This window comes from Zosterops lateralis (genome assembly GCF_965231275.1).
Source record: "Zosterops lateralis genome assembly, chromosome: 16".
Classification (NCBI taxonomy): domain Eukaryota; kingdom Metazoa; phylum Chordata; class Aves; order Passeriformes; family Zosteropidae; genus Zosterops; species Zosterops lateralis.
Genome location: NC_139776.1, coordinates 14534238 through 14797828, shown reverse-complemented (window position 1 = coordinate 14797828; position 263591 = coordinate 14534238). Strand labels below are relative to the sequence as shown.

The 263591-nt window shown below is 51.9% G+C and overlaps 7 protein-coding genes across 12 annotated transcripts; 3 read left to right on the top strand and 4 right to left on the bottom strand.

Moving 5' to 3' along the window:
- Positions 1-25287: 25287 nt before the first annotated feature.
- On the top strand, positions 25288-39809 carry TP53INP2 (tumor protein p53 inducible nuclear protein 2; the record flags this gene model as incomplete). The annotated part of the gene is made up of 4 exons (XM_083873397.1): positions 25288-25375; positions 34238-34578; positions 37953-38082; positions 39557-39809. The coding sequence occupies exons 2-4, from the start codon at positions 34455-34457 to the stop codon at positions 39807-39809; spliced, it is 507 nt and encodes a 168-aa protein (XP_083729523.1). The 5' UTR covers positions 25288-25375; positions 34238-34454.
- A 9588-nt stretch (positions 39810-49397) lies between these two features.
- Positions 49398-94203, bottom strand: NCOA6 (nuclear receptor coactivator 6). 3 transcript variants are annotated; one of them, XM_083873541.1, is made up of 16 exons: positions 94168-94203; positions 87370-87483; positions 82011-82163; positions 81633-81907; positions 78619-78774; positions 77932-78054; positions 76455-76583; positions 74822-75637; positions 71630-71776; positions 69590-70709; positions 63769-63890; positions 59928-62891; positions 58311-58379; positions 56387-56423; positions 53474-53622; positions 49398-50548 (listed from the first exon to the last, which is right to left on the bottom strand). In XM_083873541.1, the coding sequence occupies exons 4-16, from the start codon at positions 81865-81867 to the stop codon at positions 50502-50504; spliced, it is 6114 nt and encodes a 2037-aa protein (XP_083729667.1). In that variant the 5' UTR covers positions 81868-81907; positions 82011-82163; positions 87370-87483; positions 94168-94203; the 3' UTR covers positions 49398-50501. The 3 variants fall into 3 exon arrangements, with proteins under 3 accessions (XP_083729667.1, XP_083729668.1, XP_083729669.1); XM_083873542.1 differs by having other exon boundaries at positions 81633-81809; XM_083873543.1 differs by lacking the exon at positions 71630-71776 and having other exon boundaries at positions 49399-50548; positions 94168-94202.
- Positions 94204-98762: 4559 nt separating this feature from the next.
- On the bottom strand, positions 98763-119711 carry GGT7 (gamma-glutamyltransferase 7; the record flags this gene model as incomplete). Its single annotated transcript, XM_083873354.1, has 15 exons — positions 98763-101630; positions 103068-103167; positions 104105-104242; positions 104757-104874; positions 105379-105531; positions 106299-106387; positions 108687-108814; positions 109832-109919; positions 111991-112184; positions 112627-112700; positions 113344-113411; positions 113933-114047; positions 115268-115419; positions 116527-116753; positions 119525-119711. The coding sequence occupies 15 exons, from the start codon at positions 119709-119711 to the stop codon at positions 101467-101469; spliced, it is 1995 nt and encodes a 664-aa protein (XP_083729480.1). The 3' UTR covers positions 98763-101466.
- A 4878-nt stretch (positions 119712-124589) lies between these two features.
- On the bottom strand, positions 124590-129418 carry RAB5IF (RAB5 interacting factor). Its single transcript, XM_083873265.1, has 4 exons — positions 129262-129418; positions 127589-127692; positions 125751-125880; positions 124590-125166 (listed from the first exon to the last, which is right to left on the bottom strand). The coding sequence occupies exons 1-4, from the start codon at positions 129388-129390 to the stop codon at positions 125125-125127; spliced, it is 405 nt and encodes a 134-aa protein (XP_083729391.1). The 5' UTR covers positions 129391-129418; the 3' UTR covers positions 124590-125124.
- Positions 129419-132899: 3481 nt separating this feature from the next.
- MYL9 (myosin light chain 9) lies at positions 132900-141524 on the top strand. The gene is made up of 5 exons (XM_083873215.1): positions 132900-133006; positions 133953-134027; positions 139264-139467; positions 140531-140692; positions 140835-141524. The coding sequence occupies exons 3-5, from the start codon at positions 139284-139286 to the stop codon at positions 141005-141007; spliced, it is 519 nt and encodes a 172-aa protein (XP_083729341.1). The 5' UTR covers positions 132900-133006; positions 133953-134027; positions 139264-139283; the 3' UTR covers positions 141008-141524.
- Positions 141525-146297: 4773 nt separating this feature from the next.
- TGIF2 (TGFB induced factor homeobox 2) lies at positions 146298-151922 on the top strand (the record flags this gene model as incomplete). Of its 2 annotated transcripts, none has more annotated exons than XM_083873343.1 (3): positions 146298-146379; positions 147777-148012; positions 151377-151922. In XM_083873343.1, the coding sequence occupies 2 exons, from the start codon at positions 147812-147814 to the stop codon at positions 151920-151922; spliced, it is 747 nt and encodes a 248-aa protein (XP_083729469.1). The 2 variants fall into 2 exon arrangements, with proteins under 2 accessions (XP_083729469.1, XP_083729468.1); XM_083873342.1 differs by lacking the exon at positions 146298-146379 and adding an exon at positions 146946-146979.
- A 4595-nt stretch (positions 151923-156517) lies between these two features.
- DLGAP4 (DLG associated protein 4) lies at positions 156518-219154 on the bottom strand. Of its 3 annotated transcripts, XM_083873495.1 has the most exons (13): positions 219125-219154; positions 217048-218065; positions 215662-215808; positions 210274-210491; positions 207518-207632; positions 204838-204888; positions 203503-203749; positions 164628-164989; positions 163215-163306; positions 162373-162782; positions 160454-160545; positions 159148-159300; positions 156518-158132 (listed from the first exon to the last, which is right to left on the bottom strand). In XM_083873495.1, exons 2-13 carry the CDS (start codon positions 217996-217998, stop codon positions 157917-157919), a joined length of 3054 nt encoding a protein of 1017 aa, XP_083729621.1. In that variant the 5' UTR covers positions 217999-218065; positions 219125-219154; the 3' UTR covers positions 156518-157916. The 3 variants fall into 3 exon arrangements, with proteins under 3 accessions (XP_083729621.1, XP_083729623.1, XP_083729622.1); XM_083873497.1 differs by lacking the exons at positions 203503-203749; positions 204838-204888; positions 207518-207632; ... (2 more) ...; positions 217048-218065; positions 219125-219154 and adding an exon at positions 196537-196568; XM_083873496.1 differs by lacking the exons at positions 203503-203749; positions 204838-204888; positions 207518-207632; ... (2 more) ...; positions 217048-218065; positions 219125-219154 and adding an exon at positions 196298-196365.
- Between the last annotated feature and the right edge of the window lie 44437 nt (positions 219155-263591).

Here is a 263591-nt window from a genome sequence, read left to right as displayed (position 1 = left end):
GTGCTGAGATAATGTAGCTAGGACTTCCCTTTTGCTAACAGAAGCCAGACTGAAGGAACTGATAAGGAACTGATAAATCATGGGAGCTGTCAAACTAGGCTTCTGCATCCTGAATAATCAATAGACCCTATGAACACAATACAATCATAAATCAAACAGTCCTGGGAAAAACAAGATTTAGCTGTCATGAACACTAAAGGTTAAAAAGTCAGAGCTGAGGAAGACAATCTTACTTCATCATTTTGGGACCCCACCCTATAAAAAGACCACCGACCCATTTCAAAGAACAAACTTCGCATGCTTGGTGGCTTTTTGGACTAATTACCATACGAAGCGGGGAATGGGAGGTATCAGAGCTATGAATATGCATTTGTAGTTTGTGTATTCAATACTCCTGTAGATAAAAGACCCTGTGATGATCTGTAAATTGCTTTAATAAATCAAGGGCATTAAGTGCTCGTGGCCGTGTTTGGTTTCAGAAGGCTCTTGGCAGACTCAGGGTCCTCAGTCTGTGTAGTTTCAGCAGCTCCAGAGCTTAAGAGTTCTGGGGAGACTTTCACCTACCTTCCCAGCATGGATTTTCCTGCTATTCTCCAACAACTCTCCGTTCTCATCACTGGGTGTGTGCACCGCCCGTTCACACAATCTCACACAAAAATAGCCTTTACAACACTTCATCTGAATGGAGACAAGTGGAAAGAAGACATGATAATCTCCTAGAAAATTGAGCAACAGTGAAAACACGTTTCATGTGGTACGTGAACACAGCAGTTTTTCATGTAATTAAAACTAGGATTTGCTGAGTGTACTGGGGTTGCCATTGAAAAGAGCTCGATAATGTCCAAGTTAACATTTACATTGGATTTATGCAGCCTCAGGGCTGTAGAGTTGCACTCACCTGCAGAAATGGAGGAAGGCTGAATTCATCTGGCACATGGTCCCTAAAGGCCCAGGTGACCCAGCATGTACTGTTCCCCAGGACTGGAGAGACTGGTGGGGTTAGGTGGTCAGTCACATAAACTTTCTGGACCATGGCTGCTTGGAACATGAATCCCTTCAGATGGTCCCTGGACTGTTTCCTCCTGTGCTCCCTCCCTCATTGGCGCTCAGCTGCTGCCTTTGCAGGGCTTCCTTCAAGTGTGGTCTCATCCACTGCCACAGGACAACAGATCTGGTCCTGAGGCCATAAGGAGGGCTTCAGTGCTCAGCTTGTTGTGTGGCAGGTGCTCTGCTCTCAGTGTGAAGGTATGAGTTATGCTGGTAAAGCTGCTCTGTGAGTGTGGCTCTGCCTGGTCCTGGGACTTGATGGCCCCAGGACTGACCGAACCTGGCACATCCTCTGATAAATCAGGGACAGTTCATTCAAGTTAATTTATTTGTGCAAGCATCTGTAAATAGGAAGCCAGAAATGCTGATTCTTGTTTGCAGCTGTTCACAAGAGCTGTTCAGTCACTTGAGTTTTCTGATCAGAAATGCTCTTTCTTGTGTGCTGGTTCTCTCCAAATTACAGTTCTGATCCAAAGTACTTGACAGCTTTCCTGTGACTGCTACTTTGCAGAGTGACTGGCACACAGTAGTGTGGTTAAAGTTGCACTACTGCAGGATGCTGATTTTGCCAGTCTGAGCTGTGCCATGTGCTGCCCTGCACTGTCTGATGCAGCTCTGGGAATATTCAGATAATCTCTAAGGGCAGCAGGAATCAGATGTGGAATCATGCCACTACAGTTGTTTTGTGTTTAATTGGTGTGCAAAGCCAACTAAAAAGAAAGGTCAAAGAATAATTCATACAAATGCAGCAATTCTTTCTGGAACATGAGTTTGCTCCAGCATTTCTCCAGCAGGAGATCCCAGGGCTAGCAATGAAGGGAAATTCCTAAACTAATTGACATATTCAGCCCTCTCAAAGCATCAAATATGTCAGGCAAATATCAGAGGGTTGAATATCAGTTGCTATCTGATGGCCATTAATTCAGGGGGGTTAGAGCTGCCATTAAGGAGTTGCAGTAACACACACGCTGTGGTGCTGCCTTTTGTCTGGCAGGAACTTCTGAAGCCACTCTCAGCCAAATGAGACAGAGGAGCAGAGCTTTAAAATCCTTTTGGTTCTTACAGACTTTATGAAAATCAAGGGAAGTTTCAGGAGACCCAGGCTGGGATGGGTTTTGCACAGGCAATAGTTTGGGACCTGGCAGTGTTGCTGTGCTGCTCCAAGTCAGCCAGCATGGCCAGCTGCTTCCCCAGCAGCAGTGAAGGGGCAGAGAGGGATGACAGCAGAAGAGAGTAGAGATCTTGGGGCTGTCAGAGACTCATACTGAGCTGAATGGAGACGGGAAGAAACCAGAAAACTCAGAAAACTCTGTTTTGCTTGGTTAGTGCAGAAATTTGGGTTTTTTTTTTCAGAGGCATAAACCTGATCTTCTGTGTCCTGGTGTTTACCCCAAACTGATGGTAGTTTTTGCAGCATTGGGGCATTTACTGGCTATCCTTTATCCTGAAATTCTTTGGCTATGCAAGTGATTTGGTAAAATGCACAGAAGGCTAGGTGTGCTAAGGCCTGGGAGCAGTTTGAGGAGCTGAAGTTTGAGGATCTCCTGCCAAAGTGCCACCAGCAGTGTGGCAGTGTGGCTGTGGAGTGGTTATTGGTCCACACAGGGAGCAACAAATGCAGCTCTCAGGGGGACCTTCACACTGCCTGCCCTACAGCCTCCAGGTTTTGTTGCCTTACAAAAAGAAGGAACCAAACATGCAATTGAGAGCTGCTGCTGGAAGAGCTGCACTCCCTTGATTGCACTGCCTACGTGAGGCACCCACGCAGAGCTCGGGATGAATTCAACCTGGGGATGTTGCATCACAGAACTTTGATAAAACGCTCTGTGTAAGACTGAGCCCATTCAGGGATGATTCATCTTTGTTCCTGCAAACAGATGCTGGTTTGGGCACTTCTTGTGTGCCCTGTTGGAATTATGCAATGGTGACATTTTTTGGGGTAAACAAGCCACTCCTTTTCCCGACTCACTGTACAGATTAGGTGTTCTGATTCCTGAGGCACCTTCCAGTCCTCCCTGGCAACTCTTCCAGCCTAATGCAGTTTTTTTGCATTTGGGAGACCACAGCTTTGTTGTTATTCTGAGATTTCATCAGGGCCCTGTGCAATGACTTACATATCTCAGGGATGCTTCCAGTTCCTGTGGGATCTATCCCACTCTATCCTATGTCCCAGAGGGGTGATTTTCACCCACCATTTATTTTGGCCAAGCTGTCATGTTTTATTCTCATAGTCCACCGCTTCAGTGTTGTATTTCCTTCTGCCTTTCCCACCACAGACCTTGCACCACAGTAGTTGCATTGTAGTCATTACTGGTCCTCAGTGGCTTTGGTGTTCCTGAGAAATTCACATTTACATACTCTGTCTCACTATACTGGGGTCCTTTACTGATAAACATTTGAGTTGCTTTTGCCTCTTTTCAAGTTGTCTTCTCTTGGAGTTTATTGGCTAGAACACCTGCCAGTTTTTGGGTTTGTCAATGAAAAAATACCCATAAATTCATATGCCTTTAATTTTTGTGGCCTTCATGACTTCTCATTACTTCTTTTTCTCAGGATTCAGGGATAAAAACTGCTGTTAAATTGAAGGGTATTGCTGTTTTTATAAATTGCTAGGAGAAAGGTGCTTGCCTTTTGTTTATTAGCTTGGAAGACAACAGATTTTCCTAGCAGTCTGAAATAGCACTGCTGTTGGTATCTTCCAGTGTTTGTGCTACTGACTGACAGAAGACAGCATGAGGTTTGTGATCTTTTGTGGAGGTTAGTAGTAGTCTGGATCAAAAATGGAACCTGAGTGATTGGTTTTTCTTCTTTGGGTTCAGAGACAGGAAAAAATAAACTGCACTTCAGGTTTCTCTGACTGGCTTCATGTGCCAGAACTTCCTTTACATGAAAGACAGATATCTTTGTAAGAAAGCAAATAACTTTTATCAGCCTCTAGAAAGGTTTTATTTCTGCTTTGAATATTTTTCAGAGTGAGTTTTAAATGGCAATGTTAAAAAAAAAAAAATCCGCAAAGATGAAATTCCTGCCAGCTAAGGCAATTAATCATCTAGTGGAAGCTTGTTATATGCACAAGGGAGAGATGGGCTTGTCTAGAGAGCTACAAACTCACCTCAGACATCTCTCTTGGGTGGGGAAGGGATGAGCTGATGATGTGGGCTGAACACTGAAACTCTGGACACCTGAAGTTAGGCAAGAGGAATCAAAGGGATCTGATAAACAGCACTGTTCAGCTTTTGGGCACTGGCTAAACTACTCACCTTGACAGCAGCATCTCTAAAAAAATTAGCTGTCCAGATCCAGTATCCTGAGGACACAGCTGAGGCATTCACAGTCAGTAGCCTCATTTCTTTCCTTCATTTGAAGTGAAAGAAAACCATGTGGGTGTGTAACAGCTGGAGCAAAGAAAGACTGGAAGATGAACAGCAGCTCTGTGTATCACACTCTGTTTCTTTGCCATGTTTTCCTCTATGGGAGGCCAGTAGGAAACAGATCTGTGAAACCTACTTGGATCTGCCCCACATTCCCAAGCTCTGCATTGTCTCAGCTGAGGAGGAGCTGCTGGTGACAGCAACAGGGAAAGTGGGGAAGGACAAAGTATGTGCTTCCTCAGGCAGGTTTCTTCTCAGCTGCTCAGGCACTGCTGGTCACTCAGTGCCTCTGGAAGCAGGAGCTGCTGCTGGGTTCACCCTCCTGGAGACCTCCCACACCCCAGTCCTGGCACCCCTCTCCCTCTGCTGTTCTGACACACATTGGTCGTTCCTTCTGCCTCAGCCTTTGCGGACAACGGTGTAAGGCCCTATGATGGATGCTCCCTCTCCCTGTGTGGTTGCACAGGAGTGTCAGTGTGTTTTAAGAGCAAAAAGCTGGGTTTTGGCTGGCAGCTGCTGAACTGCACTGTGCCTTTGTATGCTGCAGGGACTGTGAGTGGAAGGTGTTTTCTTGAACATTTTATTAGATTTCTTTGTCTTCAAGGCAAGAGTGTGTTTTCAGGCAAGAGCCAGATGCAGAGAAGCCCTATGGGCATTTCTGAGCAATGAATCCCCTCCCTGTGCCCTTTCCCTGCTTCCCTTCTCTGCTCATTGTTTTGCCAGTCGACAGGGGTAATAGAATGGACACAGACACCAATAGGAAGAATGGTCTTGTTTTACTATTAATATTGAGGCAAAACAGAAGTAAAAGGATACATTTAACAAAACAATAAGATTATTACTCACTTAGCTTTAGCAACAAGTAATAATAAGCAAGGTAATGCATCTAATCATTACTATATGAGCAGGAGACAGAATAGTGATTCAGGAAGATCCATCACCACTTGCCTGAATACTCCACCATGAGCCAGAGCCCGCAGGTGCTGGGAGCCCTGTTCTGCAGGGAGAACCCTTCCCGGCAATGGGGAAATCCTACGTGGTGCGTCCACTTGTAGCTGAGGTCTCCAGTTCGCCCAAAAAAGAGGTCCAGCTTTATAGGCCCAAATTGACAAGTCCAAATTACTTGCTTACCTTTTTGTGCAGTAAACATCTGGTTCTGATGGCCCACTTCCTGACCAGCTGGGGACAGAGCTTGGCCAGAGTCTAGGCCACAGCCAGGAGTGTTTTGCCTAAAATATTCTATTGACAGGTCTCTAGGGATATCTGTAGGCAAGATTTCTTGATATACCCTACTCAAGGTTATAAAAACATCTCTACAACGGTAAGTTTGGCATTAAGAATAACTAATATAAATATTTTAATAATCTGTTTTAAAGAACCTTGATGGTATAATAGCATCATGCTCCAGATTCATCTTGTAAGTCAACTCTGGCTTAGGCCTGCTGTTCAGGCCTTAGCATATCACTCATGCACTGTTCCTGGGCTGAACTTCTCCCTGCTCAGGGACCAGCTTGCCCACACCCAAGTGTCCGGTGGAGGCATGAAAAAACAACCTGTGGACCCCAGACAGCTGGGCCTTTGGCTGCAGGAGGGGTTTTTGCAGGAGGTGTGTATTGGTTCTGTAGGGCACTGGAGCAGCCCTTCCCGGCTGCACAGCGTTCCCGGAGCGCCAGGTCCTCTCCCAGACCTATCCTCTCAAGCTTGATCCAGCCCCAGAGCACTGCAGTAGAGGTTCCTGAGGGTTTCCCCTGTCCTTTTGCCTTATTTTCCATTGGGAAAGTGGAAAAAAGGCACATGGTGTTACAGTTCTGTACTCTGCAGATGGCACAGAGGTTTCCTATTGTGTGGGCTCTGGCAGCTGCTGGAGGTGGCTGTAGAGCCATGGGAAATGAGTGTCGGAGCCTGTGGGCACTTGTGGGTCAAATATTTTTGCCCTGTAAAAGCTTGGTGCTGTTTTAAACCACTGAAGTACAAATTTTGATTCTCTATTTGGAAATAAAAGCAACAGTAATACAGAACCCACCTCCTTGTGTGCAGCTTTAGTAACACTGAACATATTTCTTGGTTTAAAGTAATGGAATTGCAAATTCATCCTGTGACAAGTTTTCTGTCCATATCTGCTTTGTTCCGTAGGGCAGTCATGCTGTCCTTAGAGTGGGAAGCAGCCCTGCCTTGGAAAGCCACTGCTAAGCTAAACCCAGTATCTTGATCAATATTTTTCCAGTTAATCCTCAGAAGGAATGGGAGAGAATCGGCTAAATGATGAAATAAAGGTCAGGTGAGTGACAAGCTTCTACTCAAAACATCAGTCAGACTTGTGGAAATCTTGATCCTGTTCCAAACCAATACAACAAAGCATCAGACCCCAGAAATGCACACTTGTGACTTCCACCACTTGGTTACCTGGGTGACATCTAGAAGTACTCCTCTTCCTAATCCTTCAATTCTGTGGGTATTGATTTGTGTTACAGACACACCATTAGTTTCTGGGAATTTCCCACAGGAAGTCCATTTAAGGACCAGTTGTTGTAAAGGTTCGCATTGCCATCTGGGGTTTCAGCTGCAATAGCTGGGATCAAGTCCAGTCTGAGGGCACAGAGGGGATGTGTAAAACCAGATTAAAGGAAAATGGAGGCATGGCTTGCTCTGAAGTTGTCTTTCCATGTTCTCACTGGGTTGAACAGCCAGACTGTGACAGAGGGGCCAGGGGCAGGGACTGTGAGATGGAATTGGGATAGACACAGGAATCCCAGCTGCAGATGGGAAGGGCTCACGTGCCCTTGTGCCTCACCTGCACTGCACAGGGAGCAAGGGCTGTACTGTCCCACTGCTCTGGCCCCTCTGGCAGCTCCATAGGCGAGAGGACACTCCCTGCATGCAGAAAGATACCTGCAGGGAAAGGACTTCTGTTGCAAAGAGGGTTTTTTATACGGAACATGGTGAGGCCCTGATACAGGCTGCCTAGAGAAGCTGTGGCTGCCCCATCCCTAGAAGTGTCCAAGGCCAGGTTGGATGGGACTTGGAGCAGCCTAATCTAGTAGAAGATGTCCCTGCCCGTGGCAGGAATTGGAATGGGATGGGATTTGAAGTCCAACCCAAACCATGCTGTGAGTTCATGATTTTCTCTGGAAGGAGCCACTGCAGAATGCCCTCATAGTCAAATCTTGTAACTGAATTTAACCCAAATAGCCTATTAATGGCATTTAGTGAGTGCTATGGGGTCTGAGTGAGCATTTTGTATGATATTTGTGACAAGTAGTCATTTTTAGCACTATTGGAGATCGCACTGGCACGGGCAAGAGAAAGGCTCTGTTGAAACAGGCAAGGGGAAGGATCTGTTTTCTTTTCCAAAAGGAAAACAAAAGTAGGGAGAGTTGACAATGTTTGCCCAAGTCAGATGTGAATGAATCTTCATATCCTGAGCCCAGCCCCAGTCCTAATCCCCTGGTTCACTCTGCTTGAGACCTGGTAATTAAAATCAAGGATCATTTTCTAGGGCAGACAAGTGGAGGATGGTCATAGGAAAGGAAAGGCCACCAAGTCAAGCAGAGTGACTGAGTCATGCCTGTTACTGGAAAATGAGAGTCCTGAGGCCCGGCAACAGTGTGCCCAGCATAGAGGAACCCACAGCTTGCAGTGGTCTAGCCTGCAGAAAGAGGAAAAATGTGTGGACTGCAGGGATAGCAAATGTCCTCCCCACACAGTGCCATCCCCTCCTCAGCCCCAGGGTTTGGCCATGGCAACTCCACACATCACAGCTTTTCCCCCTAGTGTGAAAGGGAAAACATGTCCAGAGCACAGGGTGTCTTGTACCCTGCACAAAAAATACACCAGGGTGCTCAGGGTGTCCAACACAGAGTCATGGAGTCATTAAGGTCGGAAAAGACATCTTAAGATTATTCAGTTCAACTGTTAACCTAGGTCTACCACTAAACTGTGTCCCCAAGTGCCACATCTACATGGTTTTTTTTAACAGTTCTAGGGATGATGAGTCCACCACTGCCCTGGAAGCCTGTTCCAATTCCTTACCATCCTTTCCATGAAGAAATTTTTCTTAATATCCAGCCTAAACATGTTACTCTGCCATTGGCTGGAGCACCACATGGACACATGAACCCCTAAGCTGCTCTTTGAAAATCCCCAGGCATGGCCATCCTGCTGTGAACCTGCACAAAAGCACTGTTGGCCTCCCCACAGCCAGCCCCACTCTCTGCCCTGTTTCTGTCCCCCTGAAAGCAAGGGAGACTCCCCAAAACCACATTCCCCACATAAATGGTCCTTCACTGGAGACTTGTCCCCTGCCCACTCTGCCTCTTCCTACCTGGATGATGGGCTGCTTCCAGGTTAAAAATATGTTGAATTTCTTAATTAGAAAAGTTGCAGCTCAGAGTCTGGCTAGGATGCTCCCTCTACCCACACCACCCTGGCCCGTCAGAGCCCTGGTGGGTGAGTGATCCTGGGCCATTGACACCGTGGTCTGTGTGGTGCTCCTGGGCTGCAAAGAAGCTCCCTTCCCTCTGCTGTGGGGTGCACAAGCCAGGCTTCCCCAGATGTGTTTCCTCAGCCGACAGCACAATCACCAAGGTAGCAAACATCTGTCTCATGTAAAAAATCCCCACTGGACCCTGTGAGTAGGGACAGAACCACATGCTTTCTTCCCTGGCATCAGATGTAGCTCAGGATGTTCCTGCCTCACCCCAGGGCCTCATCCAGATGCTCCCAGGCTTTCAAGGTTATAAAAAAATCTGTGTCCTCCTCAAGCCCTGGTGTGAGGTAGAGGCCATGAGCAAACCAACTGGGAGTGTCCAGCTCAGCCCAGCCTGGACTGCTGGTTGAGCTGGGCAGGAGGTGCTGGCACCACTATGTCTATGCCAGGTTGCCTGGGACAGAGGCGTGTCATTGGAGCAGAGGACTCCCAGCTCCATCTCCTGGTGCTGTGTGGGCTCTGAGGGCTGGCTTCTGCCAGAGCTGAGGGTGACCCTGCCTGGGCACAGGTCCCCCCAACCCTGAGTGCTCCTGGAGGTCTCCTGGCACCAGTTTGGTGGGGATGAGCCTCCGGCCACAGGTGAGGTATCAGGGGAAAAGAAGAGGGAGAGACATTCTCAGGGAGAAGGCAGAAATTCAGCCAAAGTGTAGCAGTGTGGCAGGAGGTGCTGGGCAGTGCTTTGGAGAGTGGGGCTGCGGGGAGCCTGTGGCTGGAGCTGAGGACTGTGGTGCTCAGACCTGCCAGTGACTCAGCTGGTGATGTCTGGTCCTTCCTCTCCATGCCTGACCCTGGGGCCATTTGAGGTCATACCCGAAGCCTCCATGAAGCCTGACCTGCCTGGCTGTGACATCCTGCTCAGGATGCTCAGCATGGCTGCTGGGTGCTCAGCCCTCAGATGGGCTCTGCCAGAGGAGTCACTCTCCACCTATTTGTCCCATGGGACCCGGCTCTTTGAAGTCTCCACCCTGCCTGTCCTGTGGTGCATGACTCGGCTGTCCGCTGCCCCAGGGACCCTTCCCTTGTGCTTGTCACAAGTTGCCTGAGCTGCCAACCACATCCCCATGCTCTCCCCATCTGATGTCCAGAGTGTTGGGGGGTCTTGAGCTCTGGGAAAGCAATGGGATGTTTATAGCCAACATCAGAAAACCATGTCCTCCCAGTTGCTGTCACAACAGAGTATCCCTGCAGCCAGGGCTCCTGTGCTGCAGCACTGCCCTGGCCAAACCCTCTGCCTCGTGTCCTGCCTCAGGAAGGATGCAAACACTGGGTTCACCCTGTGCTGTTGGGGTGCACCCTGGCTCTCTGGATGGACGCTGTCCCATTGGGGTGCACCTATTGCCTGCCTCTACCCATGACAGCCTTTTCTCACAGGGAGGGACTCTGAGGCACAAGAAGGGGAATGGAGCCTCACAGTCTTCCTCAGGTGGAAGGTAATTCCAGTCTGTGTAAGTGCCACCTCAGCACCTCTGCTACCGCAGTGCCGTGCTCCAAGACCATCCTTATCTGCCACGGTAACCACGATGGTCGGCAGGGCCCACAAGAGGGGGAGTGCAAGCTGGGCACTGCCCCCTCCATCCCGCAACTGCCCTCCCACCCGCACGTGGACTCACCCGCCTTCTCTGACCGCGGGTCAAGGCTGTGCTGGGGTGGCAGGAGGCAGGACAGACAGACCCTGGGGGTGCCCTGCTCTGCCTCCCACCCACCCCACTGGCTTTGCTGCTTTCCCTAGGCAGCCACGGGGGGTTTGATGGCCACGACAGGGACTCCCGTCCAGGCGATCTGGCCGCAGAAGGACCAGTCCAGGCTGCGCGCAGAATGTTTGGAGGAAGCTCTGAGGAGGTGCTGTCCTTTTCCCAAACCTGTCTGTTCTGCTTCTTGCCACTCCTGACTCTACTTGCCTGGCCAGATTGCTCAGGCCAGTCTCTTGCAGTTTTTGTCCCCGGGGTGATTCCCCGTGTTTTTGCCGGTTCCTGCCCAGGCTCAGCTGCCTGCAGGGCAGTGGGGATGTTCTGCTGGACACGGTCCTCGCTGCCACGTGAACCCAGCACAGCCCCAGCCGTGCTGGTGCCACCCATCAGGCCTGCTGGGCGTGGGCAGGGAGGGGACCCGGGCCCAGGCGCTGACCTGGTCTCTCTCCTCCACTGCTGCCTGATCCCAGAGCAGCAGGACAGGCAAGGCAAAATGATTCACCTTTGTATTTCTTCAGATTTCTGTCAGAAAGAGGTGACAATGAAAACACCACCTTTAGGTGCCTGGTTATAGAAGGGCACAGAAACAGTTTGAGTCTCATTGCTTTTATAAGGATCTTCCTAAAGAAAAATGTATCTTTAAGTGTCCCTCTGTAGTGGTCACTTCTTGAACCAGCCCCACTGATGCCAGCCTCATGCAGGGAGTGACAGTGTTCTTGCTTCATCTCATTTGCAGTGCTTGGGATGATGAATTAGGCACATCTGAAATACTTTTAAGAACCAAAATAATGATTTCTAGTCTCTCTATTGCTTTTCCATATCTCCCCCAACTCCCAGCCTCTGTCTCCAGCTTTATTTTCACACCACCTCACAGTTCTCTCTTGAACAACACCCGAGGCAGGTGCTGGTGCCACCCAGCTGCAATCATAGCCGTCTCTTGCATCACCTTGACAGCAGCCTCCAGGTGCAGAAGAGCAGGAAGTAAAAAGGGGTATTTTAATGACCCAAGTCATACACAACACACCAATTATCTGACTGGGGCAAAATGGGGTTCACAGGAGAAGCAGTTCTGCAGGAACCTTTCATCCAGGTGTGTGAGGGTTCCCAGGTGAGAGGTTTGTAGCCAGAAAAGCAGCAGTACTCCTGGACATACTCTTTCTGCTGCTGCTCTGCTCTCATTGCTTTAATTTGGATGAGACCAGAAAAAAGACTTATTGGAATAAAATTCACAAGAACTTTATTTCCTGGGAATAATGTCTGTCCAGGAAGGCATACAGAGAGCTGCCTAGGATGATGTTGCAGGGACATGGGGTTGTTAATACAGAGACAAGAGTTGGGTGAAGTATATGCGGGTGATTTTTCCCATCGGATCCATGCTTTGATCCCCCTCATTTTGGGTAAAGCCATAACAACCTCCTTGGTGTCCTTGTTGGAGAAGTTTCCCTAGGGTTGAACCCCACCCTGGGCACACAGGCACAATCCCACACTAGTGCTGGAGCTGCTGCCCAGGTAGTGGTGCAGGAGAGGAGTGGAGTGAGGGGAGTTATGCCCAGTGCTGCCTAGTTTCATCCCAGCTGGCTCTGATCACCAGCCATGCACGTGCTTTGCTGGATGTGGGTCATGGTGCCCTCATCCAGACAGAGTCCAGCCCTGTTACTTTGAGAAGTGGATGGCGCACAGAGGAGGCTCTGCCCCCGTCCCTCTGCCTGCCTGGGTCATGGGCAGGTGGGCATGGTGACCCATGCCTGCTGGAGCACTCTCAGCTCTGAGTCCCACAAAGTGCTTGTTTCCTTTCCATTTCCAATGCCCCTCCCGCAGTGGTGACCCTGCTCCTAGGAGGGGAAGGGAGAAGCCTTGCAAGGGCCATGAGCCCCTGGAGTTACCAACAGCAGCACTTCCTCTTCCTCCATGTTACAGGTTCTCCTCATCCACCAGCCAGCACCCCGCCCTGCACACCCATGGGACAACTCCCTGTGCTGCCCTCGCCTTACAGCCCCTTCCTGGTCTCAACTCTAATGATGCGGTGTCACGGTCCCATGAGGGACAGGTGAGGACAGGAATGCCTGGCGCTGTTTGTCAGAGCTTATCTGCACCCTGTCATGACACTGTTTTTATGAAAGAAGTTATTCAGAAAGTCTGGGGCATCAGGGGAGATCTGGGCACAGGTCCTGGAGGCTGTTTGTGTTTCTGGTGTTGCAAAACCAGCTCCCTCAGTGGCTGAAACTGGGTGGCTGCAGCTAGAGGTCAGGAAGGGCTGATGTGAGTTCAGAGCAGAAGTGCTGGGGAAGCACCTTGGCTCCTGAGGGCAGTGCCATGGGGAGCGATGACAATTCTTGTGCTCCATGCTGAGCTGGTTACATCAGACCTGCCTGGAAAAGTGTGCATTTACCTAAAAATCCTAAAAAATCCTACAAATAAAGTGCGTCTCTGAGCATCAGGGGAGGAAGGCAGCCTTGTGCTCCAGGTGTGGCTTTGTTCCCAAAAGAGACCCCACTGCTGCAGGTGAGGCTGTTCCTTGGATCTGCTGCCAGCACTGGCAGAGGAGGATGCCAGGCTGCCACGGCTCACTCGGGCTGCAGGCAATAAGCCATGGCAACTCAAAGCATCTTGTACCTTTTTCAAGGAAACTTTCCTATCTCATTTCAAAAAGATAGCAAGACTTGGCCCTATAAGACACATTTTAGGAGCTTCTTTCCACCTTTGTTGGTCCTTATGCTTAGGGGAGAGTTTTTTAAATCCCAGGAGCTGGTGACCAAAAATCATCAAATCCCAGAAACATGCAGAGCTAATAGATCCATTTTGGTGCTCACCCAGAGCTCTGGAGATCTCCTGGGAGAGCAGTCTTCCAGTGCCTCAGGACTGCACGGATGAAATTCCCTTTCTTCTGTCCTGTTGCCCACTGGTGCTCCCCTCTCCTCCCAGGGACCATGCCTATTGTCCTTGGAACATGTGGGTCACCTCGATGGGCAGGAAATGGAGAAGAGGTGGAGCTATCAGGTCAAGGGGTCTGGCAGGCTGCAGGTGGAAAAATTCCCTCCTGGACCTGGCTTGAGTGCCTCAACTTGGGCAAGGAGGGATCCACTGGGGACATTCCCTCTGTATGGTCCAGAGGCAGCAATGTTGCAGGGGCTGAGTGGTGGGCTGGTGGGCTCAGGGCTGCCTGGACCCCCTTTCTGAAAGCTTCTGCAGCAGGTCACCATTCCACTTTGGGCAGGGCAGAAGGAAGGACTAGGCTTTCACAGGGCTGTAAAATGCCAGAAAACTGGAAGTTTTCCCACTGTGCTGTAAATGGAGCTGAATGACCTGACTTGGATGAAAGGAGCCCTTGCCTGCACCTTCCCCTCTGGCTTAAACCAACAGCAAAGTCGGTTGTGAAGTTCTGAGTGAATTGAGAGGTCTGGTGGCTGTGGAATTCTGGTTCGTCTCACTCCCAGCAGGATCATCTGTACCTTTGCCCTCCAAAAGCCAGTGCAGACCTTCTATGGAAGTTCCATGTACCTGGAATTGTATAGAGCACGGCTTGCTGCCTCCTCTGGGAGCACCCCCGGGGACTCACTTTGGGTCCCCTGGGGGCCAAGGCAGAGCGAAGTGGGGCTGTAACCAACTGAGGTATGACATGAACCTGCTCTGAGCATATTGGCTGGGACCGTGGACCTTTAAAATCCTGTCTGCAAGTGACACTGAGCCCTGTGCTGTGCTGGCCTGGCTGCAGCTGGGGCTGAAACGCTTTTGTCTATATTTAGTGCATTTTTCAGATAACCCTTGTTCTATTTTTGGGCTGTGTGTTGACTTAGGGCCCCTTTTTCCTCTTGTGCTCAACTGTATCACAGGTCAAAGCCTCTCCATTTTTGGGATCCTCAGGTACTCAAAAATTTGGAAGGGGGTTAAGGAGAAGTCAGGCAAATAGCAGTTGGCTTCTTCCTTAATATTCAAAAAAAGGTTAGAAAATTATTTTTAAGGCATTTTGATGGAGCAACTAAGCCTGGAAACCACAAAAGGTCTTTGCTAACTCTTCTTCAGAGAGAAGGAGACTTTCAGAGAAGCAGAAACCTGGGCTTCATGTGGGAGAGAATGGGAGAAGATGCAGGGGCATCTTCTGCCTGGAGTGGTTTGGTGGTTCTTGAGGGTTTCATCTCCATGTGCAACATGGAGAGAGCAGAGGGATCCAAGGGCAATTTCAGTGAAGGGTACTTATAAGGCAGTGGTGGCTGGGCTTGGTGACAGCCACCCTCCTGGTGGGAGAGCTTGGCTGGCAGGACCAGTGTGCCTGCCAAGACCTGATGGAAATGCCTGAGAGCAGGAACCTGTGTTTTGCTTTTTTTAAGGTCAGCTTCTTGGAAAGTGCCATGCTTGTGGAGGCCACCATCCAAGGAGCAAAGTGACAGGCACATGTGTTCCCAGCATCCCTGTGCCAGGGAGACAGGTCTTGCTGTTGTGATGGGGCAGAGCAGTGTGGTGACACAAGGGCCAGGGGTGCTTCACCCACCTAGAGAGGTCCTGAGCAGCAGAGCCACCATGCCCTGGAGTGGAGCTGGCCAGTGCAGTGCTCCTGCAAGTCATGCCAGACTAGTGCCACCACCAAGCTTGATCAAGGCAGGGAGAGCACTGCAGAGCTGTGTCTGGCTGTGTCTGCCATCAGACTCACACTCGACCTGCACCCAGATGATGTAACCCAGAAGCACGGGGTTACCAGAGATTGTGAGTGTTTTAAAACTCCTCTGTGTATCAAAGGTCTTGGGATGGTGCCCGAAGAGCTTAGGAAAAACTTTCCCCTTGTCCTCTCCTCAAATTTGAAGTCCCATCTCCAATGTCACAGTGATCCTAATTACTCTGCTGGCTCCAGGGGAGGGTGACACAGTCCTTCAGCAATGTGCCAGGGTATACACAGCAGGACTCTGCCTCTCACAGTGTCTGGAGGAGGATGTTTAAAATGCCATAGAGTCCTTGAGGGTTCTCAGTCCTGTCACCCAGCTCTGCAGTGTTTACCTCCACCCCAGCCTGGTGTGGTGAGACCAGATACACCTCGCCAAGGCCAGCCCAGGGCTCATGGAAGGACAGAGCTGCTGTCTCCCACCTGCCCTGGGGGTGACCTCAGCCTCATCCCCTCAGGACCCAACGAGCATGGCAGAGCCTGGCTCACCCAGCACCCCACCACAGCAGGATGCCTCTCCTTGCCTCGGTACTGGGCTGCTGGAGGGTGCTCTGCCAGAACAAGCAGGTGCTTGGCAGCAGCCCGAGCAAACACGACCATTAACACTGACCATCCACCATCCATGACTGCCAGCATGTGGGGTGGCTTGTGCTCAGGTTTTCAGGAGCTGGCTGCACATGAGGCAAAGCTCTATATGGAGGGGCTCACTCCTGGTCATGCACAAAGCAGCATGGCTGCAAGGTGGTCTGGTTTTGTGTCTGTGGGAGAGGGGCAGCAGGAGGAGAACCAGAAACAGGATGAGATCAGGACTGTGTTGGCTTGATTCATCTGAGACCTTCAGGCACTGCGGCCAGACATCCACCAGCTCATCTCCTGTCAGGCATCAGATGTGCAGTGGTGGGCTGGGAATTTTCTCCATGATGGCCCTAATGTGGCTGTGCACTGCAATGTTGCTTCCCCAGGCCTGTACCTGTGGCTCAGCCTGAGGGAGTAACTACAATCCCCAAACATCCCCAGGTGTGTAGAAAATGGAGCCTGGCCATTTGCAGCCAAATTCCAGCCCCCCTCTCCAGGCTGCCATGCCTGGCTGGCTGTAGTAGTGGTTCCATATCTTACACTGTTGTGGTGTGGGAGCTGTTCTCCTTCTCCAGCCAGGGCCATGACTGTTACATATCCAGCCATGCCTTTAATATTGCCCCCGAGCAGAATTGCTAGCCTGACTGGAAACATCCCTAAGCTAATTTTAATCTGAGTAGGGGTGTATTTTTCAGGTCATTGGGGTGGGTGGTGGGCAGGGCTTGGAGGGGTGTCCTGGGGCCATGCCACGTGCAGGGATGTGCACACACTGGTGTCTGCACAGACACTGGAACTTGGGGGGAGGAACCCTGGGCATGGTCACAGGGGATCTTTTCCCTTCATCTCAGCACAAAACCAGACTGTGGATTAGGAGGAGACTTTAGTGTTCTCTCCCACCCTCAATATAGTGAAACCTACAGAGGACAGGACATTTATAGCTGCCCTCCCTTATTGGGAACTCTCTTGGGTTTCACTCCAGGGTGACACCTGGGAGCAAACTCTGGTGCTGCTGGAAGCAGCTGAGAGGAGGTTGCAGAGTCCTCCTGTCCTGCACAGCCCCAGGGTCCCTGGAGGCTGGGGCCAGCATTGGGCAAGCTGGGACCACAGTGGTGGTGCCAGGCACCTGGAGCACCCATCTCATGCCTCCCAAAGCCACCCTGTTTCTTTGTGAGCATCAGGCATGGGAGGTCTCTTGGTCTGGCATCACCTCACAGCTGTGCCATCTGTGCCATGAGACTCCAAAGACTCTGACTGGTCCTAACCACACCCACGGGAGGAACAAGGAAGAAGATCCCTCCTTTGGAGGGATCTTTGCCATATGGAAACTGGTGAACTTGCTCCAGGCTCTCCATCAGCTCTCCAGTTCCCTCATCTCCTTTTTTCACACCTGACTTTACAATCTTTTTCCAGGAAGGATATAAAGTGATTCTCAACAAGGTACTGAGAGCAAGGGTCTCTCCAGGGAGAGACTGAGACAAAGAACCAAATGGGCATGAAATCCCAGTGGGCCAGGAATCCTCCCAGAATCATGGATCAGGGAAGCACATAGTGAAAGCTGCAGGCATGTAGTCCCTGTCCCCAGGAAGACCCAGGCAAGGCTGAGGCTTGGGGTTGCAGGAACAGTTAGGTTCCTGCTCAGTCAGGGCAGCTGCTAGTTCACTCCTGGCTGCCTCTAATTTTGGGACAGGAAGCTCAGACACCATGGTGGCATGTCATAGTCTGAAAACAAAAGAAGAGTCAAGGTGACTCAACACAAGGACAACCATCAGCCCAGCTGGAACAGATCCTCCAAGGCTGAGGATACCACTGAGTGGTGGATGAGTCCTCTCTTTGTCCCGGGGATCCTACTCCAGCATGAACAACTTAGATTGTCAAAAATTCACCCATTAAGAAAGGGAAAGCAGAGCAGAGCTGGTGCTGGTGACCTGGCCAGAGCAGCTGAGCACAGCATGGCCATCCCAAGGTTGCTTCCGTCAGCTCCTGCCAGCACAAGGTTCCCAGCTCGTTCCCAGGATTCTCTGGGGAGCCCTGCCCCTCCACATCAGGATAAAACCAAACTGAAGGACAGAGAATTACTCAGCTGGGGATGATGGGTTCATTTTTCCCCACTTTACTCAGACCTTCTCAGATGAGGATGTTAATGGTCAGGCCATGCAGTTTGGGTGGGAGCACAGGCTTCCAGAGGAAAGCCTGATGGAGCAGCCTTGTCTCCACTCCAGAGCTGGGCTGTGTCACCATGTCACCATGTCAGCATGGTGGTGTCCAGCAGCAGTGTCCTCTGTGGACACCAGCTGCTGGGGAAGGTGTGGTGTGACCCTGTATCGTGAGGTGCAAGGAGCAAAGAGAAGGAGCATACCTGGATGGTGCCAGCAAAGTGCAGGAAAACTGGTCCCCCTGGGACACAATACCTTGACCAATGTCCAGCAAGCCTTAGCTGGACAATCAAGGCTGGGCAGCTACAGAAGAATGATTTTCTACCCTGTAATTTCCCCATCCCCTGAAATGGAAGACCCAGGTTTAATTTCATTTGATTATGATTGTGCAGGCTTGAATTTGAGTGTAGGAAGTTCCTGCCTCTGTCCCAGGGAGGGATTTAAAGTAAAATTACTACAAATATATGTGACTATGAACAGATGAAGATGAGGATTAAGTCCTCCATGGTCAGCACTATCATGTGCCTCAGTCCAGACAGGCTCACAGTTCACAGTGCGCACTCCTGGGGCTCAGACAAATCCAGATTGAACTGTGGGAGGCCTGGCCAGGTGATTGAGTGGTTGTTCTTTTATTCAGCTTCAGCCCAGCCTTTTCTTCCACTCTTGCCATAAAGGGCTGAGACTCCCCAGCCTGGGTGGATCCCAGGGCTCAGCACTGTTCTGCAGCAGGACTGACTGCCAAAACCTCATCTTGCACAAGACAAATATGTGGCAGGAGTCAAAAGAGCCAGAAATGCTGTCATGTGGAAGGTGGCAGCTTTCAGGTTCATCCAACCCAGACAAACACAGGGCCCCAGCAGCATCACAGCATGACCCACCCTGACCCGGTGGGCTGCAGCACCTTCGGTGATAAAGGCTTGGCCAGGCTTGCACTTCTACTGACCTGGCTTAGGCAGGATTTAACTTTGACCTTAAAGAGGCCCTGAATGCTGATTCAAATGCTCATTTTACTTTTGGGACACACAGACTTGAGGGCAACTTGGGAACACACTTGGATAAAGTACCACTCACTGGGCATAGCACTGGGCACCTCATGGCACCTGTCTGAAGGGGGTCACTTCAACCCAGGAGCAGGCAGAAGGGCCAGAGATGTGTGATCCAAACACTGAAAAATCCAGCTGTCCTGATTTATAGAAGCTACAAATACCGTCACCAAAGCCCCTCAGGAGTGTCAGTCTTGGGGGACCCTTGAGTGCCAAGGCTCCCAAGGGCTCCTAGGTCCTTGTCCAGCTTGCTTGGAGTCTGAAGGGCTACAGGAAGAGCAAGCCTTGAGCCAGGGTCTGTTCCTTGCCTCCACACTATTGTGTGCCCTTTGGGCTAATGCATGCTCGATGGAACTCACAGTTCCCTCTGTGGAGAAAAACTCATCCATGGAGAACACCCTCCCCATGGAGAGCACACTACCCTGTGGAGCACTACCCATGTGCTCCTGTATGGAGCACATCCCACCCCTGTGGAGTACACATCACCCCTGTGGAGAGCATCCCACCACTATGGAGCACATCCTACTCCTATGGAGCACAATCCATTCCTGTGGAGCACATCCCCCCACTATGGCTTGTGGCATGAGCTCCTTTGGGGTGAGGCTGGGGGACCCTGGAGCTAACAGCTGCTGCTGGGATCCAGGGAGGTGGGGAATGATGAGCCTCGGGGCATTGTGAAGGCGAGGGAGCAGGAAGGACTGGCCGTGCCCCGGCAGTGGAGGGGTGAGGGGCAGCAGGGTGAGCAGGCTCCTTCTCTTGGCATGGTGTGGAAGGTTGAAGCTGGGTATCAGTCACTTATGAGGACACTTATCAGGAGCCAACGTGGCCGGTGGCTTTTAACGGAGCAGCAGCTGCCTTCCCCACTCCCCACTCCTGCAGCGTAGTCAGGGAGAATGCAAAGCTTTCCGTGCGTTCGTTGTCTGTGGCAGCTCCCGCCTCCCACCGCCGGGCTCTGGGGGTGGGGGGGTGGCAGTGGCAGGAGGTGACAGGGTGCTGCCGTGTCCAGTCCCACACCATCCTCTCGCCTCAGAGGCAGTGACTCCGGCTGCTGCACCCCGACCAGCAAGGTTACTCCATGCTGAGACACACACCCCAAAATCGCCTTGGGTCAAATTACTGGGCTCATCTCACCAGCTGCTATTTCCTTCTGTCCCCAAGCCAAGCGAGGAGATCGTGGAAAACAAGGAGGTGTCAGTCCAGGGTGCCCTGAGTCAGAGCGCCGCCGGGCTGGGATCACGGGGCTGCTCATGGAGCGGACTCAGCAGCGTCCCCAGCCAGGAGGGACAACCCGCCCCGGCTGGGCGCTGCTGCGAAAGGCGGCCAACCTATCCTCTGACCACTCCCCCAAATAGCTGCCTCCCTGGGCAGCCTTCCCGACCGGATGCTGCTGCCTGGCCCAAAGCCGGTTTGCAGCCCTGTTTTTCAAAGTTGTTTTGGTGTCTCCTGGCAGAAAGCTGCTGGTGACCCAAATTCTAAATATAGAAGCAAGTCCGTTTTTTATGCGACAAATGCAGAACCTCCATCCCACCTTCAACTTTGGGAAATAGGTATTTTTGTCAGAGAACAGCAAATGTAACACCCAGATTTCTTTCCAGTGAGGTCACCTCCTGGCTGTGGTCAGTCCCAGAGGGCACTCACAGTACTTCCTCTAGGTAAACTCCTCCATGGTCCTTCACTGCTGGAAACCACACTCAGAGCCTCAGGCAAATCCCAAGCTCTTCAGGGACCATCCCTATCTCAGGTGCTGGGCAGTTTCTCTGGGATGGAAGTGCATCATGAGGCCAGCCTGCTGCCCTCTCCCCTGGCAGACCAGCTGGGGAGCCAGGCCCCATCTCTTCCCCTCACCCTTGGGTGCTACATGGGCTCTGGGTATCTATGGGTGGCATGAGGAGGTTTTATGGGGCTGGAAGGGTAGTGGTTGCCCTATAGATATAATCATCAACCATCTGCTCTGCACCTCATGCCAGTTACTGCCTCTCATCCAGACCATGCAGCACAGAGCAGCTCCTCCCCACTGCAGAGCACATCTCTGTCCCACAGGTGTCCTGGGAAGGAACTGTCCCCAGCCTTGAAATAACCACAGGTTCCCTGAGTGCCTCACAGCTCTTCTCCAGTGTGGGTCAGGGGGCTAGGCAGAGGTCTCTGTGCCCACTGGGGGCTGCGAGCCAAAGCAAAGCTCTGTACTGGTAGCAGTGGAGTGCTGGCAGCAGTGGGGTCCCAGCCACCAGGCAGCATGTGACCGAAGTTGGTAACAACCCCCATTTACTACTCACCTGAGCCACATCACATCCACACAGCCCTGCCTCTGCAGGGGCTGAACCAAGCCCTTCACCTGTGTGTGTGTTTGGCCAGACACAGTTGTGTCTCCCTACCAGCATCCCTTTGATGCCAGTAGAGAGGAGAAGGGAAGAGGGAGGAGACACTGCTGTGGAGTCCTGTGGATCTGAGTTGGAGACCACCTGAGCCAGCCAGGTCTCAGGCACCTCTGGGAGGGGCAAGGCAGTGGGGGAGAAGCCATGCTGAGCCTGTGCCTCATGGACCTTACTCTGGCCACCAAACCTCAGCATGACACTGAGGTTCTTCAGAGACTGGTAGTCTTTCCCAGTTTAAGTAAGGAGCACACCTCTTGTCCCCAGTGCAACCACTCAAGGGACCAGAGGGGCTCCCAAGGAGATTGATGAGGAGTTTTAATGATGTGAAACAGTGCATGTTGCATTTTCTTGATCTACAACACAGACAAACCACTTCAGGCAGGAGGTTTCAGGCAAATCCATTCCAAGGGACAAGCAACATGGAAACAGCCACCTTGAGGAGCTGAGGTGTGGCACATACAGACACCAGAGGTGTGTGTGGGTGATTGGTGGCACCTCCCAGTCCACTTCACTGGGGCTGGGTAGGTGTCTGAGCACATCCCTGGGGCCCTGGAGCAGGTGTCCCAGAGACTCTCAGTGGAATGGGGGAGGCCAGAACAGGGTGGCTTGGGGAAGGAGAATGAGCGGCTTCTGCTCATTCATTAAGACCCTGAGATTAGCTCAGTTGGTCAGAGCATGGTGCCAATAACACCAAGGTGAGGTCTTGACCCTGTATGGGCCATTCACTTCAGAGCTGGACTCAATGACCCCTTTGGGTCCCTTCGAGGTCAGTATATTCTGTGATTCATTTCCCTGTTTTCTGCTGTTTGGCACAGAGCCTGTGTTGAAGGATTGTCTCTGTACACTGCACTTCATCAACTGCTCTTCCCAACCCCAGCTAACGAGCGCCAAGCTCATGGTGTGGCAGGAAGCCCTGTGGCTCACTCAGATTGTGGCCTTCAGGCACCTAGGAGCTGCAAGGACTGAGCTGCTGCTGACCTATAGCCCCAGGACATGGCTGGAAAATGCTTCTTCAGGTGCTCAGCACTTACCCGGTGACTTCAGCATCACCAGGAGGAATGGCTGGGGCAAAGCTCCCTGGGCTTGGGGAAAACTCATGTCAGGGGCTTGGTTAAGATGCAGCAAGGCCACCCTAGGGACCTGCAGGGAAAACCAGAGTGGGCAGCTGGGGCTGGAGGGGTGCCCTGGGACCCCCTTCTCAGTCAGTGCTGGAGACATGTTCTTGGAGGGCTTTGCAGAGATCCAAACAGTCTATTATTTCCTGATTTCTTATTTTTTCAGAAGTTTTGGGTACCTGGACCAAGCATATTTTTTTAATAAAGGAAAGGTAAATAGGGCTTTAATAAAGGAAAGGTAAATAAGGGCCCTTGCAACTTAAACCATTCTATAATGAGCACCCTGGTTGCTTTGCATGCCATTTGTTGGATGAAATGAAGCACGTGCATTACACACTGGTCCTGCACCTTGCCAGAGGCTCTCAATGCTGCTTCTAAAACCTCCTGGATGAAGCAGAAGCCAGTGTGATCACCTTCCTATTTTCAGCAATCACTCAAATTCACAGAATGCCTCCAGTTACACACCTGATCAGCAGAGCTTGAGGCACCTACTGGGGTGGACTTGTGCTGTGACACCCAAGGCCTCAGTTAACTCCCCATTACCTGCAGGCAGGTGAGGTGTAATCAGCTGTTTGTTCATCCCCTCCAGGCACAGCCACCTCAGGCTTTGCAGCTCAACTCAGCGTGACTTTCTCAGAGATCTGAAAGCCATCCAGGAGTCAAAGCCAGGTCATGCCCTGTGTCCTGCCATCCTACCTCTGGATGTCACAGGGAAGGCACTCTAATTTCCTTTCCCTTACTCAATGTCAGCAGGTACTGCTGTCCCTGGGGACAGAAAGGGTGGTCCCTCCAGGCTGTCTTTGCTATCCCCATGCACAGACAGAAGACACAGTGACATGGACCCCAGCTCAGCACTGCAGGATTGTAGGCACACAAAGCTGGGCCACCACAGCTTCCTGCCCACTGTTCCCTGCGCCAACAAGATTAAAGTAATTTCCTGCTGTCACACGGCACAGCTATCACTCCAGAGCCCCCGGCCACAGCCCCTGGCTGGGCACAGCAGGGCCTGGCAGCCACTGGTGATGGCCTCAAGCTGGTGAGAAGCTCCTTCCTCTGCTTCACCATCTATGCAGCAGCTTTTCCAGCAGTAAATCACTGGGGCTACACGCTGCCCTGGGAGGGGGCTGCTACCCCCTTTTGGCAGTAGAAGACCAGGGCAGGGTGCAGCAGAGACAGAAGCATTTCCCATCCCTGTAGGAATGGAGTGAGGGAGTGAGAGTCATCCCATTTAAACCTGCACTTTAGGGCATATGCCAGCACAAATGGGGCAGTTTATCCTGGAACATGTTTCACCCTAACGAGATTCATTCTGCTGCATTTATTTATGCCCTTCTCAGCGGGATTAAAGGTTAATTTCTGCACTCCTGCTGCAGCCAGCAGGAGCCATCTTGTAATCACTCCATGTGAAACCAGGACAAGTAGAAGCAGCAAAATGAACGTGCATTGGCTTCAGGCAGGAAACAGGTTGGGAGTCAAATGTGGTTATGCTGTAACTTCTGGGTGTCTTCTGCAGATCATCCCCTGCTATGGCCAGCAATTTCAGCTCCTTGGGCATTAACTGAAACTGCCATGGCCAGCTCAAAATGCCCTCCATGGACATCCCAAATGAGTGGATTTTCTGCTTTGGACTGTTTCAAGCTTCACAGGCTTCTGCTCCCCTCGTGGCAAAATGGGGTGGGAGCTCTGCAAGGGTGGCAGCTCTCCTCCCAGAATGGTTTATACTCTTCTGCAAGATGATTCAATTACAGAAGACTAAATGTTTTTTAATTTGTAACCTCGTGTTGAATAAGACACAATTAAATTTTACCTCTTGTGAATTCACAATGGGGAATTTTCACCTGTGATGCCAGATGAGTCCTAACTGTTCCATGCATGACTCAGACATCCAAACTGCTCCATTAATGACTGTTTTAATAAATGTTCTATCTTTACACAGACAATATCCTGCCGTGTGACACGCCTGGCATGATGTCAAACCAAACTTTGGTCCCATGGCCAGCCTGTGCTGAGGACAAAGACAAACCTCCTGATACCAAGCATCTTGAGAAGCTGTGACACTCCAGGGATGTTCCTGGTGTCTTCATGAACTCCCTGAGGCCCCTCTGTCTCGCAAGTGGGTAATGGTTGGGTGGCACATCCTGGAGTTTCAGCCCCAGCCCCGTCACTCGTGTCACACCAAAGTTTCTCTTTGGATGAGGCCTCTGCAGCGCAGCAGTGAGCAGGAACTGGGTGTCTGGGAAGCCTCAAGCCTCCGTCCCTTCCCTTCGGCAGGCGCCAGGACATCCCCCCGCATCCTTCCTGTCCCCCCCGCGTCCTCGGGGCGCTGCGGGCGGGACTGGACTCTATCGCTTTTTTTTTTTAAGGCTTCAGCTCTTACTTTTCGTCCATCACCCTCCTCCCGTTCCCGTTGTATCTCGCTGCCGGAACTCCCCTCTTCCCCTGCACCCCCGGAGGTCTCAGCCCTTCCCCTCTACCCCACCACTCCGGGGGTCTCCAGCCTTTCCCTTTTCCCCCCGCGTCCCTGGGAGTCCTCAGCCGCTTTCCGCTGCCTGCCCGGGGCTCTGCCGTCTCCTCGCCCCGTGGCACGGAGGAACCCAAAGGCCTCCGGCCTCGCCCACCCGCGTCCCCCCGAGACCCCGCGGCCCCCGGCCCCACCCCGGAGCGGGCTCCACCCTCCCTGCGCCCGCTCCCATTGGCTGCGGCGGCGAAGGGCGGGGCCTCTTTGTGACGTCACGATCAGCTGTCGGAAGGTGCCGATTTGTGCGGGGGAGCGGTGCGCGCTCGGCAGAACCGCGGGGTCCGCAGTGGCACCGGCCCCGGCACCGCACCGGCACTACCTCAGCGCCTTCCGCCGCCCGGGACACGCAGGGCCGGTGAGTCCCCGCGGGACGCGGTCGGGGCCGCGCCGGGCCCGCGGGGTTGGGGCTTGGGGCTTGGGGGGCTCGCACGGCCTGAGCGGGGAGGGGTCCGGCGGGAGGGGTGGGGGCGGCCCAGGACCCCTCGGCTTCGGCCCCCCCGCTCCTGTTGTTTGTTTCTTCATCACCGGATTAAGATTGGCGGTCGTTCCCCGCTCCAATTGGCTGCGCAGTGGTGACGTCGAATCATTTGCATATGACATTGAGACGTCACAGCCCTTCTCCCCCTTGTCCCACCGTGACCCCATCGGCCCGGGGGCGGTGGCCAAGGTGGCACGTGGGACTTGCCCGCGTTGGTCACGCGTGGGTGGCCCCCGTGTCCCTCCCGCGCCAGTCGCTGCTGTGGCTTTTCTCAGCAGGAAACGTGGATGTGTCTCCCCCGGTGATGTTTAGATGGTCTTCGGGTGCAAAACGTGCGTTTTGGAAAAGGAATGTGAATATATAAATACAAGTATGTGTCAATATAAGAAATATGTCATAGAATCACAGAATGAGTCAGGTTGGGAGTGACCTTAAAAATCATCTCGTTCCAAACCTCTGCAGGGGGGTGTCCTGGCAGCAACACCTTCCTGTACCACGTATTATATACTGTATAAAAGACAGCATATATCGGCTACTCTATCAAATAAATTTGTGTAAAGAATGTAAATAGATGTAAATCTCTAATACAGAAAAGTATTATCTATTTAACTTCTTTCCCATAAATCCATAGTGCTTTGGATTTAGATCCCTCTGTCTTTAGATCTCAATTGTCTTTGTAAATCCCACCAGTTTTAATGAGATTCAGATGTATGCTTTGATATTTTAATTGAGTTTAGTTTCTCGGGAAGGGGCTGCCCGGGAAGGGGCCGTGCATGGCAGGGAGAGGGTACTGGCAGTGCTCGGCTGAGGTTTGTGCCGTGGGGCAACTCCAGCACATCCCAGGATGTTGAACCGAGAAATCCCTCAGGTACCAAACACAGCATCTCCTTCTGCTATTGCTGCTCTAAGGGCATTTCCTTCGGGACAGCTCAAAAAAATTGTAAGTCCTAAAAGGGCAACTTCCCTCTCAATTTCATGTCTCTCACCTCAGCTTGGCTGAGCCTGGCAGACTCTGGAAACTAATCCTACTCCCATCTGGGGAGACTCATTGTGGAAAAACTTGGGCTTTGTGGAGTGTAGAAGTGGGTTTAAAAGGGCATTTTTGCTCTTGTAATTTTTTTATGCATATATATTTACATATTTGTGTAGGGGAGCTACAGTCCTGCTCAGAGCACCTGAGCAAAGGGACTGGCACCCTGGCATCCCAAAATAGTGGATTATCCCTTGAACTCAGCAATAGCCAGTGCTGAAGTGGGCAGGTGCTAAGTGCTGTTGCTTGTTTGGTGTAGGTTTTGCTGGGGTAGGAAACCATCCCAGAAACAGGTGTTGGGCTCTGGTACAGGACTGTGCTGGACCTCCTTTCCCACCAGGCTTAATCTACAGAGTGCCAAGAACTGTGTTGTTTTGCTCTAAAATAAATCTTTCCTCTCCTTTTATATTTCCTTCTCCCAAAAGACACCCTTTCCTCCCTCCTCAAACAACAAACTGACCACAAAAAAAAAAAGAAAAGCTGTCTGCTGTAGCTCACTGTCACTGTTGGGAAGCTGTGGCATCAAACTGCTGCTTATCTGGCTGAACAAAAAAGGAAAAATATAAAAGTTTTTCCCCAGATAATGAAATGGTAACACCTCCTTGTAATAAAACTGGAAAACTCTGTGACATGATTTTGTATCCAAAGGAATTTTAATGCTGACTGCACAGCAAGTCCTACTCTGGTTGGGGGGGCACTGAACAGGCTTGGGAAGAGCTGCTGGGGAGCTTGGGGTTCATGTGGTGTCCAAGTTCTGTGTGCCAGGTGTGTCAGCCTCTGTGATTTATGGAGGCTGTAAGGGTGGGTTGCTCCTCTCCCAGTGTGCAGCTTCTGGGGATGCTTCGTACCTTGGGGTGCTGTACCCAGTGCATCCCAGGGAAGGCAGTTCTAGAATGTCATAGCATGGCTCATGGCAAATCTAAAATTTCCTGGATCCTGCCAGCCACTGGCAGATTTTCCAGAACTGTGTGTGATTATATCAAACAGCACAAGGTCACATTTGCCCTTGCAGCAGTGACACAAAGGCCTGCGTGGATGCAGAGACCAGCTCCAGGAAAAACATCTCCTCCTCATTCTGCAGGGTCCCCCTCCTTCAGGCAGGATCGGGAGGAGCATGTGGGAGCTCCAGTCCCTGCTGAGACCCTGGACTGGCTGAGGAAAGCCCTTCCAGGTCCTGTCTTGGTCTGCCATTAATAAGAAGAGTCTCGTGATTAAGAGTTGGGATTTTTCAAACTGCTCTCTGCTCTCCCCCCTCTACTCCCCTGATCTGCCATGGAAGAGGCTCTGGCTGTGACTCAGCCTCTGTTTTGCTGGGATCAGCCTGTCTGTGCCAGCAGCACCTCAGGGTGCAGCTCTGCTCCTGTGCCCAGGGCTCCCCCAAGGGAATCCCATCAGCGGGGCTGGTGGCAAAGCAATGGGATCAGCTGGACCTGTAGCACAGTTGTTGTGGGACCAAATGCGTTAATTCAACCCTGCCAAACTGTCCCAGGCAGGTCCCTGGCAGCTCTGGTCCCACCCTTGATGGGAATGGGTAGAGGACATCACAGGGGTGATTCACTGGTCATTTCTGGGGTGATGAGCAGAACTCTCCTGGGCTGCCCAGCTGCCGGATCCCTTCTCCTGTGTTCTGTGTTTCTGTGTCAGGTTTAGGATTTTTGTATATCCAGCACAGTGAGCCTGTGAAACGCTTGTCTAATTTAGGTAAAATGAATTGAAAATCCCATTTCCCAAGTGGGTTGGAGGAAGGCACCTGATTTGTACCTCTGCCTGTGCCAGGATGACTGCGTGGGGTGTTCTTAGCTGTGCTGAGGAAGGACTGCTCCTGCTGCCTGTCAGCAGCATCCCTCCTGCCACCAAGTATTTATGGAAAGTTTCAGGGAGCCTGTTGCCATTTCCAAGGGAAGTTGCTGTTGTTCTTGCAGACTGTGACTTTTGAGAGCTGCCAGTCCTGCAACACTGCAGCTCCTGCCCTGGCGAGCTCCTGGCTCATCCCAGGGCTTTGCTGCCGAGCCTGTTCCCTATTCTTAGCTCCTGGGGTTATTTGCAGCCACGGTGACTCAGAAAACTAATTATTGTGTTGAGGTTTCTGAAGGGGAAAAATAACTTGATGCATTGTGGTTTCCTTACTTCCACTTTAAATTTAATATTTTTAATACCTTCTGGCTTGTTGTAAAAGGCTGTTGGACTTTCTGGAAGGAGTCTGATAATAATTTATAATGATTTATAATAATTTTATAATAGTATAAAATAATTTATAATTAATGTATGATAATTCATTTAGAAACTCATCTGTCCTCAAGTGAGTGTCTCTGGTGGGCTGTCCCCTTGTGCTGGCAGTGCCTGGAATGGGGTTGGCATATTGAGGAAGGGGGTTTGTGGAAGCCTGTGAAGGATGGCAGCTGTCCTGTGGTGGTGGCCCCAGGTCTGGCAGGGGACAGGGGGTCAGTGTGGTTTCTGGGGCAGCTCAGCCCCAAGGATGTGGTACATAGGCAGACGCCATGTGTCTCAAGGGAGGACACATGGGATACACCTCCTCCACAGACGTGGGGTACCTGCAGACACAGGAAAGCTGGAAAAAGGGACCTGAGAAGAAGAGAAGCCATCTCCTGTTCTAAACTGGTTCTGTGGGCACCACCTCTGCCTGGTAACAAGGCACAGATTGACTTCAGTCCCCTGTCAGGGACACAGTTGGTCCCTCCCGCGCTGCAGTTCCCATTGAAGCTGCCAGCCCTCCATGCCCTTGTGTAAATGGGGCAAGTGTCTACTGCAGGGAAAGCAGAGGCTTTCCAAATTCCTGGATAGACTTCAGAGCTTGATCTGCTACTGGCTGCCCCAGCCAGGGAAGTGCTTGGTGGAACCTGTAGGGATGGAGGTGGCACATGGCCATCTCACTGTCTGGGCAGGCTGGCCAAGGAGTCTCTTGACTTGTGAAGGGCTGAGCAGATCACCCTGAGCCCTCCACGATGATGGAGAAGCTTGGTGGCTGCCAGGGAGGGTCTGGAGCAGCTTGAGGCCAGGAGCTGCTCCCTTCTAGGCGGGTGGGAGATTGCAGACTCACAGACTGGTTGGGGTTGGAAGGTACCTTACAGAGATCTCATTCCACACCCTTGCCATAGGCAGGGACACCTTCCACTATCCCAGGTTGCTCCAAGCCCCATCCAGTCTGGCCTTGAATGCTTCCAGGGATGGGGTGGCCACAGCTTCTCTGGGCACCCTGTGCCAGGGCCTTCCCATCCTTAGAGGGAACAATTCTTTCCCATTAGCCCATCTATCCCTGCCCTTTTCCAGTGGAAAGCCATTCCTCCTAGTCCTGGCATTCCAGACCCTTGTCCCCAGTCCCTCCCCAGCTCTCCTGGAGCCCCTTTAGGCACTGGAAGAGGCTCTGAGGTCTCCCTGGATCCTTCTCTTCTCCAGGTGAACATGCCCAGCTATACCAGCCTGTCCCACAGCTGAGGGGCTCCAGCCTTTGGAGCATCTTTGTGGCCACCCCTGGACTCACTCCAGTAGCCCCACATCCTTCTTATGCTGGGTCCCCAGGGCTGGAGACAGCTCTGCAGGTGGGGTCTCACCTGAGTGGGCAGAGGGGCAGAATCCCTCAGCACAGAGTTGGTTTCTGGGCTGCCAGTGCCAATGGCCAGGTCACATCCAATTTGTCCCCACCAATACCCCCAAGTCCTTCTCCTAGGGCTTCTCTGAACCCACCCAGCCCCCAGCCTGTGCTGGGGCTGGGGCTGCCCTGACCCAGGTACAGGACCTTGCACTTGGCCTGGTTGAACTTCATGAGATTCACAAGAGCACACTCCTCCAGCCTGCCCAGGGCCCTCTGGATGCCCCATCCTTTCCGTCTGCTGAAATTGACTGTTCCACACAGTTCAATGTCATCCATGAACCTGCTGAGAGTTTTGGGGGTGAGAGCTTCATCCTGCTGCTTTAACCTGAGTTTTTCAGAGGAGACAGGCTCAAGTGAGGGGGGGATTTAATGCTCATTTTTGCTCTTGCCTCCATTTTGGCCTTGCTCCTGCTCTTACCCTGCAGATTTGATCCTGAAAGCTTTGCCAGGAGCCTCCTGCAGCTCCCTGGGCACCACCCGTGGCACAGACTCCCTTGCATGAGGAAGAGGGTCAGGGCCACCCCACGTTCCCTGCCTTGGGAGGGTAATAGCTGGATAATTACTTGAATTCTTTGGTGAATGATCCGTCAAAATGATCCATTTCAAGTTTTGCTCTTGGGGAGCTTTTAACTCCCACTTCCTCCAGAGCTATGGCAGCTGCCTGTGAACCCCTGTGCTTTAACTTAAGTTAAATTTGGGAGAGGGGACAATCAAAAATAATAGTATCTGTTGTGTCTTCAGAAAAGACAGATTACCTCTGGGCTAGGGTGGGTACCTGGGAGCCCAGGCACCTTATTCCCCTTGCCTGCATCCTGCAATTTTCTGAGGACTGGTACCTAAGCAGGCAGGTTCTCTGAGCTGTTGCTGGGGAACCAGCTTTCCTACTGTCCTGTGAAAGCTTTTGGCATGATTTAACAAAGGAAAACTAAAAAGTTTTGACCATGTCATTGATCATTTGACTTTGAGCTTGCTCTGGAGGATGAGTCCCTTGTAGGGGGCTCCCAAAGCCAAGCCTGCAGAGCATGGGAAGCACTCACTGCAGTGAGACATTCCAGGTGGACTTTGCTTAGGCAACAGGGAAAATTCCTGACTGACTCAGCCCCTGGCCTGTGGTAGCTGCTTGAGTGCTTTTTTGGGTGACCTTCCCCTGGCAGCCAGATTGGGGCCACTGTCTTCCCCTGTCCCTGTGTGCCAGATCTTGTCCTCAGCTCTGCTGTTGGGTGACACCCATATCTAGGCAGGATGAAAGATGACAATTGCATGAGGTAAGTCAAGAACATTGACAGTGTCCTCTTAGTGTGGTGGGCTTGGGGCACAAGACAGGAGACCCTGCTGTCCCCAGCCCCACTGTGTCATCCTGAGAACCTGCCTGGTGACACTTGGGGTCAGCTTTGGCTCAGCACTTCTTCCAGCCTGGCAATGCCCCAGCTCAGTAAGCACATGAACCACTCCTGGCCTCACACTGAGCCAGGGCCATGGTCGCCTCAGGGGACTGGCCCCCTGTGATCGCTGTACCTGCCACAAGCTGCCCCAGTCCCTCCTGCCCAGGCACCTGGGGAGGAGCAAACAGTGGAGACTGCGACATCACCAGCAGGAACTGGAAGCTGTGGAGTTTCTGCCACAATTAGATATTTAATAAACTTCTTAAAAATATTATTCATGTCATATTAAAAGATATTTACTGGCTAGGCGAGTGCTCAGGCAGGTGCCAGGTTTCCAGGCTGAGCTGGCAGGATGAAGCTGTGGCTCTGTGCCACAGGCCTCAGGGCTGGCCAGGGTGGCCCTAGCCAGCCTGGCCGGGTGGGGATGGATGCACATGGACATCCTGTGGGAGGGAACTCCCCCTGTGCTGGGCATGGAGCACACCGGAGTCCATTTAAAGCCCAGCTGGGCTTCGTGTTGTTTCCCTAACTTATATTATTATGCTTTAATGATCCAGGTAAAGGGAGTGTCCAGCTGATTTAACTGATAGCACTGGAGGATAACAGAATGGCTGTGGTGGTGGTGGGGTCAGAGAAACAACTCTGTCATGTCTCAATGCCCAAATCCTCCCTGCTGAGTGCCTCCAGGGACCCTCTTAGGACACACAGCAGAGAGTCCTCCCTGACCTCCTATTCTTCCTGGTGAGAGGCTCCACAAGCCTCAGCTGAGCCATCCCAGAGTGAGTGGGAAACCGGGCTAGACCCCTGAGCACTGCAGTATGCAGCAAGGCATGGCTGTGGCTCATGGCCTGCCTTGTGCCTCTGGGGCAACTGAAGTCACCAGGGGCTTGAGACCTGCTCTAGGGGACAGGTAGTGTCACACTGCTGCCCTGGCCATGCCAGGCAGGAAGAGCTGGGTTTTGCAAGGCTGCTTCATGCTCCATCACTTCCTTCTGCATCTGGGAGTATCAGAGATCAGAGCCTCTGAGGTCCAGGGGATCCCATCCAGAGGGAAGGCTCCTTTGATTTCTCATTTTCTGCATTGTAGAGCAGATGTTGTTGCTCCCATGGCAGAGCAAAGAGAGACTGCAAAAGGCACTGCCATCCCACTGGGGTGAATTAAAGAGTGCCTGAGCCCCAGAGCTGCAGTGCCCAGGCTAGACACTTTCCCAGGATGCTGGGACTGGGGAAGCCACTTCATGGGGCAGCAGGGCTGAGCTAGAACTTGACCTGCTGGAGGACTGGGCTGTGTATGGACACGTGGTGCCTCCTGTACCCTTCCCATTCCACGCTGCCTAGAGCAGATGGAGTTTCCCCTGAGTGGAGGATCACTCAAGATCTGTGGCCCTTGGTTGACAGGGCCCTGAACTGGGGCTTTGCCATGAAATGGGAATTTATACTTTAGGTGCACCCACATTAGTGTCCCAGGCACAGCAGCACCCAGCTTCCCTTCTCACTGCACTGAGCTCCTGATGGCATTTTATGGCCTTTTAATGCCCTTTTAATGTCTCTGGACCAAGAGGCACACAAAGAACACACAAATAACACTCTGCACCTTTTGGCTGCCATTCCTGTGCCTTGCCAGAAGCTTGGCAGTCATTCATGAAATTAGTGAGTGCTGACCTCCCTTCACACTGGAGGAAATCTGCCTGCCCAGAGATAAAACAGTGATGAGGTGAAGCAGAGACCCACAAAGGGCTGGGATGAGAGGCTGGATGTGAACAACAGTGTGTGCTGGCAGCCCAGAGAGCCAACAGCACCCTGAGCTCGTCCCCACAGTGTGGGCAGCAGATGGGGGCGGATTCTGCCCCTCTGCCCACTCAGGTGAGACCTCCAGCCCTGGAGACCCCTCCAGACCTGGAGAACATTAGAAGGATGTGGAGCTGCTGGAGTGAGTCCAAAGGTGGCCACAAAGATGTTCCAAGGGCTGGAGCACCTCAGCTCTGGAGCTGGACTGGGAGAGCTGTGGGTGCTCAACTGGAGAAGTGAATCCAGGGAGACCTTACAGCTCTTTCCAGTGCCTAAAGAGGCTCAAGAGATCTAGAAAGAGACTTTGGATCAAGGACTGGAGAGACAGGACAAGGGAATGGCTTTCCACTGGCAGAGGGCAGGGATAAATGCGATATTGGGAAAGAATTGTTCCCTGTGAGGGTGGGAGGCCCTGGCACAGAGTGCCCAGCGAAGCTGTGGCTGCCCCTGGCAGTGTCCAAGGCCAGACTGGATGGGGCTTGGAGCACCCTGGGATAGTGGAAGGTGTCCCTGCCCATGGCAGAGCTGTAGAATGAGATGGGCTTTAATGTCCCTCCCAATCCAAACCATATGGGATTCTGTGACAATGCTGTCCTTGCCCTGCCTGCTGCAAGGAACTTGGCACGTTTGCCTGACTTAGGGACAGTGTCTGCTCTGTCCCTGCCAGCTCCTGGGGGTGGATCTCCTGGGACACCCCACCCATGAGGATGGGGACACAATGTGGGGCTTGATGCAGGTGGCGGCTGCAGGGCACAGGCACCCAGCCCTTCACTGTTGCTTTCAGATACAAAACCAGCTGGGGCAGCCCATGGCACAGATCAGAGCCACTTTTTGCTGAGCCCTTGAGCCCATCTGAGTCCCTGGGTGAGAGGAGGGCCACACTGCCAGCCTGTTTTAATGTGCTGTACCTTTTTCTCCCCCTTTTACAGGCCTTTGCACTGAAGGCAAGTGAAGAACCTCCCCAGTGAAGAACCTCACAATTGCACTGCCCACCACTTAGCTCTGATTTCTCTGGCAGCCAAGCATTTCTGTCACTGAGACCTTGAGTGCTCTATTTCCTTTCCCTGCCCATCTCTCCTGTGTCTGTGCCTGGAAGCTGGTGCCCAGCTCTATCTCCCCATCCATCCTGCTGGACTGCTCCCCACCATGTTTCAGCGTCTCACCAGCCTCTTCTTCAGTGAGAGCAACACACCAGAGGGCCTGGAGGAGCCCAAACCCTTTGTTGAGGAAGAGGAGGAGGAGGATGGCTGGCTCATAATTGATCTTGCAGGTGAGGAAAGCAAGAGCACTGGCTTCCCACAGCCTCTGCTGCACCTTGTCTCTCCAGAGCTGGGGAAACCCTTGAGATGTCAGCAGATGAGCTTACACCACATGGGAGCTGCTCTGCCTTAATTTTTTCTCCCCTAGTCCCCATGCTTTGCCCATGGTGCCCAGGCCTGTGGTCACTGCAGCAGCCCCTTACCTGCTCCTCCTTTCCCTTTCCTCTCCCAGTGATGGTTCTCAACTTTCTGCCACTGTGGGGGCAGCATCAGCATTTCCAGCTGGGGTTGCTGCTGCCCACAAGTCTCCAAGTGCCTCCAATCCCAGGAGGGGACCCTGGCAAGGCACTAGCCAGGGAGATCACCCAGAGTTTTGGTGTGATGCTGCCCATGGGGGGGTCGGTGAGGTGAGGGACCTAGCCCTAGCAGGCTCTGCCACCGCCTGTGGCACTGCCATAGCTGAGCTGTGCCCTGGACAGCACTTTTCCAGGAAGAGCCAAGCTTAGCTGCTCCCTGCCCTGCCCCTGCTGGGAGCCTGTTCCCCTGGGAGACCCCAGTCCTGGGGTGCTGGTGGGGGGATTGCGTTGTCCGCATGTGAGGGCAGGTGGCAGTGGTGCCTGCCTGTCTCAGCTGGGGATATGCCACCAGGGATCTGGCCATGTTTGGGTCACGTAAGAGGAGTAAATCTCAGTTCCATGGGGGTTGTCTTCCCAAATTATTTCCACTGTCCATGCCAAGCACAAGGGATGTTTGGCACCAGGTGCCTGTACCTAGAGAGCCCACAGGGCTCCCCATTCCCCGTTTGACACCAGTGAGGTAGACTGAATTCCTCCTGAGCAGATCTTCTCCAGCTCTGTTCAGACCTTGGGAGTTTCTGTTGTAGATTGATGACTCAGCCATTGCAATGATATTTTTATGACAATTCCTTGCAAATCCAGCAGCAATCAGAGTCAAATCCTCCTGTCTGTGCAGGAGCTTCTGATGGCTGTGCTTTTGTAGCCCCTGGTTGGTTGTGACACCCAGGGCACCACAGATGTATCCTGCAGGTTTAGGAGAAGGGTTTCGTCCTCCCTCTTGCAGGCAGCAGGTCTCTGAGCAGATGTTCCCTGCCTGTTCCCCATGCTTGTTTTTGTGATTCGAGTTGTTAATTAGTTTTTTTTTCCATATGCAGTGACCTAGAGAGGTGACCATAGCAGGGACAAGACTGGGATGGGGGACAGGGCCAGCCCCATGCCTGGTGGGAGCACTGTGGAGAGCTGCTGGAGGTGATGGGTGGTGTGCGCATGGGCAGCTGTGGAGGCTTCCCTGTCCTCTGGGCATTCAGGTGACTGTCCAGGGAGGGTCACAGCAGTGCCATGGCAGAGGGTTCTTGCAAGGAGGTCCCTGGAGCAGTGGGCATGCAGCTGCCACGTGTCAGGGCCAGCTGGCAGCAGCTGCAGTGAGCCTAAAGCATGCCAGGAGGAGCCAGGAGCTTCCCCAGCCAGAGAAACGTTACGCTGTGCCCTGATCCGTGGGTCAAGGCTGCAGATGGCTCAGAGGGGACCAGGGCTTGACTCTGGCACAAAACACTTCATGTTTTTCCAGTGGAGTGCCTCGGCTCTCAGTGCAGCGCTGGCTTCTGGCAATGTCTGCCTGTGAATGCCACTCCACTGCTAATTCAGCTGCAGTCTGTTCCCACAGCAGTCCCTGAGCAGTGGGGGACCAGATTCTTTCAGCCCTGTTTCTGGGGCTTGAGTTATACCAAACATTTCCAAGAAACAAATCTGGAGACTCCAACCCCATCCTTCCCCTTGGAGTTGTGGTAGCCAGCAGCAGCTCCCAGCCTGGCTACATCCCAGCTGCAGAGAGGCAACTTACAGAGCCTCTGGATTCAGCCACTGTCAGCCTGGTCATTGTCCCCTGTGTTGCAAAATGCACCCAAATTACTCAGACCTTCCCAGAATGTTTCTGATGCCACTCTTGCCTCCTTGCTTAGCCTGGCCCTGCTCAGCACCCAGGGAGAGAGCAAAGAGCATCTCCCAGGATGTGGCTGCATCACAGAGGTACTTGGGGATCCCAAAATATTGCTTTGTGACATTAAAATCCACCTTGGCAAAGGATAAGTACAGGGCATTCCCCTGGTCTCCGTGCCCAGAGACCACTGCTGTGGGAGCGCTGCTCCAGCCAGGCTCGGTGGCCGTCTCCAGGCTGACAAACAATGTCCAGCCTGGCATGTCAGCAACTATTAATAGATTGATATCCTCTGACCTGGGGAAAGGCATTCTCGTGTTTGCAAGGCCAACTGTGGCCTGTCCTAAGCCCTGGGCTGGGGCATCAGCTGCAGGAGGAGCTGGGGATGCACCAAGCCAGGAATACCCAGCCCCATGCTCTGTGTTTCTCCACACAAGAAGAGATTAATCTGTGCTTCCTCCTGGTCCCTCACCCAGCTGCAGGGTCCATATAGATACTGCACTGCCTCCTCCCTCACCAGTTCCCTCAAATCCCCCTGATGAATCTGGGAATGGGTGTAGGCATCCCCACATTTGGTGCATGCTCCCTTCCCACTACAGCACCGGTAATTCCAAGCACAGACAGCCTAGAGAAGCACCGGCCCCAAGTGCCGTTGCCAGGTAGATCTTAAGAAGGGAAGGCATGGGAGGTTGGGGGAGTGTCAGCTTCTGGATCAGCCACTCAAAATTTGGCCTCTAACAGGCTGGAGTTGAAGGCACAGTGAAAAACCCTTGCTGAAGAATTTATTCTCATTATTTCTTCCAGAGAAAAGGTGTGGACTGTTTTCCTGCTCTGTGTGTGCTTGGTTCCCATGTTTGCTGGGTGTTGTTTGTGAGCACAGGCGTGTCGGCATTCCCCCGGCCCGGCCCGGCCCGGCTCAGGTGCCATCAGAACGGGGAAAGCAGCATTTTTCACTGCCTGAACTTATTCTCTCCTTTTGAGAAGGAAAAAACCCACCCCATTGCTGCAGTGAACGCCACTGGTGTCTCAAGTCTGTGGTTCAGCTTGTCCCAGCAGACCCGTTTCCAGGCCACGCCGGGTCCCGGAGCGGGCGGTTCTGGCCGAGGCGCGGCGCCGGGCCCGCGTGTGGCGGTGTGGTGGCGGTGGGTGTCTCTCGCACTAACGATGACCCTTTCTCTCCCCCTCCCTCCCCACTGTACATGGTATGTGTGTGTGTCCCCGCTGCGCCCCGCATGGCTCTGCACCCCCGTCCCAGGCAGCCGTGCCCGCCCCGGCCCCGCCCGGCGCCCGGGTGCTGGCGGTACCGGGCGCTCGGCGCGACCCCGCCCGACACCCCCCGGTCCGCCACCGCCGCCGGCCGCTTCCCCGGCTCCGGCCGGTCCCTGCTTGATGGACGAGAGTTGGTTTGTCACCCCTCCCCCCTGTTTTACTGCAGAGGAGCCCGGCCCCGACGGCGTGGGGAGCAGCCCCATGGAGGACCTGCTCATCGAGCACCCCAGCATGTCTGTCTACGTCACCAGCACCCTCGAGGTGGATGGGGAGGGCCCCGAGGACGATGCTGCAGAGTGAGTGCACTTTTGAAGGTGTTTGGGGGGCCAGCAGCCCCAGCACCCACTGAGGAACCAGGGGTGGATGGTCAGTCCCGCCGTCCCAAATCCCCACCTACACCCAGGAATGTTTCACCCATAGTGAGGCAGTGGGAGACCACAGTGTCCTCACGCCCACCTCAGGGAGCGCCCTGCATATCTGGCAGGGTGCCCCAGCAGGCACTATGTGTGGCTGGCAGCTCCCATGTCCCAAAATTCCCTGCTAAGGGGTCTCAGTAGCATATTCAGATGGCCATGGCTGCAGGACATGAGCTTGGCACTGGGCTATGGTGGGAGAGGGCTGTGTTTATCTCCTCTGCCCTTAGCAAGGTCTCCTGGCACAGCCACCTGTTTAAAAGCCGCTCCTGCCAATGCCAGTACCTCTTGTCCAGGGCAGGTTTCTGGGCAGGAGGGGGTTTGCATAGGTATGGCCCAAGCAAAGCAAACCTAATGGGACAGGGTGGCCTTTGGGCACAGTGGCCCCCTGAAGACCCCTAGGTCCTCCAGGCAGGAAGGTGCTGCAGCCCCCCTCAATTCCCCACCTGGCCCCAGATTGGCCCAGCACGGGGAGTATCCCACAGATGTGGGGAGTGGGACATCACCAGCTTCTCCTTGGCCCAAACCCCAGCTTAGTGGTGGGGAAATTAAACAGAAATGCTCCAAATGGCTCCTTTGACCCCCCCAGACCTGTGGGCTGGAGCCCTCCACACCCATTCCTGGGGCCACATCCTGGAGCTCTGCCCTCTCCCAAGGGCTACTCTCCACTGCCCAGCAGCCCCCAAGGGAAACCTGGAGCGTGCCCACGCTCAGCCCGACTGCTGCTGGATGAGCCCTGGCTGCCACTGTGCCTTGGGGTGCCTGCTGTCCTCCCAGTCCCAGCCGTCCAACACCACACCTGAAGCCCCTCAGTGGGGCAGGGGAGGAGTAAGAATTTGGTGTCAGCTTTGCTCCAGGCTAGGAGACACTGTTCCTGGTTAGAGGACAGTGTTCCTAGTTGGGAGGTGCTATTCTTGGCTAGAGAACACCATTCCTGGTTAGATGACACCGGTCTTGGCTAGTGGACACCATTCCTGTCTAGGTGACACCATTCCTTCAGGACTCCTCTCTTTCCAAAGTCTCCCTGAGGGCCAGAGCTCGGTGTCCAGAGCTTCAGGAGCTCCTTAGTGCTGGAGGGGGCAGAGAAGGGCTAAAGGGAATCTGAGACTAACCAAGGCTCCCAAGGGCTCACAGTGGGATGGAGACAGACCAAGCTCAAGGGACTTAAGTGTGGGGCTCCTGGTGGTGTTTGGATTTTTCCAGGTGTCGCACAGCCTGCGTTGCTGGAGCATCCCTTCCCTCAGGCTGTTGGGGCATGAGAGCCGCGCCGGGGCACGGTGTGCGGGGCGGGGGTTGGTGAGCTCTGTCCCCCGGTAGCTCGGGCGGTGCTGTGGCGCTGACCCCGCTGTCTCCGCAGGGACGTGCCCGAGCCGCAGCCGGAGCTGCCGGTGGCACACCACGGCCGGGCGCTGGCGGTGAAGGCGGCGGCGCTGGACAAGGCGGGGCAGGCGCAGCGGGCGCAGCGAGCCAAGCAGCTGGCGGAGCGGCACCGCCTGGGCCAGAAGGCGCTGCAGCGGCAGAACCGGGCCCGGCAGCGCCCGCCCCGCCGCGCCAAGCAGCTCCCAGGGGCCTTCGTCCACCAGCCCTGCCAGCGCCACTGCAACTACTGACCTCGCTCCGCCGCCCAGGGGCTCCCCCGCCGGCCCCGGCCCCGGCCCCGGGAGTGCGGCCCCCGCGGACACCGGGGACACGGCGGCGGCTTCACTTCACACCCCGCGCCCGCACGCCTGGCCCGCACTTCTCATCTTCCTCCTGTAGCTCTCACCGCGTCCCGCACCCTCGATGCCGTCTGGGCCACGACCCCTGAAGCCGCCGGCATGGAGGGCCACACCACCCCTCCCCAACAGCCTCGACAGCCTTCGCGTGGGAAATCAGCATTCCCAGTGAAATCATCTGTTCCCGAAATCCACCTGTTCCCGGTGAAACCTGTTTGTCCTGATAAGCCTGTGACATCAGTGCCTTTCCTTACATCATGACTTCATGTACAGCCTGGCTGGGATGTCACAGAGACACCGAGCAGGAATGACAAGAGCAATGAAGCCACAAGATTTGGGATTTTTAGGAAAATCTCATCAATGACACTAAATAATGCTTCCGCCCTGCAAAACCAGCAAATACTTTACTCCTTCCTTGATTTATTAGCTACATTTTACCATGATAAGATAACCCCCCACTGCCACTCCCGAAGGGGCTTGTGGTTGAAAGCGCTGGTGGAATCTCCGTGGCTGGGTCAGCCAGTCGTCTCCTGGTGCTTCATGGTGTTTTTTTTTAAATCAACCTTAAAAGGAATCTCAGGAATCAAAGCACCATCCCAGCGCCGCACCGGAGCTCTTGGCTACCGTGCCAGGAAGGTTGGCCAGCGTGGGGTGACATCACCATGACTGGTGGTCCCATCTGAGCAAGCCCCTTCCTCCTGGAGCCAGTCACCTGCCCCAGCCACACCTGTATCCCTATGGATACGCCTGTATATGTGTTTGTATATATTTCTCTCTGTACCTTTACACTCAGAAGAGGCACTGTTAAGCTGAGGAGCATTGTCTGCCTGGTGTCAGTCCCCGGGAGGGGAGAGGAGACAGGGATCTGCAAAGCTTCCCTGAGGTGGCCAAAGCACGTCCATGGTGGTGGTGAAGAGGTGCTGAAGAGGGGACCGGAGGGAAGAGGCTGACGTAAGGACAGTGATGGATCTGAGAGCCACTGCAATGTGTCAGGATGAGGCAGGCCTGTGTGAGAGGGTTGCTGTAACAGGAGCTGTAACAGAAGCATCTTCTTTCCCCCCTAAAAATGGCATCCTTTCCCATGAAGAGCCAAATTCCTCTGCTAGGTGACGCTAATTTTTAATGCAAATTCCTCCTCTCTCCATGATGGACTCCTTCTGCCTTTCGAAGAACATGGTCCAGGCTTTTCACTGACTCCAGCACCAGCTACACATCCAGGAGAAATTTGCTGATCTGCCCCCAGTTCGCTCCTTTTAGAAACTGGTTTTGCACCCTGTGCCCTGGGAAAGCATCTTGCTCATGATCAGCTCACAGCCTGGATTCCCACCCTCTGAGACAAGAAATACCCCCACAACACTCCAGAAAATTCTGATTTCACCAGACATTCTTCCACTGTTGCATCCATTAATATCAGCTGGGGCCCTCGGCTGAAGGAATTGTGGTGAGCCCAAGCTGAAACAGCTGATAGTTATTAATTATTTTAATGATATTAAAGCCAAAATGAACCTTCTTAGTAGCAACAGCCCCTAGCTCTGGGCCACAGAGCCTGGACCACAGTAGCTGACTGCTGCTGCTCACCTGCAGCATTTCTCCTTCACTCCACTGCCTCGGCATTCCCAAAAGCACAGAGCTGGCGAACTCTGTGCCCTCGACATTGCCCTGCCCTCCTTGGGGCTCACTGCAACCTCTGTCTCTCACCAAGCCTGAGACCACACTGAGATCACCCTGGTCCCTCCCTGGTGTCTTCTTGGTGAAGAGACTGACATCTCCTGACCCCAGGGGAGTGTTTACATCCTTTGACTTCCTGGGCTTCACACTCAATGCCTTTTTTTTTCCCCCTGCAGTGATGCCTGGGATGGATGGGGAGCAGGGCATGTGCAGGGACACTGGCACAGGTGCCCCAAGGCAGCTCCTGCCATGTCTCACCTGCCAGGCTGTCCCGTGCCTGCCTGACTGCTGGAAATGGTACCCCAGGAGAAATCCGTTATGGAAATTCTCCTGTGCTCCCTTCTCATCTGCTGTGAGCCAGAACTCCTTGGCCGTGTTCCTGGGGGACTTGTCTCAGCCTGGTACTGCCACCAGCATCCAGCCCCCAGTGCCCATTTCAAACAGGTGATCTTCTTCCTCCATCCTGGTTTTCAGAAACAAATTCAAACTCTTTCTGTGCCAGTCTGAGATGTCTTTTTCATCACTCTGTGTCCAGCCAGCACAGGAGTTGCAGCAGAACTATTGTCACACTTTATATCCAGAGTATGTTTATAAAACATTAATAAATTATTAATTATGTTTTCATGAAGAGGTTAATCCAGCCCTTGAGCCTCTGGCAGGTCAGTGGAGTGCACAAACCACAGCAGATGAGCTCTTGCAAGTCTCCTCTGTTGTTTGCACTCTTGTCATGTATTAACACTTAACACTCATCTGACAACCCTTGCAAGGTGACTGTCACCCCTGAGAGTGACCCACCCTCAGTGTGCTCTGGTCAAGCTGTGCAGTGTTCTGCTCCTGCCCAGTAGCAAGCAGAAGGCCTGGCCTGGTCCCAGGCCTCCTGCCCAGTGCTGCCAGAGCAAAAAAAACCCCTATTCTCTGAGTTTTTTTGTCTCTTCAGATCTTAAAACAAATGAAAGGTGCTTAAAAACTGAGAACTTCCTGTGTGTGCACACATTTGCATGTGTAGATATTTCACAGCCCAGTTTGGGTGTTCAGTAGTTTGTTTTGGGGTTGAATTTTTTTTTTTTTTTTTTTTTTTTTTTTTTTTTTTTTTTTTTTTGTGTGTGTGTGTGTGTGTGTGTGTGTTTTTTTTTTTTTACCCAGTGTTTGTGATGCACTGTGTGGTGGTTCCAGTGGGAAGGTTCTGGTTTGGAGGGAGCTCTTGGGCTGGTCCTGCTGGGGCAGGTGGGGTGAATTTTGCTTTCTTTTCTGTGCTTATGTAGGGGGAAACTACAGCATGGACTCAGGGACAAACCAATCTGCTGGGGTCTTTAAAAAGGTCTTTTTTCCCAGGCTTCTCTGTTAGAACGTGGGGTTTCATTCTGGGAAGCTGGCACGTGGGCCTGTGGCAGCACGTGGTGGTGACAGGAGCTGCAGGGTGCACTGACAGTCCTGTGTGGAAAAGAAAATGTCATTAATGGTGGCATCATTCCTGGGCTGCAGCCACTCTTCATTTGTTCATGCCCTTAAAATTCACCTTTACAGCTGAATGTGGCTGGTCCCTTTTTAGACTGGGTCATGAACAGCCACGTACAGATTTTCAGCACTGGGCCTCCTAGGGTCTGAGAAATGCAGCAGGGCTGTGTGTTATGGCCTGATCCACCATGTCACTGGAGACAACCAGGATGGCGGAAGCCATTGAAATGATCACCTGGAAGAATGGTGATGCAGGCGACTGAAAGAAATTTTTGTATTTCTTGCAATGAAAGCATATAAAGGGGAAGAATTCCCAGTGGAGAGACCTGGGCAAATCCCTATTCAGTAAATGCCAGCTTTGCTGGGCAGTGTGTCAGTGCTGGGCTCAGACACCTGAGCTGGCTCCATCCCCAGCTCAGCTTCTCAGCCCCATACTGGACTCGCAGGTTCAGGGCAGCAGGGCACTGGGACAGGCTGGGGCAGTGCTCTCATCGATGGCTGGAGCTTCTGAGACTCCTTATGGAGGGAAGAATCTTCCCGCCACTGAAGCCCCCATGGTGCAGAGATCTTCTCCAAGTAAGATTTCATCTGATTGCCTAGTTCTGCTCTGGCTTCCCTGTCCCAGTGTGAGGGATGAACCCTCAGACTGTGATGGGACCAGGAGGGACAGCCCTGCTGGAGAAGTGCCACCTCTTGGGATGCACCAGGGTCCCCCAGTGCCCCCAGGCCCCCAAGGCTGTGCTTGCTGCAGTGGGCAAGTCCAGGCTGTTGCCAGGGCACACTCAGGACCCCTCACCGGCAGCCACTACAAAGTTCTCACACTGAATTCTGGCTCTTGCTTGGCACTGCAAGGCTGGAGGGATGCCAAGAGAGTAGGGGCAAAAGTCCTCCTCACCTGTTGCTCTAAAACTTACATTCACAAATGCTCTTTCTAAAAAACTGCTGCAAAAACTTGGTCTGGAAGGAAAACAATTCTTTCCATGGGAGTCTACATTTCCTTCTCATTGTGGATAACATAAAGGCATGGCTCATCCCAAAGATCACTGCTGTGGGAATCTTCTTTATTTAGGTGTGTTTCTAATCAATAATTTTACATTTACATCATACTAGTACTTCTTCCTCTTCTATTCAGCCCTACTGGGGAGCAAAATACCCACTTAGATGTCTTACCACACCAGTAAGAAAAAAAGAAAGATGAAAAAAAAACTCCAGTGAGGTTCTAGGCTTGAGCCCCACAGCTTTGCAGTTGCCCTTCTGGATCAGTATCAATTCCATTGCCCTGCATAAAGTGGAAATTAAACTTCATGTGAATTTATTGAAAAACAAGTGAGTTCCCAGAGATCAACTATCTAATAATTAGGAAACAGCAAGAAGACATAAGTCACCTCAGGTCAAGAGAAATGGTTCTCAGCATATCTCAGAAGGCAGCAACAAGCCCCACTGCCCTGGGAATGGCTGGTGGCAGTCCTTGAGTCTTCCCTGAATCTCTGGGTAAAAAGAAGAGGCCATCCATGTCCAGCTGGTGCCACAGGGACTCTCTAGCCATCAGGGACTGTCAGCTGCCACCACTCCCAGCCTCCATGTTGCTGTTCCTCCTTCACTGCACGTACTCAGCAATAGCTGCTGGTGGCAAGAGGGAAACACCAGCAGCCCAGCATCCCCCCAGATTCTCAGAGCTTCCCCCACAAGCCCTTCTCCACCACTGGACTGTGGCAACCTCCTCAGCACAGCTGCTGACAGGGACCAGAGCCTGAGAAGGGACACCGATGGCACTGGCAGCCTCTCCCTCCTGGGTGACTGCCACAGGCAGACCCACCGGGGACAGAACAGGCCTTAAAAGGGGCTGATCCCCCCCTAGAGCTTGTCTTCTTCAAGGTGGACCTTTCCATCTCTCAGATCTGCTCCATGAAAAGTCAGTAATGTGCTGTTGTCCTCATGGGCTCCGTCCTCGTCCCATTCCCATCACTGGAGCGGCTGCCACAAGTTACCTGAATGTGAGTGTAGGAGCTGGATGCAGCAGTGGGAAAGGCTCTGCCTGCCTGAAGAATCCCTTCTTTGCTGAGAGGTGTCCTCAGACCTCTTGGAGATGCCACCTATTCCTTGCTTGTCTCCAGGATCCCAGAGCACTTCCCAGCCGTGGGCTCTGGACAGCTGGACACAGTTGGGCAGGAGCTCTCCCTGTTCCATCGTCCATTGATACATTTCCATCAGCCTTTTTTTTTTTTTTTTTCTTGAAAATGTTAGTCATTAACTAAACTCATAACCCTTCTCTTTAGAGTAATGAGGATGATGAGCAAAGGTGTCTCTTATGTGTGATCATCTTTTCAGTTCTGTGCAGAGTGGGGACACCCAGGTGTGTTCCCTGTCACTCATTCTAAGCTGACACTTCCTGGGCTGGCAAGGGGGTTGCTTTTCTAACCCCATCTTTTATACAGGGATGCTGCCTCGTGCTCCAGAGCACAAAAAGAGCTGCAAAGCTTTAACTCTTGCAGAGTCTGAAACTCTGAAAATTGTTCTGCTTTCCACTCTGACCCTATTTCATTACATGGTGGCAGGGGGAAGATTTTATTCTTTGCAAATGGAGGTGAAAACAGAGCAGTAAATTCTAAGTGTAGCTTAAGAATGGATTGCACAGGGGAGCCCAAAGCTCCTCTGCTCTTTTGCATTCACCTCATGTACCCTTGGTTGGGAGCCATGAGCAGCTGTGCCCAAATCTCAATTCTTATCCTTAGCTTTATGCTTCAGGAAGTCTGGAGAGCAGCACAAGGTGTAGCAGTAAATCAGTAAAATTTCCTCTTATGTCAAAACTGTACTTGTACAGAGCCACCAAGCACTGCACTATTCTGTCTGTATGTATCCACCCCTGGTATCTGCTTGTAAAACTCATGCCCACACATTACCCTCTCCCATGGGACTGCCTGTACATGTGCCTTCACCCTTTTTCATGGTTTGGCATATTTTTTAACACAATTACAGAACTTGAATAAATCACTGAACTGCAGTTACAACTCCTATGCAAGAGGTGACCAGGGAGTCAGTTTTTGATATTTCTGTGTTTCTATGTTGTTTTCAAAGTCACTGTGGGGTTTTTCAGAGAAGACCAACAGAATGAATGCCCCATTTAGCATTTTGGATATACTAAATCTCTTAGGCAGCTTTGAAAAGCTCTAAACCCCAGTTTTCACTGGGCCATGTTTGGAGAGCAAGCAGGAGCAGCAGGACGGACGAGCGCTGGGACAGATGGCTGTTCCATGGCTGGAAAAGGTTGCCTTAAGCCTTCCCTAAAATGCCCCAGAGAATGTTCCCGTGCCCTTCCACCCTGTGCCCAGGGGAGCCTGGGCAGAGCAGCTCCCGCCCTGGGCTCTGTTGGACGCCTTATATCTGGCACAGCCACCACTGGGGATCCTGGAGAAGAGGGAAAAAACAGCCCCACGTTTTCTACATCACCTATGCTGTAGGACTGAGACCTCGTCTGGAACTGAAACTAACAAAATCCGTCCTTTTTTTGTGTTATGTGTTCAGTTGGTGTAAGCAGGGCTCATAGGGAAGGGGTGTCTCCTCCTCGTAGGACATTGTGTAAACATTTGCCCTGTGTGGACTGCCTGGGATACATTGTGTAGTGTGCCTGTGTGTGTGTGTAACCTGGTTTTGGTTGTTAGGTTGTAATGCTGTCTCTTGACTGAAAAAAAAATCTAATATAAAGAAAAATCACAAGAAATAAAAAAATATATATTTAAAATCTATTTTATGTGTATTCCTCTAAAGCTCACAAGTAAATGTCTGCAAAATGCTTTTTTTTTTTTTTTTTTTTTTTTTTTTTTTTTTTTTTTTTTTATGCTTTCAAAAGTCAGTTCAATGGTGTGAGTAACAGAAGAATATCCCCTTTGAAGACAAGGACACACAGGAGAGGGGATGGCACAGGCTGAGTGGTTGGAGGTGATTTTTTCCCCCTCCCCATTACCAAACCTTACAACTCAGCAGATAATGACAGAGCTAAAGCGGATGTCGATTGCCCTGAGAAAATCCCAGATCAGCCAATCTCTGCAGCATCAGCTATTTCTCCAAGCACAGTGTGAGATGCTCTCAGCACCCACGAGAGGCAGAGATGTCTCCAAGGTGATTAAGAGCTTGGAGAGATGAGGAGAAGCTGAGAGCTGGGACTGCCCAGCCTGGAGGAAGTTTAGTGAGATCCCACCCTGTGTGCGGATTACTCTGATGGGGGGAGTGCAGAAAACAGAACTGGAACATTCTCAGTGCAGGGACAGGGTGAGAGGCACAAATTGAAGTAAAAAAAAAAAAAGAAGAAGAAAAGAAAAGAAAAAAAAAAAAGAAAAGAGAAAATAAAAAAGGAAAAAAAAATAGAAATTTCACTTAAGAATATGCTTTTTCACTGGAAAGGTGGTTGGCCATGGGAGCAGGTTGAGAGGTTGAGGATTCTTCATCCTTGGAGACACCCAAGATGAGAGGAGACATGGCCGTGAGCAGCTTGGGGCAGGGGTGGGATGGGGCTTGCCCTGCCCAGTGGCTGTGCCAGCCCCTCCAGCAGAGCCAAGCCGAGGAGACACCAATGACCCTCCACCTGTTGGGAAAAGCACTTCAAAGAAATGTCAGATTAGATATTGGGAGTGAGCTTTCATAGCTTTGATAAACCTTCTTGTGGGAAAACCAAATTTGGCAGCTGGGTACAAAGCCTAGGGTTATTTGGCATGGATGGAGCTCAGGAAGTCCAGTCCAACATCCTGCTCACAGCAGGGTAAATACTGAATTCAGACCACATTGTACAGGGTTTTGTTCAGTCAATGCTTGAAATTCTCCAAAGAGAGAGATCCTGCCACTGCATTCCAGGGGGAATAGTTTCTTCTGCTTTCCATTTATCCTGGTGGTGCCCATCCCTTTCTCCCAGCTTGCAGCTCTATAAAATCCTGGCTCCATCTTCTCCAGAGCACGAAAGGGCGATGAAGCCCATCCTCTTCAATATCTCCTTTTGGCCAGGTGTTCCAGCCCCAGGCCATCCTGGTGGCTCTCTCTTGTGTCTCCTCTGCATTATCAACATCTTGTGGTTGGGTGGGAGGTGAAAACCAGGTGATAACATTCCAGACCCCCAAATGCCAAGGGGAGCAATCATCTTCTGCCCTGTGGGCTGCCCTCCCTGCCCACAGCCTGGCTCAGCTCTCCTCCAGGGCTCGACTGTGAGCTGCTTTGAAGTCCAGCACTGCTCAGAGGACCAGTACAGGTCCTTTGCTCCTTCCTTCTTTGCTCCTTCCTCCTTCCAAGGCTACTTCCCAGCGGTAGGATCTTGCAGTTCTTTCCAAGGTCCATGTCCCTGTAAATGGTGACCCTGACCTCAAGCTTGTCTGCTCCCCACAGTGTGGCATTTCCCACAAACTGAAACATATCCCCTCTCTTCCCCTGGCTTATTGGTATGTAGACCTTTTCTGTGAAGACTTTCCAGGTGCATGGACTTTGTCCTTATTCTCCAAAGCTTCCCACCCAACCTGAGCAGCAACAGGAGCAGTGAGGTCAAGCATGGAGCAGGGTGAGCCCCAACAGAGATCTGGGGCCCAGCAAAGATACAAGGGCTTCCACACCCACATCAGCTGTGCCTGTGCAGGGACATGGAGCAGCTACACTCTGGCAGGGAGGATGGAGACACTGAAGAGTGCCTGGAAAGCTGCCTGGTGGAAAAGGCCTTGGGAGTGTTGGTGATAGCGGCTAAACAAAAGCCTGGTGTGCCCAGATGGGCAAGACATTAATGACACCTGGCTTGTATCAGTGATGGTGTGGCAGCATGACCAGGGCAGCAACTGTCCCCTGTGCTGGGCACTGGTGAGGCACCTCCCATCCTGGGGACAGTTTTGGGCCCCTCATGGCAAGAAAGACATTGAGGAGCTGGAGCATATCCAGAGAAGGGAACGGGGCTGGAGCACAAGGAGCAGCTGAGAGAGCTGGGGGAGCTCAGCCTGGAGAAAAGGAGGCTCAGGGGGGAACATTCACTGCCCACAACTCCCTGACAAGAGGGTGGAGCTGGGTGGGGTCAGGCTCTGCTCCCAGGGAACATGGGACAGGAGGAGAGGAAATAGCCTCAAGTTGCACTAGAGGAGGTTCAGATTGGATAGTGGGGAAAATTTCTTCATGGAAGGGGTTGTCAAGTCCTGGCACAGCTGCCCAGGACAATGGTGGAGTCCTCATCCTTAGAGAGATTTTAAAATAGTGGGATGCTGCACTTTAGGACATGGGTTAGTGGTGGTCTTGGCAGTGCTGGGGGAACAGATGGACTTGATGGTTTTAAAAGACTTTTCCAACCCCAGTGATTCTGTGACATTGGCCTCACTCAGTGCCTGTTACCTGGTGCATAATTTCTGTGATTATAAAAGTTGACAACTTCTATTTCATAACAATTTATATTTAATCAGCATTTTGAGACACATATTTTTAAAATTCAGCAAGAAAGAGGTGGCAGTGTGTGTGCACAGAGCTCAGGCTCCGGGCTCTCCTCAGCAGCTCCTGGGAACAGCGAGCCTGACCTACTTTCCATGTCAGCACATCCCAACCACCACGGCCGAGGGCAGCAGAGTTCTCTAGATCAAGGGACGCCAGGCTGCTGCATGGCAGAACCCTTTACCCCTGGAATTGGGCCTTTTGCTTGCCTGTACCCTGCTGAGCAGCCCTCTGGGGGGAGCCAGGCTGCTGGGGCTCCTCTGCTTCCTACACAGCCCCAGGGGCAGCAGGGTGCCCTTCCTGTTTTCCCTTGCTTTGCAGGAACAGCTGCATCATTTAATTTGTTTGTGGTTAAATAAATTCCTTGCTGAAGCTACATATAAGGAGCTTGTAGGCTTGGAGCTCTAAATAATCCCTCCAATCCTGCTGTTTGGAATGATGCTGCTGTTGTTGCTAATAATAATTCAACCCAATTTATAGGACAATAACATTTATTTAGAGCATGAGGGATTCCACATTATACAAACCCTTAAATTTATTTTTTGTTTCACTGGTCCATTTCTACAACAAATACATCAGATCTACTGTATAATAAAATTATTTACATTTCCAAACAACATCAGGTTTGTTTATAAACCCTCTGACTGCTATTCACATACAGTACTGAAACAACAGCACATTACATTATTTTAATACCTAAAAATGACAACCCTGTATTCTAAATTGTTTATGAAAAGTGGAAACAAATAAATTTACAATTGTCTTCCCCTCCCTTTCCATTTCATACAAACACATTACCCTAATGTGCTAACCCTGACTTCACTTTGCAAATCCAGAGGATTTTAGAAGAACCCAGTTTTTATATCTATTTATCTGTTTTTTAGAAAAAAAATCATTTATTGGGAACAGTATAATATTAAAATGACTTACTGTACAGAATTTTATTTAAAAAAGAAAAATCACAGCTCAAAATTGCTATTGATAAATTCATACTCATTTACAAGTCTCATGTTTCCATGCAGTAATTTACTTGGATTTTCTTCTTTTTGACTGCATTGCACTGGCACTCGTTTCTGAAATCAAGAGAAGAAAAAAAGCATGGATACACAAGTCGGTAAGCCATTCCCCAGAGGGGCACAGATTGCCCTGTCATTTTTCCAAACTCACACCAGAGTGGAAACCTCTGGAGAGCAGGATTTCCCCAGCACCGGGACTGACTCTTGAGCAGCTGTGACACCCCTGGGCCATCAGCCCGAGCTGCTCTCCGGACACCAGTGAGCTGGACATTTATGCCAACCTAACAGAACAGCTTTTGAAAGAAAAGCCAAATGTTTTTAACTGTCCCCTAAGTCCCCCACGTGCCACAGGGGAGCCGTATCCCAGAAGGAAGCACAGCCACAGGAGCCATGGAGATGGTGCTACACAACCACTCCGGGAGGTGTTTTGGAGCCTGCCATGCCAGTTAACAACCCAGTTGTCTGAGCTCTTGGAAAGTCATTAGAAAACAAGTCTCTGCAGTGTAAACTGAGTCACAGGAACACAGCTGATGCAAAAAGACACAAATGTTAACACCTGCAGGGCCATGGTGACAGCAGATGACATGTCCAGTGCACTTAGCAAGGCACTAAGTTTCCATTTCAAAACAAAAAAAGAGTAAGGACCAAGGGCATTTGCATCTTTAGATCTTTTTATAACTGCGATTTTAAACATTGGCAATGTCTCTTTGGCTCCTCATAATGTTTTCCAAAAACTTTTGCAGCTGTGTGTATTTTAAGAGTCAAAAGGGAAAAAAATTTCCAAGCCCATCTAAAATTAGAACAGCAGCACTACAACTCCACAGCTGTTACATGTGGAATAAGAAAAAACAATCAACATTTCACAATTTAACAAACTCAAAGCTACAGTAAATGCTAAAAGCAGCCTTTGCTGGAAAAGTACTCCAAAAAGGGAAAACACCAGTACAGTACCAATTTTCAGAAGTGAAACATCTCCACAAGCTCGACTCCAGCCTGGAGCCCTCCAAGCAGCAGGGCTGACTTTGAAGTTGCTTCAGCACCAGCTGTTGGTACCCTTGTTGCTGCTCAAGGCTCTGTGTTTGGCAGGAATGGGCCAGCAGCACTCAGCCCCTGTCTCAGTCCCTTGGGAGCATCCCCAGCACCTCCCCAAACCTTGCACTGCAGACACACGTGGACAGAGCTGACCCTCCCTGTGTGCTCTTCTCTCACAGTGACCCTTCTGCCTCCTCCTTCCCAAGGCTTAGCAACCAAATTCCTACTCCAGCTGGTCAAAGTCTGCTTCTCTCTCCCTGCTGATTTTTTTTTCCCTAATTATGACTTTAAACAGCCTCTGTCTCAAGAGATAACTCCTCCCAGCCCCACATTCCATTTACCATGGATTAGGGTCTCTCAGGACACAGATAACATAATGAAGATAGGAGCAACCAAACCAGAATAATTAAACTCTGATTCACTAACAAAAATGTACAACAGAGCAGGCACAGAAACGGTGGCAAACCAGGTGACACTCACACCTCACTAACCTGCAGCCTGTCCTCTGCCACAGGGCACCTGGTTTGGCTCCTTCTCCTCAGCTTGGGAGCAGCTGTGCTTGCAGGTAAGGCAGCACAGCCAGCTGTCCCCTGCAAACTGCACCCAAGTGTCTAGCAAAGCTCTTGGACACTGCGGCAGCTTCGGATGAACAATTTACAAACAAGGGTTTTGTTTACAGAGGTAAATGAATTACACAGTCAGCACAAACCTCTGTGAGAGTTTTGGTATTAATTAAATTTGATGCACTTTCCCATTCCCACATTTTCAGAATGTGATGTGTCACTGGTTGTCATCTTTAGGTTTACCCAATACAGTGTGTGGGGCAGGTCACATGCTCCCGATCTCCTCAAACACAGACAGGGATTTTACACTGGCTTCACATTTTTCAAACTTTTTTCAAACTTTTTTCAATCATGAAAGAGAATTTATTTTTACAATACAGACTCAGATTCTTCTGCACAGTCCTGCCACAAGAAGTAAATGTAATTAAATTCAGCAGTCACAAAAGTGCAGAACATATAGGTCCCCTGTGTAATCTTTGGGAGTCATTGCACAATGACGTAAAGCTGGAATGCTTCTCTGAAACTCTGAAAACACAATATCCTTACCATCACACTTTAGTACCTCCAGTATGGAAATGGTGGCTGAATTGAACTTGACTTCTTTTTATAATCATTTTATATTAATACCTCTTTGTTCTGTATATTATCTTTAAAATAGTAGTCGAATGTTGCCTCTTGATGGTCTCTCTCTACTCTCTTGCATAACTTTGGTCCATCACCATTTTTCTGACCCTTAAACACAAGAAGCTGACAGAATTAGCTTCAGCCTGGCATTGGGCTGTGCATATCACACAAATGCTGCATAATTGTTAAAGACTGTAACCTGTGTAGGAGTAAGGTACCTCAGCACCTGCTAATGCCATGGGTTAATAAGTTCAGGAGTTCAGATGTTGATGTGAAGCAGAGCTGAGGCTCTGTGCTAGCACACAGCACTCCCTGATGCTCCTGGCTGCCACCTCAGCAGCCTCTGGAGCATGCCTGAACCATGGCATTTGACTTGGCAAAAGCTGACCATGCACTTGGGAAGACTTAAGTCTTGTGTCTTTTGGGCTTCAGGAAAAGGAAAATGTCACTTTTTGATCTGAGTATGGTCCTTCCAACAGCAACATATTTCTGCCAAGAGAATTCAACTAGGCAAGGTGCTGAACACTATGGTGGTGAGTGCTGCAGACAACAAGTTCACAGATGTACCAAAGAGGAATTCATACAGGACATCAGGAAAACGCTTCAACACCAACCTGTGGCTAAATCCTTGAAACTAGAGATAAAGCACCCAAGGTGTACAAACTGCAAACCAGCGTTAGGAGGCAGCTACTGCCAGGGCAAACACCTGGGGAAGCAGGTTAGGAGCTGCCCTCTCCCCAGGGAGGGTGGCTGTGCATGTTACCTTTAGCTGTGCCAGACGCGGACGCGGGTCGCGAGGATCTCTTGCGCTGCCCGTTCTCTACAGTTTCCTGTGAAGCGGCAGAATCCTCTGTTCTTGAATTTCTTCTACTTGGAGTTTTAGACTTTTCACAATTCTCTTTTGTCTCATTACTAATAAAGTGGGACAAAATATTTCTGATGAAGTGTGAGAAGAATTATGTTTTTCTATGCAAGTCAGACAAGCTGGAGGATGGCCCAACACAGGTACCAGTTCCGGACTATTAGCACTGAAGATATGAAACGCTAGAAATACCAGAAGTTCTATCAGATGAAGAATGACCTGAGTAAGCCAGAGTATAGTCCATTTCTATCAAAAATTATCAGAGGATACAGAATTGAGAAGTCCTCAAAGAGAATATTTTCAACATTAGAAGACCAAGAAATTAGATGCATTATAAATTGTCTGATCTGTTTTCCACAGGTGCCACCATTACTGAAGTCTAGGAAAAGCAAACAGGTTACATTAGAGACTGCTGCAGTATGGGGGTACAGAGTTGAAGTTGCAGATGAACATCAGGAAGAATTAAGAACTCTTCAGGGAGTATGCCAAGTTTTGGGTTTGCTAAAAAGACTTACTCCATTGATCCAAATGAAAATAATAATTTTAGGTACTGTGGAAATCTGTTTCTTGCCACTGAGACAATAAAGGGAGTGCTACATTTTGTAATTAAGTTCCTCTTTTATTATATCTCTCTTAGCCCTATAAACTCATCCTGAGCTTTGAGTGTTTTCTCCTTAATGCATTATTGCCAGACAATTTCTGGTGACTAAGCAGTTTCAGAAGCTTAAACTAAACTTCCCTCGTGTTTTGAATTCAAAGGTAAGTAACTAACTAAATTATTCTGCTGATAATGGAAAAGAAGAAAGCTCATTCACACCCTTTGGGTGACAACTTGCAGGATATCAGGAAGGGGTGCCTGAATCAGAGACTGGAGTGAAGACACAGCACAACGTGGCCTGTGTGTGACAGAGGTCTCACTGCAGTGTCATCCTTCGGACAAATCCTGCTTTGGAGGCAAGGACTCAAACCACACAAACTTTGGTGTTAAGTAACAGAAACTTGAAATAAAACAGTTTCTCTATGGAAGGAGAGGCAAACATTCTCAAGGAAGGACATACAGCAGAGAAGACTATGGATTACAGATTATCTTGGATACAAAATAAATACTGAAATCTGTTTCCCCACAAGGGAGTATTATGGGCCATCTATAAACTGGATCCCCCAAACAGGTCTCAAACTGGTCTTCTCTTATGGAACTGGGGCAGCTGAACCAGCAATCACCTACCTCAGAGGACCTCTAGAGGGAAGCAAACAGGCATCAGCACTCGAAGTTCAGTTAGTACAGGTCAATTTAACAGATTCTAGTGACTAAATCCAGAGCTGGGATTGTTTCACAGGAACCTGCACATCACTTCCCTCCTTTTATAGGAGGAAATCAAGTTACTCCAACTGAAAGTATTTCTAGTGGTTTATGGGTTGCAAGGTTCCCCTAAGGTTTAAAGGTTTTTAATGGCTTTAAATGAGAAGAGGTTTAGATTAGATATTAGGGAGAAACTGGCACAGGTTGCCCAGAGAAGCTGTGGCTGCCCCATCCCTGAATGCGTCCAAGGCCAGACTGGACAGGGCTTGGAGCAACCTGGATAGTGGAAGATGCCCCTGCCCATGGCTGGAGGAGGAATGAAGGTAAGTTTTAAGGTCCCTCCCCACCAAAACCATCTGTAATTCTATCCAGGTTTGTCCTGTATGGTTCAACTCCAGGAGCCCAAAGCTGCCCACTGTATCAGCCATCACTAGACCCAGTTTCCCTGCAAACTTTCCTTCTTTTCCAGTCTTGCTCAGACAAGCATCAAGCAGAAAAACCCTGAGAATGTCCTTGTGGTAATCTGATGTGCTGTGTGAGTTTGGAGATGGTCACACAAGGACACTTGATTTGGAGAATCTGCTCAGCTGCCAGTGTCCCACCTTCAGCTTTTCAGAAAAATTCTACCCTGATGAAAACTCACTGCAAAATTTCAGCTTGTCTTTGAAATATGTCAGTTCAAATGAAGATGAATACAGTTAAATACTCCATTTAGAGCCATTCCTGATCTGAGAAAATGTACTGCATTCCCTTGCTTACAAAGGAAGGCACTGCCTCATCTCCTGAGGAACCCAAGAAGGGACTGCCTCTCTTGCCCTGGGTCTAGGGGGTCACTCCACCCATGAGGGCAGTGTCCAAAACCCGGCTGGCTGTGCCAGCACCATTAAGCAAAAACCTCCCCAGAGCCTCTCACTGACGACTGAGTGAGAGTCTGGGGTGTTTAGAATCTTCCAAGTACATCTTGGAAACTGTATTTTCTTCTGACAGAACACAACTATTTGAAATAATATCTTTTAATTACTGAATGTCTTAACCAGGACAGTTAATGTCTTAACCATGCAGTTTCTACCTGATTTTCGTATCAAGTTTTGGCAGAGTGTTAACAAGCAAATAGAGGAAAACTGCATAAACAATCCTCAAAACAGAAGAACAAACTTTTGAAAGACTTCCTTTCAGAAAACAAAAATTCATCTGACAGCTAAGCTGCAGGCTTTAGGGGGTTAGTTTTGATTTGTTGTGCAGCCGTCAAGACCCTTCCAGGACATGAAACATTCAGGCCTGAAAGGATGAGAGGAAACATTGCCCAAAGCACAAACTAAGAAAAGGTTACCTTATATTCACTGCATTTCAGCAATGGTTTGGAAGATTCAACTGGCCTGATTTCTTAGCAGGAAAGAAAGGATATGGCCAAGAAAATGAAAGGCAGTAGCAGAGGTTGAGCAATTAAGCAAAGAGAAAGGGACTTCCTCCCACGAAAGCTACATCTACTCTGAATCTACAAACTATCTCCTTACCTTTGGCCAGCAACTACTGCAGCATTTGTCTCAAGTTCTACAAAAGAAAAAGATAATTTTAAAATCTGCTGTAGAGGTACATACCTGTTGACAAGGCATGACTAGCTCACATTTTTCTATCACATATTAGATCTCAAGGATAAGCTTCTCTAAAGCAAAGCAAGACAAAATACCACATTGGTCAAGTGCTTGGTCTGATTACAGCCTTCAGGACACTGCAGTCAGCTGAAACAGGGAAAAATTAAAGCCCTGCAGAAGAAAACTGTAGAGAAACTCCCTGGCTACACTCTTCTCCCTTTTTAAACTTTCATTTTAGACAGCTTATTTCTACTAAATCTTCTAGGTTTTATTAATTTTTAAACCTTAAAAGTACCCATCTGGCTCTATCATGCATCTAAAAATTTGCCTTAACCCAAGAGCCTCTCATAGCAATATCTTCTAATGACAAATATCTGAAGCCCAATTGCACTTGTACAGAATTGGAAAATATCTCAGAGAGATGATGCAAAGAGAAGTCTGACCTGTTTTCCCTCTCTCAGTAATTTTGTACGTACAAGTCAGGTCTCCTTTGGAGTCTTCACCTCAGTAAACAACTTTCCTTTACACCACATAAAATGTCAAGTCTTTTTACTGTCTGTCTTTTAATTCTCTCTGTATCCACCACATCCTTTGTTAAGAGGGAAGACCTACACCTAATCACAGGCCCTCTCATGAGGAACTGCCAGAGATTTAGGGATTACCATTGCAATGTCATGGATGAACTCCCTGTGCTTTGTCTCATTGCCCAGCTCAATTCCCCCCATTAAACTTGGGGCTGGTGGGGCACAAACTGAGGTTTTGCCTTTGACAGCAGTTTAGCCCCCAAAGTTTGCTAGAGTGAGCACAATTAATAGAGGCATAAAAAAAAGGTAAGATAATAGGTAATGCCTATCCTCCTTGGATGAATTTGCAGTGTTGGAACATCAGCCTCTTCAGTGTAAATGGATATAGCACTGTCTGAGAAAAACAGATGTTTTGGAAACAAAGGAAGAACAGACTAAGCAATGAAAGGAGTTACCTTTCTTCCCACCCAAAATTTAAACTGGGAGATTATCCAACAGCAAAAAATGGATAGCATCAGTGCTTCCCCCAGCAGGAACCCCCAGCACAGTCACAGGAGCACAGGGCAATGAGTTGTGTGTGAAAAAACAAGGGTGTATGACCACCTTTGTCTTAGTGGATATTCAAAGGAAACAATTTTGTACAATTTTTACTTTCTGAAAACCCTATTTCTAATCAGATTAGAGATGACAAATGAATGGAGAGTGGTACTTCCTGTAAGTAAGCCCCCATCTATCTCTTTTCCCTACTCAACCTGGGAATTACTCTTTTTAAACACCCCAGAGCTGATGGTGAAACACCATAATAAGACGGCAACACCATAAAGTCATCTGCCAGGGCTCCATCCTGAAACACTGCTGAGAGGGCATTAAAAGTTGAACACAAAAAAAAAAAGACTACAACTCTAAAGCACACTCCCAGCATGGCACAAACATATTTCTCTATTCAGAAGGGTACAGTGAAAGAAACACCCCTCTTATTAGTTCTTCTGCATAGAATTTCCAAATTTAAACACAATGTATTGTTACAAATCCAGTCCCTCCAATTTATCATGGAATATCTAAAACCTCCCTTGGGGATTTTTCTTTTTTTACTTGACTCCATCCTGAATTTCCCACAAGGCTTTGGAAACTTCCAAAGCACAATGTAACTAGCAAAGAAAAACAATCCCAAAAGCACAAATAATAATAAAAAACCCTACCCAACCCCCAATATACCCAGTGTGTTAGTGGCGACTGAATATGCATTCAAATAAGTACATTTTCAGTTCCAAACATAAAGGATTTAGTTCACCTCCATTCTGCTTTTCCAAAGGAAGATTTACCTGTTCTTTGAACAGTACTTTCTGATGTTGCAACTGAACTTTTTTTCTGTGTTAAATGTTGAGAGGATGCTAGAATAAAAGTGGAGGGAAAAAACATTATTGTCAAAGGGAGTAAAAGAGTTCCTGTTGTGTGATCAGGCTGGTACAAAATGCTCTCTCTCCCAGCTGACTGCACTTTGCCATTTACAGATGCAATATTTTTAATCTACCCTCCACTTCCCTCCCACCACACATACCTCCCCTTTTTAAAACAAACTTTGCCAAAACTATCCCAAGCCATTTTTCTCAAACTCGAATGAGTGATGAAATGAAGTATCATAAACAACATTTTTAAAGGTAACATTTTTTCAGCAGACTGTGACATTAAAGGAAATCCTAAAATTTCAATAGTTTAGTCTCCTTTTTTTTTTTAATATTCATTTCAACAGGGATTCTGGGAAAAAAAAATAGTATATTTTTAAGGATACAATGCCCTCACTCTTTCAATTAAAGTGCACAGTATGCTACAGAGTTGCCCTTGAAGGCCTTTGGCAATAAGACAATGAGTTAACCTTTCTTAGGTTGCCAAGTAAAAAAATCAGATGGAAAAATAATTTTTGTTGGGCTAATGCTCTCTAGTCTTCTATGTGATAGCGAACTTACAGAGAACACGAAGACAAAAAGTTTTGTATTCCTGCTTAAATAATGACTATCACTTCCTAGAAAGTCGGAGTTCCTTCTGTGAAGCTCAAAGGAAGCTTCCATTTTCCAGTGGCCTACAGTTACGACATCCAACAGCCATGGGAAAAGTCACACTGAGGCTGAAGTTTTCACTTCCCCTGACTTCTGTGGATTTTATCATCTGAGATTTTATCTTCTGCATCTAATTCATGTTGTAAAGCACAACACTCACTCCGCTCACTTCAAGACTGATAGGCTTATATCCACACCAGGTTCAATAAATTAAAAATGGCATCAAGAAATACCATCAATGTCATATATAAAGTCTGCCAGATGCTCAAATTAAAATATCAAAGCTGAGATGTAAAGGTATTTTTTGTTTTCAAACTGAATGCGGTTAACTTATTCATTAATTTCTCTGAAAGGACCATTTAAGTCTTTTCCTAGACAAATGGAGGTTTGGTGTGGGATTTTTTTTTGTCTCTTCTGGAGGTTATTCATCAATTTTCCTAGAGGATGAAGGCTATTCGGAGAGGGAAACAGTATTATTAGGATTAATTAAAAATATCATAATTAAGTCAATCGATTGAAATAATTTACAAAATCAGAAGTCTGTAGCAAGACCAAAGCAGAATACCAGTGTATCTACCACTATAAAAGGGACCCCAAGTATTTGTCATTACTGATACATCCACTTTTCCTCCTCGTTTCCAACAGTTACATGAAATTACAGAATCATATGTTCATGACAGATACCCCACTGAAGCAGTAAATGGAAAGCGAAGTAAATCATCTGGAACTCGAATCTTGGCAAATACAAGCCTGTGTATCACTCAGCTGTTACAAACAAAAAAGCAGATGTCAGCCTTGGCTGCAGTGCCACGGAGAGCAACCTTTGGGATTTCCCGAAGCCACCTCGCTCCCTCTCTCCCCTGCCCCGCGCAGCCCCGCACTCACCTGCGCTCTGCAGCAGCTCCGGGGGTGCTGCGGGCTTCTCCTCGGCCCCGGCGCTCCCGCTCGGCTCCGGGCCCCCGCCGGGGTTGCCGCCGTTGGCGCTGGGGCCCGCGGGGTCCGGCGCTGCCGCGGGGGCTCCGGCCGGAGGGGCTGCGGCCAGGAGCGCGCCGGGGGCGGGAGTGCTCGGGGGCGCGCCCGGGGACGCGCAGGAGGGAGCGGCCGCCGCGGGGCTGAGGCTCGAGCTGCCGGGCCCAGAAGTGCTCTGTTTTGTAAGACTGGGTGCTGGAGGTGTCCCGCTTTTGTTATCGAGTTCTGCTGGTTGCTCTGTTCCCATATTATTTGGGACCGACGTTTCTGGTCCCTGACCGTCTGTTTCTCCATCCAAAACATACTGCTCTTCCCCCTTCTCCAGGGAGCCAGTGACCTTCTTGCATGCTTTAGTCAGCAGGAGCTGGCCAATCTTGTCTACCTTTCCCTTTCCCTTGCTGGATGAAACAGGACTGCGTCTATTCCCAGATCCCGGGCTGCTTGTAAGCAGAGGGGAAACAACAGGTCCAGACTGGGCTGCTGGCACAGGACACTGCTCACCTGACCCTGCCACTTGGGAAGTCTCCTCCGGGCTGAAGTCCTTGGCTTGCTGAGCAGGAAGCTGTGGAGGAACACTGGAAGGAGTTGGAGTGGAACAAGGCAGTTGGACAGGAGATGCCAAGGGATTCAGAACGAGTGATCTGCTGGTGGGAGTATTGGACACGGGACTGGTGGATGAGGTGCTGGGAGGAGTGGGCCCAGAAGAAAACTTGATATTCTGTGGGATATGCAAAGGACCAACAACCGCAACCGACTGAGGCATCAGGCTCGAGTTAGAAGTCATGGGGGCTGCTGGAATCGTGCTGGACTGAGAGCCCTTCATCACTTGGATGATTGAGGATGAGTTTATAAACACAGGTGTGATGAACTGCGGCCGGGTGTTGGACTGAACTGCTGACTGTCCCTCCGAAACCATCACTTTGCTCCCCACGTTGGGCATGGTGACAACAGTGGACACTAATGCAGATTGCAAGTGGGATGGCAACGGAGCTGATGTATTAGCGGCAGATGTAATAGGGTTGGAAGTCACAAAAACTGTTATCTGGTTGGGGGGTAAAGGACCTGAAATAGAAGAAGAGCTAACAGGCCTCTGCATTACTGGGGGAACACTCTGCGCCATGCTTGCATTTACTTCTCCCAGTTCCTGGTGCCCTGGGTTTGGACAGGGCTCATTATTTTGAGGCAGACTGAGTGAATTAGATGGCTCCTTGCTCAAGGATGAATCTTGCAGTGGAGGAATGATAGCCATCTTCTTTAGCTCCTCACCAGTAGGAACTACTGGTGCCATTTCAAGACCAGTCAGCCCAGGGGGCTTAATGGTCACATTAGGAGCTCCAGAATTGTCAAGAAGTTGACTTAGAGAAGTTGGTGCCTCCCTCATAGCTGGAGATACCATGGCTTTACTTTCCTCCATGACTGGGAGCTTACTGCTATCTAAGGCTTGCCCATCTTTTTTTGTCTGTTCCTCAGGAACCAGCACTTTCACCTCTGGAGTAAGAACACCTTTCAGTTCCATACTGGGCTGGTCCTTGCTACCTTGGACACCTTGTGTACTTTGACTCTCAGTATCTTGAGGCACACTAAGGCTCTCCTTATTGTCTTCAGGAATGCCAGTCACAGCAGGTACAGAAACTGCAGGATTCTGGTTATTTAGCATGGAGTTATTTTGAAAACTTGTGGTCACAGGCAAAGAAGAGGGACCAGCCACTAAATTTCTCTGTAATTCCACGTTCTGCAAGAGAGGTGGATTCTGCTGAGTTGTCAGTGATAATTTAGCTGCTTTTGAATTCTGTCTGCCAGGGCTTGGTGTAGTTTTCCTACTGGATCCAGGACTGGACCTTCGACTATTGCTTGGGCTTGCTCTCTTCGTTCCTCCAGCGTTGGTTTGTTTGCCTGAATTAATGACCACACCTTCCAACTTGTGCGACTGTGAGGAAGTAAAACTGGACTGATTGTTAATTGTGAGATTTGATGGGGCTTGTCCAATGGCCTTTAAAGTAGTGGGATTCAGACCCTGCTGATCAAATCCTCTATTGAGATTAGGCCTAGGAGGTAAAGGAATATTGATCTGGGGAGGGAACAGACCAGCAATAGAAGCATTGAGCCTCTCTGGAGACAGGCTGATTTCTGAGGGTTCTGTGCTGGGTGGACGGTTATTAGGAGTCTGAGGGTAATATGGCCTTGGGCTAGCTCTGTTTGGGGTTTTAGGCCTTGAAGTTTGTGATGGGGCAGCAACATTTGGAAAATGGTGTGTAAGAGCACTAGATAGAGAACTAGACTGCTGCTGGGGACTTGCACCTTGGGCAGCTGAAAGTGGGGATGGTCCAGGCTTGGGTCCTGTCAGCATTAACTGGTTCTGTGAAACTACTAAATGAGATGTCACATTATTCTGAGCTCCTGATGTTGGAGGTCCCTCAGCTCCACCTCCTTCTGGAAGAGAGGATACTGATGACACCTCTCTGAGGGGTGAGCTAGAAGGATTCTGTACATTATCTGGATAAACCATTTTTCTTGCATTATTTCCCAGAGGAGGATTGCCTGGCAGGGCCATCCTCTGTTTGTCAGGAGATGGAGGCACTGGCCCAGGCCCCTGGAGGTTCACCATCACTGGCATGTTCCCGCTCTGCTGCATCGGCATCCGCTGGACATCTGGGTTGAGGGGCCCCCTCGGGGGGTGAACCCCCTGGGGCACAGGCAGCCTGACTGATTTGGGATCCTGCTGCATCATCAGCATCATCATCATCTGCTGCTGCTGCTGCTGCTGTTGTGTCTGGGGGGCTGCCTGGGGCTGCTGCTGCTGCTGGGGCTGCTGCGTGTGTGGCATGAGCTGAGGCGGCATCTGCTGAAGTGGCCTTTGCTCCACTGGCTGAGATGGATAACCTAAGGCAACAGGAGGACACATGCATTAAAACCAACCAAAGATCAGAGAAACCAGAATTTCTGTAGCAAACAGGATTGGATAGAAAGTACAGCCTGGAGCCTGTTTATCTTGGATGAGAGTCACATTAACAAAACAGGCTTTACAAAAAAAGCCAAAGATTTTACTTAATTCATAAAAATAGTTTTACTTAATTTATGACTTGCATGAGATTTAACTGGAGATCTCTTAGTGTGTTGTATCAGCTAATGCAGGTTCACACCACCTGACAAGTCTCTGGAACTACCCATGGGCTTCCTTTCACTGACAAATGCAGAGCTGGACTTTCGCTAATTATTACTCCTTAAAACTAACTTCAGAGTTTGGCAGCTCCCAGGAGTCATGGACCAGCACACCTGCCACAGACCTGACATTTTCTTGAGTACAAAGTAGAATCTGTCATGTGTTACTTGGCCAAAAACATGCTAAGAACCCCCCATGTGGGTTATAATATAAATCCTATTGCAGACTTTAGATTTAATCCTCTCTACATGCAAAGGATCATTCCAACTACAACCACTGTTTCTTATCAATGCTAAATTTTTAAGACATCAGTCTGTGCTACAGCTAGAAATACAACATTTTTTTGTCAGTTATGTTACTGCTGAATAATGCTACAGTACTCAGGATGATACCTGCAGGATGATAAATGAGAATGAGGACACCTCTTAATTTTGAGCTAAACTAAAGACTTAAACAATGGTACCAATTACTTACTAGGAGGAAAAAAGATTTGAACTTGAATGTAAGATAGCATAAATAAAATAGAACTGTCACAAAGATTGTTAAAAGCTCTCCTATGATTATTACATGCAGATAATCACAGAAAAATTCTACTACCTGGTGGCCTACTTGCAAAATCTGAGAGTTTAGGGCCTGACTTATCTAAATTCATTCCTTGGTCTCCAGACATTGATGACTGATCACTCTCCTCCAGGCCAGCTGGACGTGATTCTGAAGAACTGAAAGAAAAATATTTGCAATTAAGATCCATCAGTGTTTGATTTCTGCTTCTATAACTAAGTGCTCAACTAATTAATTCCTAGCACTCTGCACAGAACTGGAATAACCCAATGAAATGCCTCTGATGCCAGACTGGAACATACACACCAGGTCTGAATATAGTGATTGCCTTAAGTACTACTGAAAAGGAAGTAAGTTGCCTAGTGCTTTGTTGATCTTAAATATTTATTTCTACCATGAATCTGAGCTTCATAAATAAGGGAATGCCAATGGATATTTCAAATTATAGAGCTATATATATTTCAACTGAAGTAAACAGGCTTTCCTATAACATCTGTATGGATAAGCAAGTGCCACAGTTAGATGCATTTTTAATTTATTTTAATGGTAGAACTTTTTCTTCCAGTACTGCACCCAAAAGTGACTCACTCAGGGTATCCAAGACCTCTGATAACATCACAGCACAATGGCACTGACATGTCAGGCATTGCAGTCACCCTCCAGAGCACAGACCTTTGTGGTACTGGGGCTCTGTAAGTGATCACATGCTGGTCTGGGTTTGAAGGGACCTTAAAGCCCATCTCATTCCACCTCCTGCCATGGGCAGGGACACCTTCCACTATCCCAGAGTGCTCCAAGGCCCATCCAGCCTAGCCTTGAACACTTCAGGGATTCAGGGGCAGCCACAGCTTCTGTGGGCACTCTGTGCCAGGGCCTCATCACCCTCACAAGGAAGATTTCCATCCCATATCCCATCTAACCCTGCAGTGGGAAGCCATTCCTCCTTGTCCTGTCCCTCCATCCCTTGTCCCCAGTCCCTCTCCAGCTCTCCTGGAGCCCCTGTAGGCACTGGGAGGGGCTCTGAGCTGTCCCTGAGCCTTCTCCAAGTGAACACCCCCAGCTCTCCCAGCCTGGCTCCAGAGCAGAGGGGCTCCAGGCCTTCGAGCATCTTTGTGGTCTCCTGTGGACTCTCTCCAAAGGAGTGTCCTTCTTGTGCCTCAGGGCTGGAGGCAGCTCTGCAAGTGGGGTCTCACCTGAATGAGGCAGAGGGGCAGAATCCCCCTGGACCTGCTGCCCACACTGGGGAATCAGCCCAGGACTCAGCGGGATTCTGGGCTGTGAGTGCACATTTCTGGGTCACATTCAGTTTTTTATCCATCAGCATCTCCCAAGTCCTTCTCCTGAGGAATCTGATGCTCCAGGAGACTCTCTAGGACAATTTAAAATTGTCCAGACTCAATGCCCAATACTTTGACAAAATCAAGACAGCTTTTTTAGACTTAGAAAAACCCAAGTTTCTATAGTGAACAATATATATGGTCAGAGGATGTAAAACAAAGAGGGATGAAGAGTAGGAGAACTAAACTGTTTATCATCTTTATGAATATATGAAGGTTACAGGAAGTTCTATGTAAGGAAAGCTCTAAACTAAAATTAAACACATAAAAAAAGTACACTGCCAATAAAGAGAGGCAGAATCATACAGAAATGCCATGGACAAAAGTAACACTTTCAGCAAAATAAGAATTTGAAATACATAATGGTGGGGAGATCTATCCTATTTCAATTTACTTGAGAATAACAGTTTCTGGCATCTGTACAGCTGACCCAAAGCTGTAGACATCCATGGAGACACCCTGGCCTGTCCTAATGTTCTATCAACTACCTAATCAACATTCAAAAAGCAGCATGTGCCTGGAAATCCCTGAATTTTTGTGGGTCAAAACTGGAGAGAACATACACCAAGAGAGAAGAAAGGTGAAAATAGGGCAAACACAGAACTCTTCCAGCCACTGCTGCTAAGGGCAAGTACTACTGAGGAAAGCACCTGGAGTGCAATGCTGTGTCTAATCTAGCACACCACCAATTTCTGTGATGCAAGTGGTGTAGGCTTACATGCCTCCACCAATAAATTTGATGAAAACTGGCAAAATGCAGAGAGATGCCCCAGAGCATTATATTAACAGCCACAAATAAACAAAAATTCTGGCAGCAAAATCACCCAGAAGAGTTGCAGCCTTTGGTGCAGGTGCCAGCCATGTCAACTGAAAGAATGCCTAAAATTGTGAATTCAGTCTCACACTTATCAATTTTGCTATTTATTTACAATGGTGGGAGATTAAAAATGCTACAGTTAAAGTTCAGCTCAAAGCTGATAGACAACATCACTGCACAGACAGGTTTAACCCAGAAAACAAACCCGGTGCACAGAGGATCCTTAGCAAACACCTCCTGCCAAATGGGTCTGTGAAAGTCCGGCAGAACAGACCTGAGCTTGGTGTGCCAGCAAAGAGCAGCTATGGTAAGAAAGTCTGCTTCTATCATTGCTGGAAAATTTAAACATCAACTAAATCTCAAATGTGGTTGAAATTCACCAGGCATGTTTAGCAACAACCACTCCTGAAAAATAACCAGAATATGAATAGCAAGATGCTTGTGTGAGGGATAAAACATTCTATATTTACTCTTCTTTTCTATTACTCTATATGTATAAAAATTACATAAGAGTAACTGCATACCAGGTAGTCTGGACTGTCATCAGCAGTACCTCTGCTCTACCAGCAGCACTCTGAAGTACACTCTTCAGATACAAACTCCTCATCAGGGTAGAGCAAGAACTCCAGGAAAACCCAAACCAACCAAACCAAAGAAGGTGGCAGCTGGGTCATAAGGAGAGCAAACCTAAAATGACAGGTGTGGCAGCCTGGCCAGGCCCAGGAGCATTAGCTCTGGGGGTACAGAGAGGCTCCTCCCCTGCTGCTAAGTGAGGGCATTTTCCCAGCTCTGCCAAGGGACTGGCACCCCCGGACCTGCAGTGAAACCCTCTGAGTCTGATTGGAAAAAGCCTCTTTGTCCTGCAGTGCTGTCACCACCTGCACTGGACACTGCAACCTGAATGGCAGCACTGAGAATGACTTCCCTCAGTGGGTTATTTCTGTTCTACCAGTGCACCCAATAATCATGGTGTGTGCACAGAGGAACATTAAACAACTGCTTGTTTGTGCATGGATTTAATAGGATTAACCAACCTGTTTTATCCACAGTCTCATTTCATCTAGCATCTTGTTCCTCAGTTTACACCCCATTACCCACAGTCTTCAGGTTCAGCATGCAGATGCAAATACTTTTCAACAACCAAAATGTCCTGGGTTTCATTTCAATGCAAGGTTGTTCAATTAAGCAAATTCTTGAAACTATTTCAATAGCTCACTCATCCTGTTTATATTCCAACATGACTGCAATCCATATTACTAATTGTACTTTTGTTACTATGTTATTATTTTCAGAAATTACTTTTAGGTCTTTATCAAATTAGCCGCATTTCCACACAAGGTTTGCTGCTCTGAATCCTAAAATTTCTGAGGAAGAATGACAGAGAGGAAGCTGAGATGAAAAGCATCCAATTTGCTTCTTATGCAAGAGAAAGTGATCTAAATTGGATTTCATTCCTGCCAATTCCAAGGCAGGAAAATACTGAGCTTGCTCAATGATGTGAGGGAAGCTGAGAGTGAGGGAGGCAGGAAGGTGTTACAGCCAGCTTTCACTGCAGTCTCCCTCTTTTTCCTGGAGAATAAACTCAGGAACTTTTTTAAGAACAGTTCCCTTCTTAGTGCTTCTGCAAGGGTCAAGTATTGATATAGTCCACGTAGAACCAAAATGCTTGTCCATATCAGAACAACATTCTGGTTCCTTTGTTAATTACACCAAAATCTGATTCAAAGCCTTATATAGGAGCTGGAATTGAGCTGTCATAGCTCATTAGAAAACCTGTAGTTGAGACTTCTACTGTGAAAACTTTTTAATAAGCAAATAGTCTTGTGAGGTTTGCAAGCTCAGAGGAAGAGCTTTTTTTTTCTCAGAGGAAGACACATTTATTGATATTCCCAGGTCACTCTGAGGCTGGGTGCTCATCAGTACGACCAATGAAAACAAAATCATAACAGTTTTCTTTAATGATTAATAGATCTTTTTTCAGAAGGCAGTGCCAACTCATCTGCTCCCTCTGAATGCTCTGTCACTTCCACAGCAAGGCACTTGTTACAGCAGTGGTTTACCATCATTTTATTGGAATCTATTTGGACTGGAGGAACTGGTGTCTGTGTTAGGTTTTTAAGTCACCCCAAAGCTGTAGACTGGCCATACACACTTGATGCTGGCCAAGTTACTTTACCCAGGCTTCCACATCTGGCCACAGACTGCGTCCTCCTCCAGTTGTAATCTGAGATCACTCAGCAGCAGTGAGGATCTGACAAGCCATACCATGACTGTATACAACTATACAGCAGAGGCTTGAAAACCCTTTTTCTAAAGCCTATTAAATTAGCATGCTTTGCTTTACCTTACAGCATTTCTGCATTTTATTTTTGTTCTAGTTAAGCCAATTAATGATTGTCACAGAAGATCACTTGCTATAGATGAGTTTTTTAGTACACAATTAAAATGCCTATGAGGTTATTAATTCCATCTTCTCGAAGGAATCTTGATGCTGAAGAAAATGCAGACTGGGGCTACACACTGAATAACCAAGGGAAAAGCTAAAATATTGAACAGCTGCTTAATACTTGATGTCATCTTTTCTTTGCACTGAACTGAACATGTGTCCCTAGGAAAGGCAGCATAAACTTCAGGCTAAAACCATGATTATTCAAAAGGGCCAGACTGGTGGAACCAGATCAATACCAGGAGCTTCATGTGCTATTGCCACCATTTTGTTCGGTTCTAGAAATTTAATTCTGATATTTGAATATTTCTGTGTTACAATTTTCTGTGCAAATTTTTAAAAATTTTCCCATTTTTCCCTGATTGAAAAAATAATCCCCCAAAGTACCATCAGGTGGATTCCTCTTAATGCCCCATGGGCTCATGTGCAGCATTAGAATAATTCAATAAAGCATATCTGCCTTCACCATTTGAGGTGAAAAATGACACAGCAGCAGCAGCTACTACCCTGTGCTGGATGATAGTGAACTGTCAATGGAAAATGTTATAGGACAGCTGGCCAAGAAAGAACACGCTGGCCAAGGAAGGAAGAGATTCTGCAATCTTGTATTTTCACTAAAAAGACACATTCATTCATTATCTTTCAATATTTTCCATTGGCCTTCTTCCTCTCAAGAGCTGTAGGGTTTTTTTCCCTTCCTAATCTCTGCTAGGCCAGGAGGATCAGCACTGCTTGGATTTGCTTATCTCATACCCAGAAAGTACCACATTCTTCCCCATAAATTCTAGCTGCAGCTTCAACTAAGAGAAGTCCAGCTCAATTCCAGGCAGAAATGTGTCTAGATATGCAAGTGATTCGGGAAACAAGCCCCCAAAATCTGTCCTGCACATGTTATATAGAGGCTTCTAGTTCTTCTGAATGTACTTCCCACCCTTTGATTGTGGCTGTCAGACTGCTTAATAAAGGCAGCCTCATCTTCCAAGGGCTGTGGCACCATGGGCCACATGCTAAACTTCCTTCACCCAATAAAGGTAAGGAACAGTGCTGGTAGAATTGGGTTTATAACTGAGTTTGGATATTTGCATGTCATTTTTAATCTTGAACAAACATTCCAATGACAGACTCTTGAGAGAAACTGCTACAACATGAATAAAATACAAGTCCTTTCTCACCCATTACTTGCTGATAAAATATTGACAAGATGCCTGTGGAGTTTCTTCATGCCCCTTATAAAAACCACTGTAATATTAAACCTACGTTGTTTGTTCTAGCTGTTGATTATTTTTCTTCTTCCTTGGAGGCTTCTTCTTCTTTGGCTTGTTGGCATTCTGGTTATTCTGTTTGCTGTTCACACCAAAGTGCCCTGCTGAGATATCGCTCTGGAGTAGGTTAACCAAGAGCGGACTTGTGAGCGTCACATCTTTATTGACAGGAAACACAGGATTCTGCCCACAGGAAACCTGATTCCCATTGGGAGTTCCACTAAACCCTGTATTGAAAGGCAGCCCATGGCCAGAGAAATGACTCCCTGAAGCACTGTTGTTTCCTTGCATTCCTTGCATATGAGAAGGCACCATGTTTGGCTGCTGCACAGGAACCTCAGGTAACATCTGTGTCAAGTTCCCATCGTTGTTTGTTGTGGTCGCAGTATCTCCAAGTTGCTGAGAGATGTGAGGACCAGGTCCAGTGGGTCTTAAAACTTGCCCTTGAATTCCCATCACCTGAGAAGGATTCCCATTTACAGGGCCTTGCTGTGCCATCATCTGCCCAGTGAACTGCACCATGTTTCCTTGCATGTTTGGGGTTGGTCCTCTCATCAGTTGAGCTGGCCCCGTCATAACATTGGACTGGTTTTGAGTATTAAAAGGTTGTTTATTTCCTTGCATCTGAGTGGTCATCATCTGTTCCATCATGGAGTTTTGCTGTAGCAAGACCTGGCCCTGAGGTCCCATCATCTGATTGTGTGCGGACATCATCTGCTGTCCCTGCTGGGGAATCATCTGTTTGGGTGGGGTCATCCTCTGGGGAGAGGGACCAAGATTTTGGTTTTGAGGTGTCACCATCATCTGGCCTTGTGGCATGAGCTGAGTTCGAGAAAGTATCATCTGGTTTTGAGGGTTCAGTGATCCCTGAGCTTGAATGTTCACCATCTGTCCTTGAGAGGACACTATTTGCTGATGCATCCCCATAAGCTGGGACTGTGGTCCTTGCTGAGGCTGTCCCTGCATGTTGCCCATGTTAACCTGTGGCACCCCACTAGCACCAGCCTGCTGGTTGTTCATATTTCCATGAAGTCCCATTAGATTGGTCTGCATCATATTTGGTGGGCCATGTGCTGCTTGCATCTGAGTTTGAGGAGGTCCAGATCCTTGGCCACCTTAAGAAAATAAAAAGAAAATACCAGTAAGAAACGAAATAGTGTGATGCAAGAGTTTTCACACCTTTAAATGTTGAGTCTCCAAAATTGCTTTCCTCCCTTTTCCAATAAACTGGGGTATCTCATATATTTGCAGTCCCGGGATGCAAAGTTTGATGCCATAGGTACATGTTAGTTATCAAAGCAGAACATCATACATCTCAAAATAAACACTTGGACTGGTACTTCTCCTGTATCCCACTGCAGAAGACATAACAGAAACTTAATTTCAGTTGTTATCTACACCTAAGTTTGAAAATCTTCCATAATGTCACCGAACTCAGCAGAGGAATTCCTAATCAAAATGAGCTTCAAACCCTGAGGTTACTTTATAATGGGTAAAGAATAAATGCACACAGAGTACTGATGAAATGACATCATCAGGGTATTTGTAATCCAGCCAAAAGACTAATAATTGAGTTGTTAAATGGAGGCAGATGTTTGTGAATTAAAGATTTCATCTTCACACTTTAAGCAGACTTCTGAAATTTTTGAAGGAAGTAATAAATAATCTTATAATCTTTTCAAAGTAGAACAACATTATTTTGCTCTTCTGCTTCTAAGATAATTACTTTTTTTTTCCTCGACAAGAGGTTCATTTTGTGTTGTATCTTTATTACCCCTTGCCTCCAAATTTCAGTGCTACCTTCCATTCAATTTCTCAACAGCTGCTTCTGAAGCCCAGACCTGCAGTTCTCATCAATAGTTGTTGGGTTTTGAGAAACATAAGCTACACCCAGAGTGCTGCTGCAGCCCCAGCCAGCAGCTCCCTGTTAATGGCAGGAGTTTAATGGCTTGGGACCCATGTGACACAGGAAAAGGCATCATGTGCTACAAATGGAGAATGGAAAAAGCTGAGGAAGGCCCCACTGCAGTCAGACCTGTGTGCTGCACGCTCTGGCTGGTTTGCAGCTGCGGCGCTCCGCTGTTCCCTGGTGTTCCTGGAGCTGTGGAGGGCACTTGACCTTGCAGGAAGTTCTGGTTAGCCTGGCCTGCAGGGAACCCCGGGGGGAGCCGCTTGGGCATTCCTGAACATGAGAATTTTCTGATTAGTTAGTATGGAAAATGGGAAATGAAAAATAGACAAAATCTATAATTGGAGAATACCTTGGAGTCTGTGTTGTCATATGACAGGTTTAGGCAGAATTTTTTTTTTCTCAATATACAAAATCCACTGAAGACATTTATAGTTCTTACCTGTGCAATAATTTTGTCTAACAAATTACTATGACTAATTTCAAACTATAATTTAAGTAGAAAACTTACTACCCAGAGAAGGTGAAAAGTCCACGTTTGACCTTTTAGAAACTAAAGTAATGTGGTTTGTTGCTTTCTGGTCTACTGCATTTCTTTGCACACCCTTAATTTATTCCATGTAAACAAACAGAAATAATTGGTATTTTTGTTAGTGATGTGCTCCTCTCACCAACTTTGACACACCAGGCACACTCTCCTTATCAGTGCACACAGTCAAATGGTCTTTTCATCCCAGAGTAGGCTGAGGAACCCCACAGTTCAGTACGTCCAGACCTGCTGCTCATTCAAGTAACTCTGCTATTCCTACTGCAAGAGCAAGGAATTCTTTGAGGCCCGCATGTGGCACAACATCCACACTTTGGCACATCCAAAAATCACTGCTGCCCTGGGACAGAGAGAAAAACCTCCCCTCTACATTGCCCTGCATTTTCTTGCTTTCAAGTGTTTGAATCTTTGCAGCATGATTCTCACACTGTTTCATGTAAACTATATGTATTTTTAGAAATTATCTATGTGTTTTGCATAGTTCTTTTCTGAGAGGAGAACTTGATTGATAGTAAAAGTGACCAATGGGGTCCTGAGGTTGTAACCTTCTTTGGCCAATCCTGGCCTTCTGTAAAAAGTGTATATAAGTTGATGGAGTCAGAAAAATAAAGAAGCTTTCAATGTCTGACCTGCTGCTGCCTGCTGTCCTCTGTGTGGGTGTGCACCCACGTCACAACTTGTGACCCCTCTGTGTGAGGAGATCACATCTACCTGCCAACATGAGCAGCAGCATGGATGGATTTAAGAGAACCCACTCCTTTCTAGCTCACTGTCCACATAATGCCTCAGACTTTGAAGCAATCCTGCCCACTGCCCCCTTTATTTTTCTGATCCAGGGCCAGAATGTGACTTCAATTCCTTCTGCAGTTACAGCTTTCTTGCACACTTAATTTTACTGCTTGTGCTAATTATCTGGTCTTAGGTTATAATTAATATTTCAAGGTAATCAAGTCTATAGGCCAAACACAAAATATGTCTGCAAAGAGAGAAATGGACTTATTGAAACACCACATCAGTGGACTCCAGCTTTAGTTCCGCTAAACTTCTAGGGAGGTTTTGCACATACAAATGCTTGAACTGAGAAAAAAAAGGGTGTTAACTTGGCTTATTCCAAATCTGATATAAATTCTGATTTGCTAAATTGGCAGTGTGAAATGCAAAGTGTTTGAATGCATTCATTTACACCAAACCTTTAAATGTAAGGTGGCTTAAAAATGGAAAGATCTATAATGACAAATTAACATATAAGTTGCAGCAAAGAATGAGCAAACACAGAAGTCAGGCAAAAAATCTCAGCAGTGGGAGCAACACAGCCTTGCTGAAACCTAGGAATCTTGTCTTTTAAAATCACCTGAGGATACAGCTCACAGAAGGACTGTTGATTTTAGCAATAAGGTCTACAATAGGACCAAATAACATATTTTGATAGTTTATTTCTGGTATGACTTTTAACTCAAAAAATTGAGGTTTGTTTGTAGTAACTTTAGTTAGGAAGCAGAACATAGAGATTATACTGGCTGAAGGTCATGGACGAGATTTGTGATGGAGACATATGGCTGGTGAGGCAAAACTGTAGGGAAATGTGTCTATAATAAATAATGAATAACTGCTTCCAGATGGAGACAAAATAAGGTACACCAAGTGTAGGGCACTGGCAGATCCAAAGAGAATCTTGAAACACAGAAAATTCATCTGAATTCAAACAAGACCCATGGTACAAACCATGTAAACAGGAAGCTTGTCCAGATCAGTAGACCAAGAAACAGGAATTCCTTACAGTGTTAGGACAGATTTTGGATGTTCAACATGAGAATGCAAGACATTAGAATGTACTTATGTGTGTATAGATGGACAAAGAATATGGGCCATATTTATAAGTATATAAAGAAATTATTTCAAAGCCTTAAGCAAGAACTGGTGTATGGGACCTGAAAATAGCCATCTGAGAGGAAGATGAACAGATGAGTGAGCAAAGAGAAACAGGACAAATCTGCATGGAAATATAAAGCGCTCACAAGGAAAAAAACACCAAGGACACAAAAGAGATCCTGGGACTGACAAAAGAAATGCCTTCATTGCTAGAGAAGAGCTCTAGGAGTAGTAAGGAAAAGAAGTGAGTGCTTTGGTCCAAAGAGAAAACTAAAGACAACACAGCCAAATGAAAAATTAAAACATCCCTTAACCGCTTAAGTTTAGGACAGGGAGTACAAGAGCACAGCAACAATTGCTCTTTCCTCTTTATACAGGAAGAAACTGGTGACAAATACAGACAGGGTGAAGAAGAAACGTCCACAGCTTAGAAAGGAAGATGCAAAACAATGCCTCAATTCTGTAGTAGAATATGTAAATGGTGACAGAGAAAGCTGAACAGAGAGAAAAAGTTTTCATTACACTCTCACAAGAAATCCTCCCCTTTCCCTTAAAAAGAACAACCCCAAACCTAAACAAAATCCCCACACCATCTCTGAACAGCCTAAGCTTGTTTAAGGGCAACAGAAGAGCTGTCAACAGGACGACTGGGAGTAATAAGAGCAATGCGCACAGCAACTCTGCCCTAACCCTTCGGGCATCTCTGTGACACTGCAGGACAGAGACAGAGTAGAAACCAAAGTGATGCTGATGCTCATTCACCAACCAACACTCACCTCATACTCCATCTATTCATTGATTCTGTCTCATAAAGGATCTTTTCTAACTAACAGCAACATTAGTTCTAGCCACTTTATGTTTCTTCTCCTTTTAAAATAAAAGAGGATGTCAGTACTTCTTACCTCCTAAACCAGGGTGTAAACCTTGTGGACCTTGGTTTTGCTGCTGCATCACCATGAAGTTGGGGGGTACATTCCCCTGTTGCACCATAGGATTACGACTAGGAGAACTGACAGGCTGCTGGAATCCCTGGGGAAGAGTGCTGCTCTGGGGGGGCCTTGGTCCCAGCTGCTGCTGTGTCTGGTTAACAGTTGGAGATGAGGCAGGAGAGCCCTGCTGGAAGGAGGAGGGAGAAGAAGCAGGAGACTTGTTGGTCAGGTGGGGTTGTTGTAGTGGTGTAGGAACCCGTGAGGGTCCTCCCTGAAGGCTTTTCATTTGAGGAGCAGTAAACTGGCCAGGATTGCTCATCTGGGGAAAGTTTGAGTGAGCCTGGGAAGCTTGCTGGCTTCCAAAAGGATATGGAGGTGGAGGATGAGTAGGAGTTTGTACTGTTGCTAGAGATGGCCTTGCTTGAAGCTGCTGCTGCATTTGTCCAGGCAAGGGGGCCTTTTTCCAACCTTGGTTTACTGTCAATGTACCCAGCGCTCCCTGGGTTGGAGGAGGCTGAAGTGCTCCAGAAGGAAGCTGGTTCCAGCCAGGGGGAACTGGAACCTGTGCTGGTGAAGAGAATGAAGGTCGAATCCCCTGCTGTGGCTGCTGATGTGGCTGGGGAGGCCGATTCTGCAACTGCTGCTGTTGCTGTAGCTGCTGAAAGTTGGCTGAGTTCATCTGCCTGTTTACAGGAACTGACTGCATTGAATGGAGCTGGGGTGCTAAAGATCCAGATGGATGATTTTGTTGCTGTATATTTAGCCCAGATAAGAGTGGGTCCATTGCATCTAATAAAATAGCAAAGAAAAATAATTTAAAAAAAACCTCTTACTGTAGACAAAACCCATCCCAAAACAAAGGCTTAATTGCTTGCTCCCATTTTCTTACTCTGCATAAAATTTCATATTCCACAGAAGCCAGGTCTTATCAATTTATATCCTCTAAAATAAAGCACAACAGCCACACAATAATACAGACTGATGTGTGCCTTCTACACACTCAGAACTGCAGAATCACAGAGTATCTCAGCTGGAAGGACCATTGAGTCCAAATCCCTGCTCCTGGCAGGATCACCTAAAATTAAACCACAGGACTAGGAGCATCATTCACACACACTCCCTGAACTCTGTCAGGCTTGGTGCCATGACCACTTCCCTGGGGAACCTGTGAAGAATAAACCTTAAACATTCACACCCACCAGACCCCCAATCCTTAACCTACCAGACTATCTACCCGTCCTGAAAAGAGGGCAAAAAAGCATCAGAAATATTCCTGCCTCATTGAATCAATCCTTCTCTTACCTTCAGCTAGACATAAAGCTCAGCCATGACAGTTCAAGTGCAAAAAAAACATTGCCATTGCTCAACATACTTGAACAAAACACCAAGCAAGCAGGTGACTTATTACGCACCCAAATTATTTGAAAAAAGTTAACAGATTAAGTGGGAAGGGAAGTTTTCACAGAAAGAGTAGCTCCCAGAAAGGCAGGGAAAACGATCCAGAACAATTCTGGAGTACGCTGCTGAGTACACACTCAAGCCTGTGTGCTGAAGAATCAATGTTTAAGAATATTTTCAGATCAGTATTATAACTAAATTTTACCACCTGGCTGTGAGGAAGGCCGAGGTGTCCGTGGCTGCAGCTCAGCACTAGCACCACTTGCCACCATAGAAGAGGGTACATTTCCACCCTGGGACATCATGACAGCTGCAGCATTGCCCATTCTTATTAAACCTTAAAGAAAAAGAAATGATAAATTATGAAGTCTTGCAGTTACATAGAGAATAATTTTAGAATTTTTCTTTTAACAAGAAAAAAGTATATTTGCCAGTAAGACATTTCTTTAGACTTCAAGAATTGTCTGACCAAAATTACCTAAAATTATCAAAATTACCAGAGAACACACCTCTGCCCGAAAGCTCAGATTCCCTGGTATCAAGCAAACGAGTTCAGATTGTGCTGTAGCTCTTTCTTTAACATCAAATTTTTAAAAAGAGTATAAAAGGAAACACTACAGACTCATGAATTAATGTGAGCCTGATCAACCACTGAAAGCACGGAGTGACAAGATTGTATCAAAGCTGTACATGTAACTTTTGCAAAATCTGAAACTAGAAAGTAACTGAAATGTTGCAAGAGAGAAAAAAATTCCACAGGCTATAATTTTCTAAAATGATTATTGTTGTTGTCCTGTTGGTTATATTGCTGTTATGTTGTTGACCTGCAGACAGGAAACGAAAGGGCTGATCAGCACGGTGGAGAGTAGAGACCTTCTTTAAATGTTTTAGTTTTTGTTAAGGACAAAGATTTCACTACTGTTTAATCAGGTTTCTACACAGTTGAAATGTTCTTTCATTCCTTCTCCTCAACAGCCACAAATGCATCTTAGATAAACTGACCAAAAATGTTCCTGGTTTAATTGCTTTAAATCCTATTTACTAAAATATTATTTATTTTGCCTTATAAGTCAGCTATTTTAATAAATTAGAGAGTAGCTGTCTTTATAAAAACTCTTAGTCAAATCTGAGTTTTGTAGTTAAAAATTCCTTATGAATATACAATGCTCTAAAATATAGTTAATAAACTACACCTTTCCAGAAAAATTCCTTCTTTATGATCAGATCTCAAAAGCTTATCAGAAAATAAGAAGAGAGTAATATGACAGTGCCCTGTCCTTCCTATAATTCTAATGGATTTAATCTAAGTCAATTTATTGTACACTGAATAAAGACTTATACACATTTCCATTAAGGGAACCAAACAGAACATTGTGAAAATTTGTGCATATTTCAAAGTGAATTCACTACACTGAACCCATCTGACCACCACACCCTCAAAACACCCGAAAACAAACTGATTGGCCCTGCCAAAATCACTCCAATGTTTGTGGGACACAATGGACCCAACAATTCATTTACATAACAAGGACATGGTTTGACAGCATCGAACAAGAACAGACATTAATTTAAATGGCAATTAGAATTCTGCAAACAATAGTTGCTCTAACCAGTGGAGTTTCATTAGCCCAGCAGTAAGTTTTTGAGTGTCTGATGTGCCACAAAGAAGCCCTGAGGGGATTTACCTTGCCCCCCCTGCATAGGGAATCCTGTGTCCAGGCGCATGGCGGTGCTCGCTCCCAGGGGCCCGTTGATCCGCACATCCTGGCTCCTGCTCTGGGCTAAAGCCAAGTTGATAGCACCTTCCCCTGAAGGAAGGCACAGGTTGGGTGAAGAGACAGAAAAGCAGAACAAAGACATTTGCAAAAGGACATTTAAGAGATAGTGAGGAGGGAAGAACAGGCTTCACCTCTACTGTGCACTTTAGAAGGACCTTTACACATCACACCACTCTTCTGGCTTCTAGTTTAAAGAAGAACTAATGTCATGACAAGCATTACCTGCCCTTGATTTCATCCTGAGGGTGCTCCTGGACAACTGTCCAGAACAGATATGGTAACTGCGAACTCCACTGAAAACTTGTCTTAAAGAAAGCCTCATATGAAAAAACAGGGAAAGAAAATCAGCCAACCCTTTCCTAGGCAACACACAGGAAACATTTCTCAAGAGGGTTCCTGGTGCCCAGAGCATTTCCAGCTTTCATTTTTATTATTAGTAAATTTTATTCTTGAAAAAAATAAAAGTCTTGAGCTATCTTTTTCACTAAAACCAAAGTAGTAACTTACAAGTTTTGCAACACTAACCAAGTACACAAAACTGCTTTTTGAGTCTACTTAAATCTGAGCTTTGGAAGTAGATTCAGTGTGCAATACCTTCAATCTGAACTGAGAGAATGCCCAGGTCTCGGAGCTGTTGGTTGTTGTTCTGAGCCAGGATTCGCAGCCGCTCGGCAGCTTCCCGGGGGATGTTGAAGGTGACACGAACGCTGTTCCAAGGCTCTATCTTCTGCACTTTTAACTTGTTGGATTCTTCAAAGAAAAACAATCCAAATCACTACAAAGGCAGTTTTTAAACGTGTCTGATGAAACAACTTGGTTAAAACATTATAAAAAATGAAACCGTACTTGGCTTTGAAAATTGCCAGTGCTTAGTCTCAGGTACAAGAGACTTTTCCCCACAGAGGTGTACAGCAACCAATGCTGCCAAACCACATCAGGGATTTTCCAAAAAATTAGCAGTAAAAATACAACTCAAATGATAACCAATGCAATAGACACCATCACTTGATAGTATTACTCAAAAATTGAAATATTCTGTGGATAAACTGCTTTGGAAAGATAAGAAAATATCTAATAAAACAAATTTCATACAATTATAGGTATTAGGCTTGGCTTGGAGGGGCCTTAAAGCCCATCTCATTCCACAGCCCTGCCATGGGCAGGGACACTCTCCACTATCCCAGGGTGCTCCAAGCTCCAATGTCCAGCCTGGCCTTGGACACTGCCAGGGATCCAGGGGCAGCCACAGTTTCTCTGGACAACCTGTGCCAGGGCCTCACCACCCGCACAGGGAACAATTTCCTCCTAATATTCCATCTAAAATCTAGACTCCTTCATCTTAAGGCCATTCCCCCTTGTCCTGTCACTCCATAATCTTGTCCCCAGTCCCTCTCCAGCTCTCCTGGAGCCTCTTTAGGCATTGGGAGGGGCTCTGAACTGTCCCTGGAGCCTTCTCCAAGTGAACACCCCCAGCTCTCCAGCCTGGCTCCAGAGCAGAGGTGCTCCAGCCCTGTGATACAGTACATTTGTTTGTGAACCAGATGAATGTGGGAAAAAATTGACTACAGGAATGAAATGCTTGAAATATTTCCTCTACAAATACTTGTGAAACCATCTTTTTTTTTATAAGACCAGTGCCAACAGACTTCTAGCAATATTTCATTGATTTCTACCTTATTATTTCGTTTTCTGGGTAAAAATTTCAAATCCACTGCCAAAAAGCATCTCAAAGTCATGTGAAATATTTACTTGCAGGTTTTCTGAAAACCTGTTCTACAAATGAGTGTTTCTACAAAGATCAGTGGTTTTCAAAGTAACAACAAAAAGGCTGGGCACTTATGCTGGTTACATTACCTAAAGTGATACCTATCTAAATGATTGCTACAAGATGCAGTTATGGATAGTTAAAAATATACCTCCAATATAGCTTTGTAAGTTTCCAGTTTGTATCTTCCTGTGAAGAAAGTTCCTCTCAAAACGAAAGCAATGACCCAAATGTTCATTGGGCAGTTCCTCCACTGTGAGCTCAGATTTACTAAACACTTGCTAACTTTTGGAGTCTAAAAAACATGTTAGTTAATAATGTCAACACACTTTCTTATTTAGGAAGCTCTTGTTCACCACTAATTCACCAAGCCCCTTTTTCTGCTACAGTAATGGAATTATTAAACTAATCCTCTTTCTACCTATAAACCTGGTTTTGGCTGGAAACTTGGCAGGAGGAGTTTTACAATCTCCTTTTGTGGAGGTTTGAACAATCCCATATTTTCTGTTATTAATGTTCCAATATTTTACATAGAAAATTTGTATCATCAACTTCAGTATTTCTATGTATTTGTACCCAAGTTTCTCATTTTTCAAACACTGCATCTGCCAAGATAACCCCATGCTATTTATTTACTAACTTATTCAGGATATCCTATTTTGCTCTGAATCAGCTTAAATAAATTCTCACGTGGATAATTTTCAAATTAACTTGATACTGATTTTAAGAATTTGCTTTCTCAGCTGAGGTCTGAATCATATTTATTAATCCTGGCATTAATATTTATAACAAACTCAGCATGCAGATGCCTCTATATAACAAAGATGACTACATGCAGTTAGAGATTGAATTTATTTCACATCAAAAACTACATAATTCATCTTCATCACATCCCTTCATCACAGTAATGGTTTGTTAGTTTACAGATCCTTCCAACTGCTTGTAGGATACAGCTCAAAATTGATATTTCTTCAGAGTATTTTTGTCTTATCTCAGCTATTTTATCTCTCTGAGCAACAACAACCAGAACCCAACAAACTGATGCCAGCTGACTACATGGACAAAAGTGAAAGAAAGGAATAAAGTTACAAAGAAAATCAGTTTGGTTATTGAGAAGTAATATGTTCTTTTCCTGAGAAGGTGTTTGACACTGTTGAAGAAAACAAGCAAGGCTACTTATCTAAGCAGCCATCAGTAATCGGCATAGGACCTTTTGCAACATGTTTAGACAGGGGACAATCGTCTTTTTTCCAGATCTAAACATGCTGGTAAAAGATGTCCCAAAAAGCCTGTTATCACTGACTTGCCATGGAGCTGTTCTCAGCACTGGGTGAGCATTCAGGGGCATGTCAGGGCACTACCCATTCCCCAACACAAATCAGTCAATCAATCAATCAAGTAGGGTAGGTCAGAAAAGAGCAGTAATGTCACAGGTACTGGAAAGTCAACCCATTCTCAGAAGAACTGCAGTGGTTTAAATTGGACAGTCTGGGCAGTAAAACACATCTCCTGTGTGAATAAGTCTGGCTTCACTTTTGCACAAAACAGCCACGTGATATGGCCATAGAGGGACATGAAAGAGAATAAAATCAGGTAAAATGTGGAAGCAGAAGAGAAATGAATGAACTAAATAAATCAGTTTTAAAAAACAAAACAACTGCAGACATTTGTAGTCTGCATTTCTGAGAAGAACAACTCACAAGTTCACTAAGAATAACTCCAACAAATATCATTACAAACTAAGTAGCCCAAACCAAATATAATCTATTTTTTGTGCAAGTACCCTGACTACTGGGTAGTCAGCTGGGAAGGACAGCTGGGAAGTGGCAATAAGGTACATTACCCATGTGTAAAAGGCCAGGCACATTCTCCAGTATGGTATCCAGCTTCTGCTCAAAGTCTCTGTCACTTATATTTCCTTTAAAAGCTACAAAGATCGTGGAATCCCCAGGAGCAGCCTCCTGTTTCAGTTCATCTTCCTCCAGTCCTGAATCAAAATCCACCTCTAAGTCTTCCATAGCTGAGGAGTACAAGGAGGCATATGTATCTTTTAAGTTAGGTAGATCATCCAAAACCATTGTTTCCAAAAATGGGAGCCTGTCAGATGTCAAGGTGATGCTTGGAAGGGAAAAAGAGAATTATAATACATACAATAATAATTTTGTAATGACATTGACAGCTGCTTTCAATGGCACATTTGCTCATTGACAGAAAAACCTACCTGGTGACCCAGTGTTGGGCTCCGTGAGACCAACTGTGTGAGGCTGAAAATGGTGGCCATGGCAGTGTCCAAGTTGTTCCTCCACTAGGACAAACAGAAAAGGACTCCTGGCAGAATCGTGCTGCACGTGACTTGAGAAGTATTCCAGTTGATCTAGAAGACAGAGAGGTAGAAAGGAAGGTAGAGAATAAAAAAATCAGAGGACAATGAATTACAGTCATTTCTGTATCATAGAGGGTACAAGCAGGAACCTGGTACCAATGCTGCAGTGCCTATCTGTCAGAGGACTAAAACTCACAGCAATAGCTGAATTACAGAATGATAGGAGGAATCACCAAATTTAGTTTTAGAGACTGCAGATGCAATAGGTCCAAAGCAATAGGAAAGCCACAATATATTTTTACCAGAAGTGTAGCATTTGACAAATATTTTACTTATACCCAGTGAAGTCTCAAGCATACTATGCCTATTTTTCTAAAATCTGTAAAGATTTATGTATTTTCAGCCTATATGCACATAACAACCTGAAATCTGCTCCCCTTGTCACAGCCCACAACTTTCACCATGCCCCCACATCATGCTCAGATAAGAATGAATTCAGTAAGTCAAGTGCCATACCTGATGGATTTTGCATAATAAAATGTCTAAGCTTTGCACTAAATTTTGACATTAATCTAAGCTGTTACAGAAGTACAATCTGTGATAAAATTATCCCTAAACTTAGAGTGAACACCACCAATGTTAAGATACACATTTTCCCACTCCATCATGAGGGCAATGGCACTATCCTTTCCAGGCGAGACATCTGCTCTAACACACAGCATTTCGCAAATACTGTTAAAACACTCAAACCATCTGTAGAAACAGCCCAAAAAGGGACCTGTTCCTGACCACCATCATCAAAATCAAATCCATTCACCAGCCAGGACAGTCAAGACCTCATAATTCCAAAGCTGTGGGTGTTTAGCACAACCTGCCCAGAAAGTTTAGCTCAGGACAGCACACCCTTGAATGGGATACAAATTGGGGTTTGGCAGAGGTTCAAGTTCTCACAGCAAATTAAAACCACAACTTTGAGATTAAAGGTGAGCTGCAGATACTGGCCAGAAAACAGCCTTTTCCAATAAAAAAACCCCTAACCATGTTAGACAAGCACAGATTCAGCTCTGCACTGTTTGCACACTCACACAAGGCTGCTGAATGGACAATATTACAAAGGAAAAATCAGAGACTTGGAAGTCACAAACTCCCCTCAGCTTTTGGTCAGATCTCTACACATGTAGTCACTATATTGACAAAATACTAGGTTTTTTTTTTCTCCCTTGCAACCCTATCCCACACCAGGTAATCCAACAGCATTAAGGAACAATCCCCTCTTTTACACAGAGTTACTCTCTCACCCTACAGCACCAGCCTTCATCCTCAAACTTCAGATTAAAAACCAAGCAAATTTTGTCTCACAAGCTCTTCTGCAGTCCTGCATCAGAAAGTAGGTTCAATGTTTCACAGGTACTGATTTATATCCATAGTGATTTCATATACTTACTATTCCCATGGAAACTTTAAGATGGGCAATAGAGAAATAAATTTCAAAAATTCATTACCAAGTGATCACAGAGACAATTCAATCTTTTTTTTTTTTCTTTCCCTCATTGCTTGGCTTTGTATCTAAATTTCTGCTCTGAGTATTTGGCACCTCCATTATGGCAAACTCCTCAGTTTCATGTCAGGTGCCCAGATAATGAGAGTCACAATTAATAGCAGCATCTGTGAAAAGATGTTTGAACTGATTTTCATACAATTTTTTGGACTGATAACGTCCTTACTCAAGCTGACTTTACACCAACCAGGAGAGTAGTCCTGATCCTTCTGCATTCCTACATCTTTCATTCCACATTCACTGACTCCAGGGAGAGAGGAACTGAGAATCTTACACAAATAGCCTTTTTAATGAGCAAACACAACCATTCTGTGTAAGGAATGAGGCAAAGAATGATCCTGTGAAATATAAGCACTATAGTTTGAGGAAAATGACACTGAACATTATTTGTCAGAAAATCGTGAGTAAACTTTTTAGGGAGAGAAATCTCAGCTCAAAATACGTGTTGAAAAGATACAACTGCTTAGAGGTGATGAGGTGTTGCATCTGCAGCAAGAAACACGAGTACACCTGACAATCCCTAACATCAAAGAAATAAGAATTTATCTACAAGAACATAAACATTTCAAATCTTTTTTTTTTTTTTTAATGGAGATGCCTGAAGCCTCCATCTTCCCTATGAAAGAGCAGAAGACCCCTAGATTGCTGAAATCATGGTTTTTAAACAATTCATAAAAATGCTGCAACTTAGACCTAATTTCATCAACCTCATCTGAATGTGTTTAAATCTGACAGGAGGATTTGTTGAAGCTATGGCCCTTTGTCAACACTACAAAAATTGAGTTTTCTAAATCCCAAAGGACCACAGGCCTTGTTTCACTTGACTCAGAGAATCACAGGACTGCAGGGATATTGTGAGTGAAGGAAGCAAACCAAGAACAAGCTTTCCATTTTACCTCCCAGATCAACACATATAGCTACAGCTCCCTTTGCATTTTTTCTTTACATCATGCTCTTCAAGGATCTCTGCTACATTCACTTGCACTCTTTCCCTCTCAAACACATGAAATTTAGTCCATTCCTATATTCAGTATCATTTATCTGAAGTATGACATGAGAAAGTGATGATTTGCAAAATTTTCCTTTTCAGGCAGTGCACAACATACCATCCATGTCAGAGAGCAAATGAATGAATCTCAGCTGCACAGTGTCCTAACAAGTTCTGTAATTCTCATGGTTATAGGGTTGGCTTCCATAAATCCTGAGCAAGTGGTTGACCATAATTAGCATGTACCTTCCCTCAATGCTCTTCCACACAACCTAAAAAACCTTCAGCATAAGCACACACAGGTAAAACACTGCTCATTCAACAATCCATGTAAACCAGAACTCCCAGCAGGTTATGAAGGGTCTCTGATGAGTAAGAACCACACTTGAACTGATCTGCACAACCACAGCACACTTCAGAAACTCAAGCACCAATGCTCACTTGGCAGTACAAGGACTCTGACCATCCTGCTTCCTTCAAAAAGCACACATGACCTGCTTCCTGTCCCGGCAGCTCCTCCTTTAGAGTTTCCAAATTAGTATTTCCCATTATAAAATTGTTTCTGGAAACTCAGAGCAAGCCCAGTGCTACCACATGACAACCATTTACCCTCAAACCTGGACTGGAACTGGCTACAGCAGCAGAACCACTGTTACTCCTCTTTATAATAAAGTTGGTCTTATTCAGTATAGTCTAATTATTAAAAACATCTAACTGAAGTAAGAGAGGTGGAGATAAACAGCCAAATAACAGACAAATGGCCAAAATGCACCTGCATTGTTGTATGGGGACAGGGGGTGGAAGAGTTCATTCCATGAAGACCAGAGTGTCCAACCTGAAGGATGCAGGGCACACCCCGGGCTGCTGGAGCCAGGAGCTCCCAGGTACACCCAGCTCATGCACAAAACAACTGCCCCGCTAAAATGTGCAAAACAGACACTCTTCAGAGGAAGAATTCCCACAGGATAGAGGATGCCACAGTTGAGACCTGGGCTGAGGGACACCTGGGTAACACACACACCACCAGGAGCCCCAAGGCATTTTGTTGTGCCCTGTGCTGTCCCCACCAGCAGCCTGACAGGCAGCCTGCACAACAAACCCAGCACCACGTTTCTGGGCAAGGTTTCAAAAATCCCATCCAGACCCCAGGAGAGATGGGATTAGAGAAAAATCTGAAACAGCCAGTTGTCACTCACTGGGCAGAAGCTGAACATGAGAAAGTTGGCAGGCTCTGGAGTACCCGGAAGTGCTGATCTCTGGAGTGAAAAAAACAACACAAAGGAAAAAAAAAAAAAAAAACCAACAACTGATATCTTGGTATTTTTGCCCCAAGATTCACTCAACTGATCCAAGCTTACATCACTTTGTCTCTTGAATAGAGCTTGAGATTTCTTGCCTTGCTTTCCCCTATCTATTGCACTACACAGAGCACACAAACCAAACTAAGGCTTTGTCTGGCTACCTGTCCCAGATTTTCTGCCACAGTCTATTGATTAACAAGCTTTTTAATGTATTCAAAATAAACACTTTCACAAGTGATGTCACACCAGAACCTGCACTCTCCCAAAACAAATAAAAAGTACTAAAATCATGCTCTATATCTCAACAAATACTCTTCCAAATTACACAAAGGATTGAGAAGGATGAGAACAGAAGGAAGGATTGATGCCCTTCACTAGCAGATGGCACTAGTTGGCAGTAAGCAGGGTCCTTATCCTCACACTGACCATTATTTAAAGTTGCATCAGGAAAGGGAAAGACATGAGTTTACAGCCAAATCCCTTGGAGAAACTAGAATTAAGAGTGAGGAGGAAAAGTCTGGGATAGCAGTAGCAATGTAATTTCTAAAGGTTTTAAATTGCATTTGCTGTCACTGAAAAATGGTTTTCAAGTGACTTAATAACAAAAAACATCAGGAATAAAGGATGTCTTGGATAATAAACTTTAATGTTTTCTGCTTCCTTTATGTGCCAGTGAGACAAATACGTAGAGATTTTCATCATGGGAGCAGAGGAGGTTTAGCATTGCCAGAAAAATCCTGAGAGGATGGCTTTCTTTTAACCTGTAACATGCACTCGCACACAGTCACATAGACTATGTTTAAAGCGCAACACCTATGGACCCCAGGACCATTGATCACAACACTCTCTCCACTGGAGATTTGTTAACAGTGTATTATCCTCCTACAACTGTTTCCTTTGTTGCTCAGCATAGTGATCTTGGAGCTTGTTAAACCTGAGCAATGAATAAAACTAGACACCCACATCCATTCTATGGCACAAAGATTAAAATAATATCATGGTTCTGGGGAAAACAAAAACAAAATAAAAACGCAACAAAACTTTTAAACAAATTCTAGGCATATATCAGTATAACACAAAGAGACTAAATAAGGCTAAGAATCACTGTTATATATGAAAGAACACCTAAAAATAAACTTAAACATGCACTAAAATTTCCTCTGAAACAACTTAGCCAGGGTTCCAGTAATTTTGAACTTTGTACGTTGGTGTTAGATGAATGACACCACTAAAGCATCTCAACTGTTCTCCTTGGGAGGAGCAGCCACAAACCTGATGGCAAATACCCCTAACCCTGTACAGCTGAGTGGGAAGTCAGCTCTGCAAACACATACAGCAGTGAGGACAGGCAGGGGGAGAATGTATAAAAACAAGAGATAGTCAGATGCATCGTATGCTTATTTTACCTACCAAAACAAATTTCACAACTTCAGTATTTTGAGGTGTGCAACAGGACTTCAGGTAATTCCAAAGTGGCAAACATGGTTAAACAGCAACTCCCAAATACGGAATCCTGAAAGAAAACTATCACATTTCATGAGACAATGATGTGAAATAACAGAAATACTGAGCATATTGGTGAATAGATCAATTTTTAATATGCAGTTTTGCACCAAGTCAAACGCTCTCCTCGGCGATGTAAAAAGCGCATGTTACTATATTCAGATTTGAACAGCAAAAGCTGAGTACTTGAAAAATCAACTTTTCATTATGGGCAGAAAATGGAATACTTCCTTTAGCTGGAAATGGCATTCTATTCTTCTAAAAGGGTAGGTCTTATCTAGAATAATGTATTTATTTAAGTTTTTAGGACAAATTCATCTAGATGAAACTGATCTTCAGAACAGAGAAACCAGCACAGCCAGGATGTCCCTCAGCTCATCCTGAGTAGGCACCTAAACTGGCTCAGGTTAAGCTCATTCCAGAAGCACGTTCTGAGCCCACAGGACCACCTCCAGACAGACATTACTACTGCAGCTGGCCAACACGGGGAGGTGAATCCATTCCTAGTCCCTGCTCCTGGTCACAGGCTCACCAAGCTGCACTCCAGCTCCCAAGATCACAAAAGCACAGCAGTAAAGCTAAATGGCTTTGGGACAACAAAACGCCACCCCTCAAATCAATGGGATTTATAGGCATAGCCCAAGGGTGGTTCTCAAGGAGATTTTCGGCTTATGTGCTTGCCTGCCCATCAGTGGGGAAGGAGACTGCCCAAAAACAAACAGGACAAGCAGAAAACAGAAGACTCAGAAAGAAAAAGCAGAGATTTGTTGTCTTCTATCTAGACAACCAAGCAAAGTTACTTTTAAAAAGCCTTATTGTGCTGTGGCCTGTGCACTTTGCACCAACACAGCTACTCAGAGAGAAGGAAAGAGGTTTTGCATTAAATCACATCATATACGCTTTGCAACACTTTTAATGGTCATCTAACACTTTTCAACCTCTCGTATCTTTTTGTATGTCTAAGTAATTGTAACTCAAGAAGTGTAGCATCAAGTTGAAGGCCTGATGACTAAATCACAAACAAGAGACCTGTTTCCAGCTATATGCACCTGCCTAAATATTATGCCAGACACCAAGTTGAGGAGCAAAATCAAAATCTGAAATAGGAAATTTTGGTATTGTTGTATAAGCCAAAACTAAATAATATTTTCGCATTCTACAGCAGACACTTCATTAGTTCTACTTTTTCACCCTCTTCATAAAAGGATGTTCCACAGCCTAAAGAGGAGTCCTGTAACAAACTGGCTGGTTATCTCCAAAGCCAGGACAAGAGGAAAGGCAGGGTCTTGTAAAAGCTGTTTTTAAGTAGGCCTCCAAGATGCAGCAGCCAATCCCCATGCCAAGCACCTGTGCCTTAGCCTAGCAGGGAGAGGGTGATTTTGGCTAGTGTGGGGAAATGGAAGGAAGAAAAATCTTCTGAACTCCTTGGTGTAAGGAACCAAAGGGGTTTTGTTCTTCAGTTCTCCCTTCTGAGTGTCCCTCACCATGACACCCAACTGCTCCAAAGAAGGACTGGGAAAGACAGGCTGCCCTAGCAAGATCCATTGAGAAACTGAGGATGGTCAGCCTGGGCTATGGGAAGAAGAAAAAAATTGCTGCTCTCTCCATTCCCATTGTGCACATGGGATGAAACCAAATTTGGTTAAGGAAAATAAGCAATCAACATTGGTTCATTAACTCCAACTTTCACTACAGTGAGTTATCTGACAGACCTGAAAACTGAGCACACACTTTAGCAGACCCCGAGGAATCACAGAAACAGCCTTGTGAAGTGTTCCAGCTACAGAAAAAGTTTTGTTTGGAGTTTATACTTTCCCGAACACAAAGGAAACAAACCAAGTTAGTCCCTAGCAAGGCAGACTTTGTTCACTCACACTGACACAGAACTGGTCACTGCTCCTCACATTGGTCCGCTGCACTCCCATAGCCCTCAAGCGTAAAACACTGAAACCCAAATGTTTCCAACAAGGAGAAAATTACAGCTTATTATAAAACACATGACTCTTTGCCGTGATATTCTGATGTAGTCTGACAGCAGGTCTAATGAAACATCAGTTTGTTAAAGTTTCATGAGGTTTGCTGAAAGCCCATGACTCGTGCCAAGCTGCAATGAACATGCCTCAGCTGAACCATCTGGTTTTATTCCAACAGATTTTGACTGCTGAGATACTCAGAACTGCTCTAAAAAGCAGGATGATAACTCCAGAATAAGCAGCTAAGGTAGCCACGTAGAAATTACCCCTTTCAGCAGCCGAGATACAAACCAAGGCAGCTGCCAGGTAGAAGGGGAATGGGAATCAGCAATTCTCTTGGAAGTGGCAGTCTACCCAGAACAATATTTGGTCAATCAATTCCCATTAGCTGAGATATTAATTGCCCATGGTAAGGATTATCTTCATTTCGAAGAAGCATACTGTGAATACTGACAGAGCTTTGCAGCATGTAACTTTCCACAAAGATCCACCAACACAATCAGCAAACAAAATGAGATGCTATTTAAAATCAGGACCATCTTGACCGTATTTGATCTAACCCTCAAAAGTTACGAAAAATGCCTTTTCAAGTAGCAATCTGTGCTCTGTGTTACAACAAGCTTTTTATTTAAACCTGAATTTAACCACAACCAGACCTTTCTCGGCTGAAACATCCCACAGGTGCTCCTTTATCACCAAATTCTCACAGGGCTTCCTAAACACCAATATAACTAGCCCAGAAATTCATGTGATCATCAGTGCTGTACTAAGGTTTGACTGAAAACTGCTTCTGCTGCAATATTATTCCTTCTTACATCTAATAAATTACATTCTTATATCTAATAAATATAAAAAAAAATATCAGGGAAGCTTTTAAAATTCTGAAGTTATATAAATGATTAAGAAAGAATTGAAGCTAAACAAAACAGCTTAAAAGTAATTATTTGATAGAAGACACTCATTATCAAGGAGATTGTTTACCCTGACCAAAAAACTAATCTTCATATAACAGAAGTAGGTATAGCTTTGGTTAAAACCAAGATTATTCTGAGAAATTCCTGACTGTATTAATACTTGCAGTTTATTTTGTGCTGTTCTGGACTTTTGGAAAAATCAAATCCCAAGTGTTATTTATAGTCACTACTGCCATTAAGAACCACGTAAGCAGCTTAGGAAGGAAACATGTCAATGGAGAGCAATGCATTCTTGCAAGGATGGAAAGAGCACTCTAAAAAAACCCTTCAAAAAAACACTGCCATGCATGGCAAAGGGTTGGAACAAGGTGGTCTTTGAGGTCTCCCCCAAACCAAACCATCCTGGGATTCTGTAAATGCAGACCAGAGGCTTAACTCAGTCTCTGTGAGCACCATACAGAAATCACAATGAGGAACACAATCTTACACCAGCTGCATGGTCCTGGCAGGTCATTTGATTTTCAAAACAATAAAAATTATAAAATTAAAATGATTTGCATAGGACTTGGAGAGTTCAATAGCATGCATCTTTTGGTGGAATAACTAGATGATGCCCTTTCATGCATCAGACTAAAGCTTTGGGTCCCGTATATGCAACAGAGCATAAGCAACTTCCTGTCCCAAACTATTGGTTTATGCAAATTAATTTAGACAATATATCATTCATCTCCTGTACTTTTCTATTTTCATATAAATCCAATCCAAAGCCTTGTGTAGGGCTAAGCTTCAAGTCACTCATGCCAACTGGAGAAGCAGGCAACTGGTCTCAGTTCCAAGAAGACGATGGCCCTCACAAGCTGCGGAGTCCCACATAAGTCTCCATCCCTCACCCTAGCTCCCAAACCAACAGCACTGTAATACACACTGGTTGCCTTTCTTTTTCCTCCAAATGCATAAAGAAGGGTTATTTACTGAGTTACAGCCTCAGGGCTCTCACATATACATGACCAATTCGGTATACTTATTTGTGTTTTTGATTACTGCAGCAGCAATTTTTTATGTGCCATGCAGCGTGCAGGTGGGATGCTGTTCCACTGGATGGAAAATGATGTAAAATTATTTCTTGATTGACTGAGAAATATCCCCAGCTCCTGGACCTCTGGAAAACTTCTATTACCATCCTACATAATCCAAAGCTTAGATTAACTTTAAGCTCCAGCAGCATCACTCTAATCACTCAGGACACAAGATGATCTAAGTTATCTTCATCCTCGTGAGCTAAACCTCCAGCTCTCCATGCAGGAACACACTGACTATGTGGCTGAAACATTCAGTTATCTGCAATTAATTGGCTCCTGCTGAAGAACATCAGTGACCTGCTCCAGAGGGGACAGGAGAGTCTGTAACAGTGTCAAGACAAAACACAAAATATCCACGGCTCCAGTAAAGGTGACTTGCTTCTCTGGCTGGCGGAAATGGAGAGACTCGCCTGGAGATGGAAAACACCTCACCACATGAAGCACCTTCGCTGCTGCCTCAGCTTGATATCATCTGGGGTTATTTCTCCTTCCACTGCTGGCCCTTACCTTCTCCTAGCCCTACATATTCTTTCTCATTCCTTCTGCTCCAGCTGTGCATTAAGGAAAAAGCTTATCCTTGAACACAGTTTTTGCAGCACTGAGGGTCAAGTCCTGCTGCTCAATGCCCTGCATGCCAGCAGGCCCCCTGCCCCCTCACACTGTCCCTGCACCACAGTTTTGCATTTCTCCACAGAGACCACAGGATTTTGAAAGACACCCTCATTGCACCTTCTGTCCTTCAGAGGTTCTTCTAGTGACCTACAAATATCACCATTCTCAATGCAAACTGTTACAGCCACATTAACTCTTCAATCCCTTCACCAGCAAACCCTTTGCCACTGCAAATCTATTAAATTTAGTGAGTCTGTGTAATTGGGTTTTAACTCCAGCTTCCATCCAAAAGCGATCACTATTGTACTAGAAAATCAAAATATACTGCCAATTTAAGGTTTAATTGTCACGTTAAGACATTTAACATGTCCCACAAAGGCAGGAAGCTTTGGCGTGCTCAGGCAGCACAAAGAGTGGCATTACAGCTGTTCAGCAGAATTTACCTCCACAACCTGTATTTTCAAATATTTAAGCCACTGAAAAATGGAAACACCAACAGTTCCAGATGCACAAGGACCTGGAGTTCTTTGGCTTCTCTAATACAATTGTTTCTAATGTTAGAGAAGCACCTACTTTTTTACTAGAAAAATGTAAGATTACTCCATCACCTGGAAACCTGTTGCAAACAACTCCTTCCTCCAAGTCCTACAGAAGGATAGGCTTCCAGAGAGAATGGTTGTGGAAAGCGCTGCTGGAAGATTTCCAGCCCAAATCCACCACATAACAGAAGACCCTTCCTTGGGTTTAAAATACTAAGAAATGTAATTTCTCAACCAAAGGTCAGGTATGTGTGCAGCCCCCCATGTTCTGATCTTTCTTCTCATAGAAGAGTCCAGATACAGTGTTACTGTGAAACATTTCCTCCTGGAGCTGGGTAACTTTCAGAGGAAGCCACAGGGCTCAGTGGATACTTAGAATCTCCAGCAAACACTTCGGTGCTGTGCTCCAGGCACTGCCTGCAGTCCCCAGGCCACAGACCTGGCCATTCTGAACACAAGCCTTAAAACCTTTGTTCCTTGCTCCACAAGATACATAGAAAAGCTGGGACCATTTGTTATAACTTGAAAAGAGCTGCCAAATCCAAAAGTTGTGGTTATTACGCTCACTTTATGGAAAACGCCAGATTTGCTCTTCATGGTTGTTTTCACATATAGGAAATACCGAAAGGTGCTTTAGCTAAAGAACCAGTCAGAACAACACACAATAATTATAAAACCAACAAGAGGCATGGTCTTTCTTCTAAGTGAGGTTTTACTGTAGTAAAACATTTCTCAGGTCCTATTACAGTTCCCAGTGAGCGGAATGAGAAAAAAAATGTGTCTATAAGGAAGGTGGAGGTTATGGAGAGACAAAACGCATGAAGTTCCAACCTGCTGCCAGGATGCAAACCCACAGAAGAGCTCTGTCCTTTCATTCCACAAAGCAGCGGGAAGGAATCAGACCCCTGAGCTTACCGAGATGGTTTTAAAGTAGCTGAAATTTAGAGAAACGCAGAAATCACACGGAGAGGACGAATGAAGAGCCTTTTTCTGACTGATTTAAGAGTCACCGAGGACTCGAACAAAAGCGAAGCGTCAACGCGCCCCGGCTGACACGGCACAAAGCCGTCACCGCTCGCATGAGGTCAGGGCTGAGGGACTGGCTCACACACACCGGCCGGACCGCGGGCAGCCCCCGAGTCTGACAGCGGCTGCCGGCCCGGACGCGCTTCCTCCCGGGCCGGCGGGGCCGGGCCGAGCCAGGGCCTGGGAGCGCGGCCGAGGCCCAGGCCGAGGCCAAGGGCGGGCTGGGCAGGGTCGGCTCTGCGCCGGGCGCTGCGGGACCGCAGGCCGCGGGCGGGCCGGCGGGCTCTGCCGGCGCCGCGGCTCCGCCGCACGCTGACAGGCTCCTGCCGGGCGCCACGACACCACCGGCACCGCCGAAACGCCCCCGGCCCGGCCGCTCCGCCGCCGGCGGCCCGGGCCCGGAACCGCTCCGGGCTCCGCCAGGCCCCGCCGCCCCTTCCCCCGCGCCACGGGCTCGGCCTGTGCCCCGCCCGGGCCGGCCCCGGCCACGCCGCTCCCGCCCCGCCGCCGCTGTCGCCGCCGCCGCCGCCGCGTCCCGACCCCCGCCCCGCCCTCCCCTCACCTGGACCCGCCGCCGCCGCCGCCGGGGGCGCGCGCGGGGCCGCGGGGGCGCGCGGGGCGGGGGTCGCGCGCAGCCCGGGACTCCAGCGCCGCTCCGCCGCCTGCGCCGCGCACGTGACCCGCGCGCGCCTGCGCCCGAGCGCGCAGGGGCGGGGGGGGGGCAGCGCGACCCCCGGGGGCAGCGCGGGGACAGCGCGGGGACACCCCGGCACCGGGCGCGACACGGCAGCCCCGCCGGGCCCCCGCCTCCGGGGCCCCCGCTGGCCTCCCCCGCCACGAGAGAGCTGTGCCCCCCGCCCTTACCCGCCAGGGTACCCGCGGTGGCGGCTGCTCCTGGAAAAGGGGACAAAGTATCTGCCAGATAAAGCTGAAGAAAAAATAATTGAGGCCCTTATAGGAAATTTCCGGGAAATTAAGTTTTTTAATCGGATGAATTTTAATTCAGAGCGTTTCATCCAAAGGTTTCAGACTCTTTGAATATCACTGAATTATACTTTCATTTTGCCAGTGGGGAGATGGTGAAGAGGCCAGGGAGTGACCTAGTATGGACTCAGCAAAGGCCACAATGCTGAATTTTCATTAAAAGTCTATTAATGTGTTTAATGGACAGGCCCATGGGCCCAAAATCCCCAGGGAGGCAATGCTAGGTCCCTACAATGTCCCCTCAGCACACAGGGACACAACTGAAGGGACCCTCACAGGGCACACAGCCCATTGGTTTGTCTCTTCCTACATCCTTTATTAATAGGAGAAATGATTAATACAAAACCTCTGAAATGTCTGCTCTCCTGCCCATCTCTGCTGCGGGCAGAAAACTCTTGCCTGGCACTGGGGAAGAAATGATACACGTGGAAATTCTTATTTCAGGTTAGGAAAACAATCAAAAGTCCTTTATGGGAAAAGCAAAGACTCTGTTCCTACAAAACCCCATGTGATTCAGTAGCTTGAGGTTCAGTGGCTTGAGGAGGGGTTTCAGGAGAGTGCCTACAGCTGGAGCCAGCCCTCACAGCCACCTTTAGCTTCATGTGGAATACTGTTGGATAACAGTGAAAAAGGGATTTGTTTTATTTTTTATTTTGTAAAACCTTTAAAATATAACAAACCCACATCTCATCAGGCACTATAGCTTGCAATGTAAAGAAAAACCCTTTTTATAAATTCACATATAATTGCATTCCATGAAACCCACCAAAACAAAATAATTATCATGATTAGTATAGGACTTATCTCAAGCATTGAATCTGGGAGCTGCAGGCAGATTGCTGCTTTCCTCGGCGTGTGCAGCTCTCAGGCTCCCCACTGGCAGAGGGTGAGGAGTCCTTCACTCAATGATTGTTCTGCTCATGCTTTCTTGTGTCTTCCAGTCTCTGGGGAGCAATACCAGCACCTCTCCAGAGTGCTGAGACAAGGGCAATTCCCCTCATCCTCTGGGGTGTCAGGTCAGAAGAGACAGGGATCAGTCACAGTGGTGGGAAAGAAGAACATTCGATTCATCTGATCATCTCTTGGAATTTCCTTTGTGTGAATGATTCCCAGGCTTTGCCTAGCTCTGCTCCTGGATTTTGGGACTGGCTGGAAACACAAGGAAGCTGAGAGAAAAATCTTTGGTACCAAGAATTAACCTTTCTTCCTCACGTGACTTCATGTTTTCCTTGTTTCATGAAATTCTTCTTAAACCAGCTGCACTGAACTTCCTCCTCCAGTCTCATCTTCCTCAAAAGGCATCTCTCCAGCACAGAGACATCACAGCACTGCTTCCAAAAACTTCCAAAAAACTTCCCAACCCCTGTTGCTGTGCTTGTCATGCCAGATTGTCTCTCAGGATTCTTGGCTTGCTTTGTTTTTTCTGTATTGTGCACATTAATACCAGGCATGTCCCAAATCTCTCAGCAAACAAGAACAAGCGAAATGCTATTTTCCAAAACCTGACTTTTCTGGAAGGACAATACTGAGGTGTCCCACCAAGATCTGCTCAAGCCATGCAGGTGCTGTGACTTTCTATTCTGGGCTTGAGAGATCCCACACAGACAACTTCCCTGTGCCTAATCACAAAGAGAGTTTGCAAACAAGCCCTCCCTTCCTTAGCAGCCTGAGGCCTGTATAACTACTTCACTCTTCAGAGCATGCTGCTTCCCATGGCTTCTGATGCTTCTGCTCACTGTTGGGAAAGACCAGAACTGGCTCAGTCTCCACATAACTAAAATTAACCAAAATTCTGTTAAAATAACCTTGTTACAAGGGTAAGGAAGCAAAGGGAAAACGGAGCTGAAGGGACACCAGGGTGACAGGACACAACCAAAGACCTTTTTTAGGCAACTCTGCTGGAGACCAGCAGTTAAAGGACACCCAGGTGGCCTTAGTGTGTGTTGGCATTGGCGAAAAGGGAATAATGTCATATGGAGGGGTGAGAGCAAAGAAACATGGGGCAGCTCCAGACCTGTCACACCACATCCCTGCAGCAAAGTGTGCTGCAGGCTGGTCTCCAGAGCTGAGCTTACTACACAGCTTTGGGTGTTCCTGGGTCTTGTCCAGGCTCTGTACAGCATAAACAACACAGGACAAGTTGTGGCTGCCCCATCCCTGGAAGTGCCCAAGGCCAGGTTGGACAGGGCATGGAGCAATGTGGGATAGTGGAAGGTGTCCCTGCCCAAGGCAGGGGCTGGAACTGGATAATCTCTGAGGTCCCCTCTAACCTAAACCATTCTGTGATTTTTTTTTTTTTTTTTTTTTTTTTTTTTTGTCATTCTGTTTGTGGAACTCATCCAGAAGCAGACCCTCAGTTTGTTTGGGATGCTGAAGTTTTGCTGCCAAACAATGAGACAGAATGATACCATAGCACCTGCAGGGAAAGAGGAGCTTTGCAGATGCAGCAAAGAGAGGTGTTTGAGCTGCCTCATTGTCCACAACAGAACACAAAGGCATTTGATATCATGACAACCAAAATTGTGGGCTTATTTACACACATTTTTCTATTTTCAGTAGTATTTTCAAATTACAGGTATTACACACAAAAAAACGGCTTGAACAAAATAATTTCCCCTCTAACATTGCTCACTTGGAGAGAAGGAAGGGAGATCTGTTGCATTGCAGTCACTATCACTTCGGATCTGGTGTTTTGTTAAACTGTGAGTGTGGTGAGAAAGAGAGAGGTGGGCAGTTGGCCACAGATGTGATAGGCAAGGCAGGATTACACAGGAGTTAATCTCTCCTCCTCAGCTCCAAGGATGTGGAAAGCTGGAACCTCCTGGGTGGGGAGTCTTGGTGTGCCAGGAACAGTCCTGGTGGGTGAAGGTCCGTGGCTGCCCAGGAACAGTCCTAACATGGAATGCTCCCCACAGGCAGCCAGGCTCAGCTCTGTCAGGACAATCTGCACCTAAAAATGCTGTGGCCACTGGAGAGCCCTTCGAGGGCAGCGTGCCTTGGTGCTCCTACTCCACCTGCCTTCCACACAAGTGTGCTTCATTCTTAATGGGGTCCTGCCTCTCTGAAACCAGCTCTGCCTCTCAGAGCTTTCCTTTCTCTGGCTAGGTGCCAATTCCCATCACTGAGGTATGGAAGAGCTTCGAAAAAAAAGCTGGAAACACCAGGGTGCTACAGGAGATCTTCTTGCTCCATTTGATTCTTTGCAAAATTTTACCAACCCCTCAATGGTGTTGATGTTCATAAAAGATGCAGGTTTCCTCTCAGAGTGTTTACCGAGGCCCTTTCTCTCCCCGATCAGCCCTGTCGAGTTGGGCAGCAGTGGAAGGAGGTGTCTCTGCGATATCTGGGCAGAGTCTCCAGCGGGTACCCCGAGGGTGACCCGGCCGGCCGACACTCAGTGGCACTTTCAAACTTGCTGCCCCAGCTGAGAGACCCTTCAGGGTGACACTGTCAGAGCTGCAGGACGCTGGTCATCACCCCTGTAGACGGGGGACCAGAACCTGCTGTCCCAACTCTGGCAGCAGCGGCTGCTCTGAGCCCTCCCCTGCCCCGGGCAGTGCCCGCTTCCCCGGGGACGGGGCAGGACATGCTGCCGGAGCTGCTGGAGTGCAGGAACCACCGGCGTGCCCAGGGCTGCTCCTCAGTAGGTCCCACAGCCGTGCCCAGGGGTCCCTTGTCCTGTGCCAAGCCAACCAGCAGTGACTGACCACCGTGACCACCCCAGCAGCCCCTGTCCCCCAGAGTGCTGGGAGCAAGGCAGGCTCCAGCCCCTCTCCATGTCTGGGCGCCCACGGGACAGTGGTGGGAACAGAACGGCACAGCCCAAACCCCAAAGCATCCTCATCCCCGCGCTGCAGGAGGGCAATGCTGGCTCCTGCCTCGTCCCCCTCTAGCTGCTCGCTGTGCCCGGGTGAGCAGCAGTGCCCAAAACAACCAGGCAGTTTGTCACCTGTGCTCGAGAGGGGCATTTAGCCCTTGGGAGAATCATGGATAAACTGCTGACACTTAGTGGCAGAGCCTGGCTCCAGCTCATTCTCACGTGAAACCAGCACACATTGATGTGAAGCACTGCAAACCTGGGCAGAAACAAGCTGGCCACATTCCAAATCATAATTCATCACATTTAGTAAAAGCTTTTTTTAAAAAAATGTATTTACTTTGTTTGTGTTTCTTTTGTTCCTTTTAAAATCGTTATGGTTTTTCTCAGTCCTTTTGTATTTTGTGTTCTGGACTCCTCACTGACACTTCCATGACAAAGTTTGAGGACAAATTCTGCTTCAGAGCTGTCAGATGCCTGCAAGGGCCAGGCTAAAATCAGCACAGGTACTCTGCACATACACATCTCTGCAATATAGCCCTTTATTTCACATCCATCTCACCTGTCCTGAGGGAAACAACAGGTATTTCTTGGTACCTCATGTTAAATTTATCAGCTCTTAAATGCATTAGATGTTAAATTCACCAGATCACAACAGATGGGCTCAGAATATTAGAGACATTAGGTCAATTAGCAGATTAAAGGTGTCTATGTTGGATATGTCTGTGCTATACTGACACTGCTTTTAAACAGAAAAAAAAAAAAAAAGGGAAATAATTTAGAATATCTTTACTTCTCTTAGCTGAAACCTAGTGGCATAGGTCTCATCTTCCAACTATTTTCAGTTTTCTCTTTTTTTTTGCAATGCAGGCCACGATCCAGCAGAACACATTGGAACATGCTTTATTTTAAGATTCTGGATAATTGCTGTGAAGTTGTACTTTGGGACATAGGAGTGCCCTTTTGAATCAAGACCAAAAGTCTTTTACTCCCAAAAATATACACAGTATCCAGCATCAGAAGTTTGTGAATTCAGCTAACAAGGAATTTCATCTTTCAAAGTGTTTTGTGACATTTCATGCAAAGTCCTGCACTGACAATGACTCGACCACATATTTTGCAGCTGCTCATAGAGAACCTCCATGCCCAAGAGACAGATCTGGCTGGGACAGACCAGAAACCCCCAGATCATCTCCAGAGAGGTTCAACACGTGAAACTGCCTCCTTCCCTTCCTGTGGAGCCTGGAGAGGTCTTCTCCAAGACACATTTATGAACTCTCCATCCTTGGGCTTCATCCATCAGCAACTCCAGTGCTGATGATGGAGAAATAAATTAAGAGATTTGGTGTCCCTGTGGTGTGGTGAAGAAAGTCTCTACTTGGTGGCACAGAAAACGTTGCAGATACAATATTGTGCTTCTCCCATCCCAGCTGAGGGTACAGATGTACTTGGAACAGGAAATGCTGCTGATGGCCCTGTCAGTGGGAGCTGCTGTGCTCCTCTCACAGGTGGCTGCACTTCAGCAGAGCATGAAAACATCTCTGTTTTCACTCAGCCCAACATGCTTCACTGCGGTCTTCTGAGATCCACAGCTCCTGGGTGGCAGGAACAATTAGTCCAATTATCTGCCCTGTGGCCCTGACTACCCCAGAATCAGCCCATGGCATTGGGTGCCAGAGGGTGGCACAAACAGGATGTCACAGGGTGCCTCACAGGGTGAGTGGTGTGATCATCAAATCAAAGAGCAAAACAACCATAAGCAGACATGCATATATAATATGTACAGTGGCCATGGGGGTGCATTTGCACCATGAAGGAAAACATCACATTTTAGACCACAGAAGATAATCAAACTCTGGATTTTTTTAGTGCCAAGTGTCTCTAACTTGCCCGCAAAAGGAGCAGGAAATGTCCAAATGAGGGCTGAATGAGCTGGTGCTGATGTCAGCTGGGGTATTCTTCCCTTCTCGATTTCAGACATGAAATGCAAGAGCATTCTTTTATTTTCACTACATGCTGTGGACAGAAAATTATCTCAGTAGTGTTTGGTTTGTACTTTTTCTCTCACTCTCCTCAGCTTTTCCAGTTAATTCACTAGGACTAAAACACAGAGCTAAGGTACAGCCATTAATTCAGTCAGCAGAATTTCTCAAGCCTCTCTGTAGGAATGACCCAGGCTTTTGGAACTGACTGAGATGAGGCAGTGGAAAGAAAGCTTTGAACCCACCCAATTGCTCTCCATGTAGTCTTCAGTCCATGATCTGTGGTTTTTAACAACTCTGTGGAGAACTGCTGAGATATCTCCAAAAAGCATCTAAGAAAGTTAAACCTGTTACCATTAATCTGAAATTCAACAGTGAGGAGGTTGAACCTCTGTAAGAAAACTGCTGGGGGGTGCACAAGTTGTTAGAGGAAGTTGTTAGCACTGTTGAAAACCATTGGTCTGGTTACAAAATCAGACTGCCAGTGAGTCTGCGCAGCAACTGGATTCAAAATATTTACTGCCAAAATTCAGGGTATGTAGTGATGTGAGCATAGGAACTTCCCTGGGATGCTGCATGCTAGTAAAACTCAGCTGGCCCAGATGGAGTATTAGAGCACTCCCCAGTATTCCAACTGCAGGCACCTACAAATACTACATTAGGCTGTGTTAATTACTGGCTTATACTGGAGACAAAGAAGGAACTTGGGAAAGAAAGACAGGGAGATGAGGACAATCATCATCATTAATAACATCAGCAGCAGCAACTGTATTTCCCCTTGCTAAAAGTAAAATGCTGGCTAGAACTGGGCTTTAAAAAGACTGAACTATTAGCAAGACTGCCAAAAGAAAAGTGGCTTCTGCCTGTAACAAGGATGGGGCTGCTTGCAATCCAAAACACTGAAAAATAAAAAGAGAGCTGAATGTTGGTGCTGCTAACTCCTCTGGTGCTGTCGGGGTAGGGAGTGCAGAACATCTTCCCAGCAGTGTGCAGGGCTGGAGAAGGGGCCACTTCAGAACATGCACATCACTGGGGTTGTGTGTCAGCCTTGGTCACAGAACATGGCCCCTGGGAGCTGCTACAAGATCGTGGCTCCAGCAGCATCTGCACTCCTGGGGTCCTTCAGGCCAATGATGAAACTGTTGGTTCTCCTGACCCCATGAACCAGGGACACCACTGGGACTTTATCCACCTGATGGCCCCTGGCTATGAGAAATTCTATATCCTCTTCAGGAAATTCACCTGCAGGGATTTGAAAAGAGGAGTTGGTAACTGAAACAAATGTTGCCTTTGATGCAAAGGTCTGCCTAACACTGCTGGGGTCTGCAGTGGGGGGAACCTGCCTGCAGCCCCTTCAGAAGGTTCCAGCTGGGCAAGCCAAGGCCCAGGGGCCACTGCTTTGTGCTGTGGGGTATGGGAGGATCTACAACATCATTAAAAGATATGGAAGATTGTCCTCTTGGGAAGAAGAGGAAGATATATGGCTGACACCAGTTGTAGTTATTCTTAGAGAACATGAGGCAGTGCCCACTCTTAGTTACAAATAAGAGTATTAACAATTATTAGTCAAAATAAGATGCAACAGAGCTCAAAACAAACAACAGTAAAACAAGTTGCCTAATGATAAACTTTGTCCTAAGCCTCCCAACTTTCCCTGCACATATTTCCTAATCTTCCAGACATGTACCTCAGGTTGCTGCTCTTCTGCTTTTATTTAGTTCATTTGATGGTTTGTAATTTCTGTATGAGTAGAAGAGCCCAAGGCCCTGGAACTGGGGGTGCAGTTGGCCAAATGGAGCATGGACACAGAATCCCCACTGGTATTTAAGCTTTATACGTTGTCTCCTAACATATATCTTGTTGATGCCAAAGTCCAAACTCACAAACTACCACCTTGTGAATTTTTAGATTTAATTCCATTTTAGTTTCCAAGTCTGCAGGGCACACTGCAGGACAGATCCTTTTTATATTTTCCTCTGAAATGGGAAAGCCCAGAAAGTTTGGCTATTTGGTGTGAAATAAGAACCAAATTTCACTTATGGTTTGCTCTGGTAGAGTTTGAGGCAGTGTGAAAAACACCAAATAGACCAAGACTTACAGTAACAAGGACAAGAGCTGACGGTACAGACTGCAGAGTGCCAGCACTGATGCTGTGTTTTCAGCACTGTTAAGCTACAGGCCTTGTCATAAGCCTTGCCTCCTTCCCATTGGCTGGAATTAAGGGAAAAGTGAAGGAATATAATTTATGTCAGTGGGAATAAAGTGCAGGAAGCTTTGAGCACATGTCTGGGTGAAGCTGAGGCTGCAGTCTTGTTGATCTGGATATTGTCCATGACATCTGATCTCCAGACGTATTTAAGAACAGGACAGGCCACTACCAGGAGATGAGCTGGGACAGATGGAGGGTTGGGGAGAAACATCTGAAAGAGTTTGGAGAAGTGGTGCTGGAGGGATCAGGAAGCATTTCCAGGACAAGAGGGAAAGGTCATGGCTCAGCAAAGGCTCCAAGCTTTAAGAAGTTGAATTCTGATTTTTGTCTTCCCAAAACCCTCCACACCCCTGGGGACCCTAGAACATCATGACCTGTAGTTCTTCCATTGCAGTGTGCTAGGGAAATCCTGCTCTTTTCCTAAACTTGCTGGCTTTGTAGGTTGCACGCCACCCAGTGTCCATACTCACTGTCAACCTGCAAGGTGTTGGACTGAAGCTGGGGGTGAAGTCGACCAAGCGCCAAACTTTCACTCAGATTCTTGTTAAACGTTAAAACATTTACCAAAACCTGCAAGAAAATAAATTATCCTCAATAATAAAAAAAGTGATGAGGAGACGCCAGTTTCCTGAGCACCCCCAAATTGGTGGCTCCAACATCTGCACATGCAGCAGGGAAAGAAGATTTTGAACCATTTACTAAACTGCATGAACTGCTGCAGGGGTGTGCACACACTAAGAGGTCCTTGGAATATGGCCTGTATATTGTTGCATGTAAAGCAGGACATTTTCATGATAGCATGCGGTTTTTGTCACATAGTTCCTGCTAAAGTAGCAGAGTTGTGTGTCTGGAACATGATGTAAGCTCTAAAGAAGTGTTTGTTACAGCCAAAAGCTCAGCATGTGACTTCTCCAAACAAAGCACGAGGAAGCAGTTCTTGGCTTTGTTTTTGCTCTGAATAATGCTTTCCAAAAGGTAAGGAAACTGGGAGCCCTTCTTGAGGTTTTCTCTTCACCAATCCATTACTGCTGTACATGCAATCAAGCTATTGCCAAGTACTTTGTTACAAATCGTAAATTAAGAGGAACTGCCCAATTTATATTCAGTGTTAACCTGGAAGAATCCAGTTGGGAATGCCCCAAAAGGAGCTTTTCATGTGGAAAAGGGCTGCCAGTTTCCTGCAATTCTCTGAATAACAAGATGCTCCTTTTTTTCTTAATCACCCTTAAGATGAGTTTTGAACAGGTATTAGAATGACAAAAACCATTATAGATTTTGCTTCTCTTCTACAATTATGAGTGGTTCCACCAGGAAAGGCAGAAGAAAAGTAAACTGGTAACCCTTAGAGATTTGAAGTAACCAAAGTGTGGAACTGGCGACACTAAAGATTGAACCAGTAACCTGTGGCCACCAGTTTTGACCCAGTCTGGGACAATTAGGAAGGGAAAGGAGGGGACCCTACTCAGCCTTGAGCTGAGCAGCTGCTCTGGGAGGACATGGCACTGACCTGGACGATGCTGCTCAAGGCTCTGTCCCCGTTGTTGGCTCCCAGGCACAGGTAGGTGCCACACATCCCCTTGGAAGGCCTCACGATGGTGGGCAGCAGGAAGGACCGCGGCCGCTTCCGAGGCTGAGCGAGGTTTTGCTGCAGTTGAAGAAAAGTCACATCAAAAAATGTCAAGAAGCCAACTCTCCAACAGAAGGAACATGGAGCTCATCACCCTCTTCCAAAGAACCACTCCAGCAAAGTGCATAAGGCAGCACTGGAAGCCACCAGCACAGGTCTGTAATTGTTTCTTTCCAAGACCTGAAGACATTTTTCCTGATATCTGTTACTTTTTAACCTGCAGAGCAACAATTCATGAAGAGAGTGCTTAATACAAGTCCACACTGTTACTCAAAGTGCATCTGGGCTGCAGGGAAAACAGGTAACAGTGTTGTTTGATACTTCTGCATTGTAATAATAACTGATGGACATGGAGCCCTCTGTTTTCTCACTTTCAGTAGCTCATATAATAGCAAAAATAGCAGCTATATAGAAAAACAGCAGCTTTCTACAGGCTGTTATTAATAAGGCATTAAATAGGTCCCCTATTGTCAAGATGAGAATAAAATTGGGGAAAAATGGTAAATAAAGAATTTGTCATGTCATTCCTTACCTGCCTGGGAATTGAGTGGTTCATTGTTTTATTTTGGCAGGAGAAGTCCAGCATCTGACTGTTCAGGAGGATTCCAGAGGATGTTACTATTCCACTCCCAAAGGGACGATTCAAAGAGCTGAAAAGAAACACAAAGAAATATCATAAAAATCATCCCAGAGATTTGAGGCTTTCAGGGCTCCAACTTTCTGTGCCACCTTGTCTTGATAGATTCTTTGGTGGCTCTCTAGGGCTGGTGAGATTGAGGAGAGACAGTTTCCATGCACTTAGGAGAAGGAGCCACGTATGCCACAGCAGCTCTGTCCCTCCCTGTGTTTGAGGATTCCCTTTGCTGTGACGGATCTGTCTCCATCAGTCTACCGTTTGCCATCACCTCTCCCCCAGGGAGCAGATACAGGCCACTCCAGCCATGTTTCATTGTCAGAGGGATCTAAGATTGCACAGGGCAGAGCAGCACCCACACATCTCATCCCCATCTCTCCCATTCCTCTGCTGCAGGACTGATGGGGACAGAGCAGCCTGGCTGCTCCAGGTCTGGCCCCATCCTGTCCTGCTGAACCTACTCCCTCCTCCCTGCTCTCACCCTTGAGCTCACTGTGGGGGGAAGAGGCCAATCCTTTACCTCACCATGGCGACGATGAAGTCATCGGGGCCCATGATGAGGACCTGGCTGGCGGCGGTTCTGCTCTCCAGGGGGGAGTGTGGCACACAGAGCTCTGAGGGCAGGGACTGGGAGTCATTGATCAGCTGGCGCAGGGAATTGGCTTCTGATTCACTTCAACAAGGAGGGACAGAGAGAGGAAAGCAAGCCATGAGCCTGGGGAGCTGGACATGTCCTAGTGCCTCTATACAGCTACAGCTGGGTGTCCCCAAGGGGCTGCATGAGGACAGGGGGCTGTTTTGGTTCACCCCAAGGAAGGAAAGGGTGACAAGGTGGCTCAGTCTGCACAGAGAGGCACTCAATGTACCATGAACTTCCAAAGGCTCTGTCTACCCCTGTGAGCCCTCACCAGGAGTGAACCCACCCCAATGGCCAAGGTGACAACCCCAGCTGAAAGCCAATCTTCAGCAGGACAAGTCAGGCCCAGCCCAATCACCAAGTGTGGCTAAACCTGGCTCTGAGGTGGGAGGCTGGGCTAAAACCCCAGGCCTGGCCTGCACATCTGGGTGTTCTGCAAGGCCCTGAGCCCCACAGTGGGGCAGAGATAGGCAGAAGTGGCATGTGTGGCCATGCCCACAGGGATGGCTGTTAGTCTGACCCACTCAAATGGAATGTTTAGAGGTGTGGCAAAGTGGGAGAAACCCTCATGCTCAAGTTGGATCCAGTAAACCTCTGAGTGAGAACATCCTGTGAGCCACCCCCAGAGCCCTGTGGTATCAGCTGTGATCCTTGTGAAAGAATAAGCCCTGGGAGGACACTCAAGGTCTGACCTTTCCTTCATAAAACAGAGGGAGAAAAAGCTCAGGGCACAGCAAACCCAGGGACGATATCCTACCCACACATCCTGCAACTGTCACCAAGCCTTTCCTCCTCAGACATACCTCACCATGCCTTCTGCTGTGTGAGTGACAGACACGTCACCAGATGGGTCTCCCAGGTTGCTCGCCAGACTCAGGGCTATTTTTAGTGTCTAAAGAAAGAAAGAAAAGAAAGGAGAAGAGGAGAGGAGGAAGAGAAGGTGAGGAAAACAGAGGAGAGGAAAAGAGAGGGGAGGGGAAAGGAAAAACATTTATGTGGCCCTGGAAACACAACTTCTGATACTCCAAACTAGAAGAGGTATCTGGTGTCCTGGTGTGTTGGCTAAAGCTTATGAAGAAAAATTACCTGAAGTCTGGGTTCTGGGAATACCTCAGTGCAAAGGGCTGCCACATGTGAGTATGGGAACCAAAGAGCCTCAGTCCAGCATGGCAAACTGTTCTGGGGCAGCCAAGTGAATCCAGGAGCATTTGTACAACTACAGAATCACAAAATCGTTGGAGTTGGAAAGGACCTTAAAGCTTATTGCATTCCACTCCCCTGCCATGGGCAGGGACACCTTTCCATGTTTCTCCAATCTGGTCTTGAATGCTTCCAGGGATCTGGTAGCCAAAACTTCTCTGGGCAACCTCTACCAGCAGCTCACCATTCTCACAGGGAATAATTTCTTCCCTATATCCCATCTAACCCTGCTCTCTGGCAGTGGGAAGCCACAAGTGCAACATCTCTGGCAGGGGCTGATATCCAGCTCAGTAGTTCAGCTTCATTACCAGCTGGCAGACAGGGTCTCCAGGATGCCATTTACTTTCTCTTTCCATTCCTAAGTGGTCACCATAACAACAGAGACCAGGCTGAATCCCAATGGGACACTGGGTGGTGGGCTTGCGGCTGCCTCTGGATCCCAGCTCTGCTGGCCCAGCACCAATGCTGAGCAGAAATGAGCTGCTCTGCTCCCCAGCTGCTGCCCAGCTCCTGGCTGTAAACCATCCAAAGGGTTTGAACAGAAAGCATCACTCTTAGCACACATTAGGGAATGATGGTGCAAAAGGAGGAAAGGATCTGGTTTCTCAAACATGCAGAATCCTGCCTGAGCCGGTCCATTGAAAATGGGAAGATGCAATTTGAAAGGACATGGTTTATCCAGCCCTGGGCAGAGCCACAAGGAGAGAGAGAGCTGCTCTTCAGCCAAGCCAGCCTGTACCAAGCAGAAACACACCCAACATTCAGCTTGCAGATCCTCCCATGGTCATTCAGCATTCAGAACAGTCCAGTCCCCTGCAGGCAGCCAGTGACTGCTGGTCTGGAATGTGCCACACAGCCACAGCTTCTCCTTGGTTATCAACTGTATGGAGAGTAGAAGGTGACAAACCTCTGGAGAAGGCACTGTTTCCATGGAGCAGTGTCCTGACCACCACACCGTGCCAGTGGGGACAAGGGCTTACAGGCCAGGGAAGAGCTCCATGGAAACACGCAGAGATGTCCACCCCAGAGGTTAAGGACATCTTGGTCCTGGTTGTCCCAGGGCTGGATACCTGCTGGCCTAGCACTGAACCTCAGCCACGTGTTCTGGACAACACAGAAGTGACTGCCTTGGAGCTGGAGATTGCTGTGAAATCTCCACAGTGAAACTCTCAGGAGAGAAAATAGACTCACCCAGAGCCTCCTGAAGACAGCTCAAAAATGACTCAGGTGAGTCAACTTACTGTGCCTCTGCACAGTGTGTAATGCAGCACCTCCAGGTGCTGCATTTTTGCTGAGACACTTCCAAGCTCCATTGTCCTGACTGCTACAAGGATGTAATTAAATTCTTAATTAAAATTCCCAGCTCATAAAGCCCATCTGTGGATCTGTAAATTCCCAACTCATAAACCCCATCTGTGGATCTAAAAGCATCTAAGAGCACAACTCTGCTTACTGAGCAGGAGACAGAGCACTTGCTCAACCTCCTGGAAAACTGTAATGTTTTGGCAGGACAGTTCTAAATACTGGAGAAATCCTGGACCTCAAAGATCAGGAGATGGGCAAAAATGTAAACTTTTTTTAAAATGTGAAGTGAAATATTGGGTCAGTTTTCCTTGTCATCACCGTGTAGAGAGTTTTCTTGCAGCACACTTTGCAGTGCCCTCGGGTGCTCTGCAATGGCCAGGGCCACCGGAGCTAAGAGGTGAAGGAACTTGATGGGACCTCCCTCAGGTGCTGTGGCGTCATTCTGCAGAGATGATTGTATACAATAAATGGACAAAGCAACAGTTTGTTCTGAGAAAGCTCTTCCTAAGCAGGAAAGATCCTGCTCAGCCTCTGAGACAGCAGCACTGTTCAGTTTTACACTTCAGCAGTCTATTTGGTCATTCTCCTCTGGAAATAACCTACAAACATTTTTGTACAACCACAAAATAAATAAGTCATTCTCTAGCAGCACAAGCAATTCAGCCAAACGTTGAACCTCCTCTTACCTCTGTCATCCAGTGCAAGATATTCCCTCTGGATCCCTGCTGTGTGATGTTAAAACCCTCAAGGATGTTCAGTGCTGTGATCAGTGCAGGACCTGCATGTGGAGCTGGGGGGGTGAAAACAAGGTGCCCTGTGAAGGGAAGAAAAGAGGAATGAAGCTGCTTTTGTCAGATAACATCCAGGGAGAACACTCGCCCATGAGTCAGTGTCCTTGAGGACAGGGAAACCCTTCCAGATTTGAGAGGAAATAATAGAAAGCAACATGATTTGAGAAGAGTTTCCCAAAACATCCTTGTTGTATCTTTCTGTTTCTTCGTGAAGGATGAAGGAAGCCCAAACAGGGATGCTTTTTTACCTCTGAAATTCAGTTCTTATTGGTTGTCTGTTGGTTTCCTGACTGCATTATGGAAGAATGGAAATATAATAATAGAAAAACCACAATGGTTTAGGTTGGAAAGGATCTTAGAAGTCATCCAGTCCCAACCCATACAGGGACAGGGACACCTTCCACTATCCCAGTGTGCTCCAAGCCCCATTCAACCTGGTCTTGGACACTTCCAGAGATGGGGCAGCCACAGCTTCTCTGGGCACCTCACCACCCTCACAGGTGAGAAATTGCTTCCTAACATCTCATATAAATCTCTTCTCTTTTAGTCTGAAATCATTCCCCTTGTCCTGTCACTATCTACCCATGTTAAAAGTCACTTTCTTCATTTTTACAAACCCCTTTTACATACTGGAAGGCCACCTAAAAATGGGTTTGCAACATTACAGCTATAAGGAGGGTAAATACAGGGACTGCTAGAAAAGAATGACATTTTAGAAACTTATTGCATAAAGTTAGCTTTTTTTCCCTTTGGGAATTCTCTTCAGCTGCAGGTCCAGATTTTATTGAGACATTGCATCAAAATATGACCATGTTGCATCTTCAGACTTTCAAGAAAAAAACATTTCAAAGTGCTGAAAATCTCCTGAACCACCCATGACATACGAGTATCAGCAGGGAATAGCAGGAAACTCCCTGGAAGCCTTTCTGCAGACATTTCAGCACAGCTTTGACTTCAACTCTTGTTCAATGCTGTTGCCACCTGTTGCAAGGTGAAGAAAACTTTCCCCTGGAGCTGCATGGCAACGGGTGAGGGTGTACCTTGATAGATTGTGTGCACGGGCTCCTCCACAGTCACACTGTAATTGCTGAAATCTTCCTCCACCAAGACTCCTCCGTAGTTGTGGACCTGCACGAGAGCAAAGCCGTGCACACTGATCAGGCTGGGCCGAGGCTCTCTGCTCCTTGTGCTGGCCCAGGGGAACACACCCCTCACTGTCAAACACATTCTATTGAGATTCCTAAGCCAAGTGCCAGGTTCCTTAGGATACTCTCGAAATCTGTGTTTTCACAGCCCTGGTGACCTGGCTCACTGTTCAGCATCACAGGAAGGTTCTGCACTCACCTCCAAAAGCTGACCCACCCCAGGGGTGCTCCCAGGACATTCTGTCTGCCCAGGAAGATGGGGACTGGTCCTGCCTTGCAGCCTTCCCTGCCCTGGCTGGCAAACAGGAGTGTGTTTAGGGGGACTGAATACTGCCAGGATTATGGATCCAGGAAACAAGGAGCCTGGGTGTAGCAGGTGGCCATCACTAGAAATCTCAACTAAAAAAATCACTGTTCCCCCCTCTATTTGAAATTATTTCAGCTGATAGTGGGTCTGCTGTAGCCTTGGTCTTCCTGTAAGATTCCTGTGAGAGGTACAATGTACCAGGGTTGGTAATTTTCATGAACATGGGAAAGATGAGCTATTCCCTCCACTGCAGGTCTTCTGTGCTTGAGTCACGATGGAGATGAGGGAGGGCCATCAGATGGTGGTGGGCACTGCCCAGGCTCCCCAGGGATGGGCACGGCCCCAAGGCTGCCAGAACTCCAGGAGTTTGGACAATGCTCTCCAGGAGAGGGTGGGATTGTTGGGATGTCTGCATGCTCTGATCTCTAACCCAGCCAGCTTCCTTGGTAGGAAAACTCCTTCTCTGGCAAAACTGAATGAATCTCTGGAGCAGGACAGCTAATGCAGGGCATGCTGTGGGGCCAGAATATCAAACAATCACAAGGCTAAAGATGTCTTTCCTACTTGGGATCCCTGTTTCCTTCCCAGAGAAAAGGCTGGTTGAACCACAGGACTGTGCTGAGCCAGGACCTGGCTCCCTAGACCTAGCCAGTAGGGAATGGGGAACAAGGAGCAGAGAAAGGGAAAGAAGCCTCAGTCAGCCACACACTGCAGACACCTCAAATTCCCCAGAGAGCACTATTTTGCACCTGTGCCTGGAAGAAAAGTGAGTGTTTTGAAGCTATTCTTGATTTTGCCAAATGGATGCCCTCCTTCTGCTGGAACAATAACACTTTGTGAAGGCAGCACTTTGCTCTGCAACCAAAGCTGGAACTGTGCACTGGATCCCAGAGCTTGTCAGGGTCTTTGATATGGCAACCCTGGGCCTTGCTCCTCAACAGGGAATTTGTGCTTCCCTGTGGCAGTCCCCAGGTCAGGGGAACACAGTGACAAAGCAGGGTTTAGCTATGGAGATGCCCACAAGCTTGAGACTCTTCCTGCTCCTCATCCTTCACCTCTGCTATAGTTCAGGTGAACAGTAGATTTTCAAACACAGAGCCCACAGATGTCTGAGGCTTGAGTGGAATGAACACATTCCAGATTCTTGATGAGCTATTGAAAGAGCATAATTTGAACCACGGTAGCTCAAATAAAACAGTGCCCCAATTACCCTGATTGCAGCCCCACAGATATAAAAGTTGCTATGGTTTGTTGGGGGCTTTTTTCACCAGAATTACTTTGTCTGTTCTGATATTTTTTCCAGAGCATCTCTAATAGGAGTTAAACTAGGGCAACCCCAAGTGGGACCAAGCCTTTTAAATCCTCTGCTCACAAGACTCACGGTTGTTATTTTAAACCATCTTCCTGGACTCTGTATCCTACAGTCCCATTAACCACAACTTGTTTCTCAACACCCTGTTGTTCTGGGGGAAAAGGCTTTTTCATCAAATGAACAGAGCCCAGAGCTTAAAGTGATTTTTGTTTTCCTTCCAGACTGTCCTGGTTATAGAAGAAATGGAGGTTTCATTTCTGTCGAATGGGAATAGCCTGTGTATCACTTACACCACTGCAGGGACAGGAAAGGAAAAGGAGGCATCTGTCCCCACCATTGTGCTGGCACTTGGCTTATCTCCAGTTTGTCACCTTGCGCAGGTGGCAGCCCCAGGCCAGCAGGTGGCAGCCCCAGCCAGGGACAGTCCTGGCTCACCTCGGAGATCATCTCCTGGGTCAAGTTCCCGCTGTAGAAGGCTGACACCCCTTCTGCCCCCAGCAGCTGCAGCACGGCCGCCAGGTCTGGGCGCCGCACAAACATCCCGGGCAGCAGGGGCTGCCCATCCGGCAGGAAGATCTCATGGAATCGGTCAGAGTAGTTCAGGTCCTTCAGTTCACTCAGGGCTTTGGCTGCAGGTGAGAAGGGGAAGGTCCAGAAAAAGCAGGGGTCAGGAAGGTGCAAAGGACCTGGAGTCACTGTGCACCTGATGGGGATGTTGGAGGCCTGCTGCTGCCTCTGGCCTGATTGCAAAACTAGAGGGGAACTAGATCATGGGTCCTTTGGAACTGGGAAAGAAACCCAAAAAAACCCCAACATCCTTCCCTGACTGGCCCTGGGCACTGCCCAGTGTGGCTACTCTGCCCTGGCTTTGCCCAGCCATGGCAAAAGGCTCCCGTTTAGCTGGCACCATGTTGTCCCCTAGCAGACTGTGGCTCATGCATTGCTCAGCTCCCAACGCCATCCATCTCCAGGTCCACAAAGCCCTGATTTCCCACAACAAACACCCTGCATCCCCAGCTGTTTTGCACAGTGAACTGCCCCATGCTGGGCAGCTGCCCACCAGGTACTCACCCAGATCATGAGTGACATTAAAGCCATTCTGGGCGACATCGGCCGTGAGGCTCAGCAGCTCGGACCACGGGAGCCTGCCAAAGGAGAGAGGACAAAGAGAAATGGGCCTTGGAAGGGTGCAGTGGGGCAGGGTGGTAGGGAGCAAGCACAGGGCTCAGGTCTGCAGTCAGGGGCTCCTGGAATACCAGGTTGTGGGGACAGCAGTGGCCAAAAGGAGCACTGAGCTTTCAGTGCTTATGTTATTCCTTAACAAGATTCATCTCAATGCTCCAGGATGTGCACCAGAGAGGAGTGGCAGTGCATGGATGGGGGAAGGGGCATCTCAACAGCAAAATCTCAAGCCAGGCTCTGGTCCTGAGCAAGTAATTCAGATTCTTCCATATCCCAACGGGGCACCAAGGACAGGCACACCTATTATGATCCAGCTAAATAGAGAATGAAAATGCACAGACATGCAAGGCAATGTGCTGCACCTCTGACAGAACATTTATTAGTCAAAATTTCACTTTGCATAAAACATGACAAAGCTGAATTTTTTCTTTTGTACATGAAATAGCAACCCCCCCCCCCCCCCCCCCCCACCTCTTTCAACACAATCCTCCATTAGCTAATGGTTTTGCCTGGTGGCTGAGAACATGGTCTGATGGCAAGGGCTTGTGTGCTTCCAGCTTCCCACAGGGACCCCAGGACACAGCCTGTGCCAACCTCATGTCTTACCTGCCATGTAACTGGTGTGCCTGATGCATTCCTTGGATCATGCCTGGCACCCCAACGAGAAGACCTGGCTGTAAAATAGGAAGGACAAAAAGGAAGAGAGTAGTCTCCTTTCCATGAGGACATGGGACATGGTCCCCATCTGCAAGTCAAGGAGGTGCAAGTCATGTTTACTTCCAAACTATCTGCAGAGTTAGGAGAGGGGAAGAGGTCTGTAGCAACACACTTTACTACGGAATAAAAGGTTTTGGAAGGAGAGAGACAAATTCAATCTTGTTCTCAATGCAGTTTGGTCAGGAGACATAACTCAGCAGAACAAGCTGGGATATTCTCCTTCCTGAGGCTCTTGTTCTCCCAGCACCCTGTTGCCACAGAGACGTGCCTCTTTACTCCCTAAAGCTCTGCAGGCATTTTGGGGCTGATAAAGTGTTTTTTCCTAGATTCCCCATGTTTGTAGGGCCCAGGAATCTCCCATGATGAGAGAGATCTCTTGTTGTTTTGCTGGGTATCTACCCCTCAGCCTGAAAGTTGGAGGGAGGAGAGCTGGAGACAACAGCCCTGGAGGCAATGGCTGTGGGATACTGGTTCTCACCTTGGTGTCCTGCTGCAGGTCCCCTTCCAGTGGGATGCCCAGGGGAGCCACCTCACGGAAGTCGATCACCCAGCTCCTGTTCTTGCGGATGTCGTGGACCAGCATAACCCCGCCCCTGCAGCGAGACAGGGTCAGGGCGGGACACCGGCTGCTCCTGCAACAGCCTCTGCCCTATAGCTGGGGGGCACTGGGGCCAGGGCCAGTCCAGTGTGGAAAGGGGTGCTGTGGCAGGTCACCAGTCGTAGTAGGGCCCTGGAGTGGCTGGAGGGGCAGGAAATGCTGCTGTCCTGCCCTAGGGCACGCACTAGGGCAGCCAAGGCAGGGCTGGTGTGGGACACAGGCAGCCCTGGGAGGAGCCTGGTGAGGCTGGAGCAGTCCCTGCCTGCCTGGCCAGGGAGCCACTGGCCCTGTTCCACTGCCAGGCTGGGACCATCTGGGGTTTTCTTTCTAATCTGAGCAGTTTTGCAACAAAAGAGGGTGTTTGCTTACAGCAGAATGGGTGGTGCAGCTGGAGCAGTGAACAGGTGGCTTTGGTTTATGCAACACTCCTGAGCCGTCCTGCAGAGAAGCCGGGGCACCAGGCTCACTTAGATGCCACCCTGGGTATGAAGGCTAGGAGAAGGCCACCCCCCCGCCCCCCCCCCCTCCCCGGCAGCTGCCTGGAGCTGGGTTTGGACCTCAGCCCCAGGAGCAGAGCTTGTGGAAGGCAGGACTTGGGCTCTGAAAGCACTGGAACTGAGCCCAGGGTGTTTGTAGCTCCTGCCACACTCACAGCAAGGCTCACCAGCCCTGGGGCTTGGATGATCCCTGCAGCCACTACAGCAGAAACAAATTTCCCTGCCTGGGGGGGGGTCTTTTTCCTGTGCTGACAGCATGGTGCACAGGAAGGGTCACTGTGGCAGATGTGGACACATCCACTGCCTGATGTCAGAGCCCTCGCACCACACCCTGAGCTTTCCACAGAGGCATTTCTCAGCTGCGAGGGACTTTTTACAAGGGCAGATAGTGACAGAACTAGGAGGAATGGCTTTACAGTGACAGAGGGCAGGTTTATACCAGGTATTTGGAAGAAATACCATGGAAGATCCTCTGTTTGAGGAGGAGGTGGTGGGGGCACCAGGCACTGGTGCACGTTGCACCATCCCTGGAAGTGTCCAAGGTGAGGTTGGATGGGGCTTGGAGCAACCTGGGATAGTGGAAGGTGTCCCTGCCATGGAAGGAGGTGGAACTGGATGGCTTTAGGGTCACTCCAATCCAAACTGGTCTGGGATTCTGTGAAACCACTCACTTGAGGACACCTGAAGACAAGAGCAGGGGGCAGTGCCCCACACTTACCCTCCCAGCCCCGAGGTGTGTGGGTTGACGATGCCGGCGCACAGGGCCGAGGCGATGGCTGCGTCCACCGAGGAGCCGCGCCTGGCCAGCACGTGAGTGCCCAGCGCGGTGCAGTGTGCAGCGTCTGTCACCACGGCTCCGTGGTGGAACAGCTGCTGGACAGGAGAGGGTTGTGCTGGCCACTGGTGCTGGTACTGCCCACATCTGCACCCACCAATAGGGCACCTAAAGCCTGGGGCCAGCGCTGAGGCCATGGCTGATCCAACAAATGCCAGTGGGAACCGTATATCCCTAGGCACATCCCTGATCCAGGGCAGCTGCAGGTAGCCACAGCCACCAGTTCAGACAGCTTTCCACACTCTGTGTCCCAAGCTGGAGGCCACATCTCCCTCTGCCCCTCAGAAGCCCAGAGTTGCCCCAGTGCTGCATCCCGGCGGTCAGTGGGAATGGGGATACAACTGCAAAGAATGCAGCACACCCCCTGGACCACAGCTTGTTCTCATCCTTGTGCCAGTGCTATGCTAATGCAGTCATATGATATTTTAAAGAGTTGACTTCATCCCTATGGCACAAACTGCAGCATCTCAACAAGAGCCAAGCTGGCCTGGGGACGTACAAATACAGAAGGGCCATGGCAGCATGTGGAGATGGTCACGGTGACTCCTGTTGGACTGTGACCCTGGCAGAGGTTCTGCAGGAGGATCCAACCCCACGGCCATGCTGCCTTGGCTCTGCAATCTAGCACTGGGCTGTGGGACAGATTAGCAGGAGGTTCACCTCTGTTTTCAGCTATTGTCCTGCTTGGTCCTGGATGAATCTTCCAGAGGTGAATCTAGGCATGTATGCCCATAATCCATAAAACTCTGTCCAAGTGGACAAGATGCCTACTGTTTAACTGAGGATTATTTTCTGAAAGCACTCCCATCTGGCTCAAACCACAGCTGGAGTCACAGCAGTGGGGTTGTCTGTTCCCCCCCAGCAGCACCCCCAAACCTGCCTGACCCGGCCCCCACACCCTAGCTGTGCGGAAAGCTCTGAGAGTCTGGCTTGGCTCTCCAAGTACAACCTCCAGGTGCAGGAAAAGGCTTTCAAGCCAGTTTGGGGTGGAAACAGGGGCAGACCTAGCACCCAAGGCCTCACTGACACTAGCCATGGCTTCCCAGTACTCCCCTTGCTAAACTGCTGACCAGGAGGGAAGTCAAGGAGCTCTCCCATCTATGGAGACAAAGCCCAACCATAAAGCCACTGTTTTGTCTTACCTGAGGGTCCCCAAAATAGATCTGCATGATGAGGGCCACAGTGACACCTGTGGCGAAGGTCAGGCAGGCAGTGATGATGACGGTCAGCCCATCCTGCCGGCAGCTGCAGTCTCCTGAGAAGGGGTCCTTGCTGGTCTCCTGCAGAGGGGACACGTCCTGGCTTCCCATCTCTGAGGAGGACGAGGGCAGGCGCTGGAGACGCGCAGACTTCAGGAAGGAGTCTGGGTCTTTGTGGGCAGCAGGGAAAATACAAGTGTGAGTTATTGAGCAACTTGGGGCTCTTATTGCAATGTTTACCCAGCACTAACATTACACTGAGCCCCTTCCAGCATGGCTATCACCTTCCCTATTGATCTCAACTCTCAGGAGCCTTTCTGGCTCAGATACTGCTTTGAGTCATTTTACTGATCCTTTTCTTTAGCTCTAGTTATTCCAAACTGACTTCCCTGGAGATTAAGAGAGACAAAAACCTCTTGAATTTTACTGTATTTCAGTCCATTCATCAGTCCTCAGTGACAGGCCCACTCTTATGCTCCATTTGGAGGGGTTCCTAACACAGCAAACAGGTCTCTGAAATACAGTGAGACTGAAGAAGAAGAAATTAAGGTATAAAAAAAAGATGCAGCAGCTTTACTTGGAGCTGTGACTGAGCTAAAGCACCAGAGCAAAACAGAGGTAAAGGAAAACATTTGGCCTGGGCACAGAAAATATCTCTAGGGAAATGAGGGCAAAGAGGAGCAAACCTGCAAACTGGAGGCCTCAGAACATCCACTTGCTCCGCTGCAGGAAGGATTCTGCTTTAATTCCTTGCTTCCTCTGGCAGATTTCCCACTGTGAAATGAAGCCACACACAGGACACCTGGCTCCAAGATGGCAAAGCAGTGGGGCAAGGGTTTCCTGGGCCTCAGCAGGATGAAAAAGTCTCTTTTTTGCTCTGAAAGATGCCTTGAATCTCTGTGTCAGTGGCTGTCCTTGTGCTGGGAGGACACTGGCTAAGGATACCCTGCCCGTCCTGGTTGCTGCCAGGCACATGGAGCTGCTGGAGCAGCTGTGAGGTCATGCCCATCCCTCACAGGCTCTGAAGGGGACCAGGGAGCTCAGGGCATCATCCAGGGCTCCTGGAAGAATTTTTTCAGGGGCTGCAGTGCTTTATGCATCCATAATGGAAAAAGAGGGCATCAAGTGGAAAAGACAAGATGAGAAGCTTGTCTCTCCATACAGATGTTTCCTGGGTTTGGAAAAGGAGAGGGGATTGAACAGGAAAGCCCACATCTCCCATCAACTGCCTGTCTGTCTGCTCTGGCAGGTGATACCGCCCTGGGCACTGCCAGCCCAGTCCTTGTCATGGCATTAACATGACCTGGCTGCAGCTCTTCTGAGGCCATGGAGGGAAGGAGTTTTAATTTCAGTGATGCTGCAACCAGGAGTAAACTCCCACAACAAGGGAATCCCCTCAGGGTGAATTACATCTCATTTGTGCTGTGGTGGTTTAGGAGTGTGACTGGGAAAGGCTCAGCTTTTCCAGCCTGAGCCTCTGAGCACACACTGAGCCCCTCATGGGCTTCTGGTCTAAGTGAGCTGGACTGAGTGGGAGGACTGGCTGCTGGCCTCAGTGGGGGCCACAACTGGCCTGGCAGGGGCTGCCATTGGGGTGGGGTGTCACATACAGCCCCTTGCACACCTGAGTGAGGTCCCAGCCCCACCTGCAGGGAAACAGCAAGGAGTGAGCTGGACTCCTCTGCCCAATCCCTCTAGGACACCATCTCTCTGCTCTGGTAACAGGCCAGCACAGCATGAGGGGACATGAATACCTAGGAAGCAGCTGTGGAAGAGGGCAGACTACAGCCCTCCCACCACCAAGTACCTCCATTCTGTACCACAGACATCCTATTTTCAGTCTCTGGGACCACTGGTGTTGCATAGGGACAGCAGAGCTGTGGTGTGGGGGTGGGAGCAACTGGAAGGGGTCACTTGGGAGAGGAGGAGCAATAAGCAGCCTGCACAGCTACCCATCCCACCACCAATGTGCATGCTTTGAAAGAGAAGGCACCAAATCCCACTTGGCTTCCATGGGGCCATGAAAGAGATGTGGCTTTATGGGGGTGCCAATGCTTTGGAGAACCAGGGCCACCTCACGTCAGGAGTTGCTGCAGAGGAGACAGCAGAGACTGGAGGTGCTGGTGGGCTCTGCAGGTGCTCCGGCAACAAGTGTCAGGAGAGCAGCAGCTCTCTTCTCCAGCTGCCCCACCTGCAGGCATTGGCACTGCCAAAATTGCAGCAGATTCTGGGTGTGTGACAAAGCCTTGTGCTTCCAGGAGAGCTGTTCCCACACCCCTGCAGGCAGTGGCTTTGCCTCGATGGTCAGAAGAGCACAGGGTGGGAACGGGCATTGGGAGCTTCACCCATGGGCATGGTGGGACAGAGCAGAGGGCAAGGGGTGCCTGGGGCTGTGGAAACACGGGCCCGGGGTCTGACAGGCACCTGGACTGGGAACCAGCCCCAGGGGAGAAGGGCAACACTACTTGAAGAAACATGACATGAGGGAGAAACAGCATTTCTCTCAACTATGGAGGAGTTAGCAATCAGTTAAAAATAGGCAGAGGATTTTCTTACAGATCAAATGATCACCTGACTTTATTCCAGCTGAGCACCAGAGGGATGGAGCATCCCAGACCGAAAGATATGCAAGGAGCACCCCAGGGTATGGGGGTGCTCAAGGAGCATACCAGGTGGAGAGATGCTCAAGGAGCATGCAAGGAGGCCATGCACAAGTGGTCCAGGCTGGAAGGCCAAGCTGGCTGTGGGAGAATGCACAATCCAGGCTGTCCTGGGAGGCTTTGTGCCAAACCCCTGGATCTCTGGCTGCCTTCCGTCCCTCAGGGTGAACGTAGGGCCAGGGCACAGGGACGGCGGGAGCCCGGGGAGCCCCACTCCGAGCGCGGGGCCGAGGGCCGGGGGGTGCCGAGGGCCGCGGGCGGGCTCTGCCGCCGCCCCTCACCCGTGTCCTGCTCGCCCAGGAACGCGTCCTCTTCCTTGCGGGCGCGGAGGCCGCTCTCGGCCGCGCCGCTTGGCTCCTCCTCGGGCAGCCGCGGGAAGCTGGTGATGCTCATGTAGTCCACGGGAGAGCCGGCGGCCAGGGCCCGCTGCCGGCCCGGCACCGCCTCCGCCGCCGCCGGCACCGCCATCGCCGGGTCACCCCGAGCCGGGTCACGCCGAGCCGGGACACCCGAGCCGAGCCGGGACACCCGAGCCGAGCCGGGACCCGCAGCCCCGCCGGCCCCGCCGCTCCCGGGCAAACAGACCTGCCCGGCGCCGCCGGAAGGGGCCGGGCCGGGCAGGGGCGGCTCCTCCCCGGGCCGGGGACGCTCCGGGCCGCTCCGCCAGCGGAGCCGGCACGGCAGCCCGGCTTCCTCCTGGATGCTGCCGGGGCCAGCCAGCACCGGGACCCGGCATCGGGCGCGGCGCGGGGCAGAGCGGAGGGGCCGGGCCCGGCTCCAGCCGAGGCTGCTCCATGGCCCGAGCTCCCCTTTGCCCCTGACCCACACAGCGGGGATCAGCCCCGGACCCCCGGCACCAGGCGGGTTTGTGTTCCGGGCCAAGCCTCCAGGGAGCTGGATCCGAGATTCCTCAGTCTCGCATCCAGAAGGCTGGAAGAGTTTTCCAGGGGATGTGCATGGACATTATGTTGCTGCCCCAGCCAGCCCGTAGCAGGGGGCTCACATCACCCCTTGTCACGGGCCAAGGGGGCACCAGCACCCAGCGGGACCGTCAGCAAGAGATGCTGTGACATTGCCCCAGAGAAGCCGGGTGTCTGCTCTCGCAGAGCCAGCCTTGCGTGTGGCCCTCTGGGATGAGAGCTGGAGACCGTGGTTCCCTCTGCAGCACAGTGGGTTTGGGTTGGCATTTGCAGGTGCAGCTGGCCAGGCTCACCTGGCACTGGTGGCTCCCTGCTCCTGGCTCCAGCAGCATCAGCATAGGTGTCAGGAGGGGCTGGGGCTGCTGGGCAGCACAGCGAGCCAGCACAAAGCTGGGGGAGCGCAAACGGGCACAGGACTGACCATCCCTGGGGCAGGCCTGAGCTGTGGTTACCAACAGCTCCTGTTTGGCAAAGAGTTGTGGTGGACTTACATGCATTGAGGGGCCTGGATTATGTGGATGTTTCTGAGATCAAATTGGCTGAAACATTTAAATTTTCCCCTACACTTCTTCTGGAGATTGACCTAAAAACCACCAGTAAAATAACTGGAAGATGGAGGATGTTGTATCTTTCCATGGTCCAAGTTTGTGAAAATTCCTTATCCCTGCAACAACACTGGCCTCTCTCGACTTAGCACACACACTTGGCTGCCAGATCTGAAAAATCCATCTACTGCCCCAATGTATCCTGGACATCTGTTGTTTTGGGAGGCAGAGCATGTGGAGTGCTGGGCTGTTTGGCTCTAGGGAGGTCACCTGACAGGTATGTGTCCTACTTTCTCATCTTCCAATGAGCCAGCTAATCTCCTGCTTGAGCAGCTCCACTGGCTTCGTGCTCCTCAATGCAGGGGCTTTTAAATCCTCCTTTGCAGAGGCACTGGCAAGGTTTTGGTTGTGCCTCCAGCAGCCCAAGGGAATCATGGCCATTGCCAGCTATAGTAAATAAATAAATAAATAAATAGGAATATTTATTTAGGGACAGGAGTAGAATAGTTTGGCTTTTGCAAACCAGCCTCACCCTGCTAAGGCATTTCTCCAGTCTCCCCATCCCCAGCAGCTGGAGGGGTTTCTTCACCACCACTGCATCTTCTCCAAGGCCAGGACCTATGTCCATACTGCTTCCTCTTCCACCCACTGCCTGGCAGAGGATCAACGCACTAACCCAGCCTCTGCCTCTGGTGTTTATGACTAACCCAAATCAATTGGCTGTGGCAGGAGGAGCCACCTCAGCCCCTCTGGCCGATGACTTGTCACTCCCCTCAGACATGTCATGGCTGGCTCCAGCCTGACCGTCCCCTGTGGTTGTGGTGTGGCAGAAGGTCAGAGCCCCAGTCAGGGAAGGTTCAGGTGACTCTGTCCTACCACAGATCAATCCCACAGGCTCTGGAAGGAGCCACACTGGGGGGCAGTGGAGTTGCTCCTCAGAGCTGCAGGTCAGCAGTCAGGGACTCTCCCCAAAGGTCAGCAGGAAACTCCTCGAGGCTGAGAGATCTCAGCTCATTGCATAGGGATTGTGTGTTCCAAGGTACCCTTCTAAAATCTTGAGAATTTGTACAGTCAGGTAGTTCTGATTCTTCTTCACAGCACGAATCTGTATTTAAATGCTGGCTGAGGTTTAATTGGTTTATAAAATAAATTTATTTGAATATATTGTCTCAATGTTACAAGCTTTGTGACATCTGAAAGCCAACAGCTGTGAGCACAGCCTTTGCAAGCTTGGAAATAGACCTGGGGAACTGCAGAGATGGTGACACCCCATGAAGGGAACAGAGGCTCCTTGGGAGGTGCTGCCACCACAATGAGCACTCCTCAGTGCCAGTGGCAGGTCTAGCTGGGCTCTGACAGCTGGGATTGGCAGGACTTGAGATGCCTGGGGGCACAGCCTTGGCACCCACCCGAGTTTTCTCCCTTTAACACCCACAGCAACTTGCATTAATTTCAGCACATTCTGTGCCCGGAGTCCAAGGACCACCAGAGTTCCACCACACAAAATACTTGTCACTCACCTCTCAGCAAGGTTAGGCCGGGGGATACCTCACTCCCTCCTGCCAGACACTGGCTGCTCTTTGCTGAAAGCCAAGGTGATGTTCTGCAGGTCTGCAGCTTAGCAGGGAGCTCCACTGTGGGCAATGCAGCCTCTGTGTCAGCTCCATAAGGATACAGCTGCTGCTGCAACTGTATTCCTATCAGCTGGAGCTCCCACAGCCCAGCTCTCCAGTGCAGGAAGGACATTTTTCTCCCTGAGCTGAGGCTCTGTGGTACCACCGACCCCCACAAGCCATTGGCTCTCCCACCAAGGAGCAGAGTGCAGGGCAAACTTCTTGTGCCAGTGCAGAATTGTGAGGGCAGAGGTGCTGCCCAAGCCCTGCTCTCCCACAGCATTCCCTGCTCCTGTCAGTCACTGCTCTCCTGTCCTCCCAACACTAAACCATGCTCTCTGCTAGACCATTCCTGTGTCAACCTCTCAAATCTCTGCAAGTGCCCACTGTATTTACAGTTCTCATTGTTTGCAGGATGCTCAGCTCCCTTCTGCTGCTGCCACATTTCCCTGAGCTTCTTAAAATTATCTCCTTCCTTCATGAGCAGGCATCAAAAATCCAAAGATTTAGTTCTCTTGCTGACCAGCACAGGGGAGACTGGCTCCTAAACCCCAAGGCACCCCTTAAAACAGGAACCTGAAGAGATACAAAACCTGCAGCTGAGCAATAGCGATAAGTAAATTCTTTACAAAGAGCCTTAAAGAGATCCAGAGGCCAATGGCTGTTCACAATGTCTATCATGATCCTTCTCAGCTCAGGTTCAGCTTCCAGCAACTGGAACTGCACTGAACTGTCCAAGGAACTGAGCTGGTGGGAGCACAGACAAGCAAGGAATAGAGTGAAGGGTCAGGGGAGCAGCTCTGCACTTTCTGCACATGGTACAGCAGTGCTCCAGGTCCTGCTTCAGATCACACCTGAGCACTCTGGAATGAGCAGTGGCTCAGTGTGTCACAGGGCAGGGACAGTCACTAAAGCAGAAGAGCTTGAACAGGCAACACAGCTGAGCCTGTTTAGCTGAAGCATGGATCTAAGCATTAGCTACCACTGCAAATGCTCCTGGCCTCTTCTCAAAGTGCAGCACAAGAGACCCAAGAATCCAAAAAATACCAAAAAATCTGAAAGGAATTTCCTCTGAAAGGAATCTCCCACTTTTACAAAACATCCCCCATTTTACAAAACATCAAAGACCAGAGGACACAGAAGCTGCACAGTGGATTATTCAGGCAACATTTATTGGAGCATTTCAAGTATACAATGGTTTTACTGATGGCTGCAAGCAGCTAAGATGCAGACAGATGCCAGCAGGAAAGGGTGACCTAGAACTAACAGGCTATGCAATTCTAATGAGAAGTTAATTATTTCAGCTGATAGGAGAGGAAGAGAAGGTAGCAAACTAAAAGTTTGGGCAAGTTTTGGGATAGGGAGGAGAAAATAAAGAAGTTTTTATTGAGATCATTTACTTAAATTGGCCACTCACAAGTAGGAAAAGCTGTCTGCTATTGCACTCTTCCCTTGGCATCCCAAGGACCCAAATAACCAGGGCTGTTTCTTCACCAAAAACAGACAGACTTTCCCTGGTAAGAATGGAGGCTTGCCCTGGCCCAGCACTTAAGAGATTGAGATCTCTGGCTTTGCATTCCCAGTGAGAGCCAGGCTGTGGCACTTCCACCAGAGAGGAGGCAACGCAGGCTTGCAGCAAGAGCACTCTAAACTACCAACACCTCACTATAAGGCAGCGTTAGGTCAGGACTCTTTTTGGGTGCCTGAGCTGTTTAGAGAAGCAAGGACCACATGGCAACAAGACCAAAAGGTCCTCTGACAATAACAAGGACTGTGCGTGTTTCCCAAGAACTATTTCTGAAAGACACATTCTTTAAAAATATCTTAGAGACGCCCCATTGATGCACAAAAGGGGCATGAATAGGGAGGAACTGAGCTATGAAGTGATCAAGCACCTCCCAAACCAGAGGTTATGTACTCTGCCCAATCTGCAAGTTGGTACTTCTGCATTTAAGATAATAGCTGCCTCGATTTATGAACAAAGAGCAGTTGAATTCAAGAGCTTAAAACCAAATTGAAATACTGACATTTAACAGGGTATCTCCAGAATGACTCCTTGGAGACTACGAAGCTCTGAGGTATGTGATGGCAACTTGGTAGTCAGGCTGACAGAGTGCAGCGGAGCTTCTAAGCCTCCTGAATACATCTTGGTTCACCAAATGAATCAGTTCTTCCTAGCAAAATCACTTAAAATTTTGTCTTCAGCAAAAAGCATTTAAAAATTCTGATCAACAACTGATTTTTAAGTAAAACAAAACAAAAATTAGAAATGGTAACAACACAGTCTGTTTAATCAAATCAGATCTGGTTACTACAAAAACATGCTAAGGACAGCCACTAGCTCACGTCCTGGGTGCTGCTGTGCCTTCTGCCCACATACCTACAACTGCTTTTGAAACACTGTTTGTCTAAAGGACAACCATGGAAGACAAGTCAGAGTTTAATGACAGATTTCAAACAGAAGGGCATACATACATTAAATTAACAGATTCAACCTTCAGCACACAGGAGTTTGATGAGAGTTACTGGCTAGAGTCACAGAAAGTTCCAAATTTGAACAGTCTTGAACCACTTCCAAAAATTCCAATGGCTTTTTAATAGTTCCAATAATTCACGTGTATATAAAACAGACAGACTTCTCCAGCAGAAGAGTTGGGGCTCCTCCAGGCTACCCAGACCACTGGTACAGAGAAGAGCTGGTTTGACTTCCCCACTTTGCCACCAGTCCACTAAAGACTATGATTTATTAAAAACTTCTCTATTTATTGACGACTGATTTAACAGGCAAATGCTGCAGACTGTGTCAATCATAGTGGATGGCAGTATAGAAGATTATCCAAACAACCTGTGGGAAAGAAAGGAAGGTTATTTGGATGCCTCTGGAGAGGCCTCAGACACAGCAAATGAGCCTCAGGCCTTGCTCTCAACAGGAGACTGAATTCCACCTTTGAGGTGATCTTGGAGAGATGTTAGGCTCACCACAAATGGTGGCACTCAATTCGTTTGCCTGGTGCCCAGCCTCCCCACATTAAAATCCCATCACAGCCCCTCCAGGGATTTAGAGGCACCAACTAATCAAGTGCTGTGATCAGATACTTGGGAGAGGGGAATAAAGGAAAAACAAAGACACCCAAAACATCAGTGCAGGTGTAACTAGCTCTAGATGAAATAGAATTCCATCAGGATATCTGGGACAGAGGATGGGAGTGGTTGATGCATCCTTTACTGCAGAAAAATCCCAGTCATCAGCACTGTATTTCACAGGCAGTAGCCATCAGATTTTGGATTTTCTTTTTCAATCACTGCCACTTATTCAATGTTGTTCACACATCTGTCTTCTCTCACCACTTCCCCTGCTCTCCTTCTAGGTCTTCAGAAAGTGCACCAATACAATTCACAAATCATCTTAAAGACAGCAAGATGCATTACCAGAAACAGTGCAAAAGATGTCATGAATCCCTCCTTCGTTAGCTCCCATGTCCCACCATATTCCTCCTCATCTATCTGCTGGAAGCTGCTGAAGTAGAGGTACAGAACACCAGCATTGATCAGGCAGAATCTGCAGGGAGAGGTTAGGAACCATCATGTCAATGGTACAGGCTGCAGGTATCCCAATGTGCCATACTGTGAAATATCTTTCATCCACAGCAGAGAGGAAGCAAAGAGGAATTCTTTTCCTGCAATGCTTCCCAGGCAGCTCAGTCACTTCCTCAAAAGAGCCCCTCCAGGTGAGCTTGCCAGGTTGGGATGAAGTTCACCTGACAAGGCACAACCTACTCCTAGTAAGGTTCAAAAGCTGGAAATATCCTCAGATCTGCAAACCTGCAGGTTCTCCTGTCCTGCAGATCGACAGCAGTTCTGCCCCCACAGAGAGCCTGTGTGTACTTCTCGATTCTGAGGTGGATGGGAGGGAAAACTGTCACCTCCATGCTCAGGGTTAGATCCCTGTGAGCATCCCAGGACCAAATAGGGAAGAGATAAGAGCCAGGGAGATTCAATAGTGCCCTTGAGCCCCAGCACTGGGGCCTAAGACAGGTTTGGCTTTACACCAGCTTGGGACTGGGGCAGCCTGGGCAGGGACAGGTCCATGTCCTGCAAAGAAGGCTGTGTGGGAAGTGTGGGATGACAACACACACAGCTGGAGCAACTCTGTCACTGCACAGCAGAGAAACCACACACACACTTCCAGCACCTTTTGGTTTTCCACTGTATACCAAATTCCTCTTGTTTACATTTAGTACAGGAATTGGCTTAGGTGCCTGAAGGTGCCTTGTCAATTAATGGTGACTATGTAAGAACAATTAACTGTTCTCGGGGGTATGTCAGATTTATCTGTTTGTTGTAGCTCCTGCTGGAGCATCACCCCTCCCCTTTCTTGCTATAACCAGAACTCTCAGGACAAGGGACAAGATGACAACTGAATTTTGCTTAAGAAAATCTATGAGGCTGGAGCTTGACTACTGAGACCTTGGCTAGCAGAGACATTTGCAAACAGAGACTCCCCAGAGCAGATCCAGCATCTTCTGAGAGCCAGTGTGCAGAGAGCAGGGCTGTGTCCCCAGCTCTGCTGCCCCTTGAACACTTCCAGGCAAACAGATTTTCTCTCCATAACTCACTGCAAGGGGAGGTGACCTGGCTCCCATGCCTTGGGATTCAATGCACACCCCATTCAGGCACTGCCTTCCCCACCCCACGGCTGAAAGAGCCATGTCAGGAAGCCAAGAGTACTGCTGAGCTCTGCTGGTGCCACTGTGCCAGTGCCACTGTGCCTGCTTGGGACCTGGAGCCTCTCCTGTTCTGAAGAAACCTTCTCTTCTTCACAGAGCAGCTGCCCTCTTATCTGCTGACAGAGCCTCCTGTCTGAGCAGGGCTCAAAGACCAGGACATGCCCACCTTCTCCCCATGGACAGTCCTTTCTGGGTGATCACACCAGGCATCACACTCCCAGCCCCTCCCACACATGCAGGACACACACACCAAGTAAATTGAAATGCTAGTTCCCTTCTGCCATTGCTCTCTTTAGTAACAAAACAAATAATAATTTTTAAAAGTATTAATCAGGCTGAGGAGAAAGTGACTGAGGGACATGTTACGATTTGGATGAATTTCATGGCAACCAACAATGGAATGAAACGTTGCCTGTGAGACACAGAGCAGGCAGAGCCTGCCTTTAGCCAACCCACTGTTAACAGCACAGCCTCAAACAGGCTCCCAGGCCAGGCCAAATGTGGGAAAGTACCTGAGACAGAAAAGGAAATAAAGCTTACACTGCTATTCCCACGAATCCCTTCAGTGGAACTACTCCCCAGATGATTCCCAAAATAACAGCAATGATCTGCCGGAACCAGTAGATCACATCTAAAAACTCATCCTGAGGAGATAAAGCACAAGAAAAATTTTGGCATTTATTAAGTTTCTTCTTTTTAAAGCACAACACAATTAACAGGTGAAAATTCAGCATACTGAACACTTAGTTCTCCACTCAGAGTATAAATACTGCACTCAGAACAGATAAAGCAGCTTGGGGCATTGTGCACCCTGGACTTCTCTGCTTCCACGTTAAACACACAGCTTTTCCTTTGATGGGCCAACTGCAGAGGCAAACAAGTCTCTAGTCCCCTTATTTACTAAAGGTGCAATAATAATTGCCTGGAATAAAAGTTTAAAGAACTGTTTATGCTTTAAGACTGTTGTACCCACTCTGGCCCAGGCCTCCCTGCACCCAAGAGCTTTCAGGGCTCAGGGCAGCTCCAAAGCACAGCTGGACCTCATTTATGCCACAAGAGCTCCTGTGCTTCCTGAGCAGCAGGGGTATGCATTCCTGTTGTCCAAGGGCCCACACTCCTGCAGCTACTGCAACCTAGCAGTGCTGGCTCACACTTTAAAAAGATTCAGTTCAGCTCACAGCTCTTTTCCCAGCCTCCCGAGGACTGGGATTGTCCCAGCATCCCCCCAAACACCAGAGCCTTTCTGATCCCCCAAAGCCTGTGGGATGTGCCAACTGTTCAGCTCCATGTGGAAGACGTGAATCCATGTCAGATACAGACATTTCTCCTGGTCACTGCACTTGTTGGGCAGTTCAGCCTTCAGTTCACATCCCACTGTATCAAAACATTGGCACAGCTGTCCCTGCTCCCCTGCTGACTCTGAAATTCCAGCTCCATCTGCCAGAGGCGAGGGGGCAGGGACACGCAAGCCCCACCAGCTCGGGGAGCGACAGGTAAGGAAAAAGTGACACAGATTTCTGTCTGTCCCCCAAGGAAACAGAGTGTGCCCCTTCCCCACGCCAAAAGCAAAGGCAAAACCAGGGAGCAGAGACCCTGGAACACACTGGGCTGTGTGCTCAGGCCGTGGCAGGGGTCCGGCAGGAACCGGGATCCAGCGGGATCCTCGGGCACCTCGTGGCTGTGCTGCCGGGAGGCAGCGGCACTGCAGCACACGGCAGACGTGCACAGGAAAACTTCGGAAAGCCGATTCTATTTCTCGTGTTCCTTGAACTATAAAGGGGAAATTTTTATTTAATCCGAGAAGACTTTTAAACCACAAGCCAAAAGTAACTGAAGTGTCTTAATATTGCGTGTCCCTTGGCTCCACGCCCAAAGAGCAAAGAGCTGGGTGCGCTACGGCGCCTCTGCCTGTGGGGGCACGGCGGGGCACGGGGGATCGGGAAGAACACGGCTCCGTTTATCGGTGCAGCGGCTGCACTCGAACACGAGCATTTACCCCACAGCCACTCCCGCCGCTCACGGGGGCTACGGGCACGGGGCGCTGCCGAGCCCCGCTACGGCCCGGGCGCGGCACCGCCTCAGCCCGCCGGGTCCCCGCAGGGGCTTCGACCGCACTCAGGGACGGCGGGTCCTCCGGAACCGCCCCGGGACGGAGCCGCCGCGTCGGGCGAGTCCCGGCCCCCTCCCGTCTCGTCCCGCCGCCCCGGTCCCACCTTGTCGTGCCAGGCGGAGTCGCTGCGCAGCGCTTTGCCCCACACGGAGCCGCGCCCGGCCGCGCCGCCGTTGGCCACCGCGTGGTGCTGCGCGTGCGGCGGGTCGTCCCGGCGCCGCCCGCCGCTCATCCCGCACCGCCGGGATCCTGCGCCGGGATCCGCCCGGCCGGCCCGGAACCGGCCCTGCCCTGCCGCGCGCCGCCAATCACAGCGCGGCCCCGGGACACGTGACACGGGCGGGGCCGCCGCGCTACGGCGGGCGAGAGGGAGCGGGAAAGGAAGGGAAAGGGAAAGGGAAGGGGGAGGGAAGTCTCGGCCTGCCAGGGCCACTCCCCAGCGAAAGGGTCAGACAGCAGTGCCGGTGTTGCTGGGTTGGAGAGGAGACAGCCTTTCGCAGCCCTGCAGTGTCACTGAGCCTGCAAACACCGCCGCCAAGCTGTGGAGGCTCCACAGGGCTGGAGGGTTAGGCGTCCTTAGGATACACAGGGTTGTGCAGCTTCTTACCTGGTTATTCATCTGACCTTAGAGCAGCTGAATGTATGAGGGTTTGACTATTCTTTATATTCTTGCCTTCTAGAAGCAGTGGTACTCAGACCAGTTGCAGTAGAAAAACATACAGGAATTCCTCCTGCATGGTGTGGGCAGAGTGTATGGTTGGGTCTCACTCTCTGTTACCCTCCTCAGCATGTGATTCTGTGTGTAGAGAAGGGCCTTAGTGACAATATTCCAGGTGCCCATGGGCAGCTGAGCTTGGCAGTGCTGGGGTCACTCCAGGCACTGCTGGAAGCCCTGGATCCCATGGGGATCCTCACTGGTGCCAGTGGGGCTGAGTCCTGCACAGGTGCCCTGTGTGGAGCCTTCCCCCCTCACCTGCTGTGCCTGTCCCACGGGCACATCATGAACTTGGCTGTTCCTTTTTCCCAGTAATAAACCCCAGACCTGAGGTCTTGCGTTTCTTTTTGTCTCACAGGCCTGGAAACACGATGTGCTGAGGATGTCCAGCTGCAGCTCTAAATGCTCCAGCAGCAGCTGCTTTGCTGCCAGCAGGACCTAGAGCCCGTGGGTGCAGGCTGACCCTGCGTGGGCTGTGTGGGGTCAGCACAGAGGGAACGGGCAGAGGGGTCCTTGTCCCAGAGCTCTGATCACTTCCAGCTAGGGTCATGTAATTTAAACACAGATTATGCAAGATACTTCTGGACTTAAAAAGTATCCTGCTCTGTTCCTGCAAGACCATCAGGCCCCTGATCACCTCCAGCCCCTTGGCCATTTGCCAGAAGCCAGAGGCTGGTCCAAGCCAATTGAGCCTTGTAGCATGACCAGGAAGGGGACACACAGTGTGGGATCATAATTGTGTCTGTGGCAGATCCTTTGTCTCTGACCCCCACATCAGGCCATGCCAGACATGTCCTGGCTCCAGCCTTGCTCCCTGGACACTCCTATATGCTTGGGGAAAGTGGAAACTGTGTCACTGTGCCCATGTGGAAATGCCTGCATGGTGATGAAGACACCTGGGTCAGGAAATTGACCTAAAATTCACCCTTTAAAAAAAAAAAAAAAAAAAGGCTGATTTTACTCCATTTCCATTGCCTGGTCCTAAGAGAGAGAGAAGCTAATCAAATTTGGGCTTGAAAAAGCCAGAGAGAGGCAGGAGGGGTGCCAGAGGACACAAACAGGCCCTGGTAAGGGATGCATCTTGGCAGACACATAGAAACAGGGAAGAAGGACAGCATGGGCAGCCCTGGGCACAAGCAGGGAAGGAAGGAATGGCTGGATGGGGGACAGCACAAAGTGGCTCAGCTGTAAGGGCTGCAAAGCCTGCAAGGAGCTGCCTTGTGCTTACAGCCTCTCTTCACCAGCTCCCCTCACAGGGGCCTGGCTGGACACTTGCCTAGTGGCGAGAAACCAGGGCTCAGTGAGGGGCAGCAGCCACCCCAGAGAGACTGGAAGTGGGTCCTGCTCCTGCTGGGCTCTTGGGAACACCTAGACCTTGCAGAGGCTGGGCTTCTCCAGCACAGAAAACTGGGACCAGTCACAGGAGTCAGCTCAGTCTGGCTGACTCCTGATCTTTTTCTCTATTTCCTCGTATTTTTTATTAAAAAGACAAACTTTCTGCCCCCCCTTGCCCCACCCTCATCCACCTCATGGGCATGGCAAAGGTTCTGTGCTTCCCCTGGCTTGTTCCACCCTGGCATGGCATCCAGCAGTATTTCCAACTCTACTCCTGCATTTTGCTGGCTTCTGAGACCACAGCCTGTCCTTTGGAGGGGCTGCAGGCAGGATATCTGCTTCCAATGAAGAGTCAGGAACCTCTGCAGCTCCCCAGAGGAGGCAATGTCCCTGCAGATTTCATCCAAGCACCACAGGGACATGGGTATGATGTCCCCAAGTCAGGCAGGCTCTTGATAGAGCAGGTCACTGGTCTTCTGAGCCAGTTGGAACGAACTCCATGCCTTGTGCAGGGTCTGGCCACGCTGCTAGAGGGCATGGCAACTGCTTTTATGTCAGGGTTGAAACAGGATTTTTTGCTTTTTAGCGGTTGTTTGCAGTGATGCCTTGCAGGATAACAGCAGCTGAAGATTAATTTGTGCCACTGCTCATTTCTGTTCCTCATCTGTGTTGGTGCAAGTGCAGCCTGTGTACTCCATGCTGCCCCCTCAGCACCTCTGATCACAGTCTGGTCCTCAACCTCAACGTCTCCATGGGCAGTGATGGAGCTCCTAGTCATGCTCTGGCTGCCCACTCAGGATTGGGTCCCCAGAAGAACACTGCATCTCAGAAATACTCCTGGTGTCTTCCTTTCCACCTTCTTGCTCCTCTGCAGGCTGAATTCTGCCCCCAGTGTTGTGGGACCCCACAAAACAAAGATAAATCTCCTCTGGGATGATGTCTGGAGGGGCATCACCCTCCCAAAGGAGATCTCACAGGACCAGGACCTCCTCTTGGTGCCTGCGGGACTGTGATGAGGCTCAGGGTTGCTGATGGGAGAAAATGTGAGCAAGACCTGCTGCCCTGGAGAGGTGTCCCAGGATCAGCGTGAGTTCTGCCTTGTGTGAATGGCAGGAGCTCCCCATCCCTGTTTCTCCAGGCTCTGGATCCCTGCTTGGGAATGGGGCAGTTCCCCAGCTGTTCTCTGCTCCAGGCCACTTTTTAGAGGCCCTTTGAAGGCCTGCTTGACCCTTCTGGCCACTGTTCCCTTTGCATGGCTGCAGAGACCATTGACAGAGGCCGCCCATGGTGCAGCCGGTGGACACTGTCCAGCCTGTCCACGGAACCCCAGCCTCCTCTGGCCCTCCAGCAGCTCCACGCCTGCCAGCAGACACCTGCCCCGCCGCAGCCAGAGCTGCTCCAGGGAGCTCAGGGTGAGCCTCGGCCCTTGTGCCCCCGGCAGTGCCACCCGCGGGTGCCCTCGGCTCCGCAGGGCGCGACACCTCGGTGTCACCCGGCGAAGATGCCCATGGGTTCGCAGTCCCCGGTGCCGCCCGGCGCTGCGCATCCCCCCGCGGGACGCGAGGCACGCGTGGGCCGCTGCTTTCGTCTATATAAGGCCGTCCTGCCGCCCCGGCCCCGCGGCCCCGGCCCTGCCGCATTCTTCTGCCTTGTATGGGCCGGGCCGGGCCGGGGCGGGCCGGGACCCTGGGCGCGCCCGCCCCGCGGAGCCGCGTCCCGCAGAGCCGTGCCCATCGCCCCGCAGCTCCTGCACGTCCCGCGGCTCCGGCAGCTCCCGCAGTTCCCCGCTCCGGGACAGGTGAGGCGGCGCCGCCGGGACCGCCCCGGGACGGGAACGAGCGGCCGCGGTGGGGAGAGGGGCGGCCCCGGGCGGGATGGAGCGGGAGGGATGGAGCGGGAGAGATGGAGCAGGAGGGATGGAGCGGGAGGGATGGAGCGGGAGGGATGGAGTGGGAGAGATGGAGCGGGAGGGATGGAGCCGAGGGGATCAGGGGGAGCAGCCCCGCCGTTCCTCCACCTCTGCGGTGCTGGAGCTGGTGCTGGGGTCAGCCCTGGGGACGGGTCGAGGTGACAAGCGGATTCTTGGTGTGCCCTGCCGGGCATCCCGTACCCGGGCAGCCTCTTGCCAGGCCCAGCAGGAATGTCCTGGCAAGGGCAGGTGAGGATTGGTCCTGAGCCGAGTTGTGGGTAACTGTCTGCAGTGCCTTGGAGCTGGGACATCCCGGCTTCCCCAGAATGGCAGAGCTGCAGCAGCAGATCCTGCAGCCTGTGGCTTCACCCACCTCCTGATCTCTGAGACTGTTCCAGTCTGGAACATCTGCTTTTTCTCCAAGTCCTTTTGCTGATGACCAGAGCCAAGATCCGGATGCATGCATGATCTCCAGATATATCCCCAGTGACCTCGGAGCAACTTCAGGCAATAAACTTCTTTAAAGCAGAAAAGCTTTATTTAGCTGCTTTCCTTCAGCCTTAAGCACCGAGGGATGTTGCGTTTTGTTTAGTCTTTCCCATGAAAACTTGAAGTCCTCTTGGCTTCCCTCCCAGCATGCCCTTTTGGTACAAAATGTTTCGACTGTGAAAAAAGCCAGGCAAACTCTAAAACATGAATATGTAGGAGAAGGCAGCGGCCAGAGCTGAATTCTTTGGAGTGGAACATCCCCAAGTGTTAACAACCACCGCAGCTGACCAAAGATGGTTGGGTTCCTTCAGTCGCTGGAATTTTTTTTTTCCTCTCTCCTTGGCAGGCTCTGTGCGGTTGTAGGAGGAGTTTGCGGTCACTCCCCCCATCGGAGGCGCTGCAGTCACATTCCGCCGCCGAGGTGAGCCCCTTAATTCCCCTGGGAAAATACTCTGGCCAGGACATGTTATGCTGATTGCCCGAGACCATGAAGACCTTGTGCCAGTGGTCCATTTCTCGGCCTCCCCGGGCACAGGAAGGTGCTGGGTGCTTTGCACTCCGAGGATGTGCTAGGGCTTCTCCTGGGAGGCTGCAGAACTTGTGCTTTGGAAGGGTTTTCGTGTGTCACATGGTGAAGTTCTTGTCTCCTAATCTTGGTAGGAAGCAACTAGTCCAGAAACCATCTGCTGAATTTGCAGCTGAGCCCCACAGGTGTGCGAGGACCTGGCCAGGTCCCCAGTGTCTGGTGGAAGCTGGGGGAGGGCTGGGATGAACTCTGCACACTTTGCTCTGACTCCCTAATGCTGTCCTGCCCCTTTCTCCCTGGCATCAGTGCTCGTGGCTGTGGCTGGACTGGAGACACAGCCCAGGGCTCGGAGTCTGCTTTTCTCTCACCTCCAGACTCCCTTTCCCACATCTCTAATAAAGCCATAAAAGGAGCAGAATGGCAGTTGTCTCCATTGCTGCAATGTCGAGTTGGGCTGAGGATTCCTCCTGCAGCTCCTGGTGCCTCTGCTGGCAGTGGGGCTCCCCAGGCACCAGAAACCCTCGCTGGTGAAGCTGAGCAATGCCACGTCCCACAGGCATCCTGAACAGGGCTGTGCTGGAGGAAAGGGATGGTTTAACAACAAATGAAGAAGGGAAGATGAGCTACTCCCTGCTCTCCCCTCCAGTGTGACACTCAGTGGGCAGCCCTGGGGCTGGAGAGGTGCCTGCAGATGGCGAAGCTTTATGGGTGGAACGATGTCCAGGCTGCTGCACTGCCCTGCAGCCTCCTTATGCCTGGGGGATGCTGCAAGGCACCACCTCACTCACTGGCCCTCGTGCCACTCTGGAGAAGGGATGGGACCTGCTGCCTGTGGGGATTTGGCGGGTGGCCGCATGTGGTGGGTGGCTAGTGCTTGCCCACCACTGAGTGTGGCTGCCTCGTGGCTTGCCTGTACTCACAACTCACTTTGGGAAGTGGCACTGGGCAGAGGTTTGACCACAGTCTTCCCTGAGGAGCCAATGTTTGTCCTGCAGGAGTGTCCCACGGGACAGCCTAGGTTATTGGAATCACTCTTTGCCTCCCTGACCCAAAGCATCCAGTGGAGGCATATCGTGCCTCTCGCTGCCAGGATCTTGTGGAGGAGCTGCTGGAGCAGATGTCCCTGCCTGGCTGTGCCAGGGAAGGCAGGACAGTCCCACTGCAGACTCCTCAGCACTTCCAGAGGTGGCTCCTGCTGGAGCAGCTTCTGAGGAGCCACCCTTGAGAAACTCTTGTTAGCATATCCTTGGAGATCATAGCTTCTGGATACAAGTAAACACCCTGGGGACTGGGGATAGGCTGCTTCCTCTACCAGAGGAGCTGCTCTGTCCCTTGCCTGCTACTCCTCCTTTGCACCACCCAGCCCGTCACAGCCCCCTCAGCCCAGCACTGAGCTCCCACTGGGGTAGTGAGCTGGAGCAGCACAGGAGGAGCTGCAGGGGAGGGTGGAAGCAGGAGGGGGAAGGATGGGGCTGGGATGGGGCTGCCTGCCCTGACAGCACTGCCATGTCCCTTTGGCTTGTCCCACCTTCCCCAGCACAGCCAGGAAACAGCACCAGGATGGAGTTGCTTGCTTGGTTTTTGCTACGGAGGAAACACATGGCAGTTTATATTTCTGATAACTGTGGGTCCTTTCCTCTTTCAAACTAAACTATTTACTAATTTATGAACTCTTTAGGTCAGCCCTGTGGTCCCTTGGGTCTGGCTTTCAGCTGGGGGAGGCACAAGCTTGGCTGGGAGATTGTTTTGGCAGGAGCAATGGCAGATGGACAAAGGAACAAGGGCAGCTGGTAACAGGGTGAGTTGGGGACCAGATCAGTGTCTGGCTGTCACAGCGTCACCCAGCGCTGACCTCCTTGGCTCTGCTGCCCGGGGTCCACAGTTCCTGGGCTGGAGCAGTGCTGGGATGGGGCTTTCAGCAGGGTGTGCCAGGAGCAGGACTTGTGTCTGTACTTTTCCCTCTTGCTGAGGAGGAAGCTGGAGGTTTGTGGCTGTACCATTTGTCTGAGCTTAGTCCACCCCAGCATGTAGGGCATTGTGGCCAGGTATTCCCTGCAATGCTCCTGCAACTGGGTTTTTGGGAATCCTAGAAAGCATGGCTTCAAGGACCAGGGGACCATGGCCATCAAGCCCTTGTGCAGAGCAGGGACTGCTCCAGCTGAATCAGGTCTTGCTGCAGATCCCTGCACAGAATCCATGCACAGGAACCTTTCCTCACACTGACCCAAATGTCTCTTCCCAAGTCTCAGCCAGCCTAAGGCAGGTGTCAAACAGCAGAGATAAAATGACTGAGCTGGACCTTGGGACTGAGCATCTTTCCCGGGCACATTTTGGATCAAACTGCAGATCCATGGGCTGTCAAAATTGTACTTAATCCTGCTAAAGAGCACTGTCTGTGTGGAGAGGGTGCCAGGCTGTGCTGCAGTCACAGTCATGGCAGGGTAAATATTTGGATAATATTTGGATAATATTAGTTCACTTGGTGAGAGCAAAACTCCTGCTTATGTCTATAGTCTTCTGTTAATAATTCTGCTAATAATTTGATGAGTTTTGAAAGCTGAGAGCAGTGCCATGGGCCAGCAGCAGAGCTTTTATTTCGGGCTGGGACTCAGCCTGGTGGTGTTGTGTTGAACTGAGCTTCCCATGCTGCTGCTGTGGGATGTCACCGGCCCACACCACCTGGGGGTGTCACTGGTGCTCGGTGGTGCCTGGCAGGGCACACAGAGAGGGGCTGGCCTGCTGCAAAGAGCTTTGTGGTGCTGGAGGAAGCAGCAGGCAGAGATGGACTGGGGGATGAGGTCTCTTGCTCACCCAATGTGGGCACAGCTGGGCTTCCCAGTCCTGCTGCTCCCCTTGTCTGGCTGGTGACAAACATCCCTTTCCTGGTGGGCACTGGGAAAGGATGGAGGGTTCGGAGGATGTGGGGTGGTTTAGTGGCTGCTGTCAGGTGCTGGGGTCAGCACAAAGGAGAGAACTGAGGGAGGTGTGGATTCCATCCTGGAATGGGGGGCATATGGGGGATAAGGGAGGACTCCTGGGGACACGTCCCCTGCAGATGAAGGGCCCTGTCTGGGCTCTATGGTTGCTCCCACAGTGGGATGGGAGCCTTCTCAGCATGTGGGAAGAGTGCCCAGCCCCCTCTGAGACTGGCTGGTCACCATGGTGTATTGGGCTGTGATTTGGCACTGCCTGATACCCCTGGAATGTTCTTCCAGCCCAGCTGTGGGAACTGGAGACCACACCAGGCTGAGGACCAGGCTGGTGGTCCCCTGTCCCAGCCCTGCCTCTGCTACCCCTTGAGAGAGTGATAGCAGGAGGGGAAGGAGAGAGCTGGAGAGTGGGTCTGGTGTGGGGAGGGCAGGCTTCTTGAAGGTTGTTTGCTCTGCTCTGGTCCATGCCAGCACCAGGGGATGTTCCCCAGATCCCCATGATCCCCCTGGGGTCAGCACTAAGGACCTACCTGGGAAGCAGATTCCAGAGCAGATTCCAGACCTGCCCACTCAGGGTGTCCAACCCAGCAGGAACAGTCCTGCTGCAGCTCACTGGGTTGTGTCTCCGTGAGATAGGATATGGCTCCTGAATTGCTCCATCCAAGGGCACTGATGAGGAGCTCAGGTCCTGCTGCCCACCAGGCACAGGGCACACAGAGAACAGGACTGATTCTCTGCTCTTCCACCATGGAATATCTTCATGATCCATTCATTTGCCATTGCTCCTGCAGCTGCTCCCCAAGCCGGATGATGGCCAGGAGGAGGCCCAGGGCTGTGTGTGAGGGAGGAATGGCTGCGGCACAAACACGAGGGCTTGGAGCAGTGTCCCTTCCCTGCGCTGACCTTGGGCCAGCCTAGCCTGCAGGACTGTCCCAGCCTGTCCCACAGGCCAAGCTGGGCTTTGCTGCCATCCTTCTGGGCTAAGCCTGGCAGGATTCCCCTGGGAGAAACCGGATCATCCTCCTCTCAGGCAGTGTCAGTGATCGCTGGGCACACTGAGCTCCCATGGAGCAGAGTGTCCCAAACCCTGACTGCATCCCTCAGCGTGGGAACACCACCAGCCCCCTTCTCAGAGACTGAGGGGGCCTGGGTGCCATCCTGGGGTGGGAATGGGCTCTCTTCTCCAGCCCTGTTCCTGCTGGGGGCCCCAGTTCCAGCTGGGCACAGCAACTCCCACCTTAGAAAGGACCAGGTTTTCCTGCTGTTGTCCTGCCTTGGTGGTGCTTGGGGTCCACATGCTCCTTCTGCTATTCCCAATGGGACACACACTGCCCTAGCCATGTCCCCAAGTGAGTCTGTCCCACTGCTGCCCCCTCTTCTCCTGGCATTTATTACCTGTAACAGCAGCACCATCCTCAGTGCCCCACAGTCCTGGGGCTGCTTGGCTCCTCTCTTGGCTCTGCAGCCCTCTGAGGTCAATGGTCCCCTCTCCCCTATGCCTCTTCCCGTGGGCTCCCTGGGCAGGGTGGGGGTCACCGGGACAGGGAGGGCAGCAGTGAGAGGCCTTTGGCCCATCAGGAGGTGGATGGATGGATGGATGGATGGATGGATGGATGGATGGACGGACAGACGGACGGACGGACGGAAGGACGGACATGGGAAGCAGCTGTGTGTGAGGAATGTGCCTGGAGCAGATAACCTCTTCCTGCTGAGTGTTGGGGCTGCTTCTGTGCTGCAACACAGAGGGTGTGGGGGTGACCCACCAACCTGGCAGCTGGGCTGGGCCTGGAGAGCCTGAGGGAGCAAGGGGAGGTGGAGGGGCATGGCCACAGTGCCTGAAGTGCTGAGACATCCATTCTCACGGCCCCAGGACGGGCACCCAGCCAGTTGCTAGGCTGGGCGTCTCTTCCTGTGCCCGGATACGCAGAGAGGGGAGGCAGAAAGTGGGTTTGAGGGCTGCCTGCAGCCCTGGGGAAGGGGTGTCAGTGAACACTGCCTGCTCCGTGACTGCCCATGGAACTTGTCAGAGCTCAAGTCATGTCTGACCCTGTGACCGTCTCATCTCCCTGTGTTGTCAAAGTGTGTGACAGCTGGGGAAATTGAGGCACAGGACCAGAGGTGCCAGGGGCAGTGTGGCAGGGGCAGGGCTCTGGCCCCTTAGCTTGGCCTGTCCCCAGCCCTGCTGATGCTTCTGCCCCCAGGTACTCCCCCAGCCATCAAGATGTCCAGCAAACGTGCCAAGGCCAAGACCACCAAGAAGCGCCCCCAGCGCGCCACCTCCAATGTCTTTGCCATGTTCGACCAGTCACAGATCCAGGAATTCAAGGAGGCCTTCAACATGATCGACCAGAACCGTGATGGCTTCATTGACAAGGAGGATCTGCACGATATGCTGGCTTCCCTTGGTGAGGACACCCTGCCCCCGTGCCCCTGCAGGTCCCTCTGGCCCTGGCACCCCCTTGGGAGTGGGGAAAGCTGCAGGGTGACCTCATGCCCACACCCAGAGCTGGCTGTGCTGGGATGCTTCAAATCCTGGAGGGGATTTCTCTGCTCCATAAACACCTTCTGACAGAAGGGGTGTTTGTGAGGCGTCTGAGGGCAGCAGCTCTGTTGCTGCTCACAGGCACGCTCACCAGAAGGGAAGAGACCCTTGGGGCTTGAGCAGCTCTGCCCTGGGAGCAACCACCAGCTGCAGCCATGGAGTATTTGAGTAGTCTCACCCCAGAATGTCACTGGGGCTGTCCCATGCAGAATAAAGCCCTCCCATTGCTCTCAGCTGGGCTGACAAAGGCTGGTCCCCATGCTGGTGTGATACCTAGGCTGGTTGAGACTTGTAGGTCTGTACCCACTCCCTGCCCCAAGCTATTCTCCTTTGCTGCAGACCATGGCTCCCTCCTCCCACTCCCTGTGGTACCTCCACTGCGCTTTGGGAGGTCTGTCAATGACTGACCTGGCAGTCAAACCTGTTCTGGAGGTCCTGCCTGTCCCTGGGAGGGATCTCCCTCCTCCCAGGGAGCCAGAGCTATGGGAGCAGTCAGGGGCCAGTGCTGGGGGCATGGACTGCAGCAGAGCAGCTGAACCATCTCTGGTGCACGCGTGGTGGGAGCAGTGCTGGGGACATCAGCAGCACAAGGCTTGTGTGAGGATGTTGCTTCCCCTCTCCTCAGAGTTGTCAAGGGGATGGGAAAAGCCATAGATTTCATTCCAGTAACCCCCAAATTAATTACTGCACCTCCCCCGAGGCAGAGCTTGTTCTGAGGTGTGCTTGAAAGCATCAGGAGAGATGCTGAGGGGGGAGCACTGGGCATTGCAGAAACTCTCTTCCCATGTTCATGGGGTGGGTGAACAAGAACCAGCAAATCAATTTGCAATGGATAAAAGCCATTCCAGTTGTTTGCGTGGGCTGACCCCAGGGATGGGAGCTGGGGGAGCAGGGCCCTGCATCCACCCCCTGCCCGTGTCCCCCAGGGAAGAACCCCACTGATGAGTACCTGGAGGGGATGATGAGCGAGGCGCCAGGGCCCATCAACTTCACCATGTTCCTCACCATGTTTGGGGAGAAGCTGAATGGCACCGACCCCGAGGATGTGATCCGCAACGCCTTTGCCTGCTTCGATGAGGAGGCGTCAGGTACAGCACAGCCCCTCTGCCCTGCAGCCTTGGGAACAGTCCCCAGGCAGCTCCAGAGTGGGGTGTCTTTGGGAGAGGTGAAGGTGCTGTGCTCAGCCCTCCTGGTGCCCCCTGCTAACGCTGTCCCCTGCCCTCCTTGCAGGCTTCATCCATGAGGACCACCTGCGTGAGCTGCTGACCACCATGGGGGACAGGTTCACTGACGAGGAGGTGGATGAGATGTACCGGGAGGCGCCCATAGACAAAAAGGGCAACTTCAACTACGTGGAGTTCACCCGCATCCTGAAGCACGGGGCCAAGGACAAGGATGATTAGAGCCCAGGGCCACTCACCCCTTCTGCCTCATCCTGTGCACAACCCCTGCCCCTTGGCCCCCCTTGCTGCCCCACAGCAGATGCTTCCCATGGGAAACACCTCCCAAGACCATCACCCTGCATCAGGACATGCTTGGACGGGACACACTCCCATCTCCGTGTCACTGTGTGCCCATCCAGCCCTCCCCTCTCATCACCTCTCCCACCCACTGGGTGCCCCAGGCTGGGTCTGAACTCCCAGCAGCCATTGACCCCCTCAAAGCCACCATACCACTGGTCCCGGGGGTGCATCCCCTGCTGACCTGCAGGGATTTGGGCTGGCTCCAGCCTGAGCAATCCCCACTCAGGGCCATTGCACAGAGGAAAAGCCTCTCTCCCTCTCCTCCCACACTCACCCTTCAGGAAAGAACCTCCACTTTGTTCCTCCTCCCTGGCTGTTTTATGGCTTTAGAGCCTGAGATCTGAGGGATTTGGGAAGCTTAAGGGGTGTATAAAGCCTGAAGGGTGTGACAGATGTGTGCTCTGTGTGGCTGCCTCGTGACCAGTGCCAGCTGTGCCTGGGGGTTTGGGAAGGTGGGTTTGGGCACTGCACCTCCTCACCTTGCTGCCTTTGTCAGCCAGGCCCCCTTCCAATGGGGCAGCCTAGTTTTGAAGCCAGATTGCTCTCAAACTATGTATAATCAGCCTGAGCATCACTTTCTGCCTTAGCCGGCGGGCTGAAGGTCATTCTGCTTGGCCCCTGTGTCAGGATGGGCTGAGAAACACTTGGCAAGGTGCCAACCATGCTGCCCATATCAGCTGGTCCAGGGTCCCAGGGGCTTGGCCACCCTTCTGTGTCACCCTGAATGGGTGGGGGGGCAAGAGACAGAGATAAAAATGTGGAGGGAGTTTGTCCCCTTGGTTTGGTTATTTGTCACCACCCTGACAAGGGTGTGGGAGCATGGGGTGCTCCTACCTTGTGAAGCTGCGGTCTTAAAATGCTGCTTTGAAGCCTGCCCTGGAGGGAGGCATGAGTTTCCAGCAATTCTTTATTTAAAATGGAGGGACAAACCTGCAAACCTGGTGAGGGCATATTGCATGGCAGAGGTGCTCCCAGTGCTGGGAAAGCTTGGATAGGGTCTGTGGGAGCTCCATGGGCATATGCTGGGATCAGAGGCATCAGAGACTTGCCAGGCCCCTGGTGATGCTGTCTCACCTGGCAGATGATCTATGAATGAAAAGCTTCTCCTTGGTCTCAGCGCTTCTATTTTGCAGGCAGTACCAACACCAGGAAAAAGGAACTAAATTGGCAGATGTGAAAGGGCTGAACCTGTGATCTCTAGAGAGTTCCCCAAGGTCAGGGCTTGTGCTCTCCAGCAGCAGCCCCAAACCAGCCCACCTCCAGCCTCATGGGTACCAAGCTTCTTCCCTAATTCACTGCTGTGCCAGGGGAAACCTGCAGTTCTGCCACTGCCAGAGAGAGTTCCCAGGGCTGAAGGCTTCTGGAGGCCTGGATGCTTTATAAAACCTCCTTCACTGGGACACCCAGCAAAGTGAACATCCACAGACATCACTTTGGGGCAGAGGAGCTGATGCTGGAGCTGTGGACAGATTGGCTCCTGGGGCAGCTGCATCCAGGAGTGATGCTCAATCCCCCTGACCCCAAGGGATCACCTTATGTGACTGGCCAAGATTCTTGCAGTACCAGGAGTGGGATGGACTCACAGCTGGTCTGAGCTGGGAGCTGCCACAGGCTCCAGCGTGGGCTGAAAGAGGTGCTGCCTCAAGCAGCTGCCAAAACTGCTCAGCCTGAGGTGCCTCTTCACTGGCGTGGCTGTGGTGGTACCATGGCATTTTCAACCCTGAGGCAGCAAAGCAGAACAATTTTTTTATTGGACACTGGGGTATTTATGGGAAGAGTAAATGAACTTATTCCACTGGCACAGGTTTCCCAGAGCCACTGTGACTTCCCTACCCCTGGAAGTGTCCAAGGCCAGGTTAGACTGGATTTGGAGCACCCTGGGATAGTGGAGATGTCTCTGCTTGTGGCAGGGAGAGGAATGAGATGAGGTTTAAGGTCCCCTCCAACCCAAACCATTCTGGGATTTGATGAATCTATGAAACCACAAAACTATCTGGGCTCATGTGAACCTCATGAAGTTCAACCAGGTCAAGTGCAAGGTCCTGCACCTGGGTCAGGGCAGCCCCAGCCTCGGCCCAGGCTGGGGGCTGGGTGGGTTGAGAGCAGCCCTTGGGAGAAGGATTTGGGGGTACTTGTGGGACAAATTGGATGTGACCTGGCCATGGGCACTGGCAGCCCAGAAAGTCAACTGTATTTGGGCTGCATCAGAAACAGCAGAGGCAGCAGGTGGACCTGACCTGACTCGTTTCAAAGGTATTAAATAGCAGCAAAATAAAGGCATTAATTTCAGAAGTGTTCACTTGGGGCAGAGGGACACAAAATTGGGTGAAACTTTTGGTCAGTCTAGAAGAGCTGCTTCCAGTGCAGAAGTGTCTCCTGAGCTTGGAGGGGCCCTCCTGTGTGTCACTTTGTGCCCGTGGCCCCTGGGGCTGTCCCTGGCCCTGTCCCCTCTGCAGCCTCCCCCCAGGTATTTATCCCCAGTGATGAGATGCCCTGAGCCTGCTCTGCTCTAGGCTGGGCAGTCCCAGCTCTCTCAGCCTCTCCTCATGGCAGAGATGCTCCAGTGCCTCCATCACCTTCATGGCCCTGTGCTGGACTCTGTCCAGTCTGTCCCTGTCTCCTGTACTGGGCAGCCCAGCTCTGGGGCCTAGTGTGTGACACAGCTCCCAGTGCAGCCCAGGACCTCCTGACCCAGGAGGGTTTGCTTTTCTCCAGTGCTGTGAGCTCCATCCTGGTGTCCCCACGCTCCTCTTGCTGTGTCCAAGATGTAGGTTAGAGGAACACCAGAGAGGAAGAGGGTACAGCAATGCCTGCTGACAGAGGGTCTGTCCTGTCCTATGGCCTCCAGGAAGGAAACAGCAGAGCTTCCCCATGGGAAGGGGCAGGAGGAGATGGAGGAGCTCCAGTGCCCAAGAGAGGGGCTCCAGTGCTGGAGCCCAGCTCCCAGGATCAGTCCCACTGGGGGAATCCCAGCCTTCAGCAGCTCCAGTGGCCCTGAGCAGGGGGCAGGACCTGCTGCTGGAGCAGTGGACCCAAGGGCAGGGTGGCGGCAAACAGCCAGTACAGCCAACCAGAAATCCAATTTTCCTTGCAAAAAATGCAGATTGAATATCAGAGGGTGGATGGAGAGAGTCCAGTCTGGGAAGTGTCCATACCCTGGGAGGCTATCTGGGAATTCCAGCCTCCCCCTGGGGTTCCAAACATCCCCCTGGAAATTCCAGCTTCCTCGGGGAGTTCCAGCTTCCCCTGGATTTCCAGCATCCTCCTAGGGTTCCCAGAATCCCTCTGGGTTTCCAGCATTCCCCCTCAGGCTCTTGTTGGCTGATTGTTGTTCAAATTGCTGAAGTTTAATAGTTATTATCATGTCAATGGGCCCGGGCAGGGCTCAGCCTAGACAAGCTCATACTGGGAAGGGCAGGGAGATGCACCACAGCCCCTTCCCTGGCCCCTCATCCCAGAGTCTCCTTACTCTCCATCAGCTGGGAGCTCTCTGGGATGCCAGGCTGGGCTTGCCCAAGATTTAGGCTCTTTCCATGCTTTGCTTAGGCACCCAATGGGATTTTCCAAAGTTGCTTTCACACTACCAGTCCAGGGAGCACAGGCGGGTGGAGGGAGCCGGAGGGGGGCTCGTGGCCCAGCCCTGGGACCATTTTCCAGTTGTCTCAATTCAGTGGGAGACTAAACCAGCATTTTCTAAAAGGTGGGAGCAAAAGTAGACTGCTCAGAAGGACAATCCTGGGCACTGTGCCTGACACAGACACCAGGCAGCGTCCAGGTGGTGTCTGGAGTGCTCTGGGGTGTCACACACCAGGCTGCAGAGGGAGCAGAGTGGGCAGGATGAGCCTGCCCTGCCCGGCGATGGCCCTGGTTTGCTCGGGAGCCAGCCTGGTGTGAGAGGAGGCCAGGGGATGCTCCCTGCCCTGGAGTGACCCTGCAGAGGGTAGGAGGTGCTGCCAGGGCTCCCCACACCTCACCTGAGCTTCATCAGGCACTGCTGCCTTGGCATTAATGTAGCAATAGCAGGTTGAGGCACAGTTCCACTCAGGTCATGGAAGATTTAGAAGCAACAAAAGAAATTATTTAAGGAGTTCTTTTTCTTTTGCTATTTAATCCCTTATTGCACCACACATCCTGCTTTTCCCAGACCAAAAATCGACCATAAAATAAGGGATTTCAGTACCTGAAGGATTCCCACCTTTTACCCTGCAAACAGCAAAAAGGGGAGGGACAGGAGCTGCAGCACAGCCTGCAGAGGTGGTGGAGCCTGGGAGGGGGGAGCTGCCCCTGAGGCAGGGTGACATCAAGCTAGGTCTTCATGGGGAGAGGTGGAGCAGGACCCGGTGACTTTGGGGGTGCTGTGCCCCAGCAGCACATAGGTCCCTGGGGGATGCACACACGTCTGCTTGGCCTGCCAAGGGTGAGCATGGATGCGCCCAAGACAGGGGTGGACATCCGGAAAAGGACATCCCCAGGAGATGCACCTCGAGCTGGGGATCTCTCAGGGGGCAGGGCTCTTGGCTGGCTGCAGGACAGGGCTGTCTTGCATTCCCATGGTGGCACTTTCTCTATCACAGGTGCTGGGATGTGGCATCACTTCTCAGAGCAGCTCCTCTCTCTTCTTCCCACTGATGAAAACACTGCTCCAGGAGACCCATGATGGACACATCCCCTTGGGTTCCACTGAGCACCTGGCAGAAGGTGACAGTGCAACCCAGCCCCACCCTGCAGGAGGGCACAGAACTGTGGTGGGGAAATCAAATCCCATGCTCGCCACATCCTGGACCAATGACACATAAATGGAGCAATTTGGTCTCCAAAATTCTGAAGGTGACCTTGGGCTCTCCATCATCATGGAGAGGCACTGGGAGAGCAGAAGGGCTTCCAGAGACCTTGGCCAGTCTGATGGTCACGGCACAACAAGGGTTCCACCTGGTTCCTTCTTGGTCACCACCATTGCTTGGAAACAATGTCGTGGGAGAAGTGTCATGGGAGCAGTGATGTGCTGGGCTTCTAATTTCCCATCTGGTAAGGACAAAATGAAGCACTGATGGAACTTCAGAGTCCTTTGAGGTCCCCAGGGTTGTCACCCTCACCTGGCCCTGCAGCTCCTGTCACAAGGCCTGTCCCTGTCCCCTGCTCACAGACATGGGTAAGCCCTGGGGCTCAGCTACAGGATTCAGCCAGGGAGAAGGAATTTGTGCAGTGTCTTCTGGGGCACCCCTGCGTGGATGTCCCTGGGTGAGAGTTCCAAGGTGGGTGTCCCTGGGTGGGTTTCCCCAGGTGAACGTCCTGGGATGGGTGTCCCTGGGTGGGTAACCCCAGAGTTGGCTGTCCCCGAGTGGGTGCCCATGGCTGGCTGTCCCCGAGTGGGTGCCTATGGCTGGGTGTCCCCGGGGGTGCCCCATGTGCGGGTGCAGCTCCGCGGTGGGGGCTCCGCGGGGCCAGGCGGGTGCGAGGGCTCCGGGGCTCTCTCTGTCCCTGCCCCCTCCCGCCGGGGGCCGTGTCCGGTAGCGGAGCCGAGCCCGGGGGTGCGTCGGCGCCAGGTACCGGCTGGGACTCGGCGGGGCGGGGGAGGGGGGGCTCGGCGGGGCGGGGGGGCCCCGGTGCCCGGTGACAGCCGGGGGCGGGCGGGCCGGGGCCGGGGCCGGGGCCGGGGGCGGGGGGCCCGGCGAGTTCCTGCCTCCTCGGGAACAAAGGGAACTCTGTCTCGGCATCTGTCACCGCCGCCCACCCAAAACTTTCCGCCGCGCCCGGCTGCCCGCCGGCCGCCGCGGGACGGCCCCGCACCGGCCCCGGCACCGAGACCCCGGCGCGGCCCATGCGAGCGCCCAGGCGGCGGCGGCGGCCCGGGGGTGAGCGCAAAGATGGATCCCGGGGGGCGCGGGGGGAGCGGGGCGGCCCCGCGCCTTTGTGCGGGACGGAGCGGGACGGGCCGCGCCGGCGCCTCCCGAAGTTTGCGGGAGCCGCGGGCGGGGATCCCACCAGCCCCCGCTGCAGCTCGGAGTTACGGCGGAGTTTGCCCGGCGGGGGATAACTCGGGGCCGGCGGCGGAGTGCGGGGCCGGGGCCGATCTCGGGCTCTTCTCTTCCCCCGCCGCCCGGGGGGCCGCGGTTGCCGCCAGCCCCGCTTTGTGTCGGCGGCCCCGGCCCCTCGCTGCCTGTTGCGGCCGGAGGGGCCACGGGTCCCGGCCCGCACCGCCCCGCTCCGCCGAGCCCCCGGCCCGTGACAGCCGCCCCCGCCTCCATCCCCGCCGCACAATGACCCCGCGTGGTTCCTCTCCCACTCTCCAGCTCCGGCCTCTTTCTCCTGCTGAGATTGTTTTTGTTTTTAACTTCCCCTCCTCCCACCCCACCCCATGCTTGATTTCCACACACACCTCCCCCCCCGCCCCCCGAACCCCGAGTGCTCCCGAGCCCCGTGCCGTACGCGGAGTTCCTCCGCACCCCCGGGGCTCCGTTTGGTGCCCCTGTTGTCCCGCCGGTGCCGGTCGTTTGTTCCCCCACCGGGGGTCTCTGCCTCGGGATTCCCCCCCAGGCGGGCTCAGAGGAGGTGAGACCCCCCGTTGGAGACAGGGGGAGGTCGATGGGAGGCCCCTTCCCCTCCCCCGACCGGACACCGCCTGAAGCTCCCTTTGGTTCCCCCTCGCCAGACTTCAGCCAGGGGGGTCCCGCGGGCAGCTCCACCATGTCGGACAGTGACCCCGGGGACGAGGACGGCGCCACATCCCCTGACCCCTCGCAGTGCAAGAGGAAGAGAAGGGGGAACCTCCCCAAGGAGTCGGTGAAGATCCTGCGGGACTGGCTGTACGAGCACCGCTTCAACGCCTACCCCTCGGAGCAGGAGAAGCTCAGCCTCTCGGGGCAGACCAGCCTCTCCGTGCTGCAGGTAGGAGCCGGCCCCCACCACTGGGGATACTGCCATGCAGTGTGGGACAGGAGAACCCCACTGAGGATCCCAAAGGATGGGCAGGCTGGGATCATTCACCACTGAAGGGCAGCAAGGAGGCGAAAAAAAAAGGGATGTTGAGGAAGGAAAGGGTCTCTTCTGGGGAGATGTCTGAGCCCTGGGGACCAGCTCTGCTGGAGCAGAGCATTTAGGCCAGCTGGAGGGTGGAGAGACTGGAGTGGACACAGGCTGAATGCTGTGTTGTCAGTAAAAGTGGCACAGGTGGGAGAGTTTTGGGGGATGCTACTTTATCCTGTTGCCCTGGACACTCCCAGCAGAGGGGGATGACCACTCCCTGCACACAGAGCTGGGCAGAGGACAGCCCTGGGTCTGGGCAGGGCCAGGAGTTGGACTTGATGATCTTTGTGGATCCCTTCAAGCTTCAGGATATTCTGTGATTTTAACCAGAAGGCAAAGGCTGGGCTGCACTTTGAGTCCCTTGGGCTGTTAAGTTCTGGCTGGCCCACCTGGTCCCAGTTACACCAGCTGCATTAAGGGGAGCCCTGTCCAAGAGTCTCCCTGTCCTGCTCCCAGCTGTGGGCTGATGTTCTCCGTGTGGCACCATGGTGGGTGCCCAGGCAGGAGCACTGGGCAGCAGTGGGGGTGAGCAGTGCTTGTCCTTCCCACTGTGGTGTGCTCCCTCCTGTGTTTAGGGTGTCTGAGAAGGCCTGTCTGCAGCTGCTGTCCCTGTGCTCCATGCACAGCCTGGTGCCCTGAGCCCCGTCCCCCTCTCCCAGCCTGACAGGATGTGGGCTTCACTCTGTTCTCTGGATCTGGGGTGCAGTGGAGTGCAGGGCAGCAGGCAAGGGCCAATGGGTTTGTTCCTCTCCTGGAGCTTCCTCTGTACCTCTGGCTCCTCTCCCTGTGGCTCAGCACAGTCCTGGCCAGCTGTCCCAGCCCAGACATCGAGTGTGGGCAGGGGCTGTCTGCTTCTCCTCTTCCTGGTCAGCAAGATAAACCTACTCTTTGATTTTAATGTGTTTCTGTAAGTGTTGGCTGTGCCACAGAATTATGTCTGGCAGCTGCTCCAGGGACAGGCTGGAGCTCCTGGATGGGCTTAAGGCTGAATGTAGGGGGATCAGCAATGGGCCTGGGGCTGTGGGAATTGTGCTTGTCCTGGCCCAGTGACAGTGCCTGGCACATGGGGGTTGCCCCAGGGCTTGGGTGGGACTGGCGGGGACAGTGTCCTGAGCCCCGTGGGACTCTGGAGGGGGTTGGCACATGGGTGGGTTTGTGTTGAGGTGTGGCCTTGCTGTTGTTTGCCCCAAGTGACCCCCACTGCCAGTGTGTGCCCCCTGTACTCACTGGGCAGGGGGTCCCAGCCTGATGGCATTTCCCAGTGCCAGCCAAGGGCTGAGACTGGGGTTTCTGCCAGTCTGAGGGGATGCAGCAGGAATCTTCTGCCTTTTGGGGTGGAGGAGTGGGATACCCCATGGTGTGGCTGTGGGGGTCAGTCTGTGATGCTGATCTGACCCCTCCAAAAAGTGTCTGGAATGCAGAGCTCTGCCACAGCCACTGGCCAAACACTTGCCCTGAGTTGTTTCTTTGTGCACTCCCCTGCCTGCTCCAGTGGCCTGGGGAGCTGAAGCTGGGATCTCGCAGCCAGGGATCAGGGAGAGCAGGAAGTCCTGTGCCTCCCTTGAAGAAATTCCAGCACTAGGAATGTGGCACTTGCTCCCACTGAAGCTTCCTGGACAGTAACAGCTTTCCAACCCTGCTGTCGGATGGATGGGCTTTTCCTCCCTGCAGAGGAGATGCTGCTCTCACAGTGCTGGGGGGACAGACGCTGCACAAAGGGACTGACTCTGCCCAAAGGGACAGAATGGGATGTGCTGGTGGGAGGGAAAGGGATGGCCATGATTAAAAACCAATAACTGCTTCAGAGCCAGGGCATGTCCCAGCTCTGTGACAGTGCCTGTTGTCACAGTGCCTGTCTGTGCCTGTCTCCATGACGCGTTCTCCAGCAGGAACTGAATGCTGGAAGGAGCATGGTGATGGGGGGTTCTCAGCACTGAGGAGTTGGGCTTTTTATTGAGAATCTATCTCTTTGGTTGGGAATCACAGTGGTGGATGGCCAGAATCATGTCAAGGGGACCAGCTAAGGTTTGCAAGAGAGGATGTTTGCAACAGAAGAGGGAGTAAGACTGGTGTATTTGAGGGTTTTAATGCCAAATATTGTCTTAAAGAAAAAAATGACAGCTGAGGTCTTGCTTTGATTGAAGTTGTGGCAAGTTCTTTCTCCTTGGGGGAAATATTTTCCATAGCTGTTGATTTAGGAAAGATCAGACTTTCCCCCCCCCTGGATTTATTCTCTTCTAATTGTCTTCTAGGAAGAAGGCAGTTTATTTTAATGTAGCATTTTATATAAAGATGCTGAAACAATCAATGGCCAAGGCCCAGTAATGGCAAAGGGCTGCCAGAGAAGCAGCCTCTGTGCTGTGCAGATGTTTGGGAGAGCCTTTAGTGTGAGCTGTGACGCTGCTCGTGGGCAGGGGCATGGGAAGGTGTCTCTGCTGCCTCATTCCCCACCCTGTTAGGGGCTGAGGGGCTGCAGCTCCATCACCTGATGGTTTCTAGGGTTTTCCACCCGTGCTGCTCTCCTGCCATCCATCTGCTCTGGCAGCCTCCATGCTCCCATTCGGGTTGGCAGCACGTTGGCACTGGCAGCAGTGTGGAAACAGGGCTGAGCTCCAGGATGGGTCACCTGGAGAAGGAAAAACTATCCACAGGCCAGGAACCTGCAGGATGGGCTCGGAGCTGGCTCTGTGCAATTCCACGGCCTCTGGCTGGGGAATGCCAGGAGCTGTGCTGTACCTGCCTGCAGCTGGGACCTCGGGGTGCAGTGGGGGCACAGCACTGAGGCCCTCCTTCCCTGGGGGGTGTCTCTGGTCAGAGCCACCGCAGCTCCCGGGGCTCCGGGCAGTGCTGCTGTGGCTCGGGGTTGGATCGGCCCCAGGGCTATGCCCGTTCCTGTGCGGCGATGGAGAGCAGGAGCCGTGGGTTACAGTCCCGCAGGGGGGTCTGGCAGGGCCGGGGGCAGCCGGGACAGGGCGCAGGGAGGAAGGGGCTGCCGCAGGCAGGCGGTGCCAGGCAGGAAGCAGCCGGTGTTGGGGTTTCCGTGTGTGCCAGCGCGAGTTGTGTCTCTCTGGAGCCCCCCACGGAAAGAGGCGCAGGGCTAGGGCGGGGGGCCCTGTGGTAGTCCGGGTGTGTGGGAGCTGCTCGCCTGGTCCGGGGGAGCTCCCTCGGGTTTGGCCCAGGGCTGCCGCCTCCCGGCTGACCCCTCCGCGCCCCTCTCTCCTGGCAGATCTGCAACTGGTTCATCAACGCCCGGCGGCGGCTGCTCCCAGACATGCTGCGCAAGGACGGCAAGGACCCCAACCAGTTTACCATCTCCCGCCGCGGGGGCAAAGCCGGCGACGTGGCCGTGCCGCGGGGCGCTGCCGCCGGCTCCGGGATGCTGGTGGTGCCGCCCGCGGGCGCCTCCAAGGTGCTGTCGATGTCAGTGTGCCCGCAAGTACTGTGCCACCCGGCGCGCGCTCTGGCCGTGGTGAGCGCCCACAGCCCCGAGTGGGAGAAGCCCCCTGGGCCCGAAGCCGTGCCCAGGGCGGGCGCGGGGCCCGGCGGCGGCAGCACCCTGACCCTGCTGGCGCGGGCCGAGGCGGGCAGCCCCACACCCGGACTCTTCAACACGCCGCCCCCGACGCCCCCTGAGCTCTTCGGGGACGACTTCAGCAGCTTCCAGCTGCTGGTGGAGGTGGCCCTGCAGAAGGCGGCCGAGCTGGAGCGGCAGCGGCAGGGGGGGCAGCTGACCCTGGCTCCCCACACCGAATCCCCCGGAGCCTCCAAATAACCCCGGGCCGGGTCCCGCAGGGTGCCCTTCCCCGGGGGGGCCCCGACCCTCCCGGCCTCCGCCTTACCCCCACAGCCCATCCCAGGAGCGGCTCCTGCCTCCCGGGGGCTCTGGTCTCTCTCGGCAGCCGAGGCGGCAGAGGAAGGCCTGTCCCAGCCCGCCATCCTCCCACGGGGAGATGCCCTGGCTGCCGAGGACGGTGCCTCGGCTTTGCAGGGACCGTCGTGCCCAGACCTCAGCGCTGGCAGTGCCCTGTCCCTGTCGGATGGCCGGAGCAGGTGGTGGAGCTTCCATGGAAAACCTGCTGATCTTTTCCTCTCCTGCAAACAAGGGTCCAGCCAGCACCACTTCTTCAGGAAGACAGAGAGAACCTATTTTTTTAATGCCAGAGTCTATTTTAAGGACTGTGGATGAAGAGCTTTTTCTCCCAAATCTCTGAACTTTTTCCGCTCCCACTCTTGCCCCCCGGCCCCTCTTTTGGTTTTTGGGGGCCCGTCTGTTTCCCGGTGCTGGCCAGGGGCCCTGCCTTGCCCAGTGTAGGGCAAAGGACAGATGAACTGGAAACATGGAGTCTGTGGCATTTTATCATGGAAAAAATAGGACCCTCCTCTTCCTTTTTAGGTTGTTCTGGATGCTGCCAGTAGAAATCTCTATGGTGCTCTTTAGCAAGTTTTATGTTGAAACATTTTCCCTTTTATTGTGATTTATGACATGATTATTATTATTATTATTTTAAATCTATAAGCATTTCCACACCTTCCCTGTGTTCCCCTCGAGTTCATGCTGAATGTGTGCACCCTGTGCCTAGAGTAGTGAGCGCATGGCCAAGCCTGGGAAGAGCTGAGACTGTGAATTTTGTACCCTACTTCATGTATTTTTTTTTTCCCTTTAAAAACCTTTGGAAAGAGGCGTGGTGCGGGCACGGCCATGTGCGTCCTGCAAGTGCAGCGCGGGGCTCCTGGGAAGCAGCACTGGGCAGGCGGAGGATGGAGATGTTGCTCCCTGTCCCCTCCCCTCCCGGTGTGGCTGTGGGGTGCTGGGGACCTCTAGTGACAAACTGGCGTGTGCTGGGAGCGGCCAGGCCTAGGGGGACTGGGGCTCTGAGGCAGCTCCTGGCTGGGCGTTGCTTGCTGTCCGCGGGTGCTGTGCCGGGGCCGGATGTCCTGTGCGATGTGAGTTAATGACTGTGCCCTGTCCTGAGGGGCACTAATCCTGTCGGTAATTAGCCAGATGAGTTGATGACTAGAGGGGGTAAAGCCGCAGGACTGGGAGCTCTGCGGGGCTAGGGGAGAGCACTGGACAGAATTGGGCTGGAAGGGAAAAGCGCTGATTTAGGCGACTGGTGTGTTCCCACCCCTCATTTCTTCAGAGGGAAGGTGCCAGGGGAGAGGGTGCCATGGGAAGACTTCCCAATAGCATCACCTTGAGAGGTGCCCTGTGCAGTGCTGGGGTGGCAGTGGGGCAGGTGGGTGCCCATCGTGTGGCTCTCACCCCACCTCCATTTCTTTGTCCAGCCTTCGTTTGCCCTTTGTCTCTTTTCCAGGGAAAGTCCTCATTTTTGGGACTTCCTCTTTCACCTTGTCACCCCCCTGCAGCTCTGTCCCTTGCCCTGGGGGAGGGACGGGCTGTTTGGCATCCTGCTCTCGTCTTGCCCCAGACAAACGGAAGTGGTTTCTTTCCCCCAGAGCCAGGCCTGTGCCAGGGGCTGGTGCTGCTGTCCTGGGATGGACCAGACAGTTGGGAGGGCCGGAGGTATTGGAATTAAATTTATGGAGAAATAACAAACTACTGTAAATATTTTTTTTTCTATTGTCAAATAAAACTTTTTTTAGTTTTGGTTGTTATTTTTAAATACGAGCTGTGTGTCAGAGTGAACTGTGTCATTTGTGGGTGCCTCACTTGATTCTCCACCACCTGGAGAAACCCCTGGGCCACCCTGGAATAGCACCCGGGTGTCCCCCACTGTCCATGAGCTGCTGGGGCTTTGTGTGGGGCCTGAGGGTGGTGGCCGTGGCCTCCTCTTGGTCTGTGCCCAGCTCCGGCAGGTGGGGCCGGAGGGATGGGGCACATTCCTAGGGCGAGTGGGGAGCTGGAGCCAGGGCAGGGTCTGCCAGCCCTGCTCGGGGGTCTGCACTGTGACAGGGGGTCTGCACAGCTCTGCTGCCCCTCCAGCAGCCCCAGGCAGCACCTCAGTGCTCCTGAGCTGCATAGAGGGGCCCATGCCTCTGGCAGGTCCAGCAGAGCCTCGGGGACCTGCTGCCACCAGCAGAGACCAGCAGGTCCCAGGGACTCAGGACACGGTGCCAAGGAACAGCATGGGGGCATGGGGGAGGCGCTGCTCTGACCTCCCCCCACACCCACCTCCATCGCCTCCCAGGGCATCAGCTGGGGCTGGTGGTGCTGGGAGGGGTCCTCAGTGGGACCCCCAGCCCTGTCCCAGCCCTGCAGCTCCCCAGGCCCCAGGATCTGACCCAGGCACACAGAACAGCCTCATTAATGTAACACTCTGGTGTTTCCCAGTGTGGTTTGGGTTGGAAAGACCTTAAAAGACCATTTAGCCACAGCCCTCTGCCATGGGCAGGGACACCTTCCACTATCCCAGGTTGCTCCAAGCCCCATCCAGCCTGGCCTTCGACTCTTCCAGGGATGGAGCAGCCACAGCTTCTCTGGGCACCCTGTGCCAGGGCCTCCTCACCCTCTCAGGGAGGAATTTCTTCCCAATATCCCTTGTATCCTTGATCTCTGTTAATGTGAAGCCGTTTCCATCCATTGCCCCAAGCCCCTCTGCAGCTCTCCTGGAGCCCATTAGGCCCAGGAAGGGGCTCAGAGGTGTCCCTGGAGCGTTCCCTTCTCCAGGTTGAACAGTCCCAGCCTTTCACACTTCTCATGCCACTGCCAACCCTGCCCCCACAGTCCCCACAAGTGGGGGAGGCTCCCTGGCAGCTGCTCGGGCCGCGCCCAAAACAGCGCAGGGAGCAGGGAGCGCTGCGCGTTCCGAGGTTCCCCGAACCCCGCGCTCGTGGCCGGGGGCAGCGCACCCACCCCAGCCGGGATGGTGCCGGGAGCGATGACCCGAGACGGCCCCGGGGACAGGCGCTGCCCTGCTCACTGCGGGGACCGGGCCATACCCGGGCAGGGCGAGCCGAGCCGGCGCCGCGGGGTATTCTCGAGGATTCCCGGGGAACGGGCACTGCGCGGCCGGGGCTGAGCCCGGGGAAGCCGTGGAAAGGGCCCGGAGCGGCTCCTGGCGCTGGGAGAGCGCGGGGCTGCAGCGCCCGGCCAAGACGGGGACAGGGACACGGACAGGGGACACGGGACGTGAGATAAGGGACACGGAAGCGGGCACGGTGCCCTCCGACCCCGCCTGCCGGAGCTGGGCACAGACCAAGAGGAGGCCACGGCCACCACCCCCAGGCCCCGCCCTCCTCGCATCCCACCGCCATTCGCCGCAGCGGCACGTACTGTGCTGTGATTGGTTGATAGGGCCCGGAAGCACTTTGACACACGGCCTCAGCCCCTATACTGGGGGCGGCCATTTTGTTTCACCCGCCATCTTATAGCGGGCGCAGCCATTTTGTTAAACGTCACACCGCCCTGTGATTGGCAGGCAGCCATCTCGTGACACAAGCACCCCCACGTGATGTCAGGCAGCCCCGTGATTGGCTACCCCGTCCTTTGGGCTCAGAATAAACAGGTGGATACAAGGAGCGGGTATGAAATTATTTATAAAAGGGGTGTTAAATATCTTCAACAAATACTTCTCAGATTTATAAAATGCGCGTATAAATATGTATAACACGTTTTTGTACATGTGTTACACGTATTTATAGGTATATACATATAGAAGTATGTAACTCTACTTCTGTATTTGTATATGTATTTTTAGGTATGTAGGCGAATTGAAAATGTTGTATTAATTATAAGATGCAAAACCATATTAAAATTAATTAGTTTTTACTGCTTTATAAATTCATTTATATATTAGAATATAGGCACATATAAAAATACAAACCCACATTTTATAAGAACATAAATATTATGAGCAAGCCCAGCCCAGGGCAGCAAGGAGTGTTTGACCACTCCATGAGCAGCAGCTTAAAAGAGTAAATTATAAAATAAATAAACTAACCCCCACATTTTCTTGGTGTTTCCCTTTCTCAGCCAGGGACCCCTAAAGCTGCATCTTTACAATCTGCCCCGATACCCAACAGCGCAACCCAACAATGTCTCTACCCAGACCAAATCTTTAAGGTTTGGGAAAGGCCTGCAATACGAGTCCCAGCTGCTGCCAAACTCCAACATGTCCACACACTCCCAGGTGTCACCTCCTGGGCTGGGGACTCTCCCCCTGCCCTGGGCAGCCCTGACCACATTTTCCATGAAGGACTTTTCTGCAGTGTCCAATGTAACCCTCCCTTGGAGCAACCTGAGGCTGTTTGCCCTTTGCCTCTGGGAGCAGAGCCTGACCCCTACTTCCAGCCCAATTTGAATCCCAGCACAGCCAAGCTTTGCGAATTCTATGGCTGGGGGCAGGGACCTCTGAGGGCAACTTTCATGGACAGCCCCAGACAGCACACAATGGGCAGCAGACATCATTCAGGATTTCACTTTTATTTATTTTTTGCCTTCTGGATCACCAACACTCTCACCAAAACCACTGGGATTCCATCTCCACCTCCATGATGGTAGCACACAATCTCCCAACTTGTTCAAATGTGGAGAGAAAAAAAAAAAAAAATCCCCAGCGAGATCCCTCAGGATGGGACAAAAACCTTCAGCGTGAGAGGGTGGCAAAGAATCACGGGGTGGCAGCTCTGGCTCCAAGAAGCCAGACCAGAAAGGAGACCTACAAAGGGGAAAAAAAATGGGCTAAAAAATATTTAGGAATCCTTCCTCTACCCAGAGAGCAGGGAGATAAGGAAAAAATAGTTATCTGCTTACACACAGGGTATATATTTTTACACACACTTGGACACACATCTAGATATAGTACATGTAAAAATATATGCTATACATCTGCCCAACCCCACGGCGTGGGCCAGATCCGTGTGTAGGAATTACTATACAGGTACTACTAAGTGTATATGTGCATATGTACACCCCCTCCTCCAGGACACACAGACCCCACAGCCTCTGCTGCAGCAGCTCCTCTCTCCATGAGCCAGCCAAGGAAAATGGTGTCAGAATAGGAAGAGGAGGGAAATCAATGTGATGTGGCTCATGCTCTGTGCTCCTTCAGCTCCGCTCCTATGTCCAAAGCGGGGTCTGGCTCTCGGCATCCCCTGTGCCAGATTTATTGCACATTTTGCTTCTGGGCTGCATTTCAACCCCACATTCCACAGCCTCGACGTCCTCCCCCTCCAACAAACTGAGGATATGGCCCCCTGTGCCTGTCCTCCCCCACCCCAACATCACAAAGCCCAGGAGGCTGCTGGCTGGACAGGGCAGCAGGAAGGACACACCACAGGTGTTCTCTGTGGGGACAGGGGGGTCCAGACACGGGAACTGAAACCATGCAAAGGGTAGGAGAATGGGAGCAGGAGGAGGGAAAAATAAAGGATGAGAAGGGCAGAACAGATCTGAGGAGGAGGAAGAGCACAGCATGGCAAGTGCTCAAGGCTTCATGTTTTCTTGTCCTCTTCTTGTAAACAAGCTAGTAATTCTCATGAGATAGAACAAGTAAAAAGACCGAAGTTCCAAGTCGAGGGGCTGGAGTTCCCAGGAGTCTGTCCAGTCCATTCAGCAACACCACAGCTGGGGACAAAACGAGGGGTATTTTTTCTTTTTTAAATTTTTTTTTTGTTTGTTTGTATTTTTTTTTTTTTTGTTAAAATCTTCATTACTTAAAGCTGAGAGAGAAAAAAGCCAACTCAGGAGCCCTTTTCAAGGATGGCTCATTGTCTCTAGACTGAATAAATCACACCAGTTTCGAGAGAACCTTTTTTTTTTCCCATTTAATGACTTATAAAAGCCGCGGGCTGGCCGTGGCCGGGCTCAGAGGCGGGTCTGGGCCTCGGGGACGTAGATCTCGATGCTGTCAGCGCTCTCAGTGGCCGAGTTCTGCCGCACAGATGCTGCGCGCTTGGCCGCCATCAGCCGCTTCCGCGCCTCCTGCCGCTGCTTGTCCGAGTCGGAGCCTTTGTCCCGGCTCAGCTGCGATTTGGACTTGGCTGGCTTCTTTGGCACTGGAGGGGGTGGTTTCTTCTCTTCCTTTAGGGAGACAGTAAGGAAAAACCCAGACCTGATATAAATGTGTGCAGCTGGGCGCCAGCTCCGCCCCAGCAGGGCCTTGCTGGAGGGACTGGATCGTGTCAGGGAGAGCAGCTCCAAAACAGACACCCCTCAAAATCAGCTGCCCCAGTTTCTACAAGGAGCCATTTTGCATTTCATGGAATCGCAGAATGGTCTGGGTTGGAAGATCATCCAGTTCCACACCTGGCCATGGCAGGGACACCTTCCACTAGACCCTGTCCAACCTGGCCTTGGACATTTCCTGGGATGGGAGTCCATGAGCCAGAGGCTGATGATCCACAACCAGGATCATCAAGTTCAACCCCTGCATGGACATCTGCAGGACACTCTGTCCCTGAAAGTGTTGTCCAAATGCTCCTGGAGCTCTGCTAGCCTTGCCCATTCCCTGGGGAGCCTGGGCAGTGTCCCAGCACCCTCTGAGGGAAGAAACTTTTCCTGTTATCCAGCCTAACCCTCCCCTCCATGCGGTTTCCATGGTACAGGGCTCCTCTGGAGTGGCCTGGAATTCAGAGACTGTTTCGTTCAGCTGTAGCTCACAGCACAGGCAGCATGAAGACACAACTTGATATGGAACTGCAAAATTTTAATAAGCCACCCTGCCCTGAGGCACAGTCCTCCCATCCCTCATTGCAGAGCCAGGACACCACCTCTCCTGCATTTTCCAAAGGTTCAAATTGTTTTTTTACATTACTTGGACACCATGGATAGTTAAATCCATCCACTAGTGCTAGGAACACTTGAGGCCCCTGCACCACTGCTCACTCCAGGCTCTCTCCATCCAACATCTTCTCCCCCTTGTACAAAACTTTTCCCACTATTAGTCAAGAGGAATGGCCTTGGTGCCCTGCAAGGCTGTGAGATGACAAGTGCAGGATGGCAAAAGCCCTTGAGAGCATCTGTTTGCAGACAAAACCAGACCTCAGGTACCCCAAATATGTGCAAAGTGCTCTGGTCACTCCCTAGTGCCCCTCACCTTTCTCTCCGGTGTCTCTGCCAATTGCCAGCTATTAGCTTTGAGGTGGTACAGCTCATCAAACTTCATGCTGATGTCTTCAATGGACAGCTGGAGGAGATCCCAAAATCCAGCCAAGTCCTGGGCTGTGGGTCTGGGATTGGCGTTAGGATTCTAGAAGGGAAAGCATTAAAAACACCATTTCAGAAAGAACACACCCAGCAGAGCAGTGTGCACAGCACCTTCACCCCTTTTATGTCTGCTTGCGACCAAACCCAGTGAGAACTCACAGGAGACACCAGCTCTAAGCATGGACACACAAAGCCATCATTTACAGCCCAAATAGTTTCTGCCAAGCTCAGGAAGCAGGTCCTGACTGCACACCTCCTTACAGCAGAGTAATCCTGAACCAGACACCCAGTGCTGGCACTAACCCCACAGCAGGAACCTCCAAAAGCAGGTGCCCAGCGTGGCAATCAGAGCAACAACACTGGTTTCTTACACAGAGACCCTGATTTCAGGGAGGGAATAAATGGAAATGGATACCCAGCTCTGATGCCTGGATGCGCAGCACTCCAAGGAGCCAAACTAAGCTTTCATGCACAAAACTATTTTGCTACATTTCCACCCAAAACAACCTGAAAGCACCAGTACTTCTCAGGCTGGGTTGAAAAATTTTAAGTAGCTTAAGTTTCTTCCAAGAACAGGATTTTCCCAGTTCCCAGACAGCTGAACCACCACCACAGACCCTGGAAAGCATGGGATCAGATCCAAGCAGCTCACGCAAAGCTCTGCTGGTGCTGCTGCTCAGGTGGGTCAGCACTTTACCCCCTCCTGCTCCTCAAGTCTCTCCTAGATTATTCTACATCTAAAGGGGAATTCACCTCTGAGAAAGTTTGCAAAATCTGCATTACCATAAAGCTTGAGGGGAAAACTAAACCACAGATTCCATCAATTGCCATTAGTCCAGGTCAGCTCCGAGCAAGGGCAAACCCCCGCATTCTCCTTCAGAGACCAATTCCCAGTGACCTGGAGACAGTGTCACCAGCCACATGCAAAGGGAGCATGTGTGGTCAAGAGCAGACTTTTCAAACAGTCCCCCCCCGTCTGGCCCAGCCTCAGGGGTTTGCCTCATAAAGTCCTTCAGAAGCAGGAGGCACCTCTGTGCTAACCCAGCCCTCCCCGGCCTGGCACTGCATGCTGTGGCTGTGCTGGTTTTGTTTTCACAGGGACAGCAGCCTGTTAACACCTGACCAAGTCCTTGTACTGCTGCTGAAAGAGAGGCATCCTCTCAAAAACCAGGGAAAAAAAAAAGATACAGACTCACCAAGTTTTGTTCACAGAGGCCATGGAATTGCTGGAACTTCTGTGACATTAGTAACTGTGCACTGCCCACTGCACTCAGGACTTTTCCTAAGACTGAAGGGGACAAAAAAAAACCAAAAAAAACCCACAAAAAAACAAACAAACAAACAAACAAACAAACAAACAAACAAACAAACAAAAAGACCAGAGTTGAACAGAATATTTATTAATTGTAGCAACAAGTTCCAGCATTTCTGGAGCAAAGGAACACTCGAGTCATCAGAAAAGGAATTTCAGAGATCCTCAAGGCATCAACTGCTCTCAGGAACAAGATGTTTTGAAACTACATTTGTCTGCCATTGCTCCTTCTGGCAGGCCAAACACAGACCTGGCTGAGGACATTACAACATCCAAGCTGGCAGAGAGCTCCTTAAACTGCCCTCAGCCCCTCAGAGGACCCACCAGCACCACCTCAACGAGGTCTGCTGGCATCTGCTTAGAGATCCCAGCCTGCTCTCCCAGCCCTGAACAAGGGAAAGGTGACACAGGGACCACTCTCCAGCCTCTGTATCAGCAGGGATTAACAGACAGGCCAAGGCTTTTAACACCCAGGACTTTATGCTGCTCTTAATGGGTTTTCCAAGCAGCCTCTGGGCATGGTGTTCCTCTGCTCATTAAAGGAAATACAGTCTACGTTTTTCCCTTCCAGAGGCAAGTTCAGAGCCCCACATGCTTGCAGCTGCCATCAACAACGGGGACCACCTGAGTCCTGCTCCTGCTCTGCTGCTGCCCTTGAGCCTGCTTGGGAGATCTTGGCTGAACAAGCACACCCTGGGCTCTCCCACCCACCAAGGCTGTGGTTACACAATCAAGCAGCCTGCTCCTGGCAGTCGCAGAACAATGCCATGCAGGTCTTGCTGTCTTTCCTTGCTACAGGTCAAGCCAGGCCAGCCCTGAGGCAGGGAGATCCCTGGCACAGCCTGTCTCCCTGGCAGCCAGGGCAGCACCTCAGGGAATCGGATTAGGGATTAGCTCCTGGAGTCCCGGCAGGGACAGTGAGCTAAAACTGAGCGTCACCTTTGTTTCATCTTTCTCAGGTTTTAGAAACATCAAAACCAGGCTCCACACAAAGATCTTGCCCTCTTGCAGCCTCATCACCCACTCCTGTCACTCTGTATTCACCAGAGGCATGAATCCCACTGCAAAAAGCTCAGGTTTTGCCAAGGCATTTGAAAATAGAGGAACAAGCCCAGCTGGGACTGAACCCCATAAAATGACTTGGCTTCATGTTCCCTGTTCCATGCTTCTGGTGTACCCAACACAAATTCAGTGAGGCTTTCCCATGTGAAGAAACCTTCTCTTTGCTGTAAAGACAAGTTCTTCAACTGAACTGAGCAAACAAGCTCCAAAGTTGTGTTCTTCTGCCTCACTTCCAGCTAAGCTTTCCCCTGCCTGTTTCAGAGTAATAGGTGAGGCAGGGAGAGATCCCACAGCCTCCCTGAAAGCTTTTTCTATTTAACCATTTTTAAGATTAAATCCATTTAAGCTTTTAGCAGTTTTGAGTGGTCAGAAGCTGCACCATCCCCTGTATGTCTTTTATGTTGCATCACAGCATTACTTCTTACTCTATTTGCTACAGGAAGCTAAATTACCCTTTCCAAGGAAAAAGCATTCCTTATCCCATCCTCATCTCCATGCTCTGGCTCTGTCGGCTGTCAGTAATTTCACAGAACCCCAGAATGGTCTGCAAAGGAAGGGACCTTAAAGCTCATCTCATTCCATGGGCAGAGATCACTTTTCCCTAGGCCAGGCTGCTCCAAGCCCTGTCCAACTTGGCCTTGGACACTTCCAGGGATGGGGCAGCCACAATTTAACTGACCCGATTACTCAGCTCCAGCTCCTTCTTTAGGGAGGAGCTGCGGGGCTGCTGCCCACACCCACCTTCCTCAGAGAGAGTGTTCTCTTTGGTCTCCTGGTCCATCTGGCGGCACCAGCCCTCCAGGCGCTCGGTCTCTGCCTGCAGCAGCTTCAGGAACCAGAAGCCGTCCCGCCGGCAGGGCCCCGGCTGTGCCGGCTCTGACGGCGACGTAGAGGAGCTCTCAAGCCAGGGGTCAGGAGGAGGGAGAGAAGAAGGCTCCAGGGCCGGGTCGTTGTTTTCTCCATAGGAGAGGTTTCTCTTAATCTGTGAGGGCTTGGCTGGTTGCCTGGTGGAGGCATCAACACCAACAGAGTTGTTGTGCTGGGGGCACTCAGCGAGGCTTCTCTCAGATGATTTACAGATGGAGTTATTTGGTTCCTGCGTGTCAGAGTCTGTGTCCTGTTTGGAGGACATGCTGCGAGAGTGGCTGTTTCTGCAGGGATCAAAAGCCATGGTTCAATAGCACAGCTTGGCCTGGCTGGAACTCCCACACCAACACCAAAATCCATGGCCACAGCAGAGCCTCTCCCTGCCCCTCCTCACACACAGACACACCACACACTCAGACAGACAGAATTATAAGGTTGCCTGCTTACTGCAATCGGCTGTTCATATGAGAGGGCTGATGCATGTCTCTAATTACAGCTTGGAATTTTTAGATGTTTTATTTAATTTCAAGCTCCCATTGATTTGGCTGTTAGAGAACAAGTGCTTTTTGCAGCGGGTGTGCACTGTGGAGGAAGAGCTCTCTATGGGCCCCATTCAACACCACTCAATGGCACAAAGCAGGAAAGAAGGTCCAAGCACAAGTGGGGGAGGCACAATTTAAAATAAAAGGAAACTGCACAAGTTGTGTCTCACTTACCGCCACTCGTCCTCTACCTGTACCCCGATGGACTGGAATTTGGTGGCTGGTGGAGGAGGCTCCTCTTTTGCCACTGGCTGAAGGCAGTCAACCTTATTGAACAAAAAAAAAAAAAAAAATACAGACAAAAACAGACACAGGAACTTGCGGCTGGAATCCACATTAGTAGACCAGGAGTGTGCACACACTGAGCATGTTGACACCACATGGGAGGGCTGGCTAAGGACAAGCACGAAGCTACTGCTCAGCTCTGCTCCCATCTCAGGACCAGGGCTGTGTCCTGCCAGGCTGCTGCCACCACCAGTGCCAGGAGCCCTGGGCTCTGCATGGCTGGGGCTGTGTCCCTGTGGCATCCCACACAGTCAGGGACCATGGCATTCAAGGGAGGACAGCAAGGTGATTGAGACTGACAACAAAGCCTCTCTCCCAGGGATTGACACCCTCCATGGCTCTGGATAAGAGGGTTAGAAGGTTTTAGGAAAGAAATCCAGGCAACCATCTCAGAAAACGAAAAGCAGGGGAAGGCAGTCAGCCTCTCCAGTGTATCTCTTCCCCCCTCGCTGCCCTTACAGGTGTTCTGTCCAACCAGCCTTGCAAAGAGTTCTTCACTGTCACCTGTACTGAGCTGGCCTTGCTGTAAAGCTGATGGAGAACTTGTTCAGCATACAGAGAGCAACTCAAAGCTCAGATCCTGTACTTGGAGCTGCCCAAGTTCCCCTCTGCTGGTAACCAGCACTTGGGACAGAACCAGAGTTCACAGCCACCTGTAACTGAGAAACCTGTCCCAGAGGAGGGCACAGCCGCAGAGGATGCATTTTGCTGACTAAAGCATGGATTTACACTGCTCACTGGCTTCTCATTTCACTGTGTTAGCAACAGCTGATTTTCATTGATTCCCACAGTTAAATGCTTCCAGCAAGGGAAGCACCAATCTGCTGGGAACACTGGGCAGCAAGGAATTTCTCTCTCCTGCCTGCAGCCCTAAGACCATTTGGCACTGCAGCAGCCCTTCCCAAATGGACATCAAGCAGAAGGGCCCACCTCTTAGGGGAAAATTGTCCATGGAACCATGATGGACAAGGAGCAGACTGATAGAAGCAATACAGAGTACAGGGCACATTCAGACTAGCAGCAAAAGGCCTCTTCAGAGGGACTCACCCAGTTAACATGGCCCCTCTGTTCCAGAAAACATTTTAAATTTCTACTAAAAGAGCTTAGTCCTTTCTGGGCTGTTAAGGGAAAGTGCTGCTATCTCTCACCCTGGGACACACAGGCAGTTATTCTGACAAGGCAGTGAGTGTCTCTTGCTATTCTAAGTGATCTCAGATGCACACCTGGTCACAGAAAAGGCACGTACTAAAAGGATGGGGCAAGGACATTCCTTGGGACAAAGGAGAACAAACTATTCCATACTTGTATTCCTATAGACGATAGCTTTCTTTTGGGGATATTCTCCACTTTAGGCTCTTCATTAGTCAGAGTCCCTTTGTCACTTTTCAAAGTTGCATTTTTCTGAGGTAACTCTGGAGTGTCTCTGGCCGGAGTCACGACACTGCCTCTGGTCACGCTGGGTGTCCTGGTGCTGTCCAAGCTGTCTGAGGAATTGCTGAGCCCTGACTGGCTGGTGACCTCACTCTTGTGGTCCTGGTTGTCCAGGTAGGTGTCCTGCGCCGACTCAGTGCTGCTCTGCACAGTGACAGAGATGAACGGCTTGGACGTGGTCCGAGGTGGGACGGGAGGTGGAGTCTTTTTATATGCCACTAGGCATGATGAACCTGCAGGGATGGAGGGGGGAGAATGGAGAACCCAGGAGACAGGTTGGAGGGAAAGAGATACGGTGGAAGAGAGAGAAAAAGCAGGTCAGTCACGACATCCAAGAGGAGCCTCCGAGCAGCAGCTGGAGGCAGAGGTGCAGAACCAGCCCACATGCAGCAGCTCACGCTGGGGACCCACACCAAAGCATAGGGGAAGCGAAGGCAGAGCCAGAGCTAGCTTGCAAAAGAAGTCAAAAGGAATACCATGATGCGTGGAAATCTGGAAATGGAGAGGAGGGATAGAAAAGCCTCCCAAGAATGCTACAGGGTTTGGCAGCTGTAAACTGCCACAGTGGGGAAATATTCTTTGGCTAAACCCTATGTTTTAGTGCCCTAGTATAGCCAAGTGTCTCAGATCTTTGTCCCATCAGTTGACAAGTTTCAATGTCTGGATCAGGGTGATGGTTTTTCCTATAAAAATGGAAAGAAGCCATAAAATTTAGATGTTGATGGCAGGAACACACATTTGAAGCCCAACAAGCCCAGCTACTCCATGCCAGAGAACAACACTGTCTGGATGCAACAGCCCAAGACTGGTGAGGCTGCTGCTCCATGGTCCCAGATCCAAGTGGCAGCAAGGCTGGAGATGTGTGCCCAGCAGACACAGAACACACATATCCCACTAGGAGGGACAGACACATGGCTGGCCACACAAATCAGGACAGCAGCCACAGCCCTAGGCTGCTCCTGCCTCTGGCTGGACAGGATGGAAGTCTACCAGTGAAAATATATGTAAAATACAAGTAAAATCCATGTGGATGCTGTAGCAGCCATGTTTAGGCCCTCAGTCTGCCCTGGATATATAAGCCCCTGAGGCCACAGTCCCACTCCAGCTGCTGTGCAGACAGGACAGGCTGCGCTGGGCAGGGCATGGACGAACACACTGACCAGCCACCTTCCTACACACAACTGACTGACCCCCTTTATCCCCCTACCCCTGTACTCTCAGTCCTCCCCCCAAGTCACCAGACTCCCTTTCTTATCCTACCTCTGGTTCCTCTTATTAAGTCCTGTGCAATCCCAAACTACTTTTCCCCTGCACCCCACAACACATCCCAGCCCTTGCCAGCAGCTTCCTTAGTCCCAGAGATCCCAGTTACTCCCCATGTCACACCTGCCTTACCATTTCCAGTGGAGCCAGAGCCAGTTCCGAGCACCCCTGGGAGCCACATTCCCTGCGGGGCAATCACAAAGCTGCCCTATGAGCCTTATTGACAGTGTGTGGACATGCCTGCATTTACACGTCCCACTATTTACCATATTAAGAGCTAAAGCTCCGCTTCAAAGGAGGGACTAAGAGGGAGGAATTACAAAGGAGAAGATCTGTGTTTCCAGCAGCATTTCTGTGCCCAGAGATGCTGAGCAGCACCATAATGGTGGTAGAGGAGAAGTGAGAGGTTGTGGCTCTCAGCTCTGCAGGGCTGCCAACTCAGCTGCCCAGGATGGATCAGGAGTTCAGAAAGCACCAAATGCATCCCAGATCCCTCAGGGCACTACATCAAGTCCAGCACAACTTGAGCAGTGTCCTGACAGCAGGAGAGCAGGACCCATCCCACTACCCATCACTCTCTGCCTCACATGGGTGAGGGGTGACCACAGTCCCCCTGCAAGAGCTGCCTGATGTGGAGCATCATCTCCAACAGCAATTCCACAGCCCAGTCTCATGGCCTGACTCACACAGCCCATCCTAATGGGGCAGTATAGGAGCAGCCTGACCAGAGCCATGGCAGAGGCATCCCTGGATCAGCTGTACCTGCACCCCAAAGCAACAGGTTACTCCTGTTACTGCACCAGGGCTACAGTGGCCACTGGCCAGGGCAAGCTAGAGCCACCTCAACTGGCAGAGGTGACAACGTGTCACATGTCTCTTCAGTTAAATCCCTCCACATGGCCCCTGTTTTCCCCAGGGACAGTGCCCAGGGTGCCCTGCTACCCACAGCCCCTATGACACCGTCCTGCTTGGAGCTGGACTGGCCACAGCCCTTGGTGGCTTGGCTGGCATGGTCACCATGAACTCAGCCCGGCTCTCAGCTGCTGTGGATGCTACCAGAGCTGGGACTGGGAAAGGAAATTGATGGGTATCTGACATCAAACAGCCAGGCCAGGCAGAACAAGGGGAGGACACAGCAGCACAGAGTTCCTGGGGCAGATCAGTGGTGTCCAGGGTCAGTAAGCCAGACCCAAAGTTATCATCCACTTACCAACAGACAGCACGAACACTGTCTGTGCTGTTCTTTTAAAGGGGGAAACTGCTGAATCTCCCTGGCATGTTCCTGGGATCCCTTTGTGCCACCTGGCTTGGCTGAAGGGCAGCACAGGCTTTGCTGGATTAGAAAGACCCAGGACCAACAAAACACATCCCTGTTCATTTATCTGTGCCCAAAGGGTTCACTACCTGAGCTACAAAAGTAAGTCTAAGGCTCTAAGAAACATTGCAAATGACAAACACAAAAGGATCAGGAGCTTTGAAGAACTGAGGATGCATTAGCTAATACAACCGCAAGTTAACCCTACTGAAGCCCTCTGCAAACATAAAACAGGACTTCTGACTGCCCAGCAAACTCAGAAACCACACCTTAGAAGAGGCTTCAAAAGCCCAAGTCAGAGCAAGCCCATCCAGAGCAGTCTGTCCATGGCCCTCAACACAACGCTGAACTACGGCTCAGTGCTTCCTGCACCTGTGGGAGGAGACAAATCTCGAGGAGGACAAGAACATCCATCCGGTGTTTCCATAGGAGAAGCAGGCAGCATTCACTCTTGGCTCTGAGGCCAATCCCACCAGTCAGGAGCATTCCATTATCCTTCCAAAGGGCTACAGCTCAGCAGGCATGGATCTGCTCTGGACTTGCTGAGGTCACAGACTTCTATATTTTAAAATCAGCTTGAGCTGCAATGTGGAACTACAGTTCCTGTAAGCACTGGAGCAGGACCTCACTCTGCAGGACCATCAGCTCAGTTTGCTTGGGAACATCATCCCTGCTCTGAAAAAGTGTGAAACAACAGGAGAACATGGAAGTCATGCTTAAGCTTCCAGTTTTGCAGCTCTAGGCTCCTTCTGCCCACAGGATCTTCTAAGGCTTATTTCAGCAAGCAGTAGGAATTCACAGCATGCTGTGGATGATTGATTTTGGGGAGGAGGATGCTTGTTTATAGTCTTTCTTCTGTAATTATTTTTAGAAAGAAGCATCTTTCCAAATTAGCACCTTGCACCTGCCCTCAGGGGCTTGGGCAATCCCCAAGGATGCAGCCCTTGGCAGAGGAGCTGCTTGCAGAGCCTTATACCCTTCAAAAACCAGCTGGGCATGCTGGGATCCCCTCCCTCTCCTTTCAGAGGTGTTTGCTTCTTGGAATACTAAAAGTAGAGTCATAAGACAATGTGAAATCCAGCCCCTGCTCCCACCCCACCATGCTGGTACCTGCTCAGTACCTGGCAGCACCACCAGGATCACAGCAAAGGTATTTGGAATCAGATTTAAGGATCACAATTGCCCTCAAGTGTGTCTGGCCTCAAGTGCCAGTGTTCTGCAGCTATTGCTGATTCAATACAGCCTGGCAACGTTTCCAATCATTCCAGGAACTTCAAAGACTCACTTAAACCATCCTTATTTTTGGTAAATCACCTCAAAGGCCTCCATCCATGGTCAGCTGTGGAGGCAAGTTCCCCTTCCCTCAAATATCAGGGCTGGCTGCTGCCCTGTCCTGCTCCATGCATCCCCCTTTCTCCATGGGAAGGGCTGGAGGAATGACCTCATTTCCTCACACATAAAGCAGAATGCTCTGAAATAATCTCTCCCACAAGGCAAGCTCATTTGCCTTTCAAATAAAATAACCATTGAATAATCTTGCAGCAAATGGCATCAGTGGCATTATCCCCTTGGAGATTCCAGCTGCAGGGCTTTGGGCTGACCTTTGCCCCAGGGTCTCCCAGCTGGAAGGAGCTGCTTTGGGAGGCAGTTTCCAATAGCAAAGGGAACCGGAACAGTTGCATTCCAAGCGACCTGACCTCTGATTTTCATTAGCTTCAGGAACTCTTCACGGTTGGAGCTGTAATGAACTGTAGGATGTTTTATTTGCACAGAGTCCAAGTGAAAATGAGCCCCAGTGACAATTCATACTGAAGACAATATGGACACATTGATTTTATTGGTCACAATAATAATTTCACACATGATTTTTCTCCTTCTGCACACTGAAGGTCAAGATACCTGCAGCACTCAGAGGCACTGCTGAGAAACCTACCCAAATTTTGTTAGTCAACGGGAAAATCATACAAGTCAGAAATCACAGAGGCTTGGGTTGGAGAGACCTTAATGCTCATCTTTTACCTACCCCTGCCCTAGGCAGAGACACCTTCCACTATCCCAGGTTGCCCCAAGCCCCGTCTAACCTGGCCTTGGACACGCCCAGGGATCCAGGGGCAGCCACAGCTTCTCTGGGCACCCTGTGCTAAGGCCTCCCCACTCTCACAGGGAAGATTTTTTTCCTAATATCTAATCTAAATCTCATCTCTTTAAAACTATTTCTGCTTGTCCTATCACTATCTACCCATGTGAAAAGTCACATGGCTCCCATAAATTTCCATCTAGACAAGATGGGAAATGCATGTGAAGATGCCACCTCTTGCTCTGACAGAATGACTGTCTTTAGAGTGCTGGAGGAGATTTAAAATAAATTTTATAGTGATTAAACAAAACAACTCCCAGAAAGCAAAGTCAAGTGACTGCATTTGTTCAGAGAGGCAGTTTATGGAAATGCTACAAATACCTCCTACCTCAATGCTTTCCCTTTGTAAATCTCTGTAGAAATGATCTTTGAAAAACTAAAAATCTCACCTTGATACTACACAGAGGTAAGAGACACACATAAGTGGCCTGTGGGAGCCAGGGAAGGGCCGTGGGGTCTCCTGCCAGTCCTTACTCCAAGCTGCAGGGTGACCCCGACACCAGCAGCATCCTGGCACAAGCAGCTCCCCAGAGAACAGCCCAAACCATGTGCCACCTCCGTGGTGGTGCCCACAGAGCCCTGCAGAGTGACCAGCCCAGCAGAGCCCTTTAACTCTCAGATGATCCTGAGGAACACCATATACACTTCCCCAGCTGCTTCTGCTTGTCACAGAGGCCACACACAAGCCAGGCTGTGCTTGTGAGTCAGAGGACAGAATTCCCCAGGAGCCCCTCCCAGGCAGCAGCACCAGGGAAGATCCTTCTCACCTGTTGTGATAGCCCTGCATAAACCCAGCCCAGACACCCAAATCACCTTCTGAAGGAGGGCAGAGGAGAAATTCAACATTCCCCATCCTCAGCATGGCTCAGGCAGAGCAGCAGTGCTTGGGCATGGCTGGAATGGCAGCTGGGACAAGGGGACCACTGCAGGCTTGTCACTTCTCCCACCATATAGTCCTCTTGTTCCCAGGAGAGAGCCAGGCCCTGGGCTCTGTGCCACGGGACACCCTCACCCCACAGGGACTCCAGGCAGAGGCAGGAACATCCCAGCAGTGTCAGGGAGCACAGCAAAGGGCAGGAGGGTCTCCAGCAGGGACCAAGGAAAGGTGAGGGGCAGCAGGCTGGCATCACACCCTGACACTTCAAGGCAGGAGCATCACTTCAACCACTGCAGCTGCTCTCACCAGCAGCTACAGAAGATGAGCAGCCATCACTCAGAATTACACCCCAGTCACTTTTCCTGACCCATGGGAAGTGGCTATTTCCCCCCTGACCAGCATCAATTCACTTGTTAGATAAGCACAGAGAGGAGAGATGCCCTTCCTGAGTACCACTGCTGCCAAAGAGGCTCTTCTGGGAGCAGCCTCCACCCAGCCCCACACTGCAGGTCCTCCTCGGCACAGCCGGTACTGGGTTTGCAGGCTGCCTTTCAGCAAGCTGGCATTTTGTTACACAAAGAAACAACTTCTTAGCTTTTAGCCAACGCCCTCCTCAAAGCCCTCCCTGAGCAGCCAGAGAGGCTGTTACAGCATTAACAGACTTGTGCCAATAGATCTTTGCTGCCCAGCTGGGAGACACTTCCAAGTGCTGGTGCAGTGAGCATATAGCCAGAGCTGTGAGAGATTTGTTGTCCCTTGCTCCTGTTCAGGTCCAGCACACCCTGCCCACAGCACTCCTGTACACCACAAAGGCTCTGCTAGCAGGACAGTATTTTATCACCCATGTGTCCATCTGGTACTTGGTGTTAGGAAAAAAGGGACTGCCCTGCCCTTGCCTGACCACTGCCAAGTGCGGTACGTTCCTGCGTATCACTGAAATGAAAGAACTGGACATATCTGCAGAAAAAAGACCTTAGACTCAAGGGAGCATCTCTCATGTTGCAGTCAGAAGCAAAGCCTCCCTCTTATCATCAGCTGTGTGCTTGTAGACTAACAGTACAGCTCTCACCCAGAAATCCACTACAAAATGCTCTGTTACAACCATTTGTGTTCTCTGATCAGCAGTGACTGAGATGCCCTTAGCAAGAGCTGCAGCCCTGGTCACCTCAGAGCCACCACAGAGGGTGTCCAGGAATGCCTGAACCAGCCATAGGGGCACTCAGTGCTGCATGAGTCCCAGCAGCCAGTTCTAATCACAGACCCACTCCCTGTACTTTGGGAGGGAACATTTAACCAGAGAAGGAAAGGCTGAGGGCTGTGAACTCTACATAAGGGACTTTGGATTTTTCAGTGTATCAGAAGCACCATGGAAATGCTCCAATTTGGAACTGAAGCACAGAAATGATAATAAGCACTGATACACTGAGAACTATTACACTGAGAAGGCAAGGCAGGTTGCTTAAAAAAAAAAAAAAAGCGCCACAAATTTAAGAGACATGAAGCAACAGAAGCCACTCCCTAAGAATGCTGGGGGTTAAAAATAGGGTACCTCACACTGCTGGCTCCTGACAGATCTGGCCATCCCTCCTTTCAGCACAGCCTGCTGCAGAGTTAGCAGGGACACAGCAGATGCTGCAGGGGACGCCAGCCACAGGCACTCCCAAACCCAGCTGCAGCAGCTGACACTGGGGCTGTTTTGTGTGCTGGAGGAGACACTGATTTCTCCTCACCCTCCCCAAAGTCATTGTCAAAGGTTTTTAAGCGAGTTGAAGCCATGGTGAGCAGCTCCACCCTGCTCCAACCACACATCCAGCAAGTGTCCTTCTGTCCTGGGGGCTCAGCCGGATCTCCAACTCAGCCAGCACAGGGCAGCAGCCAAAAGGAGCACTCTCTGCCTCTCCCTGCCCCAGGGGTTAATTCATTAACAACCACCAAGGCCCCCAAGCCCAACCATTCTGCCTCAAGAAGTAACCCTGGGACGTGAAAAGCCATGAGCCTGGTCCCAGGAGGAGCAGAACTGCATCTCTGATGGGTGGGGCTGCCTGATCCCCAGGGACAGCGTGCCTTGCCAGCTCACTGCCCATTTAGTGCTGGCACACACTTCATCCACAGAGGGGCTGGACCGAAGGGATGGTCCGTCAGTTCAGTGCTCCTTTGCTCTGTGCTGGGACTCAGGATGTGCTTATCCCCTCAAAAACCCTCATTAATAAAGGCTGATGCTTTTCACACTGAAGAGGTGAAGCAACAGAGATAGTGGGAGTCCAAGCTAACAGAGCCCTGGGATCTCTGATCAACAGCCACACTCCTGTTGTCCACCCAGTGCAGGACCCTGCACCAGGAGTGCAGCACCAGAGTCCTCAGCAGCACCTGGGCTGTCCTGCCAGGTGGGCCAAGAGAGCCACCAGTGATTCCTCCTGCTGCCAGGTCCTGCCTGTCTCCTCTAGCTCTGCCAGGGTAGCCAGAGGAGCCGAGAACATACCTAGGCAGGCCTGGAGCTCGATCCTCTGGCCACACACAGCCCTTCCCCAGCCAGACGCCTGCACACAGGCACCCTGCAGCACAGGATGGTAAGCAGAGGCCACGAGAGAAGGGCCAGTGGAATTCTAATCTCATGGCAGATTTTGCAGGAGTAGAAAGCTCCAGTCAACAGAAGCCCAGCTGGGCTTTAAGGCCACACCATTTCTCCCTGCTGGCCTTTGTTCAGAGGATGCAGAAATGGGGTCCCACAGTGCTAAGGAGCCACCAAGTCGTGAGACTCAGGACTTGCTGCATCACCCATCAGCCTGCTTGCTACAGACTCCTCCTCACTCACAGATCCAGAGGGCTCTGACCCTGGCCTGAGCGAGTCATGGCAGGCACAGGGGGAGGGAGCAGGTCCCTGGCTGCAGCACAGTGGGGATGCCAGGATGGAGGGGTTGAAACCTTTCCGTGCACACAGCAACATGGGAATAGGGAACATGGAGAACCCACATTGCTGCCTTTCCTGCCTCTGCAGAAGGCAAGGAAGCCCTGCAGATACCTTGCCTACACATCTGCACAGAGCAGCCAGTCCACTTGAGAGGGCCATCAAGAAGGGGCTCAGCTCTGAACCATCCATGCCACAGAAGGATTTTTAGAGAAAGCAGGCACTTCCATCAGCCCCTGGCATTGGAAGAGGTCACAGGGACATTCCTGCAGCCAGTGGCAGGTAAGAGAATGCAAGAGTGGACAGAATGGAGCATAAAGTACCTCACAGAGCCTGCCCAGCAGCTTAGCACCCACCACTCCCAGGGCTCCAGGAGATACCAGGACCACTTCAGAACTACATGGACCACAGCTTAGTGACCACGTATCAGCCAAAAGCCCTCAGGGAGATAAGCTGTGCTGAAAGGTGCTGCCACAATAAGAGCAGCAATCCTTTCTGCTAATGCACTGAAGCATCATCTACTTCATCTTCCTGATGCAAGGACCTGTGCCTGCACCACCTCACCCAGATGAGGCAACTAAAGCTCAGCAGCAGCACAAGAAAGTGCCCAACAGATTCGACCACAAACACAGGTGATCAGTGCAGCAGCACAACCATGCAGTGCCCAGGGCAGCTCTAACACCATCAGCCAGTAGGTCAGAGACAAGAGGGACCTGCTAGCACAACAGGAGAGGGAAAACACAACTGAAGATATGTAGAGACTTGCATTCCAGAGAGTATTTCTCAGGAATGGCACTTCTTGCAGGCAGGCCCCATGCCTCCTTGCTTTTAAACACTCACTGTGGCAGTCCCAAAATGTTGCTTCTGCTGCTCTGGAACTGCAGGGGCTGTTCTGCCAATTGCACTCTGCAGATTTGTGTATGGGCTGGTTTGGGCTCTGCAGCCCCAGGTGTCTTTAAGAGAGAGGCATGGGACATGCCAGACCATGGATAAGAAGCAGAGAGGGGAAGGGAACCAGGCACCACAGAATTCCGTCCCACAGCAGTAACCAGTCCTTGTGTCCCTCTCCCTGTTTAATGCTGCCTTTTCTGCAAGGTTTGCTCAGGGTTATCCAGCACAGACATGGAATTAGGGAATAAACGTGAACCAGACAGGAATTAACCAGTGCCACCAGGTGACAGGCTGCTCCCCTATCCCTCCTTCACATGGAGTGTTATCCGGCTGCTCTGCAAAACAGCAGGCTACAGGGAGGAGGGGATACTTTGGAGGAGACACATAAGGAATGATGGCAAATCCTCCACGCACCCGCTGCTGTAGCCACTCCTAAGTTCACCAAGGGTATTAGCATTAACTATCCAAGTTTAGGGAAGTCTTTTTAGTTTTTCTCCGAACTAGCAGTTTCTAGAATCTCCTGCAGAAGTAACATCCACCAGCTAATGATGCACTCTTTGAAATATCCTCTCCCTTCACTATCACTTCATTTCATGCACTGCCACATAACTTGGAGGATGGCATATGTGGATTCTTTTAATTCACTTCTCTGCCACTGCAGAAGTTCAGGGAATCTCAACACACCTCCTCAAAGTCACAGCCAGTCAAAATCCATATGGCCAGAAATGGCTGGAAACCATGGCAAACTGAATCTCTTCCTATCTATGTCAGAGCTCAGCAGCTCAAACGGGCTATTTTAGGTTATGCTGACTGCTGAAGCCCCAAATCTAGTCGTTACCAAGCATTTGCTCACGTGTCACAGAAGACAAATCTCAAGTTCTCCACATAGAGGCAGCAAGATGCACCTTGAGCACAACAGTAAGTGCAATAACCCAAGTCTTGCCATCTCAGAAAGGTGAGTGTGTCAGTCCAGCATGGCAAAACAGCACTGTGACTCTGTGGGACTACCCATACGCCTCCCTCTCAGCCCAGGGACGTCCCCGCAGCCCACCAGGAACCACTTTGTCCCAGACTTTTTGACAGCTCCAGGAACAGGAGTTCTCCCCTACAGCAGAATCACACCCAAAGCTTAGGGACAACCAAGTCCACAGCATGGTCCACAGAAGGTTTTGCAAACACTGCCCAGTTGCTCAGGCATTGCTGGCACATTCCCACTTATGGACAGTCCAGGAAGTGGGGTGGAGGGGTTACCATCATTTTAAGTGTGCCACTAAACACTGTTCACAGAAGAGCTGGCCAAGAGGGTGCTGAAAACACTGATGGCAGCCAGCAGCTTGTCAGCACAGAGCGTGATAACAGGACCAGGCCTGTGTTGATGGCAGCAATTGCTGAGTTCCCCAGCACAAATGGGGCTCCCCAGGAATTGCTCCATCCCCAGGAACACAAGCAACCAACAATTCTGTAGCCTACCTAAAATTTTGAGAAATTACAACCATTACTGCCAACAAACCCCCCCTCAAGGTAAGAATTAATCTCTCCATCACTTTGTTCAGCATCAGGATTTTTATCACAGTTTTCAGTTACTGTATCCCAAATTTTACCTGATGCAGGAAATCTGCTACTCTCCCTTGCTCATGGGAAGATATTCCACTGTTTTAGGCAAGGGCAAACATTTAGTGATGCCAGCAGGAGCAGCAGAGGTGGTTTTCCCAGGACATTATGAAAAACCCTCTCCACACCCAGATGACTAGGGATTCTTTGTAAGCTGAAAACAAGCCCCACCCTGTAGCCACAGGGCCAGGGAAAGCGCATGTGTCAGCAGCTGAGGAGACGGCAGTGAACAGTCTCTGCATCTCAGAGATGGGAAGGCATCAGGCTGGACTCATCTCACAGTGAAAAATTCCAGCCTTTAGTCAACAGTCTTTCCACCTGGACAGTGGCTGTCAGGCAGCCAGTACTCAAGATTTACATCTTCAAAGCTACAATCATCAAGAGGTTTTAATAGCCAGATTCAATTGAAGCTATTTCCTTCCTTAAGTATGTACAAACCAAGATGTGGCAACATTATGCTAATACTGAAGAATCAAAGTCAAAATTGCTGGGAAACTTCTGTCGGCTGAGGCACAGGGTAAGTTTTGCATGTTAGAGAAAGCTACTCCATATTCTATTTCATTGTTTAACATGGCATTATCCATAAGATTAAAAAAAAAAAAATCACATGAACAAACACAGAAAAGGCTGTAGCAGGCTGCTCCCTCTCCATTAGCATTAAATTTGACAGTCGTTCAGCTGTTGCAGCACAGTCTGGTCTGATCTGGAGAGGAAGGGAAGTCCTCAGTCTCAGAGCAGGCAATTAACCAAATATTCCTATCTTTTATTCCCTTTGGGTAGCTTTGGAAAAGCTGTGCTCATCTGAACTAACCATGCACCCTGCAGAGCACAGAGCTTTCCTCCCTGGTGATGGAGGCACACAGAGGAGCAGAGCCATGTCTCCAATGCCACCGCTCACACTGTTCCCTAAGAACTTCAAGTATCACAATCACTCCCTGAACAATGGATGCACAAAGGGAGGGGGTATCCGGACAAACCCGGCACTTTCTGGAGTGCTTTGTCTCAGGAAGCAGCATTGACCAGAGCCACTGTGCAACTGCAGCTCCAAAATCAAAGAGCACAACAGACCCCAGGTGTGCACCCAGAGCCTTCTCCAAGCACGTCTGAGGCTCCAGTACCTGCAACCTACAAAACCGCTTTTCCTTCAGGCTCCAAAACACCACATTTCTGGTTCACAGGCCTGAAGAGTCCCCATAAGCTTTCAAGTTCAGAGCCCAGACCACCACTTAGCGACAAGTATGGGTAGCAGGTCTGGATTCAGGGGTGCAGTACCTGTTTGTCCACACACCTGGCCCCTCCAGCTTGCAGAACCTGCCACGAAGGTATTCCAAGAATCTGAGACTTAACTAGGAAAGGGACACAAGGGAGAGGCCAGAGCACAGCTCTATGCACCACATTTAGTGAACAGATTCAGTTTTAGGCCACAGAGCCGAAGGCACTAGCTTAGTCATGCTGTTCCCATTGCACTGAGACCTACTCCCTTCTGTCCCACTGTCCGGAATTCAGAATGTGACAATGACTCCCTGGCCTTCCAAGGAGGGTTATCAGTAAACACCAGCCACCATCAACAGCATTAAACATCACCAGAGCATTCCCTGCTGCTTTCAGGAACCTGCTCAGTGTGGAACAGACCATTTTCCTGCCTTGGAAGCTATGTGCCAAAAGCCTTCTTGGCTTCATTTCCCACCTTGCTTATATTTCTTCCTGTTTCCAAATGAGTGATCTCCTCTCCCTCCACTCCTTTCAACTTAGCAGTTGTGTAACTCCAGCTACAAAACAAAAATCATCCACACTAAATTCAGAAATCTTAAGAGTGTTCTGCAGGATATTTCAAAAAGCTTCCTCCCAGTACTTCACCTGTAAACACCAAATACCAACCAGCAGGTGAAGCAGAGGCATTTTGGCTTTTCCTGATCTGTGGCTTGGCACTGGATGGTAGAGGGTGAATGGCAGGACAGAGAACAGGTAACAAGTGATTTAATGTGGCATAAGAAAGGTGATGAGAATGATCTAGGCAGTCTGTTTTGAAGGTGTTTCTGCAAGAGACAGTTTATCAGAAGTGTCTTTGGAAGAAGCCACTCCTTGCCCAAGCTCAGCAATGGGATCTTCCCACAAAACAGTGTTCGCTTGGTCTCCCAGAGCCTGAAGGGCTTCTAGAGCCTCCTGAAAAACACACCAGCCCAGCTATTTCATAGTCCAAGGAGCTCTAAACAGATCATGAGCAGCCTTGAAAGAAGCCTATCCACAATGCTCCCTCTTCCTGCTCATACTCAGTTCTCCCTCCCAGCACATCCCAAGTGCTCTCAGGCACCTGCAACCACGGTCAAAAGGAGCACTGGGGTTCTTAGGAATGCAAAGCCTCTGCTCCAAACAAGCACCTTTGTCAGTTCTAAAGTGACCTAACCAGAAAGCACAGTGGGGCCGTGGCACAACTGGGGGATCTGCTGGACTCAGTCTAACAGAAAACATCAGTCCAAGCAATATTCCAGATAGGAATTTATGGGGCTTTTGCAACAGGTCTTCAGAGTTACAACCCTGCCCAAGAGGTGTGTGCCAGCCTTTGAAGACACTCTGAGGTTCAGAAGGCTGGTGATGCTCTAACCATGTCTATACCCATCCCCTCCCTTGCTCTCAGCCCAGGTCCCAGTGCTCTGGCAGCTGCTACAGCTCCAAAGCACACACAGCAAGTTCTTCTTGCAAGGGCAGATGGAGAGAACAAATCAAACTGCTCCCTGCAGACACCTCCTCACCCAACCAAAGCCAAAATGGTTTGAGAGAAGTGGCTCAAGATTTCTAAAACCTGACTACCAAGAACTGACACAACAAGGAAAAGATGGTGCCATCAACTCTCCAAAAAATTTCCCATCTCTACCCTTCTCTAAAAATCCCAGCCAAACAGAAGATTGCCCAAGGCTGGAGTTATTCCTCCACTTGGCCATCTCCCCACACTTGGCCTAGGAACGATTTTAGACTTGGAATGCATTACTGCATTCAAGCAGCCACTCCTTATTGTGCCAGTTGTCCAACCCCCAGACCAGCTGGAAGATGAAATTCCTAGGAACAGCAAAATGCCAATCTTTGGATTCGGGGCTTTCCAGGGCAGTCACCAGCTCAATCTCTGCTGTGTTCAGCTACTGTGACCTCCCAGGATGGACTGACTGTGTCAGCTACATGGGGTGAGTCCAGCAAGTGCTTTCACCTGAAGTGGCCTAGTGAAACAAGAACCACCAGCCAAAAATAACCCAACAGCGAGGGCTGACACAGCCCCGGGCAGCACTGAGCTTGTGAGATACAAGGGTGGGATCAAGGAGTAAGTCTCCAAGTATTTGCTCAAAGGGTTTGTTTGCCAGAAGGAATCCTCCATCATACTATGGCAAAATATACCAGAACATGGTGCCACAGTGGGGGCACACGGCTAGGAAGGACTGAAGGACACTGCTCTGCTCTTGTCACTCCAGGGTGAAGCACAGAGCATACATACCCAGGCACAGACCCTCAGCACATACAGTGGTCCCAGTATCACCTGTACAGGGACTGTGCACTTGGGGTCACTTCTGATGTCTGTGACACCTCACTGGGAAACAAACTCACCCAATCCCTGCTGCTACCTTTTCCTGGAAGGCACTTTCAAGAAAACATTGGGGTTGTTTACATAGCAGAGGCCCAGTTTCAGAGGAAGAGCTGCCCAGTCAAGTTTCTTGGATCTGAGCCATGTCAGAAGCCTCAAGACAGACACAGTGGATACTGACTGAAGATGAAGGTCAGTGGAACAGAATGACTCCCAACAACTCCTCCATAGGGCTCTGGCAGCCAGGCAGGACCAACACAGGGAATCTGCTGTCAGCAAGAGATTGATCCAACAGGGAGAAGTCCAGTCCAGTGCTGGAAACAGAGAGGGTTTAAATTCCCACTGCAGCCCAGGTTACCGGAGACCTGGAGCTCATACTGCAGGAATAATTGTCCTCCTCAATACACCTAAAAAACCTCTGCTTTCAGCTCTGTCACTATATGATAGCAAGAGAAAAAATGTCCCTTATCCTCCAACATTCTTTCCAAGGCCAAAAGGAGCTACAAATGCTTTTGAAGATAGAATAATGGTAAACTGCAGGAGGCAAAGGTGGGACGACAATGAATAAGAGCCTTTAATTTTCACATCTGACTTCTCTTGTTTCCAATGGCACAGAGCTAGTGAAGAGTTGGCAGATCCTGGACCCCAGTCTGAGGGGGCTGGTGCACCCCAGAAACATGCGGGGTCCAAAGTGCTGCTGCCGGGCAGCCACTGCCCCACAGGGCCCCCACACTGCTGCAGGGTGGGGCTCCACCTGCTCCAGGAGCATCCCAAACCCACTGGAGGTGCCAGCTGCTCTGGGATTAGCCTCTTGTGGCCTTTCAGGGAGGCAGAGCAGCTTGGCCAGCCCTTCCCACAGTGCCCATGCTCCACATGCTATGGCTGGTGCCTCCAGCAGCACCATCACACTAACAACAAATCCTGCTCTCAGGGGTGTTTCTATTCCTGTCCCAGACATGCAGCAGATAAACGATGCCTATGACATGACAGCAGACAAGCTTCATACCTACAAGCCCAAGGCTTGAGATGAGAAAGACAGCTAAGCATTAAAGCAGCCATAGAAAAAAACCCCAGCAGCTCCCTTTTAGCAAGAGATTCAGTTCTATTCTTTAGCTGTAACCATGACACACAACCCAGCTGACGGGACAGAACAACACGTTATTTTGGATACTGCTTTGTAAACTCATGCGTGGCCAGTTATCTCATTGTGGGAACATGGATGTGAATAGGCTTGGAAGGAGCAGCAGAGCACTTGAGGGTTATTTCACAGCAAGCTCACAGCAGTTTACATCATCTCCATCAGGAAATTTCCACGGACTGCAATGTCAGCAGCTTTGCTGCAACACACCTGGGAGAATCTGTGAGATGCCACCTCCCTACCATAGGACTGTCCCCTCCTACTCTGGCCACTTACAGACACAACCATGAAGACAGTTATAGGAAGTATTTCCTCAGCTAATTGCTAATTACATTAATTGACAAGACATCTGACTCAGCTGCTCTAGAGCCTGGTGGAAGCTGGGCCTCCTTCTCCCTGTAGGAGGAATGCCTTATCCATGGGGAGAGGGTGTAACAGCAGTGAGTCACCTTACAGACACAGCAGGCCAGCCCTGGGACAGAAGTGAAGCCAGCACAGCCTCCCGTCTGCTCTGGCAGGTCACACCACGCAGGCAGTGCTGGCAGTGCTCCACCACTACAGAGCAACACAAGTGGTCTGCACAGGGTAACACAGCCAGCATTTCTGTGATGGGATCCATGGACAGAGGACCACAGTCAGAACTGCTGAGCTCAAAGGAAAAATGGAAAAGTTAGCCCAGGGTTAGGGTGCCACAATACAGAACATAAAACTGTGCTTGCTCTCTGCACTGCCACTTGAGTGTTACAGCCACAGGGCCCAGGGACAGCAGCAGAGCCAGGGCCCTTTTCCTCCCACCTTCACCTAAGCCCCCTCAGTGCTGAGCAGACACTGCCCATGCCCAAGTGGGCACACAGCCCCCACCCCACTGGGGAGCTGCAGGGCTTCAGGTCTGAGCTCTGTTAACATTCCACTCATGAAGTACAGAAGATCCAGGTAACTCTTGGATAAGGTATTCCTAGGTCTGGAACGCAAGCATGTTCCAATTTACGATACAAATATTAGTATTGTGTTAGGTTAAGTACCAGCTGTCCTGAAAGCCAGGATGACACCCCAAATCCAGCACACCCTCCCCAGGCTGCTGTCTGGCAGGACATGTGCCTGGTATAACAGTGTCTCCCCCAAGACTATTGAGCTGGAGTGTTTGCGAAGTGCTCCCTGTTCAGAATTCAGGGATAGAGTTCAATGCTATGGCAGTGCTGAAGGAAACATCTTGATACAACTATACTGGGAGTTTGGCTAAGCTGGTAAGTTTTTCACAGGAACACCAGTGCACATCAGTTCTGCAGGCACAGATGTGCACACAGCATTTCAGTCAGTGGTCAAGAATGGACTGGGAGACTGAGTACCCCCTTCTAAACTAAAACCACCCTGGAATTTGTCTTAGAGACTTCAGTCTGAGCTTTCTCTTTGCTCATTTCTGCTGTGATTTTATAGTATGAATATGATTTAGGGGAAATTTTAACAGGGTATGAATTCACAAGATGGCTGGAAATCTCACCTCAGCAGGTTGCCTTTCTTTCCTTCAGTTCAATCCCAGGAGGCCTGTACCCCAGCAACTCAATACATGTAGCACTCTGAACACAGAGGAAGGCACAACAGCACTTCCTAAAGCTAGAGATAGGCTCTCACAAGCAAATGATCCTGCAGTTCCTTATCCAGGCTGCAATCAGAGGAATAATGCTCTTAGGTATCTCAGCAGAGAACTCCTTTACGGTTTAATTCAGCAGCCCCTGCCAGAATGAGCCACTGTGCTTTAGGCTTTGGTTCTTGCACACCAGATGTCAGGAGTTTCAAAACCCTCAAGTTATTTGACATTTGGACTTCCCACACACAATGTATGTTCTCTATAAGGACCAGAACAATCCTTAGTTACTGTTAGTGTTAAGAGCAATAAAGTGCAAAGAGCAATGCCATGGAATAATAATTGTTTCTGCAGTGTGAAAGCTCTCAGTCTGGCTGGGGCAGGTTTCAGTCAGACTTTGTCCTGCCATGTCCCACTGGCATTCGGAGTGTGCAGCCCCTGCACAGAGGGAATGTTGGCTCCCTGAAGGTACCAGGGAACAACAAGACAAACTGAGCAAACCAGAAGGCACAACCTGAAACTCGGGAGAGAGAGCACACTTCAAAAACCCCCAAACCACTAATAAGTGTAGGTTTCCCTACATTAAGATGACTCACCCCTGTCCCCCTTCCTGCCAGTGAGCACTGTGGGGATCTCACTGTGGGCAGCCCACCAAGGTGAGCAACAAGCATCTGCTGCCCATCAAGACCAGAAACACAAACACAACACCAGCATACATTGTAAAGCAGCTGCACTCTGAGGAGCAGGAGCAGAGCTGGAATCACATTGCTTGAAGAGTCATTTCCCCTATGTTTGAGAACATGGGCCCAGATTTTCATGCCCTGGTGCCTAACAGGATACCAGGTAGCAGTTCAGATGTTTTAAGCATTCTGTTTTATCAGTACCAAAAAAAAATCAGACTTCTCAGTCAGAAACTCCATACTAAGGAAATTCACCTGCTTGTCTTATCAGTGAGAGTTCACCATAAAGCCAGCTAAGAAATTTATTCATAGGTCTCACCTGTGCAAGAGGAAAAAGGAGTTCTACCGTCAGTTTTTAGTTACTGGAACATGCAGAAACTGTGCAAAAACCAAAGTTCCGAAATGCACAAGTTCCATTGCAGAACACGCACAGTTCCCCTCCAGCAGCTCCCTGCTGGACTATTTCCTTCCTACATTTCTGACTGTAGCTACTTGAAAACCCCAACTCTGACCCTCACTGCTTAGAGATGGAGGAAAACAGCAACCAAGAGTTCAGAACTGCAGTCAGCAGAGACTGCTTCCCAGCAAGAGAACTCCACTGGCACCCTTCCGAGACTGTGCACTGGACCTCGACATGTTACACAAGGCCAGCTCCAAATCCAGGCAGCCATAAGCACCATGCTCCAAGAGCAGGGTCAGGTCTGGCAGGAATCAGCTGTGGTACAGATGGATGGCTCAGAGAACCTCAGTACAAGAGGCCAACTGGACAGCAGCAACCGCCCCTTCAAATAAAGAAATCTGTTGGTAACCTGAAGCCAAGAGAATATGCAGAATAGGTGAGCTCAGGTGTGCCCACGGTATAGCACACAGGTATTCCCAAATCAGCAAAGACCAGCCTCCTCCTGAATATATTCTCTCTCCAGGAAAACCTCAAAGGACTTGGAAAACCTGGGCATGGGCTTAAGCATAGGTTATGGCTTCTGGAGGTTACTCAGAATCCCAGAATGATCTGGGCCAGAAGGAACCTTAAAGATCATCCAGACCCACCCCCCTGCCACAGGCAGGGACCCTTTCCACTAGCCCAGGCTGCCTCGCCTCTGTGGCCAGGTGTGCAGGCCTTCCAGTTTACCAGCCATTCCCAAGTTTCTGGCAATCCTCTCAAGAGGATTAAGCACCAGTCAGCCTGAAGAGTTAAATTGTCAGCTCAGCTTTCAGCACCAGGAGCAGAGGTGTCTGACAGCACTGCCAGCTGTGCTTCCCTCCGAGCTCCGAAGTTTCTCACAGGGTTGCACAACACACAGTGCAGCAAGTCTGCCTAAAATATGCAAATATTACTGACACACAAATGATTCATAACCCTGAAGTTTGTCACTGGCTGGAGAAGGAGATCTTTAATACTGAAAGCAACCAAGTGCCATCCTTGCTCACTGTGCTTGCCTCACATTAGTACACAGAGTTCAGTGAGTATAAAGAACTCAGACACAGGTACCTCGGCTCACTGAGGTATCTTCCTTCTGCTGAGGGCTTAGAAAAGCACAGACAATACAAAGAGCAAATGCATTTCTCCCCAAAGCAGCAAGAAGGACTCCCTTGTCTTTTGCCAATCACTGATCAGTTACCAAGAGGTAAAGAGACACCAAGGGAGAAGTCCTGCTCTTGTGTGGCAGCTCGCCCAGATGGGACCTTGAGGCTTGCACACATTCCATAACTTCACTTTTCTACTCATCTGCCTAAGAGCATCTGCCAGCTCTGCAGCCTCTCCTTCTGTCTGCTTTGAACACAAATCTGTATTTGTTAACCACCGTCTCTGGGTGATGCTTGCAAGAGCTATCACCTGTACACAAGTACACAAGCTATGGCTGCAACAGGATCAGGCAGCTCTGGTTTCACAGCCTTTATCAGAGATCACACACAACAACTTGATGCCTGCTGCAAGCCAGGACCTGGAGACAAGCAATCTGTTGACTTGCAATCTGAACAAGCACTCGGTGTCACAACCCTGAACCAGCTCCTACTGCAAGAATACTGGAAACTTCAGTGCTGGGAATATGCCCAGAGAAACTTGTAGCAATTTTCACTACTTATCTGTCAGGCAGGAATGCCATTTCTCTGTATCTTATATATTTTTGCAGTTATTCTGTAAAAATTGTCTGTGTCCACTCACTCACTCTTCCCTTTTAAGTCTGGACACTGCTTACCACCTTGTAGGTGGCCATCTTCTACAAAGACATCTTTTAAAACTTGTTTGAATACAGGCCTGAAGTTCAGAGAACTCAGCAGAACACTACATTAACTTGCAGAACATTAGGTTTTGTTTCTGATCCCATCCTCAAACACTCAGCCTGCCTTGGCTGGCACCTCAGGTTTTCCTTCTTTTCCTCTTCCAGAGGCTAACTGAGCTCACCTGAGGGGTTTGAGGAACCCGCAAGTCCTGAGGGAAGGGGTTTGGCACATGGGAAAGGACATCACCCAATGCATTTGCAAGGGTAAAACACTTGTACTGCAGCCCAGGGGGTTCTGTGCAGCCCTACAAGGGGAAGCAGATAACAGTTAATCCTCTAGGGCTCAAATCTGAAGGATAAGGAGCTCCACACTGCCTTATTCTGAGAGAATAAACCATTTCACAGTGACTTGCTCATGTTATAAAGGAATTTGATGAGGTTAACTGTTTAGACAAGCCCATGAGTAAGGACAGAAGGACTAGTTTCCTTCCAGGAAGCAACCTATTCATAGCCTTTAATGGAATTCTCCAAATACTCAGGAATTTGTTGTTTTGTTTTATTAAGGGAAACTTCATCTCACCCTTCCCATGGATGTAGTTCTCTACACACACTGAAAATGGAAATCATGCTACAATATAGCTAAACCTACAACCCATGCACAGTTTGTAAGTGAGCTTTTAACTCCTATCCTAACAGCCTCTGCCTGCCCACTGCAGCCATTAACAGTGTCGATCCCAGACCTTCATGCAGTTATTTTCCCCTCTACAGTAACCGGAGTGCAGGAAGTCAGAGCCAAGTAGCCTTGGAATGGCCTCGCTGCCACTAGGACAGATGTGACCAGTGTCAAGAGAGAGTGAAAAACATGTCCTACCCTCTGTTTTTTTAAGCAATGCTGGTTAAAAAGCAGATTTTAGCATCTTTAGCCAGACAGCAGCTACTTTTAAAACAGTAGCACTATAAATTAACATGATTGAAATGCAACTGGCCTTTCAGTCATTTTTCCCCTGAACAAGGACATGTTATCAAATGTTTCAAGGGAACAGACAAGGTGAAAAAACCCTTTATCTTCATGCTACGAACTGTTGTAGCCTTTCATCCTAAAGACCCAGCAACTCAGGGAAAAAAAAATAAAGAGTCTGTCAGCAGAACTGAGAACTGCTGGAAAACAGTTTTGATCTTTTCAGGAAAAAAGCCAAAAATTTCTCTCACACTGAAAAAGTCAACTTGCTTGAGGTTCCACATTACACAGTTTTGTCCCTTTCGCCTGAATGCAAGGTTGCTTAAAGAAAGCAAAGCTCAAGGGAGAGGATGTACTTGCCAAGGAAGTGTCAACCCTGAGAGATGATAACTTGGAGCAGCCCCAGCCAAACTGGGCAGGTGCCATGCGCAGGTCCCTGCTGAGCAGCGGGGCCAGCATGCAGCACTAGGAGAGCATCCCAATCTCACCCAGAGATATCTCACAAACAGGGGAAATCTGCATGCTCGTCCCCAATATCAAACATTACAAACAGAGCAGTTACAGGTAACAAGCTTCTGTGATAGGTACAGAAAAGCCCTTTCAAAAACAAGAAATAACTGGAAAGCATCAGCTCCCTGCTTGCCAGGCCAGGCACTGACACCACCCTGCCTCCCATTAATCAGGAGCAAGTTAGTTAATATTTGAGTAGGCTATTACAGCTCAAGGCAGAGGATTGAGTACACTGTGCCATGCTCTCAACTAGACTCCTTACAAAAAAATTAAAACAAGACAGAGCTGAAGACAAATGCAGAGCAAAGACTGTACAGGGCAGAATACATCCTCACAATTGTTTTGGTGACAAATCATGGTATTTAGGAAAATTGGAAGTTCCCTTCATTTTGGTAGAGTAGAATTAAGCCATGAAATAAGCCCAATTCTCTGCTACATCCCTGCCTCTGCTGAGCTCACACAGATTGTATTGGCTCTCCTGGTCTCAGCACCCAGCTCACCCTTCTGAGGGCTTCCACAGAGGAAACAGCTGTCTCAGAAGTGCTGGAAAGGTAGGAGGTCCCAAAAAAGCTCCACCAAGTCACACCCTGGTGAAACACCAGCTTTTCTGACTGATGACCGAGCTGACAAAGCTTGGTGTACCTGTCCCCCAGTCTGGCAGCACCAAGCCTGGCACTATGCCCAGCATGTGGCACAGTGGATGCCTAGGTTTTCAGCACCACAAGCATTCACCAACAGGGTCCAAGTGCAGCAGCACAGCAACTGCTGGACATTTGGGGCTTCCTGATGCTAATTTAAGTGAGCTCAATAACACACGAAGAGATGGAGACAGTTTTGAGAAGGAGGGTATATGAGATCTTTTCTGCCATCACCACTCTGGTAACAGCCTTAAAATCACAGCTCCATATCTTCCCTGAAGTCTGTTGAGCTGTTTTGCTTTTGGCTCTAGCTATTGATTACTGGGGTGGGTGGATGGGGTGAGGGGGAACATGAGCAACTGCCTCCAAGCCACTTTTCAGTGATGCCACATCTCATGACATCATGACTGTCTCCATGGTGACACAGCAACACAACTGCATCAGAACAGGAGGAGGCCAATTAGAACAAGAAAGCTCTTTTGTGGCTGAATCTATAGTAATTTGCAGAAATAAGAGAAGCCATTATAAAAAAGACATTGTTGTAACAATAAAAAGCTTGCTTTTAGCTTGCTAGGTGAACCCCAAACCATATATATAAAAAAATCCCTTCTAGACTGGAAAACCCATGATACCACTGCATTCCCAGTTCCACAGGATGCTGAACACAGCCTGGATCTGAGAGACCAGTTTTCATCTCTCCTCATGCTGAGTTCTCCTCTCCACTGGAGCCTGCTCACATGCTTAGGAGGCTGCTCAGCCCTTGAGCTCAAGCAGAGCTTCCAAGCTGAGGTGCTTTTCAGCCTGCCACAATTAGCACACACACATGTGCGGGGGCACACACAAAAGAAACCAACCCCAGGCCGCCAATGCACAGTGACTCACACCAGCTAAGGCTCCACCTTCAGGGATGAAGCACACTCAGGGTTTGGGATGGATGATGTGAACAAGATCTGTTCACATCTCTAAATATCTAAATATCTATGTTGTTTTGTTTTCAACCTCCAAATGAGACACAAACAGGAAGCAGTCTCAGCCAACCCAGTAACACTATGACAGTGCCAAATCTGAATCCAGCTGATCTGCACTGCCCATCCTGTGGTGCAGATTGATCAGGAAGCACTTGCTGCAGTCCGAGATGAGGCAGCTGCTCTATTGCTCCAGAGTGGCCAGAAGCAACACACAGCTCTAGGAATTCCCCAGGGAGAGCAGCTGCTTGGAGTGCTCCACAGCCAGGCTGTCAGCCTGAGGCGGCTCCACTTTGGCCATACCTTCAGCCCATTAAACACCAGTGACATGCTCTACACTCAGCATATTTCTCTTTTCTCAATCAAGCCTAAAAGCTGCAGCAGGTGGGAACAAACTGAGCACAAACTTCCCAAGAAAGGACACCTGAAGGTGTGAGGCACAGTACAAAGTCAGGGCACATGGAACAAGGGGAGCAGCACCCAACACAGCCACTGGAGCATAGCAACTACACACACTGGAGGTTAAACCTCTACGGGTAATGCTGCTTCTCACAGCTCCTGTTGGGCTCCTCTCCCGCAATTCCATGGGAAAGTGAGGCATTCAATGCTACCAGGGCAGGCAGAGCACACAGGTCCCTGGTACTGGCACACTCATGGCATGTAGAGGCAGGGCAGCAATCTGCTTGGCAGTTGCTCTCTGATAAGAGGCACAGTTGCCCAAAACTGAGTCACCTTAGAAAAAAAAAAAAAAAAAAAAAGATGCTGAAAACCATCACACTAAGAATTAGGATAAACTAGATTTAACAGGTGCCCTCAACAACCTCTGCAGAAGCATTTTTTAGTCATAATCCATACAAGTGAGAGTCTTTGTACACAACCCTTGTACCAGCCCCTGCATCTGTCAGGTGAGGTTATTTCACATGCAGCAGCAGAACTTGAGATAAGGCACTAACAGTGACTGGGGTTCTTGCTGGAATCCATCATTAAAAATAAGCCACCCTATGGCATATGCCTGAGAAATGGGACAACGGGACTTCTTCAAGCCACTGTCGCCTCTGAACACAATTGGTTCAAAGAGGAGACATCTTTTGGCATATGGCTTCTGCAGAGCTGCACCCGAGGGGCTCCAATTTCCAAATGGTGGAGATTGACCCTTCAAAAGGTTTGTGTTCTTTTTTTTTAGTACATTCTGGACTCCGTGTTCCTGCTTTACCAGCTCATTCACCCAGATCTGCAATCACATGCACCTGCTGCCTGCACACACACCATCACCCACACCCAGAGCATGTTTGCTAACAGAGCAAGCATTAGCACAGAGCAGAAAACAGGATTTTCTGTGTGAACCAGGCCTTGCAGCAGTAGAAAAAGCCATTAGCTACAGAAGGGAAAGAAACAGGCAGAGGCAGAAATAACAGCTTTGGAAATAACCAGCCTCTAAAGTTATTTTTAGAGCTGCCTCCCCCAACACCCAAGATATTCAGAGCTGTTGAAAAAAAATATAAATCAAAGGTAAGCGCACAAATAGCACTGCCAGGAGAAAGCAGACAGCGCTTCAAAGTTACTGCTGCCACCAGCAGCGATGGCTGGCCTGATTCTGCTCCACTCAGGGCAGCCTGGTTAGCCTGGACTCTGCTTTGCTGTGCCACAGTGAGCTCCGGGAACACAACCCATGTGTGCTGGGCACTGGAGGATGGTGCCAGTTGGGCATTGCTACCTCTGGGACTGAGCACAGCCTGGGAGGGGGAAAGGACAGCCAGTGCGTCCATCCCCCTTGGACAGCACACGGCTGTCACAGAATCAATTAGGTTGGAAAAGACCTCTGAGACTGAGTCCAACTGTGACTGAACACCACCTTGTCAACTAAACCATGGCTGAGGCTACATTCAGTCTTTCATTAAGCACCTCCGGGAACGGTGACTTCACCACTGCCCTGGGCAGCCCATTCCAGTGCTTGACTGCCCCTTCTGTGAAGAAATTCCTCCTAATGTCCAACTTGAACATCCCCTGGTGCAGTTGAAGACTGAGCTCTCTCCTCCTGTCCCTGTTCCCTGGGAGCAGAGGCTGATCCCTGCTCCTGCCCCCTCCTGTCAGGGAGTTGTGCAGAGCCAGAAGGGCGCTCTGAGCCTCCTTTTCTCCAGGCTGAGCCCCCCCAAGCTGTTCCAGGTGCCCCACTCCCTTCCCCGGACAATGGGGCTGACGGACCGGAGCCGTGTCCCTGCACACTGACAGAGCACAGGGCGCTCCCGGAGCGGGACTCGGAGTTCGCCCCGCAGAGGCCGGCCGGGCCCGGGGGCTGCGCGGCTCTCCGGGTCCTGGCACCGCCGGCAGCCCCGCACAGGAGCGGCCCGGCCCGGCCCCACCTCGCCCTACGGCCCTGCTGCAAAGCGCGGCGGCCGCAAAGCGCGCCCGGCGCCGGGCAGGCAGCGCCCGGGGCCGCGGGGGAGCCGCCCCCGGCACCGGGACCCCCGCGCCCTGCAGCGCCCAGGGCCGCCCCGCCGGAGCAGCACACTCCCCGTCCCGTTTGTGCACCCCTGGGAAACCTACTCTGAGCACGCCTCGCAAGCAAGCACTGAGCATCTCCCGGCTCCAGCCCACGGCTCCCGGGCCCAGCCAGCTCCTGCTGTCACAGAATCACTGAATTTTCGGCTGGAAAACACCTCTGAGACCACCGAGTCCTGTCTGTGACCTATCCTCGCCTTGTCAACCGGCCCAGAGCACTGAATGCCACGTCCAATCCTTCCTGGACACCTCCAGGGAAGGGGACTCCACCATCTCCTTGGGTAGCCCTTCCAGTCAGTGCCTGACCACCCTTTCTGTGAAGAAATTGCTCCTAATGTCCAACCTAAACAGCTTAAGGATAATGTCCTCCTTCTCATCCCGTTGCTGGTTGCCCGGGAGCAGAGGCTGGTCCTCAGTCACTGCCCTGCTGCCCTGGGGATGCCACTCAAGACGTTCTCCCTTTTATCTCTTAAACCTGCACATTTCATCAGTCCTGATGCACTACAAACAGGAATTAAAGTATCACACAGATCAACACCCAAAACGCAGGGATCCTTCTGGCCAGGGCCCACAAGGGCTCAGTGGGTCTGAGGAAACGCGTGACTGTCAGAGCTGTGTGTTCACAAAACCCTCACACAGCTGTGACAGCTGACAGGGAGCAGCACTCACAGCAGCAGCCACAGCTCCATCCAGGCCTTTTGTCTGCCTTCCCCAAAGCCCTGATTCCCCCAGTCAGCCTGGTTCAGTGTTTGACTCGTGCAAACAGTAACTGGGAGGGAGCAGGGCTTGGAGGGCTCTGGCAGCATCCCCTCAGCACCCAGATACTCTGCAGCACTCACCTCCAGCAGAGCCCTCAATGGAGCAGTGAAAAAAGTTAATGTGTGGCACCACACTGCTGGTAGTGCAACGGGGAGGAGATTGTAGGGTGACAGCAACGCTGACACTGAACTTGTACCAAGCACAAAGGCCAAGAGCAGCAGTGTCGTGGCCAAGGCAACAGGCTGCTGGTGAGCAGGTCTCTGCTTCCCAGCATCGAGGATTCCCTGCTCAAGGCCTGCCACTTGGCATGCTGCAAACCTAAGCATCACCGAAACCCAATACTTTGGAAATTAAATAGCTGCTTTGTCCAGAGCCAGGTGCTCAGGAGGTGCAAGCACTATGCAACAACCCTTGTACTTCCAAGGGATCAGACTAAACAGCGATCCAGGCATTGGGAGAAGTTCTCCTGCTCCATTCCACCAGTATCCATCTCCCTAAAGACACTTTCTCCTCTGGAAAGTTCCAGCCCAGGCTGTATAAGGCTGGGCATTACAGCAGTAATTAATGCACTGCCAGGAATCTTGTGCTGCTCAGAGCAGCAGGGCTGAGAGGCCAGAATCTCCAGTCTGGGCCTGCTGCTGGAGCAGCAGCTCACACTGGCAGCACTGGCACCTGTTCAGAGTGCACCAAAGCCTAGAAGTGCTCCTCCACAGAAATGTTGCAACTTGGGACCCCATGTTTTGAGCATGTTGTGGGACTGAAAAGCCTCAGGGGTCAAACAAGGGAAAGGAGGGTTGCCAACAAAACTGCCACTCCAGTGGCCTGAGAGCCTTGCCATAGTGTGCTCCCGTGGCCTGTCCTGCACACACTCTTCTCCACAGAGCAGCATCGGGCAGGCCAGCAGCCAAGCACAGACATGGCTCCTAACAAGGGCCTTCACGAGGGTCCAGGCGCTCCCTTGGGGACAATTCCACAGCAACTTTTGGGACACTTTCTCTTGTTTCAGATACAGGTAGCTAGCTTATGCGTAAGGCCTAAGAGGGATGCAGCATCCATGCTTTAACTTCCCAATTTTAACTTCCAATTCAATGCAGCTGTAGATATGCCCACTCTGGGTAGAAAGTTTAGGCTTGGAGATCCCTCCTGCACACAGCAAATGCCTGGCTGGGTCCTGTTCAGGTGGATCTCAACCACTCCCGGAATAGAAACAAAACAAGACAAATAAAACTTAGAAGTTTCTTATGAAAGCAACTTGTAATAAAAATTCCCTTTTATGAACTCAAATAGCTTTCAGCTTTCATCAAACATCACCTTGCATCATGACAGCACATCAGCAGAAAGGCATAAACAACTTCTGATCTCCACTTTAATTCCAGCTCTGACAGACCTGCACCACAGGTAAGAATTTACCTTTGAAACACTCGCCACTCAAGTTTCTTGGTCAAACTTCAAACTGGAGAGACAAAACAGCAGCTAAAGCTTTGATCTCTTGGAACTAGGTTCAAAAAAGATCACTGCAAATGAAACCTGGATGTCTTAATGAAGAGCACTAAATGGGATACACAAGATTGACTGTCAACACATCCTTGATGTAAATACTAGTGCTAAGGTTTAAAACTTTTGCACATTCACTGTTTCCTTTTTGAGCACTGCTGTCTGATGCACCAAGCCACAGCCTGGCTCAGGTGAGTCCCTGTAGAGAGAGACTGGTCTCATGTTCTTGGTGTTCTCAGAGAAACCGACAAACTTCACCACCCCCACCCTGAGACCCTGCAGAGCAATGGGGATAACCCAGTCCCTGCGTGCACTGCCTGCTCAGGTGATGCTGCTGCACCTGTGCAGACATCAAGCACCCTGCCTGTGCCCCCCTAGGTGCATGTGCCCCTCAGCTTTTACTGGCAATCCACAGTGCAAGACCAAGATCAGCACCAAGAAGGGAAGGAGAAGAGAATCAGAACTCAAGCTGTCTTCCTAGATGTACAGAAATCTGGGAAGACACCTGGCAGTGCATAATTCACAGCCCTGTGCTCTACAGAAATCAAGTGGTCTCCAGTCCTGGGGGACCATTAACTCCTGCAGTAATGCTTGTCACCTTCTGTGACAGCAGACTAGCAGCCCACATTGAGCCACATAAACACTGGGACTGCCCTACCTAATGCTGCCCATTTAATTAGAGACTGAACATGGGCAGGTGGATCTGAGCACTTACCTCACTGTTTTCAGTGAAAATCACAAATGCTTTTGCAATGGTGCCTTTTGCATTCACCAGCCAGACCCTGGCAGAGCAGAAGTGAAGCTCAGGGCTGAGGCCCAGCTCAGGACTTTTGGGGCTGTTGTTTCTTCTTACTTCTCCAGGGGACAGAAAGTTGATACTTGATGCACCGATCTGCACCAAAAGGGCCAGCAATTAATTAATTCTGCAAGACAAATTGAAGTGGACAGAATTTCTAAATGTTTTCTCCTCTCCTAAACCGGACCATCTGCAAATAGTTTAACTTTTGCCTGTTTAAAGGCAGCTTTTGTCAAACCCTGGTGTCATTTGGCGCCCCACCACTTCTCTCCAGGTGGGAGACCAGGAGAGAAGGGAAAGAAACTCATTTTTCCATAAGCTTTTCTGGAGAGACCCAAATTCACCATTCTCAACTCCAGCCTTCACAGAACTTCATCTGACAGCCTAACTCTAATCGCCTTTCAGCAAACAGCAATCATACTTAGCACCACTCCCCTCCCTTTTAAATCTGCTCTGATAGAAAACACACTGACAACTTTTCACTGCAAAAATTAAAGTGGATTTTTCTTGCACAAGGCCACCCGCCTGCACAGCCTTAATCCTTCCAACTCACATATGTCCCTGTAACTTGCACTGCTCTGAATCCAATTATGCCTCCTCAATCCATTAAAAAAATATTGGATGCTGTTGTGCAGGTTGCACAGGGCAAGAGCATCAGCTGAAGAAGCACAACCAAGCCCCGATGCACTGTGGCTCTGCAGGCTTCCCTCTGCAGGTGTGCGTGAAGTGGGTTATGAGAAACATTAAAGTGCCACAGTGACTTTCATACAGTCCAATGACTAGTTCACTCCAGACCATCTCCCAGTCTGGGCTCAAACAGCAAGAAAATCCATACAGGAGACGAGAACTATTTGACACAGCTACTTGTAAACACCCGGCGATCATTAGTTACCCATTAAAAGCTTTTAAAGTTCTCTTGCTCTGGCAACATGCACAGCTAGGAACGTGCTCACAGAGCAGCAGGTCTCCCATGCATCAGGATGGAGCAGCAGAGTAATCTTGAGCTGAGCTGTCAGAAGTATCCACAAATCCAAACTGCACACACAGACCAAGCACCCGACTACCCAACGACTGATACACAGAGCTGTGTGCAAAACAAGCTGACAACGTGTGCTGGGACACCAGCTGTGTTTCCACACAGGGACCTGTGGGACTCCCAGCACACTGTGCTTTGCCAGATCCCATTGGATTCTACATACAGACGACACAAAGTTCACAGAAACCAAGTCCTTCCACTACCACCTTTGTTGCCCAGGGTCTTCTTGTCCTTTCCAGGCTGGCACAGTGCATAGCAGTTACACTCCAGCACTTCCAGGGCCACAGATCCTGGGGCCCTCAGCTGCACCCCGAAGTTACACTGCCACCACAGAAGTGGGGCAGACGCAGAGAGCTAGATGCAAAAATAGCATGTGGCAGCTTGCCATTTGCACCTTAAAGATGAGTTTCTAGGTTTTCCATGCCTGCCAACAACAGACAAATTCTGCACATAACCCTCCTCCGAATATCTGGGTACAGACACACATCAGAATTTATCAGAAACCCAAACAGACTGAATTTGATCAATAAGTTACATTTTTCTCCATGCCTTCAAGAACATGTAACTTCATAGCACCAAATGCCTGTTGGAAGAGCAATTACCAGCAAAGTAATTTGGACCCACTGGAGTCAAGTCTGCCAACTTATACGACTTGGCAATCTGGCTTGTTATCATCCCACATGATTGGAATTTATTTTAGGATTCAATGCCACATGCTGTGGGGTTCTTTTTTTCCTCCCTCTTCTTCTTTTCCTCCCCCAACTGACAAGCTACAGCCTAGAATTCAGAGGTCCTACTTCCATTCCCATCTCAAAGACAGTTCTTGCACACCCTGGGGTCAAGGTCTTTGCAGAATAAGTAATATCAGTCCTACCGACAGCATCCTGCAAACAATCCTCCTTTTTGCGCCTCTCAATTATGACTGGAGTAGAAATTAGGAGCCACATTTACCGACTGCTCACAACCAATCACAACATCCCCACCCTCCTGCAAGGCACACCAAACCCGGGTTGCACCTGCGGTTAATCCCGAGGGATTCAGCCTCAACTCCTGCACAGGAGGGCAGGCGGCTCGAGGGTGGGCTGCCCCACCAGGTACCTTCAGCCAGGACCTGTTCTCCCAGGCTAAAAAAAGAGACTTTTCAGAGACAGCTCTGGTCGGGAGGTGCCAGCTCGCTGCGCTGCGAAATGTCAGCCTTCAGCTCCGTGCCTCGCCCAGACAATTCCCTTTTCTTCTCCAGGGGAGGAAGAATCCGAACGCTTCACCAAAGAAAGGGCCCGTGTCCTCCGGCGGGGAACGCATTTAGCGAAGCGCCGCTTCCTCCCCTGCAGCACCCAGGGACTCCTTAACGGCCTGAGGCACCGGGCCGGGCACCAGCCTGACCCCGCGCGGCCCCTGCGGGCCGGGTACGGCGGGACTGGCACCGGGGCAGCGCCCACCCCCGCTCAGGCCCGGCTCCCCGCGGCGCAGGCGGCATGCGGGGGAGGAGGAGGATGGAGCAGCCCCGCAGCCCGGAGCCGAGCGGGGCGGCCCCGGCGCTCCCACGGAGGCCCGGGACGCGCGTGGGAAGCGGAAGGGGCGGCGGGCCCGGCAAGCGGCGGAGCAGCGGCAGCAGCGAGGAAGGGAGGGAGGGGGCGGCACCCCCGCCCGCAGCCATGCAGGGCCCGGCTCGGCCCCCCGCTCGCGCGGTCACTCACATTGCCTGAGGAGCTCCAGACACAAAGCCATGGGAGACACAAAGAGGGGCGGAGGGGATCGGAGAGACGGGGAGGGGCGCGGGGCGAGGGCGCTCGGCCCGGCCTGGGTCCCGCGGAGGGGAGGAAGAGGAGGACGAGCCGCCGGCGGGGCCGCTCGCGGTGCGGGGCCGCTCCGGCTGCTCGTGCGGCCGCCGCTGGAGAAGGGAGGAGACGCGCGGAGCCGCCGCCGCCGCACTCACCGCGCCCGCCCGTCGCTCCGGCTGCGCGCCCGGGCGGGGCCGCGCATTAAACGGCCGCCCCGCCCCGGGCCCGCCCCACGCCCGGGAACCGGCACCGCCCCGAGCTCCGCCCCGCCACACTCCCACGGCCGTACGGGTCCCTCCGCTCCGCCGGACACGCGGCGGTGGCGCTCGGCGTGGCTGGGACCCTCGGGACCCCCGGCAGTACCGAGAGGGGACACGGGCGGCGGCGGCCGCTGCCTCACCGCCGTTGCCGCGGGGGGAGCCGAGCGCCGCTGAACAAAGCGGGTGCCGCTCCCACCCCACGCGGGAGCTTTGTCTCCTTGTCGCGGCAGCTGCGGTGACATCTTCCACCGCGCGGCCGCGGTCCCACCCACGCGCAAACGTGGGTTTGGCTGAAAGAGCCCTCCAGTTTTCCCCCCGCTCCAGCCCCGGAGTGGGCGCGGTGGGACCTCCCGTGGGCGGCGGGTGCAGGGGCACAGCGCTGACGCCACGCACCTCCTGCAGCATCGCCGAGAGGAACCCTCCATTGCAGAGGGAAACGTATGGAAAAGGAACAAATGAGACGAGGAAGTTTCCCTTGTGGGTGTTTTCTCCAGTCCCAGATTTACTGGTTGAGTCCTGCCCTGCTGGGCGCGGGGAGAGGGAGTGGAGCCTTAGCGGATGCGGGCAGTGTGTTGGGTCTGTGCATTGTGCCTCCCCCTGGGGCTGCCAGAGTAGGGCTGATGGAGGAGAAAGGTGCGGAGGGGAGCAGGGCTGGCACAGCGTGTGGGCTGCGGGAAGAACCTGCTGGGCAGAGCCAGCCGGGTCTGCACCCTGGGACAGCTACGCTGGGTGCTGCACGACCATCCACCTCTATCCCTCAGATCCTGCACTGACACACGGAGCTGAGCTCAAGGCTCCCCTGGACGGGACTGAGGACAGCTCTGCGAGGTCGGAGTCACTTTGTGTGGTGTCTGACCGAGATGGGCAGCCAGCCCAGCATGGTGTGGGCACTGGTGGTGCCCGGCCCTGGGCAGGGCCGTGGCTGTGCCCGCAGTGGTGTTGCCACATGGCCCCTGCCAGTAGGACGTGTGCTGCCCCGGCCCCTTGCTGCTACCATCACTCCTTGATGCTGTGATTTATTGGTGGCTCGCTGGGCTCCCAGCGCTCGGTGAAAGGGCTGGTCTGCAGCAAGGAGTGATCAAAGCGCCGCCGCCCTCGGCCTTCAGTGACCGAATCGCTGCGGATTTGCTGCTTCTGATCTTGGAAGCAGCAGCACAATGGGGCCGAAGGAGGATTTGGTCACAGAGCCAGCCCTGAGCCTTGGGACCCTCAGCCTAGGGCCTCCCCACTCTGCTGCCTACCAAGGAAAAAAGGCAAATTGTTTTCAGTTCAGGGTCTCCCGGATAGCTCTGAACTGCCAATCTCTTGCTGAACCCTCAGAAATAGCCAGGTCATGGCTCAGTAGATGGAAAAGATAATGGGAGAGCGTGAGGGAGAAGAAAGACAACCCAAACCAAGACGTACACAAATAAACCCTCATTTGTCTGCACTGTCTGACATCCTGAAAATGCTCCAGGCTGTGTGCAGAGCCTCACTCAACCCCACCCAGCCCTGGTCTCCTGGCACATGTGTGTCTGTCTCAGCTAAGCTGTGTTGTTTGCTGCGGGGCTGCCCCAGCGATGGCATGAGCCCTGTGGCCATGGGGAGCTGCAGAGGGGCTGAGTATCACTGACAGAGGGGACAAAAAGGGGCACCTGCAACTGTCTGGTGTCAGGGCAGCTCTGTGCCCACCCGGGTCACAAGGATAGCCAGTACATGGAGATGCCACCAGGCCCCTTGGCCTGAGGAGAGACCTCGGGTGCCTGTGTACCTGGCACATTGCCCTCCAGCCAGCTGTCCTCATGGGCAGAGCACAGCACCCTGCACAGACTCCTGGTGCTGCCCTCCCAGAGGCTCTGAGTGAGCTGAGGCACCCCTTGGTGCTTCGGCTTCTCTCCCACGAGGACAGCACCAACTCCCTTTCCTGCTATCAAAGCTGATAAAAAGCAAGCAACAAGAAGGACTTGTCATTCTGACCATATCAGCAAAGGGAAATGCTGGCAGCTGCCTTTGTTTCTACTCCTTTGTAGATGGTCCCTGCTGCGAGAAGGCAGGCTTGGTCAGGACCTTGGAGCTGTGCTCACCTCCCCCGTGTCTGTTTGTGCCAGCACAACATGACACAGGGTGGCTGCAGCTCCCCCCTTCCCGGGGAACTGGGCATTTCTGTGGGCTCAAACCCATTGCAGCTGCTTTTGTGTGCCAGACATGTGCCTGCATTAGGCAGCAAGCTCACAGCCTGGGTGCTGCCCGTGGGAGCGCTGAAATCTAGCAGCAAAGAGCACCAGGCACATAAAGACGGAGATGGTTTGGGTTTGGGGGTGGAGCCGAGAGCAAGGCTGTGGCCACGGCACGGCTTCCTGGGGAAAAGGGAGTGCTGGCTGGGCACAAGGCAGTGGTGGAGTTTCCATAATAATAAGGGAAAGATCAGGGGTGAAAAATGAACTGGCAAATGTGGACAGAAACAGCTGTCATGAATTTCTTTTTGTCCAACAGATGCATGAATACATCACAGAACGTGTGTACGTGCCCTTTTTTCGTCTGCAAACACTGACGGAGCATGCAACAGAAATCTTTCCCTGGCACACACATACACACACATGCTCTCCCTCTAATTCCCTTCCTGCTTGTATGTCAGAGAAAGCTATTTCTGGAACGTGAAATCTAGGTCAAAAAGAAGGAGAAAATCTGAAGGGAATGATAACAGTCCCTCCCAAAGGCCATGTGAGGTCAGCTCAGGCTGAAGGGATTAGCAAGGGGCCACAGTGATGCTTCACTCCTGGCTGAGCGAAGGCTCCTGGCCTGGTGTGAGCTCCCCGTGCCTTCCCATCACTGCTGCTTCCCCACACAGGAGAGAAGGCCATAGCATAGCAGCCAAGAGGAGTGCAACAGCAATCACCTGCCTACACAGAGACCAGGATCACGGCACACAGAGGAGGAGAAGGAGGAGGAAGATACATGACTTTCCCAGAAGCCACATGACTTTCTCAGGAGCTGTGGAAACTCGTCCCACAGTGAGCCAGTCCTTGGGGAGTGGGCTAGCACAATGAGGGGTGCAGGCACTTTGCCCTTCCTCCTAAGCACAGCCCTGCTTCCCCTGCAAAGCATCAGTGCAAGGGGACTGGGCTGGCATGTGCCTTCTCCCGGGACAGGGCAGGGTCCCCAGCACAGTCATGGGCCTGGAAGCTGGCTCTCTAATTTAGTCATGAACAGGGAAACAAAATCTATACAAAGAAGACAGGAAGCAGGTGGGACACAGGACAGCTGTTCTGTCCCAGCCTTTGGGAGTATCTCTCCCAGGCGGTGCTCTCCTGCACAGCGTGGGCTTGGCAAAGTTCTGGTATATGCATGGGCACAAGATGCGTGCAGCCCTGGCCTCCCTGCAAGAGATCTGGACACAGGACAAGGAGCAAGACGCCTGAGCTTTTTGGGAACAGGCTGCTGAATCGCAGGGCAGGATGTTCTGAGCAAGGGTGGTGTTACCAGATGGCACAAGGAGGACTGGGAAGAACTCGAGTAGAACTGCCTTAATGTGAGCTTTCCCTGCTGCATTTGCTTGCTCACCTCTGCTTTCCTGTTTCCCCTGGACATCAAATATTCCACTCTGCATTGCAAACAGTCTATTAAACAAGCAATTCCCAGAGCTGCCTCTAATAAGAAGGAGACGGGGCTGGGGAACCCTTTGTGGTGCTCGGCAGCCGGTGCGGCTGTCGCCACACGCCTGGCAATTAGAGGAATAGGTTCCACTGGGGCTTTTGAGTCTCCAGCTGTGCAAGGCACAAAGGTTTGTTTAAGGCTGATCAAGGGCAGCTCATCATCTGTATCACTGGCTGTCAAATGGGGGCTAATTGCCTTGTAATGTGCCGGTGACACAGGCATTAGTGGGAGGAACTGGCGTGGCAGGGGTGTGACAGCTGTCAGGGGCTCTCCCTTGTGCTCCCCACACACCCCCCATGGAGTTCTCCCTCCTCCTGCCCTCTGACAGTGCCTGAATCCCTGTTTCATCATCCAACCCCCATATGGCCCTCAAGGAACAAGAAGCCTGTGCTGGCCCCAGAACTGAGGCTGGTGCCTCTTTAGGATGTGCCCCTACACAGACAAAAGCGTGGTGGTCTCCATTCCTCTGGGCTGGTGCATGGATGCTGGATGAAGAAAGGCATCCCTGGGATGTGTCTGGGTGAGGGCTCTTAACAGTGTCATCCCAGAGCCCTGCGTGGAGCAGAGGCCACGAATGACCATTACACCTGCAGGTGACAGTGCACCCACTTCTCCCTGTGTGTCCAGACTGGTGCCACCAAGCTGCCACCTGCTGCTCAGGAGGCCCCTCTCCTATACCACCAGCCATTAGAGCTTCAGGGATGCACAAAAGAGGCCCTGGAGGAGCTGGTTGACAGCAGCTGACCAAGAGCCAGGTGTGCCCAGGTGGGTGAGAGGCCAAGGGCACCTGACCTGTATCAGCCATGGTGTGGTAGCAGGACCAGGGCAGTGACTGTCCCCTGTGCTGGGCACTGGTAAGGCACCTCAAGTGTTGTGTCCATTTCTGGGCCCCTTGTGATAGGAAAGACATTGAGGGGCTGGAGCACGTCCAGGGAAGGAAACAGATCTGGGGAAGGGGCTGGAGCACCAGGAGCAGCTGAGGGAGCTGGGGTGGCTCAGCCAGCAGAAAAGGAGGCTCAGGGAGGACCTCACTCTCTACAACCACCTGATAGGAGGGTGCAGCCAGGTGGGGATCAGGCTCTTCCCCCAGGTAATAAGTGGCAGGATGAGAGGAAATGGCCTCAAGTTGCACCAGGGGAGGTTTAGATTGGATGTTAGGGAAAACTCTTCATGGAAAGGGTGCTCAGGCACTTGCACAGGCTGTCCAGAGCAATGGTGGAGTCACCATCCCTGGGAAATGTTCAAAAAACTTGTGGATGTGGCACTTGGGGACATGGGTTAGTGGTGGCCTTGGCAGTGCTGGGTTAATGGTTGGACTTAATGATCTTAGAGGGCTTTTCCAACCAAAATAATTCCATGATTTCCAGGGGAACTGAGCCCAGATGGCTGATTAGAGGTGTGAGTGCTGTCCAGATGTGTCTCCTGCTTCTCACATCCTGTGCATGCACAACCACAGATGCTCCTCTCTGCTCCCCAACCCCCCACCAAAACCCTTTTCCTCCCCAGGCCCCAGCAGCCAATGTGAAGGGCTTGGGGATGCTCTGGGAATCAGCAGAACTGTGCTGGGTCATGTCAGAGAGAGATGGCACCCAGGCATTTTGGAAGCCCCTTCTGTGCTGTGCCTGCTGCTGCTGCCTGATGTCAGCCTGGACTTGTGGCAACACCAAGCTCAGTAGTGCTGAGCCAGCAAGGAGAGGGCTGTGGGAGAGGCGCAGCCAGGTGGGAGGTGTGTGGGACAGAAGAAGGTGACAGAGGCAGAGAGTGTGACAGGATGGAAGGACAGGGCTGAGCAAACAGCCCATCCCTCCCAGGAGACGTCTTCCAGGTCTTGCCTCATCCTGTGGACCTTGACTGAGATGCCTCTGCAGCTCAGACCACTGAAGGAAGATGTTTGGCCATGCCCGTATCTCTGGGGATGAAGGCCTGGAGCTAGGCAGAAAGGCTGCTGGCGCTTCCTCCCCACTCCCCACTCTGCCCAGAGCTGGGATGTGCTGTCTCCCACTGACAGCCCACCCCAGTGCTCTGGCAGCTTTGCCCACAGCAGATGAGCTGAGGCTGCTCTGAACCCCTCTTGGTGCCAGAGCTGGTGCTGAGAGGCACCGTCCTGCTGAGCCTGACCCCGGCATTCCCATGGGGATGGGACATGCTGCCTTCACAGACAGCCCTGGGGAGGTTCTGGATTCCTCCTGCCTGCTCTGGCATCTGCCTTGCACCATGTACAGGCACCACCATGTTCAGGAATGCCAAGGTATCACCTTTGCTATCCAATTCCCGAAATTATCCTCAGAATGGGACTTCTCAGCTCCTCACACCTTGTGCTACACCTGAGCCCTATCTGGAGCACTGGGGCTGGCCAGAGCCAGGAAGGGCACAGGTTGCCCTGGAGAAAATGATGCAAAGTAACGCTGATCAAGTGATTTGGAGCATCATGGAAATGCTGCCATGGCTCAGCACAGGGATGCTGGGCTCTAGGGCTTGGGGAGGCTTGTTAGTGCCTTGAAACTTAGTGCAAGGCTTGTTTGTACCCCAGAGCCAGGGATATTGGGGCCTCTCCATGGGTCGTCACAGGAGCACAGAATGGTTTGGGTTGAAAGGACCTCAAAACTCATCCAGCCCCACCCCTGCCCTAAGCACGGACACCTTCCACTATCCCAGGTTGCTCCAAGCCCTGTCCAACCTGCCCTTGGACAACTTCCAGGGATGGGGAAGCCACAACTGCTCTGAGCAGCCTGTGCAAGCACCTCACTAATCTCTAAGATCTTCCTGGAGCTTCCTCTTGTCCAGGTTGATCATTCCCACCTCTCTCAGCCTGTCTCCAGAGCAGAGGTGCTCCAGCCCTTGGAGCATCTCTGCAGCATCCTCTGGAGTTGCCCCAGCAGTTCCATGTCTTTCTTGTGTTAAGGGCCCCAGAGCTGGAGGCAGCTCTGCAGGAGGGGTCTCATGAGATCAGAGTAAAGCAGGGAGAGTTTCTTCCCTTGACCTGCTGGTCACACCTCCTTTGACCCAGGGCCCGTCTGCCATTCCAGCACCGACATCCAGCTGCTGCCCATCCTCAGGCACAGAGCAGCCCCCACACACCCCCAAAAGTTACGGACAGCCACGGCTGGGGATGCAGGTACCTGAGCCCAGAGCCTTGCATGCTCCACAGCCCCCAGGCAGTGACAAGAGTTCCCGTGTCCCCCAGCCCCGCTGGCCTCGCTCCCGTCCCCTGCACGCTGCTGCACTCACTGCTGTTGGTGGGCAAGGTCCTGCTGCCGCTGAGGCTGCCCGTGGGCGGCGGGGAGATGGAGCGGACGGAGCCCGTGTCGTCCTCCTGGGAACAGCCTGCCTGGATGGCGCGGAGGTAGCTGTGGCTCCGGGATCGGAAGTAGCTGGGCAGAGGCAGGTCCAGCACCTCTGCAGCCGCCGACTCAGCCTCGCTGTAGGTGGAGTCGCAGACCGGCTCGTACTGCTCCCCCAGCTCCGGCTCGGGTGCCTGCACGGGGACAGGGGCAGCCCCCGTCAGCTTCTGCCTGCGGCCTCCCTTCCCTTCCCTCCTCCTCCTCGCTCTCCGGCCACTCCTGCGTGGTCCCACTCACGGCAGGGGGGATGGGAGGTGCAGTGGTCAGTGCTAAGAGGTCAGAGGTCAGTAGTGGTCAGTGCTGCTGGGGCACAGGGCGCTCAGGGCTCTCTGCTGAGAGAGGGAAGAGGGGTCCCTCCTTGGAGGTGAGAGCATCCCTGCTTGTGAAGTAGGAGACACCAGCAAAGTGCCTGTGAAACATCCCCATTTCTGCTGGTGATGAGAGCACGTGTGGCCAAAATTCCAGTCCAGCCTCTGCCAGGGCCCCTGTCCCAGCACAGCTGGGACACCCTAGCCTCAATCTGAGACCCCTCCAGGGCAGGCTTGCTCCTCGGGGGGCAACATGGGGAGACGGCAGGGGAGAGGTGTGGACTGGGGAACAGCCCCCACACTTGCCTAGGGTGGGTCTCAGAATCCACCCCAGCCCCATCCCTGGTGAGGGCCAGGAGAGGGCTCAGCTGTGGTCAGGGGGGAGGAGGGCAAGAGCAGCTCTCCCACTGCCCCTAGCATCCCCCCTCTTGTCCACAGCCCTGCTTTGCTCTCCCGTGGCAGCTGCTGGGGAAACTTGGTCTTGGGAGAGGCTCAGCCAGGTCAAACCAGACCCAGCCCAGAGCAGACCATTCTGAAATATAGGTGAGAGATGCTGAGACTGGCCCTGTTGCCCACATCCATCTCTCCTGGCCCTTTCTTTCTCCCGGCACATAAGGACATTGTTTCTGCCCAGCATTGGCATCTGAGCTCCACTAGATTTGGCTTAAGAAGTTCATCTGCTTTCCCCCTAAAACTGATGGTCCCTAAGCCCCTGCTGGGCCCAGGACTCAAGCTCTCCAGCTGCCTTGCAGGGGTCAGGAGTGCTGTCTCCTCCTCCTCTTTTCCTTCTCCTCCTGCCACTGGCCTGGGCATGGGCTGACCCCAGAGCCTGCCTCACACCCTGCCATGGGTGTCCAGGCTGGCCCCAGAAAGCTCCATGAGGAAGGATGAGAGAAATGCCAGGAGGACAATACCTGCTCTCCATGGGTAAATATCTGAGGGATAAGTGAGGGGGGTCCAAAGATCTGGAAGAAAGAGTTGGAAAAGGTTAAAGGCCAAGAACAGGGGAGCCCCTCATACAGACAGTCACTGCACAGGGACTGAGGACAAGGGGGGTTGGGGGCCTGTCCCCTGGGGCCACTGCTGCTGACACTTCAGTACAAACTGCAGAGCTCATAAAATGCCAGATGAGACCACACAGGCCCTTCAGACAGTGGCACAGACACAGCAAAGCTCCACAGGACACTTCAACCACGGAGAAGCTGCTGAGCATTCCGCCTGCTGTATGCATCATATCTATGTATACCCACGGGGGACACTGGGAGCACACCGTGCTGGGATACCCCTCTGCACACAGGGGCAGCTGGACAAGGTGGCTCCCACTGAGCACCTCTGGGTAGCCCCAGCACAGGCCAGCACCTCACAGCCCACAGAGCCAGGGGTGTGGGCAGCCCTGGCGCTCTGTGTGGAGGGGAGCTGTCCTTCAGCCTCAGGGCGGGGCTGGCCACCTCACTGCTGTCTCCCCACACCAGAAGAAACCACACAGAAGCTGTTCTGCCTCCCCAGCAGAGCAAAGCCACAGCACACACTCGGCATATGGACAGACCCCCGACAGACACTGAGCTGCCCGTGGGGCCATGGCTGCCTCCTCCTCCTCCTTTCCACCCTCGGGGCTCTGCCTGGCACCACCTGCCCAGGATGACCCCTCTCGGGAAGAATCCAGGTTCAAAGTGTACCTGAGGGAAGAGGCTTGGCTCTGGGAATGGGCCCAGCCCTCTTGCATAGGGCACAGCTCATTGTGGGGCTTGGCAGTGTTGGGGTCACCAGCTCTGTCCCTCTTGGTGTGACACATGCACCTGGTGATCCCCGGACTGCCAGAGGGCTGCATGGTGGAGCTGGGTGGGGACAAAACCAGGCAGAAGGGACTTGTCTGTCAGAGTTGAGGGTGTTTCCATGTGGGAAAACACTGAGGTCTGGCTGGACACACAAGGAAGGTGTTGGAGGTCACACAAAAGTGAGAACAGGGCAGGAACTGCCTCTGGCACTGTAATGGATGAGACCAGCATGCACTGGCAGATGAACCAGCTCCATCCTGGATCAACAGATGTGCAGTTTGTGGGAGACCTCTCAATCCCAACCAGCTGCAGCTGAACTCTGGTTTTCAGGGGACAGTAGCAGAATGCATGTAATGGTGGCAGCAACCCCTGTGTGAGCAGGTGCTGTGGCAGTTGATGTGTCCTCGGCAATCCCAGTGCCACCAGTCTGGCTCTGGGCTGGCTGCCTGGGCAGCTCCTGGCACATCATGGGTTGCTCAGACTGTTCAGCTCTAGGACCTTCCTGATGTTTCCATGGCGGTGCTGCACTCAGCTCCTGGAAGCAACTCTAGACATGGATAGCGCACAGACCCATGGCCTCCTGCAGAGACTTCAGCACAAACTGACACGCAAAGGATGAGGACACGATGGTCCTGACCCTGCTGTGCACTGAGACACCCAGCACATTGCTGCTGCTGCTGCACAAGGGACAGGACTGACCACAGGGAACAGGAATGCCCAGCAATGCCCCTGCTCCCCTGAGCTCCTCTCCAAGGGCTCTGACCACTCTGGGACAGCAGGAGACTCCAGCCAAGGGGCTCAGAGTCCCCTACACATGGATGGGAACACAGGCAGGACATGCCCTTTTCACCCCCACACCCCAGGGCTCCTGATGCCACCCTGCTGCTCTGGCCCACCCTGCACATGCAGAGCAGCTGTGTGGATGCTCCCCATGCAGACACAGGGACTGATGGAACAGAGGCCCAGGGTGGCAGGGCTCGCTGGGCAAAGCTGTGGAGCCATCGCTGCCCTGCAGTGAAAGGGCTGAGATGAGCACCTCTGCAAAAGCTCATCCTGGCATGGTTATCTCCCAGCCTCGGGGACAGCTCCAGAGCAATCCCACAACGATAGTGTGGGAAGTTAGACCCATTTTGCATCAACTGCATCCCAAATGTTGCAGTTGGGGCATGAGCCCACCTTGTGGCAAGGGGTTTGCCACCCTCTGCCAGCATCTCACAGGCATCCTGGGCTTTGCCATGGGACCCAGGAATATCCAAAAGAGACATCCCAGCTGGCTGGCAAGACAGCCTTCCCAGCTACAGGCACCTTGTTCCTGGGTCCAGTCTGCTGCATGAGGGGGTCCTGAGCTGAGCAGGGTGACCGTCCTTGGTGACCCTGCAGGGTCCCAGGCTGGACACCACCAGGGGAGGTTGGCCCTGGTGCTGGACCCACCCAGTGGGCATGAGGAGCTTTCAGCAAGGTTGAACAGCCTTGCAGATGGTTCTGGGGGATAACACAGTGAGACCCTGTACGCAGAGCAGCCCTGAGCTTCCCCCAGCACTGTGGGGCACCGTCTGGGTTACTCTACCTGTGGCAGAGGGATTTTGGCTGCTCCAGCAGTGTGAGAGGATGCAAAGCTGCAGGAAGGAAGTCTAATAGGAACCCTGATTAAAGAGCTGGCCATGACAGTTTGGTAAAGCTGCCAGGGAACAGCCTGTGCAGTTCCTGGAGCACGTCCAGTGCCTTGTTTTGAAGAGGGAAAAAGATGCTCTCTCCCCTGAGCTGGCCTCCTCCCTCGCTGGCTGTGCCAGCACAGTGGGTCAGCACTTCAGCACCTCACCTGGTTGATGCAGCTGGACTCGTTGACACTGTCAGAGATCTGGTTGTATTCTTCCTCCCAGGTCGGGAACTTCGGAGGTAGGAGGATCTCGACAGAATCCAGGCGGTCCAGGCTCCTGCCAGCAGAGAGAGGGTATGAGGGTGTCCCCATGGCAGGGGCAGCGCTGCAGCAGAGCCAGACCACCCCTGCCCACAGCCAGACCACTTCCGCCCACTCTCCTCTGCCAGGCACAGCACCAGGCACAGGCAGGCGTGGCAGCACAGAGCTGATGCTGGGCAGTGCCCCCTGCTTGGCTCCTGGAGAAAGCAGCACTTCCTCACACTGCTGGCCCCTGGCTGGGGCATGGCACACAGGGTGGTGGGGGGCAGTGGAAGGAGAGGACAAGATTCTAGGTCCTGCTGCCCCCAGGAATGCACTGCAGGTGCCAAGTTAGCTCAGCTGAGCCCCAGGGTGCCTGTGGGATCTGTGCCAGCCTCCTGTCACAGCACTGCCTGGATTGCTGGAAAAGGGGGGAGAGGCAGGGCGAGAAATTACTTTTAATTTGTATTTTGTGGACTTTGCGATTGGAAATAACTGCAAGATACATATATTTACATTTGTATGGAGCAACCTAAAAGATCATCTGGAAGAAGTCCAATGGGAGCCTAGCTGGAATTACAATGCTGCATGAGCAGGAGATCAGTATTTCCAGTACAGCTTTGCTGGGAGAAACTGCCCCTACGTCCTGAGGCACAGCAGCAGGCTCTGCACAGGAGGAGAGCAGAGCTCTCACTGAATCTGACCCAGCCCAGGCCTCAGCTGAGACCCAGACACATGGGGGCTAGGAGGGATGGGGAAGGATGGGGCTCCCGTGGGGCTCTGTTCCACCATGAGACCCTGTGAGAAGGAGTCCTGGTCACAGGCTGGGTACACAGTGGGGGACATCGTCAGCCACAGTAGCCCAGGACAGCTGTGGGGCCTCTCCCTCTGGAATAGCCCGTGATCCCAACAGAGGCCCTCATGGTGCTGCTTCCCCCACATCTGCCAGGGCAGTGGGTACAGAGGTCTGATTGCCACCTGTCTGGGGACAGCAGAGCTGAGAGCACGGCAGGCCCTGTGCAGCATGTGAGCATCCCACAGGGACTCTGAAGTGTCCATCCTGTGGTGGAATGGGAGCAGGGAATTGTCCCTTCTGCCAGAGGAGATGGGGGAGACATCCAGGCCACATGGGGACCAAGGGCCATGTGACACCCCTAGAGCTGGGCTCTCTGCTGACTCCCGGCTTTCCCTCACGCTGAGTGTTCCGTCCGTGAGCTCACACCATGAGCCAGCCATGTCCTGGCGCGGGCAGCGTCCTTGTGCTATCCTACCGGCCTTCACCCCGCCTGCCCACGGGGAAACCACAGAGCGGCCAACAGCCCTTGGAGGGGCAGAGACCTTCGCAGAGACTCTGTGCCCTGTCCTGGCTCTGGCTGTCCCTGCGGCCCCCCGGTCCAGCCACAGCCCGGGGTCCCTCGGCTGCCGGGGCTCGGGGCTGCGGGTGGGCGGCGAGGGCCGGTCACCAGGTGGCGGCCGCGCTCCGCTCCCAGCCCCGGCGTCATGCCCGGTTTTATTCCCGGCTCCGGCTTCGTACCCGGTTTTATTCCCGGCTCCATCTTCGGCTCTTTTCCTGGCTCCAGCCCCAATCCCGGATCCATTCTCAGCTCTATACCTGGTTTCAGCCGCCGCTCTAGTCCCGGCTCTATCCCCAGCTCCATCTCCGGCTCCATTCCCGGACAGGGTCCCACAGGGTCCTACCCCGCAGAGCTCCTGTAGGGACGAGCGCTTCCCGGAGCCTCCCGCAGCCGCATCCCTGCTGTCCTGACTCGCCGCGCTGCCCCGACCTTTCCCAGCATTGTCCCGGCTCAGGCTGAGCGCAGCGCCCAGGGCAGGCCACATCCCGACGGACACGGTCTGGAGGGCTGGAGGGACGATGCCCAGGGCAGAAGAATCCCCAGCCTCTCTATGTGGGTATTTTTCACAAGAGACTCCAGGACCCTGCTCCCCTGAGGAGGATGTGAAGGCTCAGAGCAAGGATGGATCCCTCAGAGAAGGGATTTCCAGGGCCCTCCACAGCTGATTTTGTCACTGTCTCCCAGCACTCTCACAGTGCTGGAAAGCAGCACTGCCCAGGTCCCGCAGAGCCCGTCCTGCAGGACCAGCCTTTGGCACAGCAAAGCTTCCGCTCTGCTTCCCTGACTTTGTCTGGTTCAAACCACTGTGGGTCTTCCTCCCTCAATACCTGGTGCCAAACCTCTCAGCTCTTCAGGATATCATCCAGCCCAGTGTCCCAACTTTCTGGCTGGTCACAAGGTCCCTGGACACCTCTGGAGCAGAGCAGCTCCAGGCACAGTCCCAGCAGGACGAATGTCCTCAGCCAAGCTGGGTGAGCAACTTCCATGGCCAAGGGGCACCTTGGGGTTGAGATCTCTGCATTCCCCTAGAGCAGAAGATGCTTGGAGAGGAAATCCCCACAGCTCCATCAGAGGAGTGCTCTCCCCATGGTTGAGGGCACAGGGGCCTGAAGCAGCTCCTAACACCATGGCTACTGGGAATCACCAGGAAGGAGAGCCACATCTTCTGCTGTCCCACTTCTCATCTCTGTTAGAGCTGGGGTGCAGGAGCCCTTCTGGGCTCCAATGCCACATGAGGTCTCTTTAGGGTGCTGCAACTCAAGGACTGCTCCAGGGGTGGCCCTGAGGACCCATGCAGAGCTCCCAGAGGAGCTCCAGCATTACCTTTGTGTGGTGCTCTGCTCACTCAGGGACTGTTGGGTGGCCTTGAGGTAACTCTGCCTCCGAGCTGCAGTTTTTGGGGATGGTTTGGGGCTGGTTTCTGAGTCTTCGCTATCATCATCCCCCATGGCTTTGATGTAACTCCCGCTCCGCATGCGCCGGCACGGGATCTCGCTGTCCTTTTCCCGGGACAGTGTGTTGTTCCACTCCCCGTGAGGCACCTGCAGGAGGAAGGGCAGTGTGAGGAGATATGAGGGATGACACATGCCCACGATCCTAGGACCAGAGGGATCATGGGGAACTGGGGAGATCGTTGGACCTTCCACTGTAGTGTAGTGGGAATAAGCAACACAATTCCTTCACAACCCTCCCTTACCAGTTCATGCCAGGCACCCCTGCTTTGGTGGCCTCTGTTTTAACACACATCACAGCCATTCCCCGCCGCTTGACACCTCCATCCCAGACATGCTCACACAGCCAGGACAAGCTGCACGATGCCAGGGGTAACAGAGGGATGAGAGGGCAGTGACAGTCTCACTGGGCCTGTGTGGGGCACCGAGACAGGGCTGGATATAGGTGTTCATGGCAAAGACCATGTCACTGAACATAAAAGTGCTTTCATGGAGCATGGCTTGGGGCTCAGAGCCCAGACCTTCATGGGCTCTTTAAGGTTTTGAGTTGAATGTGACTCTGAGTGGCTGAAATTACTTTCTGGAACCAAGTCAGGCCCTCACAAGTCCCTCTAGAGCAGCTTGGACATACAGACCTTTTGCTGGCCTCTCTGCAGAGAGATGAGCAGCACCTTGGGCATGAGAAGCACTTCTAACCCCACCACAATTAATTTAAGGCAGACATGGCCTCTTCTTGTCTCACTAGAGAGGAGTGAGCTGATGGTCCCATGGGAGGCCTGAAGCACTGAGCAGCCACAGTAGCCACCACCCTGCTTGTCCATCCAGTGAAGGGTTTGTGGGGTGGACCAGAGGCAGAGCCAAGATGCCCAGGACTGACCAAGACAAACAATATGTGGTGTGGGACAAGTCAGGAAAAGGATGGGGAAGCCCAGGTTTCCAGGAGCAAGCATTGGCTCACTTGGATTGGTGCTGGCCTTTGTCCCGCCCTCAAGGACATGGCCAAGGAGCAGCCAGATGGGAGAATGCAGCAATGTCCATGCTATGCCAGTGCCAGGGCAGCCCAGGGCTACCCAAACTGCTCCAGCAGCAGCTGGGGATGTCATGGGGACAGTGACAGGTCTTGTGCTGAGCACAGCACAAGAGATTCCACCTTGGCTCTGCTGGATGGAGCTGCTGGACCTGCCCAGTTGCCCAGGGAGCTGTGGGACTGAGCAGCCATAGCTCAAACAGTGCTCCAGGGATGCAGGGCTGTGTTGCAGCTGTGAAGAGCCAGAGCCCTGTGGTGCCTGTTCCCATCCCTGCTCCCAGCAGGCCTTCATGGGAGGCAGAGCCAGTCTGAGGTTATGTCTGATGCTGCTGGGTTGTAGCACCTTCAGGTGAGGTTCAGATCTGCAGGCTGCAGGCTGTGTCCAGGTGCAGGCTCAATCCACACACTACAGCCAAGGGCCTTCTCCTGCTGGAAGGAGCAGGGACTCAGCCTGTGTCCCACCAGCCTGCTCCTTGTGTTCACTCTTTGGAACAGACCCCAAACCACCCTTGGGGCTACTTTGGTGACAGGCCCCTACCTGGAGTGTGCCCATGACCCAGCACCAACATTCCTGGGAGAAGTGGAACAGAGCCGGGGCTGATCAGGTGTGTGAGATCCAGCTGGGGACCAAAGCAGGGCGAGTCTTCCACGAGGCACACACACTGGCCAGGCCTCCCTGGACCCACTTGCTGCTTGTGTGGATTATCGCAGCTCTTTATACTCTGCTCCTGCAATCTTTATGCTTGGCCATGGCTCCCAGGCTGGCTGCTCATACTACTGTCCAGCTCAGGGGCTGTGGGTGACATCTGTCAGGTCCTTATTAATGCAAGAGCTGAGAACCCTTTCCCTGCCAGGTGTGAATGCTGCTTCTGCCCCAGCCCTCTTGAGGCCAGGAGGGACCCTGCTGGCCCCAGCTGAGTCCTGCCACTGGAAGGATCCCACAGGTCACTGGGATGTCTGGCTCTCACCCTTTGTAAAGGAGGCAAGGACCCTGAGAATCACTTTTACATTGATCACCTTGGTGTCAGGTCTGACTGGAGACTGCATTTTACTGCCTGCCTTCTTGGGCTGAGCTGCAGCTCCTGCCTGTGGGGTCTGGGCCAGCATGGTGCTGGAGAGAGCAAGTAGGACTGGTGAATGGCTGGCAGGGCTGGTGAAGGCAGGCAGGGCTAGTGAAGGGTGGCAGAGCTGTCTGGAGCCTCTGGCTGAGGAGGGCAGGGCCAGCCAGCAGCCAAGTGTGCCATGCAGGACAGGGACTGCAGGACAGAGACTGCCCGGTTGTTCCTGTGCGGGGCCAGCACTGGATGGTGTGGGGCAGTGAGGGGTGCTGAGCTCAGCCCAGGACAGTGGGGGCTTTGAGACCTCAGGATCCTGCAGCTGCTCTGCTGCCACTGCTTGAGGGCATGGGCTGGGGGCTGCTCCGTTCTGCCATGGCTGCTCCATTTGCCTCCTGGACTCGGGCTCTCGGACAGAGCAGCACAAAGACAGTTCCACTGTGTCTCTCTCTGCTGGTGCAGCCCCAGCTCTGCCTGCCCACTGGGACCTGTCCCTCTTCCAGGAACAGCCTCCCTGGGGCATCACAACAGCACCTGGTCCTGACCAAGCTGCCTTAATCCTCCTTTCCCTGCCTCTCCTCCACTTTGTGCCTTGGCAAAGCAAGACACAGAGCTGCTCTCAAGGTGCTTTGCATTCCAGTTCAGCAGTCAAGGGGAAGGAAAGTGCTTTGGAGGATACCCTCTGAATCTGCTGCCCCACTTTGGAGCACGTCCCATCTCTGCCTGCATAGAGTCCACCAGGACTCCCACAGCTCTCGCTCCCGTGGGACAGAGAGTGGGACAAGTGTTTCCTAAGTGTCACACCTGCAAAGACAAGCAGGTGCCCTCAGGTACCTCGGGTACAAGGTCCTTTGGGTGCTGTTCACGGTCCTCTGGGGTGCTTCTCTGCAGGAGGATGTGAAGAGCCTGTCCCACAGTCTGACACTCTGCGATGGGGGTGATGAGCCAGAGCAGCTTCTGTGATCAAGGACAGATCTGACAGTAGTCAGTGCAGCCCCTCGATGGCAGCAGAGTTCCTGGCAGGTGAGACCTGGGGCTCTGAGCACAGACTGTGTGTCATGCTCAAGTGGCCATGAGATCCCCCAGGCCAGGCACAGAGCAGCTCCTCACAGGTGGTGGGGCTCTGCTGCTCTTTCTGTTGCCCTCCCAGCTGCAGCCTTGGCTCTGTCCATCGTGCTTTGGTGTGGAAGCAGTGGCTGTAAGAGGATGCCCAGGTCCAGAGACTTTATGGGGACTTAGGGGCTGAAGGATATGGGTCCTTCCTTGTGCCCAGTCGTGGTCCATGTGGTGTCATGTGGTGCAGGGATGTGGGATCGAGGCATGTGTCCACTCCTGGAGCTGGGCTCCACTGCTGCCACAACACTGCACTGTCACCATGTGCTGCACAGTCACCAACCAGCAGCACCATCTGGCTCTGCTGCTCTCCTGCCATGAGTCGAGCATGGAGGGAAAAGGGAAGGAGTTACAGGAGAGGCTTCCCTTGGGGCATCCCCCAGTCCCTGGAGCACTAACAGCAGGGAGTGGGGGGAAGGGGAAAGCTCCACTCCCGGGTTCTGGCAGGAGCTGCAGCACTCCCTTCACTTGGTGCAGGTCAGGGGGAAGAGACTTGAAGAGCAAACAGGATTTCCATCACACAAGTGCCAGCTCTGCCATGCAGCCCAGCCCTGCATACACGGACATGCAGCACAGGAACACCCTGCTGAACACTTGAGGGGTGCATGGGCCATGCACAGGCTCCCCTGCTGCAGGCACAGCGCTGTTCCCTTGGTGGCTGTGTCCCTTGTGCTGTCCCACAGGCTCAGCCATGGGCTCAGCCATGTCCTCAAGAAAGCAAGCTGGAGCCAGGCTGTCCCTCTGGCAGGGCACCCTCCAGGAAAGACCTGGGCTGTATTCCTGTTCAATGGCAGCCTGTGGGGGTGGTGTGAGGCACTCAGCATCGTGGAGTGGCTGGCACTGAACAGGCCACCCACTCTGGATTATGAATTATTTTCAGGGGTCCTGGGGGTTAAGGAAGCTCTGACTATAGGTGAGGTTGGAGAGGCTGATCTGGATGATGCATCAGGTTAATGGTGACTGTCCCCCTTGGAGCCTGCACACTGCCCATCCCTTCAGAGCAATCTGCAGATCCACAGCTCCTGTTCACTCCTGCCTGCAGCATCTTCCACTCCAAGGAGCTTCTCAGCTTTTCTCCTTGTACTCTCAGCTGCATATGGGGCCCATGGGGACAGGGGATGGGGAGCATAGCCTCCCTTCTTGGGGACTGTGCTCTAAGGAGGGAGCTGTGTCATTCTAGGGACTGATCCAAGATGCCCCTACTCTGATGGGATAGGGCTGGACCTGGAGCTGGGTGATCACCAGCTCCAATATCTGGATATGAGTATTTTCAGGGCCTGGAAACATAACACTGACCCCCAATAGTTGCTGATGAATCCCCAAAATACCCAGACCCTTCAAATGGGGCAGGAGAGGTGAATAGCCTTGGGGCTTACCCAGCCTGGAGGCTTGGGTGTCCTGTTTGTCCCCATCCCACTCTTGCCCTCCCTCATGTCCCTGCACCTCTGGCACTCACTGGGCATTTTTGCCTGGCAGCAGCCCCCTCTGCAGCAGGGCAAGCCCCCCATGTCCCCCAGGCACTGGGAAAGCAGATCCCTGCTGTTCCTCCTCCTGGCACATGGAGGGAATGGGCTTGCCCTGTCCCCAGGTATGACAGGGGACTTTGCAAAAGGACATTCCCCACACACAAGCTCCAGAGGTGACTTCTCCACCACCTCTCCTGTGCCAAGGAGGGGTTGGGATACACTGACCTCATCCTCCCATTAAGTGCCTGAGCCCTGTGCCCTGATCTTTGGGGTTGACATTGGACACCTGGGAACAAGGTGAGCCCAAGCACGTGTGACCTGTTGACTTGTGGGGGCACTAGGTGTTGTGTTTTTGGGACTGAGTGCCCCGGGGTCTTGGTTCTGCTGGTGAACCGAGCACGGGGCATGCCCCAAGCACGGGGGATGTTGGTCACACCCCGCTGTCTCCCAATGGCCCTCCAGCCATGCCAGTCTTGGCTGCTGGCTGCTCCCTGCCTGCTCCAAGTCCGGTGGCACAGGCTGCTGCCCCTGGCCAATGGTCCCAGGAGGATCAGAGCAGGAGGGAGCTGGGCAAAAACTCCTCAAAACAAGATCCCTACCTGGGCGCTGCCTGCGTCGGTCGGCGCGGGGCTGAGGGGCTGGTCCCAGCTCCGCGGGGCACCCGTGTCCTCCCAGCCGAGCGGTGGGGCTGCCCAGCTGCTGGCCAGGCCCGTGCCACCCAGCTGTGCCCACAGCCCTGCGTCAGGCTGTCGAGAAATGGAGGCTTATTACATGGAGAGGAAGGAGCAGGGCAGCCTTGCACCCCAGAGCCTAGGGGCTGTTGGGGCTGCCTGCTGGGTTCTGTGCTGCAGCCTGAGGGGAACGGGGCCCCTGGAGAGCTTGGCTGCAGCTCTTTAACCTGAAATGCTTAACTGGAAGGAGCAGGGGTAAAGAAAAAGAAACCAGGCCAAGATCATTTTCCCTGCTGCTGTTCCTGACGCAGTCAGTTCAGTCCCTTGGAAATTTGATTTGCAGCCATGGCCAGCAAGGTATTGGAAGCTGAGTGTGCTTCAATAATTCATCACTTTTTAAAGCCTCTAAGCCCACTGGGCACAGCCAGGGAAGCTCCTAGCACCTCTGCATTAAAAGGATTCTAGAGCTTTACATACATAGACTGGTCCCCTCCTCCCCCCATCCAGGCCTGGCTTATTTGTCTTCCCTCTCTCTAGGGCACAACCAGGTTCATGCTGTTCCGGCGCCGCTTTTGGAACCTGTCACAGACCTGGAGCTGCAGGTGCCAGGGTTTCAAACCAGCATCAGCCATGCAGGCCATGCAAGCGGGGCTGGCACTGCGCTGCTGCCCCAGCCCTGCCCTGCGGTGAGCAGCGAGGTGGCTGCAGGTCCTACCAGTGCTCCGGGGAAGCTGGGCAGAGTGGGGCTGGCTGGGCACGCTGGCACATCCTTGTGAGGCGTGGAGATAAGGGGGGAATGTTAGTTCATGCTGCTGACCTTCAGCCTGTGGGCGGTGGCACAGAGGTCTCCAGGGGGACGTGGCCCTTCAGCATTCCCGGCTGTGTGGGCACTCAGGGGAAACAGCCACATGGGGCAGCTACATCCCCACCTGCCCAGGAATGTCTCCCAGCACCTGCAGGGCCTGGGCAGGCAGTGGGGACACGTGGGAGGCCTGCAGGAAATGGGATCACACCTAGCAGAGGTGGGGTAGCATGTCCCCGCCACAATGCCATGGTCCAGCACAGGGACTGGGGGTGCTGGAACCATGCTGAAACTTTGGGAGATGGGCCTCATCAGCACCCGTGTCCCTGCAGGAGGAGTAGGGGTCTGTTCCCAGGGCCCTCCCCAGCCCTCTCCTGGCAGTGTGACCTGAGATGGCAGCTGAACCATTGGGAGATGTTTGATAAGGTCACACGGGCGCCCACTGAGTGGATGTCCCTGAACTCCTGTGCTCTCCCTGCACAGAGCACCCCATATTCTCCCATGGCACCCACCTGCAGGTAGTGGTAGGCCAAGTCCTGGTGGCAGGACTTGGATTTGAGCAAGGCTTTGTCGATGGTGGCAGAGGCCTTCTGGCACACCTCCCGGGCATGGCTGAGTGTCAGCGTGGACCAGGAGCCCCGCTTGATGTAGTTGGAGTCGTTGTTGATGGGGATATTGGTGCAAGGGGTGACCTTGAGGTCGTTATTGCTCTTGGAGGATTTCAGCATGTGCTCACTGATGGTGTTGTAGGCGTGCATGAAGTACTTTGGCTGGCTGTGGTCGGGCTGCCGGCCCAGTGTCATCAGCCCCATGGGGTTGCGGTAGCTGCAAGTGTCGCTGTCCAGGTTGTCATCGGAGCTCCACCAGCCAGAGATGTTGGACCTGGTCCTGCGCTTGGGCTCTGAGGTCTTTGCCCGGTCCTTGCTCTTGCTCCTCCGGTTTTGCTTGGCGTCATCTGCCCCCTTCTTCCCATTCATGTTGCCCTTGGTGGGGCCCTCCAGAGACTGGGATTTGGCAAAGAGCTTCTGCACGGAGTGCACGAGGTGCCGGATGCGCCCCGGGCTCTCGCTCCGGTGCTTCGCGTCGCTCCGCTGGAACTGGAGGGTGCTGAAGCCATCCCTGTGGATGGGCAGCTGCTTCTCAAACTGGTCAAGGAGGTTGGCAGGCAGGCGATTGATCTTTGTGGCTTGGGCATGGCTCGGAAAAGGGTTGTCATCCGGGACCTCAAAGTGGGAGTTATAATGGATGCGGGGGAAAGTGCTGCTGTTGGAGATCTGGTTGTTGAGCGGAAGGAGACAGTCGCCATGGACGGTGTTCTGAGCTGGGAATCGGGGATCCATGGTGAAGGAGTCAGTGGGGCTGAGGAGATAAGGATTCCTGTCCTGGGGGGCATAAAGAGAGTCTTGAGGGGAGTCCAGGTTCTCAGAGAGATGGCGGCTTCTGTTGTCTCCTAAGCCCTTCATGATCCCAGTGCTTCCTAGACCATGGCTCAAGGATGGTGTGGCAGAGTCCTTGCAGACTTCCCTGCAGCTGGAGGAAGAGGACAGATGCTGAGAGCCCACAGGGAACCCCTTTGGCAGCCCACTCCTTACTGGGGGCACATCTCTGTCCCACTCTAAAAGCAAATGCCACCATGGTTAAAGGAAAAAGGAGAGAAGTAGGATAGAAGAGGCAAGAGGGGAGGAGAAGGGATATGAGAGCAGGGGCTGGAGAGAGCAGGGCCCAGCAGAGGGGCAGGATTCACATTCCCACTGCAGTTGCAGTGCTTGTGTGCCTCAGTGCCCAGCCACAGGCTGCTTAACAACACTGCTGCCATTGTTCTGGTGCTGCATGTGGTTATTTAACAGCATCCCTCCCCAGCAGTGTGACAGAGGCACTGCTAGCAGGTCCTTGCTCTGTCCCATTTGCTCAGGGAGCTGGAGGAAAGCCTGCTGTCAAAGCCCAGCAGGTCCTGCTGAGCCCAGGCAGTCTGTAGCCAAGCAGGGTGCCTGGTGTTCCCGAGGTGATGGATCCCGGGGCTGGCACAGCTCCCGCAGCTGTGCTAATGTGACACGATGGCAAACACCTCCTCTCCAGCCAGTGCTGCCTTCCTGACAGGTTCTGCCCTGGAGCATGGTGTGTCAGTAGCTCTGTAAGAGCTGAGGTGTTTCTGAGCACTCAGAACCTGACCTGAGAGCAGCTGTTAGCTGCTCAGATGATGATTCCTACTGGGCTGCACCACTCCTGTGCCACCCTCCCAGCCAGCCTGTCTGTCCCCTCTGCCACAGTGAGGGGCTGGGGTCGGTCCCTTCCTTTCAGCAGGTATGGGATCCCTGTGGCGTGGTGGAAAGGCAGCTGGGAGAGAGGGATCCCCTGAGGGATCCTCACTGAATATCTCCCCAGTGGTCTTGCCCCATCCTGCTCAGTTCAGAGGGATCCCCATCTTTACTATGTCATACAGGGAAAAATGACAAACCTTTTGGATTTGCTTAAAAGAAAAATCAATTAATATTTCTATGAGTTGAGCTGCCAATCAATAAGTTGATTTCCCATACTTAAAACCTACTTAAAATCAAAGAGTGTATAAATGAATTCTTATTTCCTGTTTACCTTTTAGTTTAGTTTTTTAGTTCCTTTTTGGTTTTGCTTGAGTGTCGCTTAAAAAAGAGAGAGTAACTTTTAACACATGCAGATGGTATGTCCCTGTGAGGAGCAGTTGGCAGTCTCTGCTCCTGGCCTCTCCCTTTTAGCCATCAGTTGGTTTCCAGTCTTCTTGAGGAACTTGACCCCTACATACAGTGTGGCCAGCAAAGTGGTGTGGAAGTGGTCAGTGACAACTGCAGGGTGGCACGAATCAACAGGCTTGTCTTCCTCACTCAGGGGGAAAAAACCATACATATATATAAATAACAAAAAGCAGTCAGAGCTTTAAATAATTGTTTGGAAGCACAAAAAAAAAAAAAAAAAAAAAAAAAAAAAAAAAAAAAAAAAAAAAAAGTGGAATTTATTCCATGGCTTGATGGGCTTTGCAGTCTTCATTTAACTGTGCTGCTTCCAGTGGGTTGCAAGAGCCAAAATGGGCTTTCTAAAGCTGCAGTGAGCAAAGGCTGGGTTTCCTGTCCTGCTCCAATGGAGACCCCACTCCCCCTCCCCTGAGCCCTGCTCCTGAGGGTCAGCCCATGCTGACCTCAGCCCAGCTGCCCTGAGGCACTGACCCCTGCTCTCATGGCACTGCCCAGCACCACTCCCTGGGTGTCCCAGGAACCCACACCAGGCTTGCCCAGTCCTGACCTGAGCCCCTGCAGAGGCTGCATGGCCCCATGCATGGAGTGCCTTCTGCTCTCCTTCTGCTGAGCTGCTCCAGTTGCCTTCACCTCCAAGCTGTGCCGTGCCCATGGTCTGGGCTGTGCTGCTCTGGGAGCAAAGATTTGCCCCTCTCCACCACACAGACAGTGCCCAGGCATTTTGGGGATGGGGACATGGCCTGAGCTGGGAAATGTTGATACCAAACCTGAACTTTCTCCCCAAACACCAAATGTAGCCTTAGCCTTGACTGGGGCCCAGCTGCCTCTGTTCCCTGTGAGTGTGATCCTAATTCCTGCTGTGCTCTCCAGCTGCAGCAGCCCCCTGGAGTCCCCTGCCCATGGGACCCACTGGGCTGGTGGATCTGGGAGATGCCAGCAGGGAGGCTCAGGATGTGCCAGCTGGTACCCACAGTGCTCACAGAGCCATGACAGAGCCTCAACTGATGTTCCCAGAGGAAACCCTCCGGGCAGAGGGGAAAGACGGGGTGCAGGACAGGCTCCAGGCTTGAGCTATTGATCTGAATTCCAGATGGCTTTGGACAGCCAAGCTCCACCTGCACACCTTGGAGGGGAAGCCCCTCAGGAGGCAGAAGCTCAAATACTCCCTGAACACCACCCTGAAGTGCCCAGGCTCAGCTCTGCCTGCCATGGCCACTCTCCTTCCTTCCTTCCTTCCTTCCTTCCTTCCTTCCTTCCTGGTGCACAGGAGGAGGAGAAGGGCCAGGGTCAGGCTGGCTCCAGGTGCTGGAGAGGCAAAAGGGCAGGGAGGAAAGAAGGTTTTGGAGGGGCAGGAGCAGAAAGGATGAGAAGGTGGGAGCAGAGGAGGGCAGGGAGCTCCGTCTCTCTCAGACTAGTTTCCCCCCGTCAAGTGTGAGCACTCATTTCTGTATGGCAGAGTTCACTGCTCCTTTCTCCTGTGGGGCTGCCATAGGTCCTGATCTTCCTCCCTGCTCCAGGATCCTTTCCCTTGCCAGCCAGAGAGGTGTGAGGTGCATCCCTGCTACTGGGCAAGTGCTCACCACGCTGTCTTTGCTGCCTCCTCTGTCAGCTGGTTTTCCTCTAAGACAGATTAAACTGTTTTCTTACATTTCAATTACTCTCTGCAGTCCTTGGCACTTTGTTGAGACATGGGGTCAGGGAAGGGAAAAGTCCAGCAAGATCTTCCCCACCATTTTTTAGATTTGGAAGGATGAAAAAAAGCTTGAAACTAAATCTCCCAAATCCCTGATCCTGCAGCTCACAGGCTGGGCAAGGGCTGTCTCCTGGGACAGCTGCCCAGTCCTGGTGCTGTGTCACACTGCCCTGAGCCAGGCACCCCAGCAGGGGTAGTGAGCCCTGCACCACAGAGGGAGCACCAGGGTCATTGCAGGAGAAGACCTGTCTAGCAGAGGGCCACAGGAAGGGCTGCCAGGGCCAGGACAGGGCCCCTGAGCCCATGGAAAGGGACTGGTTTCACCCCTTTACCTCTGTTCCCCTCAGTCTGTTTTCTCAGGACTGCCCTTGCTCTTCCCAGTGGCTTTGCTCATATTCAGAGGGGATGAACTGACCTCGCCTGAGCTGATTTATGGCATTTTTGCCATAAATTTTTGTGGGTACCAGACCCCAGCCAGAGGCAGCTTCTTGGGCCTGGTTCACAAGCTGCAGGTTTGGATGGGCTGCACCCAACCCACCTCCAGCAGCACCTCTGACAGCTCCAGACACTGGGCAGGGCTTGGAATCACAGAACCGAATTCCTGAATTGTTTGGGTTGGAGGGACCTTAAAGCCTATCCAGTTCCACCCCCTGCCATAGGCTCACTTTCCACAAGACCTGGAAGGTTGCTCCAAGCCCCAACCAACCTGGCCTTGGACACTTCCAGGGATGGGTCTCCAGCCATGTCAGGGAGCACTGGCTGTGATCAGCTTCTGTGCTGGGACCCTGCACCACAGGGGAACTAGGCAAACTGATACCACTGCCCGGCATGTCCTCTCCTCTTTAACTTCTGGGGTGGACATGGCTTTCAGGAGATGCTGCCCTATTTCAATTGTCTAAAATTTGCAGGTCCACCTTAGACCAGCTTATTCTGAGGACACAGAGAAGGCAGAGAACAGGACAGACTCCCTGTCCTCTCTCAGCAAGTAGGGGACAGCAGAGGAGCCTCACAGCCTCACCCCACTGCTCTCTGCTCCCATCTGTTCCAGGCTCTCTCTCTGCAGCTGGCTGGAATTGCCAGCCCAATCCATGGCAGAGGCCTTAGGCAGAGCTCAGTCCTTCTCACCGAGCCTGACAGATCTCAGGGAGCTCTGAGAGCACCCCACGCTCATCCAGATTTCTGCTCCTTGTATGTGCAGATTGGGACCGTAGCCAGAAGTGTTCCAAAGGTGTGTGGATGTGGCACTTGGGGACGTGGTTTAGTGGTGAATGTGGCAGTGCTGGGTCAATGGTTGGGCTCCATGAAGGCCTTTTCCAGCCTCATTGATTCCAGGGGGGCACATACAGCTCCACTGGCTGAGGGGTGTGTGTGTGAGACACAGTGCTGTGTGCCACATGTGGTGGGTGCCCAGGGGTACGGGCTGTGGGAGGGGTGCACCTGTGACTGGGTACCCTGGGGTGGTACAGGGCTCCTGCAGAACCAAGGAGCTGGGCTGGGGGCTCATTTCACCCTCCACAGGCAGCACTGTGCTGCCTCCTTCCTGCCTTTTCCCCTGTGGGCTCTACCCTTGGTACACATGTGCCATGCAAGGACTCCCTGTCCCATCCCTGGCCACCCAGCTCTGCTGATGCAGCCATGGCTGCCACAGCTGAGTAATGCCTTGACCCAGAGAAGGACATTTGAAGGGCTCTCCAAGTGGTGCTGAAGCCCTGGCACAGGGTGCCCAGAGCAGCTGTGGCTGCCCCTGGATCCCTGGCAGTGTCCAAGGCCAGGCTGGATGGGGCTTGGAGCAACCTGGGATAGTGGGAGGTGTCCCTGCCCACGGCAGGGGGTGGGACTGGATGGGCTTCAAAGTCCCTTCCAACCCAAACCATTCCAGAATTCTCTGGTTCCCTGATTCCATGTACTACTGAGGCAGGGCTGGCCAGAAAGGGCCAGGAGCCCCTTGGGTGATGCTCAGGAGAGGCTGGTAGGACATCAGGAGGAGCAGTGGCCTGTAAAATGGGAGTGCTTAGAGTACACATCCTCCAGGAGGAAGCCACCCCTGGACTGATGGGGCTGAGGGCACCCTTCAGGGTCAGCTGTCCTCCCCTCAGCTCATCCAGGGCTCCACATTCTCCAGGCTCCCACGTAAACCCTGGCCCAGCCATCCAGGCTGGCTGCAAACACAGAGGTGGCTTTTATATATGGAACCAGCAGCACGATAATAATGGGCTAGAATCAGGAATGATGATTTGCATCCTGCAGGGGGAAAATGCCTCCCCTGTCCCTGCTGCCAGGAGCTGAAAGGATTTGTGTGCTGTGGTGCAGGTGACGTGGGCCTGCCCACACGCTCGGAGTCAAACGTTCCCTGAATTAGCAGGAGCTCTGGATGTGGCGCTGGGCGCGGGGGGCTGCTGCCTGCCAGAGCCCGGCATTAATGATGATTCACAGTTCACAATCTCATCGTGGCTGATAAAAATAGCTGGCTCCTGCTTGGAACACTTCATTACACAACAGACCCTCCTCCCGCCACGCTGCTCTCGGGATGCTCCCACTGCTGGCTCGGCAGCTCCGTCCTGGGCACAGCCCATCCCCAGGGATGAGCAGAAGAAAGCACTGCCCTTCCTGGGACGAGGGCAGGGGCCCATCCTGGGACAAGGACAGGGGCTCCTGAGGAGCCACCTGTGAAGTTAATGCCACTCACCGTGACAGTGTCACCAGGAGAACCAAGCACTCACTGCACAGCAATGGAGGGAACAGTGGCTTCCAGCATGCCAAGTGTGTCACCTTTTTGGGGTCCCTCCTTAGGACACAGGGAATCCTCTAGACAGCCAGTCTGCCTGTTGCCTAAGGGTGTCCCTGAGGCTAACCCAGCCCATCCTCACAGCCCTGACAGGCAACCACAGCTAGGTGAAACACGATGGCAGAGTCTGATCCCTCAGCGTCATCCCTGGGGAAGGATTTCCCCACATCCCTCCTCATGTGGGAGTAAATGGTAGTGCCCTTAGAATGTGGGATCTACACACAGCTCCTGAGGCCCCATAACACCTGAACACCAGTGTTTTCCTGCTTGTTCTCCAGCCCAAGGAGTGTCTCTGTCCACTGGTGCCCAGTGGGGTGATGAGAGGGGCAGGACTGGACTGGCACTATCCCAAAAAGACAAGATGACAAGGAGTAATTTATCTTATCTTAAGAGTGTAAATACTGCCTTTTTTTTTTTTTTTTTTTTTTTTTTTTTTTTTTTTTTTAATCTACCAGCAAAATCAAATGCTGTGAAAGTCAAAGGCTGTGATATGACAAAGATTTTTGACTTGAGGTGTTGTCTAAGTTGGAAGAGCAGATTAACTCCTGAGAGAGACAGAGAACTTATTTCCATGCAGAAGTCACTGATAATATAATCAGCTCTCCAGGGAGCAAAACCCCAGAAATTCTGCAACCTATTTGACTGTCCCTAAATAGAAGCTTCTCAAAGTTTTCCATGATATGGGATTTGCTCTGAATCAGGAAATGCAAAGCATTAAGTAGGTCAAATGAGACAAATGAGACAGATAAGAAAGGGATTTTCAGGAAGAGAGCAGGACAGCTGATGAGGTGGCTGGAGTGGAAGGACCAGGGCAGGGAGCTGGATTGTTGTCTTTGAAACCCACCTGCAGCCTCTGCTGCCTTGAAGAGCACTCGGGCACAGGCTGGTGACCACATGGGGCATGTTCCAGCTTGGCTGGAAAAGCAGCTAATGAGAACATTCTGGCCCAAACCTCACCTGTTCTGGCCAGTGCTGTTCAAGGAGTCTGGAAGGGGTGAGGGAGTGTCTGCACAGCCGCCATGGAGCGAGCGCTGGATGCAAAGCCCTGGATGCAAAGCTCTGAACATGGCTGCTCTTGTCCTGCCTCTGTCTTGACTCCCAGGGATGGAGGTGTCCACCCCTGCACTGAGAATTTGTGACCCAGACAACGGCAGAGACTCCGTTTGGCCTCCTTTGCTGCCCAAACCTCATCTGAGTCCTCCTGCCTCTCTGTGCTGCCAGAGTCATCAACACTCCCATCACCATGGCCCCATTACCCCTCCCAGGACATAAAGACCACACTGAGGAGGAAGAACTTCACCCTGGAGAGGAGGAGACTGAGGTCAAACTTCATTGGAGTCTTCATTAGGGGAAGGTGCTGCGCTCTGCTGTGTGTAACCAGTGACAGGACAGGGAGTGGCTGGAGCTGTGCCAGGGGAGGGTCAGGCTGGATATCAGGGAAAGGTTCCTCATCCAGAGGGTGCTGGGCACTGCCCAGGCTCCCCAGAGAATGGGTATGGCCCTGAAGCTGCCAGAGCTCCAGGAGCATTTGGACAGTGCTGCCAGGCACAGGCTGGGACTGTTGGGGGGTCCGTGCAGGGCCAGAGTGGGATTGGTGATCCCTGCGGGTCCCTTCCAACTCAGGATATTTCATGATTCTTTGTCTCCCTGCCCTTAGTGCTAGTGGCAGAGTAGTTACAGGATGCTCCAAATGGCCGTGGCTGTCACTGCTGCACCACCAGCTGAGCAAGGACGTTTCTTTGCTCCAGGGCAGATGTCTCTATTGCCCAAATGTCCACATGAAGCCAGGCAGTGCCCTGACTGCATTTGAGATGCAGGGTGAAGATGCTCTGGGCACTGGGTTTGCTCAGTGCCTGGAGCAGTTCCTGTTGCTTGAGGGTCCCGGGGAAGAGAGGTGGGAAAAGCCAGCAGCTCCTGAGCCATCCCCTTGGAGCTCCCGCGTGCTCAGAGCTGGGAACACTTCCTTTGTCTCAAAGTGGGTCAGGCGGAGGCGTGACGTTACTATAGCAATGGGCAAGAGATTTCATAACTTTATTTTGTAAGGGGCATGTTGCAGGATTCGCCAGGAGACGGAGGGAGGGTTGTCATTTACTCACCCTCCCAGCTTCCCATCCCCAGCCCGGTCCTGCGGGAGCTCCACTGCCCCTTGTCCACCAGCACAGAGCTGGGTCTGTTCCCCCCAGCCCCTGGGGAGTCCCAAAGCCACCCCTGGGCCAGCCCGTACCTCTCACAGCTTGCTGGGCTCGGGGACTAGGCCAGACTCAGCATCCCATGCTCCGCATGTCCCTCTGGGCTCCAGGGCTGTCCCTCATGAAGACCTGTGGGGGAGAGAGAAAAGGAGACATGTCCTCACAGGGATCACAGAGGTGTCTTCCTACAGACATCCCAGGCCACAACCCTGCTGCTACAAACACTTGACAGCTCTGCCTGGTACCCAAGTTGTGTCCAGCAAAGGGCAGGTGGCAGAGAGTGAGGCAGAGGCAGTGCCCACAGGACAGGGAAAGATGTGGGAGTGTGCCCTGTGTCCCTCTGGGTGTCATGTCGGCTGAGAGGATGAGCTGGAGATCAGCCAGGTGGGGAGAACATCCAAAATGCTCCTTGCTGGGGACTTAGGGCTGGGCACAGCCCCTTTGTGGGAAAGTGCTCTTTGTCCTTCCTTGCCTTTCTTCTTCATCATGGACTAACTCCCCTGCAGTCTGTGGCCATGCCAGGAGCCACTGACCTGAGCAGGGGGGACTCTGTCACCCTCTGTGCCTCACCCTCTGGGCTGTCCCCTTTGAGAAGAGACCAGGGAGGCAGCAAGGACAATCCCGGGGACAACCCCCAGCCCAGGGTGGCACATGGCACCTCTGGTGTTCCCCTTGCTGTGTCCCACTGCACCTGCCAGAACCTGCTCTGACCTCACCTCCAGTGCTGCTCGTGGCAGCTCCCACCAAACCTCTCCCATCTGTCACTAGGTGCTACTGTGCTGCAGCTAAAGCCTGGGGGTTCCTCCTTCCCTACCCCCAACCATGCTGCAAACCATGGGAAAAATGCTCCCTCTGTGAAAAGCCAGGTAAATGAATATGAAGAAAAAACCCCAATGTTTCTTAGTGTCCCCAAAACCCTCCTGACCCCACAGAGAACACAGCCTGAGTTATCTAATCAGTGGTGTTGGGGTTTGCACTGATGAACATCCCAGCCTGGTTTGTGTACACACACAGTCTGTCTGTCCTGTGCTGGGAGCTGCTGGGGCAAACTGGGCAACTCCTGCTGCAGGGAAGCAAGGGATGGGAATGTCATGGGAACCAAAAGAGGAGTTATCCTTCCTAGGACAGTTTTTTCATTCCTAGTTGAATGGAGGAGGCCGTCTGGGTTTGAGAAGGTCTGTGAGAGCTCAAAGAGGGGTGAAAATAGGTGAACTACAGTTTCTTGGCTCAGATGGAAGGCTGGGACAGGGACACAAACCTTGGCAGTTTTTCTAGGAAAGCCAAATCCAGGTGCTGGGCTTGACTCTCACTGTGGTGATGCAGAAGATGACCAAAAAGGTGCCCAGAGACGAGGCACTGCAGTCCCCAGAATGGAGAGATGGGCACTGCAGTGCCCCTGAGACCCTGCTGTGCCACCTGCCACCACCCAGCCAGCTGGGCTTTTTCCTGCCTGGGGGTTACATCCTGGGTGCCTGGTTGTGGCAGAAGCATCATGCTCTCCTCAGATGTGCCCAGCAGCCCTCCTAGAACCTGTCCCAAGGAAGAAAAGACTGGAGAGATGGAGAGGCACAGTACAGGCAGAGAATAAGAGGACTGTGTTCCCTCCAAGGTCCTAGGGGATATCCCAACAGACAGAAGAATGGAAAGCCTGGGAAGATCAGCAGACCTCTAAATTGGGTACAAACCCTCATCACCTTCCCACTAGCTCCGTGCCTCAGCACTGCAGAAGGAATTGTTAAAGCAAAGGGACATGTCCTGGGACAGCCAAGCAAGGCATTCACATCTGTTCCCACAGCTCACCTGTCTTCTACACCAAAATACCCCTTTCCTGATTTCTTGCTGCTGCTGGGCTGTGAAATCAGAGCCCAAGCCTGAGACAGAGGTGAAGCACGTGTGGCTTCACCCAGCCCAGGAGGCCTCTGTTGTGGCCCGAGGGACACCTCCCCACCCCAACCCCAATTCCCTGGGCTCAGAGGTGTCTCTGATGTGGCAGGTCACTGCATGATGTGACTGTGCCAGGATGAGCTGTGGCAGGGCCAGGTGCCACTGACTGCTCTGCACAGTCACTGCAATGGCACTGCCTGGCCCTCTGGCAGCTCTCTCCATGGCAAAGGGAATTCCAGCACTGTGAGCCCATGATCCAGACAGCAGAGCCACCAGCACAACCAGGATCCACACCAGGACTGCCTGCAGTGTCAGCATCCACCTGTCTGTCACCCTCTGTTGCTGTCCTGCTGTAACGCCACCAGTGCTGGGATGAGGGACAGCACCACTAGAGCCACTGAGGGACACCATGGAAGCCACCAGCACCTTCTAGGAATGCCCCCAGCGCCCTCCTGGCTGCACAGACACCACCACATGCACCCAGCACCCTGTAGCAGCAGCTATTGGGATGGAAGTGCCTGTCCAGAGCTGACATCACCTGTCACGTCTGTGCGTGTCACCAGTGCCCTCAGGGTGCCTCAGGCTCCCAGGAACAGCCCAGTCCTGGTACCTCCTGGCACATCCAATGGGTGGGAGAAGCAGTACCTGGATGCCAGGCCTCCCCTCACCCAGCAGCTTCCTCCAACTAAAAAAGGTCATTGATGCTGTGGAAGAGGAAGCATTTTGGTGTGGAACATTGTTTTTGCCTTTGCATGTTGTTCCTGCACAGAGAAAATGGCACCATAATGGCTTTTAATTAATATCAGCATCAATGCCCAAGGAAATGCAAATGAACAATTGTGTCACCAGCACAACCACCTGATGTTACTGACTAGCCAGACACCTCCATTGTCCCTCTCCCTCCCACCATGCAGACACCTCCATTGTCCCTCTCCTCTCACCGCCACTGTCCCCCTCTTCCTGCCATTCTCAGGGCCAGGGTGCTCATGGCTGTGGTGTAAGGGGGTGGGATGGAAGCTGATGCATGGAAGGACAGGAGAGGTGTGGTAAGCTCAGGGAAGGGGACTGCGGACCAGTGGAAGGGTGAGAGAGCAGGGGCCAAGCTGGAGCCTTGATTTTCCAGGCAATGAGGGCACAGGATGCCAGAGGAAGCATCCAGGGCCCTTCTCTGCTCAGGGGTGTCTTGCTGATGAACGGATGCCTCTTCAGTTTTGGTGAATGGGGTTGCAGATGCTCTGCAGCCAAAGCTCACTGGAGAATCTGCTGGTGATATTGTCCTCTTGGTCTAAGGGAGGAGGCCACAGCCTGCCTTGCTGCAGCCTGGGTGGTTCTATGTGGCTGGAGAAGGCATTGAAGGGACAGATCTGGTGCTCCTGATCCCACCTGAGAGGTGGCTGCAGGTCAGTGATGAAATATGAAGCATCAGTGTTTGCAGGGGGCTTCTGAGGAAGGCAATGAGGTTTCAGCCAAGTGAGCAGATGAGGAAGGCAGGGTGGTCCTTCTCTTTCTGCCACTCCAGGGCCACACTGGTGTGTCACAGCTGGAGCAGAGCAAGGCCAGTAGAGCTGGAGAGCTGCAGGTGCTTCTGGGATCTAATTCTAGGGAAAATCCTGTGGAATGTTACAGGCTCAAACAGCAGCATTTTGGGTTGGTCTCTGTGAGAAGAGTGGTCCCTTCTCGGCTGGGCTGTCACCTCCTGCTCCTTCCTGCTTCTCCTCCAGACTTGGAAGAGCCTCAGCAAACCACCCACAGCTGCTTTTGGTAAACGTGAGAGGAGATGAAGCCCTCATTCCAAGGAACAAGCACAGTAACCTGGCAGCCAGCCCAGTGCTGGATCCAGAGCTCTGCAAAAAGGCTGTGAGTCCCTGTGGGATCTCAGGAGCAGAGCAGCAGCTGCAGGGATGGGGGGATGAGCAGGTCTGGCACAGGGGCAGAGAGGAAAGGGCAAGGAGCAGAGCACAGCCCCACAGGGCCCAGCTATGGCAAGGGCTGCTGAACACAGGGCTCCTTCCTCTGCTGACACCTCTCCTGCTATTGCCCTCTCCTGCTCTTGTCCCCTCCTGCTAGTGTCTCCTCCTGCTCTCATCCCCAGAATGAACCCCCTCTAACACTTGGATTTACAGACTGTAAGCTCAGGTACAGACATTGCCAACCCTTCTGAAACAGGCCATAACACCATTGTGTGCAAATCCAGCATGAGAACTAATGAAAATAAATATATGTGTGATCTTGTACCTTACTCTTTGCACCCTTTCTCTGGATAAAACAAATGCACTGAGCTTATTTGTATGTCCCAGAAAGAATCACCTGTTACATGGAGGATGTTTGGGGGCTTAGCTGGGAGCAGCACCTCCAGGGAAGGACAAGATGCTGCTGCAGAGAGAGGGGAGATCACAGGCAGGTGAGATAGCTAAGCATAAGGGAAGAGATATGTAGACAGGATTAAGATCCTTCTAAAGAGGCATGGAAGGAAAAATCTGTGTGTGAAAACACCAGAGGGAACAATTGAGCAAAGGTGGGAAGAGTGGAAAGTCCTGCTGAGCTGTGAGGAAGGTGCCCCGCTCCCCAAGTCCAGAAGGCTCCCGCACAGATGCCTTGTCAGCAGGGTTCTTTTGGGGCAGGGAGCAGGGAAATGAGGTTACAGCACATGGAATGGGCTGCTCCTGTCCCTCTCTCCTGACAGGAGGCTGTCCTGAACACAAGGAAAACACACACTGATCCTGCTGAAGATGGAAGTTGAAGTCAGCAAGAAGCTGAGGCAAAAGGTCCACCCTCACAACTCCCAGAGGTCAAACCCCACATCACTGTCAGCTGAGGGGAACCTTGGGGACAGAGTGGGGACCTTGCAGTGGCACTTCTTTAACTCTATACACAGGGAGACCTACCAGACCTTGAAGACATCTCCTGAAGGAGAAAGACTTTGGAGAGAATGACTTTAAGTACCTGAAATCTGATTCATTTGATGGAAACGTCACCCTCCCTTCTGCTAAGATATTAAATTTGCTGCCACCAATTTACTAAATAAGCACAGAGATAATCTCTGATCTACTCATCTGGTTCAGATCAGGCATCAGACAAAATTATTTCACTGAAAGAGTGTTCAGGCACAGGAATGAGTTGCCCAGGGAAGTGGTGTGGAAGTGTTCAAGAGCCACCTGAATGTGGCACATAGGAATGTAGTTTAGGGGTGACTATGGTGGGACTAGGATGATGGCTGGACCTGGTGATCTTGAAGGTCTCTTCCAAGCTTGAGGACTCTGTGAGACAGGAGCATGGCCAGGCCAGCAGCCCTGGAGGGCAGGGGAGGGCACTGTGGGTGGGGGTTACCTGTTCCTGGCACGGGAGCAGCAGCAAACAGCCCTGAGATTCCTGGTGTAGGGAAGGGGGAAGGAGCTGGATGGAGCAGAGCTGAGTCTCTCCCTGCAGTGAGGCAGTGAGAGAACTGTGACCCCAGCAGGGAGGACAGATGCTCCTGCTGAGGGACCCCAGTGGGGTGGCACATCCCCTCAGGGCCCATCATGGGGTGTTTGTAAAGCTGGGCAGCATGGAATTGTGAGGAGGGATTCTGCCCTGGTGCCGCACTGGCAGGGATGGCAGGGACCTGTGAGATGTGTCCTGTAGTGAAAGACTTTCCTCTGAGAGCATGGTGGTGTGGGACAGACCCAACAGGACCTGAAATAGTGAGGCAGAAGAACAAACAGGAGGGACTGGAAGCCTTCACCTGTGTGACATTGTGATGTGAAGAATAAAACTGGTCCATACAAGGGCGACTTGGAGAGAAAAAATTCTCTAAGTGCCTTCCCACCAAAGGCAGGCAGCCTGGATAACTCGCTCTGCTCGTATATGGACAAGGATCTGGCCTAGTTGTGCTCCCAAAATCTGACTGGGAGTGTCACATAATTGGAGTGTTAAAACCAGCAAGTGTTAAAATCAACAACTTCAGGGAGGAATGAGGGCGCAAAGGGACATCAGATGTCACGGCAGGCAGGGTCAGCAGTTTGAGTCATACCCACCTGCAAAGCTCTCAGATCTGTTCCAGCAGAAGCAGAAGAAGGTGCAAGAATGGGCCTTCCCCAGCCTGGCAGCTGCTCCGCCTGCAGCTCTGTGATCAGCAGGGAAAGCACGTTCCCTTGCTGTGGGAGAGACCTGTGCAGAGCACTGCATCCCACGTTGTGCCCAGCATGGATGTGCAGGACACGGTGGCTCAACAGCTGGACACATCTGTACAGGATCATGGCCAAATGTGTCCAACAGCTGGACACATCTGTACAGGGAACCCTGGATCCTGCTCCTGCCTGGGGTCAGGAGGGAGACAGGCTGCTAAGTGCCCATGTCCTGACCATGCTGGGAACCCACCTGCTCTCCTGTGGAAGGAACACCTGAAGGATCTGTCCTTGCTCCCTGTCCCTGACACCCCTGACACGCCTGACAAGGGACAAAGGCCAGCATCTCTCCTTGAGGCTGGGCACAACCTGACACAGCCCCACCAAATTCAGCAAAAAATTCCTAAACCAGGTCAGCCACACCACTGCAGGTGTCAGAAAGCCCCATGCTCATGTTGTTCTGTTGAGAAGCCCTTAACCTTGTTCCTTCTCTGGCTCTGGTAGGGAAGGGACAAAGAAGCTCCTGGTGTGACGCCTGGGAGAACCCGCATCCCCCACTGGGTGCCGCGGAGCTGGGAACACCCTGGAGCAGGTCCCTGCTCTGTGCTGATGGCCCGAGCCCGCGCTGGCCGGGCCACCAGCTGCACCTGAGACTCAAGGGATAGAGCCCGGCCGCGGCAGAGCCGGGGAAAGGCCGGCCCCGCTGCGCTGAGCTGTGCTCTGGGGCTGGGCTGCTCTGCCCTGGCTGCTGTCACAGCGATGTCACTGCCCGCCGTGCAGCAATTCACGGCGGCTCCGCGGGAGGCGCGGGGCTGGTGGCCACAGGGTAGCGCTGGTGGCTGCGGGGCCGTGCCCGGGGAGGGGACGTGCCGTGCCCGAGGAGGGGACACGCCGAGCCCGAGGAGGGGACACGCCGCGCTCCTCGGGGCTGCCCCAGCTCCGTCACCGCGGAGCTGCCGTGTCCCCTCAGCAGTGCGGAGGATGCTCGTGCTCTGAGAGTAGGGAGAGCTCTGCAGGTGCTGCCTTTAACGATTACGATGAGTAATTCCCTTTCAGTCCTTTAATCAGTCACTTTTAATTAGCGTGCCAGTTGTTTTTTCCTTAGCAAACAGCTCTTTCAATGAGGGTTTTCGCTGCATCTGCTGGGTTGGGAAAACACTGCTCCCTGATGGGGCTGTGTGTTCATTCCTTGGCAGGAGCTTCCTCCTGTGGGAGGCTGTGGGACTGGGCTCACGTGCCGAGCATGGCACAGGTCCTGCTCGTCCCTGGGAAGCCCCTTGCTGCTGAGATGGAGGCATTCCTGGAGGTACCCTGTGCTGGTGGCATCCTGGGCATCGCTTTTTCCAGAGGTCCTCTTGCAAGCAAGGACATCCTCTTCATCCACACCCCTTTCAGCCTTTTTAATTTCTCCTTTGAAACTTCCTTAGCTCTTTGATTCTGGTATCTCAGGGCAGCAAGCTCACAGGAGAATTTTGCCTGTGGAAGAGGATCCCACCTTGATCCCCTTGGGATTGTAGGGAGCAGAGTCCCCAAAGTAACCACTCCCAGTGTGGGGTAGGTTCTGCTTCCCAGCTCCAGCCCCTCTGACAGACAGAGTGCCCTCAGCTGCAGAGGTTTGTTCATGGTGCAGGTGTTTCCCTGCTGCTCTGGACACCTGGACACTGCTGGCTGTGGGTCACTCAGCCCCAGATTGAGAGCAAATACCCCAGTGTTCCTTCCCCTCCTCATCTCCACATCTCTGAACTCCTGAGCTCATCCTACATCCATGTCAACATCCAGCTCCTGGGCCAAAAGCTTTGCTTTCATTTTCCCTTGAATAATAGCCTACTTTTGGATGGGTTTTTCTCTCTCCCTGGGTCTGGTTCTTCTCTCTCCCTGGGTGGGTTTTTCCCTCTCCCAAGGTGGCCTTGCCCTCTGCCCTCAGAGGACCCTGTCCCTTGCTCCTTTGCCCTCTGGAGTGAGGGAAGCTCTGTCTCTCCAAGGGGCCCCAGCCTCTTCCCTTTTCCTGCCCAGGGCAGGATGTCCAGGCTGGCCCAGCTTCCATGAGTCACCAGCAAATCCCAGCTTCCTTCTCAGGGCCCTGGCACCAGAGCCCTAATTACAGTGCAAGACTAGCGGAAACAAGCTTATTATTTACCAGGCTAATGAAAATTAATCATGCTTCCCCCTCCCTTTCCTGGGAGAACAGTCACGGCCGAGAAAGCAGATTATAAAAGCATTATGGGTGACTGCAGTGCTGGGCTTTGGCACTACCTGAGGGCTCTGTGAGGCTGTATGCTGTGCTTGCAGGTCACCTGGAACTCAAGGGTTAAAGCTGCCCCCAAGTGATGCCTGTTCTCCCCCCAATCTGCTGCTGGCAGGGGCTGGGCACAGATGGAGCCAGAGCCACTGCCAGCCAGGCTGGAGAGCCCTGCCCTGCTTGTCCAGGCAGCTGCTGTTTCCCTTGGAGCCTGAACCCTTCTGGCATCATCTGTCTCCTTGCAGAGAGCAGTGTGGGGTGCAGAGGGGTCCCAGCCCAGGGCAGTTCCCAGCACAGCCCAGTTTGCTCCATGCAGGCAGCCAGTGGCTCCAGGTTGCTGCACAAGGCAGAGATGGGAAGCAAGGCTGTGTGTGAGGCTAGATGGAGGAAAACACAACAAAGACTGGTTCATGCTGCACAGATGTGGAAAACCATCCTGTACCCACTGGAGCCACTGGTTCTGGAGAGAGTGCTGCAGCAGAGGGATGAACTCTGGCAAAACCCACCATCCTCACTCAAATTATCACCCCCACTCAAAATACCACCCTCACTGAGGGGTGACCAAGGCACAGGATGGGGCAGGTCAGCCTGGGGACAGGGAGAGAGCTCCAGCCTGTTGAGCTCTGCACAGTGCCCTGTGCCTGCCCCTGTGCTGGGGAGGGAGGTCCCATGGATGCAGCACTGCACACCCAGTGTCCTGAGCTGAGCCCAGAGCTGCCCAACCTGCCTGCCTGGCTGACAACAGCCCTGCTTTTCCAGGCTTGAAGATCTCCACATCCATGATCAGCCTCTCTCTCCTTGAGGCTGCACGGGCTGCAAATGGGAAAAAGGCAAGGAAGGAGAAGACCGATTGCCTGGATCAGGATCTGGGATGGAGGGAGAGAGGTGAGGACCAGGTTCCAGGGCTAGGCTGGAGAGCTGCTCCCTGCCAGGCCTGTCCAGGGCAGTGTTGCCCACCACAGTAATTAACTGTTGCTGTGGAGAAGACAGGAAAATGAGCAAGAGGTCAGTTTTCCATTTCCCAGTTGAGTATAATCAGTTCCAAGCACACAGCCTGAAAATAAATCTCCATCAGGCTTGTTACCTCTTAATTAACATTACCAGCTACAACACGTCCTCCCCAGCCCAGGCACAGCCCCTATTGATGTACAGTGAGATGGAGCCAGGGCTGGGCATGGCTGGTGGGAATTCTCCAGTTGGAAATTCCAGCCCTGCTGTCCAACATGCTGGACTTGCCCTGCTCAGACAGGAGAGCTCTGCTCCAGGGTGGGGAGAGCTGCTGGGTCCCCCCAGAGCCAGCTGCTTTGGGGGCAGCTGGCACAGACAACTGAAAGAAAGTTGGTGAAACAACTGGAGTTTGTTTCCCTTTTGCATAGATTGGAATAAAGAAGAAAAGAAGATCCTGTGAGTGAAACACTAGATTAGAGGGATGGAACCTCACCTATGAGGAAAGGCTGGGAGTGTTCAGCTTGGAGGGCTGAAGGATCCAGAGAGATCCCAGACCCCCTCCCAGTGCCTAAAGAGGCACTAAGGGAGCTGAAGAAGGACTTTGGACAAGGGCCTGGAGGGACAGGATGCAGGGAATGGGTTCCCACTGCCAGAGGGCTGGGATGGATGGGCTATTGGGAAGGAATTCTTCCTACAAGGGTGGGCAGGCCCTGGCACAGGGTGCCCAGAGAAGCTGTGGCTGCCCCTGGATCCCTGACAGTGTCCAAGGCCAGGCTGGACACAGTTGGAGCAGCCTGGGACAGTGGGAGGTGTCCCTGCTCAGGGCAGGGGGTGGGACTGGATGAGCTTTAAGGCCAAAATTTCCATGATTCTATGGTTCTCTGCTTTTTGATCTCCTCCCCATCAGTGATTTCCCTCCCAGGCTGTCCCCTCCCCTGGTCTCACCTGGAGCAGACCTGTCCCCCCCAGATGAGCTGGCACAGGAAGGGCACAGGGGCTGCCACCATCAGTGAGGGGAGGAAGGAGATGGGAGGAAGGAATCCAGTTCTGCTCCTACCACCCTCCCACTCGGCACTTCCCTCCAAAGCACTATGCAAACATTAGCTAATTAATCCTCCAACACTCCTGGGAGGAAGAGACATCGACAGGGCTCTGTTCTAGACACCTGATAAACACAAAGGGTTGGAGGAGATGCCAGACAGGCAAAACCTGCAGGTCACGGCAGTTCCCCTGCTCTTTCTGCTGCTCCTGGCAAGGCTGGACAGGCAAGGGATGTGCCAGGAATAATCCTGTGCTCCAGGATGGAGGGTGCACAGCCACAGAGGAGGGCGGTACAGGGCAGAGCGGGGACTGTGGCAGAAATATGAGAGAGGGTAAAACTAAATGAGAATAGGAAGAAGATGAATCCTGTTGTCCTCACAGAAAGGTAGACAGACAGACATACAGACATTCTGTTTCCAGTTCCAGCTTTAATGGGATTTTGTAAGTATCATGGAATGAGCTTAAATGGAAGGAAACTCTGACACTGCTGCTGAGGCATCCTGGAGAGGAGTATTGAGAAAAAGCACTTTGACTTAAAAAAAATAGATTTTGACTTGCGCAGTTTGGCAAGTGAGTTTCCCAGAGGGTCTGAAAAATCAAACTGTGGGTTTCCAGCCTTGAACATCCCCAAACACTGCACCAGTTCTTGTGTCCTTTAGCTGAACTCTTTCTTCTCCACCCTCGTGTTTACCCAGGAATGTATCAATAGGCAGCTGCTGCAGCCTCCTCCTTTCAAACAAGCCAGGGATCCCTGGGATTTGCAGCCTGGCCATGATCCCTCACGATCAGCTTCTCTGGAATCCTGCATTTAATGCTTCCTTGCCTCCATTCCTAAACCCTCCTGGAGCTCTCTGTGTACCAGGATCCCACTCCCTGTGTACCAGGATCCCACTCCCTGGTCCATAGGGTGTGCCCCGCATCCAGAACTCCCACAGCTAGCTCTTGGGAAGGACTCTGGCTGCAGGAAAATCCCCGTGCCAAGGGATGCAGATCCATCCAGGGAACTCCACCAGTGCCCCTAGGGCTGGCTGGGGACCTGCTCACAGCCCTGTGCCCTCTTGGGTTTCTCCAACCTGCCTGTTCTGGGGATCTCCAGCGGGGTGAGATCTCCAAAGCCCAGCCAAGGTCCGGCTGTTTTCCTGGGAGCTGAGTTCAATTGGTCCAGTCCAATTGTTCCAAGGAGAGACTTGCCTGCTGTTCCTGAAATCAGAGCTGCTGAATGTTTAAACACAGCAGCATGTGAAAGCAAAAAACAAGAGACCTGGGGCTGTTCCCAGTCACTGCCCACAGGTCTGGAGTCTTGGGTCTCAGTCCCCTGGTGGGGTTCTTCTGGAGGTGGAGAACTCTGGCAAAAACCTGCCCTGGCACTGGCTGGATTCTGGGCTGGGCTGGACCCACCTCACACAGACACAGATGCACTTGGCAGAAGGGGATGTGTTTTGCTCTGGTTCCCTGGCACACAGAGGCAGATTCCAGGATAATTCCTCCTAGGGGTCCTGCACCAACCTGCCACAGTGGAAAAGCTCCTTGAAGGTTTCTGTTCAGCCACCACTGCCCAAGGACACCTCACTGCTCCCCAGAACCACAGGAGGGTTTGGTTTGTGGTGCTTTCCTCCCGAGGCTCCTGGTCTGGTACAGCACAGGAGAATCCCAGTGGCTACCAGAGGGGAAAGGGAAGGTGGTATGTGCAGGGGTGGCAGGACAGCCCTCTGCCCAGGATGGTAATGCTGAACCTCCAAAATCCTCAACAAACGAGGGATGAAAACCCAAGTCCTGATGTTTCCAAAGAAAAACCCAGCCAGGAGGGACATCTGCCCCTGGCTGCCAGCACACAAAGCTCAGAGTACCTGAGGCCCTTCTCAGGGAGCTGTGGGCTCTCCTTTCTCTCTGACAGGATATTTTTTAGCAGCTTGATCCCATTCTTGCCATTTCCTGACCTGAAGCACACCTACCTCCAGCAGCCATGGTCCCCAGGCACCAGCCAGGCCCAGGGCAGCCCCTCTGTGTCACCTGGGCAGAGCCCAGCCCAGGACAGGGGCTCAGCAGCAGGGGATACAGGAAATAAGAAGGGATACAGGAAATAAGAGGGGATACAGAAAAATAAGAGTATTTCCCAGTGTGGTTCAGGGGACTCTATCAAGGACTTTGAGTGCTAAAGCCCCCCATTTACTTTCACACAAATTGCCCAGAGAAGCTGTGGCTGCCCCTGGATCCCTGGCAGTGTCCAAGGCCAGGTTGGACAGGGCTTGGAGCAGCCTGGGACAGTGGGAGGTGTCCCTGCCCATTGCTCGTGGCTGGTTTTAAGATCCTTTCCCACCCAAACCAGTCTGTGATCTCCTCTGCTCAGTTCAGCCCCTGCTCCAGGTGCCTGTATGGCAGTAATGCCTCCTGCAAACAGCTGGGAACAGTTGTCCCCTCACCACAGAGGGGGAAACTGAGGCAGGGCAGCACACCCAGACAGGTCTGCAGTGCTGCATGCAGGTGTGCAGCTTCCCAGCTCACTCAGTGTCCCCGTCCTGCCAGCCCAGGATAACAGAAATGTCCATTTCAGTCTCTTATATGGCAAGTAATGGGAAAAATGCAGCTGTGGGGTGGAGCCCTTGGAGTGTCTGCAGCTCATGGTGGAGCAGAGCTGAGGCCAAAGGTGGGAGGCTGAGGAAAGCCCAGGGTTCTGCAGCTGAAAAAGGTCTGAGTTACCCACTCCAGGACAGTGATCTGGGGAGGGGATGGAATCACAGAATCACAAACCCACTAGGGTTGGAAAAGCCCTCGAAGGTCATCAAGTCCAACTGCTCCTCCAAGCCCACCATTAACTCATGTCCCCAGGTGCCACATCCACATGACCTCCAGGAATGGTGACTCCACCACTGCCCTGGGCAGACTGTTCCACTGCCTGACCACCCTCTCTGTGAAGAAATTTTCCATAACATCCAACCTAAACCTTCCCTGGCACAATTTGGGGCCTTTTCTTCTGGTCCTAAAATGTATGTGGGGACACCAGCAGCCTCTGCAGACCCCTCCATGCTTTGGGAACATGGGCTGAGCATTGGTGCCCCCATCCCCTGGTGGGCAGCCCCCATTCCTGAGGTCTGGGGTGCCCAGGTGGCTCCAGCCTGCCCCTCTGCTCCAGGCTGGGAATCAGGAAACAGCCACCCCTGGCTGCAGCCAGAAGAAGCTCCCATGGGAAGGCGTCACAGCAGATGTCACCAATCCCCCAGCAGGCCCACAGCTGACCTGGCTGCCCCTGAGCCTCAACCAGCCCCTTCTGGGTCATGGCTTTCCTTGTTCCAGGACACAAAAGCTGGCAGGCTCTGTGCCCCGGGTCACCTGCTCCCACTGCTGCCTGCCTGCATGAGCATCACGGCCCCAGCACCATCCCCAGGCCAGCCCAGAGCCCTGCAGCCCGGGGAATGCAGCCTGGGGAGCCAGGGCAGGCTGATGGCAGCTACTGGTGGGCACAGGGACTCTCCTGCAGCACTGGGCCAGGGAGACGTGGTTGAGGTGCAGGTGGGAGGACAGGCTGTGGGATGCAGCTGTCTCAGCATGCATACAGCTCCATAAATCACAGGGAATTCATGTAACCCCTCATCCCCAGCCTGTTCCAGGAGCTGGGGGAGGTTGGCACAGTCTCAGCAGTGACTCTGAGTCCTGGGACACAGCTGAGGTGGCAGAAGGGCTCCCTGGCACTGCTGCTGCCCCCATAGTCTGTGGGCACCCCACCCATCCCCAGCTCCCAGGGCCTCAGGAGCTCCCTGTAGAACCTCCTCTACTCAGGCAAATCCTCCCTGGTGTCTGGGGGTCAGAGCACTGCTGGGGTCCCCTCCTTGGACACTGCAGAGCTGCTCCCGAGGTTCTGCTGGCATAAACACCTGCCTGCAGACCTGGCACTGCCCTCCCCGGGCCAGGACATCAGGCAGGTGTTGGGTGAGGCCCTGGGGCAGCCCCAAAAGTCCAGTGAGTGACAATGGAGAGCGACAGGCACACATCTACTGGGTCCAGGGACAGCACGGAGTGGTCAGAAACAGCCCTGGGCTCACCTCAACAGGGCAGGGACAGCTCCCAGGCACTGAGACACACCTGAGACATAGACTGCTCACAGGACAAGCAGGTTATAAACAACCAAAGCCCTATCACCCCAAATTTGTAGCAGATGTGCCTCAAATCATTGTCTCAGAACCAGGATTCACAGCCCCAACCTACACTGCCACACCTGCTCTCAGCAACTCCCCTGCTCCTCCTGTCCCCACCATTACTACAGCACCTTCTACCTGGCCTTCAGAAAAAGGAAAGGAAAAAAACAGCAGCAGAATTATCTTTTTTTTTGGCTTGCAAATGCTGGTTTGCGAAGCTGAGCCAGCTGCTGCTCCACAGGTGAGGGGGTACCTGGCCCACAACCTGATGCTGTTGGGCCTTGAGAGTCCTGCAGGTTGCCCAGCCTGGGTGGGGTGAAGCAGAGGGGCTGTTCTGTCACACAGCAGTTCAGACTCAAGGGTGCAGGAGCAACGCTCCCACCCCCTGATCCCAGCCAAGAGTCCCCCTGGAGGGGCAGAGCATCCCCCCCACACCCTGAGTCCATCCAGAAACCCCCTGGAGGGGCACTGCACCTTCCATACTCTCTGTGCCCAGCCAGGAGCCTCTCTCCAGCCACGCTCCACACGCTGCAGGACCACTTTGCACTTCCACAGGAAATTACCGATCCTTACCAAACAGCTCAGAGCTGTTAATTCCTTCCCACAGCACTTTCTGGTGCATGAACACTCAGTGTGAGGTCCCCATGCCCAGCTCCTGGGGTCACCCCAGCCTGCTGTCCTATATTTAATCAGCAAAGCTCTGGCCTCCCAGCATTCCCATGGGATGCTGAACAGCTTGGAAAGTCAGCAGGCAGCAAATAAACCTCGACAAGAGGTGTTTACAAATCCCTCAGTCTCTGGCTCTCTAGAAAGCCAAATGTGACACCTCAGCACCCAGCACTGATTGTCCTGCGCCCGTTTCCAAGCCCACCTCAGTGCCCCTCTGCACCACGACTCCTGACTTCCCAGAGCACAGCAGAGCTGGGCTGTGCCGTGCCAGGGAGGACAGGGCCACCCGCACGGCCAGTTCCCGGGGGACACAGCCCCGCCCCAGATTCCCGCAGGGACGGATCCCGGAGGAGCTCCGTTCTGTTCCCTGTTTGGCTGGGAGCACTCGGCATCGCAACCCGCTCCAGGTCAGCCTCTGGCAGCCCTGCTCCGCAGGCACTCCCGGGAGCAGTGCTGGGAAGGGATGATGCCGGGGATCCAGGACTGTCCCCCCGTCCCTGTGCGCTCAGTCCCGCTCGGCCCCGCCGACACCGGCACACGCAGCGGGCACGCGCCCACAAAACTCCCCGGGCTGTGGCAAGAGCCAGAGCCACCGCACTGTCCGGGAGAAGGGAGAGCAACGGAGAGGGAGACAAACGAACGCCCTGGCAAGTCCCCAGGAGAGCTCAGGTGCCAGCAGCAGGCTGGGGATACGCAGGACAACAGAGCCCCTGGCAGACGGGCTCCTTGGGATCGCCTGGCTCCCTCTCTAGAGCTCTCCTCCACATTCCAGCGAGCGTGGAGCTGGTGTGGGGTGCGTGGGCTGCTCCCCTCAACCCACTGATGGCAGCAGAACAGCAGCTTTCCTAACCTTGGCACCGCTGCTGCCCCTGTGGGCAGTCCCTGTGTGTCCCTGCACAGGGCAAGGGACAGCTGAGCAGAGCAGGAGGGGACACAGGTGCCAGGGGCAGCCTGCACCTCACCAGCCTCTTGCCACGGAGGAGCTGTGAGCAGCTGGAGGATTTGGGGGCCCACGGAGGAGCTGGGGGCTCAGGGAAGAGTTGGAGGCACCTGGAGGAGCTGGGGGCACACGGAGCAGGGCTGGTAGCAGCAATTCTCCTCTGAGACCGCTGCCGCCTCCTGCTTGTGCCACCCAGTGTTTTTAATCAGGTGGACACTGAAAGGTCACGCCTTCTTCCAGGGATGTTTCTGCACCTGGGCTCTGGAGATGTTCTTCAAATCCCTTTTAAGTCACTTAAACCTTTTGGTGCCTCAATTCCCCATCGGTAAAGCGAGGCTTATCCCATTTCCTCTGCCTGGCTTATTGGGAGAGCTCATAAGCCCTGCAGGACCGGAAAAGTCTGAGGATATGGATTTCTGTCTGCCTGGCACAGTGGGGCCCGTGCTCATTAGCGACTAAAGTGCTCACTGTGCTGTGTCTGGCAAGCAGAGCCTGATGCTGTGTGCTGCTGTGCTTAGGGCTGGGAGGGGAGCAGGTGGGACACCCACACACTGCCAAGGCCTCCTCATCATTTTGATCCATCCCCATGTCACGGGGGTGGTGGGCTCAGCTCAGGCACCCACAGACACCAATTTACCTTGAGCCATTATTGGCTAAGGGGTCAGGATGGCTGAAAAACTCCCTTCCAAGGCACAGTGGCTGCAGTGTTCCTGTGTTTGTGCATATTTACATTGTGGAGAAGCACAACACCTTAAATGAGAGGGATGTTTACCTAAAAACACCCTCCTCTCACACTTCCCCTGCTGTGTCCCTGTGCCTGTCCTCCAGGGATAGCTGTGGAAGGATGTGAACAACCAGAGAGCAGCTTGAGGAAATGAGGTGGTACTGGCCTCAGCTGCCCCTTAGTCACCCCTAAATCACCTTAAACCACCACCCTCAGATCTTGAAAACTAAATTGTCACAGCTGAACATTTACCCCCTTGCTCCTCCCCCCAACCCCCGGGGGAGCAGCAGAAACTCTCAAAAAGGTGAGCAGGGTAATGGGGCTGTTGCACTAAGTGCCTCCTGGGGAAATGTGGGGATTGTGCAAAACTTGTTACAGGTGTAGAGAGGGAGGGATCCTGGTAGAAGAGGAAGAACAAACATTCACCGTGTCCTGCCTTTTTGTCTTCCCATCTGGTGCATCCCATGTGGTGATCTGGAGCTGGTCATGAACTTCAATGTAGCCTGTGACTGCAGCAGGCTGTGCTGGAGTCAGATCCTTGAGAGACTGAGGGTCTGGGAGCAGATTCCACGGAGACTCAGGCAGGGTTTTTCCCCTGAGCTGTGAGCCTCAGAAGTCAAATGGGCCTGTTCCTGCTGACTCTGCCTCCTGCCCTGGCTGTGGGTGTATGCCCAGCAGAGACCCAGCCACAGCACTGGGAAGAGGTTCTTGATCTCAACCACATCCCCCGGACCTTCAGCCCACCAGCACTGAACTACTTGGAACAGTCCTGGCCAAGGATATGCTGGGAAATTACCCCTGGGGCAGGAGAGGCTGAGAACCCCATTAGTGCTGGGCTGGTGGGTGCTGTGAGAGGGTCCTGCAGCTCAGGAGTGTCACTGTCCCAACTGTGGGACACAGGGCTGGCACAGCAGCCCTGGGAGCAGGCCAGGGAAGCTGTTGCTCCAAGTAATGAGTGGATGCAAGATAAGAATTTATTAAGCTCTCCATAGTCCTGCCTCTGGGGCCATTTATCATCAGGGCAACTCATGCTGCTGGCTGGGAGAGTGCAGTGGCTGCTGGGCAGGGTGAGCTGACATGGCCAAGAACACCTCCAGATCAGGACAACATTGAGATGCCACAGAGCACCGGCTGGGAATGGCTTCTGACTTTGTCCTCCTGGCCCCCTGCACACAGGGAGATGATCAGAGACACTATGTCCCTGTGGGAGTGTCCTGGATTTGTGAGATAAGAATGTATTCTATTTGCCATCTGTTGGAGGTGGGGGGCAGTTATCTTATCTCTTCCAAGAACAATGTCTCCCTCCGGGGAGATGTCTCCTGCTAATGGGCCATTAAGTGACTCACTGCATGACTGATAAGGTACATCATCCCATTGTGAGATGCTCCACCCAGAAGGAGGAACCAAGCATTCCTACCTGCATAAAATAAGCTTGGTCTAAGCCATCGGCCCAGTTTTTCTTCACTGGATTCCCAGAGGAGCAGCCATCTTCGCTGGATTCCCAGAGAGGCAGCTTCTTCCCTGCTGGATTCCCAGAGGAGGACCAGGCCCATCCACTCTATCACCAGACCTTCACAGAGAACTATACCCTTCTACAGGATCTCTGCTTCAGCAGCATTTCATCTGCCACTGCAGGAGGCACAGCCACCATCCAACTGGACTTTTACCAACACCCTGACTCCTCAGGGTGTCAGGTTTTCTGACTGTATCAGTAGTTTTGTTTGTACTAATTACATTTGTTGTTCTTTTTTTCTATTTTAGTTTTTTTCTAGTAAATAACTATTATTCCCATTCCCATACCTTTGCCTGAGAGCTGTTTTTTTTATTTTGAAATTGTGGTAATTCGGAGGGAGGGAGGGGGTTTACCTTTCCCACTTCACAGGAGGCTTTTGCCTTCCTTTACAGACTCCTGTCTTTTCAAACTAAGACAGGGAGCTGATGTGGCATCTCATCACAGGCCACTACAGAGGATCCTCCTTTCCCAGCTCTCTCATGGGGCAGGATGCTCCACCCTGGCTTTGCCCAGGTTTAGCAGCCAATGTCTTGTTCAGGATTCTGCAGGAAGCACCCGGTGGACTTGGGAGAAAAAATTCATGTCCCCATACCCAGGTCCAGCCCCTCCTCCAGCCCCAGGGCTGGTGTTCTGCTGGGAGCCGGAGGGGCTGGGAGGGTGGAAGCTGCAGCTCTCTGCCCTGATCCATGTGTTCCCACCAGTCCTGGCTGTCTGTGCCTGCATCTGCCAGAGAGCAGCACTGACAGCAAGCTCAGAACAGCTCCTGGAGTGTGGGCACAGGAGCCAGAGTGTCACCTGCATGGCAAGATGTGTCACCTGTTGGCTCCTGGGAAAGCTGGGAGCAGCAGCCCCGGGCCAGAGCAGGCAGGCTGGGCCAGCATCCCCTCAGAGGGTCAGGAGAGGGGCCTGTGCCAAGTATGGAGCAACACAGCAAAGGGGAGAGGGAGGCCACACTCAGGGCAGAGGATGTTTCAGCCCTTGCTCACTCACAAGCAGCTCCCCAGCTGTCCTTCCTTCCTTTTCCTCTTTCCTCTTGTGACCCACAGATATCAAAGTGCCTCTTTCCACACCTGCAGCCTGGGCTCCTGCTGAACACTCTCTCACCCCACTGGGGACACAGGCAAAGGCTGTGGCACTTGTCAATGCAGCTCCTCTGTGGAAGCACATGCTCAGGAGTGACTGATCAGCAAAAACCCCAGAACGAACCATCTGCAGGATGAGTGAGCCACCCCTTCCCTCCACAGGGGACATGTGTGCTTCATCCCCAGGACATGGGACAGGCTGTGTTCCACTCACTCACCCCATCACTGCATCCCACTCTAAACACTGCCTGACTCTTTGGAAGGCACCTTTGGAAGAATTATTTTTCCACCAAGAGTATGAAGTAGTTTTTTGGCAGTGGGGCCATCTCATCAGGGCTGCCTGGTCTCCTGCAGTTCGGGTGGGACGGAAAGCAGGACCAGGGGAGCAGAAGCACTGGGCAGAGCTGGAATGTCTGTGCTGGCAGCTGCCTTGGCTTCCCGGCCATCTGGGGTTATCCAGGAACAGCTGTCAGTGCCAGGCATGGCCAAAGGCAATTGGAAGCACCAGAAGGAGTGTTGGAAAGTGCAAGGGGCAAGGACATGCAGTCACCCCCGCCTTGCCTCCTTCTGCTCCTCAGCAGCAGCATTCAGTCCCCAGCTCCAAGGGCCTCTGTGACCCGCATCAGCTTGGGGGTTTTGAAGAAGCTGATGTTGGAACTGGAGGCAGAGAAGCGACAGGGCTGAACTCAGTGGAAATCTGAGGCATCATTCCTGGAGAGGCAGCACTGCCTTCCTCTGAGTCAGCTCCACACAGCCCTCACTCAGGGTCCCCAGTCCCAGAGAGACACTGATGCCATATTTGACATAGTTGACCCTGGGCTTGGTGTTAGCACGACTCAGAAACTTCTGGAACCCCAGTTCATACACTAAATTTTCCTCTGCTTTGCTGTTTCTGCAGGGCATCAGCAGGGCAGCAGCCACCCTCTGCTCAGAGCTCCTCTGCCTACCAAGCCTCTGCCTTCATGGGGAGGTGAAGGGATCTCTTGGGACAGGCCTTGAGAATCAGCATCCCTCAGGAAGTGCCTTGAGGCTCAGCACCCCTTGGGACATGCCTTGAGGTTTCTCCTGCAGTTGCTGAATTGCCAGAACTGGGAGGAGGGTTTGAATGTGCAATTTGGGCCCCCTGAAGACAGAGCCATCCCTGCCCCTGCAGCAGCTTCTCCTCAGGGCAGGACATTGAGGGTGACTGTGCCTCGTGCCTGAGCCATCAGAAAAGGCAGGACTGGAATAAACACCTCCCTCTCTCCAAATAACAACAGTCTTGATTTTGGAAGATAATCCCCCTGAAGAACCTCAGGCCAACCTGGGTTTGATTTCTTGCATCACCCAGCACCTGCAGGACCCTGGTTTGTCATTAGGGCCCCTGCAGATGGTCCCATTTTGGAGCTGACTCTGCAGTGCTCATCTGTCCCAGTCCAGGCAGCACACACACTCCTGGCTCCTCCCCAGGACAGCACTGTGCTGGGACCCCCTGGGACACCACGTTCTGGCACCTGTGGGGTCCCTGACTGCCCCACAAGGCACACGGACCCAGGAAAGAGGTCACTGAGGTCACTGCCATCAGTCTGCCACCAGCACTGCCACCAGCCCTGTCCCTGCTGTCAGGCCCAGTCTCTCCATCAGCCCCAGCTCTGCCTCCAGCCTCCCCAGCACATGGCCCAGGCAGGACCTTGTTCTCCTCCTTCAGACAAAGTCTGGCACCTCCAGGCTCTCTGACCCCCAGCAGCCCCACATCATGCACCCCATCCCCTCCTCCCTGCCAGGGCTGGGGACAGGGCCCAGCTCAGGCTATCCCTGTCACTCAGGCTGAGTGAGCACAACAGAGCTGTGTAGGGAGAGGCTGAGGCTGGTCCTGCCCCTGGGCTCCCACGGCTGTTGTGGCACAGCTGGGCTCCATCCACCAGAACACAGCTGGCTGGCAGGGAGGTGAGTGATGCAGGGGAACCCTTGGCCTCAGCTGAGAAACAAGGGGCTAGCATCCCAAAGAGCACAGGAAAGGATGCTCAGGTCTGCTCTTGCCTCTGTGGGATCCCTCCTTGTGCCTGCTGTGATCTAGGAGGAGGAGAGGGATGGGAATGGGTCAAGTGGCACCAGGGCTGGGGAGGGCGTGCAGCCTCATCTGCAGCATGGAGCAGCCTCCTGGGGCTCTCTATGCCCTCTGCATACAGGAATGCATAGAGCAAGTTTGTGGGATTGCCAGTACTCTACAACCCTCACCCTTGAAGTGCTTTACAAGTTCCTTTTTGCAGAAAATACTATTCTTGCACCAAATGTCCCTGATCCCTGTTAAGATGCCCAGCTCTTGGAGAGGAGCAGTGCAGGTGGGAGGGTGGTGTCCCACAGGAAGCTCCAGCAACTCTCCAGACTGGGAGGCCAGCTCGGAATTCCAGAGGGCCCTCAAGGCCCAGCTGACAGCTCCCTGGCTGAGATGCATCACCCATCTCTTTCTGCCATCATTTACTCTGTGGCTGGGGGTGTGCAGGGGAAGAGAGACTCAGCGGGGATGGGTCAGCACAGAGCTTCCTCTGCTGCCTGGCACAGGAGGGAGAGGGGAGAGCTCCCCGGGCTTTCCTCAGTCCCTCAGCAGCCATTCATGAGCCCACAGATGTGACAAAGCTCTCGCTGCCTCCTGTGACGTTCTGCTCTGTTCTCTCTCCACCCTGCCATGGCTGGACCTTGTCCCAGAGCTGCCAACCCCTCCTGGACCTGCAGGATCTGCCATGGGGGAGGTGCAGGGGATGCTCTCCCTGTGCTCTCAGCACTGCACTGATCCTGCAGCCCTGCACTGATCCTGCCTCCCTGCCCCAATCCTGCACCCCTGCCCTCCCATGGAGCAGCACTCAGTGCAATTCCTGCCCTGGGATCTCTGGCATCCTGCAGTGCCATGGGCTCAGCACTGATGTCATGGGCACTGCTCTGTGCCACCACAGACTGCCAGGAATCCCAACCTGAGCCCACCACCTCTGTTCCCACCTGCATGGCATGGAGGGATCACAGGAATGGGAACAGCCCCTCCAGCCCTTACAAACCCAGTGCAGTTCTGAGGGGGTGGCTTTGAGCTGCTGAGGCTTTGGCCACAAATTCTCCCACAGCTGGTGATTCCTTTCCAGTCCCACTCAGGTGGTCCTGAGGACTGGCCTCTCCTCATAACCCCTGGTTTTCCTCATTCCCAGGAGTAACAGGTCCAAAAGAACAGTGCTGAGCTCCCTATGGAGCTTCTCTGGCCCTGATGTTTCTAGACCAAAAACAAGGGCTCCCTTCCAGATGTGCACCACCCAATTCTCCTTCACCTTCTCCACATGCTCTCATGGCTCTTCCTGCTCAGCTCTGGCTGCTTCATCCTTGGTCCCCAGCACCCCCCAGCTAGTGTGGGCTGCATTCCTGTGTCCCAGCACTGGGGCAGAGCTAGCCCAAGTCAGGCCTCCCCAGGGCAGAACATGCCACATGCCAGGACCAGCCAGAGGGGAGGGAATGGCTGGGGACTCACTGCACATGGAGAGAGCTGCCCTGGGAGTCTGCAGAGGCCACAGGGCTGGCAGCTCCCTGGATGGCTGAGGTGCTCCTTCCCGAGGCCCCTGCAGACCCTGTCAGCTCCAGCTCCCTGCTTGGCTGTGTTTGGGCCTCTGGCCAGCTGCCTGCCCGAGGGTCCTGCCTGCTAAGTCCCCGGGATGCCACAGTGCCCATGCCAGCTGCATGGCTCACAGCATGCTCAATGTCACCTTCCCCAACTGCGCTGGGGGTGGGCAGGGACTGTGCAGCTCCGGGGGGAAGAGGTGCCGCAGGCTCCCCAACCTCTGATCCTCACCATCTCCAGGGACATCTGCTGACATTCAGAGCCCTAGGCTTTGATGCACGAGGTCTACATTTGCACAGTTTGCAGCAGGGAGCTCAGGGACTTTGGTTTATTTTCAGGAATGTGAAGAGAACCCCACATTGAGCTGCAGTCACTCCTCATTCCCAGCAGTGACTGACCAGAGAGCAGCTCCTTGGCCGTTCCCAGGGACTCATCCCGCTGGCACAGGTGTACCCTGGTTGTTCCATCGGGAATGCCCCTCCCTGTACATTCCAGGGTGAGCAGAAGGCACTGTTGCAGTGGGAGCCAGCTGTGCTGTGTGACACAGGGACCTGAGAGCCAGGAGTGGGCTCCAGCTCAGCCCCTGCCCAGCCTGGGAGTGGAGCCTCCCTTCCCCTGCCAGCCTTGGGGCACATGGCTGTGACAGCAGCAACTCCACAGGGCTAAAAATAACTACTCTGGTCCTCCAGCTCACACCACCACACCTTCACCTGGTGCCAGACCTGCTGAGGGCTCAAAGCACTGCAGGAGCCAGGAACAAACACAAGCAAACACCCAGGGATGGAGCTCAGGCAGAGCCCTGCACAGTCCTGTTTGTGGGGAGAACTGCCAGAGCTCTCCTGCAAGACTCAATCCCCACAAGACGCTGCTGATCAGGACTTGGCAGTGCTGATAGAAACAGCCATCAAGACACCCAGGTGTCCCCAGAGCAACCTGTGAGTGACATCAGTGTCTCTGCCCACCGTGGCCACCCTCCCTGCGTGGAGGATGGAGGTGCTGGAGTGTTGTTCAGGTTCTGGCTTGACCTCCCTCTTAGGAGCCCTCTTAGGAGCCCTCTTAGGTGGCAGCTGTGCCTGGTCTCTGCAGTTCCATAAGCCTGTGATGAGCCACAGAATGTCCCTGCAGTGAGGAGGTCTTGTGCTCACAGACTTGTGCTCGCAGCTGGCCAGGCTGAGGTGTCCCTGGGAGCCAGCCCATCCCATGGCACCGTCCCACACTGTGTCCCAGCCCCCTGGGGGGCTGCAGGCAGGCACAGAGCCCTGTCAGGGGTCCCAGGCTGGGTTCTCAGCATACACACCTTGCTGAAGGGACTTGGTGTTTTTGCATCTGGACAGCACTGTGGGATCAATGGGATCAAGGGATTCAACGGGATCAATGGCAGGTGGTCACTGAATAACCTTACCTTACACAATTCCTCATCAATCCTTGCTCCACCCACTCCAAAATTGCCTTGCTGCCTATGAGCAGGAATTTCATTCCAGTTGATTTCTCCCAAGGACTTTGCTTTCTTAGGTCTCCTCCACAAATCCACCAAGCAATCGTGTCAGCAAGACCCAGAGATCACTGTGACCATAGATCCTGCAGGAAATGGCCAATAAACCTCTGTCCTGGGCTGCGTATGCATCAGCTACAGCAGGGAAGGTTTAGTGAGAACAAGGAGATGCTGGAGCTTGTGATTTCTCACAGTGTTTCACCACAAAAGAGATGAAGGGCAAGAACCTCATTTTGATGGTCTGGTGGAAATGCCCAGCTGGCAGACAGCAAAGGAAATGATCACCTACAGCCTTCACAGCCCTCACTTCAGCAGTTCCCTGGTGGACTTGGGCTCATTTGTCCCTGATTGCTCAGTCCCCTACTGTCCTGGGCAGTGCCTTCCAGTGCCTGACCACCCTCTCCATGATGAAATTTTCCATAACATCCAAACTAAACCTCCCCTGGCACAGCCAGGGGCTGTTTCCTCTTGTCCTGTCCCTTGTTCCCTGCGAGCAGAGCCCGACCCCCACCTGGCTGCACCTTCCTGTCACAGGGAGTTGTAAAGAGCAAGAAGGTGCCCCCTGAGCCTCCTTTCCTCCAGGCTGACCCCCCACAGCTCCCTCAGCCGCTCCTCATCACACCTGTGCTCCTCAGGAGGGCACTGATGCCTCTTGCTGGACAGAACTCCCTCACTCCATGGGAGTCCTGGCAGCATTTGGAACCTCCAGAGCTGCCAGATGTCACTGGCACCTCTCCTGAAGAGGTCTCACTCCTCTGTGTGCTTCCAGAGGAGCACAGACTGGATCACAAAATCACAGAATGTCCTGAGCTGGACCCACAGGGATCATCCAGTCCAGCCCCTGGCCCTGCCCAAGACACTCCAACAATCCCACCCTGTGCCTGAGAGTGGTGTCCAAAGACTCCTGGAGCTCTGGCAGCCTCAGGACTGTGCCCATTCCCTGGGGAGCCTGAGTAGTGTCCAGCACCCTCTGGGGGAAGAACTTTTCCCTGGTATCCAGCCCATGCCCCTCTGAGCTCCCAAACTCCTGCAGTGGGTCAGCAGAAGCTCAGAGCAGGCCCAGGGGGGATCTCCAAACTTGCAGGTGATCAGACAATCTCTTCCCTGCCCTCCTGTGCTCCCAGAGCACTGCCATGGCTTAGGATGGCAGTGACATATATTTATACACATAAATCTGGAATCAAAGACCCTTCAGGTCATTACAGCCCTGCTTTGCTCACCTAGCTCCGGGCCTGCCAGGCTCCTGCCACTCTCACAGGGCCAGGGGCAGCACACAAGGTCTCCCAGCCCTGCTATGCCAGCATGGGAAGAGGAAAAGCTTGATTTCCAAGGAGAATGACAGATTTGTGAGGACCTCTGACAGCCTGAGGGACAGCATGGCAGCAAGGGCCCTACCAGGGGAGGTCACTACAGGTGACAGGAATGGGATGAAAGGAGCAGAGCAAGGGAGTCAATGGCTCCCAGAGTTGTATTTGGGGGCTGTATCTGGGGCTTTCAGAGCCAGCAGAACCTCTTCAGCCTTGAGAGTAGCCTGCAGGGTCACAATCCTGTCCCTTGGGGCCAGACCTGGCTTTCGTTACTCTCTCTTCTACTCTGGTCATCACTTAACCTGCCAAGCCCATCCCTGGATGTCCCAAGGCCCCCCCACCTTCACAGAGCACAGGGACCCAGAGTCCCTCCTTCAGAGGTGACATTTTACTCCTCTGCCTGAGACAAAAACTCATAAAACCTCCCAACTTTTTCCTTCCTAGCTGAGTGTCCCATTCCAGCTCCAGAAATACCAGCAGCTTTTTAGCTCCCATAAGATCTCAGAGGGACTTTGTTAAGGTGACAGGTGAAGTGTACCGAAAATGACCTCAGGACCAGGTGAAACAATCTGAGGGTCAGAAACATTGTCCCAAAATAAAAGAAGTGCTGAGCATCTGTTTATCTTTCCATGGGGTTCATATCCTGAGGATCTCTGTCATCTGTGCCCTCTGTAAGAAGCAGTGTATTCTGTTTTATCACTCTCTGTGGAAGTTGAAACCCTTTGGCCAGGTTTCCCCAATTTCACTAATTGTACTAATTTCTTGGATAACTTTTCAATGAAAGCCCCTGCAAGTGCCTTGTCTCTTTGTGGGAAATGAGGATTTTCGGTTGGATGAACACTGAAAAGGAGGAAAAGAAAGAGGAAAAAAAAAAAAGGAAGAAGAAATCTCTCACCATAGGGCCCCTGTATTCAAGTTACACATCATAAATTGTTATGCCACATGGATTTACCTCTGATACAGGCAATATACAGCTTATGGATAAATGGGGAAATGCAGAATTAGGGGAAGGCTGAGCTCCTGCATGTCACTACTGCTGCCAGGGCTGTTCCTGCTCCTGTATCTGTTGTAGGGCCTTGCAAAGACTCTCCCTTCTACCACATTCTGCAGATAGGTCCTTCAACCACTCCTGCTCCACATCCTGCCCAGGAAGCCCTCTGGGAGTGTTCTTTCAAAGGACATTGAGTGTGGGGTGTGCCCTAAGCAGGTGCTGCTGCACACAGTGGAGTTTCAACACAGACCTGAGATCCTGCATCTGTGTCAGAGCTTTGCTGAAGGTGACTCGCAGGAGGAAGGGGTTAAACATGGAATAGTGGGTGGAGGAGACATCAGAGAGATGTGGGATGTACTGGGGTCATAGTGACAGTGATGGAGCTGTCAGCAGTCTTCAGGCTGAAATTCCAACTAAATCACAGAACCACAGACCTTAAAGTTCATCTCCTTCCAAACCCCCTGCCATGGGCACAATGCTAGGTTGCTTCAAGACCTGTCCAACCTGTCCTTGAACACTTTCAGAGAAAAACTCCAAGAATCAAACCTCAGTAACCCTCTGAACCTCCTTCCCAGCCAGATACACGAGCTCCTTGTGACCCTTATGCTTGGTAGGCTGTATCCTTGTGGCCACCCTGGAGATGGGAGAGGGCTAGGTCTCTCTGGGATGGGTCTGCACGAGTTCCCCCTGCACTCCTTGCTGTTCTCACCCACCCCACACACGGCAGGGCTGGGATGTCCAGCAGTGCTAGGATTTTTTGCTGCTGCCACGGAATTGAGGTGCAGGGGCTGCTTGCAAGGCTCTGTGGGACGATTGCAGGCAGCCTGGGATGAGATGGTCACAGAGGGATCCCAGGTCCCCTGCAGGAAGCTTCTCCACGAGTTCCTGGGGAGCCGTGTTCCCAGTGCCGCGCTCTGCAGTGCCTCCGGCACTGCCGGAGCCTGGCGTCAGTAGGGCTATTTGTTTCCTTGTTATTCACTGGCTCCATTCTCCAGCCAGAAGAGCTTTGCAAGCAGTAATAAAAAAGGATGAATGGGATGGCATGGGATGCTTAACCAGGGCTGTGAAAGATGGGCCAACACCTGGGCCGCTGGCAGCACAAGCACCTGGCAAACTGGGCGGTTTCCCCCATCTCATCCTCTGCTGGAGGGGCTGCCCTGAAAGTCCATGGAATGGCTGTGGTTGGAAGTGACTTTAAAGCTCATCCAGTCCCACACCTGCCATGGGCAGGGACACCTCCCACTATCCCAGGTTGCTCCAAACCCCATGCAACCCGGCCTTGGACACCTCCAGGGATGGGGCAGCTGCAGCTTCTCTGGGCAGCCTGGGGCAGCGTCCCACCAGCCTGAACAGAGCACTTGGCACTGACCATCCCCACCACCACATAGCCCAGCAGAGATGGGCTCTCACAAACACTCTCTCTTGCGGTGTTGTGTTCAGGCTTTTGATATACTTTCAGCAGCACCTCTCGGATTTATCCCTGCTCTCCCTACACCTTGCCACGACAGTTGGGATTTTGATGCAGTTCTAATCATTCTGGACTATAAAAAACAAGCCCTGTCTTTCACTAGCATATGGTTCTCCCCGTACAACAACAGACACCAGCACTTTCAATTAAGTTTCTGGAAGCAGTGCTGAAGCACACATGACTCATTTCACAAGTGCACTAACAAGTGAAACGATCCCGCTTTTTGCCAGATCTCCACTCTTCAGGAAACAAACAGTATCTGATGTCTTTCTTTCTTTCTTTATTCGCTGACGAAAACAACACCCTTCTCCGTCGCCGCCGAGCCTGGGTAGAGATCGCCCAGCTAAATATTCTAATATTTGATAACAGCCCTGCCAGCATGGAGCTGACTCATTCCATGGCATGTGCTCCCTGAGGATTGCTCTGAGCACAGCGAACAATTAGCTGCTTCATTCATCCCAGCTTGAGAATGGCAGATAGTTACAGGACCACAGGCACGCTCCTGACGGGAGGGATTTATCAGCATTCGTAGTTGTTGCTCCTGTAATTAATCTCATGCTATTTCCACACACACTCACTCACTCTCTGCTCCCACTCTGCTTCTGGCTCCCAAATACTTTTTTATGCTCAGAATGGCATAGAAATAATTTTGGTTTCTGGTCAGTGACATGGAAATGATTAGGCAAAATCAAGACCTAATTTGGGGGCTCTGCTCCCTGGCATTCCTTAAATCCTTTGGGGCACAGCAGAGGCATCCAGCCCCAGCCCGCACTGCCTTGGGCCAGCACAGCCCTGTGACAGCAATGTCACACCCCCCTCCACGTGCAGCCCAGGAACACACAGCTGCTCCACCCCAAGGGAGCTTCTGGCTCTTGGTGCCTCAGGGCTGCTGCGCCTGCCTCTGGGGTGGAGCTCAGCATCCCTCTGGGATGTGCTTCCTGGCTGGCTTGACAATGGGAACCCCTGGCAATCCAAACTCTACCTTCCTCAGTGTCCCTCCTTCCCGACACTGCTCAGGAATCAGACACTTGAATCCTCCAGGTCACAGGGAGATGGCAGATACCAGGTAAAGCATTTCTATATCCCACATCCCTGCAAAACAGACAGCTCCTGGGATCTTCTGCTTCTAATCGTCTCTCTTCCAAGTCCCCAGACTCAGGCTTCAACTGGAGATTTATTTTATTAGTTGTTCATTGCTACAGTTATGGCCCATGTGAGGACGGCATCTTTGGCACAAATGAGCACAGCACTGACTTCAGCATCCTCCTCCTGGTAATTACTGCCCAAAAACTCACCATGGAAATCAGGAGAAAGGGGGGATGCACAGGAAAGGGTGGGAAGGACTACCCCCAGTGTCCCAGTAACCACCCCAGTGATTCTGAGGGTGGGACCCCAGGGTGTGTCTGGCTGTGAGGAGGCATCCTGTGGCTGCAGAGAGCTGTCCTGACACCCCACTGCCAGGCTGGGCTGGCCATCCTCCTGGGACAGGGCAAACGTGTCCCCACAGCTGCCATTGCTGCTTTTGGGTCACACTCTGAACCCATGGAGGTGCTGCCACAGGGGATGGAGCAGGGCCACCTCCATCTCCATGGACAGCATGAGGCCATCACAGAGCACATCTGTGTGTCCCAGAATCCCAGGATGGTTTGGGTTGGAAGAGACATTAAAGCCTCATCTCATTCCAATACCCTGCCATGGGCAGGGACATCTTCCCTCAGGTATCCAGCTCTGCCCCTGAGGGCACAGCCTGAGCCTGGCCCGGGCTGTCAGAGCTCTGCTGTGCTCTCATCCCTTCACTGGTGGCTCTGCTCTCCCCAGAGCAGATCCACCAGCCCCTGGTTGCCCAGGCAGATATCCCTGATATCCACACTCCTCATCAACCCATGCCAGCCAGGAAGAACAGATGTCCCAGCAACCTCTCAGCTGTGGCTCATCCATCCCAGCTTCCAGCACATCCTGACCTGTCCCAAGAGCTGGGGCTGGACAGGCACCAGCCATTTGTAGTTCCCTGTCGGAGTCCAGGATATCCCCATGGATGACCTGGGACCCGAGAAAGGGAGTTTGAGCCCTGGACAGGGGGGTGTGGAGCTGGTCCAGGGGGTTTGGAGACCTTGGCACAGAGCCCAGGAAGACACTGGCTTTGATTTTAGTCCATGGGAGAGGCTTCCAACACTGAGAGAGGAATTGCAAACCACCAGGATGTGAAAACAGTAGTTTAGCACAGCAAAAGATGAAAAATTCAGTAGTTTTAGGGTTCATAGAATAAAGGTAAGTGGGGGACAAAATGGAGGAATTCAGGTGGTACCTCATGTTCCTTTCCTTCTTCCTTGTCCTCCATCTTCTGAGGTGATGATGACACAAGGTAGTTAGAGTGGATTCGGTCAAAGTAGAAGTGACCCTTTTAGTGTGAGCACTGGGTATTGGTATAAAATTGTAAATAACCCACACATAGTTATCTGTATATAAATGTAAGGTGACGTCCCATCGGTGGGCAGTCACCTCATGTTCAGCCGCTGTCCGGACCTCAGCTGGGAGTGGAGACAATTCTGAGATATCAAATAATAAACAACACAAGAAACCTGAAAACAAGGCCTTGAACACTCCACTTTTTTCTTCCAATGCCACTCAGGGGTTTTAGAGGGCCAAGGACTTTAAACAATCTAAATCTCGGGTGAGGAAACCCTCCCCGAGACTTCCCCATCTCCCAGGGTGGCACAGCCCTTGAGGCTGGCACTGACGTGCTGTGGCCTTGGTGCCCCGTGGCCTTGGTGCCATCAGTGCAGTTTCTCTGCATTGGCTGCACAGGGACACAGGGCAGGGGACACCTCAGTACAGCACTGCTGGGGCAGTTTTTCAGTTATTACTGTCACCCTCAGCTGTACCAGTGACAAGTAAGTCAAGACAGTTCATGGATTCTTTGTAGGAGCTGGGAAGATTCCTCATGGAAAGGGGGCCAGGCATTGGAATAGGCTGCCCAGGGCAGTGGTGGAGTCACCATCCCTGGGGGGATTTAACAGATGTGTGGATGTGGCACTTGGGGATATAGATCAGTAGTGGGCGTGGCTGTGCTGGGTGATGATTGGACTTGATGATCTTAGGCTTTTCCAATCCTAATGATTCCATGATTCTGTGAGATTTTTTGGGAAGAGCTGCCCAGTCATGTTCTCACTGCATTCAGCCTTCAGCTCTCTCCTCCCCCTGGAGCTCAGGAGCTGGGACAAGGACCTTCTGTCTGCCCCACCAGCTGCCAAACCAAACCAAATCAAACCCAACCAAACCAAAACAAAGCAGCTCCCTCTGCCCCTCTCAGCACTGCCCCAGGGAATCTGCTCCAATGCAAGAGGGAAGAATCACAGAAACTCCTGAACTGGAAGGAACCCACAAAGGTCATCAAGTCCAACTCTTGGCCCTGCACAGGATACCCCCAGGGCTCCTAAGTGATTCTTCTGCTGAGAGCTCTCCTGGGCCAGGGTGAGGAGTTGAGGTTTGGTGCTTTGCTGGAGCAGAGCTGAGTGCAGAAAATCCCCTGCTCAGACCCTGAGTGCCAAACCTGCTGCCAGCTCCTGCTCACCTTCCCTGCACAGGAGAGCCAGGGACCATTAGCACTGGATGAATGGGAAAAAATTGAAATCAGCTTGGAGACAATCCCCAGGCCGGAGCAGAGGCAGAATTAACCAGCTTATTATTTTTATTTAATGCCCGCATTGTGCCCCCAGATGAATAATTGGTGTGTGGGGCTCTGCACGCAGGGCTGTTATGAAGTTTAATTCATTAGCGCTTGTAAAGTGCCTCAAACTCGTGAGATGAAAGGTGTCCTCAGAGCGCCAGGAGCTGTTCCAGCTCCAGCACTGCGGACGTTTAATAAGGATATTGAACGACTCCTCTGAGCCAGCACATTGCGTTTTAACTTCTTTATGGCTGTTTTTACAAGCAGGATCCTAGAGAGCCAAGGAAAAAACGTTGAAAGAGAAAAGCCCCATCACAGTGCACAGAGCTGGCTCTGCACAGCCACAGACCAGGGTGTGCCACCCTCAGCCCTGCCCTGGGGGACAGTCCCAGGGCTCTGTCCCCATCACCAGCCCCTCTATGGGGACTGGGAGCTGTGACAGCTCTGGGGATGTCACTGGATGGGCACTGAGAAGGGCAGGTGGGAAGAAAGGAAGGTGTGGAGGAAGCTGGAGGCTGATTGTTTGGTTTGCCTTCAGGGTCTGCAGGGGCCTGGCCTGTATTCCATGTCCTGAGTTTGGCTGATGCAGGGGGAGGGGAGAGTAGGGGCCATCTAACCATCCCTGACACCCATCCATCCATCCATCCATCCATCCATCCATCCATCCATCCCTGCCATCCTGCTCTGACCTTGTCTGGCACAGCCAGATATCTGGTTGAGTGGAAGATTTTCATAGAATCACAGAATCATGAAATGATAGATGGAAGGGACCTTAAAGCTCATCCAGTCCCACCCCCTGCAAGGGGCAGGGACACCTTCCACTATCCCAGTGTGCTCCAAGCCCCAATGTCCAACCTGGCCTTTTTTTTTTTTTCAGGGATCCAGGGGCAGCCACAGCTGCTCTAGGCACCCTGTGCCAGGGCCTCACCACGCTCCCAGGGAACGATTCCCTCCCAAAATCTCATCTATCCCTGCCCTCTGGCAGTGGGAAGCCATTCCCTGTGTCCTGTCCCTCCATCCCTTGCCCCAGTCCCTCTCCAGCTCTCCTGGAGCTCCTTTAGGCCCTGGAAGGAGCTCTGGGGTTTCTTGGATCCTTCTTTTCTCCAGGTGAACACTCCCAGCTCTCCCAGCCTGGCTCCTGACAGTGTTTCCTACCAGTCCCATTTTTCTGATCAGTGCAGCCACTCAGTTTGTGACAAAACCGTTTCACTGAGCCCAGCTCTGCCAAGGCCAGGAACACGGATCCTTTGGAACACCTGCTTCTCCCACATCCATCTTCCTGCAGCTATTGCTGCTCAGTTATCTGGCAAGGAACCCTGGCTGTGAGTGCACAGAAAACTCTTCCCTGCCTTCCCCAGGTGGGGAGAGCTTTCCTTGTCTGAAGTGCCACCTACGGTACCTCCAATTGCTGCTGCATTTCCCACCAGCAATGAGCTTGGAAAAGAATCTGCTTTAAATGTCCAACTGGGAGAAAAGTGAACAGCACCAGTAAAGGATGCAGGATGTGGCCCAGAAAGCAGCAACTTCTTCCCTTGATGGAAAAATGGATCCTCGGAAGTGAAGGCCGTGGCTTCCTCACCTGCCTTCCACTCCTTCTGTTCCTAATGCTGCTGCAACCAGCAAACCCCTCCCGTTTCCCTGGGAGCTGTGTTCCCAGATGGCTCCATACAGCACACGGAGTGCAGGGACCATCCTGCCTTGGAACACCGGGAGCAAGCCACGTCCTTGCCCTGGAGAGAGGACTCATTGTTTGCTTTAATTATCCCAAAGCCTCTTTACTCGGAGGAAAATAAAATATTTATCAGGGACTTGTGGCTCTGGTGAAGGAGATAATACTCAAATTAAATTTTTAGATGCATGTAAAATTTAATTTGCCTTACTGCAGGGCATTTCCTGTCTCTGATGAGAAGGGTTTGTCTGACCAGCACTCAGTTTTTGGAGAGCTGTCTCCTTCCAGCATTCCCGGTGCTGCCCAGGAGTCAGCTCAGGCTGCTGTGCCTGTGCCTCCAGCCCAGCCTGGCAGCCCCTTCCCCATGTCCTGGGAGCACAGAGAAGTTGAACTGTGTGGAAGAAGCTGGAGCTGCCTAACCCAGCTCCACAACCTACTCCCAGCTCCTCTCCCACCACCTGATGGATGGGACAGGTTCTCATGAGCCTCTGGAGGAGCCTGGTCCTGCAGTATGTCCCTGACTTGTCTGAGTTTTTCATGGACAGCCTTTGGCCCTCCCCTAGTCCCCTTTCCCCACTGAAATCCATCCTGCCCCCAAGACTGAGTCCAGCTTGGCCCTTCCCTGGCAGTGTCCTTCCTGCCCAGGGTGTCCAGGATATCCCTCCTGCACAGAGGAGCCTTCTCCAGACACCTGGAAAACCCCATGGCCTGTCATGGGATGCTGTGGTGCCACCACAGTGAGGGGACAGGCACAGGCAGCCCTGGACACTGTCCCTGCTGGGAAGGGGCCCAGGGGGCCAGATCAGGTTAGAATGACTGAACTGTTTGTTATCCCACACCAGCCTTGCAGAAAATCCCTTTTCCCGTGTGTGTGGAGTGATGTCCTCCAGCTCTTCATTCCTGGGAGTGACCCTTATGTCCAAAAAAAGCCAAAGACTGAGAAACTGTGCTGCCAAAGGGATGGAAAGCCACTGTCCCACTTGGGATGTTCCTGACAGACAGTGGATCTGCCCCTGTGCTTTTCCTGGCTGTCCTGCAGAGCCCAAGCCTGCTGTGCTCTGCCAGCCTGAGCACTGCCTTAGCTGGGAATCCAGCTCCCCAGGCTCCTGCTCCTTGCCTTCACACTGTGCTTTTCCCATTATTGCTGACAGCTTTGCCAGAGCTTGGGAAACAGGATTTCATTTTGCTCTTATCCCCAGAGCAGAAACACACAAGTGCCAGGGAAAGGAATCTGAACCACAACCTGGAAATCCAGAGGGATTCAGGTCTGGCACAGCAGGGATCACCCAGGAGCCTCACTGCCAAGTGAAATCCTACACTGAGATCAGAATCAGGGAGTTTGAACACACATCCTATCCCCTTCGTGTTGTCCTTGGGCTCCCAGCCCCTCATCTGCTCTCCCAGCTCTGCTGCCTTCCCAGGAGTTCAATGGTTTCCTTTTCCAGCCATCCTTGTCCACGCAGGTTTTTCATTTCAGGATTAATGTCCGCAATTCCAAAGGCTTCCCAAAGGCTTGCACGGCCATCAAGGGAGTAACCCTTCCCTCTCTGGCAGGCAGGAACCTCCCCAGCATCACTAAAGGAATTAAACAGAGACATCAAAGGCCCTGTCAGACCCAGGGGAAGGCAGAGACATTCCAAATCCCAGCAGAGTCTCTGTCAGATTTAAAGAGGACAAATCCTTCAGAGATTTCTCCTTCAAGAAAAACGAGGATGGAAGCACGAGGGTTGCAGGGGTCTGAACAGGCAGAGTGCAGCAGGAGTGAGCTGGGGCTGGGGGCACAAAGGACTGCACAAAGTCTGCCCCCATGGACACCCCAGAGCCTCATCCTGCATGGGAGAGGATCCTGCTGGTCCTGGGATCAGGCTGGGGGGCCCCCATGGGGGACAGGCTGTGCTTGGTGTCCCTGGGGACAGCCAGGTCCTGCCCTGGGATCCCACCAATGCCCTCCTGCATTCCTACTCAATTCCCTGCTTAACCCAACCCTCCAATGCCAAACAAACTCCAGCCCCTTCCCAAATCCACATATTCCCACTCAATCCATCACCCCATGGGTTGAATACACAGCACAAGGCTGTGGATCCACAGAGTGGCTGCCCGGATGGTGAGTGGATTCAGGGAATATAAGCCAGGCAGGCTCTGGGACACGAGGCGGTTGTGACAGGGACACTTTGGAGCATCTCAGATAATTAGCACTTAATTGCCTCCAAAACCTTGAAAAACTGTCCAAGCTCCACAAGCTGCTCTGAATGTGTCCCTTGTGTCCCCAGCAGTTTGGGCAGCTCAGCCCAGCCCACTCTAACTCCAAGGGAGGCTGCACAGGGAGCTGCACAGTTACCCAGCCTTTGCAACCCACTCCTCATCTTCAGGAGAGGCTCTCTTCTCCACGGACATGCCAGGGATGAGAGACAGTGACATGGTGGCATTTCAGGGGACGGAACACCAGAGACCCCTGACAGCTGCTGGGTGGGGAAAGGGATGGGGAGGGATGATGTGGGAGTGCAGGGCTCTGTGGAGTGGGATGAGGGAATGGGGAAGGGTGTGGGAGCCCAGGGCAGATGGGATGGCAGGATGGGAATGGCTGTGGGACCCCAAGGCACTGCAGGGTGCTCAGTGCTGGGGTGGGGTGTACCAAGCTTTTCCTCCAGGCTGGTGGTTGAGTCCAGGGCTGCCCCTGCCAGGCTGGGCAGGTGTTGACAGGACCAAGAGTGCTGTACATGGGCACCCTGAGCTTTGTCTGAGCCCTGGGACCCAGGGGTGTGACAGGGACTGAGTGTTGTTGAGCCCTCCCTGCCTGCTGGGAGATGTGGGGACCCTTGGGACAAGTCCTAGTCCCCAGAACCTGGGACTGTGACTCCTCAGGCCTCACACATCCTCCCCTTGCCATGGCTGTCCTCACCATGTGATCCATGCCCAGCCCCACACTGCCAGGGTTTAGGGATGCTGCTCATGGAGGGGCCTAGTGAGCTGTGGGGGTGAAAGAAGCATGAAAGGATCCCAAAGGATGGGGTGATCCTTCCCAGTACCCCAGCACCCCAGCAAGGGAAGGATAAAGGGTGCTAAAGGATGGAGTGATCCCCCCACAACTCTTTGCAGACCCTGGACATCCTGCAGACAACAGCCAAGAGATGCCTGAGCTCACACACAGAGGGAAGGGTCAGGAAAGAACAAGGAGACATCATGGGAGAACAGAATCCTTCAGGAGGAGAGACAGGGACACACTGGGTGCAAACCCCCAGCTCATCTCCTTCTCTGTAACACCAGCCAGGCTTCCAGACAGCTCCTTGCTCCCCAGGAGCAGATCTGGATGAACTCACAGCCTGGCAAAATACACAGACAAACCCCAGGAATTATGGATACAAGAATTACAGAAATCTTTTTGGTTGATGGGAACACCCAAATTTCTCCCAAGAGGTCATACTGGTCACCATAGCAGTGGTGAGAGCTGGGATCTGTGCCAGGCAGGGAACTCTGCCAGCTCTGCTGTGGGCACCCTGCAAGCGCAGGGCACTCAGCTCTGCATCCAGTGGAAATCAGCAGCAGCAACTGGAGATGGAATCTATTTTTCCAGGGAAAATAGGAATCAAATGGAACATGGCTACTGTGTGAATGAGTTCAGCCCCTGGGAGCACTCGCTGGGGCTCTGTGACCTCTGTCACACCACAGGGCTGGGTGATGCTCCTGTGCTTCCCCTCCTGCCACAGGCCCAAACTGGCAGTGTGAGGCAGAGGCCAGAGCAGGGAGTACAGGGACTGAATCCCTGCCATTCCAGGGAGAGATCATGGACTGGAGAAGGACACACCAAAGCATAGCTGGCCTCTTGCAGCCCTGTCTCCTACAAGCTCTTCTCTTTTCCAAGTGCTTCCAAGCAAACTATCCAGAACTGTGGCTCCAGGATGCCCCAACCCCCGCCCGGGTCACCGAACTCAGGGTGTGGCACAAGGGAGGAGCCTCTGCCGTGCCCCAGTGCCAGACACTGCCTGGGGGACACTGGCATACCCTGGTGACAGCTCGGGTGAGGGACTACTCCAAAGCCACCTGGGGCTGCCTCAAGCCAGGAGGGATCCAGGCAGGAATTCCTGTCGGCTGCACTGGAATACCAACACTGGCACTCAGGGTCCACAGCAAGGCCCCCAGCCATAAGTATGGCATGGATGGGGGAGGGTGGGGGTGGGGTGGGGTCAGGACCCATAAATGAGGATTTAGGGGGTGTTTAGACACATAA

Excerpts from the sequence above, each read along its gene's own strand:
- NCOA6 (XM_083873541.1), bottom strand. The coding sequence starts at position 81,867 with ATGGTTTTGGATGATCTACCTAACTTAAAAGATACATATGCCTCCTTG. Across the intron at positions 78,055-78,618 it reads TCTCTCAGTTCAGATTGAAG|GGGAAGGTGCTATCAACTTG; the intron begins GTATTGCACACT and ends GCCTTCCTTCAG. Across the intron at positions 76,584-77,931 it reads CCCTATGCAGGGGGGGCAAG|GTTTAATAAGAATGGGCAAT; the intron begins GTAAATCCCCTC and ends TTTTTCTTTAAG.
- RAB5IF (XM_083873265.1), bottom strand. The coding sequence starts at position 129,390 with ATGAGCGGCGGGCGGCGCCGGGACGACCCGCCGCACGCGCAGCACCAC. Across the intron at positions 127,693-129,261 it reads ACTCCGCCTGGCACGACAAG|GATGAGTTTTTAGATGTGAT; the intron begins GTGGGACCGGGG and ends TTATCTCCTCAG. Across the intron at positions 125,167-125,750 it reads CATCTTTTGCACTGTTTCTG|GTTGTTTGGATAATCTTCTA; the intron begins GTAATGCATCTT and ends TCTTTCCCACAG.
- MYL9 (XM_083873215.1), top strand. The coding sequence starts at position 139,284 with ATGTCCAGCAAACGTGCCAAGGCCAAGACCACCAAGAAGCGCCCCCAG. Across the intron at positions 139,468-140,530 it reads CGATATGCTGGCTTCCCTTG|GGAAGAACCCCACTGATGAG; the intron begins GTGAGGACACCC and ends CGTGTCCCCCAG. Across the intron at positions 140,693-140,834 it reads CTTCGATGAGGAGGCGTCAG|GCTTCATCCATGAGGACCAC; the intron begins GTACAGCACAGC and ends CCCTCCTTGCAG.
- DLGAP4 (XM_083873495.1), bottom strand. The coding sequence starts at position 217,998 with ATGAAGGGCTTAGGAGACAACAGAAGCCGCCATCTCTCTGAGAACCTG. Across the intron at positions 210,492-215,661 it reads CCGACGCAGGCAGCGCCCAG|GTGCCTCACGGGGAGTGGAA; the intron begins GTAGGGATCTTG and ends TTCCTCCTGCAG. Across the intron at positions 203,750-204,837 it reads TATTTACCCATGGAGAGCAG|GCACCCGAGCCGGAGCTGGG; the intron begins GTATTGTCCTCC and ends GTCCCCGTGCAG.